This window comes from Mugil cephalus, chromosome 6 (genome assembly GCF_022458985.1).
Source record: "Mugil cephalus isolate CIBA_MC_2020 chromosome 6, CIBA_Mcephalus_1.1, whole genome shotgun sequence".
Taxonomy (NCBI): Eukaryota; Metazoa; Chordata; class Actinopteri; order Mugiliformes; family Mugilidae; genus Mugil; species Mugil cephalus.
In genome coordinates, this window is record NC_061775.1 from 21,132,675 (window position 1) to 21,421,032 (window position 288,358).

The 288,358-nt window shown below is 42.3% G+C and overlaps 3 protein-coding genes across 8 annotated transcripts in view; 2 read left to right on the forward strand and 1 right to left on the reverse strand.

Moving 5' to 3' along the window:
• The first annotated feature begins 29,932 nt into the window (after positions 1-29,932).
• lrp8 (low density lipoprotein receptor-related protein 8, apolipoprotein e receptor) lies at positions 29,933-193,037 on the forward strand. 4 transcript variants are annotated; one of them, XM_047587044.1, is made up of 19 exons: positions 29,933-30,402; positions 31,103-31,228; positions 104,629-104,751; positions 123,994-124,122; positions 141,274-141,648; positions 146,177-146,299; positions 147,946-148,068; positions 150,563-150,682; positions 151,053-151,178; positions 157,848-158,019; positions 161,883-162,107; positions 162,734-162,852; positions 164,212-164,351; positions 172,283-172,424; positions 174,617-174,769; positions 176,106-176,510; positions 180,583-180,651; positions 184,477-184,667; positions 186,525-193,037. In XM_047587044.1, the coding sequence occupies exons 1-19, from the start codon at positions 30,336-30,338 to the stop codon at positions 186,561-186,563; spliced, it is 2,967 nt and encodes a 988-aa protein (XP_047443000.1). In that variant the 5' UTR covers positions 29,933-30,335; the 3' UTR covers positions 186,564-193,037. The 4 variants fall into 4 exon arrangements, with proteins under 4 accessions (XP_047443000.1, XP_047443001.1, XP_047442998.1 ...); XM_047587045.1 differs by having other exon boundaries at positions 184,495-184,667; XM_047587042.1 differs by having other exon boundaries at positions 184,477-193,037.
• An 11,834-nt stretch (positions 193,038-204,871) lies between these two features.
• Positions 204,872-282,446, reverse strand: kank4 (KN motif and ankyrin repeat domains 4). 3 transcript variants are annotated; one of them, XM_047587221.1, is made up of 10 exons: positions 282,380-282,446; positions 225,994-226,067; positions 222,086-225,538; positions 218,986-219,079; positions 214,350-214,616; positions 212,902-212,986; positions 212,372-212,591; positions 212,133-212,275; positions 211,387-211,587; positions 204,872-208,237 (listed from the first exon to the last, which is right to left on the reverse strand). In XM_047587221.1, exons 2-10 carry the CDS (start codon positions 226,010-226,012, stop codon positions 208,136-208,138), a joined length of 4,584 nt encoding a protein of 1,527 aa, XP_047443177.1. In that variant the 5' UTR covers positions 226,013-226,067; positions 282,380-282,446; the 3' UTR covers positions 204,872-208,135. The 3 variants fall into 3 exon arrangements, with proteins under 3 accessions (XP_047443177.1, XP_047443176.1, XP_047443175.1); XM_047587220.1 differs by lacking the exon at positions 282,380-282,446 and adding an exon at positions 279,900-280,189; XM_047587219.1 differs by lacking the exon at positions 282,380-282,446 and adding an exon at positions 236,846-237,014.
• A 795-nt stretch (positions 282,447-283,241) lies between these two features.
• Positions 283,242-288,358, forward strand: part of usp1 (ubiquitin specific peptidase 1) — a 10,496-nt gene continuing 5,379 nt past the window's right edge. The window contains exons 1-6 of the mRNA XM_047588281.1: positions 283,242-283,547; positions 284,055-284,280; positions 284,576-284,720; positions 286,802-286,903; positions 287,048-287,217; positions 287,542-288,242. Of these exons, the coding sequence (XP_047444237.1) occupies positions 284,108-284,280; positions 284,576-284,720; positions 286,802-286,903; positions 287,048-287,217; positions 287,542-288,242 (1,291 nt within the window). The 5' untranslated portion in view covers positions 283,242-283,547; positions 284,055-284,107. The remainder of the gene's footprint in view (positions 283,548-284,054; positions 284,281-284,575; positions 284,721-286,801; positions 286,904-287,047; positions 287,218-287,541; positions 288,243-288,358) is intronic.

Below are 288,358 nucleotides of genomic sequence, written 5' to 3' on the forward strand. Positions count from 1 at the left end.
CCCTCCTTATTGCGTGGCGCTACATCGATCTGGCTTTTTCAAACGACTCAGAGCTCACCCGTGGGTCCGTAACACTGACACCGCGGAGTCACATGGGGGCAGAGAGATATGGACGCTGTCTGCAAACTGATGGCCTGTCTGAGTCTACGCTGAGCTTAGCCAAGTGTGGCGTGGCCATGTCAACTCTTCGGACGCGCCGCTTGACAGATACTGGTAGAGTTTGTAAAAATTTTAATAGCATTGTTTAATATGGTTTGTTTCTTTTATATATCCATCCTTCAGATCTTTCATTCTCGCAGATTTACCAGAAGTAAATTAGACTATTTTATTTACTTTAACATCTACGCATGAATTGCAGGACAGATTACTGACACGTGCCCTTCATCCTTGAAAACCAAACCTGAATCGTCTTTTCAAATGAATGATTTATTTTGTTTTCAAATGAATGATTTATTGTGTTGCTGTGCGCTAATTATTCCAACTCACACCAGAGCTGTGACTCTGCATGAAACTGACTTTTTATGCAGAGTAAAGCATTTCCAGGGAGCCCCGCTGTCAGTCATTCAATGGGGTTTATCTGTGGTGTCGATGATATTCAGTCTTTTTTTATAAAGTCTTTCTCTTCGGTTTCCCCCAGTTTTCTGCACCACCTTTGTCTTATCAGCCAGTTGCGTCTAAATTTGGTTTGGTTTTCGTTGTTTCCTGTTTTATTTTGAAATGCTCCCTCAGTTAGTTGCCCTCTCCAACTGGTCTCACCTGTTTCTTGTTCCCTCATTAGGTCTCAGGGTATTTATGTTCCTGCCTCTCCCTTTGTCGTTTCCTTTGTTTATTCACGCCTTGCTTCCTTGTGTGTGTCCTGCATTTGGCTCACACCTTCCTCAATATACCTGTGGAAATTCACTACCTGTACGTATCCATGCTATTCACCTCTCCATTGCCAAGTTGTCTATAGTTGTCCTGTCAATCATTGGCTGATTCAGGGACTGAAAAGACAAATTTCCCACTAGCAAACAGATAAAACTGTTTTGGTTACATTGTTAGTCTTTCCACACTAGTAGACATGCACTGCTTCACTATATATTTATTTTACTGTTTTATTTCATTGTTTACTTCCTGTCATGTTGACAATGCAACCGATTTATCAACCTCTTGTGCATTTGTGAGTTGTTCAGTTCAGTAGTTTCCTCCTTGTACTACATCCTTTATTTACTGTAATAAATCATTCAGTGTTTTAGAATATGTTCCATCACAAGGACAAGCATCATACAATTAAAGGGTTTCCAAGGCTCTTGGGTTTATTCTTCAGTTTATACAAATTCAGTCACAAAAATTCAAATATTATTTTACAGTAACATGACATCACATTAAATCAAACGATGTTGGTACAGTCAAAAGGCGCATTAAATGCCTGCTGACTTCTATAAATATTTGAACCGCTCCCATTTGAGTTTTTCCTCTTCGTACCATTACATTACAACATTGATTTTGTCTAATATCTGTAATCTCTTTATGTTGGTTTTTTATTTCCCCCTAACACCCACATCATCCTAACCGTGACCGTGGTACACAAGCCAAAAAATATCATCAGCCGTCCAAATGTTTCTGAAAGACTCCTTTCCAAGGATGTCTTTGCAAATTTCAGCAACATGCTTTGGGCCTTTTAAACAGTTTGTTTTCAAAGGGCCAACATTGATTACTTAAGCCTTGACTCTGCTGCAGTATCACACGATGACACGTCCGCCCTCTCTCTCTGCTTCAGTCTTTCTTTTAATCACATTTATCTTTTCCCACAGCTTGACTAAAAACAACAGTAATGTGTTCTGTCCATCAACAGAAATCTCATCAGTTCACCTTATTTTTTATGCACATATATTACCGACTGCTTAGTTCCACAGAAACAAACAGCACATTAAATAAAGACAAAACTAGACGAACTACAACAGCCAAAAATAAGCATGCAGGTTGGTACGAATGATGAAGAAAACTGCTGCATATTCAATGGAAAGTCACAAGGATTAATTAGAGAAGCATCAATACTGCAATTATTATTTCCCTTAAACAACAAAGGCCATATACTAATACTGGTGAATGACAAATAGCAAGATTACCATTTTATACTAGATCTAAAAGAACCAAAGTGTAAATGAAAGATGCTTTTGGAGCAGCACTGAATTGGCCACATGGAGAATCCAATGTTGGCTCATGTGATAAGGTGGAGGTCAGTTGGTTGAACAGTGTGAACTGATTAGTCTCTCAGTGGACGTAACACAGAAGGCATGTTGCTCAAACTGCTGTCACGCTCATTAGACCGGAAATGTTGTCACACTTAAATTAGTAACACTCAAAGCACCCAGCAACATTTCACACTCCTTCAGGGGCTCAGGAAGTGATCTGGCAGAGGCCTACAGGGCCATATTGACCTGCGGTCTGTCACATGTTAGGGGTTACCTGGTTTCGCCATCATGGTTTCCTTAATCCGAGAGGCTCAAATTTAAAAACAAAAACAAAAAAACATTTTATCCCTGTGTTATGAATCCCGAAAATAGGTTAGAAACAACTACAAAAAAACCCGAAAAACAGCTCAAGGTGTTGACCTGGCCCCCAAATTCACTAGTTCCCAACCTGTTCATGATCCAAAGAGGCCCCTCCCCTCAACCCACAGGACCCAAAGACCCCCACTAACAACATCCTGTTGCCAGACACCACAAGGCACCCTCAGAAGACCCATGTCCATTATCTAATGAGTCATAACTGTTTTGGAGGCACAGGGGAGACCCACACAATATTAGGCAGGTGGTCATGATGTTATGCCTGATCATTGTACAACATCATCACAAATTTGTGCCTTGAAACTTCTTGCTCACCTCTTGCTCCTCTTGCTCACAGCACTAAATCTGAATTTGTCACACCGTCATATGTCATCATCACCTTGATGTGATCTCATTTGTGCTGTTTTGGAGGATGAGCCACGTGACATACTCACAACATGCTGTATTGAGACAACAGTCCTAACAGTTAAAAAGTCAAGGATACACCCTGGAATGCACTTTAAATGCATTAACACTGAAGACAGAGCCTGTGCAGTGATGGATGAATTGGTAGTCATGCTGCAGTATTGCGTGGGGGAAAAGTTAAATGTTAAAAGTTTGATTAAAAAAATACTTGGATTAAGTTGGAAGTGAATATGTTTTATGTCTGCCCTTCATTGTGAAGTAATGTAATGTAGTGACAAAGGTGCACTTCCCGTCTCTCCTTCTATGCTGCAATAAAAAGATGTTGGGTTTTGAGTGGCATATGCTGATTATATACAAAAAAATGTTTGGAATATTTTGGTACCCAGTGAATGTTGCATGTGCAGCATCTTTCAGATTTCTGGACATTGTGGGTGGAGAGGCTAAAGATTATTTATAGAAGAGTCAAAGCAGCTGGTTTGCATTGGGATGTCTAAACTGCTAATGAGGCCTCGGGTGTAAAGGCCTGTGCGCAGTTGTGTGGGCTTCTAATAGGGTGCACATTTTAAGTGTTTCAATGTTACTCTTGTGTGTGTGTTTGTTTTTTGGCTGCGTGAGTAGGTGAGCGGTAATAATGATCTGTCAGAGAACAGCCGAGCAGAGGTGGGACGTTTAACTGTCTTCCTCCAGTGCAAATTGTACGATCACATAACGTTAAAAATAGAGGTAACAGGAAGGAACAGAGGAAGCAAGTGCGCCTATATGTATGTGATATGCATATAAAAGAATAACGAACCGAGCCAAGTGTAAGGAACGGGGAAAAACAACGTGGCGATGACACATGCAGATGACAGCAGAAACCTGTGCAAAGTGAATACTGTAAATGATGTGCTTACTATGAGTTAGACAGGCACAGGTTTTTTGGTGTTTCTGTTTAGAGGGCGCTCTCTGCACAATAGTTTCCACGTGTCAAAGTCCTACATCCTCTGTGTGCCCTGTACGTAACAATTTTGTCAGTTCACGGGGTCATCTCTGTGTGTGAGCGCACCTGTGCTTTCACATGTCTGTCTGTGAAACCCTGCGCCTGCTTGTCATTGTGTCAGTGTGCTTCTCCCTGTACCTCTTTCAGACCAGCACCTTGTCCAATTACAGAGTCTCGCCGCGGCTTGTCTTCTCTAAGCTCCCTGTTCAGGTCCCTCTGGTGTGTCATTTTATTTCTGTCCTAGATCCACCTTTGTTCTTCACTTTTCCTTAATCGCCTCTAGGTCGAAGTCCTTGTTCTGTTTTATTCTCTCTCTGCCACTACCCTTTTTCTCTACTACCTACACAAAGAAGGATACTACCTATCTACCTATCTATATTCTTAGGCCTTCTCTGTGTCTGTGGTCTATGTCAGCATCAGCATTTTCGTACCATTTGTTTGAAGGGTCAGTCAACTGCTCTGTTTAAGCTAGCGCTTTATGTGCATCCAACCTATTAACCTTTTTATAACCATTTTGAACCCATAATGAAGAGAGAGGCTTTTGATTTTCACTTTCCAGGAAAAGCTGGATATTGTGAAGAAAGGCCGCCTACCCCGGAGGTAGCTAGCCCTGACCCAGCTGGGAAAAGGGTGTGTGTCCCTCTTTCAGGACGGCAACTGTGAGAACTACCCTTGGCTGACAGGCTTCCAGGAGAACTCAAATTTGTTTCTGTTGAGTAAAATTAGCTATATTTACATCTTTTATGTATATTTTTGCCATTTTATTGGGTTGACATTGTTGCTTCTGTTGGATTTGACGCATGTGGTTCTGGTGCAGCTCAGGCTACAGTAAGTGAGACGAGACTTGCCTGATTTGTGCTTCCTTTTGTAATGGCATCCATCTCACTATATGACATACCAATCTATCATGCAACGTCCTGTTTTACTGCCTATAAATATGATGCTACAGCTAATCGGCTCTACTCAGTGTAAAACAACTCAACATTTTAAGTAGTTGCTTTCTGCATTAATTTGCATTGTACTTCCAGAATCTTCAGAGCATAGCAGCTGGTTGCATAGCAAAGTGTTGATGATGAGGTGTGCCCAATTCTGTGGAAATGCCGACAGCTAAGGTTACCAGATGCTTCCATCCCACCCTATCCTCTGCATCCTCTTTTCTCACACCAGCTCATGCCTTTCTCCTCTCTTTCCTTGACCAACAATAGCCCAATTTCCACCAGTACCCTGCAGGTCAACAGCACCAACAACGGGCATTGTTAACCAAGGCCCTGACCTGATCTGGAAGTCAAGTGTGATTCATATGTTTGTTAAAGGTTTTACGTCGGATGCCCTTCCTGACATAACCCTCTACATTTATCTGGGCTTGGGATTAACACAAGAAGTACGCTGGCTTGTGACCCCCTGTGGCTTGATATTTAGTTTAGCATTTTAATATCCCAGATTGCTTATTTTAGTTTAGTCTATCATAAAATGTGATGCAGATTAATAACAGAAGTCATACAACAACAAATCTCAGCGGTCAACCTCCATGAGCGCCCATCATAGAAAGCGGAAGCTGGAAGAACTCTACCAAATATTGCACTACACTTTCCCTGAGAATAAATTTCTTAAGGACCAAATTAGCAGCAAAGTCTAAGTAATTACAAAAAACTGTCAAAATGATCCCAATCCAGCACAATTTAGTTCATCCTCCCGACTGCCAAAAATACCCAAGAAAATAAAATTTAAAACCGTCTGAGCAAAAATTGAAATCGCTGCCATGAAACCGCTGCCAACAGCCTGAAGTTTCTTCCCTTCCTGTCCCGTCTGAGTGCAGACACAGTACATGATTTGTGGAGAATTTGGAATGATTTATTTTCTGAAATAGATGTGTTGAGCTAAAGATGTGTGGTTTTCCTGGGAGCACAGTCAGTCCACTTGTGATGCATATAATCAGATCCAAAATTTTACACACCACAGGGACACCAGCAGAGGTGACCCCGTGGACATGGACAGATGATGAATTTTTTATAATACTTGGAGACATGGGAAGCTGACAGGCAGATTTTATTCCATCTTTGGACAAAGTCGGAATGGATGTTTCTCCCTGCCTCTAGCCTGTTTGCAAATCTGGATTGTAGCTTCAGGTCAGATATGAGAGACAGAACTGATCCTCTCGAAGCACATTTCCCAAAATACCGAGCTATTCTTTCTAGTGTCAACATACATATGTGAACATGACAAACAGTGGTACAGATTTGTGTTTGCCCACATTCATTTTCTTGATATAATGTGGATCACATCACATGGTCGACAGCCTTGGCTGAAGAAAAACAGAAATACTGGAAGTGAAAAACAGATTTGCGATTCTTGAATTTGAAATGAATTTTCAGTTTCACTGAGATATTACGACATGAATTGTATCTGTGCCTCATGAAGGACAGGACATAGACAGATGGCTGGGGTGGGAAGGTAAGTACATATACAGTGTATATATGTATATACATACATACACAGTATGTGTTTGCAGAGCGTGCACGTGTGAATGCTTTCACATTCCCTGACGTTATTCTGCATCTTCACATTTTAACTCTGCATTGATCAGAAGAATAGATACTATAAATCCTGATTGATGTCTGCACTCGCTTTAAACCTTCCATTGCAGCAAACAGGATTATTGCTTATAGGACAGGATTTTTAAGCTCTTGCATAGATAAAGCCAGAGTTTTTGTTGCTATAGGAACATGGCATGATTATGAAGAAAAGGTAGCATTAGTGTGGCACACAGCGGTTCATTAAGTGTATGAAAATACTTCACATGCAAAATATGTAAGCCCGTCCCGAAATACAGCAAATATACTGCTGCAATGCACACTCATCTGAAAAGTCATTCGTTAACGCAGGCAGAGGAATGGTTCAAATTCTCTTGACCACAGTCAATTAAAACAATTTCACCAAACGCCCCGCGTTAAAACAGACAGAAGGAGGCTGCACATTGTCAAAGATATTAGACCTTTTAGCTGCAACACACATAAAAGACTTCCCAGCTACCCTATGCCATCTCCCAACACGTTGTGGAATACTGTTGAATGCTATCAACGTTGCCGAGTTGCAGCCCATTTTTATACAGGCTACACTGTATGTAGCACTTGACTTCTAAGCATGTGTATTCAGGTCAAGAATACAGAGTTCATCGCTGCAAAGCATTGCTTTCTAGTGTGTTTTTATTAATTATGTCATCAGCAACTAGTAGTGTCGATTTGACTTCCACCAGATAACAGTCAACACATAAAGCTCAACTCCTTGCATTCCCTAATATATCACCTGGTGAAAAAAGCTTCGACAGCCCATGTGGGTGGGTACCAGCTTGAACTAATATCAAGTATGAGGCGATGTGATTGAGGCAACAACTTACAACTTATGGGAGCAACTAATACAGTCAACTGACAACATAACATAACGCCATCAATGATTTTGATTGCTACCACCAATTAAAATAACAGCAGGCTTGGAGATTATGGTGAAACCAGATGGAGCAATGGTAGCACATGCAGCATTCCTGGAAGAGCTAGCTCTTTTCATACACTAGTACTATTTATTTTTTTTTTTTTTTACAACATAACAGGATCTGAGGTCACCGGAGCCTGGAAGCTCGATCGGCAACGGTTGGCTCAAAGCTGTGGGTGGAGCAAATTGGTTTTTATGTTGACATTGCGTAAGTTGTGAGATCACGGTTGCTAGCGTCAGTTAGCAGTTAGCCAGCTATCAACAGGGCAACTTGATGTTGAAAATATGAAGGCATGTTACAAGGATGAGCACATTGGACATTAAATACGCAAAATATGTCAGTCCTGAAAATAATGCTGCAATTAATAGTCATCTAAAAAGGCATCTGCTAAAAGAATTTCACCCAATGCTTTGTGGTAACAGAGAGAAGGAGGCTGTCCATTGGTGATTTTCATTGTCAAAGTTATTAAACTAAACATTTGGTACATAGAATTGGTACAAAATTAGAAATAAAATTGAAATAAAGGCATCACAGCTTGTGAACTTACCACAGACAGGTCTTTAATAACAGAAGAGCTGGGCGTTCATGTTGGCTTCTCTCATGAAACGGTTAACCTGACCCCATTTGAAGGAGGCATCAGTCAAGAGTTGGTTGAGTGCATCTGCTTTTTTTCCTGTTCTGTCCTGGTGATAGTTAAAGAAAAAGGTTTCGGGCTGACATTTGAATCATGCAGATTTTTTCTTCTTCTTTTGGTTAGGCCTGGGTGATTTGGTAGTGATTTTACTTCCATTTCCTCTGAGACCTTATTTTCACGTGAAAAGTGGATATCATCAAAATTCATCGCCTTTGAGAAATCTCCTCCCGGCAATTCCTCAGCCCATCTCTTTTCATCTTGCCATCAAATAGGATGTGCAGAAAAGGAAAAGAAATGAGAGGAAGAGAGCTAATCTACAATTCACTGTCTAGATTTTGGTGGGAAGAAAAAAAAATCAATCACCATAAGAAGATAACCTTTAGACTGCAGCTGTTTGCATGGAAAGTAATTGTTTTATTGAAAACTTGTTTCTCTTCTGAAGGCCCTTTGGGTTTTGGAGAATGCTAACTTATCTCTCCATCCATCTGTCGCTCTGTTCAGTTTATTTATCTCTTGGATTTATCGCCTTCGTCTTCCCTTCCCTCTCCTATAAATCACTCACTTTTTCTGTCTCACACTCTCACACTTTCTCTCTGTCTTCTCTTCAGGCATAATTGGGAGTTTTACAGCATTTTGGTCACAGTAACGATTGCGCATTTCTACTCACCTTCTTCTTCTTCACTCTCCATTGCCTGACAACTTTTTGCTGCCAACCCTCCTGTTATTTCTCTCTCCAGTCACACTCCACGTCTCTCTCTAAACTTTACACCCCCCACCCCCCTGCATTTTCTCTCTATTTCAACTTCACTGTCTCTGTCTTACGATCACCCGCCTCTCTGCTCTCTCTATCCTCTGTTATCTGTCTGGCTTGATGATACTTTTGATGGAAGAGGAGATTTACCGAACGGCTGATGGCTTCCTCTTTCCTCTGAGTTCAAATATCCATTATGATGAAAGAAACATGGTGTTACTTTGCCATCCAGCACATTTTCATACTGATTCGAATGTAATGACATGCCATTGGGAATGTGCAGTCCGCAAAACAGTTCTACATATTGACGTTTAAAATATACAGCATACAGCATGCCATGGTGAGAGAAAGAAAAAAGAAGCCTCATTTCCAGTCGTGTCACATTTATTATACTGTAAGGAGGCAATATGGAAACAGTCTAACCAATCACAATATCACTATCGCATGTTTTCTGAATTTGACTTTGATCACAGTGCAGGGAAACCCTAGTGTATCAGGGGACGCTTGCAATTACTCTTACAAACAAAACGTATTCTGATCACTTAAGTCAAATACACACACGTAGGGGAAACCGTACCTATACCAATCAGGCACAACATTATGACCGCTTGCCTAATATTGTGTAGATCTGCCTTGTGCCTCCAAAAGCGTTCTGATGTCCCATGATGTCTGCCAACAGAAAGTTGTTAGTGGGAGTCTTCGGGTCCTATGGGTTATGGGGAGGGGCCTCTGTGGTTTGGGTTTGGTCCAGTCCCTCCCACGGATACTTGATTAGTGTGGGATCTAGTCAGTTTTCATGTTTTTTGTGTGTGGGTCCTGTTGTGGATGGCTGCTGCCATCAAGATGTACAATTACTATGCGGTGGGGGTGTCTGGTCTGGTCTAGGTGGGTGGTATACATCTAAGTAACTTCCAAGAATGCCAGGTTCAAAAGTATCCCAGCAAAATTGTATTGTTACAAGATGGCCAGCTATTTACTACAACAGCCCTAAGTGGCCATGCATTCACATATTATTTCTTTTACTGTTTTCCCGTGACAACAAGTTAATTTCCTGTGTTTTCTCAAGATAACGAGTTATTTATTTCGTTATCTCGGGAAAGCAAAGTTTTGTTTTCTCGAGATCTTGCTGTATTTAATTTGAGAATGTTCCATCGTGCTGACAGATGGATGCCCTTGATGCCATGATGTAGTAAAATAGTAAGCTAATGTAACAGACCTACTGTAAGGTGAGCTGTTTTTTTGTGCTTTGATGCTTGCTAGATAATGGTTAAGTTTCTGAATATCGAGCTCCGTTTTCCTGAGATAATGAGACAAATAACTAGTTATCTCAAGAAAATGGAGCCCGTTTTCCCGAGATAACAAGATAATTAACTCAAGATCTTGATAAAACAGAGGAAACTCGTTGGCACTGGAAAACGGAGAAATATTATGTATGAATGTATGGCCGCTTAGGGCTTTCGTAATTTACTTCTCCTGTCAGTGGTTTTAATTTTGTGGCTTATCGATGTATTAAGATTATGTTGTCAAATCGGGAACCATTAAATGCACCATCACATGTGGTCTTACAGGGAAATGGATGTAAACAAAACAGAGACCTGCTGATTCACGCTGCCATCTGGTAGCGGAGGCGATAATTTACCTTCCTGCTGGTTCACCAACCAGGAGTTCGACCAAAAGAAGAGCAAAAAGAAAAGAACAGAAGGCGACATGGGTGCAGATTAGCTGATGGTTGGGAAGATGCAGTCAAAACATGCCAGTTAGCCAGTTAAAATCTGTCAGCTGCAGTGTAACATAAGCCCAGAGTTCTAGTATATCAAATATGTTTAATATTATATGGATCAGTTAACCTTCACATTACTGGATAATTTAGGCTGAATCCCGATAATAAAAAAATAAAGGTCCAGGTAGAATTTTTGGGAGGGTTGAACTCAACTTATTAATCCCCCTCCATCCAACCTGTTTCATCAACAGCTTGTTCATTTAGATCATGTGGAAAATGGGCTGTAGAAGCAACTATGCACTATCTATGTCTTCCCTTCACGAATTGACACTCATAAATAAAAATGCCGTAGCATGCCGCCTTGTTTACAAGTTAATACTCCCCTCAGTCCGCCTCCTATCACCAGCAGACGAGCTCCACCACATCACACACACTGAGGCCAAATATGAGTAAAAATAGATCCAATGTCACATTATTAAGCTCCAATTCTGGGGCTGATGTTACGGTGGTGTAAGGGTGGGATTGAGGCTAGGAGAGGGCATGAGTGCGGCTGCCTGGATCGGTGCCCTGGCTCAGTGCTAAATCCCACCGCTCATCCCTATCAGTATGGGAGAGATGAGAGCCGGCCGATCCGTGGCCCCCCCAACCCCAGAGAAAGAGTGGTAGGCGAAGTGACAATTAAATGTTTAAAGTGGAAATGAACCATTAATGAACCACAGCAATACAAATGGTTTAAGATGCATTCACACTGAGATTGTGTTTGACAGGAGGGATTGACTTCACAGCGGCACCACGGCTGCAAACTAGGGGGCGAATTTAAACGCTCGCTTGATCTCTGACTCCAATCCACACTTTCCCCGTCGTCCCAGGGCTGTGAGCAGAAATGTAATAAAGCTCTTAAATGCTGCTCAAGTTTTAAATAACCGGATATTCGTCTGCCATTCAGTCCATCTGCGTCGCTATTCACTACACTCAGGGTTTTCCTCTTTTGCCTTTTCCTCTTTCTCTCAGTCTGCCTTCCCCTTTCTCTACCTCTTTTTCTCCCTCCACCTCTCGTATCTGCCTGAGGTGCCCCGGTTGCCCATAGCAACTTGTCGCCATCCTGTGACCCCATATCTCAGGAGTCCTCCAATCAACGCGCTGCAGGTGGCCCAGGCAGCAGACTGGAGGACCATCACACATTTTCATCAGACCTTCTTTTCTTAATTTGCTCCCTCTCCCTGTGTCGTTGCACCACTCTCCTTTCCTTGACTCTTTGCCTTTAGTAGGACGGATAAAAGTTCAGAAAGGTGACCTGAGGAAATAGTAAATGTCGTTGCTTACATTTAATAAACTCCTCCACGTCCAGAAGCTTTAATGCTTTGCTATGTGGCGCTTGCACATGCAACGTATCATGCAGAAAAGATAAGGGAAAAACACAGCTGAACTTGTGACGTTTTCATGCAATAGCAACATGATGAAAACGCCAAAGCAGGGCATGCAGTCATATGAATCTGGATCTATATCTGGGCCATATAAAGCAGCTTTATTCGGCTTGGTTCAGGCGAGCTGAGGCCAAAACAAAGTGTGACAGAGACAGATTAAACGTCGCATTATCATCCACGTGGAGCTAGGGGACCGTGGAAACCCCACAGTATTACTTTCAGTGATTTCTCACCTGATGTCTGAAGTGATGCCGATTTCCTTTTTTTGACATCTCAGTATATGGCGTTGATGCATGGGGATAAAATAAATAAATTAAGCAGGAAGAGTAAGGTTTAGAGCCAATGAAATAGAGACAGGTCACATCATGGTGTAGTTTTTTGACTCAACAAGGGAGAAAAGAGAAAAACAAACCAAATAAAATAGTTTTAATCACTCCAGGGTCAGATGTGTTCACGTAACAGCTAGACGTGATGTATTTAGGAATTAGCACGTCAGTGTTAATTAACTCTGTACGTTTACTGTAATATAGACCTGTGTAATAATGATGGATCAGTTCCATCATCCTGGTGAGACATGGCAGTGTAATGGAGCCCTTATTAATAAACCTGGCTGGACTATGTGGCTATGTTTACACAGACGAATAGTTCTTCCAACTTTGACATCAAATTAATTCATTCAGCAGAACTGAATGCCCAAGACCAACCTACATTTTCAATGATTCCGCCTTTGTTCATCTTTTCAAATGCCGCCTCCATGTTTCTGTCCCTCCTGCTCAGAAAGAAAGTCTTTATTCCACAGGAAGAGACCAGATCAAGAGTTCACATAGTTATTAGGCCAGCATATTTTTCACTTTAACAGAGTATAAGGTTTACATTGCACCTCTTAAATTCCTTCCCTCCGTATAAACGCTGCAAATACAGGGATCAGATACAGCCTTCAAATTCAACTGCACCACCATACAGCCTCAAAATGCACCATGAAATTGAGTTAGCACTGAAACGAAGGAGAAAGTACTAGGACATTTTTTTTGTGTAAGGTAGGATTCATTGCAGGTCTATTGCACTTCATTACATCATAATACAATACATCACAATTTCTTTTTTTTTTTTTCCTTTTTTTGCCAGTCAGTGTAAATGTTCAAGTAAATGAAGAATGTATAACTGTAGCCTGATGTTTGTCACACTGTGGGTGACACACACGCAGGAGTCAAGACATGGTAGTAACATGTATTGTTTACTGTACATTTCCTCATGTGCTTTACTACCCCACACCCATACGTTTAACCAGCACGGACATGGCAGTTGTTTGAACCAGCAGAAACATCGCCCTACTTCTCTCATACGCATCACGCTCAGTATCACCCAGACACATCTGACATCTGCGCCATAGATCAAGCATTGAGATTTTCAGGTGACAGTGCCATTTATAGATTTTTTTTTTTTTTTTTGCAGTATCGTCTCTCTCTTAGTAAAGTTGCAGGCTGCATAAGCCAAATGTCAAGCCTTATGCTGTGGTATGTAATTTCTTCATGCTTGACTATGACTATAAGTTTTACTTAAAGTTCAACAATGATGTGGTAAAATATCTTTTTCTGGCCTCAGTATAAATATACATTGATCAGGCATAACATTATGACGCCCTTCCTAATATTGCGCAGGTCTCCCTTGTGCTTCCAAAACAGTTCTGACTCATAGGAGAATGGACATGGGTGTTCTGAGGGTGTCCTGTGGTGACTGGAAACAGGATGTTGTTAGTGGGGGGGGCCTTTGGGTCTTATGGGTTGAGGGGCGGGGCCTCTGTGGATCAGACTTGTTCCAGTGCATCCCACAGATACTTGTTCAGTTTGGGATCTAGTGAATTCGGAAACCAGGTCAACACCCTTTGCTGCTTTTTTGAGTTGTTCCTAAACCGTTTTTGTGTGTGTGTCTGTGTCGTTGGTATGGTGTGGGGCTGCTTAGTCTGGTCTAGGTGGGTGGTATATGTCTAAGTAACATCCACATGAAGGCTGATCTGTGTATATTAAGGACTCTATATCTCCCAAGAACTGTAATACCAAGCGTCTTGATGTGAATTTAACATTTTGTGAAAAGAAAATCTCAACTTGGAACCAAACAAGTTGTCTAAAACGTTTCCATCATACTCTCTCTAGATTACTCTCTTTCACTCGCTGCTGCCTGTTTACGTGGGAGCCCCAAACTAAAGACAAAGCCTCTGTCAAGTGGGATTTAGCAGCAACATGGGCAAAGCTGGCCGGGACCGTGAATGACATCATTTGGAAGCGGCATCCCCCTCTGCATGAGCAGGAGCTCTTCAAATGTTGCTGTAGGAAAACAGGGAGACGCGTGATGTGTTAGAGAGTTTCGGTATGCGTAAGAGAAAGCGACAGAAGGAGAGCGGAAAACAAAGTCTGTGTGCCTATGTGCCGCTCTGTGCACGACCCTTGTCTTTCTGTCTGACTTACAGCATGAGATAAGCCTGATGGATGTGGTTACAGCTGTCAAACAGGTTTATAATCATGGTTGTTTTTGAGAATGAGAGAGAAAGAGAGGACACTCAAGTGTATTCATGCTAGTGTACCGTATAAACAGCAATGTCATTCTATCAGATTTCACTGTGTTCACCACACTTATCATAATCTCTATTCATGCTCACCAGGGTCTAGCTTGATGTGTCATTCACTTTTTGTGCTGAATACTGTACGTAGCGTTCAATGGAATGACCCCCATCATTTGTATAAAAGTTGGAATATCCCAGGGGGTCCCTGAGCAATTTTAAATGCAGCTTAAAAAACACATTGTATATATGTACATCCGATGACAGTGATAAATCATTGGATAGATTGAGTCAAAAAACAATACTAATCTAAATGATTCATTTCTAATTTATTGCACAATCCGCCCAAAACATGACTTTCCCTTTTTCTTTTAAAATCGATATTAAAAAATTCAAAATCGATATTGTATCGTAAGAAGAAATATTGTGATATATTGGTATATCGCTATTTTTTCCCACGCCCTACAGACAACCCACAGGAATTGGGGCAAGACAACAGTTGCTGTAGCTGCAACAGATTCATGAATTAAAGTGATTCCTCACAGATAGGCTCTGAGCTTCTAGGATCCTCGGCTTAGAGTGGGCGGGGGCATGTACAGCGTTGTGCGGAGCAGCCAGTCGACGATCAAACATCCTGAAATTAATCTGCCTTCTCTGTTCCAGCCCATTTGTCGTTTGCTCTGCTCGTCGTTCCACTGTGCTCTATCGTCACAGTCTTTCTATTAGTCCCGGGTAAACACTTCATTCATTACGATGGCAGAATCAACACAGTCATATCCTTCACTCCATCAGCTAATATGCACAAGTTGCATGAGTTAAAATTTGATGTAAGCACCTGCCGTTTTGGTTTGAACAACTTTAAGCATCATTTAATCGTTAAAATCTGACGCACGTTCTGCTCCACTCACATGCAATACCTGAACTACACTGTCCAGGAAACTGGATTCATTGATTAATTAAACGAATGAATGAATGATGGATGGACAATGGGCAGTTGGGAGAATTGCCCTGAGGTCACAAAGGACAGCCGGTGGCAGTCCATGGTCCTAAACCACACACACTGTAACCCCGCATTAAAAGTGCAAAGCAGCACATCCAGGTATTGATTCCCAGCAATAGAGCTCACAAAAATATTGACTGTCTGGAAATGTTCCACAATAAAGGCCCTGCATAATAATAAGGCTCGGTAACGGAGCACATGCTGAGCTGCTAGAATTAGCTAAAACATTTTTTTTTTTTTTTTTTTTGCTTTCCTCAGATGAAACCTTAAAACGTTTCTGCTTTCTTCTGGGTTTTGGTCAACGTTTTCTCCTGTTAAAAGGAACCTCTGGGCTCTTTAAAGTGTCTTTGGACAGTATTTACTGGTGAAACGGAAATAAAAGTGAATTTTACTGGAAGACCGTCAAGCAGGAGACAGCCGAAGAGCGGTTCTGAAGATCACTGAACGTCTCCATCCTTAATTATACACAAATTTAAGCTTAAATTAGAAAACGTAGTCCAGTTCTGTTGGGTGGTGAATTACTTGCAGAGACAAACTGGTGTCAGCCTTTAAACATGTTTATTTCTGCTGTGAAGTTAAAATACAGAAATTGACTTGCTTTGGCAAAACTGCCGGTTCCAACCAAACGCTTTCAAGATCCTGAGATAAACTGGATAAAAAAAAAACACTGTCTAAAACCTAATTTGTAGTGCACAAGATTGTAACTTGATGTGTATTTGGACATTTTAATAGATTCGTTTGACTTTAATTGCCTTAGCAAAATGGTTTGAGCTTTCTGTCTTCTACATTTCAGCACACAGCACCTCATGTCTATATTGGTCTTAGATTGGAATTAATTATATGTCCATGTCTCCTGCTGTTATGATTGATGTTGCAAATTAAATGCTGCTACAGTGAACAGGCGTCATATGGTCTTTGTAAATGCAATTAATATCATTAGATTTGTTTATTATGGGGAATACTGGCAGGTAGCGGCAGCTTTCCCTGCACCTTGCCACACATTGTGTGTCTTTGGATCCTGTGTGCTGTGTAAACACCATATGGCCAGGATTTTTCAAACCAAAAGAAATTTACTCAGTCATCCTGGGAACCAATCTAATGAAACAAATAGCTCTGCTGTCATGTGGGTGGCCCGGGAGGAATACGCCTGCGACCCATTTTTTGCTCTAGACCGTTAGTTTAAGAAATCGGGCATATGGTGTTACGGTGCACTTTGTGTTTAGGCTGGGAAAAGGGAGATTGGGTTAAATAGTTCTGCTTAGAGGCAGATGTTTGTTTGGTTTTATGCAGCTTAGAGCGACAGCTCCCAGAGTGAAATCAGCCAGCCGCGAGTCTCTCCTATTTCCTTTTCAAAGTATTGTTAATGGAAGACAAACCAGTACGTATGATTTTTTTTATTAGTTCCAAAAACAGTCACAACTTTGCAAAAACAGAAGAGCTGTTTTGTTTCTAATGTGTCCGACGATTTTTCCGTTTGAAGTATCATCATGTACATCCAAAAAAAGCATGTTTGGCAGTGGCAAACAAGTGGATGTTTGTTATGTTCTTTTCCCACCAATCCCCTCTCTTTAAGGTATTCACTGTGGGTTTAGAGTTTGACAAAGGCCATCTCGTCAAAGCTTCACTTGACCTATTTTAATCGCCTCTCGTTGGGCTTAGGCACCGTGTTGCCAGCACGTGGTGGTCTAAGCTGACCCCTATCTTGGACCACAGGACGGGCTCAGCTAAGGAACACACCAGATCCACATTCTCGTCTAAGTCCTTACACGTAATCCCCCAAGGAGGTTGTTTGTAAGCAATATCTCTACAAGAGTATAGCAACCCCCCTGTGGAGAAAACCAAATGCAGTTTGTTTCCAGCGCTTCACTGCACTCTCCCTCCTTCTTTTCCTCAGATTTCCAATGTCTCTCCTCTCTTTCTCCAGCTTCATCTAGAACCGCAGTCTAATTTTTCTTCTCTTCTCACATACCTCTGACTACATCACTCATACAACGCTTTAAAATATGCATACTTTTGCACAACCTCTATCCATGTCCTTCCATGTAGCCTTTATGTCTGGCCCAGTGACCCCTAGACCAAAACACACATACAAGGACTCACATGGACACACAAAGGCACCTGCAAAACCCTGGTAAGTAACATCACTCACTTTTATATGACCGGCTGAGTCAGCAGCTCTCTTGACCAGAGACTGTCTGTGATTTTCTTTCTCCAGTCCATTTTCACATCAATCCTCCTTTGTCCAGTCGGCCGTCTTGGACTGAGACATACATGGAAAGGACTTTACAAAGATATTTCCTGTTATGTTTGACTGAAAAAAAGACCCTCTCCATGCTTACTTCAGCATTTTCAGGTGGGAAACTTTATGCTTCTGCATCAATTTGATGCTGCAACAGCCCAGACCCTAATGCTGCAGCTCGATGTGCACCTCCACGTGCAACCTTTTAACTTCACGCTTAGGTAAAGATAAGACAAAGTCCAGTTAAAATAAAACATAGATCTGGTGAATGCGTTTAAAATTTTCAGTCTGTCCTTGCTTCAGGAACACACACACACACAAAAAAAAAAACACATGTCCCTCTGTCTTTTCTGACCCAGTTAACCTTTCTCCGATGTGTTGCATCTTTATTGATCCATAACAATCAATTATAAAAACTGCGTAGCTGGAGAAGCAGACAGAAATACTAAAATGGAAACATGCTACTTTTTAAGCGAGCCAATCACAGCTCTTGCAGATTGTGTCGTTGTGACACCTACTTACATTTTTGGGGGGGTGAACATCAGGCTACGGCGTTAGCATTTGCGTAGCCACTTTAAGCTAGATTTATGCCTCTCCTTGACTGATTCGATATGAATTCCCTCATCCATGTCTCTCAATACCTGGGCAGTGACAGAAAATTCTTCCTCCTTGGGCCTCCAACACACCATCTCCTCTCACATCTCCAAAAAGTTTTGATACAAACCTGTCGGCATTCATCAGCTCCAAACAACACACAGCTGACTAGCCGCTACAGTTTAAGCACCATAATTGCAGAACAATGCCAACACACTGGAATGGTAAGGTAAGCCACCTGTGTGTCCTCAGGGTAGATTAGTTGCAGAAGTATAAACCAATCTTTCGCTGTACTTGAAACATCAGGGCTAAACGACCGCCTCTTCTCTTCAAAACAAAAGCTGACCAAAACAGTGGCTTAAATAATATTGCACACATCTTCTATAGGAAGGAACGTAATCACACATGTTGCCATTCACAATTAAAAGTTTCAAGAGACTTGGGCTCACATGTAAAATGTTCCACTGCAGCAAGAGATACAAAAAAATGTATAATGTATAAAATGTATAATATTTAATAATCATTTGTTGGGGTTTTATTTGTCCTTGTCTAGTGCACTGCTGAGAGAAAAGAGGCAGTGCATTCTAGTTTATTGCTCTCCTCTGATGTTGTTTACTGCTTGGACAGAAGGATTAAACCTCATCTTAATTTTCTATCTTCATCCCCTTGTTCTTAATTCCATTTAAATGCTTGTCTGAACATAGGCCAGGTCATCCCTATAGCCTACTTTCAATCTCACTTCATTAACACTGTCGGAGGTCGTTTGTTAAATCCCGGCTGAATAGGAAATAATTGGACAACCCTGCAGTGTTCTGGTGGATGAAGGCACGTTGCATGTTCACCTCCTTTGTCTCCTTGTATGCACAACTAGTGAAACAAATGCAAGAGATGTATCAGTGTGCATGGAGTATTTTTATTTCCTAATCAAATTAATGAATTGATTTCTTTCCATATTTAGTGTGACATTTCCAACCTTTTTTTTTTTTAATTTTGTGTTTGTGGATGTTCACGTTGCCGATGATGTTCCGCCACACGGTGAAAAGGTTAAAAGATATTTTGCAGGAATATCGTGACATTTAGGATTTTCTAAATGTTAAAATTGCTAATAAGCTTTCTTGGGGCACAAAGAAATATCAATATAAAGTGTTTCCACATAATAAAGTTAAAGAGACGAAAAGTGCATGCGTGAAAACATTTCAGTAGGAAATTTCACACCAGTTATTTGAACGGAAACAGTTTTATGGGCAAACATGGAAATTAGACACAGTGCATTAAGAATATAATTGGAAATGATATTTGTGATTTGCATTTAGATGAGCAGATTTTCATTTTCTACCGATATTATTATTGTGATCGGCCCTGTGGGGAATAATGGCAGAGGTGAGAGGAAGAGTCAACAGCGCTGACCCTGCGAGATTTAGTGCCACATACATAAAGACCTTGTGCATTTAAACACATCCTGTACAGTCAGTGAACACAGTCATTGTGTAATAATAAATGATTATGCAGCAGTTCTGATGCGTGGCAGCCAAGTTGCCCTTTCCAGTTCTTCTTGTTTAAAGTCTTTTTGCCATTATTGCAATTGTCACAGAAAGGAAGGATGACACATCAAGGATGCAACAAGCAGGATGAAAGTATAGCCTTAGTGGTAGTAGTTTTCTAAAGGATACTTTGCTAAATGGCTGAGGAATCGTAAATTCTGAACCGTGCTGAAAAAGTTGAAATGTTTGCAGCAAATTCTTTGGAGAAATTTGAGAGTTGTTTCTCCTTTGAGGCCAGAAAGACATTAATCTCTGCAACATTTTTCCCTCTTCTCTATTATGCTCTGAGATTTGTCACAAACTATGCATTTCAGACTCGTCATTGTACTCTGTATTCCAGGACAGACTGGGCCTCAGTGAGTATGCGAACGCTCTGTCATGGTACGTGTACATCCACAAGGCCATGCTATAGGCCCTTCTTACATCTGCTCAGAAAGCTGGTGGTAGCTATAGCAAGAGATCGCAAGATGTTGTCCTATTGTCCGTACGAAGTGTAAGGACTGAACTGAGTAAAAAGGCCTATAAGTGCTCGTCTCCTCTTACCTGGAACAGCCTTCAAAAAGACCTGAATCTTGGGAGCCTTATCTGTCTAACCTCGGTGATAAATACATTGGCCGGTGCTCTTCATTGTAGAAAGAAATAAAGAAAATAAATACTTAACAAGTTAATGTCAAAGTCACATTAAAAAGTTCCGTAGGTTGTTTACTTCAGAAAATCTCCAGGCCTCTGAATTCCACCCTGAATTTCTCCTTCAGAGATCTTAATCATGCCGTTGTATCTCTAAGATTAGGAGTTTTTAAGTCCTGTTGGACATGACACGAGGATCTATATTTGGTAAGCCAGCTCAGGCTGTAAGAACTCTCCTCTCCTCTCCTCTCCTCTCCTCTCCTCTCCTCTCCTCTCCTCTCCTCTCCTCTCCTCTCCTCTCCTCTCCTCTCCTGGTTCACTGCTTTTTGTCACCTTTCACCTCTGCCTGCCTAATGATGTGACCTCCCTCCGTCCCATCTCTTCATCCCTCTCTCTTGTCTCCCAGGGGATCGCGTGAGCGAGTGCTCGTGGGGATGGGGGCACTTTGGGCCCGCTCTTTTCCGGCTGCTTTGTCCCCTTTCACCTTCACCCCTGTCCATGTCGTCCCCTTTGTTCTTTGTCTTCGTCTGTCATCCCTCTATCTCTCGGTTACTCCTGTCGGTTTTGCATCCCTCTGTCTCCGCGCACCGAAAACTTCAAGTCTGAATAAGCAATGCCTCTCACTCTTTACCCTAACGTGTAGGTTGGGACACAGAGGAGCGGGTTGCGTTGGATGAATACTGATGGCGTCGGAGGAAGAGAACTAAACTAGTCACAGAGAGGCATCTGGCAGAGAGACAATGGGGAAATAGGGAAAAGAAATGCAGTCCGTATTTAATTCAAACTGCTCAGAGTCTGAAATTGGCTCAGACTCTCCAAAGATTCTAGTATTTTATATCCAATACACATCATAATAAACCAATAAGCCTCATGAATAAGAAATTTGTTGTTTACTCCTCCTTTCTTTTTCAAATTAAACGGGGGAAAAAATTTACGGGCTTCTCCTTTAGCAACCGAAACCGATGTTTGCATCGCTGTGTGATTGCTCCTGATTAAATTGTCGGCGTCAAAGTCACAGCTCAGCCTAGGGGGTGGAGTAAACAGCCTTATTAGCTGTTAACAAAGCCTCCCACATATGAAACCATGCCCGCGTTTGGCGCTAAAGCCAGTGGGAGATTATCCAGAAAGCAAATACATGGGCGACTGAGATGCCCTTTGTACCATACAACAGAGGGCATTTCATGGGCAGAGCGCTGATCCCCTTACTGGGGTGCAGCTGAAGCAATGTAATCCCAAATTATTTAACCAGATTACTAGAGCATGAGAAAAATTCTGCCGTTGAATTATGTATGGGGGGGGGTTACGTGTTAAGATATGAGTCAGCGTGATTATGCCCCTCTCAAGCCAGGCACTTTTTTTTTCTGCAGAGGGAGATGGTCTGTTATCAGCATGCAGGTGAAAGATGCAGCTGAGATGTAATGCATCAGCATAGCATAAACAGCACGGCGCTGGCTGTGACACTGAAAGCCAAAAAAAGAAAAAGCAGTTTGGAATAAAATCCTTACTTGGCAAATACCAACATCATAAACAAAGAATATTCTGGCATTTTCACCGGAATTCAGAGATTGCCAGAAAAAATAAAGGCTTCCTGGCACCGAGGTTCATCCATCTCTGCTCATGTTTAAACCATCACAGGCTGTTTGGTAAGAAATGACACAATTGGGTTGGACCCAAATAAATGTACCTGCCAAATAATACGTGCCAAAGAATACAAGAGAAAAACTGTATTTTATTGGTTCATAAATATAATATCTACTCTGTATAAGACAGCACAACAATTGTTAATTCAGCCCTTATTGATTCTTTGGTAGCCATTCGGAAATTTGGCATCGCTCTTGAGATGAGATTCTCTTTGTTATATTATGCTCTGTGTAACACTTACCCCAGTGTTTCTGTTCTCTCCTCTGTGACTAATTACAATTTCCCATCCCTCAGCTTAAGATTGAAATTCTAGTTTTGACAGCTCCAGCCATGGCCTACCTCAGTATCCTGGCAGCTCGACACGCACTTTTTCCACCTCCTTTCCGTCCAAGGCCAGCGTGTGAACGGGAACGAGATCACATGTCAGAGGATGACAGTGAGCTGAATGTAAAACAAAAGTTAAGAGCCAAGAAATCATGTGAACTTTGAAGGCCCAGTCACAGGAAAGGGGTTAGGTCATCTGAGGAGGATCATAAGATATGACTCAAAGAATTGGACATCGTCGTGGTCCCTTATCTGTAAATTACAACATTTGTAAATGAAAGGATATAATCATTTCCCTATAATCAGTTACTTATAAACTTCCTTTAAGACCAACCTGTTCAAGACAATTTATTTGCAGTTATCAGATTGCCAAATATTGACTCAGTCTTGCACAAATTTTGAAATAATAGGGCTTACCGTATTTCCGTAATAGTGCCCGGGGCCTTTATTTACTCAGCCACTCAGAATACCAGGCTTTTATTATAGGGAGGCCTTTATTTCTAATTTCCTTTGTTTCATATCGGTACGTACCTTATTTGCTCAGAGTTTACTACCATTTACTCTAATATATATATATTTGTTTCACTTTAGCAGGTACACTATACATGAACAGGACAGTCAGACAGGATTAAGAAACGCTTAAACACCGGTGGTCAGAACGGACCCACAAATAAATGACACCATTGTTTGAACTCTGCAAGATAAACAGGGTCAGAGTATTGACAAGGTTTTTAAATGGTATGATACACACATGAAAAATTCACCGCAACTTAAATGGCTTTAGTGTACCAGAGGGTACCTCTCCTCTATTTTACTCTGCATATTTTAAAATCTTCTTCTTAAAATGAACGTGAAATTTCCTTGTTTGCACCATGCTGCTAAAGCTCGTCGTTGTTTTGAGAGTGTTTCGTTGAAAATCTGGGTTCATGCGTCACTTGAAATGTAGCTACTGCCATCTGAGCCACCTGTGTGTTACTACATCTATAACTGACTGACTAGCGCACCTGGCCTGTATTTGAGGCCGACCTTTATTTGTTTATGGAAGGAGTGCCCCCGGCCATTATAATAGACCCGACTGTTAATTGAATACACCACTATTAGAGGAAATAGACGGTATGCATTGATGTCACTGCTGCCCAGGGCCATGTCCCCCTGAGTGGCAAAATCATGGTGAAATGTAGCTGTAAATACAGTGACACTGAGAATAACATTAGCCATACAATACTGTAGCGTCCGACTGGCCGTTAAAAGGATGACGAGTAGTGATCGCAAATATTCTGTTTATTCTTTTATTGTTATTTATTGTTGGAACTGAAATAGTTGCAGTCGGCGGTAAACAACAACATCGACAAATTTATCTGACAGCCCTCCAGAACTCAACATAAGAATTAACTTAAGGTATGAGCTAACACTAAATGTGAACCACAACACCAGGTTTCGGTGCCTTGATTCCAGTTGTTTCTTAGTAATGCAGCGATCCATTTACTTCTCTTTTCTTTGACTTTGGGAGCCTGTAAAAAATATATCTCCGACGGCGTTTCAGAACTGTTGGTACAGTCATTCACGCAGCAGTCTCTTTTTTTAATGTAGTTTTACAGTTTAGACGCTATTAGAGCCTATGATTCAAGCTAATGCTGCTAATCTCCATGAGATGCTACTCAGTGGCCGTAACCATGGAGACTTCAGCTGTCTGTGGTGTCCCATGCATACCCTCTATACGGTATAGATCTTGATGGAAGCAAATTCATGTCCATGGAAGGACAGTTAGACTTAGACAGACTTTATTCTTCCCCAATCGAAATTGCTTGGTCACGGTATCTCAAAAAAACACACACACAAAAACAGATGAAGAAAGTTAGTTAAAAAAAGAACAAGAAATAGAGACAGAACTAAATGTATAGTATACATATGATACAATGATTTTTTGGTTTTGATGATTTTTTTTCCTTTAAGACAAATTTAAAAAAAAAGGAAAAGAAAGGTAAGTGGCCATAAATCCTTTTGAACAGAGCAGATTCGACAGTCTGCTTCCTAACCCCGTCCTGCCTCCACTGCCATATTGTCTGATCATGCAGTGATGCCCAGATTTCTTCCATCGCCTCTCTGCCTGCAGCAGGCACCTGGCCAGCTATCGACCGGACCTCACTCATGGTTTTTAGGTCACAAGCTGTGACAGGAAAGCAGATGACTCTCCTGTACTGTATCCAGTACTGTGCCACACACACACACACACACACACACACACACACACACACACACACACACACACACACACACTGTGATGCCCTGCAGGAAACACAGAAGATTTTCTGACCACGGGGTCTGTTGCATTTTTCCGACAGCACTATCTTGTCTCAGGGCAGTTCTGTCTATAAGAGATTAGCAAGAAAAATAGAAAGAAAGGATAGAATGATCAGGGAAGAGCAACTAGAGGAGACAAAGCGAAGAGAGACTCAGAGAAAGCAAGCCTGGTTACAGCAGGCTCAGACAAAGCGAGAAAGAGAGAAAGATAAAGACACAGAAGAGGGAAGTAATCATCTTATGGGTCTGAAGGTCTCCGTCAGACTCACTCGCCGTCCCGCAGCAAAGATGAATGCAGGAGTTAACTCTGGCTGGGCGCGCTGGGATGAAAGATGAACACAATTTCAGAACTGACCTCAAGGGGTAAAAATCAGAAACAGTTGAACGTGGGTGTAAAAAACACGGTGACAGCACGGCTCCGCGACGGCACTGCCCCGCCGCTCGGCCTCACTCCAGGCATTCAGCAGCAACTGATCAATTCGACAACATCTGTCTGAGTTTTCTCCACTCTGTGCGTGAGGAATAAGTGCCAGTAGAATGGCAGAAATCACTAGTCATGTTTTTATTAATATATGTTTAAGTATTGGGGTGGAGATTCAAGAATTTGACAAAACCATCTCATGTCAATTCCATGTGGATTGCTGCAGACATCATGAAACATGGGAACACGAGCAGACCATGAAGGAATAGTAATATTTGAAGCAATCTTTCCATTTTCTTTTCATTAATTGTCATATTTATTTATTATTTATTTATTTTTGTTCTTGATTTGCTGGATATCGTCTATATCTGTCAACTCCTGACGGCTCCATGCAGCCTACTCTGTTCGCTCCACGCAGCAGCTGACGCAAACTTCACTACTTTGCATTTCAAATCAGGCATCAAGTTCTCCGCAAATTTGCTTGACACTGGCAAACAGAAACATGGTTACTGTTCATTCTAATAGTAGTAACCAAAACACTATGAGTCTTTATTTCAACGATGTCTACGTTTCCACTGCAGAGTCATTCGGATCATTTGCAAATGTCGCTGTTCAGTTATGTAAAGACCACAGATTTAATAATTCATAGTCTCAGAGCTATCCAGCACACCTTTTAAGTTTGTCCGGACTGCACCGAATTCTGAAAAATCCATCTGGGTGGTAAAATGCTAAAAGCTCATCATCATCTTTACCAGTCTGTTATTACCAAGTCTGTCTGCTGTGTTATCAGAGGCGAGCGTCTGTCTGCAACACTTGAAACTGATGCTTATGACTAATTCAAAACAGAAAATCTGCGACACTTAAAACAGAGGATTTGTAGACGTGAAGGAAAAAATAGCTCTTACCAAAAAGATAATAATCTGTGGGTTTTGACACTACTGTACTGATGACACCTTTTACTGTGGATTGAATGCAAACTTTCAGCACGTGTTGTCAGGCACTTTCCATATATAATTACTGGCTTGAGCTCACTGTTGGCAGGGAACAGACTAAGACTTGAAGCACTGTGATTTAAATGTTAGTTGGAAGAACTGTTGTAGAACTGCAAATAAGACTTTAAGTCCATAAGTGATCTCAAAGTCTGCCCCACTCATGTATCCTTTCTCTTCTGTTCTTAAGAGAAAGGATACAACTTCTGATTGCTTGCATTAATTCAAGAAGACCATGATTTTATGCATTTTTTTAAATCCATATATCGTATTGTTTGTTCACGGCTTCTTTTGAAGAGGTTGCTGCAGGCAGCTGCCTGGCAAGTCAGAAAACTTGCTCTCCCTCTTCTGCTCTAATTCATGTCCACCGCAGGGCTGCACTGTAGGTACAACGCACATGGTGCAATCCTCTGGGCATGACGGATGAAAGATGACACGACATACATGCCTAGCTGCTGTGCATCCATGAAACACACAGCTGAAACATGTACAGTGAACTCCCAGGATGTAACAACAGCTGTGCATATATCGTTTCTTCTGGTTCAGGTGGCAGACAGTGATAGTAGACTAAATGCACAGCATTACGAGGGTCTCCTGTGGGTCCTGTGGGTTGAGGGCAGGGGCCTCTGTGGTTCATCCCACAGATACTTGATCAGTTTGGGATCCACTGAATTTGGTGGCCACGTCAACACCTTATGCTGTTTTTCATGATTTTTTTTGTTTTATTATTTTTAAGCTCAAAGTTCAAAAGTTTCCCAGCACAAATTATGAAATTATGGAACACTGAATTGTTACATTTATTACTTATTTCTCCTGTCGGTGGCTAATACATAGTATCAGCTGTTATTTCATGTTACAACATGAATTTTACATATGTTGTAAAAACATGACATAAACTTGCATTAACGTTTGTGGATGAACTGGTATATCACCGTGACTTTCCTCTCCCTTGAGGGAAAACAAACAGGTAGCGTGAGCGTGATACAAACCCCTTATTTTAAACCTTTTGCACCTCTGTCGCCCTTTTAATGTTTCATTCACGCTCATTTTATTGAATAATATATAAGAGCCCCCCCTCCGCTATTTATACAGTCATTTTATTCATTATTCATGTGTTGATTCATGTGTTTAAAGTCATTTCATGCACATGAGCCACGCTGAACTGCAGCGAATCAAAACTGAACTCGCAGCGCAGTCGCACACACCTGCCTGTTCCTTTTCATTGCACACACTTTTCATTCAATTCAAAGTCCAGTCCTGGTTCTCCCTCTTTCTCTGTCTTTCTATGTGTGGTCACTTCACAGCCTTTAAGTACCTGATGATGATGATGATTCGCTCCCTTCAAGGTTAACATTTTCCAAAGTATCCGAAAGCACATACAATATGTACTGATTCTAGATTATTTTAAAGAAATGCTTTTTCTTATTCAGCTGTTTAACAAGCATTCTTTACTGTTTTTGCAAAGTAAAATTGGATAAAACATTACACAGCCAGTGCTTCTCCCTTTTTTCTGATGTAACTTCCCATAACAAAGGACCAAATAGAAAATGAAACCAACAGGGCTGGTGTTATTATTTAAATATGCAGTGTGGCTGGGTTAGGGATGACAATTAATAATTTCTACTGTGAAAATGAAACTTATAGCATATTACATGAAAAGTTTCAAAGAAATGAAAGAAAAATCAAATGCTGGAGGAGCAGTGAGATAAGAAGGAAAAAAAACAACAATGAAACTTTATTTGGTGTCATCTGATTGCACAGAAGAAGACGCATTTACATATGTGATCAAGAGGTTGTATTTTCAAATAGATTCTGTCGGGTGACATCCCAGCAAAACTGTTGTGAAACACATCGAAGACAGAAATTTGAGGGAGCACAAAACTACGCTGCTCAGTGTTCGAACCACACAGGGACTGATTGTGCGAGCAGAATAACCCTTTTGGCCGCTGCTGATTTATCAAGAGGTTACTTGTCAAAAACTTCTCATCAGCAGCCTGCAATTCAGTGCACCCACATGTGGCTGTCACAGTCACGTCTTTTAAACGTTTGAGTCTGCCCAGGGAAAAGGTCAGTTCTTCCAACGTAACCTTGACTGTTTTCTGAAGAACAGGACGGTGGTTGCCGACATTATTGCGCTTCAGTGTCCCTTTGCTCACGAAGTTTTGCTGGGGTCAGGTTTATCGTGTTCGCTAGAGGAATCCGTATGAACGTCCCTCTCTTGAGGTGTTCACAACGTTGTAATTGTAATTGAAAGTTAGATGTAAGGAGAATGTTTCTTTAGGCCCCCTGGTGTCATTAGGCCTTTACATGTCTTGCACTGACTTACCTGGTGGATAGCTTGCTAAATTGTTAGCTTTGGTGGCTATTAGATGCCAACAGTTGCCCCTTTTTAGGTCTTTAAAAGAGGACTTGCATTTATATAAACATATAAACCATATAAATGGCCCCCGCTTGTGCTATCCGTGACTTTTCAACCGGAATTTGTGACGTAGTTGATGGCATTTTCAGCTAATAGCATGAAAATATATTGCAGTTTTTCCATATAGAGGTTTCTTTGTAGTTTTTTTTTTGTGTGTGTACATGTAGATTTTTCAATGGTACAATCTTAACTCCAGTCGTTAGCTTGCTAACTATTAGCTTCAAAGGCTTCCAGGTGCCTAGCAGCTCTTGTGACTTATGGCAGATGTTACGATTTGAAAGGCAAGTTCTAACATTTTATACCTTCAAATGTAGTCACATGTTTGTGAGTAAAGTCCTCTTTTGATACCTGTGATCTATTGTTATTGGAAATTTCTTGATAAGGTCTGAGTTAATGAGCTGCGACGATGGTGACGAGAGTGAATGATTTTTTAATATAAAATACTGATATTCCTAATGGCCCGATCTTGTTGGTGAGCCTTGCCATTTCATACATTATGTTACCCAGCTTGGTGAACTCGGTAGCTCACAGATGCCAACAGTTGATTAGCAAAGGTCAATGTCAAAGACCAAAGATCAGAGGGGTTTTTATTGTCAGTGCAAAAATATAGTGGGTGAGAGGACCTTACTCCAGGGCCATGGACCTAGGTGAAGACATACAGTGGCAAGAGTGCAAAGACACAACACAGACAGTAAATGAACACAGACAATGGACCAGCAGAAAAAGAGGTCAAACAACAACAGAGAGCAGCACTGACTAATAAGCAGACTAGAGGCTCGTTTAGGGTACTGCGGGACATAGGCGCCACATCTTACCATGCACCGGTATAAGCCATGTCTACTGTGCTTATCAGTCTGGCTTGCTCTGTAACAACACCACCCAAACTAGTCAGCGCTGTGTCTTTTTTTTTCTTTCTTTTTTTTAATTAATTTATTTTTTTTTTACCAGTATCAGGTTCAGTTTTGTTTCTATTTTCTGCTTCCCTTTCAACAATGGCGACTGTAACTTTCCCCGAAGGCGCCTGTGTTGTCGCCCTAGTCTCTGGGTCAACTTAATGCAGAAGTATGAACAGCTTATAAACTTATAAACTTATAACAGAGTAACCACACATCTCAGAGCCAGTAATTTTGTGAAGCTTCTCATATTTAAAGCCACAAGTATGAGTTCCATTTTCTGTCTGAGTCAGATCCATGTTTCCTTCTATGTAGGGGTAGAAGGAGGAGATATGTGAAACCTTTCACTCAAATGCACAAATGTCTCAGAAAGTTTATTTTATTTTATCTTATTATTATTTTTTTTACATTAATATTAATATTTGTTCATGTTAGTGCCCACGTGTGCTCACTTGGACGGGTTAAATGCAGAAGTAACACTGATAATAAAATAGTGTGGGCTACCAAAGCTGGTTTCATTCATTGACTGTTTCCTGCCGGGTAGATCACGAAAAACGTGCAAACTACCCTACGTGACTCAGCTTTTTGTGACTTCCCTGTCTCAGTCAACGTAGTTCTGTTACCTACTACTCACAGACTCCACCAACACGCTCTCCCGCCCATCAGCGTCACCGATTCAAATTGCAGAGTGAAAGAAAGCAGCGAGCCGGGCTGATCGCACTCACACACTCCCGAGCAGCGGCGGAGAGAGGAGCGCGCACAGCGAGCGAGAGGCTGTAGACCCTTCACCGGTTTATTCTCTTGCATGAACGCGACCGCAAAACCAGCACCAGGGATCTAACTATGTGGACACAAGTCGGCCAGCTCGTGCTGTTACATTTGCTGCTCATGGAGCTCTACTGCGCTAAAGGTAAGACACTTTCCACGATCGCCGAGGAAGGGGAGGGTGAATTTGCATCGCGACGCGGACACGAGAAACGCTCCGGGAAGCGTTGCCTGCCTCGATGCCTGGGAAGTCCGTGCTGTTGTTTGAACGCGCCTCTCACCTCGTAGACTCCTGCCACCGCATGCTCGCGTCGGCGCAGTCAGCGGTGACACGGGGAGACAACGCGGAGAAGATTATGCACATGCGGAAGCTGTTGTTTTAGCCAGAGAAACGATGTCTGTGCAGATGTGAACGAAAGGTGCCGGCTGTGTAGACGCGCTTTCGATGTGGTTGCAGCTGCACCGTAACCGTTTAAAGAGGTTGTTTTCAGTGACACTGGAGGCAGGCGGCCACTGGTGCACTGAAGGCAGCATATTTATATATAAACAGCAAGTAAGCATATTAGAAGGAAGATGTAGACACACGTGTGATATGTTAATAATGTTCAGTGTGAGCTTGAATTAACCAGTGATTCCAACAGCTCTTGGATAATAATTACAATTTCCCACTTTACAACCCTTACTATTCCAGAAAAAAAATTGCAGTGTTCAGCAGGTGACCTCCCAAACTATTGCACTTTATTTTTGCCATTCTGTGCACATTCATTTCATGCTCCTGTTCCGAAACCCCACAAATGATCCAAAGAAGTCACTGACAGCTTCTTCTTTTGTCACCGAAAACACAGGAACTCATACGGAGTCGGAGTGTGAAACCGGGCAGTTTCAGTGCAACAACGGACGGTGCATCCCGACCCTGTGGAGATGTGACGACGACGACGACTGCTCAGACAACAGCGACGAGGAAAACTGTCGTAAGTAGACCAGAGTCTGGTACACTGGGCTGTTGCCTGCGGCCCCGCGGAGCTCAGGCGTACCTGCCCGCATGTCACAAACAAGGGCCTCAACTGAGGAGAAGGACGTTGTCATGGATCTATGTGTTGATGCGTGAGATTAGACACGCTGCTGTTTGATGTGAGCTGGCACATGACTGGGTAACAGCTGTAGATGGCTGAATATATCCACATTGTGACTTTTGAATGAATGAACTTCCACTGAGACTAAGCTCCTTATCATTTAGCTTGAGGCCCCTCTGGAATCTCCCCGTGCAGTTGTTAGTCTGTGGACGTCAGTGCAGAAAATGCTGATCCTGTGTCGAAGTCACATGGCTGCAGGAATGTTTCTAATTTTGCCCTAAATTCACATCCTAAGCGTACCTCTTGCACGCGGAGAGCCATTTCATAATATTATAACCATTATTACCCTTATCTTCCTGAATCTGTGCAGAGATAATGTCAACCCTGTTATCGAGGGAGATGGGTCTCCCTGCTGTACTGTCTCTTAATGGTTTGCACATATAATGTCATCACAGATTGAGTCGTGTATGAAATGGGGTGATAAAACTGCAAATGCAATGCAAATACCAATGCAAATACCGGAACTTTAAGATATGGGGTGCATCCACTTCTATGGGCAAGTAATTGGAGTTTAAAATAAAGAATTGCATATTTAATATTGGGCAGTCAAGAACCGTATTGCGTGGAACATGCCGGTAGTGATTGACTCGCGCAGAAGTGTCTCTGAATACGTCCCTTTCAGGAAATTGCACTGACAACCGGCCGAGCCATCATCGCTTCTAAATTTGTCATGGTGCTAATTGCTTGAATGGCTATATTAGTGGGCAATTGATTCATCGCTTATCTTGGGGGACCGCCGCGGCGAACGCGCGATTCTCTCCCGTCCTGCGCGCTCCACCAGGGTGGCCGCCGCTGAGTATCTTGGGAGTTTCCCGCGTGAATGCCGTGACATTTACAAGCGTGTCTCATTGACTGAGGAGGCTGATTGGGATTATTGGACATTTAGTGGGCGACGCTTGATGGAAGTGGAATTAGATTTTAATGAGGTTCCCTGCGGTCTAACAGGTGTGGTTTACTTATTTGTTTGGTATCATTTCCTCAAAGGGAAATGTGAAAATGAGTGTTCTTTTTAATGGACTCGCTTCATCTGAAGCAGACGTGTGCTCCGGTTCTTTCTTCTCTCCTCACTCTCATTACTGTACGCCTTGTGGGCTTCAGATATGGGCATGCTCTCTGTAACACTCTCGTTCAGCCTTTACCTTTCCTATATGTTTTTCCTCTTGCTGTGCCTTATGCTCTCTTCCATCCCCCCGGTCCCACTCTCCCTTCCCACACTCCCTGCTCTCTGTTTTCTTTGAGAGCTTCAGCCCTTCGCTTGTGTTGGAAGTTTGGTGCCTGTTTCTAAAAAGCTGTCTCACTTCGTCAGCACTGTAGCGTCCACTAAGGGGCTTTCCTCCGCCCCCCCCCCCACACACGTTTTTAAATCTCTTGTGGGCACCTTGGCAGTGGGAATGCCAAAGAGGCTATGCCCACTCGTCTTACGCCCACAAAGAGCATCAGCTGACAGGTTGGTTGGAAATAAATCCAACAGCGTGACTCTGGTTGCCGGAGTGATGCTCAGTGCCTGGCGGCGCGCCAGCCCTTCCAACAGATGCCAGCACTGCCACTGTGCCCCCCTCCCCAAAATCAAATATCACAAGCAGGGCTCGGCAGAGAGAGGGGAAAAACATGGAGGAGGTGGAAGGATGGGGGCAGATTTGATCAAGGAGCAGGATGTTGTAGAGCAGAGATGATAAGGGGGGAATAAGTGCACGTAATTGTTTGTCAAGATAAACACATTTAATTTGATAAAAATTGGTTAACAGGACACTGGAAGCAGGAAGTACTTGGTGCAGTTGCACAATGTTGCACAGTTTAGCACCTAGTGTGGGAATCTGAGGAATTTGAAATATGTTGTAATGAGGATCGTTAATGCAGTCTCAGAATGTCATTAGTGCCAAATTCAAGAGAACTCACCCGACTCTCACGTGAGTTTTAATTTTCCGTAAATAGTTCCGTAGATTTTGCCTTTTGAGAATAAGACCTCACCCCCATTTCCATGCCAAGTGGCCCCGGCTGCACGCGTATTTGTCTTCAGCACTGGACGGCACGAAACTTTCCCAAATTTGCCCTTTAAAACCCGAAATCCTGAAGCCCCCTCTCTCTGTTTTCATCCCACAATGACTGTGTTTACTTCTTTTGTTTCTTCTTCACCTGGTTGTTTGTCTCAAATTTGCTTGACAGCTGTTCAGAAACGTGGCTGCTGTCACATTCACGGTCTATTTAGGCAGCAACCTGCATGTGCAATGTGTTTAATTCTGTTTCCCTCGGATACTACAGCTCACGCGATGTATATCAGTCACATCACACACATGCACATGCACATACACACAAGTCTCTCACAGCAGGGATTGCCCCTATAGTATCCTCCTTCTAGCTGCTGTATTAGAATAAGTCTTGGTGAGAGTGGGTTGTCTTTGGTGCCGGTCTCTCCGCTCTTTCATTTTCATCTCCTTCTTTTTCTTCCTCTCCTCTCCTCTCCTCTCCTCTCCTCTCCTCTCCTCTCCTCTCCTCTCCTCTCCTCTCCTTCATTCTCAACATGCCTCTTGGTAGATCGCTCTTGTTGCCCTGGGAAACGGTAAAGTGGTGATGGTTGTGTTTAGTGGATGTGTGCGCTTTCTTTGTAGTGAACGCATCGCTCCTGCACATGTGTACGCATATGCACATGGCAACTATCCATATCTGCACAGCTTTGTATGACCTATATTTTGATTGTGGAGGGGAAAAAAAAAAGAGAACCCTATCGTTTTTACAGCGGATTTAAGTGGATTTAAACATGCGTAATCCACTGAAGTGCCAGTGAAAAATCATTGCGTATCTGAGGATCCCCGTTAGCTTTCAATTGTCCTCTATCTTCTGCGTAGCTGTAGCCTCCTCCACGTGGCCTCGGTCACACAGCACTGATCATAAAGGTTTGATTTTTCACTGATATCATATATAAGAACTGGTCACATTTTGATCAGCCATAGGAAGGGTTCCCACTGCTCTAAAAAGAAGTTGGGCGAAATCATAAACCCTCTGTGAACCCTGGAAAACTTTAAAAACAGTTTCAAGCAGGGGGATGGAAACAGAATACACGAGGGTGGGAAGAAAGATGTTGTAGAACTGGGCGTGTGCGTGATGCGTGCGTGTCGGTTTGTGTGTCACAGCGGGACAATGAGTCTGAGCAGGTCTGAGAAGGGGAGCGTCTCCTTTGCAGTCTGAGACCAGGTTCCCAGAGAGAAGGCATCACAACACATTTCACGCTGCTGCTCCTGTGTGTGTGTGTGTGTGTGTGTGTGTGTGTGTGTGTGTGTGTGTGTGTGTGTGTGTGTGTGTGTGTGTGTGTGTGTGTGAGAGATCAGCCTCACCCCCCCCCCTCATACGCACACACAGACACACACACAGGGCACTGTAATAAGAGATTGAAGAGAAGCGCCTCAGGCATAAAAGGCATTGTACTGATAGGCTCACAAAAACACATTTTGGTCACCTGCTGACACACACTCTCTCCCTCCTCGCACGCACAAACTACTCCCTCTCACAGCTGGGGTCAGACTTTTAATGGGAATATGAGGTCAAGGGGACCAGCAGCTTTTATAAATTACACACGCATTTGAACAGACACTCGCGCAGATTAAAACCAGGGAGACTTTTTGAAAACAACACACGCTTTTGAAACGATGGTTAACACTGAGCACATTTATAGTGCGGGATTTTTTTTTTTTTCTAGCCAGCTACACACACACGCATTTGTCTGTTGACAGGCGCACATAGGGTCCTGGTGACACCCCACTTCATCATTTGGTTTTCTGTATTGGACCGAGGACGTGGTCTGTATGTATATTTGTGTGAGGACCCACTGCTGTGCTCCCTGGCTGCTGAGGCGCTGTGGGATGCTGTGTGTGTGTTTGTGTAGGTCTATACATGCAAGTTTATATGTGTGTGTGTGTGTGAGGGGAAATCTGCATTTCACAAACAAGACGACTCCATTAAACACACGCATGTCCCTGAAAATAAAAACCAAAGTCTTTGGGAAATTGGCTTGATGGTCACCTTGCAGGTAGAAGGATGTTTTTATTTTTTTTTCCATTACAACTTGAGTCCTTTCATCCTCCCCCTTTCCAATCCCTCTCCCTCTCCCTTTATCCCGTCTGCCATTTTCTCTTCTTTTCGGACGCCCTCTGGGGTATGTAGTTTGCTCAGCCTGCCATTACCTGAGACTCTTGCCTCTTTTGGCCAGCGACGCCAAGGGAGCCCACACTATCCCGATCAGACAACGCCCCTGCTCCCGCCCGCTCCCATCATTCAGCCCTCTATTACATTTCTTTCCCAATAATCCCGTGAACCGTTGTCATTGTGGTGCGGCCCCTTGCTAGTGAATAGGTGTCGGGTGCAGCGGTGCAAAACAGCAGCGGGGTAATTTTGGCTGAGGTCAGTCCTGGCCTGAGGCATTTGCTCTCGTTCTCCTTCTTTTTTTTCTCTTTCTCTCTGTGTCCGTGTCTTGGTTTGTCCCTCTTGCTCATTTTTGGCCACTTTCTGCTCCCCTTCCCCTTCCTGCACGTCTCTGTGCCTTCCTCTTCCTTTCTGTGTTTGGAAATGATGACTTTTAGTTAATCACAGGAAGCGCAGGAGTATAAATGCAAGGAAACTTACAGTAATGCAGATGCTGTGTGTGTGTGCGTGTGTGTGAGAGAGAGAGAAATAGACAGTATTGTCTGTCTGCATGCTTCTAATCCAATTAGTGTTTGTCTCTGTGGGTGAGATGTACACCGTTGGAAGTGGATGTCAGAGAAGGCGAATGGAGAGTGTGTGAGTTTGCCTCCAGAGTTAGGGTTTGAGTTTAATGGAAGAACGGCTGAACATCCGTCACCTTCTTCTTCTTTTTCTTTCTCATTTTATTGGTTCATCTTCTGTCATTGATTCTTTCAAAATAAGAGACAAAGCTTTTGACATTTGGACTTCCGTTTTGGGGAAAACACTTTCTGTATCCGGGACTTTATTTGCAGTTATTTAAAAAGGCAGTTTTTTTTTATCAATGGCAGCCTGCAAAGTCAAGTGACAAGCTGACGGCCAACACTTGTTGCTTGTGTGATGATGATGATGATGATGGGCTACAAATCAAAGTTGGGCTAGCTTGAACTTTTTCAAATGCTGTCAGTGCATATGCATTTGAGCAACACTTAAATAGAGGCTTGCAGACAGTGTAGCTGTGATCATGTAGCTGTATTCACAGCCTCCAACTTTCACCTAAGCATCAATGAGAACTACCCTGGAAATGCAACATGGACAACAAATGGGGAACAAGTGGATGGCTGAACAGGGTTCTCGATGGAAGTTAAGATGGTATCGTGAAAAGAGAGGGAGGGACGAAGGGAGTTGGTTGAGGAAGTTTGTCAGCAGTTGTGTCAAGGAAAACTTTCTGAAGAGACTTGGTTTCAGTTATTTGTTAATCTTTCTCTTCTGTTCTCATCATCTACCCCCACTCCCCAGAGTCTCCTGCCAGAATTAGCCTGTCCGTTCTTGACGGTTTTGTTTGTTTGTTTGCTCTTCTGCGACGTCACTTATTGTTCAAAGGCAAACTCAGATAACGCTTCAGTCTTCAGTCCCGTTCCCCCCACACAGTGTGCATGTGTGCAAATTTAGCCGTGTGTTGTTATAATACCCCCCCCCCTCCCTTCCCCAAATCCAGCCGTGTCTGACAGGGTATCATGGCATTAATCCCCACCTCAGATTAAACGAATATCTTCATGTGCTTCCATTTCATTATTTACATTTGCTGTAATCCTGTTTTTCACCTTCTGCTCTGTTGCCTGGTGCATGCAGCCAGCGAGCGGCACATGAAATGACAACTAAGAACGCTGATGAATAAAACATGGCTGCTAATACCAGACTGCTGGGCTGACACCAATATGGGGCCCTTGAGTGCAGCATGTCAAAAGTTTTCATGAGAGGTTCTTGCATGGAAGTTACAAAGTGGAGGAAAAAGTGCTGATGACTATGCACCGATCAGGCATAACATTATGACCCCTGACAGGAGAAGTAAATAACACTGACAACCCAGTGTTCTGCTGGGAAACTTTTGGACCTGGCTTTGTATGTGGATGTTACTTACTTAATATACCGACCACCTAGACCAGAACAGGCACCCACACCCCATAGCAATGCAACCTGACACAGGCACACATGCAAAAACTGTTAGGAACAATCCAAAAAACTTGGTCAAGTATCTGTGGGATGATCCACAGTGGCCCCTACCCTCAACCCATAGGATCCAAAGGCCCCCACTAACAACACTGTGTTACCAGAAGACCCATGTCCATTCTCATGAGTCCCAGCTGTTCTGGAGGCACAAGGGCGACCTACACAATATTAGACAGGCGGTCGTAATATTATTCTTGATAGGTTTACTTTGCGCCCTCCTATTCTGATTTCTCAGTTTCATGTCCTTCACACTTATTCTCTTAATCTTCCTTCTCTTTGTTGTTTTCTTTGTGTATCGTCTGCCGTTCCCTTTTCCATTCGTCTCTCAACTATTCTCTGACTCTTTCCCTGTACAACTGGAGAACAAGCGGTTTGTTCCATTTGATTTGTTTCATCTTCCCCTGCACCACTGTCCCTTGTCAAATAAAATGGGTAATTTTCTGCGAACATGGCGGTGAAACCGGTTAAAGGGCGAGCTGTTGTTGTTCTACCGAACCTGTGTGATTGGGCATGATGGTAAGAACTGTGTTTTTATGTTGTTTTTTTTATGTGAAACTAGATTTTCCAGAGACATAGAGATAGAAAGCAGATTGAAAGCTTGCTTTGAAAGTTCTGAAAATGTGTTTCTTAAGTCAGATCTCGACAGCGATTTATCTCTGCATCATTAGTAGGCAGCAACCACCAACAGATACATGTTCTGAAACCACATCCGGGGATAAGACTGAACTGTCTGAGGTTACAAATCAGATGTACCATAGCTACCAAAGGCAACTAAATGCAATAATTACAACCAATTATGTAGCAAAGGAATATGGTAATAGAAGTGCAGAACAGGTTCTACATTCTTTATGCTCAGCGGGAAATCAGTGTTTTACTACTAATTGTGACAGTTTGTATGCGCCTTGTGACTGACGCTGCTTCTGAATGAGTTTTGTTCGTCACTCCCTTTGAATTAATTGAAAAACAAATCCAGATATGATTGGATTCACTCCAGCCCGGTTGGTATGTGAACCGTTGCGGTAGATGCCCGTTTCTTCTGGTGCAGATTAACAGATTATAGCGCGCCAAAGTAGCTTACGAGGCTTTAGCTACATCCAAATGTCAAACCAGATGTACTGTACATGCAGTAAGTGTGAGTGCAGTGAGTATAAAGCAAAATGCTCGATTTGGAGACTAAACTGGTTTCAGAGCACTTGGACAGCCTGGGACTATAGCAACAAATGAATCCACGTCATCTGAGCAAAATCTGCTTTGTTGTTTGGGATTTCCTCAAGCTTGGCTGGTAAAGTAGTGATGCAGACGTCTCAGTTTCTCTTAGCTCTGGAAAGTTTAAGGCTGGGCTAAGAGCACTGGAGTTCTGGACTGGTAGATCTCAGAAATCGCCCCTCCCAACAACCGGTGTAGGAATCCTTTTGTAATCTCTCTGACCACTGTGTCATGTTTAATATTTAGGTTTTAAGATCCAATTGCACTACTACTTCTGCATTTTAAGATAAAGCTCCAAGCTTTTTTTTGTTTCTCGCTGCAAAGTATTGCGGAGTTACGATGAGTTAATATTTGTCTGCCTCAAGCTAGCTAGCAAACTAGCTTCAAGGGCCCCTACCAGACTACATTCAATAACACGATAATCTAAATAATATCCTGTAGTGTGTGATGCGCTGTGATTTTCAAATCCTTGACTCTGTGCAAGTTTGAGATTAGAAATATATGTGAAGTTACATTTAGTCAAGTTAATTTTTTTTAATCAACCATTAGCTCAAAACAAAATACAGGACTAATTGTGTTCCACAATCCTAATCTTAAAAGTTTACTTTAAACAGACTTATTTTGCTCTCTCTTTCCTCCCTCCATCTTGCTTTCATACGAAAGGCTGTTTATGTAGATTATACACGCACAACGTATCTCCTTCATGCACACACCACGCCTGCTCCTAAGCCTGGGAACGGGTCTTTTTTACCTTGAGGGGATTTCGCTTGTCGTTTGTTGCTTTGTGTTTGGGTGAGGTGGTGGAGGGCTGAGGCGCTCTTTGATGATACGGCTACTGCTCAGTAATACTTGTTATCGGGGAAAGTGACTGGTTTGACACAAAATCTTCATAAACACACACGCATGCACGCACACAGTCTGTGTATTGGGGATCCACACATCACTGCTGTAACACTTTTACCTGCAGCATGTTTCATTATCACGCTGCAATGCCACTGTGTCAACATGAAGGGGCTGAGGGGAGATTAAAGGGTGAGAAAACGGTGAAGGAATCAACCGCAGCACTTGGACAACATTTTTCTCTTCCGATTGAGGAGAAAAAAGGGAGGGAAATCTCTTTACTGATTGGTCCACTGAAGGTTCTGATAAAAAGTGCTTCTTCATGGAGTTATGATGTGGGGATTATTAGGAAATAAAAAGCCGGTTCATGGAGCTGCTGGGGCAGCACCGTGAGTCCCTCAGGACGTATTGACATGAAAACTGCACTTGAGCTGTTTGGGATGTCGGCCGCTTTTTGCAAAGCCTTCGACTCACAGTTTAAAGATGATGTGCTGATCGGAGAAGCTGAAGCTGGAGCAGATTCTAGTGGAGGAAAATGATATTGTATCCGTCAGGTTTTTCTTGCATAACACTGATGCTTTGGATCAGGTCTTCTTTCTTTTCCGTCTTTCTTCCCTCCTGGCATGTGCTCGTAGTGCGTTTAAACCAGTGACAACGCTCTCCACCCCCACGTCTCTTTATGCATCACTGGAAAGTGGTGCCTCAGTGTTTGGAAGCAGGGTGACACCTTCTCAATGGGGCCTGAGAGGCCCCCTGTCTCTCTCGTATACACACACGGAGTCGCACACTTAAAAAGATGCATTGACAGCTGGTTTTCTCTGTGTGTGGGAATAATGAATAGTGCTGTGACCCTGCATACAACATCTGCATTATCCTGTTGGGTCCTCTAGCCACCCCAAGAAGTTTTATACATAGCTTCCTTTTTTCCGCATTAGCCCTTTTAACAGTAAAAGTGAATGAGTTTTGTTTGCTCTGGATAGGTTCCAAATGTTTTGACTCATTTTACTCTGGGTTGTAGAGGAAAAGGAAGCAACTGGGTACATTTACATGCAAGTAGCTACTGTATATTGGTATGAACAGGCTTGCACATGCTACTATTCAGTTCTTCGTCACTTTGTTTCTCTTGCTCTGTTTCTTTGTCTTTCTCATCCATGCACATGCACTTAAGCATCTTGGCTGCCGTAGTAGGACTGAACACCGTGACCTTTCCTTTTGACATACTTGATACAGAATAACCAGCTTCGTACTAAAGTGATTTTCCTTTCTGTTTGCCTCCGCGGAGTACCTCAATGTTGCTGTCTCGATGTTGGCTGCGTGGCCCTGGCTCGCTAATGCTGTGCTAATGGTTTCACTAGTAGCATTGATTCATATTGGACTTGTGTGTGTGCGCACATGTTGTTTACTTTAAGTCATACTGATGACGAGCAGCTCCATTATTATCTACCTGCTTGTGTTTGCTTCAAATTCATCTTATTTACTCTTTAGCTTTGCTGTCCGCTTTGCAATTTAAAAATATCTTCCATTTTCTGTAGGTTTTACTCACCCACATAAAACAAATATATGTTTTGCACAAGAAACGCATCATAAATGAGGGTAGAACAGCGGGAGCACACACTCGTTATGGTCTAAAGCTCCGAGTTCTTTTGGCCGAGTTGCAATAAACAGGAGTTTGTGATGAAAAAGTTTCTATAGCCAGCTGTATTTGGTCAGGATGAATGGTGAAGCACCAAAACCGAAACTGGAAAAATGTGATGAGTCCGTTTAGCTCGATATGCCAGAAAGGGTTTGACTCCCAGGCTACTGTGACCCATCTGCAAGTTTTCATGCTCTTGTTGCCAGGGAATTTCCACTTTCCAGTGCCTTCTGCGCTCAGGTGCAAACGCCGCTAAATCCCATAACCATATTTAAAAAGCCAGCATTTAATCCCCACAAGTAAACATCCAAAAGAAAGCACGCAAACTAAATTCCAAGTTGCCTCTGAAGTACCACACCAGGGAGTTGAGAGTTTACGATGTGTGTTGATGTGGGCTTTAAGATGACTTCAGAAAGATTTTAGACAATACTTTGATATATTCAACAAATTGCTGTGGCTAGAAAAAAAAAGATGATGCTCTGATTCTCATAGACAGAAAACAGTTTGGACATTCTTTTCTTCATATTTGCTGTACAAGTTGTCCATAACTATAAATATTAAACCACACAAAACAAATGAAATGGTAAGCTCGGTAAAATAGCTCTGCTGTCTTACGCTTTAAACCAGAGTTTACAAAATGAATGTGTGTTAACCGGAAATGCCCAAGCCCCACTGCGGTAAATATTTGATTAAATAATGAGACATGTGCAAACCAGACCTTCTGCAACGTGGAAACTTGCACACATTCGCCTCTGCACAGAGAAGACCCAGTGACCCAGTTATGACAGAAGGGGATAGTTAAGTATAATTGGCCCATAGTGTTGTGACTGTGATGTGTGTGTGTGTTTTTTTTCCCTGGCTTTATTGGCTTTATTCCACCTCGTTTGGCCCAGAACAAACTTCCTTTTGGTCCAGTTTCCGGTGTGCAGCGACGCTTTCATAAATGATCAGACAGTTTAATTAAACCCTGACACTTGGATGAGGCTCCTTTTGAGTCGCACCTTTTTTCATTTCATTTTAGAAGGAGAGCTTCAAAGTGCCCACCAGTGTTGGAAGCTGCCGATTAGCCAACTGTTCTGGAATTATGTTCAAAGTGCTTTAGTCCATGTAATCAAAATGACTTGACACTCTTCAACCTCCCAAAACACCCTAAAGCAAAATGTCTGCTTTTGGGAGGCAAAAATAGACGATGTTGTTTTTCTTCGGGTAAACGTATTGATCCACTTAACTGTGGAAAAAAAGAGATGAGTGAAGTCGAGTCCCAGGCCAAGCGGGGATCTCTTTGGTTTCTAAGATGTCCATAACTCTTGCTTTTCCCCTTCGTATCTCTTCCCTGTCAAGTGTCTGTAATTTTGGTGACACTTTGACAGTTTTAAAAAGTAAATGTCTTTTTAAAATCCGTCTCCGAATGTAATTTCTACCAAGGATTGCCCCTCCATCTTTGGACTCTGCAGGAGTTCAAATCTCCCTGTAAGTGCTGAATAATCAGCCATTTATTGCCGTTTTCCGTTTAGTTCTGCTGAGAGAGTGCAAGACTGTCTCAGGTTGCCTCCTGTAATTAAGACCCCCTCTCAGTTCCTCTGATTAATTCTAGTCATTCTACTATTGAAATGCCGTAAAGTCATTCCCGAAATACGCTTCACTCCTCGATTACCTATAATTCCATTTGCTGGAGTCTGGGAGAATTATGCCTTTACCCTTCAGAGTAGTTTTTGCAAACATAAAGATACACGGAGTGGGTGTATTTGTGTGTTTTCCCAGACTTCAAAGAGCCTCCGCGTTGTCATCCGAGTGCACTCGAAGCTCATTGATCCATTCCTAATCGAGCGACTCGCACCTGTTAAAGAATCCGGAGGGAAGGCAAACACGCTCCAAACTTGAAAGGCAGAGCTGAGTTTAAGTTAGATAGGAAAGGTGTAACAGATGTTGAAATAGACAGAGGAAAAGTTTTGCAGGCGATTGAAAGGTGCGTTGGATTGTTTTCATGTGTGCTCGCTGGGTCGAGGACGGGATGAAAACATTAGCTTTGGACTGATTTCAAATTCACCTTTCCTCAACAATCTAAATCTAACTCCAGTCCAGACTTCACTCAGTGCCGAGGTTTAGTCCAGATTACCGGTGCAGAGTTTCTCAGAGAGTTTCTCAGAGGATTTTGTAGACCCTGTAGGGGCACCCCAATTAATATCAAACATGTACGATATTTGGGATTTTTTTTAAATTTGCATGATTATGTCTGTACTTTCACAACATCTAACAAAAGAAATGAGTTTAAACATCCTTCTAGGCCTTTAGGCTAACATTGCTTAGCATATTAGATTCCCTGCATCTCCCAAAACATTTTCCCTTCACTCTTCTTTCATGTGTTTTTCTCATGGTAAAGTATCAACCATGAGACAACCATGAGAAAACGTGTTGAGTCGGAGCTATATTGCGTTTTGCATGACTTCTGTGTTCATTCTTTGGCACAGCTAAAATGGCATTTGGCAGTACTCTACGGCATTAATTGGACGAGGCTGTTGTTGGCCAGTGGCAGTCATACAAAAAGCTGATCTCCGGTCAGTTGGCAAAAAAAACGCTGCTAACGGCCATTTCCATATTTGCAATCTCCCTGTTTCACATAGAAACAACTGCAGCCGCCGTGTAATCCTTTGTTTACCAGAGGTAAATAATGCAAAAATTTGGTGAGATCTATAAGTTGCTAATGTGAAAAGCAATAGCGACGTACGTGGTGTGTGTGTGTGCGGATGCGAGTTTAACTCTGTGCTGTTGACCTTAATTTATCACATTAGCACCAGGTCTCTGGAGGATCCACGGAGATGTGTTCAAAGTTAGCAACCCCCGGCTAATTGATTTCAATGAATGGCACATTTATACTCCACTTAGTTAAACTACACCAACATGCAAATATGTGTGTAATTTATGTGTGTGTGTGTTTCAGGGGAAAGGGGTTGGGGGCAATCTGTAAAGTTTTTTAATGAGATCAATGCTTTCCTTCCTGCATCCCCAGATGGTCACACTGCTAGAAGGTGTGTGCGTATGTATGTATGTATGTATGTATGCATGCGTGCGTATTCCAGTGCGAGCGGGTGAAAATGGAAGGGGCTGCGGGGACCTCGGGCAGATAAATCTTTAATCACGTGCTTGCGCTCATGTTTCATTTAATTGCCACCCCCTAAATCCATAAAAGGATGAGGGCATTGTGGTTTAGAAACTTGTAGTGCGCGGATGTGCTTCTTCCCTAAGTACCATTAGATATGATTGTATTTGTTTTCCGGTACAAGCAGCCTACACATGTAGGTCACTTTGTGTGTGTTCTTGCACGCGCACTAGCAGGGATTGCATCTCATTTCACCATGTTCTATGTATTTTCCATTTGTGAGTCATGGCTCTGACATTTTTTTTGTTATACATATGTATTAATATAAGTACACATATCACATTCTTTGTTTATGTTCTCGTTTCCAGCACACCTCTGTCCCTGTACATGTGTCCGTATATCAGGGAAACCTCCTCCTTTCATGACCTGCTCTACTTTCTATCTCATTGTTTGTACGCGTTTGTGTGGGTTACATTTACGCCATACATATAAATGCACCGATCAGCCACAACATTGCGACTGCTGACAGGATACAGTGTTCTAGTGGGAAACATTTGGACCTGGCATTCGTGTGGATGTTACTTAGACGTGTATCATCTATCTAGACCAGACCAGGCGCCCCCACACAGGCACACACACAAAATCTGATTAAGAACAACTCAATAAACATGAAACCTGGCTTCCAAATTCACTAGATCCCAAACTGATCAAGTATCTGTGTGATGGACTTGAACAAGCCTGATTCACAGAGGCCCTTCGCCTTAACCTGTAGGACCCAAAGACCCCTAGTAACGGCACCCATGTCCGTTCTCTGATGAGTCTGTTTTGTAGGCACAAGGGAGACCTACACAATATTAAGAAGGTGGTCATAATGTTATGGCGGAGCGGTGTACATACTTAAATCATATTTTGTAATTTTGAAATCTTGGCCAATTCAGACAAATGAATCCTTTGACTTCATGTGTAGACGTACTTGGCTGCAGTTTTGCTTCTGCATCTTAGACCAACGAGACGCAACACTTCCTCAAGAATCTGTGTTTTTTTTCCCCTCCCCATGCCTCTTTCTGCCCTTTTCCTTCATTTCAAATCCTTCTCTGTATCATCCCTCTTTCCCTGGTGCATGCTTTTTTAATCAACAGCAAGAACTGTGCAGGGGAGGTTAAGCCGTTCATGTGTGGAAGCGCAGCGGCTGTGTTGTTTCTTTGGGGGTGAGGAGACAGAGGGATGGACAGATGTTTGTATAGGTTTGGTTAAATGTATACCCCCACCCCCTCTCTCACATGCACAGGTACGTGTGTTTGCATACGTGGTTTGTCTTCGCCCCTTCCTAAAAAAATCAATCTAACATTGGAGCAGTGACAAAAGTGGATCCATTGATCGATTAAACTGATAAAAGGCGCCGTTTGTCTTTGGCTCGATGACGACAGAAACCTATGAAACACAATCTCTGTTAGTCTATATGTTTCTTATTGTCCAGCTCCTCATGTGCAATGCATTTTTTTCCCCCTGTGACATATATAAATTACTTCCAAGCGTTGCTTCGGAAGTTTTTAATTTCACAGATGCTCACGCTTACCACAAGGGAGTCTCCAGGAAGGGGTACAGGAAGTGTGTGGCATTTTAAAGAGCCACGAAATGGCATTTTGAGAGCTTCATGTTTTGAATGTTTCCCTCTTTTGAAGATGGTTAACTGGATATAGGACAGTTTTGTTGGATGTAATCGGTCATCTTTAGCAATTTAATCTATATAGCAGGAATAATCTGAATTGTCAGCTACCCCTGAAAATTTGAAAGTGTATCTAGATTGGTGTACTCTTAGTTTTTTTTTTTTAGTGTGATTGCATTTATTCACTCGAAATGGCAGGTGTATGGACAAAAGTGTATGATTTGACAAATGGTGACAGCAGCTCCATTGCAAGGGCATTGTGTGTTTTTGAATTGCAATACAGCTGCTACTTCTTTACACAGTGGCTCCCTTTAGCAGGTAATAACGTAGCTTCTGTTATCTTACAGATGCTACAGCTGTTACTCTCTACAGAGTTGCACTGTTGCTAATATTTTTATGTATTTATTTATTTTTTTGCATGACATCTTTTCACACTGTATTGCCGCATCCCTTTTGCTTCCGTGTGTGACTCCGGTATGAGCGTATGTGACCGCTTCCTGTCGTTTGTGTCCCGATGATGAAGAGACCATACATCGGTGTGTGTCGGTTAATGAGTGCCGCTATGTGTGTGTGTGTGCGTGTGTGTACTCGCTGATGAATAGTTCCCTGCCTTTTGTGTGTTTTTTGTGTGTGTGTGAGAGAGACAAGATGGTCATTAGCTCTTAGAGACTGTAAAGCCTGTGACCCCGCAGTCAGAGATGGAAGAGTCTGACCCTAGACTACTGTACTAATTGATTAAAGAAACGACTGGCGAGAGAAGGAGAGACATGCAGACAGACATACACAAGCTTTCTTTGACTTTTGCTAATAAGGCATGTTGTGTGTGTGTGTGTGTGTGTGTATATATATATGTGTGTGTGCATACGACAATAGAAAAACATATCTACATAATTACAGATACATGCCATTTGCTCCACGGCATGCCCCCATACTATTTTTTTCTTATTTTGTGCATCTGTGCTGAAACACTCATATTGACACACCGCCTTAATCTCCCCCCACCGCACAGCACGAGGCCTAATCTGTGTCCTCTGTGAGCGATGCTTGTGTTATGACGGTGGCGAGAAGACCCGGTCTTAGCCGTTTTTTACAGCTAAATTAACTGCTCGCAATAAGGAGGGCGCGTACTGTCGGGTAACTCATTCCGACGGAAGGGGCACGTGGCGATTGGGGGGCAATTGGAAAAAAAAAAAAATATATAATCTGTTTTTCTCCAAATCAGCCCAACTAGGCGAGGAAGCACGGTGATGTGAAAATGATTAGATTTTGCTGTGCGAGGACGGTCTCTCCATCTCTTTGTCTTCTTCTCTTGTGCTCCTCCCTGTGCCCCATGATCACTGTGGATTTGTTGAGCAGCTTATTTCCCCCTTTTTTTTTTTTTTTTTTTTTTTTTGCATTTTATTCTCACTGCCAACTGCTTTAGTGATGCTATTGAAATTCTTTCTTCAAATCTGGCTTGGTTTCAACGGATTGACATCATCGAATGCATTTGATACCTACCTTTTAAACAACCTGACCCGTCTCTACTTGTTTCTGAATTATCTGGTTGTATTTGCACACACACAAATTGCAGAAGAATCCTAGAGATGGAAACCAGAATTTGGATCACAAATGCATGTTGTAGTTCAAACTATTATGAAAATGAATACCACCCTATTTATTCTTTTAATAAGTGCCAAAATGTATGCAGTACCACACATAGTTGTGTGTAGTGAGTGGTGGTGGTGGTGGTGGTGTTGAGGGAAGAGGCCCAGTGTGTATCTGCATGATGCTGTTTGACTCACTGCGAGTGCACCTGCTGCTTTGGAAAAAAAAAAAGAAAGGTGATAGATCCAAGCGGTGGATGAACACAGTTTCCACGGACCGACTCAGCTGCGCGCGCCTGCATGTGTGTGTCCCTCCAGGCTCGAAACTACGGGAGTAAGAGATCAGGCGAGCCACAGATCAATTTCCTTTTTATTGTGGCAGAGTGGAGAGTTGAGATGCATGGCCTCCCGTGACCCAGATCCATTCCTCTTCTCTCCTTCTGCGGGGCGCAGGAGCAGGGCATCGGGAAAACGAGGGATGAAAGAGAAAGCAGAGAGAGAGAGAATGGTTGAAGGAAGAAGGCAAGGGGGGAGAGTGTTAAGTCATAGGTGATTTAAGTAAAAATGATGAGAAGCAGAAAAGAGTGGGCCATATTGTCGCGTTGGATTCTCATGAAATCTTCACCTGCTTATAAAGAGTGTTTCGAGGAAGAGAGTTGAGGATACAGTTCGCAAACACAGGAATATGGTGAGATAAGAAACTTAATTCCACAGTGGGTGACAGCAAAGGGGAGGGGGAAAAAAAACAAAAACGGTGGGGTATGAGAAAGCAGAGGGGAGGAAGATACATTGAAATTCACAGTGAAGTGATAGAGACAGGACTACATCACCCAGGAGAGAGGGTCTTTATAAAACATGCAGCCGTTATGCAATGCTCATTATCATTATAAACATCCTCTAGCTGCTTTGCTTCCTCTCACAGTGGGTTCCAGGCACACATGATCCAGGTGGGGATGCAGGCAGCGTGTGCTCCGACTTTCTCATGTCTTCATTCTTGTTTAACACTAGTCTGACCTGCCCTTATGGAAGAAAATGTCATGAGCATGTGCACATGAATAATACATATTGCTTTTGTTTTGTTGCTTTTTTTTGCCAAGCAGCAGCTCATTGGTTTAGCTTTTGAAAAAATATTTGATAGATGTTAGAGTGCTATTGTAGGGCATACAAAGACTTTTTTACTTTTGTGGCATTTTTTTTTAAATCATTTTCGTGTAGAAGATCTAGGTCAGCAAAGTCGCCATGCCCTGTGGTAAAAGTGGTAAAAAATCAAATGTAAACAAAACCATTAGAACATAAGTGCGGATTCAGGTACTTTTCAACACACACATTATCACATTAAACAACATTAGGTCAGATCTTCGTGGTACCTAACCGACGACTTTACTGCTGTGGGATGACGCTTTTAGCAGGAAGTCGACTAGTCGCAGATCACATGATAACAATAAAAACACAGTCATCTCCGAGAAGACGTGTGAGGAGCCCGGTCAGTCATTGCAGCAAACTAGCAGAGGTTTATAAGTGTTTGGAAAAACTTCAGTAAAGATGAAGCCCATTCTACCATGACATGCAGAATACATAAGTCAGTCCTGAAACACAACAAATGTAATATTGTAATGCACACTCATTTAAAAATTCATCTGCTAACGTCAAGAGGAACGGTCCAAACCCTCTCAATGACAGTCAGCTAATTTCACATGCGGTAACAGAGAGAAGGAGGCTGCAAATCAACAATTAGTTGGTAAATGTCATTGTGTAAAGTTATTAGACCTTTAGCTGCTACACACAGAAAAGGCTTTGGAGACACACCACATTTTACACTATCCACACTGTGAAGTAGTAAACACTGTTGACAGTGTTTTATATAAGCTATATGACACATTTGACCTGATAATGTTGCCTTGATCTTCACTGATTGGTTATAGAGGCATATGAATAAGAAAACTGAGTTTGAGCCAGTAATGCTATGACAAATTTCCGCTAAGGTTCAGTTCTTCTTTAATAAAGTTTAGTTTTAGAATGCTTTTGGGTGAGAGAGTAGTTTATCTCTGACAATTCTCAGTCCTCAAGGCCATGATGTATCCAAAACAAGGCGAAAACTTGGCAACTTGAAAAAGAGGTAGTACACACAGATGCCCTAAAATAAAAACCCCCAACCAGTCAGTCAAAACTGAAGAAGCTTCTTGGATGAAGTGTGAACCATCCTCAAGAAAATGCAAACAAGTTTGGTTGCCTTGTCCTAGCTTTTAGATACAGTATCCTTCAGAGAGAGTTTAAGACTCTCTCTCAAGTACTGCAAAGTCAGTCAGCAGGCAATGCTCGCTGTCCTATTTGTAATGCAAAGCTGGCCCAAGCAACACATCTAACAGTAGCAGCTCAAACGTGTACCCTTATTTTGGCTGACTGTCACAAGGTCTGATGAAGACAACTGCCTAGTGGAAGAAGTGCTAGCAGAAACGGCACAGACGAGGGTGTCCATTTGCCCCATCCTTACCTTCTGTGGCTACCATCTGTTTCCACTTCGTTCCCTCCGCAATCTACAATTCAATTCATAATTAACATTCATTGTTAATTCTGTACTTTATACGTCTGGCAGTTGCGGCGTTGGAGCCATATTTAGCAGAGCAATTTACATTAAATTAAAACCTAATTCTCTGCACAGGCTTTTTGGTCGGGAGCTTTGGCTCGCCACGGGCTCATTTGGCTCAGTTTAGCCGTCTTCTCACACGCGGGCAAATCCCGCACAGATCTTGAGTCTGTCCGGTTCAACAGGAACCCCCCGCCACCGCCGGCACAACAATCCCAAAAAATTCTTGGGAGGTGTGAAGGTTATCGCATCCAAAAGTGACTTTCTGCCACCCCCACGTGAACCGCTACTGTGGGAGCCCATCTGTCACACGGAGGGAGAGGCGCCATTTAAACACACTGAGCGAGCGTGCACATACACACAGTGTCATGCTGAGGTAGGGGAAATGGCTGATTATCCCCCGTGCGAGTGCGAGTGTGTACGCAGTGAAGCAATGCAAGGGCATAGCATGCGGCCGTGGCTCCGGCTTTGTCTTAGAGGAAAGTAGCACAGCAACTGTCATCAGACACACACACACACACACACACTGTATAGACAGCTTGGAACACATGCCAATTTGCACACCTAAGCAGTATTTCCGGGCAGTAAACATGCACACACAAGCATTCCTTCCACACACACACACTAAATCCTGTTCTTGCTTTATCTGTAGTTATCGGCTGGAGTCGGCCTTGTGATTTGTCTTGTTTTAAAACTGCGCACATTTTCCTAGACACAATGTGACAAGTGAGTGTAATGGCACTAAATATATCTATCAGTTGACATATAAAACACCCGTCTATGTGTCTGTGGGCTCTCTCCCACACGCAGTAAAACACACATCTGTCCGCCCACTGAGCGCACGCGCTGAATCCAGCAGACCATGTAGCCCATTATTAAAAGCCCAGTGACCTCCATCTAAACAGGCCTAAATCTGAATTATACTGCTGATGAGAAAACACTCATCCTTCACTATGTGGTTGCCACCTCATTAAACAAGGAGAGATCCCAATCAGCTCGTCTCATCTTCTCCGAGGCTTTGTGCACCTCTCCTTGTCGAAACGTGGTGTAGCGAAATGTCATGATACGAAGGAAAAGGAGACACCCGTATTATTTGTCAGGAAAATAGAAAAAAAAAATACTCTGAACATTTTGCACATATTACCAGTGCAGGTTTCTTTCTCTGGTGGAGACTCGAAATGTTTGCCCTTAGCAGTTTTTTGTCCACAAGTACACGGAACCACAAGAGATGTGAGTAGAAGGGAAAACGATGCTGGGCCACACAATTTATTTTTTTTATGCTGACGAATGTTAGCAAGAGGCTTGCGACTGATCCACTTTCCCTAAACCTTCGCGTTCTTGCTATTTATGCTCTCTACCCAGCAGTCATCGCTGCCTATCTCTCATACGCCCCCAAGCTTGTTATACTCTACCTTGGTGGTGGTGCTTCCTGCGGGCACAGTTCACCCAAGCAGGTCATTAAAATGTAGTACTGTCCGTCCTGCTCAGCATAAGAGGTACATGTTCACTCCAGCACTCTTAAGTCTTTTTCATTTGCAAAACAGCCAATTAGACGACCATAACACAGCAAACTAAGAAACGGCTAGCACCGAAATACGGTGTTCTGCTCAGAACTTTTGGACCTGGCATTCGTGTGGATGTTATGTAGACATGTACAACCCACCTAGACCAGACCAGACCAGATGACACTCCTTGATGGCAGCAGGATGCTGCCTGACAAAAACACACACACACAAAAAAAGTTTAGGAACAACTCTGAAAGCATGAAAAACAGCACAAATTGTTGGTCCCAAACTGTTCAAATATCTGTGGGATGATCCACTGAGGCCCCTCCCCTCAACCCATAGGACATACAGGACCCAAAGGCCCCTCACTCATAAAGTTCTGTTTCCAGACACCGCAGGACACCCACAGAAGGTCCATTCTCTGATGAGTCACTACTGTCTCGGTGGAACAAGAGAGACCTACACAACATTAAGAAGGTGGTCATAATGTTATGTCTGGTTGGTGTATAGTGTGTAACTATGAAACATATTGGCGGCTAATTATAGTTTCTTTATTCAAAAAGATGTTGGCCGATTAAAAGATTGTGTAACCTGGCTTCTGTGTGTCCGCTAGCCTTTCTATAACAGGGCATGGAGGAAGAAGCATAATTCACAAAAAAAATAAATAATTCTTCCACAGTGTAATGATGAAACAAGCATGTAAGAAAAATAAATGGAAACATTATTTCTATAAATGCAGAACTTTTTCTTTAAAGCTGATTTTCCAACAACTTTGGTAAAAGCTGCCGTGAAGAAGGCCTTTACCCTCTTTGCTTAGCTACATTTTACTATTACACTGTGTGATTCTCTCTCCTTTTCACTCTCATAACCCCTATTCCTCACTCACACACATACAAAATACACATACCCTATCTTGTGCACGCAAGCCCCAAGGTTCTGCTTATCCCATCTTAACTTGGTCCCTCGTTCAAATAGGACTCCCTGTCTGACTACCCTCCCCATCCTCCCGGTGTTATCTCTTCTCTTCTGTCTCTGTCTCTGTCCCTGTCTCTTCCTCTCTCCTGCTTCCTCGTCTGATTTGGTTTTCATTAAGTCTTAATCTACGCTGGGGCTCCAGCGTGTCACACAGTGCTCATTGTGTAGGATCGATGTGTCGCTCGCCTCCTTCCCGGCTGGGCCCTTATCAGCCCAGACAAACCACAAGGCCCCTAATGAAGGCCGCCCTTCTTTCCATGCTAATTCAACACCAGCTACTGCCTATTGGAATTCGACTCATTGTCTGCCATCCAACTCAATGAAGGACTCGGACCGTCGAGAGGAAAAGCTGTTGTAGCGTGGCTTCACTTATATTGCTAACAAGATATAACTTCAGATGACACTCCACTGAAAAAACTCAATTTCTGCCAATGTGAAGAACAATCTAACTGGCACAGATTCAGGAAGCTAACACCGAAAATGTCAAGGTGTACTCTGTAGGCATCCTCCCGTGTCCTTGAGACGCTCCGGGCACGATTTAATTGCTCATAACTGTCTTGTATAAATGCTAATGCTGTTATTAGCTAAGGTGAGGTTGGAGCTATATATTGAACTGATCAGGTTCATTAAACATTAATTATGGAACACAGTATGTACGCTGCCTGGCCAACAAAACAAAATAAAGAAACGCCACCTGTATTTAACTAAGCAAATAGCTACAAACCTATTCGATAATTACTGCATGGGCCATTATCTTTCGGCTGGCAACGAGTTATTTAACCCCAACTGATGCAAAGAGAAGCTACTCATTTCTGAAACAACCATGTCGAAAGACACATTCCATGGTCGTGGAAAAGGTGTTAGTCTGTTTGAGAAGGGTCAAATCATTGGCATCATGCATCAAGCAGAGAAAATATCTAACAGGACTGAAGCAGAAACTACTAAAATTGGGTTAAGAAATGTCCATGTATTATTATAGCAGGAAGGATTGTTGGGAACAATCGTCTTCGATCGAGGAAGAAATGTGGTCGGAAAAAAATCCTGATTGATTGTGATCGTGATCACTTAAATGTTTGGTGAAATCAAATAAGGGCCATGATTAATAGTGAAACAAGAGCTTTTCACACGTACATTGTGAAGGAAAATCAAGGGATTGGGACTGAACAGCTGTGTAGCCTTAAGAAAACTCAGTGAGGCTAACCGGGAAAAAGGCTTCGATTTGCTAGGGAGCATAAAGCTTGAACTGTGGAGCAATGGAAGAAGGTCATGTTGTCTGATGAGTCCAGATTGATCCTGTTCCAAAGGAATGGGGCTTCAGGGTAAGAAGAGCGACAGATGAAGTGATGCCCCCATCATGCCTAGTGTCTACTGTACAAGCCTGTGGGGTTGCTGCCATTGCTCACGTCTAGGTTCAGCAACATTACGTCCAAAAAATAAGGTCAGCTGACTTTTTCTGATGGCACGGACATATTTCAAAATGACAAAGCCAGGATTCAAATTGGGAAAGAGTGGATGAGGGAGCATGAGACATCATCTTAACACATGAATTGGCCACCACAGAGTCCAGACCTTAAGCCTATCGAAAATCTTTTGGATGTGCTGGAGGACGCTTCGTACAGTGGTTAGATTCTCTCATCAATACGAGATTTTGGTGGAAAATGAATGCAACCCTGGATGGAAATAAATCTTGTGACATTGCATTGTATTAGAAAGCTAGTATATAGTATAAAAATAGTATTTCCAAGCTGATAGTTGAATAAATTAAAGGTTAGCAAAAAAGCAAAGGATAGACATGGGAAGGTTTGCATGGATGCCCTGTCTTCATTCACTACATTTTAAAAAGATACAGAGTTTTAAAATATCTTTAATCCGAGTAATAGAAGTTGCAAACCTTGCAGATGTTTTGAATGTTTTTCAATGCATATTTAATGTAAAAATATGTGTTTGCAGGGGCTTTAAGAACTTTGCATGCAGGAAACATTCATCTCCTTAATGGTAATTTCCGTGAATCAGCAGGTAGAAAGTGTTCACTGTGGATCTGGAGCGCACTAGAATGCCATGTGAAGGTGGAAAAAGATGAGGGAAACAAGGGCAGTGTGGGAGTTGAAATATAACTAAATATTAAGACAAGAAAAAGAGACGGAGCATATTAGAAGGAGGAATGTATAAGAAAGAAAACACATTAGCATGTTTCACTTCAGATAGATGTTGAAAAGCTCAAGAGTATCTAAGGTGGCTCAGTTGCAGTAAGTGTCCCTGCAAGATAGTGATGCCAATGTCTGATTTATGGGAAATCAAATCTAAATGAATCATTTTGCCTTTGAAGGAAGAGAAGTGTATGTTTCAGAACTAAAGGTTATTTTCCCAATAAGCTGGTTTAATCTTTAAAGCTGCACTAATCAATAATTTAATATCCTCTGTGTCTGAAATGTGAAAGGGATTGACCAACCCCTGGCAGCAAATAATTTCATTGGAAACCAGCTACTGGTTGGCATTTATACTTCACAAATGGCTTAGCGATTAATGGATTTTTTTTTTTTTTTTTTTGGTTTAGAATGACTACTCAGTCATTTGTGCAGTTATAGACTGCAGGTTGTGTTACCTGGACATGTTTGGGTATGTTCAGACACACACGCACACACAAACTGTTCTTGCAAAGGAATTAAATCAATTCATGTCATGTCTTTGTGGCTTTCGATTGTGTGTTATGTGTTTAGTGACGTGGCAGCACAGCAATAATACAAATGACTTTAAATTGAGATTATATGATGCTTTGTATTTTCTGAATTTAGATAAAATCACCACGTGACTCACCAGTCACTCTGCGAGGTCTCAGCTCACATATCATGTAGCCACTTAAATGACTGAGCTGAATGCGACTCATGAGGCTGCGTGAGTCATTTTGCTTTGGACCCATATCAAATGTGCATCAATCTGGCCATTAAAATTTATATGCACAACGCGACGCGTTTCTTTCAGCGTGTGCAACAGGAACGCTGTGCTCTGCAGCTCAGGCGCTGAACAAAACCTTCCGAACTTTCCTGTGCAATAGCCGGCTTTATGATGGGGATTAATGGACATGTGTTGTGTTAATGAAGATTGTTAATCTTCAACCCACTGCCCGATGCCCAACACGTACGCACCCACAAACACACACTCTTTCATCTCGGTGTTTAATCACAGGGTATCGGCCTGTGGAGATTAGGACACTCTACTAATCACACAGTGTCAGATGGTCTTCATAGGGTCCCTCTCCTTCTCTTTCAGTAATATTCAAATACCCACCACAATGATCTGTAAGTAATAGGTAGAACATATTAAATTATAATAACAAAAATGGCATAATAATAGTGAGCATGATGGGAAGGTGGTCTTAACGGCTGTTACATACGACATACGAAAATCCTTAGTACATGTGACGTATGGCGCCCTATGAGGACTTTCCTGGAATCTGGCGCTTGAGTTTCTCGGTTAGTATAAATGACCTGGCGGAAACAACTGATAAGAGCACAAGTTTCTGGCTTATCACAAACTATGCAACAAGTTTAAGGGTGTGCACTGGCAGTGATAAGGCGACAACAGACGGTGGCATCTTTAGTGAAATGATAGGAAAAAAAGATGTTGACTACACAGAGGGAGTGACAAGTTGAACTGGTTGACTGGTTGCTTTTGACCTTTGATTGGACTGTTTACCACCAAGTTGGACAAGCAATAGCCATGGAGGCATTCATTCCCATAGACAACCTGTATATCAGAGTCTTTTGTAGCCAGTGCTCTGTTCTTTGCTGTGGTTTGTTGGGGTAGTAGTAGCATCAAAAAAGACATCATAGGAGCAACAAATTAAATCTGCAAGGCTGGACGTGATTCGTAGGGAGTTGGAGACGTTTGTCTCAGTAAGGGACAGGAGGACACTGGATAAACTGATCCCATCCACTACACCAAACACTAGAAGGGCAGAAGAGCTCATTCTCCAGCAGACTGATTATTTATTTTTCCCTTGCTCTTACTCTATCCAGCTCATCTTTTTGTAACAATTAAGCTACTACAACCAAGCAGTTTCCCCTGTGGATCATTAAAGTGCATATAGTGTAAGTTATAGGTAACTAGGATGTAAAACAGCTAAAGCCAATCGTACTAATGTTGACATACTTTGCAAAGTTCCTTGTATTTCTACCACTTTCCAGTTTTTGTGTGTGTGGTTATTTCCTACACTTGTCAACTGTATTTTCTTTTTCTATTTTCGCAGTTTTGAAGAATCACACAAAACAAGTCTCAATACTAAGTCTCCCGCTTGGCTATTGTTTTGCTTGGTTAACATATCAACATTAACAGAGAAAGCCAGCATTCGGCAAGGAGTACAATCCTTCTGATTGGCCGTGCCTTATGACTGGTGGTCAGCAGAACGGCCAGAAGGCCAACAAAGGGTCAGTTGATGTCAGAACCAGTGGGAGCGACTAACATATACAACGCAAACACGGAGTTCCTAAAATGATTACCGCCACAAAGCGTTTAGTTGGGCTTCATTTCCGACGCAACCTTTTCCGTGGGATGCAGTTTATGACTTCCATGAGAATATTAAAAGTGAGGTTGATATGAACTCTTTATTGCCCTTTATACCTCCAGTGCCCGTGGCGTCACTTCCCCTCCCTGCGACGCAAATTTTGATGATCTGCTCATCAAGTCAATGTATTCTGACCTCTATTATGACGTCTCGCACGCCTCTCAGCAGCATCTTCACCATTTAGCCTATGGCACAACTCTTGTTTCTCCTGTCCTTATATTGCTGTACTTCCTTCTCTTTCACTCACTCCAGTGTTGCACAATAGTTGTCAATTTATGATGCTGCTTATTATAGATACCCCTTCAGGGCTCTGCAGAAAGGTCACATATTCCTGCTTGATCCTATCTATATGCAATCCCTGGACACTGTGGTGTGATGATGATGGATTTTTTAGGGTGAAGTGTGCATATATTAGTGTGTATTTTAATGGATAAGCAAAGGAGCAAGCCATTGACTCGTTGTCTATTAGCATGCCTCTATTGCATTTTCCGTGACACAGACTGATGAGGTGGATAGATAAAAGCGATTATATCTTATTCTTTTACCTTATTACATCTATTACAAGTTGTCAGGCAATTAATATCTGAGTACGGCAAACTTGGGTTACAACTTGAGATCAAAAAGAGATTTTTGTTCACATTCATCCTTGGTTTTTGTGTATTCCTTTGCGTGCAGTGGTCATTATAGATACTGGTGAATCCTATGTCTTAGTTAATCCACTTTCTGGGTTAAAATACATCTTATTCCACTGAGCTTGCCCTCTGATTCCTGTTCCTGGTTATATACTTGCAGTGTATTTGTACTGCCGACTGTCCTGAAACAGCCCTCCTCCAACCATAGGATAATAAGTCAAGAACCGACTCTGCCGAGCGTTGCTAAAGTGAAATAAAATGAAAAGTTTTAAGAGATAAAATAAGTTTCACAGATAACCAGTAAATTTTATTCCTGAGATTTCCTCTTAAAGTGATGCACGATTTGCAGTGCTGACTCCTGCAGAACCAACCTGTGCTGCTCGGTGGAGGTGATCAGTCAAGGTCAGAGTGGGAGCTGCTTTACACAATCCTGCATGGATAAACACCCGGGACCCTCTCAATTTGACTCATATTTGTCCTCTGCCTATCCACAATCCAATTATTCTCGTCTTTGATGAATGGATGCAGGACCTGGGGCCTGGGGAACCACCCCAAATTTCAATTTAATAACGGCATGCACGACGGTGCTCTGGTTTCAAAGAAAACCACCACAAAAATGTTGTGAAGTTCTGACGCAAATCATCATGGTATCTCCATCAGTAGACTTCCCGCTTAATCAAACATCATTTCATTATGAAGTAAGCTGTCAGAATCCACCCTGTGGGCGGATTGACTTTGTACTTGATCTTGCCTTTTTAAATGAAAAGGATATTACTACTAAAACTGAACTGAAACAAAATGTGGCCTGTTTTTTTTTTTTTTTTTTAGAACTTCGACTCTTTATTTTTGTTCTGAGAGATTACTGGATGTAAAGTTTTTTTATATCTTTAAAAAAAAAATAAAAAACAGACACCAGCTGCTAAAATGTCAGCTGGGGGAGACGGGGAGAAAGAAAAGACACACACCGATACACACAGGTGGTGATACATATATATAGGCAAAAGTGGCCTCTGTGGATCCTCAGAAGCTGCTAATGATGCTTCTTGTTGATGGTGCTGCCCCTAAGGAGAACGAGAGAAGAAAAGAGAGTCATGGCCTTTAAATTTTGCTGTGTGACAAAAGAAGAAGTTTTTTTTTTGCGTCTGAAGTGAAAATGTCAGCCATCCTCGTATATGAGAAAGGGGGCAAAAAAAGAGGTGCCTTTTTCTTAAGCTTTTTATTTTTCTACGTCCTTCCTGTTCCTTTAGTGCGATGCCCATTTTTTTGACTTGACATCTAAGCTTCAGTATTTCAGGTGTTTGCAGTGAAGCAAAAGATTTAAAAAGAATCGCTGGATTTCAAATAACAGAAGAACTATTGAAGGTACAGATATTTTGTCTTTTCCGATCAAAGATAGTTGGCGTGATTAATTTAAGGGGGGAAAAAATGGTTTTGGCACATTTTACATTGTGGAAAAACATGCAATTGCATTTATGAAGGTCAGCGTCTCAAAGAAGTTTTGCCGTTTGTCGACTGACACGTCACATCTGATTAACATAGAAATGACTATAATGACCCATATCAATTTGCACATGTAATGGATGTGACAATCATAGACTTGAATGGATGCAAAGGTCACCAGTAGGATTCAAGATATTGCATATCCATCAAATCCATATCCCCCCTGCTCAGCGATCCAGTGAGAGCTATAAATTCAACCTGATTGTCATTTTATTTTGTTGACTCTGCTTGTTTTTTTTGTTTCTTTTTTTTGACCTGGCATGGGATCCACCTATTCATAAAAAATAAGAGGGAGGACTGCTACCTTATTATTATTCAGTACCTATTTGGCCTCCCTGGCAGTGTGTTTTATATTGTGTTGAATGTGAATATGTTGCCAGTGCTTGCACAAGACTGAATTAAATGGTTTTGCGCCTCTGAAATACGGCTCAGGTGCAGCCAAATATGCACACGAGAACTTGCTGCGGAGGGGACGGCGGGACGCTGAACCTCAGGGCGCTCATCCATGGACACACCAGCACCACTAGGACCTGCATGTGCCACCCTCACGCGGCCAAAAGCAGCGGAAACTGCTCTCCCTGATGGAGTCTGCCGCTACGGTACATTTGAAGTCAGCGCGGTAGAACGTAATCTTCGAAAGATTACTGGAAATGTGGTTGTTTATCGTTGGGGCCAAGTAAACTGTACAATAAAGATGAGTGGTTTTAGCCCAGATGCCAGGCGAAGGGACGGTGTTATGAACTGGGACGAAATGCAACTTTCCCCCTGTATCTCTTTAAACACAAACACTTCACTGCTGCTCGGTTTTTATAACTAGCCGATGATCCCCTCTTTCCCTCCATCTCATTTTGTGTGTTCTGGCCAAATGACCTCTGTTGAGAATATTGATTTGAATGGGAATGCCTGTTCGAGCCTTTCTAATTCTGTGGGCTCACCATCCGTGGAAGAAAATAACACGCTGTTCTGTCGCTTGCTGTGAAAATGTCATTACACCAGCTGTCTCAGGCCCGATGCCCACCGCAGCCACCACTCAACTGGCTGCTGAAACTCACAGAAACGCACTCCGAGCACACACACTTAGAGAATGACACAAAGCTGCCTCGTGGGAGGATTCCTAATAAGATGTTATGCTGATATTCCCTCCATCTACTATATGGGGAGCCATGATGATAAATAATATGTAATAATGTAATAATATGTATTTAGATTTCGATTGGGGATCTCAACATCTGCTGGTGGTAGATAGAGATGTCTGGTCCACACAAACTATCACATCTGCTTAAAATGACTAATGGATTAGATTAAGCTGGGATGATATGCACGTGATTTGCCGTGTGTGTGTGTGTCTGTGTTGGGTCAGCACGGGACTGGATGGGGTGCATGAGAGTGAGAGATTGGCCTTGTAAGCATTTTTATTCTCCCAAGACTGAGCACTGGTGTGAAAGAGTGAGCGTGCGTGCATGTGCAATAAATCTGAATTAATGAGGAAAAGTCAGAGAATTCGGAAGAGAAAACGTTAAGTATGCATCATGAACTGGGAAAATGTTCTTTAAAGGAGGCGGCAACGACTAGCAACGCGTCTAATTGCTTCCACGGTTTTACGCGTTTTACATTTTTAAACATTTTTCAAGCGTTTTTCTAGAGGAAACGCTGCATCACGCTTGATTTCACGTTTTTGTGAGGGGATTGCTCAACGTAGCAGTGTAAGGTGGATGTTGCTGTAGATAACTAGCGAGTTGGGTCAAGTAAATTCAGTTGTGAGGCTGCTGACAAGATATTTAGTTTGTTCAATAAAAGAATAAAACATAGACCCTTTCCATAGGAAAGGTATCCTTAAATCACTTCTGTTGAACATTTCAAGAATACTTGAATACCACTGCAAACATTCTGCAAATAAGCTTCAGTTTATGAACATGAAACATCACAAATACATCTGAATCTGAGTAATACAGTTGTTTGCTCTGTGACCTGCAGTCAGATGAGAAGATCGGTACCAATTTAATCTCTCTACGCTCTCACCAAAAAACTGATTTTTACCCTAAAGGACGCAAAAACTACAAAGGAAACACAACTTCAAAACGATCTTTTAAGACAGCAGACAAGCTCTGAAAATATCTTCTGCGCATGGATTCCTGTTTAAATAAATCCAAATACGAGTTTCCACAGTTTCCATTTACCAACCCTCAGGGCCGCTCTGATCTGATGATGTCTGATGTTCTGAAGTGCTGTCTTGATTTCAGATCAGTTTTCACTTAACTTCAGCCACGGCGCGGGCCACTGTAGTAGTAGCCGAGTGTAACAGAAAATATTGAGAGAAATGGAGTAGATGATAACATAATGGACCGTGAACCAGACTTAAACTCACAACATTATGAGCTGTTTCAGTTTACACCCATCTGGTCTTTTCTTTTTCTTTTTTTTTTTCTTGAGGCAGGATTCCTCAGGCAATTTAGAAATGACAGAATCCACCATCCCTTAGAAGCTTTTGGCTGGAGCTGTGCAGCGAGGCTTCATACGTGATAGCCTTTGTTAGCTGCCTTTGCAGAAGGTGTGTCTGTGTGTATCTGTAAAGTGATGCCCTGGAGTTGCGACATGCTGTGGGATTATCTGCCTTCACCTTTCTTTTTTTTTCTTCATTGCTTCATCTCTCCTCTGTTTGTCATTGCCCATGGTGTTTCTCTGTCACTGTCTGTTAGCTAACCAATGTTGTGTTATATGAGGAATATCAGACGCCTACATTTAAGATAAGATAATATAATCCCACAGTGGGGACATTTGCAGCATGCAGCAGCATACAATTTAAAGGACAGTGCACAAAAGAGATGGAGAACTGAACACTAAATCGAGCAAATACGGATACTTCTGGGTTATTAAATGTTTATTAAATCTTTTTTTGCAGTCCTAAACATTGCATTCATCACATTAAGCGCTGAGGTCTTTAAATCAGTCTTCTTCAGAGCTACTTTTTGGAGGGTGTTGATGGTTCGGATACCCCCTTTATGAAATCTGCCATCAAACGTCAACACCCACTTCATGCTGTGATTAACTATTGCAGATTACAAGCTTGACCTTCTGTAGTTGTGCACATACATACACTATATGTCTAAGAGCGTGTGAGTCTCCCTCGTGCCTCCAAAGCAGTTGTGACTCATCAGAGAATGGACATGGACCTTCTGAAGATGTCCTGTGGTGTCTGGTAACCGAGTGTTGTTAGTGGGGAGCCTTTGGGTCCAGTGGGTTGAGGGGAGGGGTCAACACCTTGTGCTGTCCTTCATGTTTTTTGAGTTGTTCCTACACTGTTTTTGTGCCTGTGTCAGGTTGTATCCTGCTGAAGGTGACTGCTACCATCAAAGAATATCATTGCTATAGGGTCGGGGTGCCTGGTCTAGTCTAGGTGGGAGGTCTAAGTAACATCCACATGAATGCCAGGTCCAAAAGTTTCCCAGCAGAACATTTAAATTATCAGAAGATGATCAACGATGCTACATACCTCTCCTGTCAGTGGTTTTAATGTTTTGGCTGAACAGTGTACAGTTCACAAATGAAAAAAACAAAACAAAAAAACATTGGAGATGTTTCAGGTTTCCTCTATGTCACCTACATGTGACGAGGTTTATTGATGTCAGTGTAATTATTTTATTCAGAAACGGAAAAACAGAACAACAACGGTGGATAGCGACGCCTCCTCTTTCTTCAGAACAAGGATCTTCTACAGCACAATGCCTAAAAAGTACGACTTGAATGGGGAAAAAACAACGACAACATGCGTCTGAAATGTTATGCATTAAAGGAACCCCACAATGGCACTCATTAGTATGCTGTGTGTACGACTCGGAATCCAGCTCCCTGAGGATGCCTCGCTGGCAGGATAACTGTGATTATGATTTGAAATATCTGCATGTCTGAAATCTTAATAAAAAAGTGCAGCAAGTGCAGCAGTCAGTTAAAAGCTTACCGTGGCTAATGGGTTTTGAGCGATGTGAAGGAACGCAGGTCAGAGAGCCACCCCGCCCCTCGTGAAGATCTCTCTCCTTTCCTTGCCCCAATTACCCAAGTGTGCTCTGCCATAATGACTTATCACCAACCCCGAAGAGAGGGAGGGTGTACGAGGGGAAAAGGAGGAGTGACGGAGAGGGAGAAGGCATGGGAGGGTGATGAGGTGTAAACGATCTCTATTTCACTGCCTTGTTGCTTGTTTTCCCATCCTACCTCTCACCCAATTTCTCCATGCTACACGCCTCCAGACTGTATGTGAGTGTGTGTGTGTGGGGGGTTTATATAGGCTGCTTGAGGCCTGCTTTTGCTCCTTGAGATGTAACAGAATAATAGACGGAGTATTAGTGGAATTGCGGAAACTGCCATTGCTGCTTGGCTAGACTCGATGAGAAAGCTCACCTCTTGCCCTGATTTCCCCCTTCATCCCCCTTTCATCCCCGTACCCTCCAGGCTGTGGGTGAAAATCAGTTTTCGTTTTCGTGATCTTTATCCGGTGACTTGTATCATCTCCTATTTCTTCCCCTCAAACCCCAACGTGCTTTGTTTTCTGTAATCAATGTACTTCTTTCAAATGGAAGCTACTTAATATCTGATGTGTTTTTAAAGGGTTGAGCGGAAGCAAGTCGTCAGTCTGGCGCATGAGTTCATAAGCATGAAATAACCTCTCACTGCCACCTTCAAGACACGTCCACAAACGCACCCATCCGCTCTCTTGTAGGTCATATTTTAACTCCTGGTCTCGTGTGGATTACTACCATTTGCGGGCTAAGTGTTTCCTTTGTTCTGTAGCAATTAATTACAAAGAGGGATCAATTGAACCGTCTGGCTTCCCTTTAGTCGGCGAAATTAAGGCATATTTCTGACTGTCAAAAAGCTGTTCAAGAGCTCTACGGGGAAATCCTGTTGTTGTCGAGCGTGAGTTCTCATTTACAGTTTCATTCCCAGTTGTTGGGTTTGTCCTGACCTGGAAATATTTGTGTTTTATTTATTGTGTTATGCTTCTTTGGCAGTATAGTGCTGAGGTGTAATTCACAAGAACTGAGGTTTGTAAAATAGAATAGTCAAGCCCGTGACATTTAGTTGTTACCATTCGTCAAGCCCCATGAAACCCTTGGTCCTAAGCTTACTATAATGAAATTCATGGCATCTTTTCCTTAGACTGTAGCCTAATAAAACTCAGCTTCCCCACAATCGCTGGCTTTCTCCAACTGTTTTCCCTGTCCATGACTTGCGAGCAGATTTTAATGTAACTGGATTTGAATTGTCAGATTGCGTCGCCTTTGTACACTCCACGATACACATACGTAGCTCTCTGCATTATGTTCGAAATAACATTCTCTGCAATGTACCACTGCTGCAGGCAAAATCTGTCACACAACTTTATGGTGGGTTATGTCGTAAAAGAAAGGCACGACAACAAGGTAAAAATATTTATTTATTGATTCTATTAAAGTGGCCACTTGAAAACTTGCGAAACCTTCTGTGCTCACACAGAAAATGAATGGCTGTGGATATGTTTCTGCGCTCAACCTAGAATAGGAATACTGCAAGCAGTTGAATGAAATATGCACTTCAGATCCTACTTTATTGGTCTGGCTCACATTGCAACCACAGGTACATTTCAAAAGCTGCACAGCAGTGCAATTGTCCAATGCACTTTGAAGCTACGATATTAGGAGGAATATATTCCAGACACATCATTTCAGTGGCTGTAAAGTGGCATTGTTTGCCAAGCCAGCTCCTTCCTTCCCAGCGGCAGTCTGTGAACATTTTTGGAGTGATTCAGTGAGTTTATAGATGTGACATGAGTGCTCCTGGCTTCTTAATAGCAGCACTTATTGGGTGCCCGAACATCACCACCTTGGAAGCGCGGCTCTTTAGAAACGTGTTAAAGAGAGCTGTCAGTCTAAGATGGAGCTGGGCGAGATGTCGCCGTAATAATGATGGACGATGCAACCAAACTGGCCTTTCAGTCTCTATTACTGCACACGCCCAACAGCGTCTGGATATTTCAACATGAGGATGTCACTTAGCCCCTGCAATCTGATGTGATGGTATTCGGGGTGCCAGTCTGAACTCATCCATGCATGGATTCATTTATTTGCAGGGTGGCTGTGTTAAAATATTAGCATATAACTCTCCTGTTGTGTGGCCGTGAATTAGAGGCTTTAGTCATATTCCAGATTCCTGCCTGAAAGCGCTTATTGGCTGAATGAGCAAGCAACAAATCTCCTGAAATGCACTTTTTTTTTAATCGGATGGATTTAAGGCTTGTCTTCTTTTTTCATGCACACCGATCCAGCATAACATTATGGCCACTTTCCTAATATTGTGTAGGTCAGTTCTGACTCATCAGGGAATACATTTTATTTTTTATTGCCTTTGATGCTTTTGCCATTATTGCCATTTGGTAATCAAGTAGTTCGTCAATCCATAATCAATATCCAGTTAATTGGTGTGGATGGATTACTTCTGGGTTGATTCATAGGTTCCACATCTCCTGACACCCTGCCTCTGATGGGACCATCATTATCATGATCAAAATTCTACACAGGTGGCTCAGTGTCGCCTCACGAAAAGAATCCCTAGGTTCAGACTAACTGCAAACTTTTTTTTACAGCAATTTGCTTTCAAGCACGAGTGTCAATTCGTATGTGATTTCTGGCTGCATTTCAGAGCATACCATGCTGCCTGCCCTATGGTTGCCGGGAATGGCTCCTACTGGATTTGGCCATGAACAAGTAAAAAGTGCTGAAAAGGAATAAAATGTGCAAGTGTGTTCTCAGGTTGCTAGGATTAAGAAACTGCAAGCCTGGCCATGTCCAAAAGGAACATAATCCACCTACCCTCATCTACCCTCATCTCACATTATTTAACACCTGATATTATTATTTTTTAATCTATCCAAAAATGAACTGTAAAACAAACAAAAACATGGCAGTATTTTAATGGTGGTCTGTTCTTGACTGGGTGAAGGTTCTGTGGGATGGTGGAAAAAAAACACCCCCACCCACCAAACTTTTAAACAGTGAAATCGGTTGTTTTTTCAAGATTGACAAGCTTCCAAGTTATGGAGTTAACTTGCTCAAATAACTTGAATAAAAAGCTGCATATCCTTGCACGCTAACCCTAAGAGAAAGCTGGATTCACAAGATCATGTACGAGTTTTTTTTTTTTTTTTAAAGTTCCTCTTTCCAAGGACGACTTCTCAGATATTTCTGCTTGACAAACCATCAGCCATTTCTTTGTACTGAAACTTCCTGAATCCAGAATTGTGCTGCATTGAACTATTACACCAAGAACTATGTCAACAAATGATGAGATTTCCTTTTATTCCTCCCCCAAATACTTACCCTTTATATTGCCCACTTTCATCTTAACTGCACAACATGTAGTGGTGCAGGCTTACACTATATATGAAGGTTTAAAGTTTGTCTTGTTGGGGTTTTTTTCATTCTTTTTTTACCTTATATTCCTGTGATCCTTGGCAGCAAAAAAAACGGTGCACCTGTAATTTACCCCTGACATCTCAAGGTTGTAGAGCTCCAACTATTCTGCTTGAGTAGGCGGTGACAAAATTCTAATTTCTTCTTCCACCCACATACACCTCAACCTGAACCCCTTTTCTGGCAAGACTGCTGACACAGGCTTTCTTGCTTCATTTTTCCTTTTTTCAGCTTTCTACTCTTTTCCATCGCTCTGAGTAAACAGACTTCTTCTTCCTTCTGCTACTGACATCCGTGTGTTTATTTCGTGAGCACTGAGGATGCTACGGAATGCTGTGATGTGTTATTTTTGAAGTCAGGTTCATAGAGAAGGGCTTTTCATCTGCTTGCACTGAAATTCTTCCTAGCCGGTGGCTTTTCCCAGGCCTTACAAGACAAGGATCTGTAAACACCGCAAGAGCAGCTGAAGTGGTGGGCAGTCCGGCCGGTCAATGGGAGCACCACAATGACTCTGGCACACAGTGCGGTGGAGGGTTCCTTTATTTCCCTCTACCCTGAATGTCTTTCTTGCTTTCCACTTGCATTCGGTCACTCTCTCCTCCTCCTCCTTCTCTTCTTTTTTCCTTCCTTTTTAACTGGGAATGGAAGTTTATGAAGGCAATGACCCCAATACCAGTTCACCAGGGATGAAGAGATGAATGGCAGAAAATCCAACACAAAGACCTCCTGAAACCCCACACTGTAGCACACAGGACAAACTGCCACACAATCGCACTTACATCTTCCGGCACACCTGCCGTCCTCTCTTTAAAGCCCATGTTGGTTTTTTGTATGTGGGAGTGTAAGACTTCTCTTTGTGTGTGTGACCTTTCTATCCACCTTTCTATAGGGAATGATTTTGAATTTTAAGATCAGGGTCTATCTATATACAGCTTAAGACTTACAGTCTGTCCAAATCAGTTTTTTGTTACTAATTGTGCACGGACTGCCACATAGATCCATAAACTGTATAAATATGGACGACGGCAGTGCTCCTCGCAAAGGAAACCAAAGCAAGTAGAGCTCCCACTGATGACTGGCTGCAGGATAGATCACAGTCTCCACCTACTCCATGTTAATGGATGGGACATTTTTTTTTTAATATAATGTTCACGACTGTTCAAATATCGTTTTAGATGTTTGACAGGATGTGACATAATGGCGCCCACCAGTTCCCATGGCAGCCACTCTGTAAATGGTCATGTAGGACCATAGGAAAATGGTCTTAAAAAAATTACTACAGCGTTTAATCCAACATTTCATTGTAATTGGTGGAGTTAGAGCGGAGCGTAGTTTTGATTAAATTAAAATACATTTATACAATCTGTGCGTAGAATCCACTGGTTTTAATCTCTCTCCTTCTTGCACGTTTTAAGAATGAGCGTGGGTGGAGGTGTGAATGTGGATGAGATCGAAGTATGCCAACCAAAATTTGAGAACAGAGAGGGAATCAGTTTGGCTACAAAATCACGAGAGAATAGCTACAAATACCTCTTACTGTGACTTTTGATTTGGCAGAGCTTCTTAAGTTTAGTGATGGAGAAAACCCAAAAAAAGACAAACTAACTGAAATAATACTTTGGGAGAAGTGTCATCTTTGGATTTTGGCTGGGTAAAAATGACTTCCCTGCACTAAGACCAACTTCAGATATTATTTACTATGCTTAGTATGTGAGACTGCTCTCTCTCTGTGAACTACAGTAATGAAATGCTTGGCTGTCAGAGGGGCTTAGACCTGTTTCAGACGGTTTCCTTTTATATTCCCCTTTTAATAAAAACGGGATTACTGCGTCCCAGCCACAGTGCAGTGCTATGATATAGAGGTATAGGACTGACAGTTACATACGAGGCTGAGCCCTGTGAAAGTGTGGGACAAGCCTCCAGAACAAGAGAAAAGCTCCCCAGTATTGATTTATCAATCTGGAATCAGTCTTCAAGAAAGCCTGCCCTCAATTCTTAACTTCTGTTTTCTTTACGTTAAAGGGGCTTTAGCATTGGTAGCTCCTGCAACCAAAACAAGATGTAAGTGCTGCAACTTCTTACAGATTGTTATCATCACAGCTGGAAGCAGTAGTTTCGTTATGCATATGGTTCTGGGTTATCTGGACATTTGGTAACATTTGGTACCACTATGACACAAGGATCAACTCATTAGAAGATGGCAATCCGAGGTCAAAGTCACTGCTATGTACCAGGACAGGGTTTGTTTGGCTCGACTCAACATATAAAATGCAATATCCAAAATTCCCTTTGACTTTGAAAAAGTCAGGGTTTGTTGTCCTCTGCTGCACCCGTTCTGATCATACTTTTTTAATTCTGTCTGGTCACAGCCATGCAGATTACCTATTTATTTTATGTTTTTCATTTGAAAGTCTCCATCTTCGTATGCTATAGATGCAAATACTGTAGTTATCAACGAAACCCAAAACCATTTGATTGAGGTTAAACTTCTTTTATACATATGGTATAATATTCAATGCTGTTGTGATCCTTGTGTTTCCGTATCTGAATGACGAATTAAGGTTGTCAAGGTTTTCATCATTGTGCTTAAGTTTTTATGCCGAAAAACATTACAATTCGTGGAAACAAACAAGGATAAAAAAAGTAAAATAACCAATAATAAACCATTGCCGCTCATTGTGTAATATGCATTATTCATCTCTACCATACACAGCAGTTATGAAACTTATTGTAATACCGACTCCAGGTAAATGCATTATTGATGATATTTAATGACGCTGAATTAACGTACAGGAAAGACTTGTGCCGTGCCTTGAGCGCTCTCCCTCACGAAACGCTGGAATATTCCTGCCAGTTGTCCCCCCGTGTTGTAATGAGGAATGTGTTTATGCACTTTAATTTCCAGTAGAGTAAAGTGGCCTTAGGCAGAGGCAAAAGCTCTGAGAGGATGCTCAATTGGAGCATCAGGCAAATGTGGCGTGTGTTTGAGTTCACGTATGCAGCGCTGGCGTCTGTGAATGTGTGTGGTAGCATATGATCATGCAGTTTTTATTTTTAATGTGATGTGTTTACGGATTTCATTGCATTATAAATGATCACACAGATTTGTGTTATTACTGTATTTTATTACCGCATACATTATGTGTGTGAATGTATGTGTCCCTAGGCTGCTGTGTTACTATGTTACAGTGTTGAAACATTGCTCATCTATTCTTTATTTTCCTTGCATTTCTTTTCTGTATCCTATTAATACATGCTGCTCTAGTGACCCATTTTCCAAACAGTGATCATAAAAGTTTGATGTCTCACTTATCTTTTTTTAAGAATGCATAACCGCAAGATACTATAAATGTGTGTTTTTCATTTCTCCAAGCAAGTCATCCTACTTTTATTTTCCCGTGCTGTTGATTGATGCTGGTACGTTTATGGTCCCCTCTGGTTGTTTTTTTTTTTCTTTTTTTTTTTTTTTTTCACAGTGATTGTCTTCCAGACCTTATTGAGGCTATTCTCGCCTTCCCAGTCTGACATGTTTTCCTGTTATTAGCCGTAATGTTGCCAGAGGAATCAGAGGAGGACATATCGGAGCCATCTCCTCATTTGCCTCTTTTGTTCTCTGTTGCTGGAGTTGTAAAGGGGGACTGAAGTCTTTGAGATGTACAGTAAAAATCTGGCAGAAAGGAAATGAGGAGACGTTATCGCCTGCTGATCTTGCTCCGATACAAATTGCTAGGATACCTGCTATACACCGCCTGTCGCTTCCCTTTTCAAGCTGCCAGCCCGTGATCTCCTCCGTTGTTGTGTCATATCTCCAATCATCTCCTCTTAGTCATCTATTGTTCTCTGTCCTCCTTTAGACACTGTCCCTGATCATGTCTTCAGCCACACATAAAAAAATTTCATCCATCCCCCCATCAGATAATGTTGTCTTTGTTCGTCTCAACCTGCCAGACAGACATGTGTATTACGCATTGCTTTTTTTTCTTTATGTACTTTATTGTTCAAACAGTGACACATTAACATTATAAATGAGGCAACTGGACAGTTTGGGATCTAGGGGATTTGGAGGTCAGGTCAACACCATGTGTTGCTTTTCATGCATTTTTCAAGAGTTTTCAGGGTTTTTTTGTGTATGTGCCTGTGTCAGGCTGCATTGCGGTGAGGATGCCTAGTCTGGTCTTGGTGGGTGGTACATGTCCAAAAACGTCCAAAACCTTCCCTGCAAAACATTTTTATTACAAGATCATCACTGTTATTCACTTGTCCTGTCAGCGGCTATAATCTTATGGCTCATTTGTGCCTATTATTGTTTGCAGAAATAAACCATTCACAGATTTGTGGCCAGGTCTGACGGTTTAAACAGGGAAGGATCCTAAATCTGAACAGTGAAGCTGTGGATGTAAAACCAAAAGAAAGAGCTAAAATGGGCTAAAATGCTCTAAAGCTGAGAGGATGTGCATCTAATAAACAGGTTCATTGAAGCCTTAATGAAGGCTTTTCAAGGATACAGCTGGAGGTGTGGGCTGCTTTTGTTTTTCCTTTTCACGGTGTGGTGATAAAGGAACTGCCATTTCCACTGGGTGTCTTTTTGCAAATAGGTGAGAAGGATTTAGTGATAACTGTTGGAAAACACACACACACACACACACACATATGCACTGACACTGATCTCTGCTGACGGGCACCACAATGCCAAGGCAAGGTCATGGCGGCTCTCTGTCCTGCCGTCAGCCTCCTGGGCACGCAGAGTTCAAAGGCTTCTCTGACTGTCTGTCTCTCTCGCTCTGCTCTTTCTCTTTCTCTTTCGACCTCCCTCCTCTTTTTGATCACAGTCTGGTGCATAAAAGCTTAGATTATTATGATTATTACGATCGAGCATAACAGTATGACCACCGTCAGGTGAAGTAAATGACGTTGACCGTCTTGTGACAATGCAGTGTTCCTCTGGGTAACTTTTGAACCTGGTATTCCTGTGCATGTTACTTAGACATGTACCTTCCACCTAGACCAGACCAGACACCCCCACTCCACAGAAATTACACTCCTTGATGGCAGCAGGATGCAGCCTGACACAGACACACACACAAAAATAGTTTAGGAAAAACTCCAAAAAGCACTGAAAACATGAAAACAGCACAAGGCGTTGACCTGGCGACTGCTCCCCTCAACCTATAGCACCCAAAGGCACCCCCCTCAAAAAAAAAGACAAACTTGTAGTGCCAGATGAAGTACTGATTAAATGCTGACTATAGTTCTATTGGTACCTGTAGCAGAAACCAGGCTAATGACTAATCTCTAAACAGACGGATTTAGCCACACAGTTAAAGCCAGTTTCCTCTAGTCTGAATTTATTCCAGGTTGTGTTTTTATTATAAGAGTGATGATGGTTGCGATGAGTCCAACTAGTCCTGAGGGACACAGTGGCCTACTAACGGCTGCCTACACACACACACTTTTAGAAGCTTGTGTATTCAGACATGGGGACCAAAAAAAAAAATAAAAAATCACTTTCTCTTCCTCTAATATATCACACAGCTGTTCTGACCTTAATCTGGGTTGCGCCTGGTGTTGCCAATGTGTCGGAACACCTTCTTTCGTGTGTACACAAACGACGAAGCCCTAGTTTCATGTTCTGTGGCACGTATGAAGTGCAAACTACGCATGTCCACAAGCTCAGAAGTCACTTCTGTCCATCCGCCTCACAAATCCCTTCAAACTAAGTCCTCCAGCCACGTCCGTGAGTGCCGTCTGGCTCAAGAGCCATCTAACAATCGCAATTAGTGAAATAATAGAGGAATTATATCCTATAATGTACCTTGTCACAGGAATGAAAAGGAGATTTGCATTACACGTCTAATCTCTTCACTTCTCTTTGGTAATTGGACTCCCACCTTGAGATCATCCCATCAGAGATGTAGGGAGATTACCGTTCAGTGTAGACAGAGATGGGAAGCAAATGAGGGATTGGAGGGAACAAGGGAATCTTCAAACGAGGCACAGTGATGGACAGGGAGATTAGTTCATGGCTACAGAGACCTTTGAAGACAAGAATCCTTTTTGTTTTGGCTTCATAGTGGTTTAAAATCATATTGAAATGTAGATTTGTTTCATCATATCTACTGTGTGTATATATATGGCATGTTGTTCAGTTTGTGAAAAGTTGTTTGTGATGTGAAAAAAAAAGTTTATTGTTAACTTTTCATTGTCTGTGAAACCCACACGTGTATCAGAGGACAATTTCTCAAGTGCGCCAGACTTTGATGTTTGACTGTACAGGGGTTTACCGGAGTGATATGTCTCACTTCGATCGGGACTGATGTGAAATTGCCTCTTGATTCCATCAGTGCTGTCATCAAAGGCAGGGACTGGCACCCGTGGTCATCTATTTCAAAGAGTGCATCAAGGTTTTATTTTCACCTTTAGACGCTGCAGTGTAGCCTAAGCTGTTTGGGAAGGGCGATTTTCTAAAATGCACTTTTCGTTTATTTGATCCAGGTAAAGTGTAGTATGGAACAATGTGTTTTCTGCGTCATCTGTGCTCACGCAAATTTGGGGAAGTGCAGTGGTAATGGTGGTAAGTGCAGTTACCACCATTTGCTAGGAGTTCCGCATTAAAATCACCCTATTTACAAATGTCAAGAAACATTGTGGTTCTGAATTAATGAAATGTTAATAGTTTATGGTGTACAGCTCTGCCAGATACCACCTTTTGTAGATCAAGATCAAAATATCTTCGATCCGCGATTTGATTGTAGTGCCTGTTGTAAATAGGACTGAAATTGCCTTTTAGATTAGCGCTGATCTGAAAATGTAGCCTGGATGAAGATGGTCGTCAGACTGCAGTGCTGTATAATAAGTGGTGAAAGATGGAAAAAGGCATTTAGGCAGGGTAACAAGAGGAAAAGGTGGAGGCTAATACATATAGCCAAACACACACACACACACATACAGTATATAGTACAGAGGAGTTAGAAGCTGTTATGGTGGGCTTCCATCCATCCCCTGCCTACTACTGGCAAGAACACAAGGCAACACACACACACTCACAGCCATGCCCCCTAATAACCTCTCTTCTCTGTAAATCTGCTCACACACAGATTGGACTCCTGAGTCTAGTTCCTGGCTTCAGTCACTGTGAAAATTGAAGCCTTCAGGAATCCCATTGTAATTGGCCAAAATGACTTAGACTCAAACTGTGTTGGCATGCACGCCTGCGCGAGACCCCGCCGTATGCGCAGTGTGTCTGCATGGAACGCTACCTTTCTGTCGCTCTGGCAAAAAATGGCCACACTCATATGGAACATATGGAAGCCTTAGCCCCTCGTTCTTCATACGCTGCACAAACTGACATGTTCACACAACACAGAGCTCTGGGTATGTAGATAATATTCCCCGATTGAGACAAAAGAAGGTGGCACCTGCTCTGTTGTTCAAAATGTCATGTTCAGGTGAAGGTTGCTTTGCCGTGGCAGATAAATGAGAACTAGGCTTCAGCTTGGTAATTGGTGGTTATTGGCACTTCTCATTTCTTGTCAAGGCAGTCGCTCACAGAGCGGAAATCTCCACTGGTGAGCACACGCTAATCTCACTCCACAGGCAAACAGAGCACACAGACCTACCACAGCAGAAGTGTTTTACCCACAGAGTACTGCCTTCTGGAGCATCTTTGTGTCTGAACAGGTTAATGCACATAGTGTGCGCTCATTATGCAGCTGATTTATATGATAATGAGATTGCTTGATAACTTCAGGGTTCAACCAGCAGAGACTAGTGGCACTGTTGAAAGGAAGCTAAAACTGTCTTTTAGTATCTTTACACGACATTATAAAACGTTTTGACCTATGCACCAGAAAAAGAATTTCCAAAATGTGTACGGTCAACAATATAGTTTTTCTTCCAGACTTTTATTGTGTAGAAACTGGGAAATCAACCAAACAATAATTGATCCATTAATTGAAATTAAAACCCACATATGGATTCACTGATATTAAAACAATAGATGCAAGCTTTTATTGTTAGTATATTAAAAAGCACCCTGGTGGAAAGTACCTGGGCTTCTTTTTGGTTACTAAAGATGTTTCACCTCTCATCAAAGATGCCTCCTTAGGTTTAACTAACTGATCGGGAACTCCAGAATTTTATGTAAGACCATCAGTGGATCTTTAGGCCATGGTGACTTAGGGCGGACTCACACCAGGCAACTGTGCCATGCTTTTCCCGTAAAGTCCAGAATCTATGGCTAGTGTGAGCACAAGTGTTGGAAGTATGGTTGGAAGAGGTGATTGGTCATGCATGCGCACAAGTGCTGTTAAATATACTACGCTCGAAACGTAATGATGTAATGTGACGTATAAAGCAAGAGACCATCCCTCTGTCACAACAATGGCAGCGGCAAAGGTTTCACGTTGATGAGAGGAAGAGAGGTGAAGACTTTTGAAGACTTTAGTATGACATCGCGCCATCTCACGTGGTGACATATGTGTCGGACGCAACCAGATGATATTCTTGCCTCAGCACGGCACGGGACAACTGGCCCTAGTGTGAGTTCACCCTTAACTGTAAGGGAAAGTTAAGGATGTTGTGCCTATAAAGTGAGGGGATAATAGAAAAACCCTTTATTGGAGATACAAGAGAATAAAAATTGTAACAGCAACTACCAACCAGATTATATGGAAGAAAAACACCTGATCTTTGGTGTAATACACTAAGCAACATGGGTGCACTTAGGCATAAAAAGTTCTGTCCACAGCAGTTCATAGCTTGGCTTCTGTGCCGGACCAGTACTCCTCTCTGCTGTGACATATTGACAATACGTTAACTAGGAATACCCTTTACAATAACAAAGAGACCAAACTATCCTTATAATAGTATGTGTTTGCACCTTCAGTATTTTTGTGTTGCTACACCAGATAAAAAATCGAAAAAGGACCTAAAAGTCTGACTTCTTTCTAAGAATACAATCCCAAGGCAGGACAGCAAAGACTACAACTGCAGAGGAAAGTCTCATTCTTTTTTTATTGCAATTTTATTGGTCAATTAAGGAGAACCCTAAGAAACAAAAGAAAATAAAACAAAGCAGAGCTGTTATTGGTCTTGACCGGCAGGCTTGAGTAAAAAGAACAACTGCTCGTCAGGTTGAGCGATTTGATCGCTCTGCGCTTCGCCCATGTGGATGGGGACTATTTTCGCGAAGGGAAGCTGGTTGGGTTGCCACTTCAATCAATAAGCCATTAGCAACCAAAGAAGTATATCTTGTCAACGTTTGTCCTGGAGCCCTCACCCTCACTCGGAACGTCAGATTTTCATTTTGTTAACTCTCTCACCTCTTGCGCTGCCGTGTCCTGGACTCAGACAGGGTGAACGTGGAGCCAGAGCCTCCTTAGAGCTTTGTTCGGGATGCGCCTTCACCGATGCGGTTTTGCAAACATGGCAGTGAGTCGTGAAATGAGATTTCTCTGCTGTCATTACCGGACCGAGAAAGAAAGCCACATCTCAGTCTGAGTGAATGCCTCGCTGCTCTCCCCCTTTGCCTCCTCTCAGCACGGGCATGTCTAACCATCACTAAGACGGATCGATGGCGCTGAGCTCTGTAAGCTGCCTGCCGCCGATACAGGAAATACTGTACGCTCTAATGAGATGGAGATATTAAGCAGTTAAAGAGGACGGTTTGGGCTAAGCAGCAGCAGGACGTGATTAGCGTAACAAAAAAAAGCTTTGTTTGCACAAGTTTTACAAGAAGAGAGCTTTTGATCTCCTTAAGGGGCTACCAGGCAGAATAAAGTCACGGACGACCGTATCGCTCTCTTCTGTAATGTTGTGTGGGCTGAGGGCTCATGTGATTTCTGCTGATCTTAGTAGTATTGAGCTCCATTGTTTCCACTCAGTGTGATTGATCCTCCATCCCAGGATTGCTTTTTACGAAGCAATAATTTTACAGCATGCATTGTTTTCTGCGTTTCTCAAAGATTGCTCCTTTTTTTTTTGTTCAGTGTTTTTCTCTCATTGTGTCAGTACGAACGTAGAGTGATGGTAAGAGAAGTGATTGCTTGACGTTCTGTATTGAAATGTTATAAATGATTCAGTGGGATTCCCAGCAGATACGAGTCTTTTGAAGTCAAATCTCAATCAACTGAACGTCACATCAGAGCATCGGCGGAGATCTTTGAGCGAATCATCCTCACCTTGCTTGTCTGGATGAAAGTGCATTGGATTTCTGTGGTTTATTTATTATTATTTATTTTTTGGGATAATTTAGCAGCATTCTCCATATACTGGTTTATTTGCCAAAGGGCATGCTTTGACATCAAAGGGCCAGCTGTCAGCCTTGAAGGGCTTAAAGTGATGGCTGATGACTGCGGATTGAATGACTTCCAAGAGCCGATCAAAGATTGAGTCTAACATTTGGAGACAGTTTGGCGCTTCTGCAAATGTCCAAGGTCTGGAAAGGCCAACGCAGTCTGCAGAGTTGTCCTTGTCATTGACATTGTTCGTCGTTTCTGTTTGTTTTATTTGAATAGTAGATCAAAAGACAGAAAGTGCGTTGCTGTTTAAGTCCGTCCAAGCCCTCGAGGTGTTTGCATTGATACTGTCTCGGCTGCTCTGCTAGAGGTCGGCGTAGCCTTTGTCCATGTGGTGCCAGACGCCACCCGTTGATCCTGCAGAATAACAGGCGGTGCCAGGCTATGCCCTGATTTTCCCCCTGACCTGCCAACCTCCCCTGGGCTCAGAGTATCCCTGCCTGTGGATGGTCATCTGTGGCGATGGATCAGCCTTTGTGTAATTAACAGGACTGTTGGAATCATTTAGGGTTCACGTGGGCTTTATTTCGCTTCTGAAAGGGTCATTAGTAACTTCTCATACGCCGTGTGATTATATTTGGAAAAGAAATACAAGCATTCAAACTTCATAAAAACAAAATATCAGAAATTCTAAGTGCATCCGCCCCAAACAAATAACCGTTCATTGCTACAGTCGAGTGCTCAGAGCTGATATAAAACTGTTTACATGGTAACACAATCTTTATTGCCAGTAAAGTGGCTCTTTAGTGGCTAAACAAATCCTCGTTGTGCTGTTATTCATACTCCTCTAATGTGTAATTGTATAGTCAGACCATTTGTTAGTAATCAATTCAGACACCCGCGCAAAGCTTCTATTAAGGTAATATCCAGTAATAGGTGAAGTTGCATTCAAGGATATAGGAAGGAAACTGTCATCACTGACAGATATAATGATGATGAGCCCACACATGATCTTTATTAACCGCAGTTTTGTATGTTACAGCTCTAAGCTGAAATACTTACACGTCAAAATCATTAAAGATTAAGGAGCTTTGGGCCTTTTGTTGTTGAAAAACTTAGCTCACACACCAGGTGCAAAATACAATATTAATGTTTCTGCGTTGAAAATACTGAGTAGAATCTTTAGTCTTTCTGTCTAATCAGAGCCAATGAAAGGTTTGTGTTAACAAAGCAAACTCCAAAAGTTATTTCAGTGGTTGATCTGTTTTTAGCCAGGTGACTAGTATTGATGTAAAAAAAAAACAAAAAAACAAAACAAAACTTGATTTAAAGTGAGATGATTTACAGTGGCTGATTGAGTACACCAGTATCTATGTATATTAGTAAGTGGAAAATAAATCCCTGCATTAAAACCCAGTTTGTGTTTGTATTTATCAATCATGCCTACCCTTTTTTTTAAATTCATTCTTGTGTTTTAAATAATTTAAATGTAATTAATTTTAATTACATTTATCCCTGTAAAACCAGTGTTATAAAGTCCACCAAAGCTTAAATTGTATTTTAAATATTATTCTCAAACAATGAAAAAGAAGTCTATACCATCACTAATTAGACCAGCTAATTAAATAGAAATGAGTATTTTTTTGTTGCGTACAAAGAAAAAAAATATTTTTTTCAGAAGCTACAAGTAAATGTAGAGAAAGCTGCGTTATTCACATAAAAATATAGATTTTTTAAAAATAAAATCCTATCATATTTTTAAGTATTATTTTCTACCTAAAAAAAAAAAAAAAAAGTTACAATTCGGAGCAACCTATCGGAACAGAAAAATCTTTTGATGATCTTTTCACTTTTTTTTTTCCTCCAGCTGCCTCCAAATCTCTGGCTAACACCGTCAGTGTCGACACCCTCCCCTGTCACTCTGAGGAATATTACAGCCTAGCTGACAGGAGTTTGACAGGAGTTTAACTCGGTAATTTTCGAGGCAGCGTGATTGAAACAAACCTCCTTGCGTCGTCGGCTCGCGCGCTGATGTTTAAACTATCGTCTTTGAGATGCACTTTGTCTCTCTTTGTTGCACATGTCAAACTGTCAGTGCAGCACGTCCGCCTCTTGTAATACCACCAACATCATGGGGGCACTGACTACCTATATATATATTTATATATATGTGTGTGTGTATATATATATTTTTTTTATTTTAAGTCAGTTTTACACATGAATGTCTGTATGATCATAACGTGTGTGTGTTTTTATGCCTCGAGTGTTTGCGGTGTGCTTTTGTAGAGTATGTATGTTTGCGTACCGCTTTCTTGAGCTCTGAAGTGAATTCACATTTCTGCATTTTTGTTGACTCTTCAATTGATTTAATTGCGGCAGTACGCTGACAGAGCAAGGGAAGCAATTTGAGCAGCTGTACCGAAACATCCCAAGCACTCATCTGGCAGTGCTCCATAAGTAACATGTTTACAAAGTGTATTTGTAGAGCAACATAGGCCGCTTTGCTAGAATCTTTGCTCAGTCTCCTTGTTTTCTCACTTGTTTCAGTCAGAGAGGTGAACAGGCAGAGATTTTTTATTTATTTTTTTATTTTACAGTGCCCAACAAGATAGTCTTTGCTGGCTTCTTTGGATAAACTACCCTCCCTGGTTTCAATCAGTCGTAATGAGACCATTTGTCTCACAGCGCTGCATAAGAACAGAGCTTATCTCTGTGTTTGCCATTAGAGGAGCTTATTGCCTCAGGAACAGCACACTGTCATTAATACCTGTCGCACGGCTATACAAAGTTTTACCCGGGAGTTCCCAACAAACCCTTTAACTATTTTTCTTTACACCGTGCTACGGGACAGATCGTTAGACAAACCGGCGACTTGTCCTGCCCCTCATTTATTTGTAATTTCTTTAATTTCTCAGGCTTTCAATATTTTATATCGCTCTTAGTCCTCATGAGAATACATTGGCCTTTCCCACCTTTGGTTCCTGGAATTGATGTTCATGTCTGATCTACCTCTTAGAAAGGAGAGAAAAAAGCTCCTGCGCGGATGCAGAGATTCATTATCTCCTGCTCCCGCCGTGCAAATTGCACTGTCGCCGCTCACGTCTGATAATTGGGTAGTTCCCTAACGAAGGGACCTCTTGACCTTTCCTCAAAGAACTTTTGGATTTTTTTGCTTTGCTCATCACTGCTGTGAAGTCCCACCTTTCTCTTCCAGCAAATGCCTTCAGTTAGGCAGGAGTTTAGGGCGCCGCGACCTCCGTGTCTAAAAATTTGAGCAAGTACAATGGCATGATGCCGTTCATACTAAATATGGAAATATGCATGTTAAAATAAAAACTGTACTTTTAGAGCCACGGATATAAACAGAAACGCTGCACAATACCCACGCTGTGAGAGCTGTCTCGTTATACTTAATCGATTAGGGAGCTGGAAGCATCTGAGCTGTTTGGAAGGCATCATTACATTCATAACCTCTGCCGCCTGCTCTTGTGCAACGTTGCTGCCCTTTCGCAGCTTGTCCGGCGTTCCAGTCTGCGCTCCTCATCCCTTGTTTGTGCTCGCCTGCCAAGGAGTTGCTGGGGGTTGTGTATGTGTGGTTTGTCTGGTCTAAATGATGGGGAGGAGGCGTTTATAAAGTCTAAGGCCCATGTTAGGGACAGAAAAGGGGGACAGCATTAATCTAAGGGTTCAAGCCTATAGTTGTCACCCTGTGGGGGCTGGGAGGGGTGCGGAGGGGTGGGACACTGACTTAAAGGCCTCTGGTCTGAACAATGGCTGCCCTGTGTGTTGGGGGACAAAAGCAACGAGTTCACAGTTCAACCCTCCACATCCTTTTCTTCGGCTCCTTCCTCGCCACGCCGATCTTCTCGTCGCCAAGTGTCCACTTTCCACTCCTTACCTCTCGCACTCACCTCTTTGCCTCACACATTTTCACAAGCACAATGGAAGTTCTCACTCAGTTTGTGCGGATTAAACGAGTTCAAGTTTCTAGTCACTGTTCTGCCAAAAACGGGACGTGTTGACGACATACAAAAAACACAACGCCGTTAGCAGAAGCCGCCTTCCTCCCTGTAGGATGAGGTTTGCTGCTTCCGCTGCCTGAGAGAAGAGTTGTTGACAGAGACGGCGAGACAAGAGACATTTTCGCACATGCAGCTTCCTCTGTTTTCTGTTTGGATGCTCTGTTCTGTTGAATAAGTTGCCTCGAAATCAGCTGTGGCAGTCTTGACAGCTCAGTACGTAACATCGCTCAAAGGACGATAAACAGACGAGATGTGACATAAGCAGCTCAAGCACGCGGGAATATTTGTTAAGCCTCGCAAAAGCGGATGTTAAAATCCGATGGGGCATATTTGTGGGGGAAAAAAAACAAGAAGGACCACAGGTAAAGCTTTGCCTTCAAATAAAAAAAAAACAAAACACAATATCCTTTTAGATACAAAGAGGAAGGTGTGTAGGGGTTTTATTGGATCGGATGTTAAATTAGAATATGAACAAAGGAATAATGTTTTATTCGGCTTCTAACAGGTGTGCTCAATAGCAAATCATGGCTTTTTTATTGTCTTTTTTTTGCCAATAAGTCTAAAGAGGACAGGCAAATGGCACAGCTTAAACAGAAACAGTTTAAAAGTGTTAAACAGAACTTGATTCATCTGCACAGTTTTATTTCCTCATTCCGAGGAACAAAAGACGCAAAATAACATCATGTGATAAAAGATAAATGTGTCTAAATAGTTTCCCTGCAAAAACAAAACAAAAAAAAAATAGTACCAGCTGCAGGGTTGACTTTTCTCAGCAGTTGTCATGGATAAATGCAAACAAGTTAAAAAAAAAAAAAAATCTATTCAGTTGTTACTCATAATTGAATTAAACCATTCACTCTCTGACTTCATTGTCATGCCGTTCGACTCATTATTAATTCAAGACCCGCGCTCCCGCTTCCATTTACCGCATAATTTCTTCATTGACTAAAAGATTTTCCACTTCAAGAGAGCATGAACATGTCAGCGAGGAGGAAATCTGATCAGATTTGCTGTTTACATCGAAAACCATGAGAATCTGGTGTAATTTGCGCCGCGGCACTCTCGAGGAGACGCGGTTTTTGCGAGCGAGGGGAAGGCACTTAGTGGGAGTCATAAAAAGGAGGATGAGGGAGGGCGAGATCACCTCCAGACTGCGAGCGAAAGGATTACTCTCCTTTCTGCTAAATCAAAATTCCATTTGTGTTTCGCCTTCAGCAGGTTTGGACGCTCCCTCTGGCCCCTCACGCCTCCCGGTAATGCAATTAAGATCTATAAGCTTTTCCCAGGAATAAAGGGTCTGAAAGACGGATTGTTCCACGCTCCGCTGAAGTTGGGAAAATCTGTGTGCGTCCTATGGTGTGTGTGTGTGTGTGTGTGAAGATGGATTGATAGAGGGGTGGAGCAAATGTAGGTAATAACAGTCGTCTCCTCGCTCCCTGTCCATTCAAACATTTCTCACAAACACCACGAAGAAAGGGTTGGAGTTGTCTTCTACCCCCTCGAACTCACACACACACACACACGCTGTCATTTCCCTCCATTCGCACTGAGATGCTATTGTGTTGCCATAGTGTCGGCGTGACTTTTCGAACAAAGCTTCTCTCCCGTACCCGGTTCGAAGTCATCTTTGCTGCCAGTGAAGCAGACGGTTACTTTTTAAAGCCAAAAAAACGAGCATCAAACAAGTCGTTTGATGCAAATCCGCTGCTTGCGGTTTGATTGTGTTTTTACGCCGTGTTCAGCATTTACATGAGTGGCGTCCTGGTAATCGAATGACAGACGTTCCTTCAGATCAAGAAGTTGTTTTAGAGACAAAAGAGAGAGAGACAGTAGCCTGTTTTATGGGTCGTTAATTTTTTTTTTTTATACATGTGCCTCCAAAACAGTTGTGACTCAATAGAGAATGGGCATGGGCCTTCTGAGAGTGTCGTGTATTGACAAACCTTTGGTTAGGGGCCGGTTGAGGGTACGGGCCTCTGTGGATCATCCCACAGATACTTGATCAGTTTCGGAGCTAGTGAATTTGGAGGCAAAGTTTGAGTTTTTCCTAAACTGTTGTTATATGTGTGTAAGTCTGCATCCTGCTGGGGATGCTATGGGCTCATTGCTATGGGGTAGGGGAGCCTGGTCTGGGGTGGTCTAGGTGGGTGCTACACGTCTAACATCCACGTGTATGCAAGGTCCAAAAGTTTCCCAGCAGATCATTGTATCATCACAAGATGGTTTAAATGTTATTCACTTTTCCTGTCAGTGGTTTTAATGTTTAGGCTGATCGGTGTAGTTTTACTGGAGCTGAGTCTTCTCTTAGCAGTTTATTGAATCCACAAATTATTCTGTAGATGCATTTTTATCCTGCGTACAAACGATCACATCTGGTAATGCTTGTGCATTTCTCGGTGCTAATATATCGTTTTAATTGCTTGTGAAGGGACTTGAGGCTGGAAGTCGCAGCTAATAATGATCGATTATGTTACCTAAGAGGCAGATCTCTCCATCCCACTTAAAGCGACTGGATTCTACTTAATTCGTCTCCATTTTTGTCGTCATGTTCCACACTGGGAAAGGTGATACAAACAAACAAAGTCAGCCTCTGCCTCTGAAGTCACAACTGAATGTGGTTTACGGGCTTGATAAAAATGCGTTGAAAATACAGCCGCACACAGTACGTGCAAGAGTTTTTGATTAAGGATGCAATTGAATTTTCCTCCTTTCTGTCGTCGCTGCATGATCTGCCCCGGTTTTGTCACTTGGCCAGAAATTGTTGGTTGTTCAGCAGCGGTGTGGGCAGTGCCCGAGCAGTATTGTGGTGCGATTGAGAAGATAATTGGCTTTTTCACTGAAGCAGTTTTATGCTGATGCAATTGAACCAGTGCAGCGTCGTAAAGGTTAGGGCGATATTAGGCCCCATACAAATGAGAACAGGACAATACACACTGAGGCAGATGTCAAAGCCAATCTCTTCTTTTAGCGTAACCGGAGGGAAAGTGTGTCTGTGTGGCTCAGAGGTCCGTGTACTCTACTGAGAGAGTTAGATATTCTTCTGTGCGGAATAAATGGAAGAGTCAAGGGGGTGTTGAGTACGTCGCCACCGCCACACACGCACACAAACGGGCTACAGACCTCATCTGCTAGTACATAAACACTATACGTGAAACATGGTGTTAATTTCTGAAGAAATAATGAATAAACCTACTACACCTTTGTAATAAGCCAGTCACTTCAGATGTCATCTTTTTAAATGTGCCAGTGCTTTTATTGTGAAGGAAAAGATGAATAAAAAAGAGAATCCAGAACCAGTATTCCAGCCCTGTCCCCTATAGACTGAAGTGCAATAGCTCCCATATAAACCTATTCCTGTACCGGTACTTTATAGACAAATTTTTTCGTGATTACATTACTGTTATTACAATGCCCCTATTACATACCAGTTTACTTTTCTGTATCAATGTCACTTTAAAAACATTGCACAAGGTGTTGACGTGGTCTCCAGATTCCCCAGATCCCAATTTGATCAAGTATCTGTGTGATGTACTGGAACCAGTCTGGTCCACAGAGGCCCCTCATCTCATCCCACAGGACGCCCTCAGAGGGCCCATGTCCATTCTCTGATGGGTTGCAACTGGTTTTGGAGGCACAAGTGAGACCTACACAGTATTAGGAAGGTGGTCATAATGTTATGCCTGATCTCTGTATATATAACTGACAAACCTTCACTGATATTACCCACAGGATTTCCGATGAGTGTTTCTGAAGCTCACTCCCGTGGCTCCGGCTGTTGCCGCCTTGGCAGTGCCGGCTGACTCCTGGTTAATTAAAAATTGGATATAAAGAGGTGGAGCCGAAGCGGGCAGCTGATGCCTAGATTGACAAGCTGACGGGCTTTGAGGGCTCCCAGCTGTCACTCAAAGCAGTCTCGTTGCGGATATGTTTATTTCTGCTTTAAATTTGGGTATTATAGTGTGGATGTGCATGGGGATTGGCTCATTTTTTTGACCTAGCCTCCAGTGACCATTGGAAAACTACACCTCTGTGTTAACTCTGTGTTACCATAATAGCATTGGTGCTGACACAAATGATAGTAACTTTAGCCTTAGTTGTATTTATATTGTTTAAAATAATATTCTGTTCAACTTGCATGTCACAAATGCCTAAAAAAACTGTTTGCCTAAAAAAAGCACCGGTATTGGATAAAACCTTAACAGTACCCATCCCTAACTCTATTTTCGAGCACCTTTATATTACCGTCTTGATATTCAATATTTGTGTTGCATGATAACAAATGAACTATCTCCATGACAACTCAGTGAAGGTCAGCATTTTTTCAACAGTTGTCACTTCTTCCTGACGTGCACGATCAATCAAACACTCAAACTGACACCGAGCACTCTGCTAAAATAATCAAAGGATTAATTATAGATGTGCACACACACACATGCAAACGCACATTAACGCTGCCGTTTGGTTCCTTTTTACACCCTCACACACTGCCACCACCCCCGTATCTCCCATCAGTGTTGCTTTTTTACTCTCTTTATGATAAATGTTCAATAATTCAGGGCCGCTGCCTTCTCTCTCCTCTTCCTCTCGGCTCCTTTGTGTGTGACTGTATGTTGCAGCGCTCAGCTCCGTGCCAGCGAGTTGTGGTGCCGTGGCCAGTCTCTGAGTGCCTTTGGTTGTAGTGAGGGAAATCAGCTGTGGCAGAGCTGTAAATTATTCCTCCGGAGGGCCAAAGGGGCTGGAGCCCACACTCGCCATACCTTTATCAGGGCCCAGTCGGCTCCTATGGGCCCCTTATCCGTCAGGCCTGAAAGGCCCCAGCCAGGCAATATCAATGACATGGACCACAAAAAGAGGTTGTTTAGTGTGCAGAGAGGGCGAGAATATGGACAGGAGGAAAGAGAGACAAAGAGAGGGGAAGAAGGGAAGGAGAGAAGGAAGGGGGTGGAGAGAGATCCTGCCGGGAATATCACAGTAGTTATGTGTTAAATAAAATTAAGCATGGGGATGAATGAAGGAGACCCCTGAGATGCGAGGGAGTCAATTTGTACATTTCCAGTGAAATTAAATTAGTTTGTTTTTCTGTTCATTGTTCGTTGAAACATTTTATTTCGTTTGAAAATGTTCTCAGCCACATTGGATGTTGTTTCATTGTACTGCCGCATTTAATTAGATTGATATGGTTACATAAAATTCATGCCGTTTCAAAGGAAGATCTGAATGTTTGAACTCGTGGCTTATTACTACCACAGAGCAGAAATGTAACGTTGGTCTTAGATATCAGATAAAAAGGTTTATTAGTACCGAACAAGTGCCTCACAGTTCCACTGTCAAAACGCTTTCTGCTCAATTTTGTTCTTCAGATGTGTGTGAAATGTGGTTGCATGAGGCCAAAAAAAAAAGACCGCAAACTATTTATTTTTTCTCCCCATAAAAAGCATTGTAGAAGACCTTACGAAGGGGAGACTTTATTTTCGTTTTGTTGTCCCTTAGTCTTAAGCTGTGCAGCGTTGTAAATACGATCTCTAAAGCTTTGTTTACATGGTAGACAGACCTCTGCTGTCTCGTCCCCCTCACCCTCACTCCTTCTCCGTCTGAAAGAGGACTTCCTTGCATTCTGATTGCAGGCCTGTCTGTTCGTACGGACTCTAAAGAATACTAATCAGCAAGGCTTCCTCCGCGTGCAGGCTCCATTCAGGCAAGGGATTGCAGAAAATAACAGAGGACCTATGATAAATGGTTGGTCTTATATTGCCCTTGTTTATTAACTAGAGAGAGCCAGGTTCACAATGCTCGGGATAGTGATGAGGTGTGTATTGCATGCAGGATTAATGCCATGTCTTGTTTGAAGTACACAGATAATTTTCAAAATTGTCCAGAAAAGATTTTGTATTGCATGCACATTTTGGACTGCAGCTATCTTTTCACAGTGCCTCGTTTTCGGCGAGAGTAGTTTGTTCTTTAGGCTGCACGCGAGCACAGGTTGTTCTGTCTGCGCCAAGACTCGAGCACAGACGAAGCAGCTAATGAACAATTAAAAAAATAAAATTGGGAGAGCGAGATTTGTCTACGTGGGCTAATTATTTTCAGTGCAGTTGCACACAAGAACAACTAAGAACCACGGAACACTTTTTGTTTTTGCCCTCCTGGTTATAAACTTCTGGTTTCCAAATTAAAACGTCAGAGTCGGGCTGAAGTACATTACAGAGAACACTCTGTGGCTTGAGGATTGGTTTTGAGTATTATGTTGTTGTTTTATCGCGTGTTCAACTCAAGCTGCGATTGTTTGGCTGAAAGCTTGTATTAGTTACCCACATGTGAATTTCCAAAGAGGAACCGCAGGGTTTTGCGTTGCTAGCCTCTGAGCCTCTCTCTTTGTCCACTGTTTTGTCTATTTCTAAAACAAACCCCAAATTCCATGTGAGCGGAAAATCATTAACTCCCAGTATACAATGCGATCGTGCCTGATTGCAGGGCAGCAACGGAAGCGTGCTGATCTGAGATGAGGGAGAGATAAGTTCCACGTTTTTTGGATTTTGCTTAATTCTGCACATGTAAATTTGTGCCTTGATGTTGGTGTAATGTGGCTTACTTGCTCCTCTTTCGCCCCGGAAAGAAACCGTGTGTAAAGCTTAGCTCAGCCTACCAGCTAGCCAGGGTTTTTGGGGTGGTCAAATGGGTTCAAAAAAAAAAAAAATCCCCCCCGGTGCCTGGCACAAGCTGTCCAGAACACACACATACTCGCACGAACACGCACAGAGGAATCAGAAAACACTGGAGGGAGACAAGGGATACTTTCCAAAAGTGCTAATGTGGCGCGTTTGACCTGTTAGTTCTTCCTGCATATTTAAAATCGAGACTTCACCAGGACATTGAAAGACAGTCTTGAATAAGGTTAAATCTCTGCTGTTATCACGTTAATCCGTGAGGTCAGGCCATCTTCCCTCTTTCTATAGCTGGTGGCAAAAAGAGAAGACAGGCAGAAAGGAGAAGGACTATCTAAAATATTAAAAATGTGGTCATGCAACCGCTTCTTTTCTTTGTCTTTCTTTCCCACACACACACACATACTCTTTTTCTTTTTTACCTGTATGGACCTTTGGGATGAGTCTGATCAGGTCTAAACACCCCCCCCCTGGCAGGGATGTCTTTGATGGCTTTTGCCCAGCCTAATTTGAAGCAGGGCTCATCGTGAGCTTCCCTGTGGGATATTGGATCAAAAAACTGCCAGTGGAAAGAAAGCCGGGCCTGGGGGTGTAAGGGTGGGGGGGGTTAGGGGAGTTGTGTGTGCGAGTGTTACTGTGGATGCCCAGTGTGCATCTGTGACTCCGTAGTATGTGGGTATGTGAGTGCGTGTGTGTGCTCACCTTGCCTGTTCATCTAAGAACTGCCAGTTACAACCAGTGAAAGAGGACAGAGGATGGGGCGGCGTTACTGACAGTTCTCGCCAAGTAGCCAGCATTTCCATTTTGTTCGCTGGAAGCCGAGTGTGAAACTTTGATGAAGAGCAATTTGCATCTCTGGACGGCTGTGAAGAGGTTGGCTTTGTCCGAGGCCACCGAAAAGCCATGCCCGCACACTGCTGGCTCCCCCTGCCCACCCTATCACCCACCAGCACCCACCCTCTGCCCTTCACCCTCCGCCCTCCTGGCACAACTTTTCTGCTGCTTCGGCCAGTGGCTATTCTAGTATTATGTTGTGTGGCCAAGAGCACCTGCTGGGACTCCTTTCATCAAGCCTCCCCGGGTTTTTTTTTTTTTTTTTCAAAGCAACCCCAAGGGCACCCCTGCAAGCTCTGCATGCACGGTTACCTCAAAGCGGCCAGACAGAACGTGCATCCATATGAAACCATTTGTGGAGGCACGCTGGTCAGTCTTCCACCTCAGTGTAACTTCACGGTTACAATGTGCAATGTACGATAATACACCTTTGCATAATCTCTAAAAAACAAATGAAAGAAAGGTTTCCCACTGTCCTGTCTTTTTTTTTTTTTAAACTGAACAAATAGTCCCCTGTGACTGCCATTAAACAGAAAAAAAAACGGTTAATGAAGGGGGACGGTGTGAGAGACACTGGAACAGGAGAGAAGACAGGGTGGTGTGTATGTGCGTGTGGTAATGGGGCTGAGAGGCGAGTGTCTGGGTTTTATTTGTATTCCGGTGGCCCGGGGTATCCGTGGATACACCTAGGTGACTGGGAAGCATGCAGAAGGAGGAAGTGGGAGAGGGGTTATTCCTCCTTCGTACACCCTGATACCCACGACGATTAAAAAGGAGCCACACAGTGCGAGGTAACTTTAGGTCATTCCCGTCCAAAACATGCTCATCTGTGGCCTCGCTGGTCACTGTTGTTTATCCGCTGAATGCAATTTTGTCAGTAGGATGGACATACCTGCAAACCCTGGTGTATGATTCAAAAGGAATGATAAAAAAAATTCCACTAATGCAGATTTGACTCTGCCGGCCGTGTGGATTGACTGAACATGTAACTAACTCAGCTTGAGTTCCTCACTGATTCCTGAGTGTTTTGATGTTTTTACGTGAACTTTTTATCTTGAAAGGTGTAACAGAATCCCGAGTACATAAAGTACATACTGTATGTACACAGTGTATTGTTTCTTCAAATGTCAACACATCTTGCTTGTTGACCTGCACCTCCAAGCAGGAGTTTGCTAAAGTGGAATGTTTAAAATGTCTATTTCCTGCCATCACAGTCAGCCCGCCTGCTTCTATTACCCCTCACGAGAGGCTGCGCCGTCTTGATGCTCATATTGCTATCCCTGCAGACCCTCCATTGAAAGTTGACACGTCATGAGATTGTACAAGCTCATTTGGCCACCGTACAGAGTACTATGATTCCTGTGCCACAACAAAGTCTGCGTCGTTTGCTTCCCACTGCATTCTTTTTCTTTCTGCCCTCCTAATGTTCCCAAATCGAGCCGCTTTTGAGGGCCAATGAAAAGAGCTTAGTCATTGTGCAGTTTAATTCATGCACTCGACGATGACGGCACACGTAGGCCTTGGAGGGATTAGCTGAGAAAAACATGATTGCTTTGACAGTGTAAACCTGCTTGAGACACTAGTGGAGCTCTAAAGAGGAGGCTCTGGCATTAATGAGTCATTGCACTGACCAAGGCTGTTGTGGACTTACGCAGGCTTGTTGCTCATTACTTAAAATGACAGTGGAAGTGACGGCTGCTGCTTTGTAAGTCGACAAATCATTTTTCAGCACATCATTTAAGATGATAGATTATTTTTTAACGCCAGCGGCAACAAACCTGTCTGAGAAGTAAGTCAGTAAGTGTGAAGGAGAGGACAAGAAGGGTTTATGGATAAGTTAATCACTCATAATATTATTCAGGAGGCGTATATACACTAGTTTGAGACTTGCTGGCACTGGAATAGTCACAGATCACGTGACAGTAACGGTAACAGTAACAAGTAACAAGTATGTGGAAATACTTCACTAAAGATGAACCTCATATATGTCAGTCCTGCAATAAAACAAAAGCACCACTGCAATGCACACTCATCTGAAAAGGCATCAGCTAACGCTAGCAGAGGAACATTCCAGTTCCACTCATTTTCTGGGGAATTTCATTGTGTAAGTTATTAGACCTTTAGCTGCTACGCTATCCTATCTTCCAGCAGGCTGTGGAGTACTATCAAATGCTATTGATGTTGCTGAGTTGCAGCTTGTTTTTATACAGGCTATACAAAGCTGCAGCGCACAGCATGTAGCACGAGCCATCTGTTCTCAGCATATGTATCCAGGTCAAGAATATAGATTTCATTCTTGCAAAGCATTACTTTCTACTGTTTCTTTCTGACGTTAGCAGCGACTAGTCATGGTCAACTTGACTTTCACTACATAACAGCTGAACTTTTACGACTTCTATTATGTACACTGACTTTTAATGCGAAGACAGGGACCGACTAAAATTATCACAGTTAATTAAAGGTACAGTATGTAGGACTTAGTGACATCTACTGTTGAAGTTGTAGATTGCAACCCTCTGCATAGCTCTCATCTCACACTTGAACCCAAATCCAACAGGCCCTTTTCTCTAAAGCCAGAAATTTGTTTGTCCATTCTAGGCTACTGTAGAAGTAGATTAATGAATTTTGTGTTCAATATCTGCCCGTTAGATTCCCCTTAAATTCTACATCCGAAATTTAAAGAGGTGAAACGTCATTTAAAACAAGCTACAATCTTAAGGTGTGCATCACTGTACACAATCCCTCTAATTTTAGCACCACTGTGATTTCTGCTAGCCGCGATTAATAAAGTCAACACTTGTCTGTGAAAACAGACCCAGGGTTTGTGATTAAATATTTTATTACAGCCTCAGATTCAAATGTTTCATCACATCGAGGCCTCTCCCTTCGGGGGCTCTGCTGCTCCCTCTAGTCACGCCGCTATCCCTGCATGTAATAGGTGTTTGTTTTTTATTTATTTATATTCCTAATCAGCGATCACAAAGCGAGCAGACAAAGGAAGCGCCGACTGGTTGTTCGCCAAAGGGAAGAGGGGCGGGAAGAAAGAGGGAGTAAGGGAGCGCGTCACGGAGGCAGGAGGGGAAGGGTGGAGAGGTAACGTGTAAGCGTGGCAGGAAAGACAAAAGACAGGATGGTGTTTACATTTTTTTTTTGTCTACTTGCTCTGAACGCACCAGAGAGAGGCAGGGTCAGCGCGTCACACTCGACCATAAATAAATGAGGTGAATATCAGAAAATGCCTTTTCTTTGAAGCAAAAAACAAAGAAACTGTACACTGCTGTGCGAGTATGCCGACGCACACATGCTCCAACTCCAGGTGACCTTTGTGAGGCTCTTTGTTGCTCCCAAGCTGCAGCCATTTGTAATTGAAATGAAGTCCGTTTGCTTGTCAGCAGCAGGAGAAATTTGTCCCTCTCCTTTGTCCGCGGATGCTCGGCAGGCTTTATTGGAATCCCCGTCGCACTACCCCTTCTTCCTCCCCCTTCCTCCCTAGTCACTCCCTCTGGCGAGTGCTGATTTTTGATAATAAGCCCAGTAGTAATTTGTCATGTGGCCCGACCAGCAGCGCGCGGCGTGTGTGCCGTTTGGGACTTGAATGGCGATGGTGGAAGTGCGGGACCACGAGAAGGGGGACTTACGAGGCTCACAGCGAGCGTCGATTCAAGCGGCCAGCGGGAACATTGTTTGCATGGCTTTGCTTTTTTGTTTTGGGAGTGGCGGGAGGGGGGTGGGGGGCTTCTGAAAGCTCGCCTGTTTCCGCTTGTCTGTCAGTCACTTGCTAGAGGAGTAATCACACAATGGAACAACACAGATTATGAATTTGTATTTTGCCACTTAAGTGTGGCTGCCAGCCGCATAATAATTATTTTTTTTTCGTTGTTGTTTTTTTAAGAACATGTGATTGGCACTGATTTGTAATTGGAAATTTAATTGCTATAGTCGTCAAGGCTGTTAATCATTTAGCAATTATGTGTTGATAAAAAGAGTTGATTGATCGATTAACCGTTTTAAGATGAATATTTAGAGCAAGGATCTTCAACATTTTTCAGGCCAAGGACTCCTAAACTGATGGAGAGATTAAGTGAGGATCCCCTACCTACTATATGTGTTCTATATTAACCTAGTGCTACTTGCAAATATACGTTGTTATTATCATTTTTCATTCAAAATTAAACCATCCCTTCACTAAAACATATTGGATTCATGTTAGTGTGCTTTCAAAGAAATTTAATTTGTGAGGGAAAATTTAAATAATATATAAAAATGTCTAGCCAACCAAAGATGTTCATCTTGCTAGTCACAAAAGCTTGGGCAAACTGAGGCTTTGTACAGTACTGTATACCCCACCCCCCACTCACCATGGAACACAAAGGTTTTATGGCTCCATTGGGACATTTACAATATGCGCATGACTGAAGAAGTGTCCATGTTTATGTGTTTATGTCCACGTTTGTGCGGCTGGCCATATTTACACTATGCGCTTGTCAAGCTATTACCGGATAGTAGAGCCAGTCATTTACTGTATCTGTGTTTATTTACTTTCAACTCCATTCTCTCCTTAAACGCTTCAGCATCACACCCAGTGTCCTCTTAGTGTTTTTTCTGCGTTTTGACCCTTCGCGGGTCCCCGGTGAATTCGGAGCCGTGCAGGTTTTTACGAGCGCGGGGAGGAGCGCGGCTAAAGGATTGATCGCTGATATCATTAAAACGACGACCCTGTCTTGGAAAGTGAGCGCCTGATAGTCTGATGAGATTGGAGTGTCATGGTGGGACGTGGGGGAGGGGGTGAAGTGTGTGTGTGTGTGTGTGTGTGTGTGCGTGCATGCATGAGTAACATGTTGGGTATCAGTGCCTTAGTGTTTAATAAATCAATGCGGGTCAAGTCTAAGAGCCGGATGTCACCCAGATGGCCTGTTGTTAGGGGGATTTGTCGGATGTGTGTGCATGTGTGTGTGCATGGTAGTAGCCAAGTACAGGAGCAGTGAGGTTTCACTGTGCATATGTCACCTCTAATGAGTGGTACTGAAGCAGAAAGATATGACCTCATAGAGTCTCCAGACAGGACTGAAAGGAATACCATCACTCTCCACACATGCACGCACCCAGTATTTGCGCACACTCGCTCAATTCTCTCACTCCGCACAAGTACCTTTCGCCGCCTCTTTCATCTGTTTCCTCTTTCATGATGGTGATGATGGTGATGGACGGAATCGGTACAATGTGACAATGTGGACCCCTGCGGCGGTGCTCGGATCGAGTCCTCTGACGCAGCCATTTGAGCGGCCGGTAGACTTGTCCGTGGAATGAAAACAAAAACAAGCCCGGCCCTGCTTGTTTTCTCCCTTCACCACGTGGTCCCACAATGAGCCCTTTTGTGCTGCTACTCAATTCGGACTCTCCGAAGCTAAAACAGCGCGGCACACAAAGCTTCACAGATCTCTCCGACAGTATGTTCGCGAAGAGAGGGTTCAAAGCTTTGGCCGAAAGATGTGAAAAATGAAAAAGTTAAAGTGGTTTTAATGAGAGAAATATAGAGGAAATAATATATATGTCTGACTGTTGTCTTGTGATGTCTTTGTGTTTAATTTTAGGAGCATTTTCTGTATGAAGGTGTGTGTTTTCATATATGATTTCACTTATGACTTGCGCTGCTTGTATTTAGTTTCATTGGTGCATATGTTCATAAACACTACTGCTTTTGCAATTTAAGTCTGAAAGTGCGGGCTGCAGCACCAGCCATTAGCATCTACGCTAGGGCGCCTCCACTGAGTTGCATGCATGTCGGTTGTGTTACTGTGGTGGGCCTTTTCATTTTTCAGCCATTTCCTTTGATCCCCATCTTAAGAATTTCCACACTTTTGATCAGGCTTTTTCAGATAAAGTCTCATTTTCCACATGTTTTTGCAAGCTGGCATAAATTAGGACGAATAAAAACATTGCAACGTGTCAAACATGTGCCAATTATCAATTACGCCTACGGTTCATCGCTGTGCAGCGTACAGAGGTCTCAAGGCCACCTTTGGTTAACGGCACCTATGTGACTTTGTGCAAAAGGAACGATCGTGCCTTTGTTGTCCATGTTTTCGAGTGTAGGGGGAGACACGAGGTCTGCATAGAATGTGCGTAAAGAGAACTCTAACATGAAAGGAGGAATTAAGCAAGGCGCTAATACTCGTCATTTCTCACAATTCTATCCTATTATATCTCATTTGTCTCTGATTCTGTCTTTGATCATCACTGTGGCCGAGTACCTTTATATCTTCAGTTTTCCTTGCTTGTTCCCTTTTACATCTAAGCCGCTTTGGTTGAGCTTGCGATGCTCCGTTTGCGCAAGGCGGAGCTAGAACGGCGGTGGGGGCCCAGGATGTGACAGGATTTGGGAGATCTCAGGCTTTGGCATGTGTCTGATGCAGACACCGTCGTTCTTGGAGTTAAATCCGGGGATCCGGGAACAACACAGAGCCTCAATAACAATATAACAACATTCCCAAAGTGATTTTCTTTTTCTCTTCAGCAAGACAAATTTATAAAGGGGGAAAAAAGCTGACTAGATCACAGTTAATTAGCATAAACTGAAATAAACTTTTTAAAATAAGCACTTCAGGGCATTTGTAGGGACATATAGTGTCATAGCACTGGGATATCAGTGGACTTTCAATTGCACACACTGCCTGAGTAATGTCATTTGAGATAAAAGTGTGATAAAATAAAATATGTGCGGTGCTTCTGCTTGTTTTTAGATCAAAATCTCAAACACCTGCAGCCTTAAATCAAAATAAAACCGTGCCTCAAACCACTTATTACCGGAAAAGTTTCATCGACAGATTTCCCTTTTTGACATTCTCAAGCTAGCCAGCCAGAAGAAATCAACGTCCACTAGAACAAATAGGAATTAAGCAGTCATTTTAGAGCACTAACATTTGATCAAGGTGTCAGGCAAACATGGATGACTCTGAGGGCGTGCCTTTAATTATCCCTGCCACTGTGAGGCAAAGGCTACAGGACGAACAGGATGTTTGAAGTGCGTGTGTCTGTGTGTTCCCTTTGGGCGATGCTTTGCATGCATGCATTTATTTTGTGCAGTTGGGTAATGATGTTATCACAAGCTTAATAGTAAAATTGATATTGTTATTCTGCACCGCAGCATCTCTCACCAGCCTCTGTGTTAATCCACATCACGGCGAAGTGAGTCATACTGAGGCTCTTCACATTTTTCTCTCTTAAAACACGGAGAAAAGTGGCGCAATCTGTTTCCTTAAAAAGAGGAGAGCTGATGCAGACTTAAGAGGAGGTGCGGGCAGATTTGCGCGCGCACACTCGTGCAGATGCAAACAGGAGAGGGATTAACCTCCGTGAAGTGGTTGTGTAGGAGTGGCAACTGCACAGGCCGTTACTTCCACAAAGCCTCTTAGTTGCCTTGATATTATTTCATCCTGTTTTGGAATTGTCCTTTTGAAATCCTCTGCATATGGCGGGCGTGTGATGTGCTACGTTCATTCAATTTAAGTTAATTCATTCAATCTTCATTTGTAAAATTAAAGGGAGCTGCTTATTTCGCCAAGGACTGTCCTCTTTATTGGGCCAAGAGAAACTGTGACATTGAAGCAGTTGAAAACCAATTTTTCTCTGTGCACTTCTTATTTTTTTTATACATACAGGAAGGTTCAGTAAAGAGAAAGAGAGATGGCAAGTAAAAGGAAAAGTATAAATTAAGAAGACGGTGTAACGAGTCACACTGGATTTAAAAGACAGAGATATTGTAGAATATTAAACTAGAATGAGACAAACTAAGCTGTATAATAAAATTCTTAAATATGCAGCTACCATGCTGACCAAACTCTTTAGATTCTGAATCACCACTTAAAGCCTGTGCCTTTGGGTTGAAGACATGCAATTGCTTCTCCACTGAAGTACAGATTTGCACTTATCTGAAGGTTTTGCACCCACAGTATCCAAGCAGATATGGATGCCTTCGCTAGTTTTGGGAATTTTATGGTGCGTTACGGTGCTCTAGCAGAGATGCAAAGCGCAGTCCGAGGTACAGTTGCTTCAGTTGGTAGCACAGAACAGCACAAACCAGAAGGAGGATTTGAACTTACAGTCCAAATTGAATTATTCTCTGAGATCCAGTTCTTACGTGTTTTTACGAGGATAAAACTGCAATAATCCCAGTAAAGTAGTAGAGCCATCTGAGTTCGTTCATGAGTGTTTTTCTCCGCTATTAATCCGTCTCGAGAAGCTTACCGCATCCACCTTTCCCCTGTGAAGATGTTCTTAAGACTTGATGCCATCCTTTTAATCTTTGTCACACTTGGCTTCGGAGTTGTCCTTTACCACACGATGCAGCTGTCACCCGGATCCACCTTCGACTGCCGCCCCCCTGTTCCTCTCACCTTTTGTGCACTTCATTAATGATTCATGGCTTGTTTTCGTCTTGAAAATTCGAAGCCCACGTCTTGCCCCCATAGGCCTGGCTCTCCTTTGTCCAGAGAAGGTGGGAGAGGGGTTGGAGATGGGGTCATAAAATAGTAACAAGCTTCTTTGAACTGGAAGGTACCGTTTGATGTGCAGTGGGGAGCATAATATATAGTGTATTTGATCTGGCCAGCTGTCTGGATTGCCGGTGCGCGGGTTCTCTTCACATCTCTCGCTTTTGTAGTGGGTATGCATCAGAGTCTCTAACACCAGCGTGGATACAAATACACTTTCTTAGATTACTTGGCTTTGCTCCTCATATCAGTACTCAAGCATTTATTCACTCCCGTCTGATGATACCGAATGTACATTTTTAATGTACTCTGCTACCTTTAGAATAGATTGGCTTTGAGGAGTCTAAGCATCAGGTTGCCATTTAATTTGCCCTTTTTTGCTTTTGATCATTCGGTGGGTGGTTCATGTGTTGATTATGCTCATGAAGTCCAACTTATTGCAGGAAAACAGAACGCTTCTTGCCGTTCCTTCCTCCGTTATTCCCCTACCCTCAGCCACACTGTGCCGTTGTTGTATTCTGGTCTTTTCCACACAATATCTCACTGTCTCCAGCCGATTATAGGGGAACGGACAGGCCTTTAATCTCCTCAAAAGACCAATATTACACTTGTCTTCTTTACTCACACACACAAGCACAGACTCCTCCGAGTGCTCCCCACTCTCTCACGTTTGCGGTTCAACCTCTGCTCGCTGATTAACGGCCTCCTTCCCTCTACTGACACGCTCCGTTCTTTAGCTCTTTAGCCGATCGCAACAATGTGGAGGACCATCTATTTCCTTCCCCTCTTTCTCCCACGCTCTCTCTCTCCGTTCTCACTTCCTCTCTTAACTTTTTGCCTCATTTTTCCCCTTCACTGCCTTTGCCCTTAGACTTGTTTACAGCCAGAAGGAAATACTGTGTCATATTTTTCTGCTGCTTTTGTGTGCTGCTTGTCTCGAAAGCATGGCACTTTGAGGAAGAATTTGTTGGTTCTATAGCCCAAACTGACAGATCAACAGGGTCAGTTTGGGCTTTTCTCAGTTTCGCTACTTGTCTTGGACCTTTCCTCTCAGATTTACACCCTGGAGCCCTTAATCCACTTTTTCGTTTTGAGTGGACTAGCATTGCAAAGACAACCTTTGTTTAAGCTTGCAAAACTCATTGAGGGCATGCCCTTTGCATCTGGCAGAAGGCTTTCTAAAAAGGCGATAATACCGTGAAACTGTCTAGTAGGTAAGAAGAGCTCCCCCTAATGTCTGTATAGGTCATAAGCTCCCCCTCCTCAGTGAACAACTAAAACACTAAAATATGTACCAAATACACTTTTTTCAAGGATAGTTTCTCTCATTTTAGGTAGTTAATATAATACTGATGCATGTTAAAGTGCTATTTTTTTCTGCTAAGTTTCGTTTTAGCTACTTATTTGACGAAACAGGATGTCATGCCAACATTTCTCTGCATACCACCACTCTCGGACCGTGCTGGATCTGGCTCGCATGTGGACGCATTGTCCATTTTTACATACAGTCTATGGTTTACCAAGCCAAAACCTAAGCGAACACAACTTAAAATTTTAAAAATAATCAGTCACTCGATTTCAAATTCAGACAGGTCATATGAACCCCGGTCTGCCAGGTGAAAGTTCTGTGTTTGACTATTATTTTGCTCATTTGACTACCTCACCTGACTTCCTATTGAGTTTCTGTTAGAAATGTGTGAGAACACAGCATTGACTGATAACACCCAGCCAGGTGCAAATACATCCCTCAACAGGCAACAAGCAAATAATGTTTCATTATTTATTAATTTTGCCTGTTAATTGTGCACCAAAATACGCAAGTCGTATACAAAGGTAGAAATGTGAAGGTGTATCTTAAAATAAGTGTCACACATTCACTCTATATGAATGTAAGAAACAGTCCTCTTTTGACGAATCAAAAGCCGGTGAACTGAGGAGGCTTATGTTGCGCCTGTGTGCTTCAAAGCAGATTAAAAGATGCGAGTGCCTCTGATAGAAGGATGGTAAATAATCTCAATACAACACTGGTTGTCTGTTTCAGACCATTGTTATTGGAGCAAATCAACATTTTAGGAACTGCACTCGGCAGATCCTAATTAAAGGTGACACTGTGTTCCCAAAGCTATTATTGTGCTATTGGATGTTTGATTTCCATTTCCCTTTTGCCGTGTGAGTGTGTATTATCCGTGTAATGGAGTGGGTAAATTGAACGACTTCAAGGCAGGAACTGACCTTTACCTGTTCGCGGGTCGAACCGCAGCGTCGCGAGTCATGTCGTCAGTAGTGCTTGGAGAAGAATGCTAAGTGTCCAGCGTATGTGTTGCGTGGATGGAGTGGACATGATATGAACAGCGTGGTCACTCATTGATCGGCCACTGAAGGGTAGATGGCAGCAGCAACCTATGTATACCTCAAACATGCATTGTGGCACCACGATTAGTAGGTTTGTTATCATTTTATTTGTTTCTAATACTGGTATGGACCAGTTACAGTTAGACCCATATATATATTTGGACACCGAAACTTTTTATTATATTACATTATATATTGAACATGGGTTTAAAATGCTTCCAAATCAAGTTTTAAATAACAAAAAAAAATAATTTGCAGCCAATGACTGCACATCTCGACCCTATGGGCATCACCAGAAATTGGGTATCATCCTTTGTGAGGCCTTTGCCAGGTCTTTACTTCATGTGGCCACAGTTGCTGTTTGTTCATGGGTGCTTCCGTGTTTAGTTTTGTGTTCAGCAAGTAAAATGCATGCGGGATCAGATTGTGATCAGTGACTGACTGGACCACTGCAGAATATTACAATTGTTTTACCTCACACTGCGTATGCCTTAGCCTTGAGCCATCCCTAATCTTACTCAGTATTTTTTTCTTTTCGTCATTATAGTATAAGTTACTTAGTTTCATTCTTCGGCTTTTTATTTTTCAAAATCTAATCTGGCCCATCTGCTAAAGCTTATGAAGTCTTGTCTTTGTGGTCGATGATATGTCAACCCCCTGGAAATTCACTTGACTCGATGTCGAGAAGCAGGTTTACTTACCAAACAAATTACCTTAATGTCATCCACCACTGTTGTCCTCCATGGACGTCCAGACCTGTTTGTACTGCTAAACTCACCAGTGTGATTTTTTTCCCCAAGTGATTGTATCAAACTGTTTATATGGCCACTCTTAATGTTCCTGTGTTCTTTCCGGTGTTGAAACTTAAATTAACCTAATTGTAGGTGTTAAAATCAAATTAGCGGAAACCTAATCTGTGTGGTTTGATGGTGTTTTGTCTGTTTTGTGTACATCTCATTTGTCTCTTTTAGCATCAGCCTGCCCAAGGATTGCAGCTGGGCATTACACCGATCAGCCACAACATTAAAACCACTGACAGGAGAAGTAAATAACACTGACCATCTTGTGAGAATGCAGTGTTCTGCAGGGAAACTTTTGGACACTCCTCCTAGATGGCAGCAGGATGCAGCCTGACACCGACACACACACAAACCCAGTTTAGGAAAAACTTCAAACACGTGAAAAACAGCATAAGTCGTTGACCTGACCTCCAAATTCCCTTGATACCAGATCTTGACGGTGCAATTTAAAAGTGTACAAGTTTACGAGTTACTCAAGACCAAATAAAATCATCTAGTGAGCAACCTCAGCTCCCCTTGTCAATCTGCCATTCACATAAATATTCATCACTTTCCTTATATGACGATGGACATCGAAGAAATAAAAGGGTTCAGGTCGAGGTGGAGGCGTGTTCGAGTAGCTATGGGTGTGTGCATTTGTATAATGTGTGTATAATGTTTCTCCCTTCTACATTCACTCTCACACCTCATAATGCAGGTTTAGGCTGTTCCATATGGATGGCGCTCACATATGACAGGGCTTGCTGCATCAGGATGTAAATGTAAGCAGCTGTTTATGTGTGCATCAGCAACTCTTGAGAAGCACAGGAAGATGTGTGTGTGGACTTTTTACCCACCCGTTTTTAATAATTGTACAATTAATGATCTTTTTATACATTTACCCAGCATTTAGATCAGCTGTATGTAGTCGAAGTGATGTACATGTAATTGTTGCTCTTCTCTTTCCGTATGTAGGGTTCTGTTTTATTCTGGTGTCTGTTCCTGAGCCTGGTGCAGCTGAAAAATGAGTTGCATTTGTTAGCATATTCCATATTTCATTACATGGGAACTTTCATTTCAAACTGTGTGATTCAGTATTCGAAACACCCAAATGACTGCGCTCCTGCAAATGCAACTGTTGGCTCTAAAGATGGATGGTTATGTATTTTATTGTAATAGGAAGAGTTTTACTTATAGAAGGGTTGTCATTTTCAAGTATTAAAAAGGCCCTCACTTATCGGAGTCCACATTACCTTCAGCTGCTGTAAATAACTGTGCTAAATGTTTGTCCCCATTGTTGCAGTTTTTGCCTCCTGCGTCTTTCCAATATATGCGTGTGAGCACTATCATCTGTTCAAAGGTTAATTAAACGGATATTGTATTTTCTCCAAGAGTAAGGGAAAAAAGCTTTTCAATGCTTTCTGCCCCCTGAATAAGAAGGGCCAAGGTGAATTGTATTATTTTCCATTTTGTCCTAAAGATAAGAGGAACTACGAGCTAAGAAAAGGTTTGCAGGGAATTGATGCTTCTGCATTTTAATTAATCCTTGTAAAGGCGATGCGTTGTAAGCCAATCTGTCACCGGCACAATTCTGCACCTCCCCTGTGCGTGAAGCGAACTGGTTTCGGGGAGGATTAAGATGACCCCGAGACAGGTGGTATAATATAAAGGTGAAGGAAAATCCTTATTTGTGGAAATCTGACATCAGGTTCGCTGTGATCTGCAGTGGTATTGTGGATTTTACAGCCAGGTGCGTATCGTGTGTGCGCTTCAGCTGTTCATGTTATCAGGCTGTAGGCAGATATGAAGGGAAAGATGAAAAACAGGTATAGGGTAGACAGGGAGAGATGGGATTTATGCTAACATGCTGCTAGGAAGGAAAAGGATTTACACCGTCCTTTGTGAAAACTGGTGCCATTACACGAGACCCCACCTTGACAGCCTCGTTCCCTCGTTTCTTTCCTTTCCGCGCCCCGATTCTCTCCTCTTTTTCCTCCTTCTATTTACTCTTGCCTTTGGCTCTGACTACTCTGTAATCCCCAGGGACATGCTTTTCATTTATTCTAGGCCTGGCCCTTCTTCAATTCTATCTCTGTCATGTCTTTAAGGTTCTCGTTTTCTTTTTTCTCTTGGCTTAGAATCAATATTCTGCTATGGTGGTGTGAATGTGCGGTGGTCTCCATCTTTTCTTCAATCTGCCATACGTTATCACGCATAAGTAAATTTAGATATAAGAAGCACTGGTCCCCACTGTGATGCTGTCAGGTTTTTCTAGCATGTACTTTAACATTATGGCTCCCACTTGTACCGTCTGTTATTACTTGCCTTTTAACACACACCATGGGACATGGACAAGTCTACACACATAAAAAAACAAGCTAACCATCTTTGCTAGGTTTCTCTCGCTAAATGTGTAGAATACATTGTCAGGGTTGTACCACATTTGATTCAGCAGTTTAGCATTTTTTTTTGTAGCAGCAAAGCAAACTGTATAGATGTTTTATTTCATATCCAAAAACACATTCACATCTACTAAGCTAACGCAGGCTAACACATTTTCCTTTTTTTGTCATCCCTAATCCTCCTAGACTGTTAAATTAACCCAAAACACCTTACTGAAAGTAAGTATAGTAGCTGATGCTTTGCGGATATGTGTATAACTTAACATTCGTATGTTGCAGTTACTTTGGCTGGCACAAGTTTCACAAATGCTGCTAGGTAGCCAAGATTGCCACCATGCAGAGTGCGAAGCTAGGTCCTTAACGTTGACTAACACTGAAAGACCCAAACTAACATATGATAATGTTAACAAATCAAAATAACAAACTGAAATAAAAGTACACAAATAATCTCTTTGTCAAACATGAGGAGACATCGGTGAAGAATGTGATTTCAGATACAGCAATACTTAAAACTAACTAACTTTTGTTTATAATTAGTTTTTTTGTACGGGTTGAAGAAAACAAGATTCCTTGTAGTTAATTAGATATAAAATTGGATTTTTACATTAAACGCAACTATTGACTGCATCGCCACATTTAGCAAATCGATCCGTACAGTGTCATGATCCCACCTCTTGTCAGCTGAACTAGTGGTCAGTGCGGTATCAGACTTGCGTGAAAGAAAATGAAACCGCAAACCCCCTGGTTGTCAGAAGAAAATCACTCTGATGTAAACTCCGACACAAGCACGTTTTCTTGCCCCCTCTTTACATTTCATCATGACCAGGCAAAGCATCTCTAACAAGCCAAGCGAGTGCTTTCTCTTGTTCAGTGGCTCTCGCTGTCAAGTAGAGGGATTTTTTTTTGCCTCTCCCCGTGACAGACTGAAATGCTTGAATTTTCCTCTTGCTTGGACGAAGTGACCACACAAAACCTTCAGAGTCCATAGGCTGTCAGAAAACTGCAGCTGCACAGAGTCGGTTCCGCAGAAAATGGGCTGTAAGTTGGATCAAGAGGCATTTAAAATTGAGGAAATCCTCTGAGCCAGTCCAGTGTAGTAGTCACCTTTAAGCTCTGATTGCAAGTGTTTCAAGAGATTTAGTCTTTTAGATAAGACTGAAAATCAGTTCCTGGTTTCCAGTTGTAATAAACCCTATCCAAGTCTATGCAACATAAATTCTTAATGAATCACATTTCTTCTTCTTCATACAACTTATAATATTTAAATTATGAACCTAAGATCCATAGATATTAGACAATGAATTACACAATGAAATCTCAATTTAGCAGGAGACGTTTTCACACACAGAAAAAAGAAGGTCTCACATTGCATCTCACCAGACATGCAGCCCTGATCCACTAAGTAAGCCTCAAAGAAGAGACTTCCATTACATTCTGGCAACACAGCACGAGTCCAGCCTGTGTTTGGGTGCATGAAAACATTGCCCGCCAGAGGTCAAATTAAAATTGGACTGGAAAATTGGTTTGAAGTCGGTGCTCAGGAATTATTCCTTCCTGGTCTTGTTGACTCATTAAGAGGATTATTATAAAACTTCATATGTCTCTTTAGCACTGACTGTTTTACACATACCACACATTTACATTTCACTTGTTGGTTTAGTTTGATGTTTAGTTTCCATCGTGTTTTTTGTTTCTAATCAGACACACAGAGAATTTGCCCTTTTCTATATTAAATATATATAAAAGTAATCCAATTAGTGATTACTGATCATTTAAAAAGTTAGATTATAACATATTATTATGTTATTATAACAGTAACTTAGATATGTACCTTTCATCTTTAACCTTAAAACTGACATCCGTGTGGATGTCAGTTTTCCGAATGTTTCCCAGCAGAACATTGTACTGTCACAAATCAGTGTTATTTACTGTCAGTGGTTTTAATGTTGTGGCTGATCGGTGTACCGTCTAATAAACTCACTGTAGCGTTACTGGTACACAGAGGCCCCACGCTGCTTTACCCTTTTCATTTTTATACCTATGGTAAAGATGAATCTTTCTTCTCTCTCCACAGCAAAGAAGACATGTGCAACCACAGACTTCGCCTGTGCGAATGGACAGTGTGTTCCTGCTAGGTGGCGCTGTGACGGAGAACCGGAGTGTGCGGACGGTTCAGACGAGGCTGACGCAATCTGCAGTAAGTAGCGGCACAGGCACAATGACTGACAAACTCAACCACACAACTGCACAAACATTATCACAAAAATATTTAAACGCAGAAAGAGCGAAGGCCACGAGGACGGTAAGTCAACACACAAGAGTTTTTTTTTTTGTGAAGTTATACAGCAGCATGACATCAGAGTTTTCGTCTCTTTTCAGAGTCAGATATTTCATTTGCGTGTTTGCTGACCTCCACACACATGCACGCGCACATTTTCCTCAGCGTGGCACGCTCACAAGGTCGCTTATTCTCAGTGTGACAAATGTTGCCACTCTTCAGCTGCTGTGCCAATCCTCTGTTTCTTGCACTTGGCCTCAGAAAATTGCTTTTAGCTGCTGTCTAGTGTTGGCTACATCGCTGGATGCGTGACCTCCATCCATGGTTGATACAAGGCTGCAGATAAGATGTCTACTTCTTTCAGAGTGTTTCCGCAGAGCACAGTTGAAAAGTAAAGTAAAAAAAAAATTGATTCAGAATTAATTACTGAGCCCTGAAGACATATATTTTAATCAATAAGTTTATAACACCGAAAAAAAATATTTTCCCTGAAGTACATAGTCAGTTATTCCGTTATAAAATAATTATAAGAAGATTTTCTTTTTTTTAATCATGTGTGTGTCCATATGTAAGGTGTATCGCCAGACTATAGTTATTGCACATTGCAGCTAGCCTGGCCAGGCATAGCCAAATTAAAATTTCATCAGACCTATCATCACAAAGCCTGTTTCAATCGATGCAGAGAAGAGATACGTCTGCACACAATTGTGTAGTCCTACAAAATCTTTGGTTGATTAGGTATTTCTTATATATATTTTTGTAGTTTCTTACACAAATTTATTTTTTTTTAAATACACATTAACATGAATCCAACATATTTTAATAAAGTGATGAGGGATAGCTTAACATAGAATCCAAATAATAATAATAATGTATATTTGTAAATAGCACTAGGCCGAGTTTAATATAGAACACATATAGTGGGTAGGGGGTCTCTCCATCAGTTTGGGGGTCATTGGTTTGAAAAACGTTGAAGACCCCTGACCTCATTCAAGCCATTTAGTTGTAAATAACTCCATATGAAGATGATTTGTATGGGCATGTTGCTTTTTGGCCATTATCGCACAAAGCCCAACTTTCTTCTGCAAGAATTCTTAGGGAAGGGGAAGTTGGACTGGCTTCTGGGCTAAACTGCACCCAATAAAGTTTCACAGTGTGTGTTCAGCAAGGTCAGTGAGGATATTATAGGAAATGGTGATGCACAGGTGACTAGTCAGTTGATTAAAACTGGACTCATATAACAGTTAAAAGTCGATACAAAGTTTTTTTTTCTGAATGTTTTCAGTTGTTTAACTTTTTTTAACATTTAGAATCACATTAGACCTGCTGACTCAGGTCACAAATGCTTATGCATACAGTACAGCACATGTACATCAATCAAGGTAAATGCAGAGAAGCATTCTCTTTCTGCAGATTAATGTGAAACTCCGAGCAGGCAAGGTCGCAACGGCTAGTCCGGTAACGTTAAGCAAAATGAGTATAGTGCTTATTTATTTCTGTATCTACACGGGAGAATGGCTTTCAGAAATCTGTTGAGGAAACTGCCATCCACATTCGTGCGGTAATATGTCCAACAGTGTTAGAAAGCAGCAATAAAACATGCTCAAAGACGTCCGCTTATGTAATTCTTTAAATCCTATATCCTCAGTGTACGTTATTGTAATTACCATAAGTGTAACCGAGCCTGTAAACACACCTTGGTTGTTACACTCTTCCATCTAGGGTTGGCAGGTGGCGAGGATTGCTGCAATTATGCGAAATGGAACACTGCCCACTATCATTACTGGGTGTTTAATATGTTCTCAGGGTGGGAACTGGTCCGCAAAAGGGTATGATCAGTGCAAGGTGGGACATGTAGGCTGGTTTACGGTTGGAATAGAAGCTGAGGAATGCAGGAGGGGGAGAAACGTTAAGTGGGTGTGTAGGTGTTAAGCCCTGTTTAGGGACTGACAACAGGAAGTTTTAAATGCTTTCTCCTTTTGAATGGGAGGTTAATAATTGGCTTTTGGAAGCGAATAGAGGTTAAAAGACTTGTCTGACACCAGAAGCTTTTAAGACGCTTTCTAATTGCTCCGCAAGGAATGAACTATTGAACTTGACTTGACAGATTACGAGGGTTAGTGGCAAGGCTCAAGAGAGGAGTCTTCCAATGTGGGATCTCTCTTCACACCTGTTAGCCACTTTGTTAGCCTCAAATGTCCAGTTATTTTTAAACTCAAATCTATCAGTAGTTTTACAGTAGTTTTACAGTTTTACAAGTATTAAATATGTTTTAGATTAACGATCATGTTACCAGATAATCTGGCCAAAGCTTTGGTACCAGTTGTTCTGTTTTGAATCCAGGGTTTCCCAATCATTAGCGGCCTGTTACGATCTAATTTACACCACCATTACTCTCATAATACATCAGAAATGTCTTTGCATGTTTCAGACAACGTTGCACTTACGTTACGTTTTTACTATTGCTCCCAAAAGTCTGAAAAAATCTCCCCTCCCCCTCAATCCAAACTGTTCACCCAGAAGTGTAAGGGACTCGCGCAGCATGTGAAGATATTTACGTTGTTCACTAATAAAAAATGACATAACCGCTACTTTTTAAATCCAATGTTTGCGCTCTTGATTTTTTTAGACTATGGAGACTTACAAATATTTAAAGAGACTTGATCAAAGCCCGGATTAAAAGACTCAAGACGTAACGTGAAGTAGCTTAACTTTATAAGCACTTTATTAGCATTAGCAAATTTAGATTGAAATTCAACAGTTTACTATAAATTAGATTTATAAGCTGAGAATTTCTTTACTCTTACATACATTTGTCCATAGAATGCTACGTCATGACGGCTTATGTGTGCTATTCCTGTGTGTGAACAGATGAACTGTACAGGAAGGTGTTGGTTGTTGCTAAATTCAAACCACGCTCTCACGAAACGTTGTCGGAAACATTGGAAGATGTTTGCTTGCTTTGATTTCGGGTGAGTTAACAGGAGATTTTTGGAAAGATGACACCTTGACTGTCATTATACAGAGAGTAGCTTGCCATTTAGCAAAGGAGATCCATGTCCAAGTCGGCACGACCTCTCTGTTCAGTCAGTATGTCTTTTTTCACTCGCGCACTCTTCACTCCTTTTTAAAAAAAAAATTGCATGTCAAGTCCAAAAACTTATGAAACACAGCCTCCTGGTCCTGATCGTTATTACATCCACAACCATGAAATGCAACCGAGTTGCCCGTCTCCGCTTTTGCTCCATGAGCGGAAGGTAAATCAGTAGTGAGTAGCGCAACCAGGATTGTGCTAGTTCTGTCATTAAGCTCACGAGCATCGAAGCAGAATTATCGTGTTGTAAAATCCTGCCCTTGAGCGATAAAGAAAAAGCTGTACAGTAACTGTGCAGTGTTGTCACATGCGATGAGCTTCAAACTATTTATTTATTTCATATTCTAACCTCAACTGTCCCAACGAATAAAGACAGCATGCTGTAGTTGATTGTGACGGGGCTTATCCGTGTAAAAAACATTTCACATTGACTAACTTGTAGAAGGTCCTCCCACTTATCAAAAAACTTTCCACATGGCTCTAACTACAGGTCAGCTCCTATTTGCAATTTTTATCCCACGAGGTGATCAAAGGGCCCTTTGAAAATTCTCAAAGTAATAAGTCTGATTGGGACACACCAAGGACACATGCTTGTGTGTGTGCGTGTGTGTGTGTGGTAGTGTATACGTGCCTCTAAATGGTCCAAGTGTGTGTATAAAGCGTCAAGAGTCAATGCTTGTATTTAGTATTCATCACAAGGTGAATCTGTAAGTCATTTCATCAGATTAGTGGACTTGTGGTTAAGTCTCATTACGTCTAATCAAGGTCAGACACTGTGAGAGCTCCTCTAACTTTCTCAGCCACATTGATCCTCATGGCGCTGCGTGCGTGCGTGCGTGCGTGCGTGCGTGCGTGCGAGTGTGTTTGTGTGCACGCAGCAGAATGTGTGCGTAGCTTTTCAATCTGCATGCCTTCTTGCAAACATCAGAGCGCAGCGTGGTGTACGTGCATCGAGTGAAAAAGCTCAAGTTGTAAATTTGAGTTTTGTTTTACTTCAATACTGGAAATTTAACTTAAAATTTAGTTTGTTGAAAGGAGTAGGTGCTGTTGAGTAATGTAGAGAAAAGGAGGATTTTTTTTTAAATGTTGAGTATTTCCAAATCTCTGATGTGGTGTACAGTTCAGTGACTAATACCCTTTTTTGGGTATATCGGCCTCATATTGTTATCTGTTAATATTTTATTGCATTACCACCATTTTATCTGTCCTTATTTAATGTAATCAGACTCTTTTCCCTTTTTCCGTTGGTTTCCTTCTGTCATATCACGTTTGACTTTCCTGTGTCTCCTCTCCTTTGCCATGTCCTTACTGCCTCTGAAATTCTCTGTACCAACTTACCGTCTTGTTGCATGCTCTGTACTTTCCTCCGGGTCTTGTCTCTGCTCTACGTCCTCCATTTTCTGATCTGAGCCCAGTTTAAGTAATGCCTTTGATAGAATTGATTGCCCTGAGAGGGAATCGATGAGCTGATCTCAGAGACTTCTGGTCGACTACTGATTAACTCTAGACCTCCAATGACGCTTCTGAAACCGCACACACACACACACACACACACACACACACACACACACACACACACACACACGCGTCGGCTGAGCGGCGTCTGTATCTGGCTGTAATTACACATGTGAAAATGAAGCTGGGCCTGGAGGGAATTGGTCGACACGTGAGAGAGTCGGCGTGTCCGCAAACATTGTTGTGCGGCAGTGCCTGCAGCAGTGCTGCATCATTAGAAGTCATAGACGTACCATAAAGTCATGACGTGAGGTTATTCAGTGAGTAATTCAGTGAAAAAAACAAACCGCATCCCAGACCCAGCATTAGCTTTCATGAGTGATTTGTCCACAAGTATGCGGGTACACCGAGTCGCTGTAACAAATGTGGTTCAGATGGTAATTAAAACCCTTTTTAAAGCTTAAAATGACATGTTTTCCAAGCAGAAACACACATACGAGTAACAAAAGGTTTGCAAACTTGCTGCACTTTTGTAAGCATCGCTTTACCTCTTTGAGTATAATGGCAAAAAGTCAAAAGAAAGTTAACCGCCTAGTCCTTTGTAATATTTTATAAGGTACCATGCTGTGCTTTTATGTCTACAAATGATTTGTCAGACATCAAAGCTCTGATTTTCTGAAGTCTACACATTATAAAGTCGCCATCCATTTACTTTGAGTGGCGTGACCAAGATCGTGCAGTTTGACAATCAGTACTGATTAGAGGAGCAGTGCAGACGCTCGAGTATTATTTTAACTCGCTGCGTATCTATACCCCAGGGATGGAGGTAAGGTTTATGAAAACACTCAAGCAGCCCTCATCCAGCCTCATTTCGGACCGACGCTCTCTTTAGAGCCCCCAACTGGACCAAGTGGCCCTTGAAAACTTTGCATATAGAGCAAACATTGATCAAGGGTGCTTGAGCTTTGTATTATTTTGAGGGTTTGGGGGATATTTTATATTCATAGCACACACACACAAAAAAAAAAAAAATATCTGGTATTGTCAGTGCTGAAGATCTAAGTCTGCTCAGGCGTAATTGACACTGAGAATCAAGCTGATAAAAGCTGTACTGAAAAGCTTCTAAACCCATTGTGAAACATAATGGAAGGAAATTAGACAAAGCATCCAATCCAATCCAATCATCATGCACGGTACAGTGGTACAGATAAAATTGCAAACTCTGTACTGATCAGGCATAACATTATGACCTAATATTGTGTAGGTTTCCCTTGGCAAATAGGTCTAACTCATCAGACAATGGACATCTGAGGGTGTCCTGTGATGTGTGGCAAAATAATGTTTTTACTGTGGACTGTGGGTTCTATGAGTTGGCGGGAGAGGTCTCTGCTGTTGTGTTTTAATTCACCGAAAACAAAAGGGATTTTTGATTATTTAAATGAATACCAGTATTTATTTCAGTAATTTTGCTTCTAACTAAACCTCGCTCTGAACTCTTGAACGCGTATCTGATTTAAAAAGGCTCATGTAATACGATAAGACAAAGTGAACTCCATCATAAGATGTCACATATATGGTTACCTTAATAAAATCGTACGTGTTCAGTGCTTTTTTTTTTACTGAATACCTCGCCCAGCATCACAGAGATTTAAAACTGCCGTGATTTCAAGGACCCTAATTTCATCACATCTGATGAAACCCATTCATCTAAAACACTGACTGTCAAAGCAGCGCCTCTCATCACAGCGTGACGCTCTCCCGCTCTTCGAAGCCGTGATATATAGAGCTCATATTCAGCCGCTGTGGACTTCTTCGAGTTTCCTTTGATGTGATAGCAGGAGAAACCTTTAGCAAACACAATGAAATATTGGGATACTGAAAGGGGACGGTAAGTCAGTTCTAGGACGCCTGTTACTTTCCTTTCTGCCGTATTAGTCTACCAGGTATTGGAACTTTTGACTGGATTCACTTGGCTGGTGACAGCAAAATCAATTACCAGTTTTACTTGAGGTGTCAGCCTAATGTCACTGTGAAGAGGGCTGAGCCTCGGTGACAACTAAAGTTGAAACTTGATTCATCTCTTCATCTCTGTGTCCCCTCTGTCATCAGTTACACCTGCCTAGTGGGGGGAGGTGGGTTTTGGCCTTGTCTGTGTGTGCAGAGACAATAGGCATGTCAGCACATTACAGCATGGAGGCAGGAGGTTAGGCTAGTTAATTATTTTGGAATATGAACGGGAAGGATCCACTGAGTTGCATTGTCGGACGGCTTCAATTTCATGCTTGAGGCAGCGGCAGCGCCAGCTGTAATTTCCCAGGTGGCTCCTCTCTCTCTCTCTCTCTCTCTCTCTCTCTCTCTCTCTCTCCCTCTCACCTTTTCTACCTTTCTTCCTTGCTCTTTCAGTAGAAAGTCCTCCAATGACCCTGTCATTAGAAGACACACTATGAATACAAACATTTAAGAGATGTGCACAAAAATCAGAAGCTATATAAAAGTGGAAGTGTATGAGTGGGCTTTCTGAGGTAACTCATCTACAGAGAGGACTTATTTGTCTTAAGTCTCTTGCTACACATACTTATAATAAAAAGCCTCTGTTGTCCCATAGACCAGGGGTCTTCAACATTTTCCAGACCAAGGACCCCAAAACTGAGATTAAGTAGGGACCCCCTACCTACTATATGTGTTCTATATCAAACCAGGCCTAGTGCTTAAAAATATACATTATTATCATTTTGCATTCAACATTAAACTATTCGGATAATACACAGGTTGAAATATTCTTTTTTTTTTTATTATTTCAAACATGTGCAACAGAAAATTGGCCGTGCAACTGCCATGAATATAAAACATACCTGACATGAACATACCTATACAGTATATACCATGCACTGTTAGCTTCTCTTCTGTTTCTCTTCTGGGATTTCCCCTTGGCTAGTTGCAGGACAGAGTCAGCCTGTAATATGCGGCCTGGCGATTGGCTCCGAATCGATGGGGGCGGGGCCTACTGTGTACAGGAAGCTTAGACTGACAGGTCCAGTGTGGCGCTCTGTGTGAAATGGTGCGCTGTTAAGAAAGCTCCTGTATCGTGCTGACTGAAAGATAACTTCTTCTGCCATTCCTTTACTAAAATATGTTGGATTCATGTTAATGTGTATTTAAAGGCGTTTAAAATTGTGAGAGAATTTTTTTAAATATAGTAAAATGTGTAACCAACCAAAGATTTTGCAAAAACAATTTTAGTGTTTTAGTTCGGCCCATGTCCCATCCACTAACATGGAGGAGCTCTTCATGCTTTGGCTTCACTTTAGAGGAGCTGTTCCACCGTCCAGCTTTAAGTACAGTTTATTGCCCCTGGTGCTCTGAGTGGAATTAACTGCTCTGATGCAAACAGACACAACAGGCCTCCTCAGTCCATTCAGTCAATTCTTTTTGTCCATCAGTAGATTTAAGTCCTCACAATAACCAGAGGACGCAAAGCAGTTTTGAAGGTCACTGCAATCAGTGAACGTAGATGTTTAAGGTAGACCGCTGAGAGCCGGGTCAAATCAAGGCTTTGTTCCAGCTGCTTTATTTGAATTGGCGATGCAGTTCATTCAGTTTTCTTCAAGTGTTAAATTGTCCACTTCAGGTTTGAATTGCACATTTATCTCTTACCGCTGTGATTGCTACCTTCTCAACAAATACATTCACACGTATATTAATACAAGGAGGGACAAATGGACATATAGAATTACAGTAGCCACTTACACAATCAGTCATAATATGAAGACCTGCCTAATGTTGTGTAGGTCTAGCTTGAGCCTCCAAAACCATTCTTTTCAAACAGTGGACATGAGCCTTCTGAAGGTGTCCTGTGGTGTTAGTGGGGGCCTTTTGGTCCTGTGAGTTCAGATGAGGGGGTCTCTGTGGATCAGGCTTGTTCCAGTGCATCCTACAGATAATCGATCAGCTGTTTTGTTGATTTGCTCAAAAGAGAAAAACAGAAATTAAAGCTCACCGCTCGCTCTTTCTTTCTTCCTTGCCCATCATCTCAGACCTGCAATATTTTGCTTAACTCGCAGTATCTTCAGGCATCCCATTAACCTCAAATGCCTTTAATGTGATTTATATCATTAATGGGTTAAAGTGTATTGATCCCTTGAGGAAAACACAGAATATCTAACTGACTACAACATACGCAGCATGAAATATCCCACAGAAAACACTGCATTTTCAACACCATGCAATCATCATGCACTGAAACACAAAACTAAGACAACGCTAAAAAAAACAATTAATTATCAGAGCCTGTAAGAAGTCATCAATGACAGAAGAAAGCTTGTAACATTCACTGCAGACAGAAGTGATTTTGATGTTTATTGAATGTGTTCTTCCATTCTGAAATGATAAGCGCATTTATAATCGAGGATTATAAATTTCTAATTTCGTCCGTTTGGCTGTGTTGTGGTTGTGTGAAGTTGAAACAGCTGTTCACAGCAAACTCGCTTCCTTGTTTACGCCGCGCATGGCAATCAAACGGAGAAAACCACGTACGCAGCAATTCAATTAGCGACCCTTGCTCTCGGCTGGTCACAATTGATTGGTGGTCAATATGTTTTGGCTCACAGAGGGCATCTTGTGGAGCAGGAACGGATGGGATTGCTTTTTGGTCCGAGCCATGAATGTTAGCGGTTATGTTTTAATCTTCTTCTTAGAAGCACGGAAGGCGGCGTATGATCATGAGAGCATCTTCCACTCTGCTGTAAATCAGCCATTCCAACCAATTTTTAACAAAACCGTTTCCTCTCAGTTGATAAGTCATTTCCTGCATCGTACAAATCCCTCGTATAGTTTCTAGCCATGGCTTCAAAGTAGGGGGTTCCTTCTCATGCCATTTTCCTTTTATTGCCTTCTCGCTTGCAATCAATATCTTAGTTAGATATCAGTCCTCGTCAATAACACAATCATTTATACCTTGCATTCTTTAGGTAATGTATAGCCCCTAATATCCTTAGTTATAGCATGTACATGATGTTATTAATGAGTTGGAGATACAAACATTTGTATGACTTGTGTTCGGCAAAATATTGGCGAAAGTTTCTGTTGCTCTAGTTAAAAGTGAGGCCAGAAATGGAATGTGAAGCTGTAAGTATAAACAAAAAGTAGCCTGACTGGAAAAAAAGACACAGCACTGACTAGTGTTTGGGTGGCGTTTTTACAGAGCCAAGTAGTATAAATGCCTTGCACCGATCTAGGCTACGTGCCTATGTCCCGCAGTACCCTAAAAGAGCCTTTACTTTGAAATAGTTGTCTTCTAATATAAAAGAAAACCAATAAAGGAGACTTCAGAAGTCAACTGCGCTCTCCACATAATTCGGTTGCCTGTTTTAATCTCTGTGCTTTGACCCGCGGTTTGAATTAAATGCCACCGAGGAAATAAGTTCTGTTTGCCCGTAAAGTTCAGCCTCGCGTGCTGCATCTCTAAACAGCCGCTTGGCTTCTTTTCTCCCTCTCACTTCTTTCTTCTTTTACTGCAGTCCCTCATTAGCTGAAATGCAGCACTGGCCATCGGTGCCATTTTTAATGCCCGATGTGTCGTCTACTAAATAACCACTTAGAGAGCCCCGCTGGAAAAAGTGGCAATTTCCTGTGAGAGTGATGGTGTCGCGCTGTATTTCTTCCCCCCATGGCACTGTCAGACACTCGGTCTGGACTGTGCTAATGGTTCCACGTTTAAAATGCCTGTTCTCTCTCCTTCACAATCCCAGGGAGTGAGAAAGATGAGAGCGAGAGAGAACAATGGGAAGAAAGAGCATCGTCTCCTGTTTAACTGTTCAGCAACATCGACTTCAGACACAGGAGAACTCTGTATTCACATTTTAATACGTACATACCGTATTTGTGCACTGAGACAGAATGAACTGTGTTGCCATGTTTGTGTAAAGCTGCAGCGCCATCAGTTTGCATGCACTGAGACTTAACTTTCAGTGTAATTCCAGGTTGCGTTGCTGTTATGTTAATCATTTGTTGCCGTCCTGCTCCTTTCTCCTCTCTTTGCACTTGTCATTTCTTTCTTTCCTCTGCTTCCCCTTGACTTTGATCTCTCTGTCCTTCGCTTTCTCTCTCTCACACATACTCCCCTGAATCAGGGCCCGCAAATAATTGGAGATCAGCGTTCCAATGAAAGCCACTAATCAACACTAACCTTCATTTAAAATGTAATCTGATATTAACCGTATACGTCCTTTCCGTAAATTGGATTTCACATCTCAAGGACACTGGCGTTCCAGGCAAGATTTAGCTTGCTGGTCTTGACCCTCATCTACATCCAGCACCAAGGGGTCAACGAACTGAACAAAACTTGCCCCATCTGGAAACTCCTCCCGACATTTACAGTCTATATTAATAGTTGACTGTAACTATTTTGCCCAACTATTCTGGATTACAACATTTATGATGGTAGCAGCTCTGTGTACCATCCAGCTTATTCTGCAATAAATTGATTTGTCCTCATCTTATTTTGGCACATTTCATTTCCCATTCCTGTAAAATGACTTCCTCCAGTTGCGTTCGCGCAATGTGGGGATGCAAAATACAAATACTGACATGCTGACACATGCATTATGCCTCCCAATCTAAAAATAACACAAAAAAATCAATGCATATTCAGTCGTTCATACACAGAAATGACGCTTACAGCACACACATCAGGAAACACAAGTTTTACTCATGCATTCACTCATCATGCCAACTAGACATGCCTCCACACACACTCGTTCTGTCTCAACGTCAGTCACGGAAAGTAATCGTGAAGTGAGCGAACTTATTTCTGTCCTTTGTGAGTGACGCATTGAAGGCTGATTTAACACCGCGAACCAAGGACAAAGTCATTGAACCTGAAGTAAGGTTTACATGTAATTTGAGTGCACCAATTTACTTTTTTTTTTCTCCGGTGCTCCCACGAACCCTTCCGTAGAAAACTTCATCATAAAATATATTTCCATGCAAGGATGAAAAATCTGCCCTTTTAGAAAATCTGCAAGAGTGTGAAAAGAGAATGAATAAATAAAAACCACTGCACAAAGATAAAATCCATGGACAGAGTGACATCACTTGTCTCCTTTTGTTCAACCCAAAGTGGGAATAAATTTAATTTACAGTGATATTTATGTAGGTCAAGTAAATAATAAAAGTTCTCTCAATCAAGGTCCTGGAACCAGATCATTTTTGATTGTCCACTAATTTTACATACTTTTTGAAAATTATTTGTTAATTTCATAATCAGTTCATCCACCAATTGTTTCAGCTGCAATGCGCCTATTAAATATTCAAATATAGATCTTTTTTTTGTGTGTTTCTCTTTAAAGTCCTGAAGACACCTATTAATGTTCAGGAAATGTGAAACGCACAGATAACTGCACATGAAAATGTCTGACCTTGGAGCGTTTTCCGAGTGGACCCACGCTCGCTCTTGCACACAAAGCATTATGAGCCAGAAGTCACTGAAATAAGACTTTTTTACTTAACACGAATACCGTTTTGGAACATGGTTAATGAGCATCGCCGTGACTTGAATAGTACTTAGGAGCCAAATAATCGTCCGATCCATACATCTCTGATCAGATATGAATCATTGATGCTCTGTGTGCTCACGGTTCACCTGCTGTCTGACCTTTATCTACTAAATTCTTTTCTGTTCCTTTTCTAAAGGTTATAGCTGTAAAAAAGGGACGTGCTTCATTCATGCTTCATGCTGTGCAATTCTGAAAGAGATTAACGAAGAACCTGCCGCAATCAAATTAAAAATAGTAAAATCACAAAGATGGAGTCCATCCGACGTGTTTAAACATTACAGCCTAATGTCCGTGATTATGTATTAACCCTCGTGTTATTTATGTATTTTTGAAGGGTTTTGCATCCAATTTGTAAGATGTTCAGACTCGAGTGACTGATTGACCTGACAAGAATTTCATTTGCCCCCCCGGTTACAAGAAGCCCCAATTTAATCAGATTCCAACCCAATGCGTCGCCCTTTTCCCCCCTGTATCTTCCTCTAATTGCCTCGGTCCCGGTTTGTCCTCCTATTAATATTCACGGTTCTGTGAGCAATATCTGACCTCCTCTCCCTCGTCCCGCCTTATTTGACCTCTCACACACTTCTTCCCTGTTTTGTTTATCGTCCATTAATCCAAGTTAATTACGGTAAACTGAGGCAAAGAGCACCAGACTGAGACATATGTGGCGTTTGTTTAATTGTCCGAAATTGAACGACGGAATTTTTACAAGGCCTCTATGTGAACACACTGAGCCACCGGGAGGCGCGTCGCACTGGTATCGATTCAAGGGATGCACCGGTCCTGTTTTTACTGCGCAGAGCGGCCAAGCGATAAAAGTTTACTGTTCTCAAGCAGGCGCTCGCCAATTTATGGTGCGACCTCATGACTGAAACTTGGGTTTAATTGTCCTATTTCACAGACAATCAGCTGTTATGGACCCCCCCTGTTAGTCAGACTTAATTGATGATCTGTCAGCGAAATGCGAGAAAGAAGTTTGCGTTGCTCGCGCGCTTGCAGTCGATCCCCGTGATTGTTGTTGTCCTTAAAGGAAAACCTAAGATCAAAAGAGAGTGTCCGTGCGTCTCTATTTTTTAAGAAATTACACGTGGTTCACATTTTTATTTGCGCTACGTGTGAAGCCATTTTATATTCACACCATCGCCGTGTATTTGGGCATCCATAATATCCCACCGATGTAACGGGATGTGTTTCCTAGGTGTTTGCATAAAAAGGAGGCTACTTCATCAATCAGTGCTGCGCTGTCTAGAGTGTTGGAGCATTTTAAATTAATGCACCTATAATCCTCCATTCCTCCCCATTCATCATGCCCCATATCATCACAATCCCTCCCACGTGCCTTTGTTTTGACGTTTCTTCTCACCGTGGCCGACACTGACTTACCGATGACTAATATTACCTGGCCTCATAGACACACTTCATAATAAATAAATTATCTTAGCATTAGTCTGCAGGGCCGCGAGCCTTCTGCATCAATTACCTGCGAGGATAGCTTTCATGCTGGGCAGGCAGGCAGCTGGATGGTGGACGTCAGGCGGCATGCTACAATGGTCCAACCCCTCCCTTCTTGTGAAGGGAAATTAGGAAAGTAGTTAATCAAGTGTTCATTAGCATACTGCACCTTGCTCAGTCCACCCCTTTACCCCGCTCATAATAGACACTTAGGTGAGCCGTGTGAGAGGAATAACAAGTCTTCTCGAGCCACTTCTGGATTAAAACACTGCGTAGTATTTTACGTGCCAGATTAGTTTTCTGACCCCAGGATGAGCAAAACGCACAATTTCCAAACTCCTTTCTACTAAGTGTGTAGAAATAGTACTTGACTAGACATACAGTTCTTCTCCTCAAAAATGATTTCATGCTGAGTAAGACGTACTGACTGCACACAGGAATATTTTAATTAATTGTGTTTGTATGTAATTTGTACATATTCAGGGCTAAATGTTTTTTTTTTTTTACGTACACTCTGACTCCTTGCATAATTTCCCAGGGCCAGTACGAATTCAGCTTGTGCCAGTTTACTTTCAATCTGCAACACTTACACTTTATTCATCCAAAGCGAGCACGCTTGGTCATAGTAGCTCAATTGTACATTAAAAAATACACCCTTGAAGACCACCAGAGAAAAATAGGTATAAGGTGTAAAAATAAATATTAAATAATATCAATAATACAATGCATTCAGTAAAACACAATAGGATATAATGGTATGTGCAAAAATAGATGAAAAGAACACTTGGATTTGCACAAATTGACAAGAGATAGAAGTAAACATGCACCATAGGCATAGGAAGGGTAATGATTAAGTGCAGTGATATGGATGGGCTCATTTGCACCAACTTGCAAATGCATACCTTAAAATTCCATGTTGTATTGTTTGCATTAGACACTGACATGAGTGTTCAATTGAAACGCTAGTATGGTAATAAAGCATTGCACTGGCAAAACATTCCCTGTTCTTTTTTGTGTGTATGTTGTAATGAGATATACGTACATGTGCATCACTAAGCATTTGGCATTTTCTAATGATAATGTCATGCTGAGAAAATACTCTCACAGTACGCCTGGGAAATTACTGCTACCTCAGTGCGACTGCAGAATAAATATGTGATTGCGTTACAGTGTGAACAAAAGGGCTCGGTGCTGATCCTGTTGAGAATTTTATGCCTGTGTGTTACAGAAATGGAAGTTGAAGGAACGTCTCTAACCAGGTCATCCAGCCAATTGCACTTGTTTGTTTGCTTTACTCCGATTTATCCTGGATATATTCACTGAACCCCGCACTCTTGTTCTGACCCTGTTTCACACTCATTCGATCGCGCATACACCCACCTGGGAGGTTGCTAGTGTCGAACCACCATGCCTTGCTGCTCACCGCCAAGCTGCTCCACTGGAGCATTGCTGGTATCAGTTCCTCAGCTGTTATCTGCTGCAAACCTTGGCAGTAAGCAAGGTAGCTGGCTGCTAACTGCCTGGTGTTTGTCTCAGTGCCTCAGCAGTTCCACAGCTCTTGAAATATTCATTCAATACAAAGTCTTGAGAATGGTCAATTTAGTCAAACAGCTGTGTGTGATGTCTCCATAAACACTGTGTGTGTGAGTATACAGGTGCTTGTGTACACATTTTCTTAGAGAGAATTTCACTCAGATTCCATGTTTTTGTACGCATGCAGGCTTTAGATTTCTGAGTATGTCAGAGCAGCAATCGAATACTGGTATTTGCTTGGAAAATTGTGATGGTCTGCGATATCTCTTCAGTCATTATGTGTTCCCAGTTCAGTTTAACTAGGTTCAATTAGCTCCAGAGCAGAAATGAAGGTGGTGGTGACAGGAAAAACGTTCCTTTAAACAGGGAGAAACCTTGAGCAGAACCCAGCTCATATGGCGGGACCCTGGGGGAAGTGAGGGAAAGGAGGATGAAGAAAGGGACACAAAACTATTAACAGGCTAAACAATAGTAGCATGCAAACACATTAGTAGTAATAGAGAAGAAATTAGAGGAGCTCAGTGCCAGAGAGAAAAGGGTAGAGGATAGGTGCTCACTGCATCATCGCCCAGCAGTCTATAGACTTATAGCAGCATAACCAAGGGATTGTCCATTGTCACCTGAGCCAACCCTGAGTTTTATCAGGAAGAAAAGTCTTAGCCTAACCTTAACTCAAACTCAACCTCGGAGATGGTCCCACAGGAGAGGGGCCTGAAAGCTGAAGGCTTTACCTTCCATCCTACTTTTTGAAACCACAAGAAAGCTTAAACTTTGAAGTCTAAGTGATCTATTGGGATGATCTGGTACTATGAGGTCTTTGAGATACAATGGGGCCTTTAAGGGTCTTGTATGTAAGGCTCTAACTACTTCTCAGCGTGTGCTCTTCCGCTGGATACACCAGTCAGGATTTAGATAAAGGGGAACAAAGAGTTTTGTCAATTTTTGCTAAGAACCGACTTTCAAAAGTCCGGGACATTAGCATACCTCGTGATCATTTGGTCAAAGACAACCAACATGCTAGACAGAAACTGATGAGAAAACGCTGCGTTTTGATTGCATTCTGGTAAATTTGTGTGATCAAGAGGTGCATCGGTTTGACGTTCTTTAGTCAGCGTGTTTTTGTTTTTGTTTATGTGTGTGCAGACATCAAGTGTCGTTCATTGTGGTAATCACAGCACTCCCTGTAGTATCACTTATGTTTATTCCGAACACAATGCCCTCGCGTCTGCCTAAAATGCGTTTCGTATTTCGCGCAGCCCAATTTCCTCTGGGAGAACGGCCTGTGAGACGAGCGAAGCCGAGGCTGTATTGGTATGGGCAGAACTGCCACTGTGTTATATCAAAGGCTAACGGAGAGCTGCAGAACAAACGTTTAAATACTGACGGATTATTACTTAACCGTGCAATCGTAGGGCATTCAAACTGCCCGTTTTATTCAGCAGACATTATTACGATTGGGGTGAAAATCTTTTCATTTATTTTGTCATAATCAATGTCCGGGGGAGCTTTCTGTTGTTCTTGCTTGCTGTATTCTAACGTTTGATTGACAGCTGATCCATGATTCTGTCTTTCAGACTCCTAGGGCCTTTAAATGGTCAGTCAGACAAATTACATCCTTTTAACTCAGCTGTCAGTCAGACACCCATGGGGGCGGGAGGGTGTTTCTGTGTGAGAGTTTGGTACGAGACGGAGTAAATCTCCCATAGAGGCTCCATGGCTGTGCTGGCCCACACACACACACACACAGATACGCCGTTAGAATAGGTCGATAATGTGAAGCATGAGGAGACTATTATCTATATATTACGGTATTTCCACAACTCGCATTTAAATCGACTGAACAGTAAGCCAGATGTGAGACAGTTCACACGTTCACGCTCCTTCACACAGCCCCCGTTGGTATTCATATTCACACCGTCACGTTGACCAGAAGAGACGTGTTTTGTGCATCAAAGGCACAAGTACATGGACACACACTCTCGCAGGCGCACACACACAGTCCATTCAGTCCCCTTGGCAGTAATAACCAGACTCTGCTGATATGGTGCTCGCTCGTTCACTCTCTTAAAGGGGATTTGCAGAAGGCTTTTATTCTTTAAAGGCCAGGGGAAACCTCATTTAGGGGAGACGCATTGAAAAGATGCTCGCACAAGAGCCCGATATTCACAAGCAGGAGGAAGGAGAGCTGGAGGTGAGGAGGGGCGGTGGTGGTCATCCAAAAGATCAACACCAGCAAATGGTGGCGAAAAGGATGAATCCAAAACCTTGACCTTTAATCCAACTCATCCAAAAACTGTAGTTCAAGAGATTTTTTTCTGCAACGCAGAACCAAGATGGCGCGGTTGGCAGGAAACCCTCGGCAGCACTGAAACTCTCACGAGGGGCAGCGTTTGAATGGCAGCAATTTATAGAGTGCTGTTTAAAATCTAAATGAAAAGAAAGAAATATGAGATGAATAAAAAAAGGGAACGAAACTGGAATGGCCAAATCCCAAAGGCACTATTGATCTGAGGCTGCAGTGCACACAAACACAGGCTTGTTGCCAGGAAGCGTGCTGGTGGTCAGATATGTATAATTGATAGAGTTGAGTTTGACACAGCGCTGTAATGTAATCTGGGCCTTTAGTCTCTATGGTTTTAGAGAGCGCCGGTGTTGGTGTGTGTGAGAGAGACATTTAAGGGAGAGCCTGGAGGAGAAGGAGGCAGGGTGAGGTGTGTAGTGGTTTGCAGGAAGAAGGGGACAGGGATTTGCAGTGGGGCCTCGGTGTAAATTTGATGTATTAGAATGCTGTATTTTTTCCTCCCCGCTCCAGCCCCACGGGTTACACAGGTGGGGAGCGTAGGCCTTCTCGAATGTAATGGGCTTTTGCCTGTAGGGACCTCATTCTCACTCACATACTGAGTGTTGTTTGACAATCTGTTTCATGCACTTTCCCGAACTCTCTGTCATAAAAAAATATCTACCTATATGGCTTCACATTATACAGAAGCTAAAAAAAAAGTTTCTAAATGCATTCTGTGCGGTTCAGCAACACTGATTATTTACATTATTGACCAAACTGCCAATGTGGCTCAGGAGGTCGTGCAGTAATCACAGGGCTTGTGGTTTTAGCCCCTGGCTTTTCGTGCCCACACATCGAAGTGTCATCGGACAAGATAATAAAATCAGAGGATGCATCTACAAAATTAGATCCACAGAGGCCCCTCCTTTCATTATTTATATTATAAAGAAGTCCCAATGGGTGACAAAATATAAAACAGTTTATTTTAATACCTGAACATTGCTGTGCAAAGACAGAATCGCAGACTTGCTAATTAGCAAAAATTGCTAATTTGTTAAATTTGCACATCATATCAAACTAGAAACCTAAATAAGCATAAATAAATTAGTTAGAAGCATCCACTAATGAGGACAATGGGTTTAAATGAAGTGGAATAAGCTGCAATAAAACCTAAATCTCAACGTCCCCATATGAGGACACGGGGTCTCATGAGGATAAATTCATGAAATAAATGTAAATAAGTGAAAGGTTTATAGTTGTCAGTGTCTAAAAATGAATGTTAGCTATGTGCTCTTGACATTTTTTTTATTTTTAACCACCAGCTAATCAAAGAAATAACAAATATATTGATTAATAATTCAAGTAAGCAGCCTTAGTTACACACAGTTAAATTTCAATAGAAAGGACTGCTTATCTTTCTTTCTCTTTGTCTTGTGTGTTTTCTTGGTTGCTGTATATGTGTTTCTGTTTTGCTGACAGTGTTCCAGCTCCTTTGTTCCACTCTTGCCGTGTCTAGTTTAATTGCAGGCCTCTGAGTGGGAATCGATTTGAGCAACAAGATAACCAAGTTATCAAACTGTTTCATTGACTGGCTGTCCCTTCTCTCTCCATCTTTTTCCTCCTCCCCACTTCTTCTTGTCCCATTTTACTCTCCCTGTCTGTCCCTATTTGCCCCCCTTCCCTTTTCTTCCATCCCTTCTCCCTCCCTCTTTCTCTCATTTTTTTTCCATCTCCCTCTGTGCCATCCCGCCCTTGCTGTGTTTTTCCTTTCCACCCCCGTCCTTTCTCAACAGGCCGGCAGACTTGTCCGCCTGAGAAGTTTGATTGTGGAGGGGCTGCCAGCAAATGTGTTTCGTTGTCATGGCGATGCGACGGCGAGAGAGACTGCGAGAACGGGGCAGACGAGGAGCAGTGCGCTGCAGGTGAGTCTGGGCAACGCTGAATGGAGGGGGAAGGAAAAGGATAGAATGGGGTGTTTTTTCTAACCTTTCTTTGCAGTTTGCTCGCCGCATGCTCGCCTAATTATTTAACTTGTGTATTTGACATGAAATTATGCAGAAAGACACTGAACCAGAACCCCGTAGACTTTGATATATCTTATTTCTATCTTATTTATATCCTTTCTTAGAACCGATGCCTTTTGAAGTCTCTTTTATTTTCTGTGCACTGACACAGAAGTGAATCACAGACTATATTTTCCTGCCTTTCATCTGTTTGACATGTGTGTCTCTATGCAGTAAAAAAAAAAGAAGTGATTAATGCATCTGTGGAATATTTCATAGGATTTTTGATGATAATTGATTTCCTGTCTGCAGTTTGAGTGCATGTGTGTGCCGCTGCAGACGTCCTGCTGTTCTAATAACCTGCAGACATCAGCGTCTGATCTGCTGTTTGGAGATGAAGTGAGGAATATTAAGAAGTTCATCAGATCAGAGTTCACTCATGAAATGTAAAACTTTTATGGTGCACAGCATTTGTCTTGTGCAAACTGAAAACTAGAAATATTATCATTAAAGAGACAAAAGTGGCACAATAAGGGAACTGTGACTGGAAGATGAAGCACACATTCACCCGTGAAGTTGGAATAAAAAGTTGTGTCTCCTAAAATGACTGTGACATTAGCTGGGTTTACACAGAGACAAATGTGCGGATTACAGCTGGTTTAGAAGCCCAAACCAAAAAAATTTCACTCGGTTTCAGAGGGTTCGAATATTCCTTTTGCCAAACCAATCGAAAGTCATTTAAATGGTGAATAGTCGGGCTCTGTTCTGTCTGTGCGTGCTCCGTCTTGACATAAATGTGCAGTGACGTTCGAGTGACATTTCCTCAACTTGGCTGTGGCGCCACAGAGAGCTTGTTTTTAGCTCTGAAAGAACTAAGCATTATCGCACGCTTAGACGGCAGAACAAAATAGAAATATCGAACTTTTTAAAAGGGTCCATCAAAAATTACTTGAAGCGTGGATAGACTGAAGCGTGGAACAAATTCGGAACCGCTGGAAAACCTTGAAGACCACACAATACACAATAGCAAAAGTGGACCCCAGAAACTTTTGGAATTAAGCCTTTTATTTAATGACTGCTGATTAGATGAGAGATCTCCATCTTTGATCAGTCACGTGATGTTTTCATCGATCTGTAAAACGGCCGTTCCGATTAAAAGCTGAGGTACATGTAAACATCAGATCCGGACAGTCCCTGTGTAAACCCTGCTAATGTGACTTGTTCTTGATAGATAAAGTGTCTCTTTTCAAAACTTGGAATGTGTCCATAGACAAAATTATTCCAACTTTTTGGGCAACTGTGTGGAAAAAAAAAAGTAAATGTCATTTATTACTTCCATAAAATAACTTAAGATAATGCCAAAAGTGAGATATGTGGCTTTTACCCAATTAGCAAGGGTGCATGTACTCTTTTTAAATGTCACCTGGGTTGCTGCATATTTCTAGACTGAAATTTGACCTTAAGCGCAACCAGGAAGGGTTTTATTGGAACTCTTCATTTATTTATGTATATTTTCTTTCCCTGCAATCATCTCTTTACATGGCTGATGATCTGTTATCTGGAAGTGGATCGTTCTTCAGACTCTGAGATGTGTTTTACACAAGGGATGACTAGTGTGTGTCTTGCAAATGTATGTTTCGAGCTGCACACGTCCACCCTGCGTTCTCATATGGATTCATGTTCCAAAATACACTCACTTCAGGAACATGCAGCCTCATGCACGGTCTTTGAGTTTGAGGGTTGGTGGATTGAGGCCCATCGTGTTTGATTCAGTCATCCACTTTATAATCAAGATGTAGCTCACATACACATTCATTCTGTGGTGCATCAAAGGAGCTGTTTGAAATCTTCAAATGCACATAGACAAGGCTCCCTAGAGGCTCTGTAGAAACATTTTGGATTGTATTTTCAGCCTCTGCGACTTCTTCACCGGCAGCGGCCTCCCGTTTTCCCATTACTATACATACAAACACTCCTGTCACATTTCTTAGCCCACATCCTCAAAACTGATATCAAAGCGATAAAAGGCTTATTGATTTTCATCAGCATAAACATCTGGCCTACAGCATTATTGATTTAAACCTGAAACAAGTGCACACGCAGCACTTTTCCAAGAATATAGATTGGATTTAAGAGTTGCCCTTTATGCAACCTGTATTTTGTATTCTGAATTTCTGCATAAACGTCCATTGTATGGGGGTGTGGAGCGAAAAAAAAAATGACCCTCAGACTGCCCGTGCTTGCGTTTCAGTGGAGGGAACAGACATTTTGGCCAATTGTCGGGCGCTCTTGCGAGGGGCCAAAGTGCGAAGTGAACGTAGAATGTAGAGTCCTCGCAGGGATGGATCCGCAAAATTGTGTTTGTGCGCGATGCATTTCCATAATATTGCCAACATTCCTCGGGCGCTTTGACATTCATACATTCTCATGCTGTAAGTGAAGGACGGGTACGTGTGCATTCATAAATAACTTATCACACACACACACACACACACAAAAGCATGTACTGTAATATTACTGCCAGTTTTTCTTAAATTCTAACAGTGTTCTTTTTAATGAATTTTATTGATTGCTGAGATAGTTCTGAGATATTTATAATTTGTCTTGAGTCGTGCCGTCTCCTCACTTTTGAGACCCCAGGGAGTGGCGGCATTGTAATCTCAGCAAAATAAAACACCCACATGTATTTTAAATGCTATTACTGGGCTACTGCTGTTAACTGTAACAAGCCACATATAAAGCCTGAATATTTGGCTACAGTAAAAGATCATCTCATGCTTCCTCTTCATTAATTGAACCGTGATTGCATCTAAATCTCACTTGAACAAAACTTTATTATCCCGAGCTTCATCTACAATAAACTATAAATTATAACTCCCACAATAAAACGCTACTTCACATCAAATTACAGCTTTTGTTACTATTTTAACTGAGTGCTCCCTTAGAGGCGGAATTTACAAATTTTGCATTTAAATTTCTTTCCTATGTTCCGGAAATGCTTGATGGATAGCGAGAGAAACGATACTAATCAAAACATATCAAAAGTTTTTGGGCCTTGACAACTGATGCAACCACATGAAATCTACCATCTATCACAATCGCGCTACAGAGTTGTGTTAAGCTTTTTCTGACAGGTGGATAGAAACATGCCTCAACTTATGTTCTTCTCTGCATGTGTCTGCTGTTTCTTTCGACATCTCTCCGCCGATCCCTTCATCTCCATTGTCTGAATACACGCAGTGATCGCACTGGGGAATTAGTGGCCAAGTCATTATTCACACAACTTCTGCTTTTCTGATGGGCAGCGTAAACTTTCTCTTCGTCTTTACACCTCTGCTCTTTTATTCTCTTTCATTTTCTGTGTATTGACACGGACCGTATATTTTTTTCCCATCACCTTTCATCTGCGCGACACGTGCATCTCTATTGCAGTGAGAGAGAAAGTGGTTAATGCAGCTGTGAAATATTTCATGGCCGTCTTGATAGTAATTGATCTCCTGCCTGATGCGGTTTGAGTGTATGTGCGTGCGCGTCGGGAGTCCTGCAGTTATAATAACCTGCAGAGATCAGCTTTTGATCTATCATTTAGACATGACGCGATGAATATTAACGCGTTCATCCGACTTGTTTGAAAGGGCCCGTCCTATCAGAGTTCACTCATAAAAGTTGACTTCAAAGGCCAGACAATGGAGCCATTAGCTCTGGTCTTTTGCTCTTCATTAAAACTTTTGGACAAAAACTGACTTCTACTGAAAAGTAGAATCAGTTAAAGATCAAGATTGAAAAACACGAAATGTTCAGATAATTGGACCATATGTAGTAGCCACGCAACTCACACACCACTTTTAGTGCAATGTGTATGTTTAAGATAGTATTTTTGTCATGCAAATTGAGAAAGTTATATACAGCATATCTCTGCAGTCAATAACAGGTAAAACGGTCGATTTCACCAGTTTCTGTTTTACATACAAAGAAAAGACTTGTTTGTAGTGGTCAATGAAAAATTCTGGATATTTAAAAGTAGATACCAACTCTGTTTGTTGACCATTTCTCGTTAATGTTTCATCAGTCCGTGTTGATCGCGCCGCTTTTGAAGCCTTGAAGAACACAAGTTTAGTTTTCTCTGCCGTATAGAGATTTACACCACTGAACTAAAATAGCAAAGCTCAGATAACAGAGAAGCGGGATAAAAGCGAGAAACACTTATTCCATCTCTACGTGGTGTAAAAATTATACATCAAGTGTATCCGTCTGGCTCTGATGCTGTAAGGCAGCTTCAAGCAGAACAGGTGTAAAGAGAAATCAGACCGACGCTCACTGTGGGTGAACAGAAAACCTAAACATGTCATCGCTGTTATGTTTAGTGTTTATGGAAAGCCGATGTTCCAGAAACCAAAATGAAGAAAAGACGGCACGTGACAAAATAACAGTTGTTCGAGCAATGTATATGTAACGCTGACTTCTGCTACCCACTTATTAAGGTGTTTGTGAAGAGACAATAGAGTGTGACAATGAGTTGCTACAGCGGGTACGCAGGTTTGCTGAGGAGCTTGTGTTCCATGCTAAATTAGTTTAGCAGTGACATGTTGACAGGGGCGTCACTAGGTTTTTAGGACAGGGGAGGCTTAGCCCCCAGGAGATGCAGAGGATGTGAGCGAACGCCTTTAGTACAAAACTCCACAAACGGCTAACTGATCATTTATTTATTGCTATTATTTTACACACATTGCAACAACAAACACGAGTTCCAGCAGTGACTATTAATAACTGATCGACACCGCGGCGTGAATTTCGCACAACAACCGTTTGCGCTTAAATATTTTGAAGTTGCACAGATTACATATGGGACTAAAATAGTTCGATGCGTGTTTGTGAAAATAAACTTCCTTTTGTAAATCTGCTGCTTTCACCCAACTGCTAGTCCTCACCAATCCACACCGCCCTCCTCCACCTCTGATCCCCCCCCCCCCCCCTCCTCTCTTCTCTCCTTCCCTCCCACCGTCGACGGCTCCAATTGGAGTACAGCTACCATTAATTGGAGCTGCTAATTGAGCTTATCCAAACGTTGAATAAAACATGGGTCCGGGACGAGAGGCCCTTTATTAGACTCAGCAGAGGGCTCTGAAGAAAGTTTATGAGCCTTTAATTTATGTTGATGTGAAATTGCATTCATTTAGGCTCACATCCAATGCAAGCGGTGTGTTTGTATGCTTCAGGATGAGCGTGCATGTGTGCGTATTTTTTATTTTTTTTAATTTTTGGGTAGGATGTGGGTGTTTTCAAGAAGGATGGCCTCTCGTTTTGTTCTCTGAACGCTACGATCGCGTTTTCTCATTAAGCCAAGTTTTAAAGCTAAACACAGATTATGAACGTCATTTATTTCCTCATCAATAAACGTTGAGCACTTTAAAGGAATCGGTCTCTGCGGCTTAGTGCTGCACGGACGCGTTGCTCGCCAACCGGCAGGTTTACATTCCCATAGTAAGATCATGCAGGTTTAAATGAGAACAGACTTTCAATGGATCACGTGCAATTTCCCCTTCACGTTTCAGTGCATTTAATAGAAACAAAAAAGTTGTGTGTCAGGAAATTTGAGGTGGTAAAATTAAATCACTGAAAAAGAATTGAATGAATCGCCCAAAATATCCGTGAAATGCATTGCTTTTTCTCTTAAATACCTATAGAATTAATGATGTCTATTTTTTCCCATTTGTGTATTCTTATCCACAATAGTTTTGCGTGTCTTCCTTACCTGCTTGCAGCATTCATTCCCTCTCGCTAGCATTTATTTTAATATATACCTGTGCTCACCCTGCATTAAGAGCAGCTTAGCTCTATCACAGCCAGCCAGGCTTTTTGATCTTTAGAGCTATATGAAAACACTGTATTCTAATATACAAGCCATAAGAGATTTACGTTGTTGTTGGGGTTTTTCTTGTTGTTGTTTTTTTTTTTTTTTTTTACACCCCATTGAGAGTGACATCGCTCCCACTTAATCCTTCTATTTAAATTTCATACATGAGCCTTTAGATACAGGCTCACATCACACTATTGGTGTTTAAATCGATTATCCCTCCTCGACGTCACCCGCAGATTTAATGACGAGCAGGTTCTGGAGCTCAGTGTTTGTCGCTGTCGCCGTCTTCACGGCTGATTCAGACGTGGGCAAATAAGCATGAGTGGGTGAGAGAGAGAGACAGCTAGCAGCCTCTGATGGCACCCACCTGCCACTCAAAGTGTCCAATCGCTTAATTGTGCACAAATGTAATAAACATTTTTTTTACCGGGGGGGGAGTGCTGGGGGAATTTTTGTTTTGGGCTTTGCTTTGCTCTAGATTGACATTGCATCATCTGTTGTAACACCTCTTTGTCATTAACACACAGATGGATTTGTTGTACATTTGATGGTATTTCGGCCTGTGCATGTATGCATATACATCGGCCGGTCATAGCATTATGACTGCCGACAGGAGAAGTTAATAACATTGACCGTCTTGTGAAACTTTTGAACCTGGTATCATGTGGATGTCTCAGACATGTGTCACCCATCTAGACCAGACCTTGCACCCCCACCCCATAGCAAAGCCATCCCCAAGCTTGATTCATAGCCTGATTTCAGAGGCCCCTCCCTCAAAGACCTATGGGAAATATGGGTCCCAACAACATTCTGTGGTCATAATGTCAGGCCTGATAGGTGTACGTCCGTCCGCTGCATGTTTTCATTCTCTCTTCGCTTTGCTCTATGTGAATCCCGCTTACTTTTACTCGTTCTCCCCCTGCGATGCCAGCACTCGCTCCTCTGACGCTTTGTTGACTAGGAAAAATGGGGCAACACACACAGAGAGAGAGAGAAACACTGTAGCACTAGGAGAGGGAGCCAGACTCTGGGGACCTGTTGCTCTTTTCACATCAGCCTCTACTGCTATGTTACATTACAGCAAGCTGCTGCTGAATCGATGCCCACCAGGGATATGTTGGCTGGTGTTTTATAGCGGGGCGCCGAGTGGTGGCGGAGAGGGAGGGTTAGCTGTGTGTGTGTGTTATTCTGCTGGGAATTAAAAGGAAGGAAGTGAATAAAGTGTCATGACTTAATAAACAAGCTTGTAAAGAGGCTCTGATATTTTCTATGTGAAAGAACAAAGGAAGGTCAAATTGAAAACGCGTGAAAACGCGTACAGTACAGCTTCCTTAGTCCACGTTACTGTACGGTTAATGCACATTTGATCCTATTATTTGATAACAGATCAAACTAGACAAAGAAGAGTTCAGCCACATAAAAAAAAATGTGTGGTTGCCGTGATGTGTTTTGCTTCTTTTTATCTTGCTTCACCCGCTTTTCCAGTAGAAGAGGTGACTGCGTCGACACAGAGTGTTTCTTCCCATTACACTCTCCTTCATTTATAATCCTTTGACTGCTCTCACCGAGTGCGTAGGTGTAATGTAATGGAGTGCTGCCGCACAAACAGGCTCGCTGGGCACCCAGAGGCGCTTGCACTTCAAACTCAAGCAGACTGTTTTCCTCCAGTGATAGCTTTAAGAACATTACTCATTCCTCTTTCGCTTCCAACCTCGTCGTCTTTTTTTTACATACACACACACACTCCACTCGTTGGAGATGTTCGGTGGAGTCTAGAAAATTGACCAAGGTGAAAACGCAACTCGGCTCCATCTGAGGGAGATGCAACAGAATGTAAAAGAGTGAGAAAGGAAGGTTGGCTGCTCTCTGGGCCACTGAACCAGTCATCTAAAATCCCCACTAATGTACTTGTCTATTTAAGTTTAAACAGCCTTTCTGAAAAGATGACAAACATGATGTGTTGCATAAATGTGCGCTGCCTGCTTTAAGTGGTAACAGGTCACTTTCTGTTGCACAATGTATTGGCGTGTTTATGCACTGCATCATTCATTTGAACTCCATCTTCCTCAAAGTGAAGTCTCGCTTGACGAGAATTTAAGCATTGAAAAAAAATAAATAAAATCAGAAATATCTCTTTTGTTTTGCGAAAAACTCTAATGGAAACACAGCTATTGCCGACCTTGTGTTGCAGGCACAGTCCTAGCAGCTGTAACTGCGGGTTACTAATGGCGCTGTACAGTTTTAGGACGAAGAAACATGCTTACTCTGTGGCTGAGTAATCACACATGACAAACGGCATCTCTGGTCTGATAAAGCTGTCTGAAATGGTAATTATGTCATTACTATGCTGCATCCCTGGTAAGATACATGCTTATATGTGTACTGTGGAGATGCACTGCATTGCAATCATCACAGTTAATCACAGTGACCTCTTTTTAATGTATTCATAGATTTACTACTCGGCGATCATGGGAGGGAAAAACAATTATTTTTCAGACGGGCGGGCGGGCGGCCACGTCCGTGTACATGTGTTCATGCGTATTGTGTGTGCGTGCGCTGGGAGGGGGCGAGGACACTGATTAGATTTAAGGCTGCGAGGAGCTCCGACAATGGAGCGTTGAACATGTCACATTTTATGTGTAATGGCTGAAATTTTATGACAATAAGCGCTGTGTCAATACACAAGCCTTACAAGTATGAAGAGACTGACAAGGACATTCATCACACACCTCCGTCACACATACACATTTAATCTGCCGCGTTCGTTTGTGAGGCACTTAGTGTTTAATTCTATGCTGCTGTCAGGTGTCAAAGTGATTGAGCTGTTGAAATATCCTGTTCTTTTCAGTGTGCTGTCCGTGTTGGATCGCGCGTGTGCGCGTGCGTTCGGCGTGTTCTGTTTGTGCAATCCCCACGGTCCCCACTCATCATGAGGGTGGTTAAGAAAAGTCTTTCCCTGGTGTACGCCAATCAGGTTACACAGAGACGGTCTCTCAGTGAATGTTGTACCATTTTTCTCTTCATCTAAGCTGCCATTTCGCTTGGATTCCCCCGGCTCTGCTGCCACGCTACATCAAGGCCTTATTTTCCGTGGTTTTTCACACTCAGTTTGACATATTTTTACTCCGAGCAAAGACAGTCTAACCAGCACCGGTGAACAGAAGGTCTCCATTTGGAAGAGGATAACAGCGGAGATGAATTCGCAGCGCTCGGCGCTTTGTGTGGTTTATTTAGTTTTATTGCATTATTGTTTCTAGCGTTGCGGTTGCTACTGCATCATGTTGTGGTCTGAAACCACACAAGTGCTAAAGGAGTGATAAGCCTGGGCTCGGCTGAGCCTGGATCAGACAGGAGTTTGACCGGTTTATTGACAGAAATACTCCATTTTAAAGAAATATTTGTGAACGTTACTGAAATATTAGGTCATTAATAGTCATTACTAAATGACGTGGGCTCTATTCTTCTTAAGATTATTGTTGGACCATGGTTTTGTGCCATTCCAGAACTATTGCAGGACAATCAAAGTTTGAGACAATTGACAGAACTTAAAGCAACAAATGACATAATAAAAATAACAACCCAATCCACCCACTTACCTGGAAATACATGTTGAAATACATGTTCAGGCCATATGAGTCACAAATACTGTGCTGTCCCTTTAAAAAGGTGATCATTGGTCCCCAGATCTTCTTATATTCTTCCAGTCTGACACTTACGACATATCCGTTTTTCTCTAGGTGGAGGGTACCTGTTAGTATTGTTATCCAACGATTAACAGACGGGAGTTCTTCCCCTTCCCAGTTCTGCAAAAATCAATGTCTTGGCACAGAGAAGACCATAAAGCGACACTGTGTTCTGGGTAAAGCCATCATCTTTGATAAAAAGAAATGCATGAAGCTCAGTCTCAGACCACCCTAGTCTACAATGCTATATGCACAGCATGATTAAAGATATACTGCAAATGTAAAACCAGTTCACCAATAGCACTATCTTGTGTTTCATTTTCCAACCCAAAGAAAAGACTGGCGCGTGACGAGGCGTTTCCCCCGCCGGTGCTCCAAACATGCAGTGCCTGCTCTGTGCCGGTTAAACCCCATTCGGCGAGGCAGTCAGAAACTGAATTTCCTCTGAAGCTGCCTTCTGTTTGTCAGTCAGTGATAAATCTATTCTGAATTTCATCTCCCCACACTGTCTATTCCGTTAGGAGTAAGTTGAAGGGCTGAGAGCTTAGGGCCTTCTTGTCTGGTTGTCACCAGTGTGCATGTATATCTGTGTGCGCGTGTTTGCGTGTATGTGTGTGTGTGTGTGTGCCTGCATGCTTTTATCCTTCTGTGCTCATGCTTCAGAGGTCTAATGTAGCCAAAGCACTGATAAACACTTTGTGAGAACCCCGGAGAGGGACTGCATGTCAAATTGTTGATGTCTTTTTTGCATCAAAAGTATTATCTAAAACTGCTTCCTCTCCCTCCCGTCCTCCTCACCTTTCTCCTCTAGTCCTCAGCATTTAGACTCAGCTTAATATTTTCAAACCCGGGCAACGCACAAGCATCTTTTTACAGATGCAGTAGAGCTGACGCCTCGGGCAGTCTTCTTCCTCCGATGCTTTGCTGTTTTAATGATATCGTGGGTAATGGTGCCTGATACATAGCAAATGCTACATTAGCTACCAGTCCTAAAAAACACTGGCTTAGTACATGAAGATCTGTCTGAGTGCTGTGGGGTTGCGGAGCGCGAGAAAAATTCAGATTTTTTATTTATGCGCCCTGTAATTTCAATTTTTACTTCTGTGCAATGTTAAAAAAAAAATAATTGGCACCCTATAATTTTAGTTTGCGGTTGGCCCCTAAAACGAGGTGCTGTCAAGTAATTGCACAATCATTTTAACTTAAATGCCGTGCTTCTTGTGACCCTGCTGCGAGAGTGATGAAGTGGGTCATCGGTTGTTAAGTGACACGTGGACAGAGAGCGGCTGTAATAATTTGCACATAACGTACAGGTTAAATATAGGATGCATCACCGTCGCTCCTCTGGTCCCCCGTTTTGTATTTGGTGATAAAGGGTCGAGTTTTTTTTTGCTGGAAACAGGACATTTAGCTTTTTTTATTTTTTTTGCGCGTGTGACATTTGCCTCTGTTTTTGTGAGGTGGGTGGGTTAGCTTTTCAACGGTGAATGGAGAAGACAAAGTGACATGTCACGCAACACCGGTCTAAAGTTACCCTTCAACCAGCAGAAGAATACACTGCCTTGTCAAATGCCTGAAACTTGTGTTATCTGAAACTTCTGTACAGGGCAAAACATTATGACCGCCTTCCTAATATTGTTTAGCTCTCCATTGTGCCTCAAAAACAGTTGTGACTCATCAGACAATGGACATGGGCCTTCTGAGGGTATCCTAATCTATCTGGAAACAGAATGTTGTTAATGGGGGCCTTTGGGTGCTGTGGGTTGAGGGGAGGGGCCTCTGTGGATCAGGCTTGTTCCACTGCATCCTACAGATACTTGATCGGTTTGGGATCTAGTGAATTTGTGAACCTGGTCGGCACTTGGGGCTGTTTTTCATGTTTTTTGGAGTTGTTCCTGAAGTGTTTTTGATGGGCTGCCCTGTTCTGGCCTAGGTGGGTGGTACATGTCTAAATAACATCTGCATGAATGCCAGGTCCAAAAGTTTCCCAAACCCTCAGAAGATGTTGCCCGATAGCTTACAGTAAAGCAAATTGACAAACCAGAATGACCTATAGCTATCTGTTTACCCAAAGCAGAGCAGAACAACAGTGTTGCAGGAAAGAATGAGTTAAAAATAAACTACACAGAAATTTTGTGTTCTTTATACCATAAATCCCCATGAATATTGATGGTGACTTCTTTGCAATTATGCTCATGTACCTGTCAGTGAAATACTACTTGACTCAACGCGGATTTGTTTTATATCGACGATGCTGTGGCATGAAAGATAAGGCGTCCGTATTGATATTCCATGGAGAAGATGAGCACGTCGCTTGTCTGCTATATGGCCCATTAAGTCTTCTCATCCTAAAATGCCTTCAGGTGCTGCTGTCTGTTTCGAGCAGATTGTGGAGCTCTGTTCTTTCTCTGTTTTTTTTTTTTTCCTGTTCCGTTAAATGCAGCGTTTGATAGAGCGAGCGGCGAAGTAAATATTTTATTCATATATCTGGTTGTTAAGAGCTGATCTGTGATCTTCAGGCTTGCTTTTTGTGCTTGCGCACCTGGTGAACTGAGGTTGGTAGACAGGCGTGTGTCTGCGTGGGCGAGATTGTGTGCGCGCGCATGAGCATGCTCCCACACCACGGCTCAGTGCCTGACATGTTAGACCAGAGTCTGATTGGATTCCTCGCTCCAGAAACATTAAACCCAGTGACACGTACGAAAAAAAAAGTCATGCGGTGTGTGTGTGTGCATCGTGTACGTGCACTACATTTGCTTGGATTTTTATTTTATTTTTTTTTGTCAGTTTGCATGTGTGGGGCTATGTGTGTTTGGTCGAAACTGCATATATTTTCTTCTGTGTGTATGCATTTTTGTTGGCCTGACCACTGGCTTTGTGCTTCTGCATGCTGGAAGGGAGTTCAATTGTCCTTCAGATCAAGGTCAATGAGCTGTGCCCTATCTCTCTGCTCCATCTATTAGCTGTCCAGGGGTGGGTCTGGGGAAGGATGGATAGAAAGCTTTGACCCCAAGTTAAACACAATCACCTAGTGGGGGAAGGTGACCGTCAAGATGTAATCAGGAACAGATTACTGATTACCTATTTAAAAGTGTAATTGCTAGAATGATCCATTGGATGGATGTGTTCAATTAACAGCCAGGGTTCCAGCATTGTTATACAATCCTATGAAGAAGTAGTTTTGCTAATTTCAAACATAGGTTGTCTTAGGCATAGGCCTATATATCAGGCAGGTATTTTTATTCTTATTTCAGGTATGTTTATGCCAGCCTATGTTGCACATGTTTGAAATAAAAAACATAATATTTGAACCTCTGTATTATTTGAATGCCTTAATATTGAATGCAGAATGATAATAATAACGTTTGCTGAGTGTAATTCTACTATATAGACCACCTCTCTGCTTTTATCTGCTACTAAATCAAGGCTGCACGCTGTTCTGGGAATGGGTTCCTTTTTTTTTTTTTTTTTTGAAAAAAAAAAACATTTCTGCTGTCACATCTTTCAATGGATCTACCACCCCATGTGATCCTCTGAGCACCTGTCTCCTTTTCGATTGCCCCCGTCCATTTTCCCTAAGAATTGGCTTAGGCCCGCAGTAACTGAGAAGCTGGCGAAGTGACTGATCGACCGAAGCCTCCTCTGTGTGTGTCAGCTTAGACGTATGCAGGTGATAAGAGCAGGGGTTTGAACCAACATCGACTGTGCTCCGTGTAGCTTTACACTAAAAGTATGTTAAACAATACTGTGAAAATGGTTTTACAACTAATGCATGAGTCCTTTTTTTTATTATGAATTAATTCCATTGAAAGTGTAGAGAACAGAAGATTTTGCAGTTATATTTTCCCTATATGTTGAGGAGAAGTTGCATCAGTTCTTCTGTGGATTTTAACTGGTCACATGGTCTTCTGTCAACTTGTGTAATCTCACACCGGCTCCATGATGTTGAGATGAGAACTATATTGGGACTATACCATCTGTTGCAGGATCCCTTGTTCTTTTTGTTGTTGAGAGTAGTAGTTAATGAGCAGTGACGTGTCTAGAATGAATTTGTCGAACATCAAAAGCCTCTTAGATGTGTACTTAATTCCTATTCACAAGTGGACAAGCAGCAAATATCGATTTCAAAAGGTTTCTGTGTGGTGTTTTAAAGTTGAGTTTTAACGTGAAAATACCACAAAGAGAATAACGTGCACAGCTAGAGCTGGACAATGATAGAGAAGCACTATCCTCCCAGAAAGTAGTACTTTATGGGAAATTGGGTCATAAGATAGGGAGACATTTCAAATGACGATACCTGTATTCTTATAAAACAGTAAATACCAGAAGATATCGCAGCAACAATCTCATTCACGCGCTGCCAAAAACTGCTCTGACTTTCCAAAGGCGCAGAGTCTTTGAAGGTCCTGTGCTTTCTGGCTCCGAGACGGTAGCAGAAGATCCTTTAAGTCCTGTAAGCTGCGAGCTGGAGCTACTGTGGATCAGACGTCTCCCTGCACATCCTTCATACACCCTGTCGCTGAGTCATGGTTTTTCAGTGACTGGCGGGTAGTCTCCTGCTGGGCAGTAGCAACCAACAAAGGACTTGCTCAACGCCTCTTGAAAAGATCCCCAACCTTAGTCGCCCGGCCATAACAATGTGGCAAAAAAGAATCACTCACAACTCAACTTCAGGATTGCTCAATTGTTCAATTACCGCCTGATGTACCTGTCACAGCCCTTGACGTGCTGTATTGTTACATTACATATGCCTTTACTGTGAGGGATTTTGGTTCATGTTTTCATATTAATTGTTGGCGTTCAGCGTTGCGGTGTCTAGGGGCTTTGTGAGTGCAAAAACCATAGATTGAACCATAGAATGAATATGCGTCGCCTCTTCCTTGCATTGGTTAAACTGCTGCTATTTTCCCGGGGATACAGGCAGTGCCAGCTTGGGACTTTGGAGCTAGAGACAAGCACAAAACAAAGCAAGGGGATAACACAGAACAGGCCCTATAGCAGAAGGTGGGCATCACACTGCACAGTACGGTCCAAGAGTTGAACCACGGGATCGACGACCCAACATGGAGCACTTCTGCCAGACTCACTAGCGTTTTCATTTAATTAATACTACGCTCTGCACTCATTTTGAGTTATACACTGTATTTGGTTTTTAAAAAAAAATTGTACTACTCTCACGGCCCCATGGAACCGCTTAACGGAGTGGTTGGTGTGGCAACTGGTGGTCACCTTTATGTCACATCCTGTTTCTATAGCGTCAAATAACTAACTAAAACGAAACGTATCCAAAAACTTGACACTAGAACATGCATCAACATTATATTAACTACCTAAAATGACACAAACCATCGTTGGAGAGAAAAAAATATATATATGTGTATTTTAGTCATTTTAGTTTGGCCTAGTCTCATCCCCTAACATGGAGTGGGCAGAGCTTATGACCTATACTGCAGCCAGTCACCAGGGGGAGCTCTACTTGCTTTGGTTTCACTTTGGAGGATGGTTCTGCCGTCCATCTTTATACAGTCCATAGCAAAAAACACAGAGTGATGCTGAAATGCAGGTTGAAAAATAACAGCTGCACAAAGTTACGACTACTTTTAGATGAATGGGTTTAATTCCTGTGAATTTTAAACTCAATCGCAAGTACTGGAAATAAGGCAAGCTATCTATATTGCTGTCCTGTTTTCCAGTGGGAACCATAATGTGCGTCTAAAAACAAAAAACAAAACACTTTAAAGCGGGAAAAAAAGATAAAGACATCATATTATTCCCATCTGGGTTGGAGCAAAATACATAACTATATAAAAATGTTTCTTAGTGTTCTTTGGGAGAGTTCTGGATTTAATCGCTTAAAAACTTTTGCCGTGTTTGCCCTTACGTGACCCCTCCTCCCCCCACCCACCCCGAACCACCCGAGTTTGCGCCAGGGTGCTGCTGATGTTGTTTGTGTGCTGATGTTAATTAAATTACTTGGATCCGAGTGGGGATGATTAGCATGCTAGCAGTTATAGCTAGCAGGGAATCCAATAGACTATTATCATAATGAGTCCCTTTGGCGCACTGTGTGGGTAGGTATGAGAGAAAGAGAGAGAGCATGAAGCGATTATGTTGGTCACCCAAAGAGAAGAGCGTTGCCTCAAAAGACAAGTGAAGTTTTTTTTTTTTTTTTTTTTTCTGTTTTTGTTTGTGATTTTAACACATTCGTCTAACCTGGCTGGAGTTGGATAATGCCACACAGGGAAAGAAGAAAAGAGGAAACACAAAGTTCGCCCGGAAAACAAAGCAACGCACATTCAGACACACGCACACTTACACACATGCACACAAACAGACACACACACTTCAATATTTTTAATGCTTAATAATTTTTTTATTACGGGGTGGGAAGAAAATAAAAGGCAAACATGAACATACATATTCAGCCTCCGCATGTATTTCTGTGGAGACACAAATGCAAATACACAGACACTCCTAGAGGGAGGCGGGGGGGGGGGGGGGGGGGGGGGGGGGACGTCTGCACTGCAGCAGACACCTGCAGCTGTGCCCCAACTCTGCTCATTATACAGTACCCCTTTTTTTTTACATGTTTCTGCCGCACATATGCCCTTGATCTGCTAAATATAATGAGAACCGTGTTTATCTGTTGTGTTTTAGCAATAACGAGGGGATTCATTCATTAAACGCTCCATATTTTATTGGGGCCATGTTTACTTTTTTGAATTATTCGGACTGTGTGCTTCCTCCTGTGAGGCGAGCTCATCCGTGTTTCCTTGTGTCTTTATCTCTTGCTGCTTTAAGCACTTACCACGTGTCTTGTTGTCAACAGTTTCCTGCCACGAATAAAAATGATTTTAAATGGCGCTTCTTCAGGAACCAGCAAAAAGTTCACGAGCAAAATAGGAAGTGCTGGATTTGCCCTTTGCTCATTAATTCATTCAGTATAAGGAGGGGGGGACATATTGCTGCATATATTCATTCTTCCCAGAGGAATCTGAATAAATGCAGCAAAGTTACCTTCACATGTCCTGTAACGTTTCCTCTGACATCCTCCCACCTATGCTTCTTCAGCTGGGTGTGTGCATCATTTGACAGCTGAGAGTTTTATAAATTAAGGCCTTCTATAATGATGAAAATTATTATTATTATTATTTATAGTGTGTAGATTATTCGGCTTATGTATTATGTACATCAATCAGGCATAATATTATGACCACCTTCCTAATATTGTGTAGGTCTCCGTTGTGCCTCCAAAACAGTTGTAACTCATCAGAGAATGGACGTGGGCCTCCTGAGGGTGTCCCAGTTGGGGCCTTTGGGTCCTATGGCTTGGGGGAAGTGGACTTTTTGGATCAGGCTTGTTCCAGTGCACCCCACAGATTCTTAATCAGTTTGGGATCTAGGGAATTTAGAGGCCAGGTCGACACCTTGTGCAGTTCTTCCTGAATTATTCGTAAACGGTCAACGTTACATGGTTGTGTGATGATCATAATTGAAACAATGCTAACCTCTGTCCCATTCCTCCCACAGACGCCAAGGCCTGCTCCTCCAAAGATTTCCACTGCCGCAACGGGAAGTGTCTGGCTCAGATATACGTGTGCGACGGCGACGATGACTGCGGGGACGCCAGCGACGAGGAGAAATGCTCGGCCCCGACCTGCGGCCAGCACGACTTCCGCTGCAACGACTCCGAGTGCATCCCGGCCCTGTGGAGCTGTGACGGCGACCCGGACTGCAAGGACAAGTCAGACGAGTCCATGGAGCGCTGCAGCCGCAGGACGGAGGCCCAGAAACCTCTCTGCCCAGCGAGCGAGTTTCAGTGCGGGAGTGGGGAGTGCGTGCACATGAACTGGAAGTGCGACGGCGACGCAGACTGCAAGGACAAATCAGACGAGGCGAACTGTCGTAAGTCATCGCAGGATATATTGTGTTTATGTAGATGGACTGATGAGTGGGTGGCTAACTGAGTGCGCAAATGAGTGTGGAGCTAAGCCGACACATAGAAGAATAGTGCTGCTGTCATTTTAATTATTATAAAACAAACCCCACACAGACCAAATTTATTCCACTAACAGGAATTGTCTGCGCTGCCATAACATGATATAGCATTTCCCCAGCGCCACAGAGCCTCAGTGCTGTTTAAAGCAATTACAAAAATCCATAAAAGAGTCATAGTATTGCCGTATTCCTTAATTATAACAAATCTAGCCGGTTTATTGGGAAACAATGTGCGTGGTATTCATTTTGCAGTCTGAGGAGAGTTTCTCAGATGCCTCTGCTCGTTCATTCGGCTTTACCAGTTATATAAACTGGATAAAGGATAAATTGCGTTAGTAAAAATTTAAATTAATATGTCATCCAATTTAATGTTTTGTAATAAAGTGTCCGCTCTGTGCACGGTTCCTGTTATGAAGGTAAATTCCTTGTTAGTGTTGTGAATATTTAATACCAGCTGTAGTCTTTAATGTGATTCATGGATATCAATATTAATGCCTGTGGTGTTGTGGAACAATGGTCAGTGTGCGGCCTGCCACTGCAGAACGGTTACGCTTTTCACGTCGGCATGCTGCGAACCTATAACGTGTGAAGGAAGATCAATGCTAACTTTATCCTTATGATCCACGAGTGTGTTGCCACGCAACCGTGTGATCCGCGCAGGCACGGGGAGAACCTCTTTGTGCGCGTTTGATTGTTTTGTGCGTCCGTGTGTGCACGCGTGCGTGGGAGGTGAAGGTCCTTCATGAAGCCAGACCCCCATCTGGTCTCCTCTTCACACTCCCACACAGCGCTCGGTGAGATGACAGCAGCCTCACACATAAGACATGATACAAGCGCGCGCACACACACACACACACACACACACACACACACACACACACACACACGAGTGCTTTCACAAAACATAACCAGTTGCAAGTGCTCTGACAGACACTGGCATGATAGGAGAACGCATCTGTTGTAACGCTTACAGTCACAGATAGTTACAATGCTGAAATAGCCACACAATACTCAAAGTGTTGCTACAGAACTTGAAGGCGCAGCCACAAAGCGCGAGCAGCTGCTGCAGTGTGTTCACTATTGCTTGTCGTGCATAATAATAACTCTCTCTGAAGCTCTCCGTCTCCCTGGGGTAATGGTCGCTGCACTATCGACATCGTTTTACAAGGCCAGCAGGTCATCACTGTTGTTTTTGAGATTAAAATAACTGTGTAGCTTTGCGCTGCATGATGGGATGGGTTTTGATGTGAAAAGATTGTGACAGCAAAGGTAAAAAAAACAATATTGAGATGAGCATCACCATCATACAGGCAAGAATGTTACATTGAACCAGTGAATCTTTACCCTAAATCCTTATTCGGTGTGCATGCAGAACTTAACCCAGGTATTATTATGTACCAGCCTCATAATTACTTCTGGTAACTGTTGGATGAAGCAGGCACACAAAACAAGCCTAGATAATAAAACCAAACACAATTAAATACTAACAAATACTAAAATTAGAAAGTGCACTTATAGGAACACAATTATATAGAATATAATACAATATATAATATAATATAGATGTAGGCACAAAAATCTGTTTCAAGAAGCTCTGGTGGAGGCGGGCTCTGTGGGCCCTGATGCTCACCAGCCTGCGGTGCCTCAGGTTGAAACCTAATAATAGTCTCTTCATTCATCAGCAGACTAATTTGCCTAAATCAATGGCCTAAAGGAAGCCTTTAGCTCTCTGGAAAAAAAAAAAAAAAAATTCTGGGTCTTTGTGGCAAAAACTCCACAAATCCAGTTTGTTTTTAAATTCTTTTTCGGCATACCGTGACCTGGATGACTGAGAACCTTCACAGACAAAAGGTCTTTCTGTTTTTGGGTGGAAACGTTTACTTTTTCTTAGATGTTCAGAACATATATCCATGTATATAAACATGGACAATGTGTCTGGTGTTTGTGGGGATATGTGAAGCATCTTGATAGTTTGGAGCCAGAGTCCGTGCCTTACGGTTTGAGAGTGGAGCCACACCAGACTCACTTGTATTTTTGTTGAATTAATACTGCACTCTGTTCTACGTGCACCAGTTACATGGGAATCTTGGATTATACACTGTATCTATTTTTAAAAATTCTTTTGTAACTCTAACGGTCTCACAAGACTGCTTTACAGACTAGAGCCGAACCCTAACTAAAACGAAACTTATCCAAACTTACACTTGAGCATGAATCAACATTATATTAACTACTTAAAATGACAGAAACCATCCTTGCAAAGAAAAAGAAAAAAGAAAAAAAAGTTTATTTAAGTGTTTTAGTTCGGCCCATCCGCTAACATAGAGGAGGTGGTGCTAACGACTTATACTGCAGCCAGTCACCAGGGGGAGCTGTACTTGCTTTGGCCTCACTTTAGAGGAGCCATCCATATTTATACAGTCTGTGGTTGAGACATGAGCGTGTGTGTGTGTGTGTGTGCTACAGTATATGTATGTGACAGGGCCTGCTCGTCACTCTATGAATAAAAGTGGCCGGTTGTAGGTTTGTGTAAAACAAGATGTTAACACTAAAGGTGTCTGTGTTATGTAAATGAGAGTGGAGAGCACCGCTTAGGGAGGAGGAACATTTTAATGTAAATGAGAAATGTGAGCATCACTTTGTTCTGTCTTCCTTCGCTCTGCCATCAAGCTTTACTCATCCCCACATACCCACGCCCTCGTTATTATCTCCGTTTTTTTTTAAACATCTGTCTCAGTAATCTTTTGTTATTTCACAGAGAGCGCTGAGACAAGTGACTATGAGAACGGAGACAGGAGGTTAATGTAAATGAGAAACGGTCAAATCGTATATCAGGTCTTCTCTCGTTTCCCCACTGCCGCTGTTTCTGCAGATGGCAATCCATTATTATTATTATTATTACGACTCATCCGTGGATTTATCATGATTAGCTGAGCTTAGATCCCAATCATTTGGCTGAACGAATCAGCACATTTTCTGCTGGCACAGGATTATGTCTGGCACACATTGCCGATTTTAGCATAAGCATGTATTTGCCTTTTCGATTTTTGTTGGAGCACTAGAAGTCCGGGTCAGCTTTCCTCTCGGCTCACCTGTATGTGCACACATCTTGCTGCAAGCTTGCATTTAAGTCTGGCCGCCTGACGTGCGGTTTGGGGTCCGCTCGCCTCGCCACGCTAGGTGTAAGGCTGCGTTTCGCGCCATATTTTCTGATAACGATGGCTGTGTGCCGCGCGGCGTTTGTAGGCTCCCCAGTCATTGATCATGTTTTCTCTCTGCTCCCTCAGCGGAGCTGCTCCAGAACACAACACATGAATAATTAAACAGCCGGTTAAATTGACAAATGAGTTAAATAAACCTGCCCTCTGACGTTAGAGCAAGCACCAAGAAATGTCTATATACATGCTCGCGTATACACATCCTCAATAGGTCACAAGAAAAGAACTCTCTTAGGACACTAGCTGTTTTTTTGTTTTGTTTTTTTGTCAGGGAATGTGTGGAAGAGGTGGGTATGACTGGTCACTATTTGATTGGAAGTCCTTTTATTAGTTTTTAAGTGTCTTAATGGTCTTGGGCCGTCTTATTTGTCTTACCTGCTTTTATCATATCAGCCCTCACGGACCCTGAGGTCCTCTGTCACCGGCCTTTTAATCATCCCCAAAGTTAAAACTATAACCCACGGGCAGGCTTCATTCAGCCACCTCATTTATGGAGCAGCCTGCCAGAGAACATCAGCACTGCAGAGACTGGATATTTTTAAAAGGAGGCTCAAGACTCTTTTTTTTTTCTTTTTAATCTGGCTTTCATTTAATCCCCTTTACTGCTTTATTCTGTTATTTTAGCATTCTTATTGTTTTTAATGAGTTTTTACTTGTTCATTTATTTATTTATTTTAAGTCTATGTGCACTTTATCATTGTTAAATCTTTAATTTTTTTATCTTTAAATCTTGAACTTTTACATTTCCCTACTTTTCTATATATATATATATATATTATGTTATTGTATTTATTGCTTGTTTTTATCGTTTCTTACTGTCTTTTTTTAGCTCCAGTGTTTCCTCTTGGGGGCCCTAAGCGCTGGGAGGTGTGTCCGGTCTGCCTGCAGGGACGGCGTCTTGGAGATCCCCCGGGCCCGGAGGTACTGGGGGTCTACCCTGGTCTATCCGGGTCGGGGTGGTCTCTGTGGCGGCCCTCCCTGTGGTCGCAGGCTGTGACGCCTCTCGGTGTGGATTTGTGTGAAGCACTTTGCGATGCATTTTGTATGAAAAGTGCTTCATGAATAAAGGGTTAGGGTTAGGGTTGGCCTGGTGAAAGGCTAAATTCTGCATCTTTTCAAACATTTCAAACCAGCGTGTGATATTGTCACTCTAACAACGACACAATGTCCTCGGCTATTTCTAATACGTGTGCGGTTTTTGTGCCTCCCCCACCCAGCCCTGCTCACATGTCGACCCGATGAGTTCCAGTGCGGTGATGGCTCCTGTATTCACGGCACCAAACAGTGTAACAAAGTTCATGACTGTCCAGACTACAGCGACGAAGCCGGCTGCGTCAACGGTAAGTGTCGCACGAACAGGAAGGTCGCCGTGTGTCACGCGAACAGTTTCCTCGTAGCTCTTTTCGCTCCTATAATACGGATGGAGAAACTCCGGCCTTTCGTCTAAACGCCGGAGGGAACTTCCGTACTCGTATCCAAACATTTACAAATGTGATCTCTGTTTGCGAGTCGGCACCGTCACGCTGTTTCGGCCCTGCTTAATTTGCCCTGAAAATTTGTCCAATTACATCTTTAATATTCTTAACAAGATTCACAGGGGATATGCTAGAGAGCGGCGCAGATGGCTGCACCGGTTGATTCTGCCCCTTGAGAGAAACTTTAATCTAAAAAAAAAAAAAGAGAGAGAGAGAGACGCAGAGGAGCGTAAGAAGAGTTGTGGTATATTTCTTTTTGACATAAGTCTCCTCTGAGTCTACTCCAGTTTCCTGAGCAAAGAAGTTGGGATGATATTTTCCCTTGCTGTAACTTTAACAGAACAGATAAGTAGCACACAATTCCAAATCTGTGAAGCAGGTTTATGCGTTACCAGGCACTGGATGTCAAATCTGATTCAGTAATTGTACAATTTTGGTGTCTCTTTCAAAGAAGCTCAGTTGCTCCTGACTCCTCTGCAGTTTAAACTATGCCCACATTTCTTTTTTTTTAGGGCTCGTCTGTCTACTGGGACATTAATTTCCGTTTTCCATGTCTCTTTAAGTTCATCAATAACCAATTCTGACCAATTGTAACTGCGCGCATTAATCCCTGGGACCTGCCTAGTGTATATTTATAGAACTAATCAATCTTTTCATCAGCAGCGTCTTACAATAAATGGACGTGCCAGATGGTTTGTTACGCTGAACCATCTGGGAAGTTGTCCTTGGAAACTTGTTTTGACAAAGGGCAGACAGTTGATTGGATGAAGCTAGGAACTAGAAAACTTTCGAATAAAAGGCAGCACAAGGGGTGTTCCCCACCTCTGTGGATCAGCCACAAGTGCGAGGCTTGGAGCCTAGCGAGGTGGATTCCCCTCTCATCCTGTGGTCTGGAAAATCTTGCAAGAATCCAGCTGCTATGGAGAGCAAACCTAATATACTGTTCTCACTGATTGCTATGTAAAAAAATCCCTCTATACTGGTAGGCAATTTGCACAATCCATAGCTATGTTTTATTTCCACTGCCATATTTATATTTTCATTCATATTTATATTAAATTTCATCCTGACTTAGATTTAGATCATATCTTTTCATTTTGCTAATGTGTTTATTTTCCTACTTACTTTTAATTTTACAAACTTCTTTCATTTTACAAAATAAGACAATTTTTTACTGTTGCTTTAATGACTAACCGCGACAGACCACGACATGTTAACATTTTACATTCAAATTAGGCTCAACTGTGCAACTTCAAAGAGCTTCAAAGAGTTAATTGTCATGCATCGAAACATATTTCCCAGTACAGTGAAATTCTGCGTTTGCCGTCCACTCGAATGCGTGTGAGTAACAGTGTAAAATCTTAAAGGTAGAATATAAAAAGACGCATGTCATACAAAATATAAAATAGGTAGTGCAAATATCCACGTGCAAATGAGAATGTGGACGGTGAACTGAAAGTCTGTGTTTGAGTTAAAACCTAATGTTCAGCTTTGCCGCGTCTTCACCACAGTGACCAAATGCGACGGGCCAAAGAAGTTCCGCTGCAAGAACGGGGAGTGTATTGACAGCAGCAAGGTGTGCGACAATGTGAAAGACTGCAAGGACTGGTCTGACGAGCCCATGAAGGAGTGTGGTAAGATCCTTTCTGTCTGTCTTATTTTACACGCATACAGCCCCCCGCCATACACATGTACTCGTTAGTCCTCTCACCACTTCCGATACACATGGATGAACATGCATGCTAATGAAACGCTGATGCACTCGTTCCCAGGCACCATAAACTTGTTCAAATGTGGGTGGTCGCTCTCCTCTGTAAAAGGAGATTCATTTGATCAAGGCAGGGCTAAATCAGGACATTTCTCAGCTGCCTTGTTATGATCAAAGAGCCAAGCGACTCTGCCCTCTAGTGCGATCTTAGCCAGGGAAACGTGACTGGACTGCGCTACCCATAAGGAGCCACGCAGATTATCCCCACACCATAGATAATTACCACTTAGTGAGCTTCAGTCACACATCTCACATCGCATGCAACGCAGTCCATCTGCAAACAGGGTGAGGCGGCGGAGAAAACCTCACCTTTTTAATAAAAACTGCTAACGAAGCACATAGAACTGCAATTAAAGCAACTTGCGATCTGTCGCTGAGATTTCATTCGAGTGCGCGGACGGGTTGAAGTCTCTGGGGTTAGTGAAGCGGTGGAAGTCTGAAGTGATCCGACGCCACTCACAGGGGTAGAAAATTATACGTAAGCAGGCTGCCCTTTCAGCCAGCTCTGATCTCGAAGCAGATGGATATAGGCCGTAATGAGATTGCCTCGCAACCATGTCATTGGTGTTGAACATGACGTTCTGTGTATTTGAAGGCAGACCTCCACCTCCTCTTTGTTGTCGCTGTAACTAATAATTATCCATTATCCACACCATAGTAAATGTGATCAGACCAAAGCAATGACAAATGTTTAAAAAGGACATTCATCAGTGACAAATCAGCAGGTTCAAGCCGAGGGCTAAAATTGATCTATTTTTTTGTGGTCATGATAAATGATACGGTCAGTAGCGTGTGTGGGCTTCCTCATGTGAATGCAGCTCAACCTACAGCCATGAGAAATAAAGACGTATGCAGAGGGATTATAAACTAGAGGAGACAATAATTAAGAGACTAGCGGGGATGTGACAACAAGAGACCATGTAATGTTAATGAAAATGAACGAGTTGTCGTAATGATCAGTGGAAACGCTTGAGCGGATATCAAGCTAAACTATCCTCAGCTTGGTCAGTGAACCCAGATTGTGTGGCAGCGTCATTGATGGTGTTTATTTTTGGATTAGAGAGCAGTGACCGCAAGTAGGCATGTCTGTATATCATGTACATCTATTTTACATCTATACATCTAGTTTTCAAGATTCTCACGTTATTTTACACAAAATTTTTTTTCATGCATAATTACATGTTCACAACATTTTGTTCTGATTGAGAGAGGAATTAATGCAGTGGATTGACTAAGGATGGACTATTTTACTGTGATGGTGAATAAAGAAAATAAATGTTATCAAGATAAAATTTTCATTTATTTTGACATATTTATTCATATTTAAACATATTTAAACTGCTATGTCTGTAATGTCAAAGGCAGCACAACCAGGTACCGTAATAGCTGTAATAGCTGTAGTATGTGAGCAACATTTTTTATTTTATTTTTTTGAATGAGAAAAAAAAAAGCCAAAATTCAGGACATTTTGGCCGGGGGACAGGTCATCCAGAAATCGAGGACGTCTGGTCACTCTAAAAACTTTAGTTCCCCCTCTATGTCCATCAGTCTCTCTAGGTTTCTATTTTTGCTGTATTCTCTTTCTCTTTCCTCCTTCCTCCCTGCTTCAGTGTCTGTGTCTCACAGCACCACCTGTAGCCTTGAAGCTTAAATCTTTAATGTAAACCGGTAATGAAGTACCAGCCTTAGCTTTCTGCAGCGATCTCTCTAGAGTCCCTGGAGGGTAGTTGAAAGACAAAGGGGTAAATGGAGGAGCAGGAAACACATACAAAAGGAAAGGAAAGGATGACTGAGAAGGCAGTCCGATCTTATATGCTTAAAAAAAAAAGACGAAAAGCGGAAATTAAGAGAATCAGATGAGTGTATGCGGGAGAGCATGTGCTTGTGTAACAATAGGCCGTTTAGTGGAGAGGCACCTGGTACAGGCCAAGCTCCCTGTTGGATAATGGATCTGTTCCAGGTGTGTTTGGCTCAGACTGTGCCTGTGGGTCGTGAACACACACTCGCATCCCCATCTCTCTTTTGCTTTCAAGCCCTCTCTTCTTTTTGAATTCAACTTTTGATGTATGCAGACACACTTGACAAGGTAAAAATTATCATAACTGGCAGGAGGATTAAAACTATATGCGCAGATACACACATGTGCGCACTTTAAACCATGTGTTTTGTCTTTCTGTCCAACTCGCTCTTTGTGTTATATGAAAGCCGGATTATTATGTCCAAAAAAAACCTTGCTGTAGTTCATCAATATTCAACTCTCTTTTTCATATATATCCCTTTGTTCTTCCCATCCATGTCCCTTCGTCCGTCCTTCCTCCCGCACGCCCCCCCCCCTCCCCGCCGATCCCCCTTCTCTGCAGGCCTGAACGAGTGTGCAGACAACAATGGCGGCTGCTCCCACGTCTGCAGGGACCACAGAATCGGTTATGAGTGTGACTGTCCCTCTGGGTACAAACTGATGGACAAAAAGACTTGTGGAGGTAAAAGAAAAAAAACAGTTACGCAAGAAAACTACTCCCTGAATGTAGAGAATGATCAGTCATGCTTATCTGCCCCTGTTTTATTGTTTTATAGAGACCTATACAGTATTAGGAAGGTGGTCATAATGTTATGCCTGATCAGTTTATATCCATCCATCAGATTCTCAGGGTTTTTTTTTTTTTTTTACACGTGTTTAAAATAATCTCTACGCCTGAATACGGTCTGAATATGTCATGCACAAGCCTGTTAACGTGCCAGAACTTTTTTTTTTTTTTTTTTACTTATTTCTCACTCTTCAAACAAAACAAGGAATTCTTTGCGCGCCTCCGCACTTCTGTTTTGATCTTTGTGTCATGTCTCTCCCCACAGACATAGATGAATGCGAGAACCCAGACGCCTGCAGTCAGATCTGCATCAACTACAAAGGAGATTACAAGTGTGAATGTTACGAAGGCTACGAGATGGACCCGGCCTCTAAGACCTGCAAAGCTGTCGGTAAGCCATTTATCACAGGCAAACGCACATTTATAGATGTGAAGACACACGCTGCCACAGATGAATGCTCGCGCCAGAATACAGTCGCGGGTGAAACGCTCGCCGGGACCCGCTCTTATATACAATTACGCTCCAATTCCAGCAGCCCTAACTACCGATGTTCTATTCTCACACACTGGGACCCTGAAAGGAGAGGCTTGCTTTATATGCAGGCCGTGCACCGCAATCTGTGCGAAGATAAATATTTGCCATCTTCTTCTGCAGTCCTCACTAATGAAAAGTTTGCAGCCAGCTGCCTCTGCTCCCCCTGGAGTGTCAAGAGAAGGATGTTGTGTGCCAAGGGGGTGAGGGGGGGCGTATGCCTCACTACAGGGACACAGGTCTGTGGCCCTTGCTTGCTGGTGCAAACTCTCTGAGCAGTGGTGTTAATGGAAGAAAAATCTTGTCTTGTGTAAGCTGCACTCGGCAAGATTGTCGTTCAAAATGGTGATGCAGCTGTAGCGTAGCGTGTCACTTGCGCCTGAGACCGTGCTCCGTTTGAATTTAGTGTCTTTTTAACCTGCACCATCACGTTTCAATCTGTTATAAGTGGATTTAGGGATAGCGATAGAGTAGTTCACAATGTTGTGAACCTTTGGGTGAGTACTTGCTGTACCTGAATCAAAAAACAAATTACTTTTATAGGCAGTTTAGGCTTCTATGGTGACAGCACAGAGCGTATGCAGACCTCACGCAGACCCTAAAGGCTAATTTATCCCCTTAAAACCAAACGGATCACCGGTTATCCGTTAAGGCATGCTGTATGTGAATTACCGTAACTCACAATAGTTTGCGCTATTGACAAAAGTGTGGCTGAACATTGGAAAGTTGTATTTTGTCTGGAAGACCTTCGTGACATCTGTAGGGTAAAACTAAATTTTTTTTTTTGCCAAAACAAATTCCTCCAAGCGACTATCTTTTCCTGGGGCTCCCCAGTCTTGCGTCGCTCCCCAACCTGCAGCCGACAGCAGCGGTGCGTCATCATTACTGTAATGGCAGCATTTTTTCCAGAAAGCGCAACTTCCCACTTTGAATTTCGTCCACCGGTGAGTTACGGTAATTCAAATACCGCAAGCTTTGTTTTATGCACAGGCAGATGTTTAGGTCTTAAAGCAGGGGCCTTCAGCGTTTTCCAGACCACGAACCCCCACCTGATGGAGAGATTAATTAGGGACCCTCTACATATTATATGTGTTCTATATTAAACTCGGCCTAGTGCTATTTATAAGCATACATTATTATTAGCATTTGCATTAAATATTAAGCTATTCCTTATCCCTTTACTAAAATATGTTAGATTGATGTTAATGTGTGTTTAATTAAATTTAAATTTGTGGGGGAAACTAAAAGAATACATGAAAAATGTCTAATCAACCAAAGATTTTGCAACTTGTCATTTCGCTCTGTAAAAATGCTAGTTGGTGCTGCGCCTTTTTTGCCAATGGGGTTAACTTTAGTTCCACTTCCTGCTTTATTTTCAACAATGGCGACTGAAACAAGTCACATAAATCGTTGAACCTCTGAACCTCCTCAGTTAACCCTTCCTCGATGTGTTCTTCACTCATCCTAAACAATCAATTCGGAAATTGCGGAGATGGAGAAGCAGCCGGAAATACTAACGTGGAAACATGCTACTACCAAGCGGACCAGTCACAGTCGTGTTTCGTCTACAGTATACATTATATTCCTCCAAGAACACTAACTCTGTGTTGTAGCAGCCGTACACATGCATTTTACTGATCGACTTACACAGCAAATTAACTTTTCAGCAGGAAAAGAGAGAAAAAAAGAGTGTTATTAGTAATTATGGTCTCAGGTTAAGTCATTATAGGGTGAACTGGTCTGGTAATGAGAGTGCTTAAAGTAGAAAACCTACCCTCACTCCTCAGCTAAGTGGCATACAACCCGCCATTGATTGCTTCATGTCTCTCCGGGTGAATCTTTATTAGGCGTTGTTAGGCAGAGCAAACAGTCCCTGTCAGAAGCCAAGACATTTATTAGGGGGGAGGAAAGGCAAGGACAGAAAATAAAGAGAGATGAGTGGACAGATGCGTCGTGTGACCGCCTCTCTGCTCGTCGGGGCACATGCCGTAGCGCGGCAAAGGAGAGAGGAGGAGAGGAAATTATGACTTATGAGTTATTGTTCATGTTAAGGTTTGTTTATGCAGAGTGACAAACAGAGATGGGACCATAAATAGAGACGTGTCTGCTTAGTGAAGCCGAGGTAATGCGGGTTTAATGAAGTCATTCCCGGCCACACACATGGTCACTCAATCTCTCGCGCATGCACGCACACTCGCACACTCGCAGGATTTATCGTGCACTTTAGATTCTGCTCACGCACACGCGCGTGCGGCTGTTTTGTGGAGTCACATTGTAGTTCCTAACTTAGATGGCGTTCCTTTGCGACTGGCTGATCAGGAGGAATGCATCGTGGCGAGTGATGAGTTGTGACACGTGCCAAGCAACAAAATCGCGTGCAAAATACCTCGCGTGATGGTTCACATAATGCCACATGTACACTGATCAGCCACAACATTAAAACCACTGACAGGAGAGGTCTAAACTCTGGACCTGGTATTGGTACTCTCTGCTGTATGCTGTTGTCTACACCTCATAGGTGTATGTATATATAAGTTTATGCATAAGTGTATGTCCTTCTAATGGTTTCTGTATGTTCGGTATAACATGCAATATCTCCAATACTAGGTATGAAAGTTAAAGGTCAAGTCCTGAGTCACAATTCATTCCGTATTCTATGCTACTGTTTGTGTTTATGTGTGTGTTAATGTAGGGTCATGGCATCGTCCATTAAGTCCCCGTGAAGAAGAAAGTTTTGCGCCACACTAATTGCCTTCATTCCTTTTGTGTTTACACCTTTATAGCTGTGAGAGAAAGAATGTAGGAATTCAATGCGCGCAGGAGAAGGATCGGTGTGGGGTTTTAATGTTGTGGCTGATCGGTGTAGTCATCTGTCATACATTAATTATAAGTGACACAAAATTAAATACACGCAATTTGCTAGTTTTAAGGAACAGTATTATGTGTGCTAAAATAAGTTTTCTCTCATTTTTAAGGTAAGTTAAGCCGACCCCTTTTAAAATAATTAAATAAAAGTAAGTGAGGATAAAGACGTGAAGGATCTGACAGAGCAGTGAGATTACGTTACAGGTAGACATGTTGACTGGTTGCCAGAAGCAGGACACGATGTCACAACAGTGAAGAGGAAATTTACAAACTGCCTGCGGACCAAAGTGTTTCTTTCTATTCTATTACTCCCGTTTCCTTCTCTTGTTCCTTGTGCCCCCCCTTTCCCCCCTCTCCCTCTCTCATCTGCAGTGTACCGCAGGCTTAACTGCGATGCCAAGAGCAGTTTGTGCTGTATTTGACAGTTTGAGCACATACTTTTCAAAACGGGTTTAAGGCAGTGGTCAGAGTTTCCCCTTTTGTCAGAAGATTTTACCATGGGACCTGGACTGTTGCAGAATGCTGTCAAAGCCCATCTGAAAAGTGAAGTTTGTTGTCGTTGTTTTTTTTTTTTTTTACTTGCAGTTTGAGGCTTTTGTGACTCAAAGACTGTATTCTCTCTGCCTGCAGGAGTATTGATATTATTACACAGAATTCATATTGCCACCGGTGCGTCATCTGTATTGCGCTGCTGTTATGCTGATCAATGATGTTGAACTTTTATAAGAAAGACGAAAGTGCGAGTGTTTCTCATGCAGACTCTCCGTCGCCACCACACACACACACATGACAAAGTGTTATATAACTTTCTTTGTCGCAGGCGACATTCGCGAGTTGGATGACTTTTGACACGAGCTGTTGACAGAAAGTTTATTTCCGTTCTCTGCTGCCTGTTCCATCATTATGTAGCATGGCCTGTGTGTCCTAACAAGCATCTCTCACTTCGACATACACTACGCGCCTGATTCCAGACATAACATTATCCTATTAACCTTCTCCAGTGTGGCTCCATTCACGCCGGCTGCAACTAAGCATCCCCCATCACACTGCACTATTCCTCTGCATTATTTCTGACCTTTCCGTCTGTCTCATTTATTTTTATTTTATTTTATTTATTTATTTTCCTTTTTACCTTGCAAATCTCACAACCTAAAGATCTGCTTTGGTGCAAATCGAGTGGACGCCCCTGCAGTAGTACCTGTTCCTGTGCACATGTTTATCATCGTAGCCCTATCTTAATTGGCTAACGGGGCAGAGCGGCCCTGAACTGAGCTGTGCAGATTAAAATGTATATCTAGGGAGCTGTGTTTCGTGTTAAGATAGCTGACTGGACTGTTGCTCTGTGGAAGCCAGGAAGCAGAGATAATATTGCACTTTTTGATGGCATCTCTGGTGCCGTGGCCTGAAGAAAACAGTGACTCAGCTTTTTTTTTATTTTTCCTTTATCCCTGAGAAGGACGACGTATTGCTGTGACAACAGTGATGAGGGATAAGAGATGTTGTCTTGAGAAAGTGAGTCAGGGGGATTGATGAAACTAAATTCAGATCCGTCTCTGTCCTTATTATTAATGCTTTAAAATGTTCCCAATCTCTCTTACTTCCTCATCCTCTTTTTTTTTCCTGCCCACTTTCCTTCCCTTGCTGTCTCTTGATCTGCTGACGTCTTTTCCTTCATTCTTCCTCCACTAATTGCATCCTCTTACTCTTCATTTCTCCGCGACTGTACCTGCATCCATCACATTCATTGTGCCTGTCTCTTCTCTTCTCTCTCCCTCTCTCTCTCTCTGGTTCTCTCTCTCTCAGCAGGTGAAATTGATGGTTTCAAACCCAGTAGTCAGAGGAAAATGATTGAATCCAAACTGCAGTACAAATGTAATATTTTCTTCCTGTGCAGTAGCCCGTAGTAAACCTTGACTGAGGAAACCTATCATGCCATGGTTGGCTCTGAGTGAAAGTATGGGTTTGTGCGTGCGTGCCTGTGTGTGACTGTTGCCCAATTTTTTTTAGTTTTTTTTTTTAAAAAAAAAACTTTATGCTGTGTTCCTGCTCTTCTAGACAGAGTTACACGACATACAGAAGAGAGATGTTAAAATTAAGTGAGGTGGGGATCTGTTGGAAAGCACCGCCACCACCGTGTTTTACAGAAGATATGTTGTGCTATGGATCATCAGCTGTTCCAAGCCTTCTGCATACTTTCCTTTTCCATTCTCATACAGGTTGATCTTGGTTTCATCTGTCCAAAGAATTTTGTTCCAGAGCTGGGCTGGATCCTTCTGATGTTTTTTGGCAAAGTCGAATCAGACCTTTTTATTTTTGAGGCTGATTAAAGGTTTGCACCTGGTGGTGTACCCTCTGCTGACCCTTGCTATCATAAAGTCTTCTGTTTATTGTAGACTTAGATACTGATACACTTTTCTTCACTGTGGAAAGGATCCTGCGATCATCCACCACTGTTGTCTTCCGAGCAAATGGCAGAAATAGCTGAGACAAATTAATTGATAATTAATATGCATGGTCTGGGCGTCAATTGACATATTTCTGTTGTGTACAAGATGAAAACACATGATGTTTTCTTGTACATCTTGATGTAAGGTGATTATATGTAAGAATATGCAGCCTCACATGTGCATTTGCATCTAACCCAGCGAGATATTTTTTATTTCTGTGTGCACCAAAGATGAAGTTGACCTTGTCGACTGCATGAGGATTATTCAAATGTTTTAGCCATGCTCACCTTCAGTCAGCTGAAAAATGTGCCCCTGGTAGCTGATGTGCCAGAGAACCGGCGCATACTGTATGCACCTGCAGAAGAGGATCCAGAAACACATTTATCTCACACGCTGTTACGCTAAAAATAGAGCAGTGTGCCGTGTTTGTTTGGCTACTTTATTAACCCGCGCAGCGTGCTTTGTGTCCAGCAGCAGGACACGCACTTCCCATTCGTACACAAGCACACACTGCTCTGTAAATTAATGTCCTTTTTAAGTCCGCAATCCATTTGGGCCAAATCACACGCTATGTTACTTTCCTGCAGCATAATTGTGTGAATAATTAAACCAATACAAGGATGCAGTGCCAAAATGTGTGTGTGGATACAGAATATATTTTCATTTTAAAAGATTTCATTTGGATAATTTATTTATGCTCACATCATCAAAAATACATGCTGTAAGGACCTAAATAGTACAAATGCAAAACAAGGCTGTTAGATTACATTATGTTGCCTCTCGGGAATAAAATCATCACTCAGCAGTACACATGGCGTCTTCGTAGAAAACAGTATGTAGGTATGTAGGTAAAAGCGTTGATGAAGAACAAGTCACAGGGAAGGACTGGGCCGAGACTAGACCAAAACTTTAATGCTACAGTCCCTTCATCTGAGCCGAAACAGACAAAGACATGTTCAACCTAAAATAGCAGACAGCAGAGTGAACAGGAATTTAAATGCTAATGGTTAAAGAGTGGGAGTTGCACTCTTAATAGATGTTCTGCAGACTACCTGAGGGATACATCTGATCCTCACAACATAAAACATCGACCATAAACTTGATAAAGCTCTTCCTTCACTGTTTGGGTCCACCTACACCCTGACCTTTTTCCAGCGTCTGCACATTATCTCTTGCACGTGAAGACATGACATGACTGTCTTCCCCTCTCCATCAGGAAAGAGCCCGTACCTGATGTTCACCAACCGCCATGAAATCCGCCGCATCGACCTGCTGAGGAGTGAATACACACAAGTGGTTCCCACACTGAAGAACGCTGTGGCCCTGGACGTGGACGTGTCCACCAACAAGATGTTCTGGTGTGATCTGTATCATCAAAAAATATACAGGTACGCACATACGCATTTTTGCAAAGCTACTTTTGTGAGGGCATCCATTCACGTAATGCATTCCCTAGCTCCTTAACCCAACCATCTCAACTACAGTAAGTGTCTAACTGTAACCCTCAGTTTAATCCTAATGTTTAATCCATGTCGTAAATGCAAGCTTTACCCTATAACAGAGTCTTAACCCTCAGCCAGCCTTGTAAAGAAGTGACAACCAGCCAAATGTCCTCACTTTCTACAGATGTCCTCACTCCAACAGCATAAAACTGAGCATTGGTCCTCAGAAAGTTGCCTATACAAGAACACATGTACACTCAGATTTTAGTTTTTAGTTATATTTCAATGATGTATTACTGCAAAGAGGCAGGGAATGTAAAGCTTGTCAATTGATTTAATGTTAATTAAGTGAATGTACTAATCTAGTGGATTATATTGGATTATTGGATTTTTTGCTTGATTAACTGACAGAACAACGTTTCTGAGCAGCACATTTCAGTAATATTTACAGATGAACACTTTAGCAGCAGTATAAATTATGTGCTTGCTATAAAGGCAGAGTGTCTGAAAGGTTAATGGAGCCAACATAGAATTCGGAACGGTGCAGCGCTCAGCCTGGACCTTAGAAGTTTAGATAACCCTCTTTGCTCATTGTTCAGAGAGACCTGTCATTATGTTTCTCCACTATCCATCCGTCTTGTCTGCCTCAGCCTGTCACACCTTCTGGTAGCGATGCAGACACACCTGGAGGGCTGTGTCATCTGTCTGACAGTAAAAGGTGGAGCTGTTTGTCCTTCACACACGTGTGTGAACATACACAGTTGCACACACTGTAGGCATTTCACTGCTTTGCGCGTCGTTGTGTGTGTGTGTGTCGGTGTGTGTGCCGGTGTCACCCTGATGGCTGGTAGGTAGTGGGTGGGGCCTTCTATCATCTCAGCTGAGCCATATGCTTGCTCTAATTTCACTGCCTCAATAATCACCACCATTAGTCATCAGCATACACACACATACACACATTCTCCCGCACAAACTTGGTGATACACTCAAGGGCTTGTCACAGAGGAAGGACAAATGAACTCATGCTTCATGATGAAGGATATTCTCAAAGCACAGTACAAACTCCTGCATACACATTTACTTGAAAAGGTTAGCAACAAGTCAGGTTTTGCAATAACATCTTCTTGGCTTTGCATATCCTCTTTCTTATATCATATTTTTTGCACTTTGCACCTAAATTCATAACAGTATCCTATCGGTCCATTATAGGAAGATAGAAATAGATGCAATCTCATCTTTTCATCCTGTTCAGAATATCCATACTTTTTTTCTGTTGTACTGCCACGATGTTTTTTATTGAGATCTCTGAAGGCCACACATATATTTTTCCGCCCATAGTTGTTCAGCCCATTATACAAGGCAGCACACTCACCATTGTCAATTTTCAATTCAGAGCTCACGAGGTTGGATTAAGAGTCAAGAATATAAATTGAATTGCTTCAGACAAATGATGTGAAAAAATTGTTGCAGTATATTTGGTCGTGGCTCCATAACGGTCCCACAGTGCGAAACAGTCAGAGATATCCATGTGACAAAATTCTGACACTCTTGGAAAATTATGGAATGACAATCTCGCAATGTGACTGCTGCTGTTACGACCCGCATCTGCCAACAAACCAGCTGGAATGCAAGTTGAAATGATGCACTGACCACATAAATACCACCACTGCAAGGGCTTGATTCTCATTTAGCTTTATTGCGTACTACTAAAGTGGTGCAGATGCTTGTATACTTGCCGTCACCTTGTAGGTATCATCCTAATTTGTCTACATACATCAAATTTAACCAAGTTTACTAGAGCCTTGCTGTGCAAGGTGGACTGCAGTAAATTCATTGGATTACTGAAATCTCACAGACTCAGCCATTCACTAAGAAGCTATTAAGTTACGTACATGAAGGAAGAAAGAAAACAACTCATGTAAGAACATATTCCTTCCAACTTTGGAACAACAATAACTGCATCCAGCAAAACATTGCGGTGCACATCTGTGTTCTGTTTCGTGCAGATGTCATGATTGATCACGCCACCTACGCAGACATTCTTACTTTCCACTGAAAGCTTTTTCTTCTCATATGCATTCCATCACGTGTAAATAGCTGAGCATTTGAAAGTGTTTACTCCTGATTGGGTTTCGCCGTGATGATGTGGTTTTCCAGGCTAATTTGTAGTGATTAGCATGCCATGGGTCGATGACTTGTTCACTTCTCCCCGTGATGGAGATGTCTGCTGCAAACAATGGTGCACCCAATTAAATATGCAATCTGCTCGATGGTCTTGGGCTCATCTGTCTCTGTCTTATTCTTCACGGTGGCCTGTAGCCTCCATCCATCCCTCCAACTTGTTCATTCCAGATTATGTGAAGATTTTTAACTAAAAGTAAGGATGCAGTGGATCATGGAGTAGCTAAAAATGTTGAGTACAAGCTGTACAAACTGTGTACACCAACCAGGCATAACATTATGACCACTGACAGGAGAAGTAAATAACATCTTGTGACAATGTAATGTTCTGCTGGGAAACTTTGGACCTGGCACTCATGTGGATGTTATTTAGACATGTACCACCCACCTAGACCATAGCAATGACACTCCTTGGTGACAGCAGTCATCCCCAGGGGGATGCAGCTTGGCGCACCAAATACCCTAGATCCCAAACAGATCAAGTGTCTGCACTCCAACAAGCCTAATCCACAGAGGCCCTCACATCAACCCACGGGATCCAAAGCCCCCCACTAACAACACTGTGTTGCCAGACACCACAGGACACCCTCAGAAGGCCCTTGTCCATTCACTGATAAGACACAACTGTTTTGTAGGCACAAGGGAGACCAACACAAGGTTAGGCATGTGGTCATAGTGTTACGCCTGACCGTGTGTAGTTTAGCGGAGCTCTCTATTTTTCTAGAATCCCAGTATAATTGAATGGAAGTTGCAAGGCAGCAGAGAAACTCTCAGGGGTGTGTTACGTTTCATGTACCACAGTAGTAGTCTGAAATAGATTTCATGTACATCAATAACATGTGCGATTTTAATCCATGTCCACTTTGCTCCAGCCCCCTATTTTAATTTGCCCCCTGAGGGATTTGCAGGTGTTGGATCCATGCTATAAACCCCAGGACACAAGAACGGAGCCTTAGATTATCCGTCACCATAACACAGTATCAGCCCCACCACCACCACCACCACCATCACTAACACCCACCTCTTACGAAGATCAAGCCGTCTATGGTCAATTAACAGCACAATCTGCTTCCAAGTCCCAGTCTCATCCATCTCCACCTCACCCCTCGCTCCAACTACCTCACCAGACTTCTCTGTAGTTAAGATGCTCCTCCCATTCATCCTTCTTCGTTGCTGTAGGCTTTGATTCCTCAGGTAGTGAAGACAATAATGTCTCAACTTGTGTCACTGGTAAAAGGATTGAGGGAGGAAGGAGAATGAAAGTAATGGACAGAAAGTGAGTCAAAGAAAGAGAAATAAAAAAAGTGAGTAGACAAGAGAGGGAGAAGCACAGAGGGAGTGACAAATACAGAGAAAGAAGTAAGTTGTTTTGTATGCTGCTGATAGATAAAGACAGACTCATTCTCCCTGGGAGGTGATGTCAGTAGGGAGGGCTGAGGTTGTTAAAGAGGTGTCAGGTCTGGGTGCTCCTCACACCTAAATGGAATACCCGTTCCCCACAAAACACAGCAACACTGAATCATGTTCTCACAGGAGAAAAGGAAGCCAGAATAGAAAGAAACAAATGTATCTGCACAGAACCTCGTTGATGGATTAGTCTTTTGTCTCCCGTCTCAATCATCCACCAGTGCGTACATCAACAAGGCCAGTGACTCGTCGGAGCAGGTGACGCTCATCGACTCGCTCCACTCTCCCGAGGGCCTGGCTGTCGACTGGGTTCATAAGAACATCTACTGGACCGACTCGGGCAACAAGAGCATCTCAGTCGCCACGGGTGATGGCAGGAAGAGGAAAGTGCTGATAACCACTGAGCTGAGCGAGCCACGGGCCATCGCAGTGGACCCGCACCAAGGGTGAGTCGGACAGATTTTAAGATATAAGGTGCTTTCGAAAGATGGGAAAAGGAGTAGAGTGAAAAGGCAGGAAGGGGCAGGCTTAACAGGACTGTTTCTGTCACTGACAAGAAGTCGAGACGTTGGCCAAACAAACCCCTACACCAAAGCAACTCTATTTGCAGAGCTGTTACATTAAGCAGTTAAACAATTATTTGGAGATAGGATGTGACGCCTTCTATCCCCTTCCTATCTCTTTCTCTTTGTCTAGGATGTCTTGAATTTCCCCCAAAGGAATCTCTTCGCCGCTCTGCAAAGCTAGACCAGCATGAAATACATGCAAATGAGGCAGAGCTTTCACACACAAAGAAATGTGACGCTAGTCTCCAGTACCTGCTGTTTAGAGTGGCGTCTACTGTCATCATGAAATGCTTTGGTATCGAAATTATATAATTTTGGAGAGATCGGAACAGATCCAGTAAATTCATTCAAATATTGAGCCTCTTTTGCTTTTAATAAAAGAAATGTCAATGATAGTATAAATTAAATTTTATTCACTGGACCTGGAAATGGGACCACTTCATTTTTTTACTCTTAATTGGTCACATTTGTGCCCAGCTTATGAGTGTTTATATATCTTTCCACAGGTTTATGTACTGGTCGGACTGGGGAGATCAAGCCAAAATCGAGAAGGCTGGGATGAACGGAGTCGACCGACAGATTCTGGTGTCTGAGCACATTGAGTGGCCCAATGGAATCACTCTGGGTAAGGAGACAATGCAACGGTCAACATGCAAGACTCACTGAGGTTTACTGAGTTTTAATGAAAGTTGTTATGCTTACTTTGCTATTCCAAGAGAAACAGAAAAGTGGTTAGAGTGTATATTCAACCTTCCAAAAAATACATCGACAGCAACACATATATGGAGGGAAAACAAAGAAAGACATATAGAGAGTTGAGAGAAGGAAAATAGTCTAAGGGTGCTGCAATCCAAGTAGCTCTTATTGTTATAGCTCAGTTTGTGTCTGGCTCTCATCAATCAAGCCAGCGAGCACGGGCCCTGGAATTAATAAGCCAGACACTCTGCGCTGTCGATACCTCCCATCATCCCTTTCAACTCCCTCAGCGGCGCCAGCCAATTTCTCTCTGCTGCCCTTGCCTGAGGAGAAATAGAAGCACACCGTTCCCACACTCTGTGGAATTGAGGTGTCTCCGCATCTGTATGAAAACAAATTATTTTTTAGAATAAGGCGATTGAGAGAGTTGGCCAGACTTGCACTGCTCTGCCATGGGAGAAGAGGTGGATTATTTTCCCTTCGTCACCGATTTCATACAGAGCAGGGAACAGAGTGAGTGAACAGAGCGAGTGACCGTCCGAGTCAGGAGAGGTGAATGAAAATTACTGTGGTTTCTCTGTTCACCAAATGAAACCAAATGCCTGCTTTTATATGAGATATTTATTGGATTTCCATTTTTTGTCAAATCAGGATGTTACTAGACTCTGTTTAAAAAGGGTTTTGCAAATTTAGGCAGCGCTTTGCCAGGAAATCTTATTTTTTACCATCCCAAATGACGAGAATGACAATAAAAAGTAGTGAAATTAATTTCTAAGTGTAGTCTTGGGACAAGGACAGACACACCGAGACTACATCCTTTGCTCTCCGATTCAGTGCAGTCCGTAAACCTTCAAGCCAACCACAGTAATGCTCAGCAGCCTCATAGCAAAAAAATGCTGCAGGCTTTTAATGGGGACAGCACTGGCGAAAGATACACAGAAAATTGTAAAACTGCAAAGTGTTCCCTTTAAAATCGGTCCAGCAAGACTAATGAATTTGCTCAAGGGCACATATATTTTTTTTCCCCAGCAACAAAGTCAAGTGGCAATATTACAATCACATCTGTGTTTTCTCAGTGCAGGGGCCTGAGCCGTCATGTCACAGAAGATTGATGGCGTAGCTACTGGGCCATTACATTCATATACCTCTCACCCTAGGCCTTTTCTCTCCGAGTGACCTCTCTTTCTCTCTCTCTTTCTCTCACATTCTCCATTCACCTCCCTCTCCCCCCTTTCTGCCTTCTCCTCTTGGTTTTGTTCCTTCTCGCTTCCCCCCTCCGTCTCCTCAGACTTGTCCAACAGACGTCTGTATTGGGTGGACTCCAAGCTGCACCTGCTGTCCAGCGTGGATCTGAACGGAGACAACCGCAAAGTGCTGCTGTCCTCCCGTCACCACCTGGGACACCCGTTCGCCCTCACTGTCTTTGAGGTACAGGAGAGATGAGAATATGCTTAAGGAATCGGCCTTGGTCTGATTAGCTAACACACATTTACCTCTAAATGTAATGACGTACTTTTTTTGTAATGCTTTCGTGCATTTTAGTATAGAGGGTATGCACTGATGTCACTGCCGCCTGAGTGTCAAAAACATGGTGAAATGCATCAGTAAATACAGCGAGACCGGGGAAAATGTGGATTATCAGATCAAATTGTGACCCAGGGGAACTATCAAATAACAAATGATCCACGAACATCGACATGTGGCCAAAAATCAGTTCTGATATTTAAATGGACCTGATTTCAACACCGGGAAATACTATACTTACACTGAAGTATGAGCTTTTGGTACTTTATATCACACAGCTCCAATGGCTTTGTACTAGAGCACCCCCTTATTCAGAAAAGTGGATTAGCCTCAGTTTCAGTTAGTTTAAGTAAAAATAAATTTAAAAAACAGTAAAAATAAATATGGCTAAATAAAAGATGCTAGAACGTTAGCCATTCAATACTGTAGCGGATGATGAAAGGATGATGAGGAATGATCGCAAATATTCAGTTTATTGTTTTATTGTTATTTATTTTTGGAACCGAAATAGTTACTGCCAGATGGAACTACGCCAAAACAACAACATCCACAAACTTATCTGACAGCCCTCCAGACCGTAACTTAAGAAGTAACTTAAGGTATGACTTCATCAAAAAAATAAAGCATAAATGAATATCACAAGACTCTAAATGTGAAACACAACACCAGGTTTCTGTGCCTGGATTCCAGTTGTTTCTTCCTAACGCCACAGTCCATTTACTTCTGTGTTCTTTGTTGGAGATATCTTTTTACAAATGGCTCCAGCTGCTTTTCAAATGATACAGTCAATCGCACAACAGCGCTTCGCCGTTTTGGAATTAATTTTACAATTTAGACACTATTAAAGCCTATGATACAAACAATGTTGCTAATCTTCATGCTTAACTGTCACTTTCGCCCCTCAGTGGCTGTAACCACGGCGACCTCTGCTTGCTGTGTGCATACCCTCTGTACATAGTAGTAAACTTCATCGAGACTATTCCATGAGTTATTTGTATTTTCATCAAATTTACATTATCATGTTCACATACTTTCTTTTGGAAAGCATTATACGTACACCACAAGGGTTCTTGCCTCATGAAACAAAATCAAACCCCAGATAAAAAAAATTTAAAAAAACTTCAAAAGACTGGATTCCCTGCCTGCGTTTGTGGGTGGTTTCTACCTGAAAGGCAAAGAAGATGCTAAAATCCTTATTTGACCTCCAAAAGATACTGTAGATGAATAAGGAAAAAACAGGCCTGCGCTCACACATCTCTGCTCCGTGGGTGACACTCTCACGTCTTGTTAGTTGATTTCCATCACGGTTTGTGTATTTTAGAGACTTTCTGTGCCAAATTTAATCACCGGATCGAGTTCTCGCCGCACTTTTACGATGTTATTTCCAACCAGAGCTGGATGCCTTACGTCTTTGTCGAAGACAGAGTACGGAAAATGCTGTGAGAATTAACACATAATGAATACAGCATGTCCTTGCTTGTTGCTGTAACAAGAGCATACTGATCTTTTCAGAATATACCAGGCGGTGGGTGGTAATAGAAAGGCTGAGGAGGAACAGAGATAAGTCAGTGGAGGAACATTGTGTGATTGCGGTTTGAATGAAAAGAAATGCCGATGTTTTAGAAGTACAGTAGCGGGATAAACCCTGAGAGGTGGTTATTGTTCCACACGCTGACGAGTGTGGAGTCACAGTAGAGCACAGCAATCGATAAAACTAATTCAGGTGTATTTTATTGATGTTGGAGGGAGTCAGTGCGTTTGAGCCCATCAAGTTAAGACGGTATGAAGAAGAGAGCCGGAGAGTGGAGAGAGCGGGAGGTGAAATGTGATGGGTAAGAACTTTCTCGCTTTCTCCGGTCCTCCCTTTGCTGCGCACACCGTGATGATGAAAAGCAAAAGGAAGATGGGACAGGCATCATATCCATCTGAGAACGTGTGCATGTGTTCTGGATATATGTGTGTCTGTACAAAGAAGTTGGAGAAAACCAATGTTTCAGGCAGCAGTGAAAGTTGGAGATTAATAGCTCTCAGCTCTTCTGTTCTTGTTCTGTTCTGGTTATGATGCAGATCGAATTAAAAATCCTTTAGCAAAACAGGAGGCTGTCCTGGTCCGAACAGACCGATAATGCGAAGTTGCTTGGTTCAACTTGTGAGCTGAAACACTCGACCATTTGATAATTTAATGCCTTTCAGCTCCTTGTGGTAGAATTAAGAAACCATTGTTATGAATGGGAAGCGCATTAGCTACTTGCTAGCAACTTGCATTGAGAAAAAAAGGCGTATCTGTTTAAACCAGTATTCCAGTGACTGCTTAGATTGAGCAGAAAGGAAGCCTGAATTCAACACTTGTTTCTGATCAGATGAGGTCCGGCATGTTTGCCGTGGACCAGCAGGACTGACAAACGGACCCTGTAGTGTATAGTTCAAAAGAGTAGAGGTGACAACATTTAAAGATGGTATTGTAGATGGATGACTTTCAGTGTCAAGAAGATTGGCAGGACAATAATCCCAAACACACTGCAGTGACCACATGAGAGTTTTGAAAGAAGAAAAAGTGAATACCGTGACCTTCCCAAGTATGTCCCCTGGCTCGATTCTTACAAAAAACCTTTTTAGTGGACGACAAAACCTCTCCAGCAAAGAGCAGCTGAAAGGAACCACTTCTCCACAGACTGAGACATGTACACCGCATCAGCCACAACATTAAAACCACTGACAGTAAATAACATCTTGCGACAATACAGTGTTCTGCTGGGAAACTTAGTGGTGACACCAGGATACAGCCTGGTTGACCTGTCCTCCAAATTGATTAAGTATCTGTGGGATGAGCCACAGAAACCCCGTAGGACCCAGAGGCAAACTTTTCATCAGTTACGTCGCCTCAAAGTTAAATTCATTCAACCTGGAACCCGCCAAAGATTTGTCTCATCAATAAAAATGCAAGTCTCTTCCTATGTCTGTGCCCCTTTAGGGTGTACTCACTTTTGTTGCATTTCATTCTTAATCGTACCCGTTTCATTATAGTTTAAATAGTCAAACAGCTGTTCTTTCTGCTTAATTGGCTTTATTGGTTTTTGCCTAAAAGCCTTGAAAATGCATTAAATGAACCCACTTTCGAATCAATTAACTTTCTGGTGATGTTTACCAGTTTGTTGCTTACCCTATCTTCAGTATGCTCCATTAATCTGTGCATTAAGTTAAACGGTGAATGTTAGAAGTTATTCCACTTGAGCAAACTTTGTACTGATAGAGACGTACTGATGTTTCTTTAAACTGTAGAAGATAGACATGGGGCTCGCATATGGAAGTCAGAACGCACCACCCCTAAAACACACATTAAAAGACACACAAGCCCTTCCAGTCAGTGTCCACCCCCTGCCTGCACACCAAGCCTGGAGGAAATGTAGATTGCAGTGGCATGCAGAGAGTAATGTTTTCTCTTTCGCCAGCTTTAGTACCACTTAACGTTACATTTTATCCCCTTTGTTTGACTTGAGGCAATAGAAGAGAAGATGAGATGAGTTCCGTAAGAGGGAGAAGGGCGGGTGGGTGGGTGATTGAAAGAAACAGATACTGGAAATTAATACAATAAGGAAGAACAGAAATAATGACCCAAGGTATTTGGCTTTTTGCAATAAAGGCGCAGAGGGAATTTAACGAAATTTAAAGGCTTTGCAATAACACACGGTCGATTAAATGAAAACTGATGTGAATGTTGGTGAAGGCTGGAGTATGGGTGTCCAAAAGTAGAAAAAAAAAAAAAAGAAGGAAAATGTCAAGCAAGCCCCTTGTGTCCGCACCTATCAGACTGAACAGCCAAAATAATAGAAAAACTTCATTCGTCTCCAACACTAACGTTCATTTTTCACAACTCGCGCTGATGTAACAAAGAATACAAATCCACCACCTCAAAAAAAAAAAAAAAAAATCAAAGGCGTCAAAAGTTAGCTAGGCTTTGTTTGAGCCTCCCCTTGTAGTTTCCTGCTATGACACCGAGCACTCAGGAGGCACCGAAAGCTCGTCAGGCAGACGTGTCAAAACACTTGTTCTTCCGGGAACAGAACCATCACAAAGTCATCAAGGGCTGTTTGTTTTTTGTGTGTGTGTGTTTTTTTAACCTTGACCCTAAGATAACTCCATACCCATTTAGATGTGTTCCCCTGAGAGAGACACACACAGCTCTGACTGATGTGATGCAATGCCATGTGTTCAGGGGAACTCGTGTGTGTGCGCCGGTGTATGAGATCAGGCCTATCCTTCAACAGCATGAAAGGTTCACCCTGATCCTGCACCGTATAGCGCTGCTCTCCTCAGGTTTGCATCGCCGTTTGAAGCACTCAAGGTCAGAAAAAGTGACATATGCGGAGACTGCCCGTGGAGAAACCGAGGCGGAGACTGACAGATGCTGAGGAAGACATTCAGAGACTGAGAGAGAAAGGCAAAAGGAGCGATGGAATAATAGATTTGAGTACTGTTTTATCGGCGTGGCTGATATTTGTCTTTCATTGTTTCGCCGCTGCTGTCATATGAGTAAAGGTTATCTGGGTCTGAGCGAAGGAGGGGAGGGGAGATGGAGTGATAGAGAGCTCACTGAAATACGGAAAAAAGGGGAGGGTGAAGGGAAAGGTTAAGTCCGGTGATAATCCAGCACAATGTGATTGCAAGGATAACTGCTGTGACTGAACCACACACATCTGTGGTGGCACACCTACCGGTCCTCGGCTTTAAAAAGCCAATAAACAGCCAACATCGTTGTCTTCCTGTGATCCCAGCGTTTCTGGGCTTTATCCCGTTACCATTTTCTGTGTTTTCCTTAATTGATGTGTGCCTGCCTAGACTCGGCAGTCTGCGGTTGCCGTGGAAACCAAGTGCCGTGACCACTTGTGCTGTGTATCCTGTTACGCTATAGTGTCGCTGAAGAGAGAATTTGAGGAGGTGTTAGAGAGAGGAAGAGGTAGAGACGCGAAAAAATACAGACGAGGGAAAGAATGAAGGTTTGGTGTATATTCCTTTACTGATATAAATCAATCAGACATAACATTATATCCATCTTCCTGATACTGTATAGGTCTTCATTGTGCTTCCAAAACTGTTGTGACTCATCAGAGAATGCACCTGGACCTTCTGAGGGTGTCCTGTGGTATCTGGTAACAGAATGGTGTTAGTCAGGGTCTTTGTTGTCCCATGGGATGAGCGGAGGAGCCTCTGTGGATCAGGCTTGTTCTGGTGCATCCCACAGACACTTGATCAGTTACAAATTTAGTGTATTTGGAATCCAGATTTTCAACCAGAGCCGAATGACCCACCAATCAACACGGGATTTTATCGGCTTGGCTCGGCCCAACTTCAATGTGAACAGGAACAGGACCCGCTAATTTACACAATGATGTTGATGTGCCTGCCTGTCACATTCTGATTTTGTCACTGTACACTGTCAGACTGTGTCCTTATAGAAGCTCCGGGGCTGCAAGCAGCTCAAAAACAGAGCAAAGCTTTGGTCTACTCCCATAAGAGAATTTTTCATTTTTTTTCAATCATGGCAGTGCACTGGCAAGACCGTGAGAGCCGCGAGCTCCTCTGCATCCATGGAGAAGAGGAGATTCGTCGGTAGTGTATAATGACAACATTGTCGATGCTCTCACAGTGGTAGGTCAGACTGCTTGGACTGCTGGCGATGTGAAAGCACGCCAAAGGCAGGTCAACGCGGGTCTGAAAATCCTGTGTCAACGCGGTATTTTCAATGTGAAAGCGGTATAAGTACCATCTACATGGATGCCAGGTTCAAACATTTGCCAGAAAAGAATTGCATTGTCTCAAGATGTTCAACGATGGTCAAGAATTCACCCCACTGTGGGATAGAGTACAGGACTGTCTTATCTTATTTTCTCCTGTCACTGGTTTCATTGTTGTATCAGAGCCTTCCAGCTGCATTCTTACAGAGTGTTTCTGATATGCCCTCTATGGCAGACAGCTAAAAGTGCTTTCTCATCTTCAGAACTAGGGCAACAAACAAACTGTACACCCAGCCCAAAGACTCACTGCTTACAGTTTTGGCAAGTCGCATAAAAAGATGTTAGAGAGTCAGAGGAACAGAGGCTTTTCACAACAAACGAGCAAGGCTAATGTTCTTTTTTCCTCAAGAGGACAGGTTCCTTGCAGAGTTAAAACTGTAAAAGCTACTTGTTTTGTACTCACACAGTGTTGCCTGCGTGTCCTTCTGCACAGCGAAGAAGTTATTTTGGCTACAGGATAAACCATCTGCAGATGAGACCAAACCTCTTCTGTCTCATTAGATTTGTTAAATAGCTGTTATAATTAGGATGCCTAAAAATACAAATAGCAGGGAACGCTGCCTCCACTCTTGTCATTAGCTGAAATGATAAAACCTTGTCTGTGTTTTTACGGCTGTACATTCCTGTTACTTTGGCAGACAAATGTTTTTTCTTCCTTCGGTACAAGCTTCAGTTTTGTTTTTGTGTCCTCATTTACTGAGCTTGACATTTCTCATAATGTGGGGATTTAAAAAACATTAATGCAAGAGTGCAAGGTAAAAGGATACACATGAATAGTCCATTTTCCTGTTAAAATTATTTCAATAGATTATGTTTTAAATAGAGCCCTCAAATCTGTTTTTGTCAGTTGAATAAATTTAAGGCACTTTTGGTGTAAAACTGCAAAAATTAGTCTCTCCTCTCAAGTAAATTGTATCACAAAATCCAATGAAACAAACTAAATAAGTACATGAGTGCATGTAAATTTAATCACTCGTTGTTGTTCTGCGACAAACTGTAGAGCATGTTTCTTAAGATACAGTTTTATCATAACATGCAATGCATTGTTTCCCAGTGGAGTTTTCTTGGACAACTGCTGTTTACCACATTTACAAGTGAAACACCATTAATTTTAAATGAATGAAGTGCAGACGACGTGAAGTGTTCAACTGGAGATGTAGAAAACTAGGGAAAGATAATGGAACTGGGCCATCATTAACATCCCTGTCCTTTCCCTGTTGTGAGAAGAAAAGTGTGGAAACTTGATTTCATTGTAATAAACAACAACACCATTATGCACTGATCAGGATAACATAACATTATGACCACCTTCTTAATATTGTGTAGGTCTCCTTTGTGCCTCCAAAACAGTTGTGACTCATCAGAGAATGGACATGGGTCTAGTAATAGTGTTGTTAGTGGGGGGCCTTTGGGTCCTATGAGCCGAGGGGTGGGGTCTCTATTGATCAGGTGCGTTTCAATGGATTCCACAGATCCTTGATCAGTTTGGGATCTAGGGAATTTGGAGGCCAGGTCAACACCTTGTGCTTTTGTTTTTAAAATGTTTTTTGAGTTGTACCTATACCGTTTTTGTGAGTTTGCCTGTGTCAGGCTCCATCCTGTTGGGGATGGCTGCTGCCATCAAGGAGTGTCATTGCTATGGGTGGGGGTGCCTGGTCTGCACAGGTCTAAGTAACATCCACACGAATGCCACGTCCAAAAGTTTCCCTGCAGAACAGTGAATTGTCACAAGATGGTCAGTGTTATTTATGTCTCCCAACAGTGGTCATAATGTTGTGGCTGATCTGCATATTTGACCTCAGATGCAATTTTGAACCATTTTAGCAACATCTTCAAGCTCCTTGATATACAGATGGACAATGTTTGTAGAAGAAAGTGTGCAGACAGCTCACTTGCCTCAGAAGACGTTCCTCCTTCACAACCACACATCAATTGTTCTGTTACGTTTCACTTTGAATCAGTGAAACTTAATGATTTATTCTTTTAGGTTTATTTGCCTTTTTTTTTTTTTTTTTTGAACTGTCCTTCCCACTTTCCATCCAGGATCGCATCTATTGGACAGACTTGGAAGATGAAGCGATCTACAGCGCCAACCGACTGACTGGACAAGACGTGGCCAAGGTGGCGGAGCACCTCAACAACCCTCTGGACCTGGTGGTGTTTCACGAACAGAGGCAGCCGAAGGGTGAGGCACACGGGACAAAAATATGTTCAGATGTTTCAACGATGATTCATTCAGTGCTGCGGTAAAAAAGAAAAAAAAAGAAAAGTCTGGTCTCGTCTGGTCCACACAACTTCACCCTTAGCAGAGAGAATATGTGAAAACATCTGTATTTGCTCCATGTTGGTCAGTTTAATGAGTGATGTGCCGAACGGCTAAATATTAAAAGGAATAATTCTTTCAGCATTACCCTCTGTGGTATCAAAGCTTTGAATTATCTGCATACAGAACCCAAGGATCCACTTAGTAAAACTGTCTGAAACAATGAACAAATGTGTGATGTGTGCGATTGGACTGATGGTTGAGCTGGGCATGCCCTCCCCCCCACCACCACAAGGTGCTCGTGTGCACACGTGTTAGTTAACGCCTCCGTGTGCCGGTTTTCAGTGTGTGCGAGCCGATGTGTGCCAGCAATTTGTTTGTGTGAGCGTGTGATTTCATGCTTTGTTTTCTCTCCTCGCTCGGCACCCAAAGCAGTCTTGTCTGTGTGCCAGAGGAGAGTTAATTGCATTCGCTCATTAATAAATCAAGAGTTCTGCTCAAAAAAGATATCGCAGTTGAACATGTTTGCTCCGAAACGCAAACAAAAGCGATGAAAGAGCGATGAAACACCCACAGCTCACGAGTCTAAATGAAGACGTACTGAGTGACCTCCAGCTACCCCGCCAATATAACGCTTCCAGTGCAATATTCAGCACACTGGGAGCGCAATTTATCTTTTTATTTTGTGTTTATTCTGTCAATATATTCTCGTAAAGGTAAAACCCTAAAGAAATATCTCATCTCTGCACACCTCCATGCGTTGGGGGAAAAAAGTGGCCCCATCTGTTTGAGTTTTCTCTTTGACACACTTCCCCAAAAGAGCCTCTCCTCCGATCCTCTCTTTGTTGTGCATGTTTTATTATTTATCTTTTTTTTTTTTTGTCCACCCAGCTGTGCCTTGAAACTCAGGTGCCATGTTCTTATTCTAGACCAAAGGAAGGTGGTGCAGAAGGAGAAAGAAAAGTGAAGCAATTTTAACTTCCGACGGCTTTCGGCGAATGTTATCTCAGTCCTTCTCCTATCTCCTGCTTTCCTTTTCCTTTACATTTTATCCTTATCGTCCTTCCTCTCATCTTTCATTTACATTCCCCGTTGCCTGCCTCGCTTTCTTTCCTTCGACTTCTCTCCTGTCCACTTTTCCCTCCTCCTTCCTCTTTCAACCTTTCGCCCCTTTCTCCCCCCCGAGCCTCGAATTTTAAATGTATTGTCGTCTTACGTCACAGCATTTTAAAGCCTTGCTTTTAACCAAAAGAAAAATGAAAAGTTACATATTTTTTTGCCTCACATGTAAAGCAGGTATAGAAATCATTGCCTTTGAAGACTTTAACTCAAGACAGCTGTTCTTATTACATGCTCATTATGGTGACATGTATTCCTAGCTTATTAAAATCCCACCGCGCGCGTGTGCTGAGTGATGCTGCCTCCCCTCCTGACGGCTGACGATCCCTCTAATGTGCTGCTCTCTGAAACTACATAACAAATCAGGAGGCAGAATCGACCACGGCCTGACCTAATTCTGGTGCTTCCCCGCATGACAAGAGGAGCAAAAGATTTTTCCATGAGCCTGCTTCTAGGGTTGAGAATGTACATGTAAATTTTTCATGCGGGTGCTTGAGTTTAAAAAAGAAGAGTTTAGACACCACTGCCTTTACGGAAGACTCTTGAAAGTAGACTAGAAAATGGCTGGATTAAATATAGATCCCTACATCTAGCATTTATTTTGTGTAGTTTTTTAGATGTAGTATTTGATATATATATATATATATCGATAAGTCACAACAGGATGACCACCATCCTATTATTGTTCTGTAGGTCTCCCTTGTGCCTCAGCAATCAGTTCTGACTCGAGAGAATGGACATTGTCCTTCTGAGTTTGTCAGAACTTTGCATTGTCACAAGATGCTCCAAGTGGTCATAATGTTATGCCTGATCAGTGTATATACACAGTACATGTTCTGTCAGCGTCTGTCCTCATCATCCTGGCACTAGCATGCAGTTTTGCTGGATGCATTTTTGGAAAAACTCAAAACTGAAGGCCTGCAAATTTTGATTTCCAACAAAATTTGAATAGGGGGAAAAAAAATCTAATTTTTTTCTTCTTGTTTCCCTTCAAGCCCCTGACACCTGCAATATGGGCAGCCTCCCCAACGGCGGCTGTGAGTACCTCTGCCTGAAGGCCCCTCAGATCACAGACCACTCCCCCAAGTACACCTGCGCCTGCCCCGACGGCATGGAGCTAGGACCTGACATGAGGCGCTGCGCCACAGGTGAGTCCTTTCACCCCGTGAACTAATGAATCATGCACTCCGGAGATGTGCCCGACTGAAGGGATAGTGCTGACAAATGTCACATGAGATCCATGCTGCTGTAATCGCAGTGACATGATGGAGGGCCGGGTCACGGGGTTAATAATCTGGTCTGCAGTTTCACCCTCTCAGCACTAGGTCCAGCTCATAATTAAGTATTAATGCATGTCTATAAATACATATTCAGCTTTCAACTTTTCGGTTAGTTGAAGGCGCCTTGGATGGTCTTGGCATAAGCTAGGGAAAATGCTTAGCGAGTGATCTCCTTCACAGAACGCGAAACTTAGACTTCTGCATGAAATTGACGCAGAAACTATGGCAACTGCGCAGGCCCTGATGTTCACGTCCCCAGAGATGTAACTACACTCAGTGGCAGCTAGTCTTCGGTCAATTTTTGGAGAAAGTTCCAGTGGCCACTGTTGAAAGTGAAGCAAGAAGTAGAAGCAAACATTTACAGACTGGCAAAAAAAAAACGCTAGCTGACTAGTGTTTAGTAAGTTAAGGCGTCCAATGCCCCGTAGTACCCTCATAGAGCCTTAACACCACCTTTAGAAGTGGCTCAGAGAATGTGCCTCGTGTCTTTCCAACACGTCTCCACTGTTTTGCTGACCTTATTCCAGCTCTCAGCTTGGCCCGTCACCTTTACAGAGTCGCAGCATTTGTCAAGTTATCCTTAACAGACCTTACACCTCACGTTCGCACCGGTGAGTCAGAAGGAGCTGACGAGAAAAGGGATGAAGAAGAATGTAGGCCGCCGTTCGGGGGAATCCCTCTGAGAGAGGACGGGAGAGGGAGCAAACACATCCACAGAGAGAGAGAACACGCTTGCACTGAGTCCTTTCGACGTCCTAATGTGAAATAGACGTATTTAGTTTTGATAAAATAACATTGACATTACGTTCCTCTCGCTCGCTGCTTTCTTTCTGTCAATTTGGAGCAAACTGCCGAAGATTTCGCTGCCTTCCAGAATCAGATCGTCTTTATAATCATTTAGTTTCCACAGAAACCAAACAGAAAGTCACATCAGTGGATTCTAATACACAGTACGGAGTTGGGTTTATGTAAAAGACGAGGTAAGTGCAACTTCTTTTTGCGACGTAGGGAAACTGTCTATATACACCCAAACTGTCATTTGTCAGTTATTAGGGATTGACCCGCTTTTGGAGCCAGCCTTAAATGATCATTCGAGAAAACTTCAACTTCCGACTAGCTTCACGTGTTAGCCCCGGAGAATACTGCTTCTATGCAACACGTGAGCAAAAGTTCTAACGACTGTCGTCCCTTTTCTGTTGTCCAGTCCGACCCAGGACAACGACCACGGCTGCCCCGTCCACCACGACAACCACAGCTCCCGCCACCACGACTACAGCGAGCACCACAACAACAACTAGCACCACCGTTGCCCCCGCCACCACAACAACCACCACCACTACCACCAGCACCACCAGCACCACCACCACCACCACCTCCGCCACAACCACGCTGAGACCTACGACCAGGCGCCTCACGACGCCGGCCCTCCCCCAGACCTCCAGAAGCACAAGAAGTACGGAGCGGCCTCGGACTCCCGCTGCCACGAGCACGGAGACGACCAGCTTCAGCAGCGCCGCTCGGACGTCCACATCCACGCACACGCCCCCACTGGGCCCGATGGCCCCCAACAGCATTCAAAGAGAGAGCAACGCAAACCTCTCTCACAGAGGTAAGGCTCAAGGTTGCGCGCCGGAATGTGTGTGCGAAGTGTGTGTGTGTGCGGCGTCCGTTTTTTGTGCGTTCGTGTAATTCTCCACTTCCATCACTGTCATTACCACCTGCCATTAAAGCAGCAGGGAGCTGAAAAGCACTACTTACTGCAGTTTCCCTCCATTCTCTGGCCTTGTGTTTGATCATCTGTCTATCTGCTGTACAAGCTCGTCCTTTTTTTTTTTTTTTCTTTTTGCACGTACACACTCACTGACGTAGTATAACTCGGCCTGCTTCCCTGTGGTCCCTCATGACCAGGATCTAACAGAGCTACCAAACCACAGCCCTCCTCCATCCTTTGCCGTCTGCCGCTCATCACGAGTCCTCGCCTTCTGACAGTCTCTCCGTCTCACACATCCTTTTTCTTTCAATCGCCTTGACTTTCTTTTTCTTTCACTGTGGCTCTCTAGAACTGGCAACATTCTTCATTCTCACACCAATCAGGCTTTACTGGCGCGCTGGAGAAAAAAAAACACCACTTTACAGCCCAGACAAACAATGACAGCAGAATACAGCAGCAGTAACAATGGTTTTTACAAAGCCACTCTAAGACTCGCAGTAAATTGGGTTTGGACAAGAATCCTTGATGGCACCGCAAACTTAAAATTGTTAAACCACCGTGCAGCACAGCACATGATTGGGGATTTCGTTTTTGTTTTTTGTCTACATGGAGACATTAACCTGAGTTAGCTGCAGCTGTCAGACTTTGTTTGTGTTCAAGCCGTTTGCTCCTTAGAACAGTAGAAAGATGAATTCAGCTTTTCAGTAGCGGCACTTAGATTGTTACTTAGTCTTAAATGTGGCGACTTTTCTAATATCTCACTCAGGAAAACTAATGGCCTTCAATCAGGCATAACATTAAGACCACCTTCCTAATATTGCACATCTTGCACGTCTCTTCCTGCCGTCAATGACAGATCTGGATCTTCCTGTGACTGGAACCGCAATTTTTCGGATCCAGACGCCAGGGTGAAAAAGAAAAATATGGAGCCTGTGCAGCTCCCTCTTCTCATTCGTGTGAACAGTCTGATACAAACACGATGATGTCATCGTCTACATCAGTGGTGGATTACAAGCTTGTGATGGTGCTGCATTAGATATTGACCCTTGTTGGTGGCTGCTGCTTTGCCACTGCATGAGCCAAAAAGGATCACGCACTGTATGTTTGTACACAGCGTTCAAAGTTGATGCGTATGCTCCGCCTCTTATTCTTTTTGGCTTTAGCATAAACAACGCCACACATAGGCCTGGGATATGTGCTGCAGCCTTTCCACATTTAAATGAGGTTTCGCGACAAATCGTTTTCATATATGTGGACGTGGCCTCAGTAACACCCACACCAATGTCTGGTCCGAACTTTTCCCAGCAGGACACTGATGATCAGTGTATTTGGTTTGAATAACATACCCTTGTCAGTAGAGAATAAAAGATTAGTTACTCTGTGTATTTGAGATACCAGGAGAACATGCGTTGAGGCTGATGACGCTGTACTGAGGGAGAGAGTAAAGAAACATGACGGGAGTTTTAAATGGAGGTGGGAGTTGGCGGAAAATTGGAGACATGGAAGACGCAGGGAAATGAACAGGAAATGCAAAAAAGCAAAACCACGGATGGTTAAATGGAGAGATGGTTAAATGGAGAGACAGTAAAGAGGCCATGGAGAAGGAAGACTGAACAAAGAGCAAAAAAGGAACATGACAGTCCAGCGCTTGAACAGGGAGGGTGGGAGCTGCAAAGTGACACACCGTTGGGAGGAGAAACCGCATTTACCGAGATAAGAAACGACGGGATGGAAAAGAGGCAGGAGAGAGGGAGCGATTTTCTGAGAATTAAAGAGAATGCCTGCTGCTCCACTCTGGTGGGTGGCGGGGGCCGGCTTTTCCAGAGTTACTAAGACACGAGAACATGTTTCCTCTAGTCTCTGAAGTTGTCAGCCTCCTCACCACACCACTGGTGCTCCACATGAGAGGTGGAGCAGACACGGATGAGAAAATGGGGCATGAAGAAGACGTGTCTCCGAAACCCACGGGCCACGTGTGATCATTTTCAAGTCAGTGCACACTGTCAAGTTTGCCAGCATCAGCTGTTAACATGTGTGCGACGCTGGGGTTGGCACAGTGGAGCTGAGAAGCACCAGGAGTTTCTAAGGAAAAAAAAAAAAGATGAAAGCAAAGAAACAGCTGGCATCCAAAATTCCCATTCATCTCTGCTCTTGTAATATTTTCCTTTTGATGACAGTAATTATTCAACAGTCATGAAAATAGTGTCTTACCTTTAAGGGATTGGTTCCTAGTGTTTCATGGAACACAGATGGGTTTTTGTTGTTGTACTCCTTCCTTTCCAGTGACCAGCACAAACACATATAATTTATATTTATTTATTTTATTTACTTACCTTGTATACCATATGATATGTGCTGTTATCAATTATATGATAGGTTGCATACAAGTTATGATAAAAGGGGTATTTTTAAAAAAATAAATCCTCCCGCTATAATAGCATTGATGAAACTGAGGCTTTTTCTTCTTGTCTATTTCTTCCCGCGTTCCAGGACGTCTTCTTTCATGGCCGTTTCTTTAATAAGATTCTATTAATCTGCCTTTCTGAGTCTTAGGACCCCGCTTTACGTCACTCATACTTTAAGGAAAAAAAAAAGTCAATTTCATTTCTGCTGACTCAGGGCTCGAAGGGCTTTGCTGCTCAGTCTGAATTCATGTCAAATTGTCTGCGTTTGTGTGCATTAATAGGATTGCGTTTAGGAGAAATGATTGGTGTCTTAATTGTATACGTGATCCGTCACTTGTCCTTTAATCATGCGTAGAACAACTCGGTCTCCTTCTAGGACGAGCCAATCAGTATGCGGGGCCAACCCTGTGATCTCTTGTGTTAATCTTCCCTACCACAGACTTCATTATAAGCATCTGACGACTAGCTTGCTGCTAATAGAAGAGTTGAGAGCGGGATTAATGTCAGATCTCCACACTGAGCTGCTGGGGTGCAGGTTCAAGGGACGTGGGCGTTAAATGTATGTGAAGACTGAATGTGCAATGTGGGTTAGGGTTAGAGCATTGTGACACAATTGACCTCCTGAGACCCGAGCTTTTGTTTGCGATGCATTTTTAATTTCTCCAAGGTTTTTAGGGATTAGTAGGAGTACAAAAACTAAGCATCATCTTTGAACAGGAAGTAGTTTTTGAAAAAAAAATATTGTGTCCTCATATGTGGACACAGGGATTATTTCACTTTATGTTACAATAATAATAATAATGTGTCACAAAATATAAAACTGTTTATTTTAATACCTGAACATTGCTGTGCAAAGACAGAAAAGATGAAATCCCAACGTCCTCAAACGAGTACTTGCTAACGCCGTAGCTCGTTGCTATTGACAGAATTAGTTAAATATGCGCATCATATAAAACTACAAAAGTTAATAAGCATAAATAAGTTTCAACTGTAGAATATGGTGAGGTGTTGTATCTTGTCCACTTTTTCATGTGATTGGCTGCAGAATGAAGAACTTATCGTCCCCATATGAGGACGGAGGGTCTCAGGAGGTTAAAAGTGAATAAATAAAGAAATAAATGATCTGCAGCACAGTATCGTGTTAAAACTCAAGGTTGACATGTTTTAAACATCACAAGTCTCTTATTTTTTTTCCTAAATCCGCATTGGTTTTTTGGAATATCATTAGTACAGATTCTGATGCATTGCTTTCTGGAATTGCATTTTTTTCTCCCCTCTTGTATTAGAAAACACATCTCATTGCATTTTCATGGCACCCTGGTAAGATTCATCATCCGCATTTCATTTACACATGCTGTTAAAAAAAAAAAAAATCATAAGTCTGCCGTCCAAAGTGAAACCAGATGGCTTCTCTGTCCTGATATTATGCAGATTTGCTTTTGCCGGCATGACGCTCCTCTGCTGCAGATTTGTTTTTCTGTCTCATTTTTTTTGTTTATTTTTGGGGAATAAAAGTTTTTGCTTGGTTTGAGTATAAATTTTTTTTCCTTTTTCTTTCCATTCAGCTGCGAGTGATCACTACCTCATAGGTAACAACATCACAGTAGCTGTCCTGGGGATAGTCATCCCTATTGGTGAGTACCTTTGACTTCCTGACTGTTTGCTTTCTGCCTGCCTGCTTCTCCCTCCTTGCCCATCGTTGCTTGTGGCTTAAGTCCTGCATGTCTTGTGTGATATTGTATGTGTGTGGTTGTATTTGCATGTGTGCCTGTTTTTTACTTTGTGCCTCCACTTGGCTGATTAAATCAAAAAAAAAAAAAAAAAAAAAGACCTCATCAGTTCGTGTCTATTTGACATCTCAGCCCCGATATCGAGTCCGACGGTAAAGTTTGAGCATGTAATAACATTTTAGCAATTGAGAAAATGAACTGAGCTGTGGTATTATCCAACAATAGCCCTCCTGGCCTACGGCTACAAAAAGCCATTATGTGGAAGTTAAGCTCGTCAGCCGGCGAGCAGCCAGGCCTTTGTAATGTGCACATCGTGTCATTATTAATGAGAGCTGAGCAAATGGGAAATTCAATTCGCATTTTGTCATCACACTTGACCAGCTGTTATAACATTAAGCTCATGTTGCCCCCCGTGATACATATAGTGCGCTCAATCAATATGACCTATTTCTCTGACCGAGTGGACTGAGACCGGGTTATGCAGTGGATGGAATTTAGTTAGTTTAGTTTTTTTTTTTTTTTAACAGGGCAGAAATATCAAAACAATTTTATGTCGTTAATCCACTTTTGGGAAAATTGAGATAAAGCTGTATTTTTGGGACCCGGAGAAGCAAATTTATAACCCAGTAAATCATCAAATTATTGTCTATAAAAGCGCTATTAAGTCATCATATGACCAAACACACTTATATACAAAAAACACACCAATCGCACCAGCTTAGTTACGTTAATGTATTCTATTAGCACGGATAAAAATGAAAATCAAATTTTATGTAAATATTTAATACTCTCATGCTTATCGTAACTGAGAAGCAGTTGAATGTGCAAATGGCCTTACAGTGGCAGCGTATGCCGCTAATTGAGACCTCTTTCATCTGTAATATTGAAGAGTTTGATCATTTATGGGCACATTGTGAAGCTTTTTTTTTTTTTTTTCTCGCCATTTTCATTCCTAACAGTTGAGATATCAGCTCATTAAAACAACCCTGGGGGCCGTTAACCCCTTCCCACTTCATCCTTCATTCTGTCCTTCTGCCATTCACTGCGGCCACAAATCCTCCACATTCTGCATTTTGGCAGCGCTGAAACATTAATTATTGTCGAGAAGGCCACAAGGGCTCGGATTTCTGCACCCGGGTTCCACCGCTCACATTCACAATTGCGCCACGCCCACCCACGGCTCCGCGAGGGGGGGAAACGGCCCAAGAATGATTATCAGTACTTAGCCGAAGTCAGCCTCTCTAATTGGAATGAAATTTTCTAAATGAGTCAAAAGCTGTTTTTCTTTTTTATTCCTTTTTTTTTTTTTTTTTTTTAACCGGAGAGCATTTGGAGAGGAACAAAGGAGGATCTGGGGTTTCCAGCCCAGCCACGCAGGGATCTCATGTGCCCATCCAACAAAAGTGCAATTAGATGGAGCCTCCGTAGGGGATGAAAAGACAATTGTACATGCAGTTATACACACATAACCACACCCACACTTGTTTATTTCTCCTGTGCGACACCCCTCTAGTTTGCCCTTCTCTCAGTACACTCTCATGCATGCACTGTACACACACACACACACACACACACACACACACACACACACACACGCCAGTCCTGCAGGGCACTTAGGCAGTAAAGCTGATATGGTAATGAGAGGAGAGAGACAGTGCTTATCTCAAATCCTCCAAACCCCCTCTCTTTCTCTCTCTTCCTCTTCCCCTTTCATTCTCCACTTATAACCCCTCTTCCAAAAATCACCAGAGTCAGGCCGTCTGTAGATGGTGTTTAATTTTTCAGCCCAGGCAAGTGCAAAAATTGTAAATCATAGCCCAAATGGAGCGCCCGGATAATACGCTGATGAGAGTTAAGCAACCTCGCTGGGCTTTTATTCAAAAGCAAGAGCCTAATCACCGGCTTCAGGCTTGTTTGCTACAAGATTTAATATAAAAACCTGTGTGGTTTTGTCTTTGTTGTCTGCATGTATTTGTGTGTCTTGGAAATGGTGAATGCAGGCAGTCATCATTGCGAATTGTGCACGTGCATTCATGTTTTTGTGTGTTCTTGATCATTTTGTGAGGAGGAATGTAATGGAATGAGTGATGATACACAGAATGAAGGCTCATTGTTTTATTTTTGACAGTTTCTCAGTGAAAAATGGCCACATTTTATTTGAAAATAGCCAAGTACAAACAGGGTTATGTACACAATTTCTCACAGGAAATGGATTATCTTGTGGTCTGTTCTCTTTATTCGTCCTCTGTGACTTTGTGTCACAAAAATGTTGGCAGAAGTCATCTTTGCCTACACCTCCCCTATAAATAATTCAGTTGGACTCCCTGCTGAAAACTAAATTGCCCAAAGCAGGGTGGTCAACCATACGGCCCGCGAGCGAAAACACACCCCATCAGAGGGTCCAATCTGGCCCGCGTGATGAAATTGCAAAACTCCCTTTAAAACAAATGTAAATGTTGTCGTTATTTATGGGTTAGCATGCTATCATGTTACCAGAACTAAACAGCAGAGGGCAGCAGAGCATTTGCCAGAGCCGTATATTAGAGAGAGTCTGGCCAACTCAACCCATGGGCGCCATGTTACATCGGAGGGAAGATTCTACAGTCTTACTGTTGTAGCATGCATTAGCATTAGCACGCTAGCCATATTAACTTAGTAGCAACCAAGGCAAAGCTCTGTGTCAATTACATTTTTCCATCTACATGGACATAAATTACATGCACACACGGGTTTCACAGTATATATGACGGTAGCTGCTATTTTTCGAAGCTTTTAGTCTAGGTAACTAGCTAGCATAAGGCTAGGATAATTCTTGGTTAACTTTAAACTTAATTTATTTGTAATTTTGAGATTCAGGTTCACATTAATGATGGTATGACTTTATTTTTCTATATAAAATCTTAACAAACGTCTAAGAGAGACATTGACATTCACCTCACATAATAGGGAGAAATAAGTTGACAACCAGTTCTTCCTTTTAATCTTCTGCTCTCATAACTTTCTCCATTTTTGTTCACTGGGGAAACGGTGGAGTTTCTCCCGCGTTTTCCTGATCCTGTGCCGGAGCCGTAGGCTAAACACTGTGGCATATTTTAACTTTTAATCCAGTTTTATTCTCCGTTATTGCCACTTCTCTATGGGCGAATATTGGTTAGATGCTTCCAACATGGCACCCATGAAACACGGGACCAGCTCAGAACCAATCGACATAGAGGGATAGCTCAGATGGTCCATTCCCTAGTTGGCCAAACTCTCTCTAATGTACGGCCCTGGCAATGACACCTGTTTCTCGGAAATTTAACCTATTTTCTTGAGACATTCCAGGTTGTTCACTGCACTAAAACAAATGGAAACTCGTCATTATTTACAGGTTACTATGCTATTATGTTACCCCTTCAGATCAAATTGGGCTGTATATGACCCCTTATCTAAAATGAGTTCAACACCCCAGGCCCAAAGAATCTTACGTTTTCATGCATCCAAAAATGCCATGCGCTGTACTACAAGAAATGGTGACCACTACAGTTAAGTTACAGAAAACAAAGTTCACTTGTTAAAGGACATAATGAATACTTTGAATTTTACAAAACAATGAGCCTTCAGCTGATAGAAGACGCGGTGCAAGACGTGGTTGTGTGCGTGAGTGCTTGAAGCGCCGCTCTGTGTCCCCTGGGCTGTGTTAACGCTCCCGCCGTGTGTTGTTGTTGTGTGTGTGTTAAACACATGCAGTCCCTATCCTTGCCACAGTGGTCATTGGATTGCTGTGCACCGGCGGATACCTGGTCTGGCGCAACTGGCGGCGCAAGAACACCAAGAGCATGAACTTCGACAACCCCGTCTACCGCAAAACCACGGAGGACGACGACGACGAGATCCACATCGGGCGCCACAGCGAGTCCATCGGCCACGTCTACCCAGCAGTGAGTGGCAGCCACAGTCAGCCGTTCATAGCGCTTCCACTAGGGGGCGGCATCACAGACAGCAACTCGCACTGGTACTCAGGGGCGCCGATGCTCTCCAGCGGCAAATGAGGGGGGAGCCGCAGAGCAGAGGAGGAAGTTTCTAATGTTTGGGAAAAGGGAGGATGCGCGAGGGTTTGGAAAAGCCTGGTTTTCGTACACGTCGGCCCGGCGGGAAAAAAGAACAGGCTTGCACACTGTCACGTGTTCACGAATAGTTTTTTGCAGAACTCACTGAAAATCATATACACATACAATATAAGCCCTTCACCACTACACCATGTTCACATTCCATTCACCGTCGGCGACCATATTCATACGGTGCATACATTTTATCAACAGCAAGTCCCTGCTGCCAACCTGCCATCCCATTCACTTGTGCAATGTGTTTTGTGTTTCTGGTTATTGAAGTGTATGTCCCCGTTTCCTGACACGCACACACACACACAAAAAAACAAAAAAAAAACGACACAGATGAAAGGTGTCATCCGTTGTTTACAGAAGTAGAAATTCTTTTTTTTTTTTATTTCAGCTTGGTCACTAGATAGCTGAAAACATGAGCCACGAGGTAACGAAGTGAGGAATTTTGGAACGACTGTTCTTATATATGATGACAAGGAGTCGTCCAGGTTCTAACCAAACAAGAGCATTGAGTCATAAATGATTACTGCTATCTGAGTGCAAACAGGGTTCATTGAAGTTTTGAGATTCCTTTGAAGAGAAAAGGGATTAGCTTTATATTTTACTTGAAAGAGGACTGCACGGCACAAGGATAGACCACTACTCAAAGCAAATTGAAGTTTTAAAGTGGGTAGTGACTGTGTAAATAATGCACAAATGGTAAAAAAAAAAAAAAGGGAGCACAAATCAGGAATTTTTGCATTTGAGTGCATTTGCAGAAACTACAAATCTCAACATTAGGGCTGCAGACCGCCCTGCTCATTTTCCACTGATGGAGAAGCAGTTTCGGGTGAATCGGTCGTTTGTCAAACTCTGGAAGCAATGGCAGCTGTAGAGGTGGAAATACACTCACATCTAGAGTCATCGGGACACTTGTGACATTTATTGAATATATCTGTTGTTTTGGGTGTCAGCGAAGTGGGGAAGGGCAGCCAAAAAGGATTATTGGGGAGTGGGGGTGATGGAGGGGCGGATGGCAGCCTAGCGCTTTGATCGGTTGGCATGGTAACACAGATTCTTTTGTGTTGCTCCACAGAGAAAGAAGGCAAAGAATTCTGGGTATCACTGGCACGATGACAGGGAGGGAGCGCAGACACGCACACAAACACACACACGCGCGCACGAAACAGGTGCACGACTGAGTCATATTAAGATTCAAGGTCGAAGTAACAACCGCCTCTCCTCAGCGAGGAGCCGCGGGAAGGCGACTTCGCTCCCTTTCCATCCTCCTCTTTCATTATTTATGTCTGCACAACCCCCTTTTGTTGTCTTTTAGCTTTTTGCTTGTTTCCGTGCCTCTCCTTAACTTTTGTCTTGGTTTCGCGTAGTAGCATTGTGGCATCTCAGGCAAACCAGAGGGAGCCAGGCTGGCGTTATGTGGGCCAGACATTTGCAGCCGTGGGCAAGCGAGCTGCATTCCTCGCCTAGGAGCAGCCAAGGAAGGAGGGGACGAACAAGTGTGTGTGTGTGTTGGGGGGGGGGTAAAGAGGAGAAGTGAGGCCAGCAAAGAGGGGGAAATGGAGGATGAGAAATCTAATTTTGTCATGGGTTCCAGCTAAACGTGAATTTTTCTCCTCTTGTTTTCTCTCTCCTTCACCAGCCTTCTGTGGTAACAGTCTTTTTATTTGCTGTTTGCAGCGCGTGGCACTCAGTCTGGAGGATGATGGCTATCCCTGAGGGTGGTGGGGGGATGCAGCCCGCCCCCCCACCCTCTAGTCCCATCCTGGCCCCTCCTCTCGCCACAGCCTCGACACCACTACAGTGAGGCCAGTACAACGCAGAGGAGAAAGAGAAGGAGTCCTCACTATACCTTTTAAGGAGCAGGGATGACACGTACACCTCCCCCTCCCCCTCCCTTCCTCTCCTACTTTCTACATTGGAGTAACATTACTACCATTACTAGCCACTACTCTTGTAGTTTAGTAGCCGCTGCTCCGCTCCTCTCTTCTCTCTGCTTCTTGTTAGCAGTAGTGGTGTGTAAAATGCTGCTTGATGATATTGTTCGTACTAACCTCGTTGGGCTGTCTCAGTGCACATTGTAAATAGAGGGCTACCTGGCCACTGTACAAGTGGGGGGTGGAAGAGCCGCCCTACGTAACTTTCAGTTCATACGTTTTTGTTTTATTTATTTGCTCCCTGTTGTAAATATCTAATCAGCATCTCTCAGTGCAGAGTACGATAAGCAGATCTGGTTGGTCAAGTCCGCACAGATACAGCCTACAGCACAGCACTTGTCAAGGACGTTTTATTTCCTAGTAGCCGCCCTTACACACAAAAGTTGACAAGACATATTTTTTTTAAAGGGCGGATGTCATCCTTTTTCACACCCAGCCCCTTCAGAGTCGCCCAATAACATATGGTAAAGCTAAATATAGCCAAGGGGAAAGGAGAGGAAAAGGTGATGGAGCTGTCTTCACATTTGGAGGTGATTTTGGGGTGGAAGAGTAAGGGAAGGTGTTTTTTTTTGTTTTGTTTTTTTTTTTTTTTTTTGGAAGGATTTGTGCCACCAGAGGGTACTGCCTCAAGGCAAAAAAAAAAAAAAAAACAGCAGCAGGGCAGAAAAGGCAAAGGATTATGGGTAATCCTCTTTCCCGGTATGCGTACAGTCGATAATGAACTTGGGATTGTTTGCTTATTTGCAGTGGGTATTAGGACTCACACGTGTGTGTCTGACATTATGTTTGTGTCTGCAGGCATCAATATTTCAGAGGTAGAAGTATATTCCAGCGCAGACTGCTACAAAACTCTGTGACTGTTTGGAGACGCGAGAATCTGTGCTGAGGACTGGGAGCGTGATTGTGCACAGCGGCCTCTCATCGATCGTAATTAATTCTTGGTTCCGAATGCATTTAAATGCGCGGTATGCACGTACTGTGTCGTGATCTGGCAGAAATGAAGCGCAAGAAAAATTAAGAATGCGTGGTTGTCGCACAGCTACGACACTGTTATTTATTCACTGTTACAAATGAAGTCTGACGTTGCAGCTGACACAGATACGTATTGATAGCTGCAAACAACTGTCAAGAGCGATGTTTTGTTTTTATCTTGCTGAATTTTGGGCCCGTGCAACTCCTGATCCATCACTTTTCCCCTGATTTCGCTTGAATTTACGATCTCTAAGCTGCAGCCAAGTGTTTGGAAATTGAGCAGCCTCTCACTCATCAGTCGCGTTGTTTGTGTGACTTCACATGTCTGTGGTTCTGGATGAGACATTGTTTAAAAAAAAAGAAGGAAAAAAAAAGCGTGAGAGTCCACGCTTGGAAGAAATCACTTTCTGCTGTCACGGACCGTTCGCTCGTGGTTGCGAGCGGCCCTGCTTTGTATGAACAGATGAGTAATACGCCGAGGCTGACTGAGCCGAGCGCTGATTTGATTTGAAAGCTGGATAGGGAGGAAATGTGTGAACCGGCGTGAAGAGCCGTTCTTCCATTGGCTCGCCGCAGACATGCTTCCAGCCCGTTGAATCAGATGGAATTGGTGCCCAGTGAGTATGCTAGTAATTGCTCATTGTGTTGTAACAGTAAATTACCAGAGGCCATTATGACAGAGTAGCATGATAGCTGCTACAAGTCGTTACAGCAAATTAACAACTTATTCTGGACATCGTTTAGTCTCCTAATGGGCACAGTTTTAAGCACACTTACAGTACATTGAATACAGAGCTGTTTGTCACTGTCCAAACTGTACACACGTCTTCCATTTTTAGGTCAACGAATCGGAACAGTGTTGCACTTCATGTGCTTTCGTTCGGCACATCCGTGTTTCTTTTGTTTAGTTTTTTAGCAAACTTACTGATGCAGAAAAAGTCATGCAAACGTTAAAGTCTTCCAGGCCATAGGCTCGGCACCGATTCAGATTTTGCATTCGTACAACAGCTTATTAATGAAGGTAATTATTCGCGGAAAGGATTGCTCAGTGCAGAGGCTCGGATATTCGCGAGGAAAGAAGAGAGGGGGAGACTCTAAAGAGCAGACAAATGTAAAGGTACAGCCAGGATTTATACTGCTACCATGCGCGAGGCGAGGTTTGCGCTGGGATGATTAATGGTGGGTCATTTGTTTTTCCGGATTCCTGCCAACGTGCCCGTCGTTCCTCTCACCTCCCTCGGAAGGATGGCACGTTTCCCTCTCCGTTTATGATGCCCGGCGGGCGATTTGTACGTACTGTACGTGACAAGTGGCGCGCTAGGCAGGTAAATTGACTCCCTCCTCGGCATCTATCTAACGACGGAGGATTGAGCGCAGGAGGGAGGCCATCTCCATTCATTTTGACCTCATACGGATGAAGGGGGGGAAAAAATGCTTTACGCACCGGGAAAGATGATGATTCAGCTCAGCATCCTGTTACACTGGTTTTGTAGCTTACTTGAAGTATATGAAATGGAAAAGAACACAGCAGCCCTTTGCATCAATTATCAGGAGGTCGTGAAGCTCATTTTATCTTCACGTCCTAAAGGAGTTGTGAAAACAATGCTCTGAGGTTAAAAGGAAAAGGCCGTTGGCCGGACGTCTTTGTGAATTTAGGATGGAATGACCTCCAGCCTCTGTGCTGGATTGAACCCAGAGCTGAGTCATCTTTGAACTTTCCTTCACGTCCGCGTTTGCCCCGGGTCTAATGGAGTTCCGTGCCGGGGGTTTGCAGTTAGGAGGATAAATTGCTTATTTATTGAGGTGCCTGAGCGTGGCACCGAAGGAAAGTTATTATTGCAACAATGCCAAGACAGATTGGCTCGTCCACTCTGTGGTCACCTCAAGGCCAGGCCGTCGACACTGAAGGGCGCTTCGGAAAAAAAAAAGTTTAGAAAGGGGCTTTTGTCATTCACTGGTATCGGGACATAAATTGTAGTGGTGGGAGAGGGCGTGCTCTGACCGTGTGTTTTGGTCTGTATTTACGGCGGATCATTATTACACTAACCAGTGCTCTAATGTCGGCGTCGTCATCCTTTCGCCGTGGGTCACAACCATAAACAACAGGCAGCTATAAAGATCAAACCGAGCACTCGCATCGTGCTGAAAAGGTCTGGAAGGAGTGTATGTGTTCATCTACACATGTTGAGTTATGTCAGTGTCCGTAATGGAGGTACCGTGTTTTAAAGGTACCTGTGTTTATCTCTCTGGGTCAATTTTCTTAATTTATTTAGTGTTAACCTAATATTTGCTGCTTTGGAGAACTACGTTCAACGTGACACACGATATCTTGCACAGTTACGTAACACATTTAAGAAATGTCCTGTATTGAATTTAGCTTTTTTGGGGAGATGTTCTTGTGCAGTGATTTTGAAGTTACGAAAAAATCTGGATCTTGATCTGAACATCTCTTTTGCCTGCATGCTGGAAAATCAAACATTTAGTCGCATGTTATATAAGTTCTAAAGTGATGCTGTAACTTAAAAACCCACGTTGCCAGAACTTTCTCACTCTGTAATGAGCTAAGATCACAAGCTTCTGCGACCGACTCCATTCTGGCGAAGCAAAAGCAGCATAAAGTTGTTTTCCTGATCAATACTCCAGGAAACTTGCAACCCTGTGTCCAAGAAATTACATTTATATCGCACAAAATAGTCTTCCCCAGTTTCGTTGAATTGTTAAATGTAATTGGCCACTTGGATTGAGTAAACAGGGTGTCCTGTTTATATACTGCGCTTCACTAAATCGCAGGAAGGTGCTCAGGGTGGATGGTGGGTCTGCAATGCTGCAGGACATTGAGATCAAAGTCCAGGGTTTTCATGCTGGCACCAGTCAGTGATTACGTTTAGGCAACAAAGTTACCTAGTTAGTGTTAAGAAGAGTATGTCATTTTGAATAGATAATGCTAACTGATTAATTGAATACATTTAATGTGGACTATTGCTGTATTAAACCAGGCCACATATTGTTTCCCCAGATAACCTAACCTACTTGGACACATGGTTGCAGGTAATACAATCTGGTGTAATTAAAACAAAAAGCTAAAACAACGGAAGCCGAAGACGCCACTTTGACGAAAGGTGAACAGTCATCAGGAAAAAGTAAAGCAAGTCCTGCTGGTTTCGTTTTAGCTTTGTTTTAAATATACCGTGACCCGGATGGCTGAGAGCTTTCGCCTTTTTGTCGGTCTATTCATCTAAATATTTCACTCCCCATTTACACTCGCACATGAATAAAGCATTTGAAGATTCCCAACAATTCCTAATGCACAAAAGACATACCAACTCCGAAATAGGTCAAAGTAAATTGCATGCGTGACATGTGGTTTATATTTTTATCAGAATACATGATATTAGCTCCTCATAATTATAAAAACTCTTACTATAACTCATGATGTCATCTGTACGCTGTAGTTAGAGTGTGATTTGTGCTCCCTGCTTTAACTGCGCTGTTGCTTGTCCTTTGACTCCTCACCTAAAAACCTCTTTCTGGCATTTTTTCTAGCGAAGAATCTTGACTCATGCTGCTTTAACCAGAACGCTCTCTACATTTTCTCGTGTCTCTCACATCGCGAGTGCTTGTTACAACACTGAGTTGTAGTTCAGAGAGCAAAAGTCATTGTTGCTGTCCTCATGTTCATTTCAGCCAACATCCGCATCTTTCTTTTGGCAAGGGCTCTTAGTCTTTTGGTAGACAGGCACACACACTGGAAGAGTTGAGGAAAACACTAGAGGATGTAACCTGGAACCCCCCCAAGAAATAACAAGGAAAAAAAAAAAGCAAACCCTTCCCAAATGTGGACGAGCAAACTGGCGAACGGTCACGCTCTGCCTGGAGAAGCAGCCTGCCCCTCGAGCTACAGTTTTGGACGGCGGAAGGAACCTTCAGTGACTCTACTTGGCTGGCATTTAGCTCTCGTTGACCCGGTGACTTCCCTTGATCAGCTGATTCCTCTTCTTTTCTTTCAGTTTTTTTCTTTCTTTTTTTTGACTGTGAGTCTGTGAATCGTAGTTGTTGTTCTTTTTCTCTCTCCAAACCATTCCCAGTTTCATATACTTGATGTTCAATTACTTGAAGGGCCGTGTTCAGTCGCCTGCATTTTTCTACCGTAAAATGAAGGTTGCACGAAAGAAGAAGAAGAAGAACGCGCTCGGGAGGTTGGGGAAATCTGTTTGTGTAAATCTTTTTGTGGGTTGAGATGATGATATGATATACAGGGGCAACATTTTGATGCATATTGTCACCGAGGTTGGCGAAAGTCACCGGAAATGTAAGAAACAAGTTTTCCCCAAACTCGTCCGCCTGCATTTTCTCAAAATGTTGCCTAACGTGTCATTCCCCCGCGAGGAAATCTCAGTGTTGGGATTCTGTCCATTCCTCAGCCATAAATAAGACAGGCATATTTTTTATTTTTTATTTTTACGCTGTTTGTTGCACAAACCTTTTCGAGAAGCCTTCTGCACTGTGTAAAGAGATAACGTTCTTAGGAAATAAAAGGGGCGGGGTGGGCTCCAGTGGTACGGTCCAATGGTTTTGAATCATGACTTGTAAATAATACGTTTTCATACACTTTTTGATAATGTTTTAAATGTATCTGTAAAAAAAATTAAAATAAAGAAAAAAATAAGCAAACAAAATAAAAAAAAAAAAGAATAAAAAATATGTACATAAACTTCCGGGGTAAAAAGGAGTGTAGACTATATATGAATTTATTTGTACACAAGAGCACTGGATTTCTTTACTACTTGATTGTAACTAAAAATTAATAATCTGCCAAAGTGTTTATATTTTACTTTTTCTCCTGTCTTTTCCACTTGTTTTGATTTATTTTTATTTCTTTCTTCTTTTTTTTGCTTTTTAACAGCATTGCAGAGTTTAGTCTACATACTGTATTTAATTCTGTTGAGTTTTTAATTTTGGTTGTTGTTTTTTTTAAAAGAGGGGTTATGATTTTAATTTATTGGTGCCTTGTTTTGTGCTCCTGTATACTTTTACTCTTTCTGTTTTTCTGTGTTGCGTGTCTGTGGGAGGGGCAGGGGGGACTTTAAATTGGCGGGTAGGTGAGGGAAGGGACGGGAAGGGACGGGAGGGGACAGGGCGAGTTAAAAACTTAGCAACTTCTGTACTTACATGGAATATCTGTACTGTATGCCAAAATGGTCTCACTCACGTTTCTATGAAATCAAGCTGTTGATAAATATCTCTATATATTGATATATTAAATTTATAAAAACTGTCCAACCTTCGCCGTCTCAGTTGTATTCTCCTTACATCTAATAATCCCACAAGCTGTCTTCTTTAGTTACCAAGGAAACCTGGGTCTTAAAATAGAGAAATAATCATTTAAGGAATACATGGCAACTTTCACTCCAGTGTTAGGACTGAAGTTAGGTATATTTGCCAACACAGTGTTTGATTAGCTTTTGACTGACTTAAAGGACCCATATCATACCTTTTTTTTTACAAAATGAATTCAAGTCTCACATGTCTCCGAAATGTTTGGTTCAAGTTTCAGCTCAAAATATTGCACAGATCTTACATTGTACCATCCCTGTATACACTAGGTTAAAGCCTTGCTCCAAACGGGCTATTAGGGCCTGTAGCTTTAAATGCAAATGAGCTGCATATGCCTATGCTGTTGATACCCAATGAATACCCCCAGCAAATGTTTGTTGTTTTATGTTCAAAAACAGTGACAGTGACAGTTTTTTTCAATGATATATTTCCTTTAAATAGTTTCGAGGAGATCAAATTCAGAAATGCAAACTGTGTCTCTAAACACCAACTTCTCTAGCACTAGCAGCTCTCGGCCCTAATAGGCAGTTTGTTGCGTAACGTTATGACCGCTGACAGTAGAGTAAGTAAAGTAGAGTAGAGTAAATAACACTGACCATCTTGAGATAATACAGTGTTAAGCTGGGAAACATCTGTGGATGTTACTTATAGGTGGTTTATGCTTCTGGGTCAATTTGACATAGCCCAGACCCTAACACCGTAGCCTAATGTGCACCTCCCCCAGAAATGTATCTATGCGTCACGTTTTTCTGCTTCAGTATTCCCAGCTGCTTATCTTTCTCTGGCAGACACCACAGGACACCCTCAGAAGGCCCATGTCCATTCTCTGATGTGTCACAAAGGAGACCTACACAATATTAGGAAGGTGGTCACTGTATTATGCCTGGTCGGTGTAAGTTATTTGTTTTAATTAAGTGTTAATTTTTAGGAAATGTGACTGGAGATGAATAGACATCTGGTACATTGGGGAGTATTTGCAGCGTCAGGACAGAATGCTTTGTTCGTTGAGCTGGAAGAAGATGTCACCCACTGTTAAACTGATGTGTTTTTAATGTTTTTTTGTTTTTTGGCTTCTGGATGAATGGAACAGGCCATTATTGGTTTACTTTCTTACATGGCATTTATCGAAGAAGAAACACAATATAGAATATTGACAGTCTTAGCCTGTCGTACTCCAGTGAATCAACTTTCTCACGTGCAAACTGAGGCAGCATTTGTCATGTGTCCTAACTCTTTAAAGTCAAGAGCTGTCAAAGATTATTGTTACCGCCAGGCGTGTAGACAGTGGCGGCCCCAGAAGAGTGATAAATATTTGTTCTGCGGAAAGTCAAAGAAGGGGCTGTTTTCATAAGGTAAGGCAAAATTTATGATATAAGCTTTTTCCCACAGGGTTTTACGATCTTCACAGCCCATTCAGAGATACAGAGCATGCAGTATGTATCTGTTGGAGCCAAAGGTTAAACAAGTTGTGAGCCAGTGTAGCCATGTATATTTTGTATATCTTGTGTCTTCTACTGAATTTTAATGCCCAAAACAGAAAATACTATAATGCACTATGATCTGAATTTTTTGAACAATCCTGGACAATGTGACCTAATTATCATGTTTTATCCCTCACATTGTATTTTAAGGCACTATCTTTCCAGTTCCTTCTGCAGTTGTCTGATCAGCAGAGCACAATTCCCTCAGAGAAAGCGCACCTGTCATGTGCATTCGATACAGACCAGTTTAAGCTTCAGGTTTAAAGCTCAACTTTCACAGCATATATCCTGAAACAGTGGTGTGAACAGTTTTGCAGGGACACGTGATTGATTTCTGTGTCTTTCTGTCTCCTCGATGATGGATAAAGTTGTCACTTGTGCCTTTCTTTTTTATTTACTCGGAGTCTACGTAGCTCAACCCCCCAGAGGGAAAAGATAGGGCAGGTTTCAGTGAAGGTTGGCTGAAAAAACTGGGTAAAATAGGCTAACAAAGAAAAAAAAGGTGACAGGATACAAGGGGTGTGTGTGTAGCCCCTGGAGAGCTGGGAGGAGTGACAGTTCACTGGGGGGTTTGATGGATGAGCCGGCAGACAGAGGTGGTTCAGGATATGGACGCTCTTTGGCCTCCATGGTGTTCCAGGGTTGCTGTTGCTCTTCATTGAAGATTCAACTCTGACCGCATCCTGCGCTGTCATCTCCTCAAGTGCTGCAGTAGTCAAGAGTTTGGTTAAAGATTCATAATAAACGAAGGGAAGGGAAGGGAGGGTTGCTTTGTGGAAAGTGCTTTTCCAGAGGGGGATTTATATTATATGTACATATATTTCTTCATATGTGAAGCCTTCGAACCAGGGGGCAATATATTTTCTGTGATTCTCTGTCTCTCTCTCTCCCCCTCCCCCCGCTTCTCTGTTTGAATTTGTAGGTGTTAATTTCACAATTGGTTTCCACCTGGGAAGTCAGGTGGCGCCTGCTGATTGTTTGGTTCAGCCCCAGATTGTCCAATCACGACCCAGGGCCTACATGATAAAAGACCCAGCCACAGGATCCAGTCTCTCAACAATGAAGACTAAACGGCAAAAGTTATGGAGTGGGGCTAACACAGTCAATTACAACTAGATCAAGATTAGGACATGTAGATTTAAATGGAACACTGAAATTACTTGGGAAACGTGGAGTGGGTTATATTTAAGATATTAAAGATTCAAACTTGTTTCAAATATGAGATCTGAGGAAGAAATGTTTCCCTTTCATTGACAACACTGAATGCATGGAAAAAGATGACCAAAATAGACTGAGGTGGACCTTCTTTTTCAACAGTGCTGCCCACACTTTTGTTTTTTAATCTTATCAGTTTCTTGTTTCGTTTCTGCCATTTCTCAGCCTCTGTCTTTCTGTGTCTCAAGGAAACTCATCCTGTCACCTGACATCTACATCTGGGTAAAACGTAGCAGAGTGAGAATGTAATTCAACGAGAAACGATCCATTCAAGCATTTACACCGTTGTTAGGTGCTAATGTTTTCCACCTTGAGTGGGTCGAGGGTTCACTACACACCTGTCTCAATCTGATTTAACAAAAAAAAAAAAAATCCATCTGATAGCGCCTGCATGTTGTGACCAAGGTGGCCGCATTATATTTATATATATATATATATATATATATATATTATTTTTTTAATTTATGAAATGTTTCTGGTCTGGTCTTTTTTTTTTTAAAGTGCCTTATATTTCATTAACTCAATCTGTCTTAGAATCAGACAAATATTAGTCCTGAAATCAGTCATTTGTCTCATATTTCGATATCTTTGATTTCTAAGGCAAACTTCATGGGAACGTGTCCCACTGAATACATGCCTCTTGATTAAAGAAAGGGAAAGTTGCATATGCATGCAATCTTTATTTATTTATAGATAGCAATATTTATTTATTTTTTAATTGCAAATAAAAGGTTCTTGCTAGACCTGTGTTGGTTTTTGTGGGAGCTGTTATTCTTTGATATGATTATCAATTATTAAAATAAAAGACATTATGGGGCACCACCCCGGTGAGAGGGACCAATAACCAAATCACAAGTTCAGTCTCAAAGTAAGAGTTTCAAGTTATTCTAATCATGTAAAAAAAAAAAAAAAGTAATGTCGTCCTAAATGAAACCAAACATTTCACAATCACAGATCTAGCTAATGCCTCCCATATTCCCCCAGGAGTCAGTGCCAGTTCCAGTTAAGTGGGAAAAGGTGGGACGATGCTCAAAACAATTAGCCGGTCCGTCCCGAGACCGACACTGACTGACACCTCAGTACCTCTGTGGAAACTTTTGTTTCCCTCCACAGGACAACAGATGTGTGTTCGCACTGTGGCCATAAACCAGGAAATTGTGACAAAAACCAAGCAAACGGAGAACAGTCAGACCGTTCACATTATTATACAACAACAGCATTGATTTTCTTTCCAGTTCAACTTGTCATAAAGTCCCTCCAGCGGTCCCCTTTCTCAGTGGCTGCCTGTTCTCCACAGCGACTCTCCTTCCTCCTTCCTCTTCCTCTTCCTCTCTCTCTGTTGTCGTCTCTCGCTCTCTGCAGCTATTTTCTTCTCCTCTGCAAAAATGCAGCTCATGTCGGACCCTATTAGTTAACATTTGGGGTTAGTAGGGCATCCAGGTGCCTCTCCAACTGTCACTTAAATATGAATAAAATATTTGGGAAGCCTGGAATGACAACTCTACTTATGAAAATGATTTGGGACTGGCAGAGTTAACCTCGATGTGCTCACCTCCTTAATTCTGCCTTTTTGAAGCAGTATAACAATTTTTACGACTTTTCATGATGTTGAAACACATTCCTTTATATTTTAGGTTTATGTTATTCAAATTAATATAAAATAATGCTTTCAAAATCACTGCTTTTTCGGCCCACCCAAATCTGCAGGTTCCCTCTTCATTTATGGAGCATTTCATAATGAACATAATGAAGCATTTGGCAGCAAGATGTTTTCCCGGAAAGCTGATGCAGAGAACCTTTGATCATATATGCACATAGTGCCTGTTGCACTAAGTCCAAAGTACTAAAACACTAGGACAAAGAACTACTTCTCAACGTCCATGTTACAGCATCCTCTGTTGCCCCTGCTGGCTGCAGGGTGCAACTACACTAATATTATGACCATCAGAACCATTGACAATATAGAAATATATTATATATTTACACACTCTCTCTCTCTCTATATATATATATATATATATATATATATATAAAGAGAGAGAGAGAGAGGTGGATGCCAGAAGTGCTCCTCTAAAGCTCTAAAGTGAAGCTGAACAGAGCCATATATTAGAGAGAGTCTGGCCATGCTTGCTTGATACCTTGGAGGGAAGATTCTGCAGTGTGACCCTACCAGGCAGATGTGCTATCTTGAAATAAATTTGCTTATTTTCACCATTAACGGGCCTATAAATGTTATTTCCAAGATCTGCCATATTGTAAAAATCCCTCACTTAAATATCCCAGCATCTTCTTACTTTAAATATCTTAAATGAGCCTGTAAAACACTTTGTTTCCCAATTGCTTCAACAGTCACGGAAAAATAGCATCACTTTGACCAATGCAAGGAAGTGGGGACGCCATATTTATACAGTCTATGGTCAGAACTGTGTTTGCAGGTAGAGCTGGCGTCTTTAAATCCAAGACAGATTAATCCGTTGTTTTATTTTCAAAGCAGTGCACTTTCACGTGCGCTCAACAGTTTTGCTTTAGTAACTCCCCTTTAATCATTCTCCATTATCGTCTTCCCATTCCTCTCTCCATTACTTCTTCATCTCCGCCTTTGTGTCTTGCGCTGCCTCTGAGAGGGGCAGGTTTTTTATGGCGCTCCTGCGCGAGAACAACTTTGCAAAATGAACAATTAAAGTGTTTCACAGCCGCCGCAGTAAAATGCGATTGTTGCAGCTGTTTCAGCTCTTTCCCTTTGAATCAGCTTTTCCTCGCAGGTTTCTCCTCTCTCATTTTCCCCCTCCTTTGTCTCCCTTGGTCCATTTCATCTTAGCTCTGTGTCAGCACATTTTGCGCTTCCCTTTGTAACTCTTTCCCACTGTGGCACCCTTTGTTACGGTGCTAAGGTGTTTTAGACTTTGTGAAAGTTACTATGCAACATCCGGCCTCATAAAGGCAAACATGCCTCTTTTCTGTTGATAAAAATGCAGAGAACACATGGTCGCCTGTTTCCCTCCTTCCTCTTTGTCGTGGATGACACGGTTCATGTTATCTCCTGGATATTAAGTGGCACAGATTAGCAACAGTGTAGGGAAAGGTGCATGGCTAAGGCAACGCATCTGTGTTTATGTGTGTTTGTTTGGTGGGTGTATCTGCTTGTAGCCCGCGTGCACCGCTGCCGATGTTTGCCCACTGGTATTTGTGTGTTTGCACTGTCTGAGCGTGTTTCTCTTTGTCTGCATTCATGGATTTCTTCCCAGCTGAGTGCGCGCACGTGTCCGCCCGTCGAGCTGCGTGTCAGCATGTGTGCATGTGTGAGACGGAGGAGACGTGTGCCTGCACTGGGACACACTGGAGGAGGAGCTGATGGGCTAAGTGCCATTACCACATAATTACAGCTAAAAGTCCCGGCGCTAACGAGGACGGCTCATCATCGCAGCTCTGGCAGACAGAGGGGCCTCCAAAAAAAAAAATTAAAAATTTAAAAAACCATCTGCAATTCGGATTGGGGACCACTTGTGCCTTCAGCGTACACATGTGTGCATTCTATATTCCCCCTCATGTGTTGTCATTTCTTTCATCCATACAAATGTTATGTGTGTGTGTGTGTGTATTTAGTGCTCGTGTGGCGAGGGGGATTACAGCTGCATGCACAATCACATTTTAAATAAGAAAAGCAGCCTCTCAAGAGCGTGTTTACACGTGTGACGAGGTGAACACACACGAAACGCGAGCGCTGTACATCAGTTTAATTGGCCGGCGTAGGCGCTCGGTGTGAGTTGAATTCGAGGGCATCCATACTCCGCACACGGCGATGCCTGTAATTTGCCCATCCTTCACTCCCCGTGATGGGCTTATTGCCGCTCTAAATACGGTTTGCGGCACACCAGCGGGCAACAACAGAAGCATAAACCTGTGTGAGGTCCATTTATGCTAAAACATCAAAGCAAATATTTTACCCTCTCGTCCTACGGTGTTACGTATTTGCATGTTTGTGAGAAATGAATCTAATTAAATCTCCCCACCTGCTGGGACAGGTTATGGTGTTCAGACTCCTGAGATATATATGTATATATATTCTGTGAATCCCCTGGCTTCCAAGCAGGAGCTGACGAGGAAGGAGCATCATTTTTACTCATTATCCTCTCTTCTAAGAGTGTGTGTGTGTGTGTGTGTGTGTGTGTGTTCAGGGAGGTTTAAAATGACCTCATTTGCACTTTGCTCGCCCACTTGTTAGTAAAGTAAAGCACATTCTGATGACAGCAACACTTCATCCACTTCAGATGAGAGCTAATCAGTCACTTCCTTCAACTCTTCCGTTTCCTGTAAAATAAAAAAATAAATAAATATTCCAGCCTGTTTTCCAGTCTTCCTGTTTTTTATAAATGATTCCAATAAAGTACCTTTATTGTTGTGAAATATTTTATGTATCACTTGTTGGTAAATTATGAAAAAGTGAATTTTCTCTGTTGCCCTCTGGTCGTCCGTGTGCTCTACCTGTCTGTAAGACAAACCGTCTTTTAAAATATTTTATTCCCTCTGCCATTCGTCTCATAAATTCTATATACTATTTTATCTGGGCTTTTTGTTGTGGTTGTTGTTGTTTGTTTTTTTAGTTTTTGGTACTGGTGAATTGGGTAACCTCCCTTATCTATTTGTTCTATTTATTGACCGTCGATTCCACTGTGTTCCTTGGGATTTTACTTGGCATTCTGCTTCTTCTTTTTCTTTTTTTTTTTTATTCTACTTTTATCTATTCCTATCGTATGTGTATTGTATGATAGTATGCAAGCTGTCCAAACTAATTTGCCCTGGTGGGATTAATAAAGCTGTCTGAATCAGAATCTGAAAAGCAATTGCAATACATTTTATTTTAACAACCATCCCCCAGAAACCCATATACATATTATGGGGTGGGGGTGCCTGGTCTGGTCTAAGTGCGTGGTGCAAGTCTAACATACACACAAATGCCAGGTCCAAAGGTTTCCCAACAGAACTTTGTATTATCACAAGGTGGGTAATGTTATTTACATTATTTATGTTTTTAATCCGTTGAACAGGAGAATGTTGGCGCAGAATAACCATCTAAAAGCTTGATCTCCTTGTTTCTCTCTGGGTTAAATGAATACATTCTGAAGGGAAAACATGTGATAGATTTCCAGGAGTGACTGAAACGTGGCGGTTTGAAACAGTTTGAAAAGTTGGATGTGCTCTGAATCCATGTGGGCAGTTATTTTCTTCTATTGATTTAACTCAGTGTTGTCAAGAAAGTTGGAGGACAAAGAGAAGCTCTTCATCAGTTGTGATGCTGCACGGCTCCTAGAAGCACATTGTGTTTGCTAAAAAAAGAAAAGTTATGTTGTAACGTGTTTTGGGGGACGTATCAGTCTTATCTGTCCATTTCATTCAGTGTCCCAGTGTTGCGTCCATATTGCATACACCAATCTACTGTACACTTGTTTATATATAGTGCATAACTTCGTTCCATCTCATGCTTCTGTGTTGTTGGGGATGACAAATAAATATGCCTGAATATATATATACATTACCAGTTTCCCTTTTAATTCAATGAGAAGGTGTGTCCAAACGTTTGACTGGTGGCATATATACTTAATACAACAGTCATCATAGCTTGTTCCCTGCTGTTGGGTTAATTATGCACTTTTTGCTATCTGCACTTCTTCTTGCATTTCATCGTGTATGTTCTACATGCAATGACAATAAAGTTACATCATGTCTAAGTTAGTTTAAACATAGGTTTTCAACTGGGGGAACCCAGGTCTGAAGAGTTAATCAGAATCAAACCAAAATTATTTCGACATGGCTACATTTAAGAGTCTGAAGGTCGTCAACAATCAGCCTATTTTAACTTGTTCTTTGCTGTAATTGCCTGTTTAATTCAAAATTAAGTCTGTGACTGCACTTATATTGAATTTCTGTTGTCTGAGGTTTGGATTTCACATCCTTTCACATCCACCGAACAGATGCTTTAAAAGAGATGATTTTCTTCATGTCAGACCTACTTTTCAATTTCGAGCGATTACCTGTAATAGCTGTATTTCTCTATAAATATTTTATTTACATTAAAAACAAAACATTTGCAGCGCTAATTACTGGAATCAAATATGAGTCCTCGATAAGCTCAGACAATTGCCGGAACAAAGGAAATGCCTGAGAAAACGCCTGCATTCAATCTTCGATTGATAGCAGGCATTTCCGCTCAGACGCAGCCCCTGAGGAAATCAAGCGGTTAATATGGTGTAATGATCAAGGTTATGTAATGATTGGCACTCCTTATAGTTCATTATGTTGCCTACCACGAGTGGAAGTAGAGAACTCTGACTGAAACTCAGTGTTTACGAAGGACAGACTGCTGAGGAACAATGTGAAGCTGTGTTTACGTTCATGCTGAAACATTTGCAGTTTTTCTCATCGAGCATATCATGAAAAAACTAAAATAAACATGTCCGAAACATGCAAAACAGGTGACTCATTCATCCAACAGCTTAAAAAGTGGGTCTTAAGGCGGGAAATTCTATTTGCAGACCAGACAGAAGCAGGCAAAGCGTTCCACAGCCTCTGAGCCTGCACTGCAAGAGCTCGATCTCCTCTTGTTTTAAGAAGGGAGGAACATCCAGGACCATCTGGCCAGCTGACCTAAGGGTCTGGAGGGACGATTCACTTCCACAAGGTCAGATAGGTATTCTGGGCCCAGCCCATTCAGAGATTTAAAAATATTCTACTAGTCCATCTACTATTCCTGATAATATACTAATAATACGCCACTATGTTTATTTTGGAGGGCTTTCACTACTCGCCACATTAAAAAAACAAAACAAATGGCAGCATCTTAAACATACGCATTTCTAACATTCTGCACACATTTACTACTTCCCCTTAAGTAAACGTACATCCTCCACTGATTTGAGGGCTGGTATTTGCTCATTATAGTCTAAAGACACTTGGCCTGATTAAATCATTCCCATCTTTGACTTTCACAGTCGTCAACCCAGACAAATCAAACTGAAGAGTCTTTACCCACTTAAAGAAACTGTCAATAGCTGATCTTCGTCTCTGTTGTTTTGCCGAACAGTTATACCACCATCTGCTGGTCACTGAGTTTAAGCTCATACGTCTACACTGATCAGGCATGACATTATGACCACCTTCCTAATATTGTGTAGGTCACACTTGTGCCTCCAAAACAGTTGTGACTAGTTGGGTGCTACATGTCTAAGTATCATCTACATGGATGCCAGGTCCAAAGCTTTCCCATTAAAACATTGAATTGTCACACAATGGTCAATGTTATCAGTGGTCATAATGTTATGCCTGATCGGTGCATGACATCAGTGCTCAGTATGTGGAGTATACGAAGCAGACATTAAACTCAACAGATTTTATGTTTTTGCACTTACAAAGTGAGAACATATTTTTGTTAACGATCAACAAACGTTGGAAGTGTTTTCCCTGTTAACTCTAAAAGGATTATAGGGTTGAGTAGAGGGAAAGCATATGGCTGTGGTGGCACTGCAATGCTTCATCTGACAATATATTTCATCATCTGTTCTTTCAAATAGACTGATGATTTAAATTGCTTCTCGGGATTAATGGCAACACAGGCCGTAAACAGTTTACAGCTCCGTAAAATATGATCTAGTCCAGGTTTAGCTGTTGTCTATGTTTCCTTCCGGTGTTAAAAGACCATTAATTTCTTGTTAACATAAAGTGTATCACTTTGCCAAATGAATTAATCGTTGTAAATGCGGGGATATGAACACAGTCATGTGATCATAAATAAAGCGGGTGACACCTTTCTTGCTTAATGAACGGGAATTAATTTAGCCCCACAGCGGTACGTCTTCCTCTGTATGTGTATTAATTATCCGTCGCAAACAGATTTATATTTACTGAGTTACTTCTAGCACGCAACTGCCTTTAAAATAGATGACGCAGTCGTGGGAAAATAACCGGTAAAAGTAGTGTGCAGCACCATTCATTTATTTTATTTAAGAAAAATACGAGCGGAAGTCATATTTTTATGCAGAAAATGCAACAGTATCTTTCACCCGTTCTATGAGTTGCTGTATTTACGTTCGTTTCTTGTTTCAGTTCAACTTTCAGGCAGATGGTGTCACAGTCTCTTCATGCACTCCTTGATATTATTCAGACTTTATGGATGAATCGATAAATGCAAGCTGCCCAGCCCTTGAGGTGCAGCATAATGATTCCAAACCATAATGTTCCCACTTCCACCATCTGTCTAAAGCTCTTATCCTTAAAAGCAGTCTTTTCATTTATTTCACCACCACCATTTATCCTTCCTATGTTTATATAATAATAAGTGTATATTTACTTTTATTTCTTGTACATTTGTACTCGTGCAAAACTTGTATATTGGTTTGCTTATAGTATTGTATTTTATTTCCTGCATTATTTTGTTGTATGTTATATGTTATTTGTTGTATGTTATATATATATATATATATATTTGTTTTAAGTATATATTTTTTTATTTATTTTTTTTTAATTATGTACAACTGAGCTACTGTGACCGAGCAATAAACATACAACCTTCTAGTATTCATATAACCTACAGGGACATTTGGGGGATTATCCCAGTTACCTTTCCTGGGCAACAGGCAAGTTACAGCCGGGACAGGATACCAGTCCATCGCAGCGCCAACAGCCATTCACACTCATGTGAACACCTACCAGGCCACTTCAGGGTCCATGCATGACTTTGAACTGCGGGACACAAGTGGAGAAAATTGATGCCGGTGAAGGTGGAACATGCAAACTCCACACTGAAAGAAGTTTGATGCGCCATTGTACTGTCCAAATTGTTCATATGTCCTTAGAGCAAGTCCAATTTATACAATCATTTTCTAGTTAAGAAACATCCCTTGCCAGTTTCATAGACATCACATTTTTTTTTCTTCTTAAGGCCTTAGGGAGCTTTTTAGACCTGGGCACGATGACACCATACATGTTAAATTTCAAATAAAGCACAAGAGAAGAGGTTTAAATTGAACGTTTGAACTGGTTCTCCACTCGTCATATTCTCAGGAATGATAAAAGACAACAGGAAGTAAGCGTCTGATAAGTTTAAATCTTTATTTCTGTACTTAGAAGTAGTTCTCTGTTTCGTAACATTACAAGCCTGCCGTAGAGGGAAACATTACAGAGACGTACAGGTTTTTACATTTGACTCCGTCCATGTCCATAGTCTGTGATTTTCAGGCGTGTACTTAAAATCAGGGCGTGGTTTCCCTACATCGATTTAGCCAGTGTCAGATCTGCTGTATATAGTTCACCTCCCCCCACCCCCCTCCCGCAAAAGTGAAAAGTAGCATTATAGGGCACATGACAGTCCACAACCTCGTCGAATCACACGTTAACTACAACCACCCGACCGGTCAAAGTTAAGTCAAATAATCACATCATCAGGGAATTCAATCTGTCCAAATCCCCCTCCAGCAGTATTATTTGAATATTTGTCCATGCATACATACTGTAAGTATAATATATATATGGTAAAAAATATAGCATTTAGAATAAATACTTAATATAATTTTTTTTTTTAGAGCAAACTGTCAGACAATACTTGTTATATACTTTTCACAATATTGTATTTACACATATTTGGCTGGATTTACAGGAACAGCTAAAGTGTATATGTATGTATATATATATATATATATTGTATATAAATTAACCCCATGTGAAACAGACTTTGATTTCAGTTGTTTGGTCCTCAGACAGATTTTGAAATCGCGTTGCATCTGTGTCACACCGGATTAAAACATACAGATGTGATTTTCATGAAGATTTAATATGCAGCAGGCACGGAAGACCAGATACACCGGATATATTCTCACAGCGCGGATCTGACCATCCTCTGGCGGTCTGCGAAGTGGGAAGCTACTCTTTTAACACACGGACAATCAGCAGCGATCAGATGCGCTGCACAGAGTACAAATCCAAGGTTGATGCTGTGTAAATGCAGCGTCACAAAATCCACTTGGTAAAGTTTCTGCAGTGGATTATTGAGCCGCCGTTGGAAAATGGGAATATTTACGTCCATATTTATATTCAGGATCAGTTTTCATCGTCTGTGCTCATATTTAGAACGTGCGTGGGAATAATGGAGCAGGGTCGCGCTGCAGAAAATATAAAATAAAATAATAATTAGATGATTAAAAACAACGCACGGCAATTTATCATGATCCATTAAATTTGGAATCCTGGTTCACTAATAAGTAACTGTGACAAGAGCTGAGATCTTAGATTTGCCGGTAAGAAACGTTTGTAGAAATTTCCAGAGTTTGATTAGCTGTCTGGAGTCACTACAAAGTGAGCTATTTTCTGACTCTATCTAAATGCAGACTGGATCGTTGTCGATCACAGATATGGCAGTTGTTAAATTGAGTGGTATTCCCCGTTACACTCCACCTTTCTTTAAATTGTCTCAGTTATATATATATAGATATATATTTCTTTTTACTTTAGTTCTTACTTCACCATAATCAGGAGGCCCTAAACTGAATATATAAATATATGTATTACTTATTAATTAAATTACTGATCACTTTATTCCCTGTAAACATACTGAACTGTTCGAAATCCAATGCAATGGTCACAGAGGAGGAAATGCTGAGCTGTAAACATCTGGTTGGACGACCACACTTGATTCACGACACTGATATTAGGAATACGGGCGTAAGTTTGTGATACAGAACAGGAAAACTAAAGACGCTCCCTGGGAAACACCGTGCTTATCTCCGGGCTGGAGGACAGTCGTGTGATTAAGGCAAGACCGAGGTCACTCACCCTACCTAGTCTCCGGTCAACGTCTTGAGACGCCGACGCTCATCACACCTCATCTCCATGATTGGAGGGTAGTCGTCTGATTAAGGCAAGACCACGGTCACTCACCCTACCTAGTTTGGGGTTGACAAGGTAGTATTTTACTGATATTGCTTCTAAAACTGCGACTCCTCCCACCTCATTTGTGTGAATTCAACGTGCTGAGTGGTACAGGACGAAGGAGGCAATTTACAGACAGGGCGACCGGATCGAGTGATTGAGCGTCTCCAGTCACACTAAACAAAAGCATCCAGACTCATACCAGCATCCACGGACAGCCTCTGTCTGTTAGTCCTATGATCCATGCCGTTATAGTTAAACTTGCTACATTATTATTATTATTATTATTATTTCTCTCTTTTTTTTTCTTGGAATGTTTCACAGCCAGGCTGACATTCATTGTGCATTTTGTAGGAGTTGCATACATGGTTTGACTTGAAACGAGCAGGCGAACAAGGCATTCATTATATTCGAACTTCGGGGACGGAGATAGAGGACAGACAGTATTACAACATACTGACGTTTCAGCACTACAAGACATCCAGTAGAGGGGGAGTAACTGTATCAGCATGCAGCACTTTCTGTCAGGTACAATCTTCTCACCAGAAGACGTTTGTCTTTCTTCAATGTGGTTCGTGTTGAAGTTATAAAATATATTTCTTTTGGGGCGCCAACGGAAAACTTTCACCTCACAGACGACGATTACCCACGTCCCTTGTGTGGAAAAACAAGAATACCATGGCAAAACGATTAGGTTAAATATCCACTGAAGTATGACAAATCCTATTCTATTATTATTTAAATTCTGAATAATACTTCTGGAGATATTTATAGATATACATATATATGTACATTCTTCTGGACACCAATATAACAGAGAATTTTAACAAAAAGTGCAGTAGAAAATACAGTTTCTGTGTTTGTAGGTGATTTTATAATCTGTCGGAATAATAACATTCTACATATATATTATGTTCTCAATAATGGCTTATGTCCAAAATATGAAAAGAACAATGTCAATGTCATAAAATAGAAAGGGGGGAAAAATAGAAATAATGTTATATTTAATATCATATATTTGAAAGGTAGATCATGTGCTTAGTATTTTGCTTCAAGAGTTACTTGTCGATGGTGAGAAGCAGCAGTTCAGAGTATCCCTCTGGTCATTCTGTCCATCTCTCGTCTTATTTTGCATTCGCCTCCTGCTTAACATCCTGTCAATCGCACGCGTTACTATGGCAAAGTTTTATCGTGGACGTATCAGGCAGCCTCTGTTGTCCGTCCGCTTGAGTGGTCGATGCAGCATATCCACAAACACCGCAAGGCATGTTGGCAGAGACGTGTTTGGGAAACTTCTCTGGTCTCAGAGGTCTTTAATTTTTACTGTTCCACGTCTGTGATGACTGACCATTGTATTTATTCCAGGTTTTTGTGTCGTTGGGCAGGAAGTGGTGGAAGTGGAAAGGTCGGTTGCTGTGATGGTTTAGGCGCCTCTGGCTTAGAGGAGGCTGGTAGAAGAAGGCTCGAGGTGGGCCTTCAGAAGGTCAACTATGTCTTGGTGAGAGGCTCCCTCTGCCACCGACAGAGCAGTCTGACCATTCTGGGGAAAAAAACAAAACAAAACAAACAAAAGAAAAAACAGACAAAGCGTCAGTGTTTCACATCCAGCATGCTGTAGTGACTTTTCTGATCCTGACGGTGGCAGTGTTGTCTTGGTTTAAATACGTCCACCGGCCTGTAAACTCCATACTACTCTTCAGTGGTTCTGGTCCTACCAATCTACCATTAAATCCTTATGGCAGCTAACTGATCTGTGGTAGAACTACTGTCTTATTACTATATGTTTCTAAGCTCAGCTTAGAGCTTCTCGCTTCTCATCCTCTCCTCTCTGTTTTATGTCTCTCCCTGGTTCTCCTCAAGCAGATGGGTCGCCCCATATGAGCCGGTTCCTGCTCAAGGCTTCTATATGTTAAGAGGGAGTTTTCTCTCACCACGGTCGCCTTCGTGCTTCCTTCTTGGGATCTCGTCTTGAGAAGAAGTAAAATTGACCTGATTACTGACTGGACGTTACACTACACATGGATACGGATTTTAACATTGTTCAAAGAGCCAGGTTCAGTATCTGAAATAAGATTCGGCATTCTGTATTTCTTGAAAAGGGTTAGGGATCAGTCAGATTTAGAGAAACCCATCTGATCATGATCTCATTAAAAGGGTTTATTCCCAAAATTATACAGAATGTGCAGGAAATGCGCAACAAATAAGACAAATAGCTTATTTGCAGTGTATGAAACTGGAGTTAAGTCTCATGCCTGTGATGTTTTGTGAGCTGTTACATAATGCAAAAGATATAAAAGATATATATTTCTTCTTGTCTCAAACAAATGAATATTCTAAATTCCTTTTGCACAGGAAACCATGTGAAGCACTGACCTAATTTCAAATAATGTGAATCAAATATGAACACGTATTCAGCATCGCAGCAGTTTTTTTATCACTTGGTAAACACGTTAGTTAATTAACACTACAACTGTTAACTCTCGGTAGTTGTCGATGATGCCTAATCTGAGCTTCCGTCCTTCAGTCTGAATGAATGTCTTCAAAGCACAAGCACTCGGAGCCCCATCTTTTATGAGGGATTGTGTAGTTGACACTGAGACATCACTCAAATAATACAGCTGTAAATCTTCCCGGCTGACAGAGCAAGCCGTGCTCTGTGGCACCGTTTGCTACCTCCTCCATTAGTCTTGTATTGTTCTAATCAAAGGGTATGTATTAGATATTAGAGCAAACGAGAGCAGATGGGTCTACGCGCTCAGACGTCTTGTCTCGTAGGAAAACCGATTTACACCTTGAGCAAATCTTACCAGCTTGTTAAACATGCTGCTTGACTTTAAAGCACGGTAGAGTTACTAGCGAGGGATTTTTATTTCCTGTGCTTTAAGATCGTGACCGTGCAGCCGCGCCGCAAATTATGTACCAAGCCACACATGGTTGTTTGAGCGAAGGCTTTTCAAGCCGAGAACACGAGAGTTATGTGAAGTTGTTTGCAAGGAAGGAGTGCTTCGGCAGAGCAAGGGAATCAGTCATGATATGATCAGTCTCTTTCTGGACAACTCAGCCTGCAGAAGGGGAATCTACAGTCCAGAGAAATCGATGTACTACGCCAAGCGATCAATCTATTAAGTGTGGGCCAGCCACCAGCCACTCTATGACTACAGCCTTGCTGAGCACCTGAGACTGGACGACCTAATATCTAGTGACAGGCAGTAGGAGTCATGCCACCATTCGTCTAAGCAGTCAGTCAGTCAAAAGATACCAGTTGAAATGAGGTAGCGAAAATTAATTAGTTGAAAGATTTTTGTCTTTTTATCCGTGTATAAAAGAGGGTACAATGTATCCGTCAATGTATCTGTTCTACACTAATCAGGCATAACATTATGACCACTTTCCTAATATTGTGACTCTGTTGAACGGACCTTCTGAAGGTGTCCTGTGGGGCTGCCTGGTCTGGTCTGATCTAGGTGGGTGTTACATGTCTAAGTAATATCCACATGAATGAATGCCAGGTCCAAATGTTTCCCAGCAAAACATATGTCTCCAACAGAACGTCCGTGACCCCTAGAGGGTCCGCAGAGGTTTTATATATATTTTTGTTTTTTCAAATTTTCCCCACAAATTTAAAGAGAGCCCATTGAACCTCTGCATTATTTGAATATCATATAGAATACTAAATGCAAAACAATAATAATCATGGATATTTATAAGTAGCACTAGGTTGAGTTTAATATAGAACATGAATAGTAGGCAGGGGGTTTGTACTTAATCTCTCCATGAGTTTGAAGTCATGGTAACATGATCAATTTTATTAACTTCTCCTGTCAGTGGTTTTAATGTTATGAATGATCGGTGTATGAGTAGTATTCAAACATCAGTGAATGATTATGGCCCTCACAATGTGGTGGATTTTAAACCTGGTGTCAAATTTCTATGTCTGTCTCTTATTTTGTGATCATGTTTTGAAGTTCCCTGTTTTAGTTTGTCAAGTTGTCTAGTTTCCTGTCTGTCCTGTCTCCTTGTGGTTGGTCATGTGTGTCTGGGTCACATCTTGTGTTTCCTGTTTTATTTTGTTAAGTTTCTGGGTTTCCCTGTTTTGTGCCTCCTCGTCTCGTGATTGTTAATTGGTTTCTCCTGCTGTGATTGTCCTCATGTGTTTCACCTGTGTCTTGTCATCCCTGAGCCCTCTTGTGTGTATATATATAGCCCTGCCTTTCCCTTTGTTCCTTGTCGCGTCGTTAATGTTAGCTTAATGTCTTCATGCCATGTTCCATGTTTTCACGTCTTGTGTCAGCTTCCATGTCATGTTGATGACTTCTTTTGATTTTTGGATTTTGTATTTTCCTGCCATGCTTGCAGCGCCTTTTGTTTGTTATTGAATACTTTTTGTTTGAACTTCATGCCTCATCTATAGTCCTACATCTGGGTCCTCACCTCTACTCCCCCCCACTTGACACCTGGGAGGACAGTAGGGCAACAGTTTGCCCAAAATCCTGCATGCCTAAACATTGGTTGCAGCAAAGCATATTTTGCAGGATATGCAGGACAATGTACATGGGTGAAACTGTACAAATGCCTCAACTTGTGTCCAGTTAACATAACAATTTCAAGGACAGCACATTCAGGAAGGCATCTAGTCGAGGTGAAACGGCTACAAGTTCACAGTAGTCCAGTATGTAGCCTGGTATCTACCTTATCTACGAGGCTGACGTCACAGCAACCCGTCTCCAGCAGCAGACGAGTGATGTGCGTGTGTCCGTGCTCGCTGGCGCACATCAGGGCCGTGGATCCCTCGCGGTCCTGGGCATTCACATCCGCACCGCACATCAAGAGCAGCTTCACCATGGCAACGCGGCCGTGGCTCACCGCGAGCATGAGCGCCGTCTGGCCAGCCTTGAGACGAGCGCGAGGGGACCAGAAATTGAAGGAGGGGAAGGGTACGAGGGGAGGAGATGTGGAGACGCACGATGAGTGGTGACACGGCGTCAGGGATGGGAGAGGAAAAGAAGGAGAGCAAAACGAAAGTGACTTAAATGGATGTTGAATCTCTGAATCTGGAAGGTGACAGACTTATTTACATGTAGTGACACAGTTTCTTTCTACACATGCATGCCTGTGACCTCGATATGCTACTTTGGCTTCATGCTGTTCCTTTACTTTTCATGAATTCTGTATATCTACCAACGACGGCCTGAAACAGTCTGGAAAAAAAAGCTGACTTTAACATGTATTCCTGCACAGTGACCCACTTGCAAACATTTACTAGCAACCTCTGATTTCTCTGGAGGGTTTACTCAATTCCCAGATGTGCTGTTCTTGGAATGCAACATTCTTTTGTTGCAGTAACACATCACGTACAGCACAACAAATCATTTGACATTCAGAAAATTCAGGACGACCCACGCGTGCCAGCGTAAGCGTACACCCTGTAAACTTACCTGTCTGGAGCGCGCGTTGACATCCCCTAGTTTCAACAGCTGTTGCGCCACCTCCAGATCATCGGGGCTCTCGGCGGCCGTCAGTGCAGCCAGCATCACCGGAGTGTAGCCTGCCTTGTTCACATTGTCAGTTTCACAGAGACCTGGACACGCAGAATCAGAGGATTTTTGAGACTCTTTTTCTTTTTTTTAATGCTTATGTGCTGTGAATTCAGCCTCGTTACATGTCTGCATCTCACCTGTGTCCAGCAGCAGCCTGACAACAGGGAAGTTAGAATGCGACACACTGTAGTGGAGGGCCATGTTCCCGTTGCCATCCGTCAAGTTCACGACGTAGGGCAGGAGAGTGGGTGTGGTCAGCCCCACCTGGCGCAGGTATAATCTGACGGTGTCCGCCTGGGAGTCTTTCTGGCTGGAGACTTTGAACCACTCCTGGTAGAGCACCACTAAAACCTGGCGCTGAGTAGAGAGAGGAAGGATATAAAATACTTACAGCTTGTGACAGTATTTTTTTATTTTATTTTTTTTACTGTTGCTTCGACATCACTTTTACTGTCTGTGCTGTTGTGCAGCTTGCATTCTCTGCAAAGGGACAGCACTATAAACAAAATTACTCCACGAGGTTCGGCTCTACGAAGACAAAGAGTTTAAAAGAGAACAGACACAAAAGCTCAAGCACTTTCCTGAAGCAAAAGAATTTGTTTGAGACAGGTAACCATGAAGATATTGACTAAGAAGTCATTTAAAATACACAGTGAGGAATTCTTACCATTTCTTTATCTGGGGACGAAACCTCTTCCATGCGATCCTTAACATAAAGACAGGCATCTATAAAGCCCTGGTCAACTTTTTGCCTAAAAAAGCAAAACAAATAAAACAGATGATAAGTTCTTTCCTATTTTATATCAACCAGCACACACCACATCTGCTCCTGCCATTGCTTTCTGCTCAGGTTTAACCTGAATAACATTGCGATATTGTGAGACAGCGTCTTTGGTTGTGGCACCAGAATTTAAAAGAGGTCTTGCAGCCCTGCACAATTAACACACATCAGTTGACAGACTGTCACACTGACAGCACATGTAAACCTCATTGCTGACAGTTTGCATTCATTCACTGCCACATGATGTCCACACAATTTGTGTAGATTGCGCATCCTGGGGTGGTCACAGTGTGTGTAGTGTGCAAGTACAGTGCACACAAATACACACATGTATAATACACTTGCCAGTTCTTTAGGTATACTGTGTTCAACTTTCTCATCAATGCAAATATCTAAATAGTCAGTCACATGGCGGCAACTCTGGTCATTTACAGTCATGGCTGCATGGCCAAAAGAACTAAGGTTCAAACCAAGAGTCAAAATGGGGAAAAAAGGTCATTTAAGTGACTTTTTTACCTGGTATACCTTGGGGCCTCCGGTACCAAATGAGTATAGTTTAAATTCCACAGCCTCCCTCAGTCTTGCCACTGACCATGCGGGTACTTCTGGAGGTACTTCCAGCAGGATAATGCATTATCACTAGAATCCTCTTAAACTGGGTTCTTAAATGTGACAATGAGTTCACTGCACTCAATCAGAGCTCCATCAAGGTGTCACACAACTGCTAAATGCTGTCATGTCAAAATTGGTCAAACTCTCTAAAGAATGTTTACAGCACGAATGACGAGTCAATGCCACAAAGAATTAAGGCAGTCCTGAAAACATAAGGAGGTCCGACTTGGTATTAGCAAGGCATGACAGGCCAGTGTGCGTACATAGGAATGAGTTGGCCTTCATTGTGGTGCACCATCTCCTGACTTGCACCATGGACCTCAGTCCTGTTCACATACCTGAGACAGATAAGTGATGACTCACTGGACACTGCTGGTTATTTGTTTTTTTGTGTCTGTCTGAGAGAAGCCCGTAAGGACGTGGGTAGGAGCAAAAGTTTTGTTCATAAAACAAAAGCTTGTGCACTCTGAGGTCGTGCCAGCTATAAAGATGTCACCAGGGTTGTACAAAAGTGCAAGTAGGTATAAGTGTGCGTTATCTGGATTTCTGAGAGTGTGGGTGTGTGGGCCCATTATGTGCTAAAGCATCATTCAGTGCCTCTTTCTCAGGCAAAGAATATAGGATGGAGTTCCACGCAAAATCAAAGCACTCAGCTGGGTCTACTTGACATCACTGTCTCATCATCAATGTGATGGGTTGTGTTGAGTTACACGTGCTCTCACCCTTCCGCCTGCTCTTCCAGGAGCTCGTGGCTGATCTCTGGATCCATCAGACCTCTTTCCACCTGCTTCTCATCAGCTGCAGCAGCTCCTTCTTCAGCTGTGGCCTCTGCATCTTTTTCTTGGGTCTCTGCTCCCTCCCCTGGCTCCTTCTCCTTTTCCTTTTCCACCTCCGGTTCCGAGCTGTCTTCCTCCTCCTCCTCCTCCTCCTCAGCCTCCACCTTTGACTTCTCGTCTCCACTGGACTCTTCACTGGATGTCGTCTCGTAGCTTGAAGAGGAGCCAAACAAGTGTGCTCATTAATGAGGGCTAGACACCAAAGACACCAAACACTCCCTAAATAAGCACAAGCCCATGCAAGACATTTTACCGCTTATAGGCTTAGAAATATTTACTTGTGTTTCTTCCCTGAAAGTACGCATTTGTACAGTATTTAGACATATCCCCGAGCAGCCACATCAATGACACATCTAAGCAGGCAAAGCTAATGAGAGGGCAGTAAAGTCAACTTCAGCCGAGGCTAGGTAAACACCAACGGGCCATTCATCTCCAGACCTCAAACGTGACATGAGAAAGACGCTTCGTCCTTCAAATAACATATACATAAAATTCTAAAGGTGTGTTTGTGCACTCACATATACAACCTTGGACAAAACACAACCTTGATGGTATATTTAGAGCTGGGGAGGTTGCTGGTATGGTGTGTTTGAGTGTGCCCCGTGAAGGTACCTCTGTGAGCCCAGTGATCAGATAAGTCTTATGCTGAATGCCACTGATTCATACTTATTTCAAGATGCACACACACACACACATATACTGAGACACCACACCACAAGAGGCTTTCAGGGGCCACGGCATTCCCCGGATTCCAGAGGAGCTCAAGGGAGAGCAAAGATAGGATAGACCATCCAAAGAGAAGAAATACAAACAGCAGCCCACTTCCCTGCGTGTACAGAAGGCTAAAGATAGTCTGGAAAATATTGTTTGTCTGACATGTTTGTCTCATTATATATAACATCTGCTCAACTTTCTTGGGATTGAGCAGAGGGGCGCTGAAACGGTGAGTTATTTATAGGAGTGAACAGGGGCTGAAATAAAGTCTCAGGAGGCAAACTAGATGAGGACTATTTTTATTCAAAACGTTAGCGTTTGTTTATAAGGAGCGGATCTTTGCAACGCCAAAGACAAGTCATTATTCATTGTGGAGAGTTGGGTGTGTTTGCAGATCATTCTGAAGCCGGGAGGAAGGAAAAGACGTCTCAACAGCGCTTTGAGAAAGCGCTGCAAAGGTGAGCAGGTCATAAAACAGTGTAGCTCAGGAATGTAAGAACAGGAACACCGGAATAAAACAACTTTCGTGGCAGCTGTTTCTTTGATATGAGGAGGTAATACCACGCAACCATGAATGTGAGACACAAGCTTTCATGCTAGAGATGACAAATACCGGAAATGCAGCATAGTGATGCAGGAAATGAATCTACTATTAGATATGAACCAAGAGAAATGTTCTTTTTATAATCTAAATGACGTTTGCTTAATTCTTAATTTCGTACAGTTTCTCACATAAGTTACAGTATAAGATAACTGTAATTATCTTTATTCACTTTTCATATAGGCCTTACAATTCTAAACAAAATCTTTAATTTTAAAAACAGGCAACAGGCATTTTTAAAAAAAAAAACAACAACAAAAAAAACTCACTTTGAACTCAAGTAATAACCAAGACTAAAATATAAAAGTATGTTTTAATGAACGATTTAAAGGAGATGAGAGTAAGTGGACCTGATTTCCTCAGACATGTCATGTCGCAGCCACGGGGCCCTGACTGAGTCCACAAATACGAATAGATGGCACAAATCTACCCATGAGCACTTACCTAGGCAGCACTGTCAGCCATGATGGGGGAACAGGCAGCGACATCACAATCCAACTCAGCAAGGCCCGAAATGCCTCATAGAGAATAAACAACATCTGGAAGTCTGCCCAGTACAGCACCAGCACCAAGCTGATACTGTACCAGAGCTGTGTGTCCTGTCTATATGGCTCTGAGCAATGACAAAACGAACTGAAAATAATTTCCACACACTGTCGTCTTTCGATACCAAAAGCCTACGTAAAATAAAGAGAATATTCTGGCCCAACAACATCTCCAATCAACTTCTTCTCAGTGCAAACATGAAAACATGGAAACCATCAGTGTGGGAAGGTGATGTAAATGTAGTGGAACATCACACGAACAACCCTTCACTGGACACCAGATGGCAAATGCAATAAAAAATGTCTATAAAGACACTTGCCCGAGTGGAAATCCTTCATCGCTGCCCTTCATGCCAGCAGGCATAAAGTAAGAGTCCAGAAATGTCTATTTCTTATCCATCAATACCATTTTCATGTTGCTTATGGACAGCTCCTCCAGATATGTTATTTTTTCCCCGTGTTATTTGAATATTATTCCGCTAACTTTAGAGGCTTAAAGAGATTAAACCGTACTTAATCGTTCTTAATATATAGGAGGGAAAGGATTAAGGACAAAATAGTGTTGAATAAATACGTTTTCTGATTCAATCAGTTTATCTTGTGAACCCTCAACCCTTTATAAGGCACTCCCTGAAATACTTGGAACTTCTAAATGTCAGCCCTAGGGTGTTGTTGTACGGAATAAGAAGATATTTCATTATCATGTAGAAAATCAAGGTCAATGAATTTAATTTAAATAATTTAAATATGTTTCCTCGCCCTATAAAGTGTTAAGAGGCTGGAAATGGTGCACAAGACGGAATGTCTGTTTAGTGGATTGCACACAAAATAATATTTAGGGTACAAAATCTAAGAATTTTTTAAGTTTATTTCTGCCTCAAGTGGCCATCCAGGGAACTGAATTTTTAGCACCTCTTGTGGACATTTTTAATCCACAGCGGTGTGTGTGTGTGTGTTTATTTGTATGCAAATGTGTCCATGTTAAGGGATGTCTGCACAGTCACGAGCTCACTTAACAGCTCACTGAAATTTGTGTTTGTGCCTAACAGAATATGTCTACATTCATTCAAAAAAATACTCTTGCTGTATGGAGATAAGCTTTTGTTCTTCATCCTGATACCATCTCCTTACAGAAAATTCATCAGCTTTTACAAGCGCACGCACGTACGTACGCAGACTGCATCTACCCTCAGCAAACGCTGACATAAGCACACTGGCACAAAGCACCGAGGTACCATCAAGACTGATGCGCATAAATCAGACCACATTATAATGCATACACATTCACACTCCAACAGCTGCAGGGAGGTTAAATTCAGGGCAGTCTGTCGTGTCATAAGAGTCGATGACTAACAACGAGAAGAGCACGTGGGCGACACAGCTGGACTTCAAAGTTCAAAATCAAATTAACGATGAGAAAGCTGTCATGCGAAAAACACGTAGATAGGGACGCTTGAAACTCCCGACCCCTGCATTTGAACACGTATGGGGATAAACAATAATTTACTGAAGCCTACAGTGTGTGGCAGAGAGACAAAGCTTATCTTTGAAATGAGCTGCTTATAGACCCCTTCATGGTTTGTAAACAGTGTGACATTTTTTTGGGGCGGGGCTTAGCTGGAGGCAAAACATCTCAAACAATTATAGCTTGTAAATGCATAGCATATTTCAATGGACTGTTTTGGCAAGAACGGATGAGTAAAACGTATATTTTAGAGAATATACTAATACACTCACTCTCTGAGACTGTGAGTGTTATGTTTAAAAGTTCACTCTGATGGGACTATATTTATCAACCTCTACCCTCTCACTCACTGGATAGACAATTTGACCTGAGGAGGACACAGAGGGGACAAAGACTGGACAGTCTTTATCAAGTGAAGCCTCTCCAACAAAGATATTACAAGAAGTAAGCAGAACCACTGTGGAGAGTAGCGTAGTAAATGCAACTTCTGCTTGGAAACACGTCTGAAACACGGAACAGTCCATTAGCTCACGGTTAGCATTAACATGTAACAAGAATCCCCTAAATAATGATTATGTAATGTCGGTCACAATTTAGTCTAAGCCATAACATTATCCAGGCTGAAACTTGTCTCAATCCAACCCTTTCTTTTAATCGCTAAAACCAAACCAATACCAATGGCTGGTATGTGATAAAACTTCAAGTTAGTGTTTTTTATTTTTCAGTTTTGACCGCCAAAAATACAGCAAGACGATCTTTTTATGACTGAAAGTGACAGTGTTCGAGTCAAGCTTCCCTCCGTTCTGCCTCCAGCTAACATCGTGACATGATAGTGATGTAGGCCATGGAGAAGTCTATATATCAATACCTCAAGTTACTACTATGCTTTTATTAAGCATTTGAAGAATTAGATATAAAACATTCAAAGTGATCCACTAGTGACTGTGCCTGGAATTGTAATCCTAATCCCGAAGCTGCATCGATCAAAATATGAATTTAATGTGGATGTTAAATCTATATTACACTGAATAATATCCCTAAATCATCCGAAATAAAACTCAGTACAAAGTGCCCAAGGAGTATTGCTCTAGTAAGGAATAAAAGACACACAGATACAAATGCACAACAACGAACTGTAGCTCACGTACAGACATAGATCACACAGAGAGTGGATGCTGATTATAAAGAAGATTTTACCCTCCATTCACCCCAACAAACTTCAGGTTTTTCTTGGCTCCCTTGGTCCCCTGCTTGTCGGCAACACCGTTTTTCTTCATAATTGATTTGAGGCCTGGAGAAGGGGAGGAAAGAAAGAGAGAGGGAGAGAGATGGAAGAAAACTCATTAGGATTATTGTGTGGAATTTAGATGTAAGTAAACCCGATTGTCCTCATAGAAAAACACAATTTACGATGCGTTGGCTGCACTTAGGTCAACTGAAACGTCTTGATTTGAGTGGGGAATGAGACCACCTTCGTAGTTTAAAGAAACCAGAAACCACAAATACTGCTGATTATAACAGCTAGCTCAGTAACTGAACAGCAGACTCTATATAAAAAAAATGTGAACCCCTCTGTACATACTGCATGCAGCCACTGTTAATCCGTTCTCTATCATATCAACTCCTGCAGAAGCAGTGATTTCTGTCCATCCAATCAAGTACCAATCAAGTCAAGCAAAAAGTATTATTATCTCAAAACATATATATTTAAGTATAAAAGTGCACAAAAGTGCCACATAAAGTATTACCAGAAGAAGTCATGATTATGCAGAAGTCGTGATTATACCACTTACTGACAACATTCAACCTTGACATTGTCAGGCCTTCTTACATGTGTTACTGCCCCGTAATTGATTCTGTATGGTCTTCCTTGGCTTTGAGCCCGAGTCGGCTGTCTTAGTTGTGCCTGACAGCTGACAAGGGGCAAGGGATCTGTAATGTTTTATGCAACAACATGAGGATGTGGCTTTTAGCCAAAATCTACCCACTTCAGAAAATACTAGCAACCACCATCCAAGATGACTGATGCTTTTAGATCAAGCACCTCTCAAAAGACAATGGAGAGAGGCGACTTTTGCATTTCAAAACACTTTCTTGGTAACCTCCAATAAATAAAAAAAAGTGGTGTGATTTAACTTTCCATACTTAAGAGAGATATTCAGCTCTTTCTTAGAAATCTTTCCAATTTAACTTTGGTCTGTGATGACTGAGATTAGTGAGTTCTTTGATGATTAGCCACAACATTAAAACCACTGACAGGGGAAAAACATTGTCCATCTTGTGACAATGCAATGTTCTGCTGGGGAAACAGCAATCTTGTGGATGTTACTTAGACATGTACCACCCACTTAGACCAGACCAGGCACCCCCACCCCATACCAATAACACTCCTTAATGCCAAGCAGTTATCACAGGCAAACACACAAAAACAGTTTAGGAACGACTCAAAAAACTTGAAAAACAGCACAAGGTGTGTGGGTCTGGGTCTCTGCTTCCTCCTCTGTGGGATTGAGTGGGACAAGCCTGATCCACAGAGGCCCCTCTTCTCAAACCATAGGATGCAAAGGCCCCCACTAACAACATCCTGTGGCCAAACACCACAGGGCACCCTCACAAAGCCCATGTCCTTTTTCTGATGAGTCACAACAGTTTTAGAGGCACAAGGGAGACCTACACAGTTTTAGGCAGCTGGTCATAATGTTATGCCTGATGAATACTACTTTAATGTGATATCAAAGCCGTCAAGTTAATGATTTCAGATTCCAAAGATGTAGGAAGTTTTCCTCAGAAACAGGGACAACATTAGGAGAACACATATATAGATTCCTTGGAATTTACACACACTTCACTTGAAAGCACTCTGGTATACTGTACTCCCAGCAATGAACTTCACATGACCTCTGAACATAAAATATGTGTGTGATAGCGGAGTGATTCTGTACTCAGCTCCTGTCCCGACACAGAACAGTGAGACATCAAGGGAGGGAGGCGAAGCATCATCTATTTGATGTATGAGTAAGGGCCTGAGAGTACGCTCGACTGTGTGCACTTCCCCGAGAGTGTTTATATATATATATATATATATATATATATATGGACCTATGAATGGGAAATATGTGTTTGATGTGCTCTTGGAGGTCACTGAACCATGTAATTTCACCAGTGCTTAGCATCATGTGCTTTTTTTTCCCATCCTTGTACCCGACAGGCAAGAGTTACTGTATCCTTGGAGCACAGCTTGTATTGCGTGCTGACATGCTGCCAGTATAGTTATAAATATCAATGTTTTGTATACAATAAAGCAGGAGATGCCAAGTGATGAAGCAAAAAAAAAAGTTGAGATAGTGCTTGGCCTGCAGACTTGACCTCTGCATTGTTAAAGGGGTGCCACGAGAAGATGCCCCAGCACAGCAGATTGATTAAAATCGATAGAACAGACGAAGAAAAATATGCACTGGAAGGTAAGGCTGACCTCCACTTTTCTGGTAGTTGCTGAAAATAATTAGTAAAGTGTTGGCGAGAAGAAGAGACATTAAAGCAAGAGGTCCATATCACTCGGAGTCATTAGACTCCTGGCAAAGTGTCAGATAATGAAGTACCCAGAAGACAAGGAGACGAGGATTAAATCCCTTCTCCTGGATTTTTTTTTTCTTGCTTACAAAGTGCAGTCAAACCAATATTTACTGCAGCTATAGTGACGGCGGTGAATGTATTTTGTGCTTTGCTGCAATATGTTTAAGCAAACAGTGAATTGGGAAACGTGTGCTATTGTTGTGCTGATGTTGTACTGCTGATGGGATTGACGTAGCAAAAAGACACATTTGACAACGTATCATTCGGGCAGAGTGTTTCTAAATAATTGAGTAGGTTTCAGGTTTCAGAGAAAATAAAGTACAGCCACTAAGAGGTAGACCAGCCTGCTGTAAATACAAAGTAAGAGTGTCTCTCTAACATCAGTGGGTATAAGATAGCTGTATGTATACAAGTGACACAACAGAGACCATTCTGCCAATGTTTGACTGGCTTTTCCTTCAAAGGAGAGAAGTAAGGGTGGGAAATTAATATCCAAAGCTACTAAGCTCTACGTGTACATATTAATAATAAGACTTCATGCCAACCGGAGATCATAAGGGACATATTGTAATTAGGTGGCATGTCTAATAACATTATACTTTGTGAGGGAGGAAGGAATCGTTTCAGAGCATGTGAGGGAGGAGCAGATTCAGCTCACTTAGTCTATTACAAGTGGATAAGCAGATTTGAGACAGACGGACACACAATGGAACCACAGGCTTACCTTGTTCTTGCTGTTTGCTGGCAGCAGCTGCCTTCTGAGCTGGGGAGTAGAAGGCAGAGAGGACGCTGAGGGAGCTGACCAGTTGACTCTGAATAGAGCTCATTTTGGAAGGACCAGGCTTCCCTGCCGCTTTCGCTGTTGTTGCTACAGGGGCCACTTTACCCACGGGCTTGGCTGAGGTTCCCTTTCCCGCCTCTGCTCTTTTCCCTGTCGCCTGTTTCTGCGTGCTGGGACCCTCCTGCTGGCTGGCCGTCTGCTGAGCTCCGGAGCTACTTCCCAGCTGTGCCCACTGCTCCCCCAGAAGCCCTGTTAACCGAGTTACAACTTGGCCCAAAGCTGCAGGCGATGTTGGGGATTCGCTGGAGCCCCTGCGAGAAGCCTGAGCTTCACTCGAACCACGACGCTGAGCCGCCTCACTGGAGCCTCTGCGCAGTGAATGTGTCTCACCGGCATCTTTGTGAGTCGGGGGTTGAGTCTCACTGGAGCTTCTGCGAGAGCCCTGAGATTGAGACTGGGCATCAGTTGACCCCTGGCGAGTTGGACGTGTCTGGGCTTCCCCTGAGCCACGCCGAGGAGGATGTGTTACACTGGATCCCCTCTGTGGTGTTTTCATCTCTTTTGAGTCCCGTCGAGATGTTGACGCTTGAGACTGAGATTGGGCTTGAATTGATTTCGGCCTGATTTGGACTTCATTGGGGCGTGGAGATGGAGATGGACTCTGAGGTTTTTTCTCACTAGTTTCCCCAGGAGGCTTCTTTACCAGACTGTGGTCCTCAACCTGAGACACAGATGGGGCCTGTTGTTCTACCTGTGGTTCAGGGAGTTGTGCTGTGGACTGCGCTTCAGGGGGAGGCACACTATCTACCTGCCCCTGGGGCGGGGTTTTTGCCTGGGCCTGGGGCTGCTGGGCTTCACTGGATCCCCTCCGAGGACGCACAGGTGCTGCTTGAAGCTGAGTAGGCGACGGCTGTGCCTGCTCCACCGAGGACTTCCGGCCTCTTTGTGGTCTTACAGGAGCTGCTGCCTTCTCTGTATTCTCCGCTGTTATTACAACAGTGTCAGTGACCACAGTTTCTTTGATTGTTGCACACACAATCTTTCCTTCTGCTCCTCTCTTCTCTATAGTCTCGAGTCTTGCTACAGCGGTTTCTGTCTCCACGCTCTTGGGGGGTATCATTTCTTTTGTGCCTGAGTCTTCCTGTGCAGGACTTATTTTAGTCTTGTCTTCTGCAGCTACATCAACTGGACTGGGACACTCTTCTTTCTGGCTTACAACATGTGAAACAACTAAACTTTGTACAACAGTGCTTTCTACAGCAGTGACTGAACTCTCTGTAACAACATCCGTAACCACACTTTCACTCTCTTTTTGAACTACTTCATTTGGTCCCTTATCTTCAGTACTTTCGCTAACCACAGTAGCTGCATTTTCTCTTTGGCCGCTTGCATTTTCATTCACTTGAGTCCCTACCTCTGCATCTCTGGTCGGGTTGTTGTCCCCTCGTCTATCTGTCTCTGTCTCAGTCTGCTGGTCTGTCCTCCGTGCTACCTCTGTTTCCGTCACCCTGTCCACTGTATCCACCCTTTCTGTCTCTGTCCCTCGGTCGACACTGCTGGCCCTCGGTCTATGCGGGTGGTCTGTCACTATGTCTCCTTCTGTTTCCGTGACTTGGTTCACCCTTTCAGCCACAGGCGTCTCGGTCGTCTGATCCTGAGTGATGATGCTCTCGGTTATTGTTCCCCGTTCCATGCTGTTGGCTCTGGGTCTGGGTGGAGTTACTGCTGTTATCTCTGCCTCCATCTCTGCCACGTGGTCTTGACTGTCAACATTACTTGTCCCTGTTCCTTGATCTACACTTGCTGTCCTTGGTTTGGGTACACACACTTCAACACAGATTCTATCAGTGTCAGTCCCCTGATCTACTGTACCAGGTGATTCTGTCTCTGTTTCTCGGTTGGTAAAATCTATTCTCTCTGTTACTGTGCCTGTGTCAATGCTCTCCCTTCTTGGCCGGTCCTGAGTTTCCATGGTACAAACCTCCACTCTGATTCCCTCGCTCATCTGTAGTATTCTCTCCTCTTTTGCCTTGTTCTCCTCCATTTGCTTTTTCAAAAGAGTATTAGTTCTCTCCAGCTCTTGGCTAGCCTGAGAAAGTTTAGCCTCCAGTAACATTAACTTCTCCTGCAGCTTCTCCGTACTATCTGAGTTCTCAGCTTTTCCTTCTTTTGCTGCAGCAACATCTTGAACAGCACCGGTCTCTGTTTCTTTCATAGCCACTCTAAGGGGTGTTAATTCCTGTCCTGCAATGTCCTGCAATAACTTTTTCCCTGCATTCGCCAGTGGACTCTCTAATGTCTCTTTCTGTTTGTCCAACTTTTCTGATGGCGGTTTTTGTTTGTCCAGTTCTTGTGCTGATGACCTGCTCACTCCCCCTTGTGCTGAGGTACTCTCCTTCTCTTTTGGTAGCAATTTAGTTTTCTCTGTCCCACTTTCTTTCTCTTTCCCTGTTATCGACTTTGTGGGGACAAGCTCTGTAGCTTCTGAACCTCCAGTGGATTGAGTCGTCAGATCTAAGCTAAGCCCTACTGTAGGTCTGTGTCCTTTTGGCTGACTGTTCCCTGTTGCATCGTAACTTGTGCCTACTGACGTGGAAACCTGGGCTTGAGCGTGGGCTTGTAGTTGAAGTAGCAGCTGCTCCCTCTCCTCCCTCAATGAGCAGATCTGAGCCTTTAGTTCTGGGATGGTTTTAACCTGCTCTTCTAGCTCTCTGACTCGCTTCAGTGCCACCGTAATCTGCTGGTGAAGCCCTGCCCGATCCTGGGGAACGCACCGTCTCTCTGTTACGTCTGGTGAAGCACGAAACATATTCTCAGTTGAGCCATTTTCTGGTGTCCCTATGGTGCGGTCAGGGCTGCTTGAATCGGAACCTTTACGCTGCTGTAGGGTGATAGGCATGCTTGACGCTCGGAGCAGATTTGGCCGACCCTGAATCCCCACAGTTTTGTCTTCGGCACCTTGAGACGCTGCACCAACTTCATCTCTTGGTTTAGCTGAAACATGACCAGGTCCTTGACTGGTTGTCCCCCTGCTGCTCTGACTGGAAGCCCCCCCTTCACTTGTTCTAAAGTCATAGATTTGTTGCACCTCTGTCACCCGTGATTTAGGCTTGGGTCCTAGGGTGGACGTCCCTGACCAGGAACTGTCCTTTTCTTTAGGAGCAGGCCTGGCTCCATGTCCAGGAAGGCTGAAATTTCTAGGTAGAGTGCTGAATTTAGGTGGACCCTTAACCCTTCGCTGGATGTGGACCCTTTTGATGGTATTGCCTTTTTCAATATCATCAACATACTTGAGGAAGTCAAGGTCCAGGTGGAAGCCGTAGGGAGTCTCCACTGAGTAGGGTAGCTGCTTCCTCTGAACACCGCCCTCACTGACCTTGGTCTGAAAGCCGTTGGCTGTAAGGAATTGAGATTAAATTAAATATGTGAATCTATGTATCACCAAGTGCTTCTTTGTATTCTATTACTTAAAGTGGTAATAATAACAGACAGGCTGTACTGTGCTGAACACATGGTGGTACATTATGTAAAACCCTATCACTTACTGGGAAGTAATTATCATGCAGTGATTGCGCCAAAACAAACTAATCAGCATGTAAAATGCTGCTCCTGCTGTGTCAACTTATGAATACAGTATGAGACAGGGGGGGCGGTTATCACCTGAAGGAAATAAGCCCTTAGCTGCTTTTGGCAACATGCAAGAACAGCAAGATAAATGTTTCATCTTTTACGTCACTGTACTATATAATTGGCGAAATCCAATTCTGCATGACAAATTACTGTTCTTACAGTTGCCTAGAGAAACAGAAGATGTGATTTGTGGCACATGTTAAAAACAGGGAGACACTCACCACTTTTCTTGTCCATCATGGGAGGCAGGATTCTCAGTCATCTACTTGCGTTAGCTACAGTTGGAGCCGGCAGCCTGGATGAGACAGAAATGAAAGGGCTGTTGTTAAAAACTCAAATACTGTCCATACTTATTGTCTGAGACAAAGTAACGTCTACAAAAAGAAAAGCCTGCGGCATTCACATACTGAAAAAAAAATCTGGAGGGAAAAATGATAGATTTTTGAAATCAGATGAAAAGAAATACCATGTTTGGTGCCTTTGGAAAAGGTTCAAGCAAACGTATCGCTTGGAAGTTATTGATGTTATTGGTTTTCCAAGACTCACTTAATATTTTCAGTAATTCAGAGAGACAACCAAAGGAAGATTAAATGATTTGTTATGTAAGGCCATACCTCAGCTTCTAATGGGCTACCAGGAAAAACACTACCAGGAAAATTAGGCAGTCAAACTTCATTTGTAAGGCACCTTTCAAACAAGCTGAATAAAATTCATAGTGTATAGTCTTTCCGACATATGCAAACAAAGTGACAAATGCCATCAAAATGCAAGTAAAAAATAAAATGAATGTTGTGCAGTGTCTCTGTCTTGCACCAAGCAGGGGCAAATTTTAATAGCGCAGTGAAGTTAAGTGTAGTGCCATTGCGTCCATTAGCTTAATATAATTTCCTTTCCAAGTCCAAACTTCAGGAAACATTTGATGTCAGCACAACCCTGAGCAGGCCCACATAAGGGGCCACTTCATATCATTTGTTCCAGATGGACAAGCCAAGAAACTAGAGCTACTTGCTCTTTTTTTCCCACCATGAGCTTATTGCAGAGTTAAGTGAGAAGGAAAACAATTCCAAATTAGGAGCTGAAACTTTATGGGCTTATATAAAGCTTCCTAATAAAATAGACTATGCAATACTTGTAATAAACCCATGTATTTCACATGCATTTTAGGTGCACAGTTCAAAACCATATCAAATGAACGGCATGCAGTAAAATATCAGCTTTAAGGCTATTTAGCAAATAATCACACGTTAATCATGCAATTCCCATGCAAATTTTAGTTACTGGAAAAAGGATCTGCTTTGTAGGAGACATAGTGCAAAAGTGCCTGAGGCGGCAGCTTAATGAATGCTAGAGTTCAAACTTCAACATGTGTGGCAGTTTCAGAGGAGTAAGTGAGCATTTTCACATTTTTAGTAGCGGCTCCACTAGTGCATAAGCAGTAAGTATCTATTAAAACAAATAATAAAAATTAAATTTTATGCGTTGCATTTTATTATGCCTCTGGGTTTCAAGCAACAAATGTAATACTGTAGTGGTAACACTGAATCAGTGCGTGCCATTTTGGACAAGTGGTGTTTTTCACTGCCATGTGTCATTTACATTTTTCTCATCGTGATGCCCTTTTTACTCTGAAAGAAGATAAAAATGTTTTGGGAATACGGAAACACTGTCTCTGGAGAGGTAGTTTCCCATTTGAAACGGCTGCTTTGATGTGTGCATAAAGAATGAGAACACGCATCTCCACATTTTTATCTATCTGCAAGAGGAATGTGATATTGATTTTTTTTAAAAAAAGAAAAAAGATTCACAGTACCAAGTATCCAGCAGCATATTCCCTGTTGCAGTTCAGACCATTTTCTGGTATCTAATCAAATTTTCAACTGACCTTGTACCAAATGTTATTTCCAAAAGTCATCCACAATGTATTGCATGTGGCAGAGCTGCTACTGTAACAAACTGAAACAGTACACTGGTCAGTATGAGTGATGGTATGACCACCTTCCAAATATTGTGTAGGTCTCCCTATAGGTTGAGGGGAGGGAACTCTGTGGATCATACCAGAAAAACTTGATCAATATGAGTGGTTCTCCATGGTTCTTCATGTCATTTTTTGTACCATGTCATTTTTTGTGCTGCCATCAAGGAGTGTCATTGCTATAGGGTGGGGGACGATTGGTCTGGTCTAGGTGGGTGATACATGTCTAAGTAGCATCCACACAAATGCCAGGTTCAAAAGTTTCCTAGCAGAACATTGAATTATCACAAGATAGACAAAGCTATATGAAATTTGCAAGTCACTGCAACATATTTCACATTGTGTGTTTGTACCGCACAGTGATAAGTTTATATACAGTAGTTTGCAGTAAGTGCGTAGTCTTGGCCATGGGACAAGCTGTGTGTTGTACGCTGCCAAGTGAGAACATACTGCAAGGTAAGCATTACATGAGCTGGCAATGTAATCAATCAAAGTGACAGCCAGTCAACGCAGGGACCTAAACAGGAACTGTGACAAGCTCTATTTGGCCCCTGTCCCGACTTCACGGGCTGAGCCTTATAGTAATGAAAAGAAAAGGTGACCTGGAGCAGAATTGTTGTCTCTGCTGCAGATGAACAGATAAACACACACATTCACGGAAGGACACACTGATCTATTGACTGACAGCCACTGCACAGGATCGGACACCATGCGATCGCTACCATGGCAACCATTCTTCAATCCAGTACTTGTGTGTCTCCCAGGAGCACAGGCATTCCTGACTCCTCGGGATGCTTAATGCGACTACGATCAGCCCGCTGTCCTTAAGGCTTAATTAGCAGATTTGGGAGCAGAAGAATGCTGCTCGTAACTGCTGAGTGAAGTACAGGCAGACCCCACCGGCAATTAAACACAGTGGGCAGGCAACAAAACCTTCCTTAATTAGATCGTTACCGAGACTGGACTACAGAGGTAGAGAGAGCGAGACTGGAGGAGGGACAAAGAGAAGGAGAAGATAAAAATAACAGGAAAGAGACAAGAAGGAATAGGAAAAAGAATAAAAACTTAAATATAGCATATACACCGATCAGGAATAACATCATGACCACCATCCTGATATTGTTATGCCAGTTTTGCAGCTTTGTCCATGTTTTCAGATACTTGTTTTGGGGATTTCAACCACTGATGCAATCACTCTATGACTATTAAGGGCTGCAGAAAAATGTCGTACCAACCACAGTCTGGCTCTTTTTAGCTAACTCCATGTGTCTGCTGAGAGAAACCAATGGATCAAACGTTTATACGGTTATTAGGCTATAAATATGACGGTTTAGACAACCCTTCTAATTTGGTTGGGTCTATTTAAGTCGAGCTGGTTCCATGAGGAATTTTTTATTTTAACTGAGCTTTTATTCTTTTGTTATGTATTATAAGAAAAATCCATGTAAACGCAGCAAGCGACCCGAGAGAACTGCTACAAATTTCCCTAATGACACAGCATCTACTTGACCTTCTCCACAGTGGAGTTGAGAGGATTTTTTCTTTAAAGTTTCCTCTTTTAATTACAGCCACTTGTAATGTGTGTGGCTAATGAAGGTCTCAGAACAACAGGAGGATCGTGCTGCATTTGATAAAGCTTTCGCGGGGAAATACGGATGATTACCAGAAATGACAAGTCTATAAAAATAACTGCGGTAATACATATGTACATACATACATGTAGGTAGGGTTATTTCAGTGTGGTGCAGGTTAGGTTGGTAATTAAATACTGGAAGCCTCCGGTTGACACTGATGATGCACATTCCACACTGGATTACAGTCATAATGACGACCAGCTGAAAGCTCATAAAAGCTATGCTAATCCAAATTGAAAGTATTTGCTACGTAAAGCTAAATGGAAGCCACGGTTTGTGTGTCCAGAACTGTGTGTGTGTGTGTGTGTGTGTGTGTGTGTGTGTGTGTGTGTGAGTGTCAGCACCAATTTAGTCACTCTCTTTGTCAGCGTGTGTTTGCACTTGAACATTATGGGCACATATGTGTGTCTGGAACCTCTCTTCACGTCTGGCACGTGCACACATCCCATTTAAAGGACATGCCGCAATCTCTCAACACCAATCCAATAAGCACCTGGTTGAGAGGCGACAATATTTTGTTATGTGCAGCCCGGAAGATAGGAGTAATGGCGGTGCCTTAAATAAGTTCATACTGACAGATGGGGGTTCTCATGTCACAAGCATTAAAACCACACGGCAGCAGCTGTTTTTTTGTAAGTACGGTATCCCAAATGCATAATAAACCAAATTCTCAACACTAAACGTAAAAAAAAAAAAAACTTTATCAAAGTTTTTATAAGTGCAGCATGTGAGGATATCAAATAAGGGTATAACCCAGCCTGGCATTCTGTAATTACATCAACGAAACCCAGTCAAGGATTCATGCATACACACCAAACAAATGCACATAGACGCGCACGCGAAATTACTGCTGAGCCAGCCTACCGAGAAGCATTAATTGAATGTCATGGGTCATTACGTTGGTGGGTCTGTGTGCTGGAGATTGAATTAGCCCGATACACTGACACAGAGCAGGACTGGATAGAAGACAGGCCAGCAGGAAATAAGATTGGAGCGAGCGAGTGGGGGAACAGGAGGTGGGCGGACGTGAAGGAAAAACTGGGCGAGAACGTGAAAAAGATGGAGATGGGAGTGGCAGCTGCGCTCATATCTCGAACATGCAGGGCTGCTTTTCTGTTAGGTCTCGCTCTCTTCCAGCTGTCCCAGCCTTCTTTCTATTACTTTCTGTCTCATCCTGTCTTTAAAAAAAAAAGAAGGAAAAATCTTATCCATGAATGCATCACAGTCCTGAACATGCTCTCGAGTCTTGTACATTCACTGCAGCTCCAAACACGAGCGTTCGTCAGCTATGTGAAAGTGGCAGTGGCTGAGAAACAGTGAGACCAAGCAATAATAACACAAGGCCTAAGTCCTTATCGCAACCCTGACATGGGGCAAGCTATCTCTGTTTACTTTTGTGCTACCCTGAGAATATATGCAGGACGGTCCAGCTTAATACGGCAGCTCTCAGCCTCAGATACACACTAACAAATTCAAATGCAAGAGTGAATGTGCAGATTAACGGAGGGACACAGACGAAGACATTGCAAAGATGCAGAGTAGCAAAAGCTTCTGTTGAAAAAGATTGCAGAGTTGAAAAGTGTTAACCCATGGAAGAACCACAGATAAAGATTAATTTGCAACCTAGTTTCAGTCCTTAATGTTACACATCAGACATTTAAGACATTGCCTCATACTTGGTACTTGTTATAAGAGTTAGTTTCACAACTCAAATTTAATAAAAAATAACACAATTTACCTCCAAGATGTTTAATTAATTTTGCAGATGAGTAGCAGTGAGTCCTCATTTCTCAATATCGGATTAATGTTATTAGTGAGTTGTTTTGTTGACTTATTTCTATTAGCTTCAGTTGATATGCTGCCTTCAGATGAGGTTATATTTACTGAGTTCACAGGAAAAGTCTACAGAAAAAACTGACCACAGAGGTCATGCATTGCAACGTATTTGATGACACTTTATGAAATACATTGTAATCACTGTCATATAGCATTATTGCCATGGTGGCCTCTTTACACAGTCAGCTATGAGCGGATGTTCCATGGATGCCACCACTTGAACCACAGACAGTATCAATAAGGACGGCAGAACTGAAGGTGAAGACAAAGCAAGTAGAGCTCCCCCTGGTGACTGGCTGCAGTACAGGTCATAAGCTCCACCCCCTCCATGTTAGCATATGGGACTTGGGCTGAACTCAAACACTAAAATACACTTTTTTATTTTTTTATATTTTTTTTTCAAGGATGGTTTCTGACATTTTAGGTAGTCAATATAACTTGAATAAGTTTCAATGTATGTGGCTATTTAACGCTATAGAAACAGGATGTGACTTAATGGCGACTACCAGTTCCCATGCCAACCATTATGTAAAGCCGTACCATGGGGCTGTGATTTAAAATAGTGTCAGTTTGGCCAATGAAAGGAAGTGGTGAACATATTTATATACAGGATGCACGACTTCCCATGTCGCAGCCAATTTGCAAACTGCAAATTTCCCCCATTGTGGGACAAATAAGGGATTATCTTATCTTATCTTATCTTATCTTATCTTATCTTATCTTATCTTATCTTATCTTATCTTATCTTATCTTATCTTATCTTGTCTTGTCTTGTCTTGTCTTGTCTTGTCTTGTCTTGTCTTGTCTTGTCTTGTCTTGTCTTGTCTTGTCTTGTCTATTACATTTCTTAGTCTAGTAACTTTCTATTAGTCAATGTACGGCAAAGAATCTCATTATAATCAATCACCACTTTGTCATGAGGTTTCATTCAAACTGATGTAGTAGTCATCTGTGTCCCATTACAGAGACATTTCCTATGATACAAGCGTGCGATGGGGACGCAGCTGATGGTGCAATTAGTTCAATCCGGCGAGTTGCAGGTGTGGATAACAATTTTGCATAATGACACACTGCAGAATGGAGATGCTCCCGAGCGGTGAACTGAGAATATTGAGGAAATTCACTGACAAGGCAAGTGGGAACTGAAAAGTTTATGATTGCTGAACCAGATCAAATAAAATGCATCGTGAAGAGGGAGACTTTATCTGATACCGCGGAGTCTGTGTGTGCTCTGCACGAACAGATCAATCTCTCTGCTCTACAAGAGCTATTTGAGAACAGTCTGGTCCATCCCGCTCCAGTCTAACATTATCTCAGTCTATGTATAGCACATTACAACAATACGCTCCTATGAGGAAACAGCACATCTTCAGGGTCAGTTTGACTTTATTTTCTTCATTCCATCTCTTCTGTCCTAATCCAGTGTGATCTAACCAAATCCAGCTCGACAGTGTCTGTATTCATCAGGGGCCAGATTGCTCCCTTTGCGCCAAACAACATCTGGCTCTCGACCCCAGAGAGAAAATGAGAGAAGGAACTTCTGTCTATAGGCTTCATTAAACAGCGGCAAAATTATCCCACAGGCCTGTACTGACGGGGTAGACTATTCTTCTATTATGGGTCAGTTAAAACATGTTTTGTTTTTTTTTTGTCCTGCTGTAAATTCAGATTTCAGGCCATGCAAGATAGCTCAGCGAACTCATATTTGAGATGAAAATACAGTAATGTAGGCGGATGCTTTATGATAGGGAAAGATAATGAGTTTAAAAGCTGGTCACATCCAGTTGTTTGCTGGTTATCAGTTATTTGCAGAACCCAGAAGAGACAGAAAACTACAAAAAAACACCAATTTTCATTATTTTAGCTGAAATTAAACATTGTGTTCATCTTCTTAATGTGAATGGAAACAATGTCCTTTCTAAACAATAGAAATTGGTGCTCATACAAAGGAAAACAAAGAAACCAAAATGCACAAACCGATGTCTTTTAAGTATTTCTTGCCATTGTTCGGTTGCCGTTGCATGTTTCCTTTCGCTCCACATAAGGAAATTAGTTGTAAGAGCATCAAACACTGCACAACACAGCCCATTGTTTGAACTCACAATCAGAAAGATGACTTATGAATGTGCGGGATGCATACTGAGCGTGATATCCTATCAATCTTTCTGTTTAATTTCCAAATATTTCTGTTTGAGGGGACAGTGGATGAGGGTAGTTGCTTGGATTTTCGAGATGCCGACCACTGCTGTTGTATATTTAACATTCCACCAGTGAAAGCTGCACGCTGTGGAGGAAGAAGACTCTTCAGACCACCAGCGCCGCTTGAAACATGTCACACCATGTTCACAAAAGGCTTCACAGCAGAATCCGTGTCAGACATGTCGTAATACCACTGGTGAATCTAAACCCGAAGCTTCGGGCCATTGGTCACATTTTCACTCGACTGTTCCCCGACAAAGTATAAATAATAGTAATTTTATTCAGTCAGATTACAGCTGTGGGTGAAATGTTCAGGTCTAGTACTATTACAATGAATGAAAAAAGATTGTCAGTCAGACAGAAATATAATGGCTTTTTCATTATACTGCAATAAATACTAAATGTTTCTATTTTACCACTGAGACTGAGTGTGCAGAATACTTTAACGACTAATGAACATAACCCCAGTCTGCCATGTTTGTCTCTTTCTGAATTATATTCTGTATTTTGAACACACACTGCAGGTGTGTCCATTGACACAATGTGTCCTTCACTTCAGGTGGCTGCTGAATATAAAACAGTGATCTAACTGTGTGTCAGAAATAGCACCGTCCATCGAAGGTGGTAATTGTCAGACTGCTGCATTACAGTAAGACCCTGAATCAAATCTCCATTTTTTTCAACAGAGGGTCCCTGCATTGACGTCAATGCTGTCCGGGGCCACGTCCCTCTAAGTGGCAAAAACATGGTGAAATGTAGTAGTAAATACCAGATCAAATTAAGGACAATTGGACTCGACAATAATACATACGAACTAGTACAGATTTGGAAAAGTGGATTAGCTTCAGTTTCAGTTAGTTTAAGGTAGTTTTAGTTCATTTCAGTTATGATAAATGTAGCTAAATAAAAAATGCTAACGTTAAGAGCTTTACTAAGAAGTAACGTTAGCCATACAATACTGTACGTGGAAACGATGAGAAGGAGCAAATATTCCCTTTATTGTTTTATTGTTTGAACTGAAATAGTTACCGTTAGCTGTAACCAAACCAAAACAACAAGCAAACTTATCTGACAGCCCTCCAGAACGTAACATCATCAAAAAAATACCGCATAAAATAACATTGTATGACGAGCCCTGTCGTGGGCGTCTGAATTGTGAAAATGACGTATGGTGGGTGTGTCTCACTACCTGTATTTCCCTGAGGTTTCCATGGAACCCGAGTGACTAATTGACACCTGATGTGGAGCACCTGGGCCCGGTATTCTGCTACTACTTAAGCCCTGCCTCCGATGGTCTCATTCTCTTCTCCCTGCTCCGACCCAACTCACAGCCAGCGTCTATGCTTTTGTTTTTCATTACAACACTCGCACACATTACATTTACCCAGGCATCCACATCCTCACTGTTGATTCCACTGATTTTCACATCCCACCGGTTTAACTCGTTAAGTTTTGTCCCTCCCATGTGCTTTGTTGTAACCCCTGAGCCGGGTTGTAACAACTGCCTGACACGAAATGAGAACCACAACACCAGGTTTCGGTACCTGGATTCTAGTTGTTTCTTCTAATGCAGAGATCCATTTACTTCTCTTTTCTTTTGGGAACCACAGACTTGAGAAACATTGAGAAAAGGTTAAACGAGGAGGTTCGGAGATACAAACATTTGTACAACTCTTTGGCAAAATTTCGGCAAAAGTTTCAGTGAAAGTGAAGCAGGAAGTAGAAACAAAATTTAACCTGACACCGATTAGCATTTGGGAGCCAGATGAATAAGTGCACAAGTATAAATATCTTGCACCGGTGTAGGTTACGCCGTTACCTATGTCCCACAGTACTTTAAATGAGCCTTAAAATCATGGACGTGAAAGGGGGAAAAGCATATCTGCATCTGTGTTGACCCGAGAGCTGCCACTGCCAAGCTGTCCTGCTTCTGTCTCGCCTGTCAAAGGACAGATAACTATTACGCCACGCCCTCCTTGCAACTGTTTTCTTATCTCTTCTTGTCTGTTGCGCCATCACTGTAAGCCACCGTATACAGAATTAATGCATCTTCCCTTTTCAGACGACTCTCCTCAATCCCTGCAGTGGTATTCCAGCATGAGGAGCAGCTGCCCGCTTTCATTAGCGATAAAGGAAGTGACACACCATCTATTATTCATCGGAGCACACAGCCAAACCATTCTACTTGCAGCCACGTTAGCATTACGGCTACTTCCGCGCATGGAAGTCAATGAGGGTGGCGAGGCTAATTAGAATCGGGGCGCCTGCCTGAGCCTGTGTCAACAGTTGCAGGTGTTAAAGGGTGACAAAGAGGAAACACAAAAAAAGAAGCAGAGCGAAAGAAGAGGTAAAAAGGAATAAATCTCTGAAATAGGCAAGAGAGTAAAGATGGTGATGGGAAAGTCTGGGGTGTTAAAGTAAGAGAAATGTGCCATCCTCTACCAATCCCAATGACAGCTCACACACGACCCAAACTAACACAAAATATCTAAAATATTCAAATGTACAGTGTAAGCAATTCCAGTTGAAGAGTAAACACGCTCTTTCTGCAGCATGAGTTATAAATAATTATTGGTCCCCTTGCACATTAATTACCGGTTTCTACTTGCATAGCCGAAAGAGAAGACACAGACACTCGCGCGCTAGTCGAGCGATCATCGCGTGACACACTTTTGTGCACGCTAACACACAAACATGCATGCAGTCTGCATGGCACCAGCAATATATGAAGCCAGTAAAGGAGGTGTTGATCGGTACAGCAGCAGCACATTCTGCAGAGCTGGCAGGAGCACTCTGGAAGAAATCAACACTTATATATTTACACGTTATTGATCTTAGCAAGATCAATTTGCAACTACAGGAAAAACACACATGCATGTAGGGTAACAGAAATCAAACATACTGCAATAAGAAAAACCTAAAGAAATGGTCACATGGATGCTTGTGTGTGTGTGTGTAAATGCATTAATGTGCGGTGCCCACCCACTTATTTCTCCAGTACCATGTCAGCTGTCAAAATCGCGTGGTGAGCGCCAACGTTGCGCGGCTAGAAAAAAAAAACACCACTCTCCCCCTCTTTTCACACACATGCACATACATACAGACACTACACGCTCCCTCTTTCACACTCTTCCCTCTCGCACGTCCCAGCTGAACACATGTGACCCATGCTCTATCCTGCAAAAATAGACCGGGAAACGATGGGGCGAGGAAAAAAAAAAAAAAATAGAGGCGAGGTGTAGCCGATCAAAATGGAGAAAATGAGCAGTGGGAGGTAAACCAAATGGAATTATGCCAGATGACAGCAGAAATAGACCGAGCAAATTTGTTGATGAGACGATTTAGGATTAAAATAAAATGAACAAGCGCGAATAAATAAGCAAAAAGCAGGAGGATAAGGAGTATATTCATAAGGGGGAATTTGCTTCTCACCTGCCGCGCGTACTGTAGCTCTCTTCACCTCCTGTCCTTTCGGTTTCTGTGAGCTCTACTGACCCTGTCTCTCTTTTAACCTCGGCATGAAACGAAAGAGAAAAAAAAATGCAGAAAAAAAAGGGGGGAGGAAGGGTGGGAAAGGGTTGACGTGTTGGCAGATGGTGCTGAGAGGTGGAGGGAGAAGAGAAGAGAAGAGAAGAGAAGAGAAGAGAAGAGAAGAGAAGAGAAGAGAAGGGGTCAGACTATCATCTCTCTCAGTATGATAGATTTACCAGCCTGCTAACACTAGATAGCTACGAACACACGCACAATACACACACACACACACAAAAACAAAGATACAGCATAGCTTCATAGCATGGCCGTGCATGTGTGTGAATCTAGGAATCTCGTGAAGTACAAATAATTCAAAGGAAGCCTTAAAGCAGGGTGGTGTTTTTTTGTGTTCATTCATGCATCAACTGTTGTGTGCATGCATGTGGGTTTCTGGGGTATGTGCACGTGCGGTAGTGTCTTGTGCCTTTAGCCCACAGGCACAAGGCCCTGTTGTGAACTCCCACCATGCCCCAGTCTAATTATTACTGGAGGACTTAAAGGCAACCCCCCTACTGCGCATCCACAGGGCCCACACATGTCCGCGTTTGACCATGTCGAGTCCCGCGCTGGATCAAAAATGTATTTCTGAGAAGAACCGCATATTTGTGCTGAGGTATCATCTCCTTGGAATTTAAGGAGTAAACCCCCCTAGTTAGCTCCATCTGGCTCAGTAACAGAGAAGAAGTAAAACTTGGCAATGAAGAAAAAAAAATCGGCTTTGTAGTGTAAATGAGGTAAATAATTAACTGCCTTTAAATAGGCTAACTGCCCAGGCTAATGGCCCCTATCTCTTATCTCACTCCTGCTCGATCCCTCAGACCACCAGTGCTGATTCTTGTCTAGGCCAATGCACATTTTTAAAAAGCATCCCTTAAACCACTCAGTATGAAGCACACGGCTCATGTAAGACACAACCTCCTCGCGTTGGATTGATTATGCCACGTGAGCGCACAGACATAAGGAGCACCTGAAATATTTATGCCGATATACTGTACAGCGTAGCTCCAGTAACTGTAGCATGTGAGGATACATGGGAGAAGCGTTTCATATTCCAAAAGTGACAAAAGAAAACATGATTTCTTTCTTCAGGGCGTGGACTTGCACAAGAGACCTTGTTCACAGCTTCTGCGGCCAAATCCTCCCCTCTCCGTATATCTATATGTCTGACGTGCTGCACAAAATCAGCTCACATCCTTTCATCCAAAGCAGTGGGCTGAAAGAGGGTGTGATGCGGCCTAGAGGGGTTAAGCTTCTCTTTTGCAGATCACATGAACCGTCTCCTGTCAGGAGGGATCAGATCCCACCTCAGACCCTTAGGACTTCTAAAGTCTCACTCCTCCCTTGTCTTTTTTGTTTGTTTGTTTGTTTGTATGTCGATGTTAGATATTGTCAGTCCATCTCACGTCTTATCTTCTTTGAAAAAATGACAACTGAAACTACAAAATGATGTGCGCTAAACAGAGAGTGAAGTTTCTGCCTCAAGATCATCTCGAATGAGGCAGTCACATGCTTCTCTGACCCTGGGACGTGAAGGGAAATTGTTCCTGGTAAAGACGAGGGGCCAGCAAGCCTAAAGGTTGTTTCTAAGTACCATCCTCTGACAAGTAAAAGACATTTATAGCTGTTCCGATGGGTAAAGGTGCACACTTTTTATCTAAAAGCATTGTTGCACTTGACTATCCACAAAGTAGGCATGATGGCCGGTCCTTCCTCAGAAACCTTTCCATCTGTTGGAGCAGAGGGGAAAAGTCTTGGTTCACACATGACATTGACGTGTCTTGGTTGATTTGAGCACAAATAAACAGCTGTAAGTACAGGAGTCAATGCAACACAAGCCACATTGGGATCAGATCCCACCTCAGACCCTTAGGACCAGTGGGATTAAATGGGTTAATGAGGTTCACCAGCAATGAATAGAATCCGGGCTTTGGCAAAATGCATGTTGCAAATGTATCCAGAGCAAATGGTACAATCAGCATTTGAGTGCGTTGCATACATTGCTTTTTTTCCCTCTTTTGTCACACAGTACATTTACATGCACGTGAAAAATAGAATTATTGCCTTAATCCGACTTTAACGGGACAACATAAGCGCATGTAAACACGTTACTCTGACAAAAAATCGGAATACAGATAATACATTTATAAATCGATTTTCTCCAGCACGCATACACCTTAGTCAGACTTTAACTAGACTTCGATTAAAAAAGCTGTACTATTATCCATCTGATTGTTGTTTGAATTGAACGACTCCAGTTAATACATAACATAACAGGTGAAATGGAATCCCGCTGAAAAGATCACTATCACGAAAACACTTTATGTGCATGTGTGGTGGTGCGTGGCTAGTAACGCACAATAACAATGAGGGGATGTGGACCATTTTGCTTCAGAGGCCTTTATAATTGGAAACTTCTATTTTTTTATGCTCAGCTAACACTAATGTGTGTGATGTGTGTGAGAAAGTGTATTGTACATGAGTAGTCCATGTGTTAAAATGTTAAAATAACAACAGGCAACGCTATGCAAAGTCTGGCACCACAGGTTTCTGCCAATGTATGTTTGAATGAGTCCTGCTGTGTGTATGTGTGAAAACATAAAAGAGAAGTGTTTTTAACTGCTGCGCTCCATAGCTCATAAACACACAGTTCAGCATAAGAACAGCTTGGAGTCATATACTGAATGTTTTCACAAGCATTCTGCAGAGGAAGGCATTTATAATATGCAGTGTGTGATAATAGCTAACAGTTAGAAGCCAGAATCAGGCACTGCAGGCATCACTCACCATCACCTGAACTCAAGTTTTTCACCGGTTCTTCAGCTCGCCTCAAATCGGGCTACGCTGTCAAGTATTTTGACATGAAGGCATTCTTTAAAATGATCTCAATTCTGGGAACAGTAATTCACATAATTTTTCATTATACTCTCAGGGGCGCTGCTGCTAATCAGTTTAAATGCCTGCTACGTCTCCCAATGTAATTTTGTGTGTGTTATTGTTACAGTTTTAGCACACTGGCGGCTTGAGATTTATGCCAGGTCTCGCAACACACAATTAACTCTGCAAGCGTAGTCTGCAGTGTGTGTCTGAGTGGGTGCAAGTGCGAAGAAACCAAAAACTGTTTTTACTGGCAAAGGTCGAAGTTCTCAAACAAAATCTCATCCAAAAGCTTGAAGCGTCCTAGAAATAAAGTTTTCTTCTATAAATGAACTTGAAGAAACAAGCACAAAAAAAATCCCTCTTGTTATGTCTGTGCAGTGACACTTGGGCCTGGAAATGTGTTTCCACTTTAGATTTTAAAGATCAGCTGATTTCCCAAATGAAACTCGAGTTTGTTTGTCTCTCTTTTTTTTTTTTTTTTTGAACAGAGCTCAGAGTTGAGAGTTTAAATGATGAACTGTAAACATAGAAGATATTTTGCAACGCTCAAAATCAAAAAGAAACTAAATTAAAAACAGAATTTATTTTCATCCAGTTCCAGTAATGTAATTATTCATAAACGAGATATTGTTTCGCTTATCTTAACCCAATACATGGATGTTTAGACTTGCCATTCTTTCCATAGCATCACAGCGTGCCTCACTAATGTAGTAGTTTAGAACTTTAGATGAATATGTTGGATTTTGAACTGATTTGAATTTTTACTGGTGTCATTGTTTCATAACTGAAGCCATACATCACAGCTTGAGTGCACACACACACACACAAACACTGGTCCAGTCCATATATAGTCTACACTAACCTTACAGCCCCGACTGGCGATATCATAGGCCGTCACCTCGAACAAAAGGAATGCAGGCTACATTTTTTTCTTTGTTTTCTTTGTTCTGCTTTCTCGACCTTTTGAGGAAATCACATAAGTAGACATGGAGACAAGAGCAACACTCAAGGTACAGGCAAAGTATTTGCAGACGCTACCACTGAATATATAGCTTCGTTCCGTGTTGGTGGACGCAAGGTAAGCAAATGTAAAAGTGAAAAGGTCACATGTGAACATACTAATGAGCAAATATTTAGACGAGGTCACCTAAAATTAATTAAGTGAACAGAGAGATCAGGGAGCGTCCCTGTACGACGAGCATGTGTACCTCTTCCTAGAGTCCTGGCTAATCACAAATTTTCAGTTTTCTCCTTTTGAATGACAAACATTGCGGCCTTGGATTTTTGGAGAGTTTTTCTTCTCATGCAGGTGTAGCACATACACATCAGGCATAACATTATGACCACCTTCCTAATATTGCGTAGGTCTCCATTGTGTCTCCAAAATAGTTGTGACTCATCAGAGAATGGACGTGGGCCTTCTCGGGGTGTCCTGTGGTGTCAGGCAACAGGATGTTGTTTTTCGGGGGTCTTTAGGGGTGTGGGTTGTCTCTGTGGATCGTCACACAGATACTCTTTGGGAATACAAAAACACCGTCTCTGGGGAGGTTGTTACCCATTTGAAAGGGCTGCTTTGATGTGTGGATAAAGAATGAGAACATGCACCTCCACATTTTCATCTATCTGCAAGAGGAATGTGATATTGATTCAAAAAAAAAAAAGGTCTTGTGAAAAAAGATTCACAGTACCAAGTATTCAGCAAGCACATTCCCTGTAGCAGTTCAGACCACTTTCTGGTATCTAATCAAATTTTCAACTGACCTTGTCCCAAATGTTATTTCCAGAAGTCATCCACAATCTATTGCATGTCACAGAGTCGCTAGTGTAACAACCTGAAACGGTGCACTGATGACCACCTTCCTAATACTGTGTATTTCTCCCTTGTGACAGTTGTGACTCATTAGAGAATGGACATGGGGCCTTCTGAGGGTGTCCTGTGCTGTCTGGCAACAGGATGTTGTTAGTGGGGGACTTTGTGGGTCCTGTGGGTTGAGAGGGAGGGGCCTCAGTGGATCAGACAGATACTTGATCAGTTTGGGATTGTGTGAATTTGGAGGCCAGGTCAACACCTGTTTTTCCCCCCCTTTTTTTTTTAGTTGTTCCTAAATCGTTGTCGTGTGTGTGCTTGTGTCAGGCTGCATCCTGCTGGGGATGGCTGCTACCATCAACGAGCATTGTTGCCATGGGGATGGCTGCTACCATCGCCTGTTCTACGTTGGTGGTACATGTCTAAGTAACATCTAGGTCCAAAAGTTTCCCAGCAGAACATTGCATTTTCACAAGATGGTCAATGTTATTTACTTCTCCCGTCAGTGATTTTAATGTTGTGGCAGACTGACGTAAGTCAAAGGGAATATTTTGGCACAGACACAGGTAATGTGAGGCGACACCGCACACACAGCATACCCTCACATAAGGATGCAATACAAGTCACCGCAAACAAAGCCATTACAATCAGTCCGAGACTTAATCCCCTTAATGACTGTTGTATTTTACTCTTTAGAAAAACTTTAAGAACAGCCTGAGCCAACTCTGTAGGCTAAAGTGTGGCAGCAAATATCCCTTACTAATACGGTTTAAAGATGGAAAACCCGTGAATCTAGTATATGACCAGAATTTTCCACTGCAAACCTGGGGTGTGTGTGTGTGTGTGTGTGTGTGTGTGTGTGTGTGTGTGTGTGTGTGTAGCTGGGCTATGGCAGGCAGACATCCTGAGGAAGGCCAGTTGCTGATAAGGCCTTAAGGCAGGGAAAAGACTGTTTATACGTTGAAACAGACGCCCGCAGATCTGATCACAGTGCACACTTCACTGCTCAAGTGGAAATGATCTAAAATATCTGGAGCGGTGTGATTGCGTGTGTGTGTGTGCACGCATGAGAAAGTGAGCACCAGTCCAGAAGACAGAGGACTGAAATCCATAACTGACACTTTCTCCTGGTATGTTGACCACAAAAACAAAATAATGTGCAGTGCATTCATCTTTTCGTGTAAACCAACAGGGGTAATGCATGCTTCACTTCAATCATTTCTTATTTTCTGCAGGTGGGTGTGGTCATTATGTAAATATGACAGAGAAGGGAATGTCCTTATTGGCTTGAAAGCAAAAGCTGTTTAGTTTTGACTTACATCTCTCCATGCATCTATTTTGCATTTTCTACTTGCTCAGAAACATTCCTTTGCATTTCTTAACGGCACATGGGTTTGTCCTGTTCAGACTCTCACGAGAGCTCCAGAAGAGTTACTACAATCCGCAAATTCCTCTAAATGTAACCATGTGTCATTCTAGCTGCCACAAAAATGAAAAAAAAAAAAAAAAAGTGGGATGTTTACTGTGTGCAAAATGTAAAGAAACTGCAATAGAGTAGAAAACTACAGCCAGGAACCCCAGTGATTTTGCCACAGTATTTCTGTAAGAGTTATGCAGGCATAATACCTTGCGTTGATTCCCATTTCCTTCGTCGATAAACCACAAAACAGCTAAATCGATTTTATTCCTCGCTGGTTCGGTGCACTACACCGAGGTGAAGGTGTACGCATCCGCCATCAGAAATATAATCCGAGCAATTTCCGAGCTTGCACGTTTCCATCAGGTGTGATCCAGAGCGACCAAAGCTCGACCACAATATGATCAGCTTTCATTGATTTTGGAAGAGGCCCTCTCCGTTGAGCGTTGGCAGGAACCTTAGTGTTGTAGTTTCTCCTTGTCTGCCTCCCTTTCTCAATAAAATCTGTTTCTATTTATCATCCGGTTTCACTCGGTTTTTGTTTTTTCTGTCTCTGACATTCTCATATGGCGAGTGCGTTTGGAAGGGCAAAGAAAATGAGGAGAAAAGTATAAAATAGAAACAATGGCATACACGTAACTAAAAAAAGAAGAGAGAGGCAGAGTTTTATCACTGAATGTGGGTAAAGTATGGCTGAGCAACAACCTGACTGCTCTTCCCACAGACAGCCTCTTCCTGAACAGCTGAACTCTGCTGACCTGTGGAGGCGAAGGGCTACAGAGACTACAGGCTGGCTCTCTAATTTCACGATTATCACTACATCCAAGAAACCACAGCTGCAGAGAACAGAAGGAACATGGAACATAGTACAGAGATAGGTTTCTGTGTCTGTTATTTTATCTACGTTCTGCTGCCTTCCTAGAAGCACAGCACATCTTGAGTTTCTCTGCTGTTGCTGGCATCGGCGCTCTGTGCGCTGCTGACCATGAATCACCCCCGAAGCCGCTGAGGCCTAAACAATGACCGGAGCTGACAGCTAATGTGTCTCATCCTCCGGTCTATAAGGTGAGAGTTGTAAGCCTTGCATGTAAACAAATGCAATGATATACAGGCAACAATGGGAAGAGGCGAACTGTGGCCCTGCAGCAAAGAGAACCGCTGTCTCTTCTGTGGATATATGAAGATATAATTACAAATAATACCAAACTGCCTAAATGCAGATCGGGATTTATTCACTCACTCGCGCAAGTTTCAGAATTTTCCATGTTGATTTTTATGATGAAAAGTGGAAAGAAACCAACAGCTGCTGGGAAGATAGGGAATCAATCTAAGAACAAAGGCATTGGTGAATAGTTTGCAAATGTGCTAACGTCCAAAAAAGATTCAAAATAATGATTACTGAGCAACTGAAATGCAATATAAAGATGCTGAAGCAGAAACACGCAACTACTAAGCAGACCAATCACAGTTCTTGCGGTCTGCATCAACACGGCGAGTAGTTACATTTGAGGGAAGGTGCACGTCAGCTACGGTGTTAGGGTCTGCGTAGGGTCTGAGCTGATGCAGAAATCTTAACCACCTATTGGGCACAAAACAGACTTGGTATGGATTATGGTTTGAGCTAGAAATGTTGATCAGTTGTCTTAAGTGAGAAATTGTGGCTAAAAATAGAAAAACTAAAATGATTTGAAATAAATAGCGTCTCTTTTGGTAAAGGCCGATGTTTTATCGACCCATCCATCCACCCTGAGCTCCTCCCAAATTAAATTGTTGCATTGTTGTACAGTTTCTCAACAGATTCTCCATGAACATGTCATATTAAAAAGCTCAATAAATAAATCACTCTTTTACATTTGTCCAGGTACATCTGAGCCCCCCACATCAGGCAGTTTGTTGAGTCTGACGGGAAGCTATGAGGGAGCGCAACCTTGTCTGAACAATTCCCAGGAATCTCTCCTTACATAAGTGAAAATAAGAAGGGAAGTTGGGGTGGTAATGCGTTATGAAGCAGAGGTGGCCTTTTATGTTAAAGGGGTTAAAGATATTGGTCGGTCTTCATGCTTTAATAGTATTATATGTATTAAGGAGACTGATCAAGATTGATAGATATGACAACAAAATGCTGCAAATACCATAAATGGACTTCACGGAAAACAGATGTGAGATGTAATCCCGGAATAAAGAGGCTTTAAGACAATAAAGGCGAACATTTTATACATATTCTGGTCTCACAGCTGACAATAGTCCTACTATACTGAGTATTGCTCACATAAAGCAGAGCCATCTTTATCTGCCTTAAGGGGCTCCTTTGTGTGAACGCAATGTTTTCCTTTGAGTTAAAAAGGGAAAACCGCAAGATAGCATGTACATAAATCTTTATAATTCAAACAAAATGCTTTGGTTTCTAAAAACAGGGGCCACACGTAGGGGAGTGTCTTTGGGGATTTGCATAATTGCTGATAACAATGGAAATCATTTCGGTGGGTAAATAAACTCTTTTGTGGGAATTTGTTCCTGGTCTGGTTCCTGTTACATGTGAACAAAAAGAATGTGGACTCAGGCGTTTTACTCCTACTCACTAGTTTTTTTATTATGGAGAGGAGAGGAGGGGAAAGGAGAGGACAGGAGAAGAGAGGAGATTTTCAGTGAAGATAAGCAAAGAACTAGAGAAAAGCAGAATATACAGTAGATGGAGGACTGTTTGGAAGTTTGGTGAGCTTTCTATCATGTACTTCAAGGGTTCAAGTTTGGCTCACGGCCCTCCTCGCGTGTCACACCCGCTCTCTTATCTTTCCTGACACTCTCCATGGCCCGCTATCTTGAAAAGCCCCAGTGTCAAATTAATCTGGGAGACTGAGTGCAACCAAAGGGGAGAGGTTTGTTTATTGGCATTGTGGAGCAACAGCTGCCCACGGCCATAACAGCGGGCCAGGGTTGAACCCTTTCGTTCCTTCCATCTCCACCTGTATTTCTTTCTGTGCGTTTTTTCCCCCCTCTACTTATCCACTCTCTGTCTGCCACACTAGGCAGGACACTAAGTGCATCAGAGGGCTGCAAGGCAGAAGGACGGCACAAAAAGCGGCAGCAACAAGACATCGGACAGTCGCACAGGATTACCCAGACCTCCGGTAATTTCTAATGATCACGGAGGTCATCTGTGATCTTAATCCTGTGCGAATCATTCATGTCCGTGATTTGTAAAGCAAAATTATTCCATAATTCTCATAACACAGAGGTCCTCTGATAATACTAATCCAGTGTGAATCGCCATCTCTGTGATTTAGGGGTGAGTTTTTATTTTTTGGCGACGTTTGTTTGATTCATGGCTTTTTTTCTCTTGTTTTTGACTCTTGTCTCTTCAGAATTATGAGGGATGAGCTATAATTCAAAGTTTGGACAGATGTTAGAGCTGGAAGTCGCAATGTCTCTGACCTATACCCCCTGTTTAGATGGATGAAACCATTAAATCAACCTTTAATGTGTTCATCTTTAAATGTGGAGCTGATTTAAATACCGCCAGGTCGTTGGTGATTTCTTCCCCAGGATAAATAGTATCAAAAAATATATTTTTATCATCCATTATACTTTGCAAAGTAATTAAAACTGTCTCTGACGCGGAGTGCAGTGAGACGGAAAGTAGCAGAGCCATAACAACAGAACATGACTTTGAGTAAAACACGCAATTCGTTGATCCCATGTGAATAAGCCACATGAAACACAGATGTAGAGGGGAACATTTGAATCACAGGACATCCTCAGGTAAAACTAATCCCGTGCGAAAAGGGTTAAAGACACGACTGACGGTGCACATAAACTGTCACTTTGTTCCTCGGTGAAGAGCGTGACAAGGGTGCTGATGGGAAATACCACTAATTAGGAAGGTTTGAGACAATAGAAAAGAAGAAACAAAGAATTTCAAATTTAATTGGAGGTCAGGGAGCAGAGAGGCAGAAACTCCAAAACTTTCGACTCGAAAACTATGTCTTATTATCTGTGTGGTTTCCCATCGGCGCAAAAGCCATGCAGCCTTTCACGAGTTTCTGAGTAAATCAGAAAGCTTTTCACTTCCGCCGTTAGATAATTGAAAACGAAACGATGTACAATCTCGAGAACCAAATGCCAGGCTGGGGCAGAGAGGGTGATGGTGATGATGATGGGGAAGGATGTGGGCAGGCAATTAGGAAATGTTGAGAAAAGGGAATGGGGAAATCAGGGGACATCAAGAGAGCTTGACGAAAAGAGCTTTCCCTTTCCTAAAGAGGAAATTAAACCGCACACTAAGCGGGGACAGGAAGAAGAGACGACAGACTGACAAGACAGAGAATAAGGGTTGTTGATTATTCGCCATGCCTGTAATGGACAGATTGGACTCCTTTTGACAACAAGGGTTTTAATTCTCTTCCCCTTTCACTGCCAGCTGAGATGAATTAGCTGGGGCGTGAGTGTGGTGGACTTATTTTTGAAAGGGGAGCTTTTGAACATTCCTTTTATTAATTTCCAAGAGGGTTGTGTTGTTTCCTTTTTGATTTATTTTTTTTTTGCTTTCTGATCACGTCCATGCAACCGTTTTAATGAACCAAAAGTTTTGTAAGTGCTTTTGATCTTGTAAGCGTTTTCCTGACCGACACCTCCCCGTTAGCCCCGCTGCAAACTGTAGCTACTTGATTTTAATAATATCGACAGCGCTGTAGTTTCCTCACCCCGGAGAGACTGGGGACACTGCTGCAGCCTCCATCTGTTTGTCTGCCTGTCAGCTGCCATGTGGGAATGAATGGGTGGATTAATATTTTTTTTTTTTTTTAAACGATGCACCGTACCCAAACAGAAACAGCAGCTTCGTGGCACACAGCGACACGTGTGAATGAAAGTGATAAACACAAACACAGATGTTTAGGATCTGGGACAACCTCAGCTGAAGAATGGGGGCATCACTTCAACCTTTCCATCCCCTGTAGCTTGATTTAAAACCGCAAATCTATCAAAACAATACTTTTGGGAGTGCCTGCCTCTCCGCAGCAATACCCCCGCACAGCTCACCTCATTCTGTCTCTCACTGTCTAATAGTAGTCATCTATCTCTGCAGCAACATGGGGCGTACTGTAAATAAGTGACTTGAAAATTAAAAAGGGCCGCTTCCCTCCTGGAAGACACAGAGAGGCAGGTTAGGAGGTAAGAGACAGAGAGAGATAATGCTGAAGCAAAGACATCTGCCAGCGCTTCCAGTTTTACGACGCCAAAGCAAATATTTCACGGAAGAGACGAGGGACCGAAACAATGGCTCTCCATTCATGTGGCCATGAACGCGCCGGGGTATCTCATGCCAAGCGCGCTGGACATGCATACATATCCTGTTAGATAAAGGCTGAGGAGCCGGAGCACGCTGACCAAAGCTAAGCACGCCTCACGGCCAGAGGAATGCCGTTGATATTCTATCGCACGTGTTTACTCTCATGATGTGAAATGTGATAAGATGAAAATGTGATAAGATTAAAATGCCATGAATTCGCATCTCGCATATATATTTGTGACAGGTAAAAGTGATTTATGTGAGGAGTTATTGAGGCGGGAGAGGAAAAAAAATGCAAACAAGCACACCAGATTATGTTTAAATCTGATTATTTTAATAACATATCTTTCATATAAGCTCAGGTGCAATAATCAGAATAGCGCAGTGATGATAACTGGAGAGAAAAAACAGTCTGCAAGGATAATTTGTTTGTTTTTCATTGTCATGCCTTTTTAGTTAAAAAAAATTACCTTTTTGTTATCTTCCCTCCAACCTCAAAGTGAAATGATCAATTCTAGTTCATCATCTCATCTTCAATGTTGGCAGCACTGTTTGTACAAAGCTTGTGGATGTTGTCCTATCACTGCAATCGAAAGTGGTTATTAACTGCACACAGTATCCTCTGGTGTACTTGTTCAGGGCTTCATCCTACAGCAAGATAATGACCCAAAACTTTAGTCCAAGCCATAGGTCTTCAAAAGGAGGTCCGTGACCCTTAGGTGAGCCATGGAGAAACTGCAGGGAGGTCACAAAATCTTTGGCTGATAAGGCATTTTTTATGTATTTTTTTAAATTTTCCCCCACAAATTAGAGAATACATATATATGGGATTCAGAAACCCCATGTACTCTGGACCTCATCTCTAAATCTGAAATTATATTCATCATCTGCAAACCTTGCGTTTCTAGTGCAGCCTATCTGTGGATTTTGGCATCTATCCACACCGACTCCATAGAGACACACTTTGTGCTCGTTCTCTGTTGGTGATTCATTTTCTAAATCTGTTACAAACACTGTCTTCTTCATCTTTTTCTTTTTTTTTGTAAGCAGTGCTGATATAATAATGGCTGTTTGTTTAGCTAATTGCTTGAATTTGAAATCTCCATATGCTGACTAAATGTGGACATCTTCCGAGGTTCCTTAATTTCTTTGCAATTATGTTAATTTAGGAGATTAACTGTGCGTGTCGGCTGGGATATTTATAAGAATATCACTTCTTAAAGATGCAAGCAGATTTCAGACCGGCAGCTCTCTTTTGTAATTTAGCATCCAGGTAGAAACATAAGGTGTAAACAAACCCAAGTTCCTACCCTTCTCCTCTACCCTTCTCAGTCGCTCTTCCCTAATGAGCAGGGTTAAAAAAAACCCTGTAGCTCAGCTCTTGGCTTTGAAGTACTATTTTTTCTCACCTCGTTAACCAGCAACGTTTTTTTTTTTTTACTTTAATCACTTCAGCCCATTTCTGGTTTGCCGTCGGTGAGTTTGAAAATCTGAAAATATAACATCTTAGTGTGTCACATAGCATGAAATATGATAATGTATGTTAGAGCAAGTCTTCTCTGGGGAAAATTGATTTTCCACTTGGTTGCAACTGTGGCGTGATCCATCATTTTTGCCTCTTGCTGAACTGAGATGAAGAATGTGTTGGTCAGGGGGTTGCAGCTGCATTAGTTGCTTCTTCTTGATGTGCTATTTTTCTTTTAAAGAGGCGAGTTTTAGGGGTGTCTGGGAGACTAAATAACACTGTTTATATTTACTGGGTGTGGTAAGACCGTCTGCCATGTGGTGGTGCCACGGAAGGTGATGACGGATGGACAGCAGATGTCTACCTACAACTGCCCCGCTGAAGACAGTCTGAGGGGCAGGTGTTAGTAAGGGCCTGGAAAAGCACACTATTAAACCCCGGGGACGGTGGCAGAAAGATTTACATATCACAAGAGCGGAACCAGCATTGGATTCGGAATGATTGATGAGGTTATCAAAAAGCAGCGAAATTGAAACCATCAAACTGGGATTTTCGAAGATGCAGCCGAACAGCAGCCAGCAGCCGCGTGTTTGTGATTTTTATTTATTATTTTTGAGTGTGCATGAATTTGTTTGGGGAGGAGAGGATTAAATTGAGAAAGTGAGTGCAAGTTTTTGAGAGATTCAGTTGGGAAAACGTGTCTCATGACTCTATCGGGTCCCGCAGCAGGTGATGCTGCAGTGATTTGTCAAGCAGTCTCAACACGGCAAACTGTATAATTTTCTATTTTGTTGAGGAATGTGACAACTGCAGTTTAAATAACAGATGGAAATGTGGTAAAAAAAAGTTTCTCTACAGCTGCTAACTCTGTCAGCATCTATTTAACAAAACCAGAATTGCAAATGGGGAGAGCTTTAGAAGTTACAGTGTTCTTTTTTCATGAGGTTGCTTTTGAATTTCAAAACTGATATGAAACACAGTGTGAATCATTAGAAAGTGAATGGAAAACAGAAAGAGAAATCCAGAAATTATGCATTTTGTTATCTAGAACCATTTATTTTGTAGACGATCGTGGCGGAATGGAGGAGCCTAGCCCAGCTGGTATTAGGCAAGAGGTGGGGAACAGCCTGTAAAGGTCACAAGTCCATCACAGGACTGTATAAATATCAGAGGCTGAACAGCTCCTCAAAAGTGAAGCCAAACAGAGCCGTATATTAGAGAGAGTCTGGCCAACTAGGGAATGAGCTGTCTGAGCTGTCTCGCTATGCTGATTGGTTCTGAGCTGGTCACGTGTTTCATGGGCGCCATGTTGGATGCATCCAACTAATATTCACCCATACAGACGTGGCAATAACAGAGAATAAAACTGGATTAACAGTTAAAATATGCCAGAGTTCTCAGCCTACGGCTCAAGCACAGGATGAGGGAAAAGACGAGGGAAACTCCACTGTGTACCCAGTGAATAAAAACGGAGGAAGTTCCCCATTACGTGAGGTAAATGTCAACAGAAGTTTTATGCTAGCCGTATGCTAGCCATATGCTAGCTAGTTATCTAGACTAAAGGCTTAGAAAAATAGCCGCTACTGCCATGTATGCTGCTGCTGAGTTAAACTAACCCACATGTCTTTAGACTACGGGAAGAAGCTTGGGTTAGGCCATGTTTTCCGATTGGTTATACCATTGTGAGGAGTTCACGTTTATTTATTTATTTATTTTTTTCATTGCTCTGTAGAATGAATAACATCTTAAAAGGTGGATAACATACCACAACCCAATGCCAGATGCATCACACGAAGCGACCTGAATACTGATTGGTTTAAAGAAAGAAATGCACCATATACCTAAATCCTGTACCCATCACTTAACCCAACCTTGAGCTGTATTCAGTGATGGTTTTAATCTTCATTCCTCTCATGCACCTATCACATGCCTTACTACACGTCGCTCTGTCTGAATTATATTTGCAGTCTCCTTAACATTCATGCACTTGTACAATGTCTCCCTTTGTTAAATCCAATTCCTTTTAATCTGAATAAATGTAAACACTTGCGTAGGTCATCCTAGAGGCACATGTGGTGCTTGTTCAGAGTGAAGAAGAAGGAAAATAAAACTTGAAGATGACCCACAGAGATGGCCCCTCTCAACTCACTTACACTGCCAGTCCAGTGGCATTGTCTTCTCTCTGTCTGACTGCCTCTTTCTATGCCTCCTGATATCCTCTCTCCTCACCTCTCCCTTTGTCCTTTTTAACGCTCACAACCCAGCGCCGAGTCTTTCTTCCCCCTCCTCCCACAGGCGAGCAGTTAACACACTCGCAGCACTCACTTAATCTTATAATTATATTGTTTCGTTATTTCTGACTCATTGGATGGTACAAAGGCATGCAGCATTACAAGTATGCGGTGCAGTTGTACCACAGAGAGGCCCGGTTTAATTGTGTGCAGGCTGCCTTAGCTTCAAGCCAATTTATCACAACTACAAGAAGAGAAGGGAAATATTGATCAGCCCCTTGTTAATGCCAGGCGGTTGGTAAAAGTTCAGGCAGCATCTGGCGTTAAGAATCAAAAAGTATTTAAGATGCTGAAAGTCTCCTTGAAATATTTTTGGGGGGAGGCAAACAAGGAGACTTTGCAATTGGAGAGCAGCACTTTACATTCTGGAGAAGGAATACCTAATACCATAATGTGGTGCACCAATATCAGCTTGATTCTTAAGGTTTGGTAGAGGTCAGACAGTCTAGCGGTGAGTAAAACAAAATCCATCCCCGATCCCTGAGCAGATCATGTGTGAATACCATGTTAATGGAGACGAACAACCGAGCCATTAATTCCAAGGACAGCTTTTATTCTGCTGTGAACCGAAGAGAAAGACGTGCAGATAGCCGTACTGAGAGAGAGGAAGGAGGGAGTATTCCCTGAGCACGGCAGAGATATCAAATCCGTCTCCCACTCCTGTCCTTACCCCCTCCTACTCTTTCCTTCAAGGAGAAATAAGACTGAAAGAAAGAAAGGGTTGCCAAGGTCACTTTCATTCCCTCCTTCTCTCTCTCAATCAAGTACAGATGAATAAATGTGTATTCTCGGAGGACAGGCGATACACATCATTTCATATGATGAATGGAGTCTTACTTAAGTATTCACTGCGGTGGTCGTGAGACTGCAGGATGTTGTATACACACTAGACATTAAAGACAAACATAAGGACAACCTGTGACCCTTCAGTCCCAAAGCTGCTTCTCTAACCACCACAACTCTCCCCAATAAATATGGTAATATTATGTATGCACAGCGGCAACCACTGTAATCGGTTTATTAGTATAAATCGAGCTAACTTGTATCATCTAGGGGTCTGAGGTATCGGGGATGTACGCAAACCCATGCAAATTTTAACAAAATTTAGTGAGTTGTAGCGATAACGGACAAAAAACTATTGGCAAAGTGGGCCGGTGCCAAGTTTAACTAACTTCAACTCTGACACTGACACTGAGTTTCCTAGCTTTACTTCCTCCCACCACATGCTAATAGCGACGTAGGATAAGATTTCATGGTATTTTCTGTTCAAATAGAGAAATGTTTAAGATTTGAGAATCAAGTCGCTTTAACTTTCACTTCCAAAATATGTTAATGAAAACATACAGAGGTGTAAAATACTTACAGTGCATCCCACAGATACTTGATCAGTTTGGGATCTAGTGAATCTGGAGGCCAGCTCAACACCTTTTGCTGTTTTTCATATTTTTGAGTTGTTCCTAAACCATTTTTGTGAGAAATGGAGAAGCAGCCAGAAATACTAAAGTGGAAATATGCTAATATCAACCAGACCAATCACAGCTCTTGAGATCTGCATCAACAGGACACGTAATTACATATCTGGAGAGGTGCATGTCAGGCTATGCCATTAGGGTCTGGGCTTTTTCAGCAGCTACAGCATATAGGTTCTCAGTGATCCAGGTCATGGTATATCCTAAAAGTGTTTTGCGAAGACTTTTCACCACTCATCCAAGAAGCTTCTCCAGTTCTAAGGGAGTGGTATGGGGACTTACTTGACTTGCTTCTGTAAATGACCAGAAATTGGTGCAAAAATTGTCCATTAACAGCTAGATACTTACCTGTCGTATGAATAGTGCTTTAACGACCCATTGTCAAGGTGTGAGTGGGGTTGAAACTTCTTGGGGATGGCTGATTATATCCCAGTCCTCCTCCTCTGGTTAGTGGTTTTTCCAATCTGACAAAGATGGCTTCCTTTACTCCTCTTTCAAACCATCTGTCTTCTCTGGCTAAGATTTAGACATTGTTGCCTTCAAAGGAGTAAGTGGACCGCTGAATCGTTTCTTGGTGAGTTGGCTCTTCCGCCAGGTACAAATGCTTCCAGGCAGAACATTGCTTTGTCACAAGATGGTCAATGTATTTGTCCTCAGAGAAGTGGTTTTAATGTTGTGGCTGATCAGTGAATATGGTGACAAGACACAGAAAATAACTACTAATATATAATGTTGGAAATATAGAGCTGAAAAATGCCTTCTATGTGGACACAGCTGCTGCTAAAACAACATTCTCGTTAACTGCCAATTTACAGTTGGCTTATCTATTATATAATTTGCTCTTTTTTCCTTTACTGAGGTTTCTTCTGTACGTTTACTGAACTAATCTTTTGCAATCCTAGCACCTGGCTCTGGTGCTGTTCTGTTGGTCCACCACTTTGCTTAAGGACTGAAATATCCTAACTGCAACTGAAATTACAGATCCCAGCAGATGAATTTTCTGGGTCTGTTCAGTTTTGTTTAGGCACTTACATGAGGTAGATATTTTTTTTTATACATATATATATACTGTATGATCTCAGCAACTGTAGAGTTAATTCTAATAAAGTTTGGAGAAGAAGTCCAGAAATTACACACAGAAAAATAGACAGAGATAAGACAGGGACATAAAGAATAAAGAAATAAAAGAGAAAGCGACAGATGAAAAGGTTGAAAGGTTTCGTTATCTTACTGTCAGAATGAACAGAGCTCTGTTCCCTTGGGATATAAACACTAGTGCACACACAAAACACACATTAGTCACATGGAATACAAAGGTTAAATGCTAATGCAAAGATGGCTGAAGACGAGGGACCCAGAATGGAAAACTACACTCACACATATTCTGAAGGCAATGGTAAAAATAAATATTAAATACGTCAACTTCAGACTTTCCTACTTGGTAGTTCAGACCTGACAAGTTTGACTCTGAAGTACCAGCTCTGGAGGACAGTCATTCAGTCGGTCATTCTGTAATTGCAACAGGCAAACTAGGCAATTGCCTAGGGCCCTGAGCTGAAAGGGACCCCCACAGGCAGCTGATATTGGTCCATAACACTGACATTGATGGAATCCATAAAGACACTAGTGGGGACTGCTGATATTCGGTTGGTCATCAACAACACAACTTGAAACCCCCTAAGACAGTAAAACAACGACACATTGGGAGTCTCCCCTGAGGGGCCCCCAAGGTGCCTCATGCCTGGGGCCCCCAGAGCGTCTTGAAACAGCCCTGGCAACAGCAGCGTCCTTCCGCGAAATACATTTTGGTTTGATGAGTCATCTGAATTTTAATGGTGCTTGGGCAGTGATTGATAACATTTCGCAAGTACACACAAGAACACGTACTGAAAAACACCCAGAGTGAAAGCAGTAACTCTTCAGCATTGTTTTGTTTCCCAAACTTTTCAAATTACAAGCTTCTTGAAATAGACCTGAAGTTGCTCTCTGGGGAGTTGAAAGGGGGACATTCAGAAGTGACACAGACAAACACGGGCGCACACATTGCTACGCCTGGCAAAGCAAAGTCGTAAGAATGCATGGACATGAAAATGACCGCGTGCTGTGTTCACAAATTTGAATCTCTTTATAAAACCGCAGGTAAAGAATGAGCGTCGCCATCTTCTTATATGGTCGCTGTCCTCCCTCAATGCTCCCAATCAATCTCGAGGGAAACCTACAACACTATTATCCTCTTTGATGTTCCTCCTGAAAGGATGTTTTGTACCCTGGAGTAAGATGTGTCACCATCTTTTCAGCTGTTGTGAGATGAACAATTTGAATTTGAGCAAAGAGGCCGCGTCTTCCTTAGGGCTAAGGTGAATTTGATAAGTTGAGACATCTGTAAACCAAGCGAAAAATGACTCTGTTTCTCAAAGTAAATGTGAATTGACGTGGTATTTCTGGAGAGAAAGTGAGGTGTTGTGCGGTCAGTTTTGTTGGAGAAATCATATAGTGGCCATTAATGGAAATACAGTATTAGGATTAAAGCAAATTGATTAATAAGTACCAAAGTAAGATGGGGTAAACTCAAATAGAGGGAACAAAATGTGGTTTGGCCTCAAGGGAAATCATTTAAAAACACAGACTTGGTTCATTTTCTGTAGCAAGATGACTGACTCGAGGTTAGATGCAATCCTCAGAGGCAGCGCTAATGTTTATAAAAGAAGAAGAAGGAACCAGTATTTGAGAAATACCACAAAATATTAATGTGCTGAATTACATATAGAGCTCAAAGGCTGCATGATGATGTGTTTTGTTGCTCCCCTTGTACTTGTCAGCGCCAACATGTAGGGGGGTAACAAACAGGGATGCAATGTACCCACTTCATCTGGAAAGGGTAATTCTTCATTAAAATTTTAGAGTTATCACAGCCGAGAAGAAAACTGAAGCAGTCGTATTGCTTTCCAGGAAGAGGCGGCAGCAGAAGGCGTTCAAGTGGGAAAAGTAGTCGCCGTGGTCTGTGAGAACCTGCCAGTATTCAGGCAACCCTCTGTGCTGGCTCAGAGCACAGTTTTACTAATGCATGCGCCTCACCCGCTCTGTGAAACTTTGCACCGCCGAAGATCAAGATTATTCAAATTACGTAAAATCCATTTATTTTCAACTGATGATAATTTTATTTATTCCAGCCTGGGTTTCAAGTGGCTCCAGGGGTCAAAGACTGCAGAAGAAAAACTAATGAAAAGTGGCAATATTAAATAAACTGTCATAATGCAGGGATTCGCGGGGCAGATTTGGCTAAACATGGATGAGTTTTTTCTTCCTCCCACGCTTGACATTCGTATATTTTTGGAGATCTATACACAGCTTTATACCTGGATGGTGTCCATTACAATCACAGCCGCCCCAGCATTTTTGGTCAAGGAACAAATCTTTTGGTGATATTTCACAGAGACATAGATTTACTTATATCCCATAGCCTGCCGCCATTTAACCACACAAATGTATTCTGGATGGTTTTCTGTTTGACAAAGAAGACTGCAGTAAGCTCATGATCACTGGGTGCAGGAAAGAGGAGCCACAAACAGGAAACTGGCAGAGCAAGGGGTTCTGGGAGCTGGTCACCTCAGTGGGATTCCCCTACTCTTCAAAGCACCATAACAGCATGCACGCACACACTCCATCTAAACTTTGTCTTCGGGAGATGGAATAAAGACATGTTTGCTTCCCACTTCTCTTATTTTAGCTTCTCATTTGGGTGCACACTTGGCCTTGATTTCTCAAGCCTGTCCTTCCTCCTAATGGCTTAGCCCTGTTTCTCCTACTGCTTCTCACTGTCCCACTGGTGTAGCCACAAAAATATCATGACAACTTCTCCCACTCCCTCTTCACACTGGACTACTGACCTGGGAAATAGATGGGTCAGCTGTCGACCCATCAGCGCTGCAAAAGCCATTTTAAAATAACACCTCTGCAAACTAGTAAAAATAAAGAACACTTCCTACAGCTGGGAGGCTTGGGCAGAGTGTTGAATGCCTTTTTTTCCCCGGACATTCACACTAGTTAAGATGAAGCGAATAAGTGAAAGGCACAAGGAAGTCAATTTCAAAAGATAAGGGGCAGCAATAAAAAGCCTTTAAATAAACGATTGCTAAAAATAGCTGCAGTGTCAGTGCTCACACGGACACTACATCAACCAAATTTTAATCAGGCTGCACAGCCAAAAATTAATTGATTAATCAGTCAGCTTATAAAATGTCAAACAATGATAAATGTTCATCACCTCCCCGTAGCCCAGAGCGATATCTGCAATTACTTTGCGCAACCATTATTTAATTTAGCCTGATAGGAAATGTCAGCCTAAGTAAGCTAATATTAAAACGTTTATTTTTAACTTAAGTAAAAGACTTAGTGTGAGGGTAGGTCAGAATTTTTTTTAAAAGTAGTGTATAGTCATTTGGTTTTCTTGCAAAGAATAAAAAATTGTATGTGTATTTTGTATAATTTGTTAGCTAATCTAAGTTTAGCTTAGCATAAAGACTGGAAGTAGGGGGTGATGGATGACCTGGCTCAGTGCAAACCTCAAAAAAATACTTCTGAAATTCAATGGATTCAATGAATATTGCCATGATAAATACCAGAAGTTTATAAGACCACTGACTATACATAAACATGAATGAACCCTCTGTGATTTCACCCATAGGACCGGAGGGGTTTTGAAGCTCAGCGTGGTAACTTTGGCTGGTGCCATCTTGGCTCTGCCAGATTCATCTAATTCCAGCTAATTAATATATGGTCAAAAAGTGGCGCGGGGATAGTTGTGTGACACCGGATGCCCCTGTGGCAACCTTCAGGAGCATGCCAGAAGCGTGGTGCTGCACCGGAGTAAGTCAAATTGTTCAGGCAGGAAGTCTATCATTGGAAAACATAGTGGATGCAGGTGATTTTCAAAATAAAATACTATGTGCAGTCTTTTACTTTGAAACATCAACATGACGTGTTGGTTCCATCTAAATTTCATAAACCATTCTATTTCTTTATTGCCCTTCACACTTGACAGCCAATCAGGGTCCTGCAGAGGGATCATGGTCATATACTGTTCATACAGACAAATAATTAGTTTGGTTGTTGTTCTCTTTAAATATCCATGACTCGACATTGATTATCGCGTGATCTGGGTAGACGCTTCCAGTGGATCCAAGGCTTTAGGCACCCACTTATCCCCTATACTCCGCTGTAAAGTTGGATATTTTAATACGCAGATCTACAGAGATTGACTCATCCTTCGAGTCACCTCCAAGTGTCCATTTGTGGAACTGCAATTTTTAGCACTTAATTCTCATCAGAACCACTGATCTTTGAGGAGTGTAAGGAATGATCACTGAGCTGATGCAGAAGAAGAGGCTGGTATTGTGTAATGAGGCTGTTCTATGCAACACACAAATAATTAAATGAACTGAATCCACCCATCCATCCATCCATCCATCCATCAGAGAAACACTCACGCTGTTTAAGGCCACATCACATTTGATGAAACCAGAGGCACTTGAAACAGGTCGGCACTTTGTCACAGAGCCTACATTATTTCCCAAAATCAATCAAAATCAAGTCAGCAGCTTCCAATATGTCAGATGTAGCGCAGGATGTAACAGATTAGCATATCATTAAAAAAAAAGCTGCTGTTGTGCTCTTATTAGAAATGCAACATAACCTTGAGGGATGCGCCCTTCAATTCAAACTACTGCCTAACCTCTCTCTTTACATGGCGCTGATGTGAAAGAAAAAAAAAAACATCTGTTACTTTGCAGTTTGTGACCGTCACAGACTGAGTGAGGGGATGAAAACAAAATCTTTAATCTGCTCGCCTCTCCGTCAAAAGCGTCAACATTTAGACCACCGTCGAGAGGTTGAGGGAGCAGATGGCCGGAGGCATGCAGTACAGATGGCTTTAGAGGAACTCTAAGCGAGACGCCAGAGAGCTTCAGATTCAGACAGAGACATTAGGAAAAACCTGAAAAGTAATGATGCGGAAAGTGTTAAACAAATGTAAGAGGCAAAAATGAATGAGAGAGAAAATGGACAGATTCTCCTTCAGACTATGAGGATATGAATGCATTATGTCACCAGTTACATGACGTTGTGTCTGTATTTTAAGGCTAAAGAGCAGCTGTCAAATCTGCAAACTCCATAACTCTGTTATTTAATCACATGTCTTGGTTCTCATTTCCTTCACTGTGCCATGTTTTGTCTGCAAGCACAAGAAGTCACCACTTGAGTGGCATGGATATTATGAAAACCTGGAAAAATGTACAACTTGTGCAAATTAGAAAAAACAAACAAGGGGAGACATTATGATGACTAACTCTACAAAATCACCCAGTATGTTTGTGTGATTGCCATATGAGGCAGAAATAAATAGCCCACATGTTGTATTGCGTTTGCCAGGGTTGTCATTATTTTTCTGCCATGTTTTTTCTCTCCTAATTGCCAGCACAACACTTTGTTCTTCTTCTTATTCTCCCCCTAACCACTGCCTCTCTCATACACAATCCACAGTATACATATACCGCAGTATAAATAGTTTAAAGTATTAAGAAGAGGACCTATCTTATGTAATAGAATTCTAACAACGGTCTCATGCCCAAACTAAACCGCAAAACCCACTGTAATAACATTTTAATCTCCCTTGGATATGATATATAAATAAGTTGAATTCATCCAGGATAGCTTGAATGAACCTAAAGTAAATAGCCTTCTTCCTCTGCTGGGCTGCTGGCAAGTTCCCATACTCCAAGCTATCACACAGACACTCTGCAGAGCTTACAGCCTTCCTTTCCCATCACAATAATGCCAGAGGAACCACTCAGTTGCCCTCAGTCCCCAACGTTCCTGTTAATCGCACATCTGGGACTGTGGCCTGGAAAACTATAGACAATAGTTAAGACTCGTCATTTGAGGCACTCAATAAATCGGTCATTTGTTGTCGCCTAAAGCTAGAAATAAAGAATAATTCAGCAAGTAGAGGAAGGGTTCAATATAATTCCTAAGGGCCCAACTTGTTTGTTTTGTCTGACCAACTAAAGATCCCCAAATACTAGATTTATGATGCTATAAAACAGCAGGGATTCCTTGTGATAAGGGATGAGTACCGACACTCTACGCTACCATAACACCGGTGCTGACGCAAATGGTAGTAAATAGAATTTCGGTGCTTCATTTCGGTGTCACTGAATTTTTAATTACCACCCCCTTAGCTCTATTGCTATGCTGACACTACATGCAAAGATGGAAATTTGGCTGCACTTCACCTCAAAAGATGCAGAGAGGGCAACCTGCAACAAGAGACTGAAGGAGATGTTGTGCAAGGAGGTAACACCTCGAATTTGATTAAATATCTGACGACGCACAGTATTTTTATTAGAAACTGAGAAATGTACCATCTTTGATGGCATGCAAGATCCCACGCCACCGTTATTATCATGACAATTATGACAGTTTGCTGTGAAATTTATTTTATGGTTAATTTATTTCTTAGTCTTGGAAATCTTTGCCAATCAATAAGTGAAATAACTTGGTCATTTGGTTAAATGTTCTCAAGCAATAGTTTCCACACGGATGTCACAGCACACCAGCATTCATTAGGATTGTATTATATTTACTGAATTAAGGACTTTGTTAGGAACTGGTTAATTAACCTTTTCATAAAATATCAGTTTATAACCTGAGCCCCCGTTAATGAGATGTGGGCGATACAGCTGAGGGGACAAAACCAACTAGATAAATTCAAAGTAGTGACAAAATACAAAGGAAAATTCCTCTGCATTTCTGCTATGTGAAATTGAATATGTGTGAAGACATTGTGGCCATGAACTTGAACATCTGCATCTGGGGGGCAGTAGTTCGGGAGGTAGAGCGGTCGTCCAATAACCGAAAGGTTATCCTTAGTCTGTCCTTGGGCAAGACACTTAACCCACCTTGCCCTTGTATGATTGTGAGTGAGTGATGTCTGGTGGTGGCTGGAGAGGCCTTAGGCGTGGATTGGTAGTCGTGTTTCCATCAGCCTGCCCCAGGTCAGCTGTGACTACTGAGGTAGTTTACCACCACCAGGGTGTGACTCTGTGAGCGAGTGAATAATACATACAATTGTTAAGTGCTTTGAGCATCTAAAAATGTAAAAGCGCAATATAAAACCAATGCATTATTATTATCATCATCTGGCAGATGTTAAAAGGAACTAAAATCCTGTTGAACATAGTGCTCAATAGAAAATACAAAAACACAAGTCTAGAGTCTAACATTCAATACATAGTGTTCTGGTATGGCTTTCATACATGTTATGAAACAGCAAACTTTGCCTTTACTGGAGGTGTAAATAGACAAGAATGAATAATTCAGTCACAAAACCATCCGGCGTTTTCACCAATTAGTAGCATGATTGCATGTTTTTACACACTGGATGTAGGTCAGGGAAGACCAAGCAGGATGGTGGACATCATACTGTTTACTTAGAAGCCTTAGTGACAACAGATTAACTTTAGACAGTTGTGGATATTTCTACGTTTCTGCAGTTATTAACATAATCCGTTGCGTGTCCTAGTGTCAAAGGCTCTTTTAAATCAACATAAACAGGCGGAGAAACAATAACACTCGGAGATGAAATTAGGTTTCTTTCATCAGATACCACCACTCCTTCAATCCTCCTAACATCTTAGATGAATCGGCAGATGACCTTACAGCTAGTGTTCGTGTCATATGTCCTGTCATCTCATCTCTGTTCCTCTTGACCTTTTTGAGTTGCCGGGGAAAGTCAAGGAAAACCACAACAAGGAATGGAAAAATTAGAGAGAAAGCACGGACAGTAGGAATGTGACCGCAGACATTGTTTGTTTGTAATTATGAGTATGATAGAGATGGGAGGGGGGTTGTTGCATGAGGGTGCTGGCCATACATGCCACATCAGGGGGCATGATTATCCACCAGGATTACACTTTAATCAATCTAAAGCACTAGTCCCTGTCTGCCACTGTGCTAATCCCATCAAAGGAGGGCTCTTTCTGCCTGTCAGCTTATCCTCTTCCCATTCACCACCATGTTAAACACCCCACAAAGATGTATGTCAAGAGTCAACCAGGCTACTGCATGAAGACATCAATGTCTCCACTAGGCAGGACCCAATCCACCAGCAGCTCGTTTAATATCAAGATTCTGCAGGAAGGATTTCCACCATTGACGGGGAAAATTGAATGCGGTGATAGATTTTACCATCTCATGTATGTAACATTTACATTAAATGCACGAGATGGCAGTTTAACCACAGAGAAGGACCATGTATTGCAGTTGTTTTTCATTGACTGATTAATCGATTAGTCAATCAACAGAAAATCAATGGTGCATATTCATCTGGATTTATAATGCCAACTCTTCACTGGTTTTAACTTCTCAAATGCTAGAATTTGCTGCTTGTCTCTAAGCTGATTATTTGGGGATTTCTGATACTTTATAGGACTAAAAAAAACATCAACACTGAAAATATTTGCAAGGTACAGTCCCAATAACACACTGATCAGGCACGACATTATGACCATCTTCCTAATAATCGTGTAGATCTCCCCTATGCCTCCTGTTTTGGAGGTGTGAAGATAGTGGTTGTGCCTCATGTTGCATCACTGTGTGGCATGGCAGCTGCTCAGCTGCAGAGAAGAAAGCTCTGCATAGGGTGGTGAAGGCTGCACAAATGACTGTTGGAGTCAGCCTCTCCACAACAATGGGCATTTACACTTCCAGGCGCTGGAAGAGGGCAACCTGCATTGGAAAGGACCCCATTCACCCAACACACACATTCTTTGCCCCCATTTCCTCAGGCAAGAGGCTGTGGAGCATAAAGAGCAGGACCACCAGACTGAGGAGCAGCTTCTTCCCTGAAGCTGTAAGACTGTTAAATTCTGGTGGAGCTGTGTGATTTGCCAATTATTCTGCGCTCTGATTTGGCCTAGGTGGGTGCTACATGTCTAAGTAACATCCACATTAACACCATGTCCAAAAGTTTTCCAGGAGAACCCTGAATTGTCTGTTTGCACAAAATGTGTGTACATATGCCTAAAAACTTCTGCATGTGCATTTATTACTGGCAGATTCAAGCACTCACCCACACACAGACACACACATTGTAAAAATCTAAAATGCACGGTCACGGTTTTATGGTAAATGACTTACCCTGGTTATTTCTAAGGCACGCACACACACACACACACACACACTCTGACAAAAATGGTTCTGAATTTGGTGAACGATACCACTCAAATATCCTTTCGATTTATGCTGCACCGCAACGCATTAATCCTCTCAATTTTGGATATTTTTTTGTTGTCAAGGAGTGGAACACGCGAATATCTTTGTCAGAATGCAAGAAAAACTTCAGAACACGAGTGCTCAGTTCAGTGTCCACGCATACACGCTGCGTTAAAAGGAACTACTCGCGTGCGCACATGTTCATCCTTGATGAAAACCCCACTCTGGCGTCTTTCATCTCTTCTCTTGCAGCTTGACTCGCACACAGCCCTATTGAATGGGTAGTGAAAGGAAGAGAGAAGTCGCTGAGGGACAGGCCGACGCAAAAAGGAAGACTTACGAGCTTACGAGCATTCAAGATAAAAATAACCTGAGAGCCACGGAGAGACAGAAAATCTTTTCAGGCTTTTTTTCAGCAGACCTCTCTCCATCCATCTATGTATCCACGTGTGTGTGTTTATGTATACGTGTCTGCGTGGTGTCAAAGCTCACAGCATGGATGAGGGACATGTTTGCAGGATTGGCAAAGAAGATAGATGAATGCAAACACACACATACTGTTCACACCGAATACCTAATGCAGAAAATATAGGCTGACCATAAACCCACTGGCTGATAAAAGACAGAGAGGCACAGGTTATCTAGTGCCTTCGTCTTTCCACAGTAAACAAACAGATGGCCACCTGCGAAGATATGCCAGACAAGAGCGAGAGTCAAAACAGCGAGAAGCTCAGATAAAGATGCATCAGGACTGGAGTGAAGAGGCATACTAAACAGTACCCATCTGCTTGATCGTGGTGACAAATTGGTTTTGTTACTCGCACTAGTTATTTCGCTCCGTATTAAACCGCTCTTGGCACAGCTGCCTTAACTCAAATGGTGGAGGGGATAAATCTGGGGCTCTGGGTTTTCGGCCAAACTGCCACATTGCATAGAGAGATTTGAAGAGGCTTAGTCAGCTGCAGACAATGCACAGCGCTCGCATCATGACACAGAAAAACAAAGCGTCAGTGGGTCACTGTTGGTTTGTGTTTGTGCCACGGCGCAGGCTGGCAAAGCATGTGTTGACTTTAGCTATCTACTGGGAAACGGCATGACCACACAGCAGGAAACAAACTGGCATGTATTCAGGCCTGGTGGCAGCAACAGCCGTTTCCTCATTTTTAACATAAATATATATGTATTTGTTTTTCTCTTCAGGTGCAATGACTAAAACAATATATTTGGATTTATAGCATTTTGGCTTTGGACTAATAGAGAACAACTGCTGATTTGCAGCTTTCATTTTGTCTTAGGGTAGGCCAAAGGCTTGCAAGCATTTGAGCCATTTTAACCTTCGCATTGTCCTCTGGATCAAATTTGACCCGTCTACTGCCTGTGGATTCTACAAAGAAGTGTCCAGCAGTAATTAGTTGAACAGACATTGGCTAAAATGTTTGATGCAATTTATTTTTAGCCTTATAAATAGTCAAAAGGGGATGAGAATACAAGAGCTGAAACACATCTCTCTGACTTCATTGCCATTATTCTATGCCAAAGTGTTGGTGTAAAACAACCGTCCAAATATCCCACACAGCACTGTAAGACACAACTAAAGGGACAAAAACAAAAGAAGAGCAGCAACGTGGCAACAACAGAGTGGAATGTGCATTACAGTAAATTTAGATGATTGGCAAAGACATTTATTTTTATTTTATTTTCTGCAACCTCTTGTCCTCTAGAGGGTTGCGTGGGTTCTGTCATTGGGCGAGAGCCGAGGTACACCCTGGGCAGGTTCATGGCAGAGCTAACACAGAAAGGCAAACAACCATTCACACTCATACCTACGGCCAATTTAGAATCACCAATTAACCTAACGAGCATGTCTTTGGACGGTGGGAGGAAGCTGGAGTACCTGAAGAGAACCCATGCAGACACAGGGAGTGGACGATCAATAACAAGATGCTCATAAGATTAGCTCAAAGCAGTCTTGGAGTGTCGGTTGAACCCAGATTCATACTTATATATTTTTTAATCTCAACTTGTTTTCTGTTATGGTTTTGAATTTTTAACATCTGTGTTCTCATATTATCTTTACTTCCTGCATCGTCCCTGCTTTGGTTGTTGGATTGGTTTCTCCTTGCGTGCTCCATCCTCATTAGTTTCACCTGTGTCTCGTTAACCTCTCTGCCCATGTGTATACATAGCCCTGACTTCTGCTTTGTTCTCTGCAAAGTGATCCGTGACGTTAACTCGTTTCGTTCCTTGTGTTCTGGTCCTGGTCTTCAACTGGAAAAATATACAAAACTTCTAATGTAGCAAGAGTCTAGAATATTCCCTAGCTACTAAATGTTTTTTTGTTTTTTTTGGAGGCGTCAAAAACAATGGGCTAACTCAATTTTTTTTATATGATTGTTATTGCAGAGCAAAAGTCTGAAGGTATTACATGTAATCCTGAGGTGGTATGAGAACATCTGTGCCAAATGTCATGACGGACATTCACAGTAGCTACTGCTAGAGTGAGGTGCTAACCCACTGTAGCCCTGGCGGGGACTGTTCCCTCCTGTCAGCAGTCACTAGCTTAGGCTAGCTTTAGCATTCATTAAGGATAAGATGTTACAATCCCTTGTGCCAAGATCCCAGCTGCCAACACTTTTAGAAGCCCAGTCCATCTGAAAACCATAGCTAGCAAACAACAAGAGACACCAGCTAACTAGCCTAGCCAATGACAGTATGCTAGGCTAGTATTGGAGTTTTCAAGTCGGCACCTCCTTTAACCGATGTTTCGTAAAGTTAACCACAAACACGAACCTTGTGGTGTCACAAAAGGAAATGTCATCGGATCACCAAAGTCATCAAGCAGTAAAAAACATTTCAGAGCACTCCATCCTCTAGTTGTTGAGATATCCGTCTGGATCAGATAATATCACATTGTACCGCTGAAAAAGCACACTCTGCTTCTTCACCATCAGTCTCGTATCGCACATTCCTCTGCAGAGAAAGACTGCCAGCAAACAAAGCTAACACAAACACTGATTGTATATTTGTGGAGAGCATGATGTGCACTAATTGTTCCTGCTGCGCTCCGTCGATACGCAGTACAGCTGCATGGACGACGAAGCTGCAAGTTGTCAGTGTGTCTGCAGCATTGTCACAAAAAAGGCTGGAACACTTATAATGCTTTATGGTACGAATAATTCACACTGACAGCTGCCCAAGCTGCCTAATACGAACAGGAAAGTCTTTTCTGTCCATAACAAATGCGCACCACAACCAGAGATCACAGTGGTGATGAAACTAATTTACTGAGGCTCAGTCTGGCTGGGCTCAGATGAGAGTTTCATTAATGTCGCCTAAGAAATACGGCTGCGGTGCAATGAAAAGGGAGCAGACAACGATGAGCTGGTATACCGGCGCTACCAGAATATATCAAAGATTCAGATTCTGCTCTCTCACCCCTCTCTCAGCTGTCACTCCGGGCTTCTTTCTCCCTCCTTCCCATCCCCTATCTCCCTGCATCGAAATTCACTGGATGCAAAAAGAGAAACCTCAGTGTTTCAGGATCCCACTGCTGACTGATAGAAATATCTGATTGGGAGGCATACATACAGGTAGAAAGAAAAACATGGTGTCTGGAATGCTGACATTCCCTCTATCTTTTTCTGAGCTGTGTATTCCTGTGATGTCTCACTACCAGGCCCCTCTCATAACTGACACCGTGGTGAGATGAAAAAAGGGGTTTCTGTCTCCCTCCTCTCATCATCCCTCCCTCATTACACTACTCAGTCCTTGCTTTCTATTTGTGTCCACCCCCCTTCATTCATTTCCTTACACTTTTTCCTCTCCCTTCACTTGTCTTTAGGAGCAGCCGTCTCTTTTACCATCGTCGTGTCCGTTCCTCAGCCGCTGCATACAGTAAACACTCTGCAGGATCCTATCTGTCATGCTAAATGCTTTCTAGCAGCAGGATGAAAGGCGTGCAGTGCCGATTCGAAATCAGGGGCTATCTGTTATCTGATTGGCTGACATGGAGAGCCGTCTGTGGATTTTAGTTACCGGGGAGAACGAGGGGGGTAGATAATGGCACCATGTCAGCAAGTTCTGGAGCTGCAAGGAGCCAAGAGAAGATGTAAGAACGTGGGCAGTCACATGCATATAAGTCAATGTTTTCCTCACAGATTTTGTCCATTTGGTTAAGTTAATTTACTTCTTTATTCTTCGCAAATTAAAAATTAATAAAATAATCTACAGAGCACTCTGGTGTGCTTTGAGCGGTTGGGTGCATTGGCTCACTTGACTTAACACAGTGCACTCTGAATTAAGGGAAACATACGATGTGGCACTTAACGTGATGCATCTATTGTTCATTAGTCATGTTAAAAGACGACCTCGGTCAGTTTGTAGCTTCCTCCCACATTTCAGAGACATACTCATTAGGGACAGCCACAGCTGGATGTGTTTATCTAGTTGTATTTGTGGTTGATTCTGTAGTTAGTAGTGGACTTTCTATTTCTAGTGCACCACTAATGTGTGTACATGAACCTATTCGACAATACAATGAAAAACAAAAACAGAAAAACAACCTCACTTACACATATTAATCCCTGCTCCTTTGACCTGTTTATTACTGTCAGTGATTTTATGTTATTTTATAGTGTTTTTTTATCTGTTATTTTGTGTTTTGTTTTATATTTATTGCTATCTTGATTTGTTCTTACATAAACCACAGATGCCGACTTTAAACTCTCATTATAGTAAAATGTGCTGCAAGAACAAAAAAAGGAATTCTGATTCCACTGCATTTGAATAAGTGCATGATTCTTAGAAGTAATAACTTAATAATAAGCATAAATAGCCGTCGGGTACAAATGACATGCCTTCATAAATAACCGCTAAATCATTTACTGCCAATATTAAAAGTGTGAAAAATATATTTTCTTTTCACAGAGGAACAGCTTCAAACCCTTGCCCTGACTGGCAGTCAGAAGAGGCTTCCCTGATGATACAGTCCTGCTGATTAGAGTCATTCATGTTGGGTGTGCATGTTCAAGTGCTGCAATCTAGCCTGATTGTGTCACAGTGACACCTGCGCCTTTCCCCTCTTTCCACCTCCTCTTTCGATGCTGCTGACTTGCCTTTTTCTCGGTTGTGTTGTTGAAGTCTCGGGTCAGGGACATTAAATAAACATGAGGATAAGCATCAAATGATGTGCCAGTATTTTCTCTTTGTCAGCCTGCTTCAGCTAACACATTCTTGAACTGTATCAGAACACAGCTCTCCACACATCCTTTTATTAGTGTAATGTTGATTTGGTGGCAGGTTTGCAGTATTTTTTTTTCTTCTTATCTCTTACCTGTTGTGTGCCAGCTGTGGACGTCGTGCCTGCCAAATCTGATATACACTAATATAATGTTGCTTTGGTGGCAGGTTTGCAGTATTTTTTTTTCCCCCTCTTGTCTCTTACCTGTTGTGTGCCAGCTGTGGGTGTCGTGCCTGCCAAATCTGATGCGTTTGCTTGCCTGATGCCGCCCGCATTAGCCTCTTTGCTAACATTCGGATCCTATTACCACCAGTTGCCAACAAATCCTAGTTCTGAGCTAATGTGTCTTTATCTCTGAAAGCACAGTTGTTACTACTGGAAGCACTGACACAGCATTTGACTCACTTTTTTAATATACTTTTCTCTTTATCACTACACCTTTAATTGGAAATGCTGGACTGGTCTTAACGTTTTGCTTCCTGAGCATATTTTTGTTGTTACACATTATTAGATAAACTGTCAGAATTGCATGTTATGGCTCCAATATTGTTTAAATGAAAATTCAGTCAGAACCCACTGAGGTATCTTGAATATCAATGAAACACAACTGTGTATTTAAATGGTCTTGCATTTTTAAAACATTTTTCACATATACTGGAACCATAGACTGTATAAATATGAACACTGTGTCCCTCACTTCTTTGCATTGGACAAACTGACGCTAGTTTCCCCAGGACTACAAACAATGCCATCTTGCAACTTTGGAGCCAGAGTTATTAAATAATTAACTAAAAAGAAACCTAACCAAAAAAATAAATAAAATAAAATAACAAAATACACTTAAAATGCATCATCATTATATTAACTACCTAAAATGACTAAAACCATCCTTGAAAAAAAAATCCCATCCACTAACATGCAGGAGGTGGAGCTTATGACCTATACTGCAGCCAGTCACCAGGGGGAGCTCTACTTCCTTTAGCTTACAGTGACATATTTCCCCATTTGCTGATACATTTACTCACCGGTGCCAAGGACTGGAGCAACTGGGGTCTCAGTGTCTTGCTAAAGGACACTTCGGTATGTGGCATGTTCCAGGTATTGAACCACTAACCCTCAAATGTGTGTTCCATCAATATATGGCCCGATCGGAAGGAATTTGAAATCGAGTTGTGATGGGTGGCGTAAGCGTTTGACAGTCCTTTCAATAAGAAAATACACATTCTGTGGCCTTTACATGGTAAACCACCACGTCTCTAGTTTTCATGAAGGACAGAAACATGGTGATAGCATCCAACAAGTTGTTCAAACACGCATTGTAAAAGATGATGTCTTGATCTTAAAGTTAGGGGTAAAAAAAAAGCACTACGTAGTGGACACAACCACCTTTGTGTAAGTCACAAATGGCACTGATTGGTACTGGTTCAGTTCTGATCTGACATTTTGAGGGATCTGAACACATGCAGTATTTTACTTAGCCTCTATTTAAACAGTTAAGCTATGAAGATTTAGTTTTGTTTACAGTGAGAGAAATGTTGTCCATGTAAGTGTAGCCACTGACTCCTGACAGTTAAAACTGACTTCTTTACTAAAATACTACATTTACCACTGGTGTGCATTCAATGCTTATGACAAAAAAAACCTGCATTTGTATGTAAATATGACTTAGCCACACACATTTTACGTGGTTCTGGTTCGTGTTGCATGCTAATGCAGTTAGGAACTTCACACCTACAGAAAACTGCCGCGTTACTTTCGACCCGGTTCACCTCTACATATCAACAGAACACGGGGTAAACACTAAAACATAGAAATGTCCACTCGGCCCCCGGTGGGAAACAAGTGTTTTAGCAGCACCAACAAGAATCTGTGAGAAACTGAAAGGCGCAAACACACACTCACAGGTGGAGGAGGAGACGAGAGTTCAGGGCTCATTAAATCCCGGTCAGGCAGCAGCTCCCCTGAGACCAAACACACCGCAGCTCACACGAGAGACGCCGTCTGACAGTGATGAGCGTGTACGAGCGCACAAACACTTCTGAAAGCTCACGGTAGCTTACAAACATCTGTGTGCGCGTGCCAACAGTGCATGCGTGCGTAGTGTGAGTCCATTCTCACACAGACCCACTAACACGCAGACACTTATGTACATGCGGCGGCAAGGCATTCATCTGTTGATCTGCATTCCTGAGCTTTGTGCAACCCATTAGGACAAGCTATCTCGCCATACTTAGTTTGAGAGATGGCAAGAACATCAAACAGCTGCTGCGCACACACACACACTGGCACACGCGCTCTTTCACACAAAAATATCTTCTGCCCGCTCTCTGTCATCTCGTCCCCTTTTTTCCTCCCTTTCCATCGTTGTTTCATCCATGCCTTTCTTCTCTACTCCCGTAAACTCAAACGTGTGCGCCGTAACCTCTTGGAAAAGAATATGCACTTTATAAACAACAGAGGTGTGCGTGTGTTACGTGAGTGCAGGATGAAAAAGAGACGGAGAAAAAGCCAGAAAGCCAATTTTCTCTTTGGCTCACAGATGGGAGACATAAAACTTTCATTAGAAAAATGAGAAAGCATGTGTTGGGTTGTCCTGAGAAAGACATTTGGGGTTTCTGAGAATTAGGTAGACATCAAAAAAAAAAAAAAAAAAAACATCACTCAGGTCTTGCAGGTGCACACGGTCTCATACATAACAAATAATAATAATAAAAAAGATAAAGAAAATGTTTGCCATTGAGCGTCTTCTGTGAAATACCAAAAGAAGCCTCACAAAACAACTTAAAACACCGATAGCTCTACGCAAACCGCGAATGACCTTTAGGTGAATGTTGCCTAAATATATTCTGAGAGGAGGAACAGGACACACACACACTGACATGTCTCCATCTGCAGTCCTACGATGGTGCTGTTCCTCTTCTTGCCAGCAAGAAGTTCGGGTCTGCTGCCACTGCAGTTCTGCAAATAGAAGATAGCGGTTGTGCCTCGCGTGGAGTGCTTGCGAAGACGTTTTTCTTTGTGTCCGAGTGAATTCTGTTTTTCTTTTCTTTTTTTATCAAATGCATATTTCTATTCTTGTACGCCCACCCAAGCCAAGCCAGATGCTTACCAACAGTCAGTGGTTGGCCAAGTGTCTGACACACACAATTGTTATTTTCATTATCAAATAAAACACAGATCAGGTACAACATTACGACCACCTCCCTAATATTGTGTGGGTCTCCCTTGTGCCTCCAAAGCTGTTGTGACTCTTCAGAGAAAATGGACATGGACCTTCTGAGGGTGTCCTGAGGATCATCCCACAGATACTTGATCAGTTTGGAATCTAGGGAATTTGGAAACCAGGTGAACATCTTATGGAGATTTTTTTATGCTTTTTGAGTTGCTCCTAAACCGTTTTTGTGTTAGTGTCTGTGTCAGGCTGCATCCTGCTCGGGATGTCATTGCTATGGGTTGAGGGTGCCTGGACTAGGTAGGATGTGGATGCTCTAAGTAGCATCCACATGAATGCCTGATCAAAACATTGTATTGTCACAAAATGGTCAATTTTATTTACTTCTCTGTGTGTATTCATAATGTTATGCCTGATAGGTGAATATCGAGTGGTTTAAAAGTAGCTTTAAAAGTAACCCAAGTCCAAGACCACATCCCCAGTACAGAGAATGAGTAGAGAGATGCTAATGATCCATCAAAGATTTAACAATTTGCCAGAGAACTAATTGATTAATTCAATAAAATGAATGAATGAATCAGAAAATTCTCTCCCTTTTCTCCAGCCCGTAAATTTAAGTGTCTTAAAATTCTACCAAATGTAAGAATTACAGTGTTAACTTTGTAACCTATCTTTGGAAAGTAAGGCATAACTCTTGTCAGTGTTGGGGGTGTGATCCTTTTTGAATGGCAACCCAGAATTTGCCACACCGCAGACTCGGTTTGATGTAACAGTTTGAGCGATAAGCCCTCTCACTATTGTCCAGCAGCCGCAGTGACAATCATAGCTCTCTATTCTCTCACATAGCTGTGGTCTACCCACAATCTCGCCTCGCCGCTCGTGCTGTCAGCAAGAACAGTAGGAGTCACTGCAAACAGTAAACCACAGCTGAGTGTGTGTTTTTTGTACAGTTCACTGAGCAAGCTCACATGAAACAGACTTGTGGATGCAGAAGCGCACATTAAGTGTGGCACATCAGAAGATGCGGAGTGACAGCAATGAACGTCCATTTGTGGACAACATATAATCAGAGTCTTGATGACGAAGTGGACCTGGACCTCCTGAGGGTGGAGGTTGTGCTTGAAATTAACTAGCTTTTGAATGCTGCCCAGCCATGTGTTTTAACATTTCCTCTCAAAGGTGAGAACCAAAGTTTGGTGCAATTAGTGACAGAGTTGGGTGAACTGGTGCATTAATGACACCTCTGTACTAAAAACCTTATAAGTGAAATACAAAAGGAGCACTGCATAATTGCGAATAGTGCAATGTAATAATCATGGAATACACATTATGACCACCAAATTGTACATTTGCTTAGATGTAGACACCAAAAAACAAAAAGGTTATTTGTGGTTTAGAGCACACACTCTACAAGTCTTTGACTTCACGCAGGGAGTGGTCACTTCCAACAGGAAGTTCCTGCCTCCGTCTTCCAGCCAATTAAAACACAGCATCTGACGATGAAGGTTCCATTAAGGAAGTCCCACGTTCCCCTTCCCCTCAGCACTCTTGACTCCTCTCACGGCAGAGTCTGTTTTTTCCTGCCTGTCAATGCCAGGAACTCATTAAGGAACAGTGGTGGGGGTACGGCATAGGGAAACAATGTAAGGATGGACCAAGCTATTGTTCCTTGAGAAATATCTGGCTGAGTGTATGACCTAGCTTAAAAATTTTACCTGAAAAGCTGCCTGTAAAATGTATGCATGCGCATTCAGCTCTTCAGAAACTGCATCAACTTCCTCGTCATTATTTTTGGGGTTTAAAATGTCAGCCACAACTTCCAGGAAATAGAAAGCAAGCAGGTAGCTACTGAAAACATTTATGTGTCATCCCATAAGATGTGTTTCACATTTTTCCATTTAAGACTCTGGTTTTAATTCTTTATAATCTTTGCACACCTTTCCATGAGGAAATGTTCAACCCAATACCAGGATTTGCAATGTAATTTTAAAGATGAGTAAGTAGTATCTGCTCCAGGAAGCATGTGCACAGTTTTGAATTTGTGGTTTAGCTTGGAGATGAAAGCAGGACAGTGTCCCCGACTCAACCCAAAACAAAAGAACAAGGGAAAGTCTTACTGTATTGTTCCTCTGATCTCCATAGCTGCCCTCCACCTCCCACGCCCTCAGCGATGAACCGCAGCCCACCTCATTGACCCCTGTCTAGCTAAACTCAGCCACTCACGCATCCACCATGGAAATGAGCTCCTCAAAAACACACGCACCATTGTTGTGCTGGGTAACAATGCAAATCAAGTATGGATCTTGGTCTTCAAATAACAGATATTACGTGTAGAAAAATAATAAAGTATGTGAATTTTTGCAGATGTAGTTAACAGTCATGACCACTTCACGGTTTGTAAACAATTTGATGTTTTTTGAGGGGCGGAGCTTAACTAGAGGCGAAACATCTCAAACACTGTAGCCTGTAAACAGAGGTTAGCATATTTAAATGGACTGTTTTGTCAAGAATGGACAAAGAAAACGTATATTTTAGAAAATATTTTAACACAGTCACTCCCCGAAACCGTGAGTGTTATTTTAAAAAGACTCTGACCAAAGGAGGTCACAGAGGGAACAAAGTCTGGTCTGTCTTTATCAAGTGAAGCCTCTCCAACAAAGATATTACAAAAAGTAAGTGGAACCACTGTGAAGGGCAACGTAGCAAATGCAACTTCTGCTTGGACAACCCTGAAACACTAATGGTGCATTACCTAGCAGTTAGCATTAGCATTAATGTGTAACAAGAATCTCCAATATTAATCTGACTTGAAATGCAGTGTGTGTTGATTATCTCACTACAATCCTTTCTTTTAATCGCATTCAACCAAAGTTGTCTACGACTGGCTATGTATGTTATAAAACTTCAAGTTAGCGTTTTTGATTTTTCGGTTTTGGCATCAAAAAATACAGTAAGTCGATATTTTTCTCCTGTTATACTCCGATTAAGGCAATATTTAGTTTTTTTCACGTGCATGTAAACGCACTGTCACAGTGATGAAGGCCATGAAGCAGTCTTTACATGATGTATCATAATATGCACCTTTGCATTTCTGCCTCATTAATGCATTAAAGATTGTGCGATTAAAACCACAATTTGTATGCAGTCATTAGCATTGAAAGTGTAAATACCAATAATGTGTATCTGTAGAATTTCACAACTCGGCACAAAATAGCTCCACAGTGACTTTTCAAGAGATAGTGTCGCACCGTCACACTATCACGGGAAGTAACCTGAGTCATGACTGCAATCAGATGCTGATTTGAATAAAACTGCTGTAAATTAGTTCAGAGTCTGTGGTCGGATACCGCTGTGCATAGATCTAAGCCAGCTGACATTCCTTTAAACGCAAAATGTGCTTTCAGGGCAAAGAAAGAAATCTGCCTACCTTGGCAATGACTTCAATACTGACTGGCTTTCTTCCAAATCTGGGTTGCATCAAACTCAGCCACAACAAACTCATGAATCATCTGGGGCCAAAAGTGCTGATGCCTGCAAACTTCCCCCATTTGTCACAGGTAAATAAAATGTGCACATTTATTTTCCGGATTCATATCTTTCTATTTTAATCTGAAGACTCATTGTTTTGTTTCATTCTCGAGCCTGAAACAAATGGATTGAGACAGATTTGTTCTGGCGTCAGCATTGCTCCAGACGAAGCACAGAATTTTTTAGCTCATTTCTACCTACACCTAAGAAACCATCTGAGAACCGCAGCACAACTAACCAAAGTGCCATGGGCTCCAAGTGTACACACACACACACACACACACACACACACACACACGCTTCTGGCCCAGTGTGAACTCTCCCCTCTGCTGAAGCTGATAGGAGGAAACACACCTCCAGCTTTGGGATACCAACGTGGTGAGACAGGGAGCTGTGAAAGCATGGCTCAGCTGAGGAATAGTGTGTCAACAGAGGATGAGATTAGTTGAGTCGTCCCTAGGCGTTCGCTCAGCTGATGAGTGTGTGTGTGTGTGCACAAGTACTGTATCTGTGTGAGTTCTCAGCGAGCGTTTTTTTGGGTATCTTTGACTGACACAGGCACAGAGTTTAGGGAGTCCCTTTCCCTCCCACAGCAGAGCTAAGAAGCCCTAAAGCTTCTTATCCCAGATTCTGCCACTTGTTAAATGAAAACGCATCCTTTTCTCCCACTAGGAATACTGTGAAGATAAAACAATTTTTTTGTATTGTTTTGTATTTTTTTATTTTTTTTAACTGCTACACTCAGATTTTTAGCTCAGTTTTGTCTTTATTGTGAACACCTTTAGCGATTAAAGGCCATCAATGTTGTGTCCGCACGTGTACGCAAACACACTCAAGCTGTGTGGGCCAACAAAGGCATTTAGGGGTTCAGTGAACTCTCAGGAAAAGTCAGTGGATGTGAAAGTCTGGAGAATACGAACCACATGCTCAGCCGGCCGTGCCAGAGCACAGACTGGCATCTACAGGCACCGGCCAACTTCAAACGCACACCATGCACATTACTGCCCATCTCAGCTTTAAACACACTGCCACAAGTCAGACACACACGCACACACATTTCACTGTGATGTCAGCGGGAAGAAATCGTGTTGTATGTCGTGTATTTAGAGTTGTTTGTTAACTGACAGCTATCTTTAAACTGGAATGATTATGATCGGGACCATCACACACAAGCTCAGAAAGCACATCGGGAGGGTTCAGAGCAAGAAAAGCATAGCATGTTCACAACTGCTCTCCCTCCGCTGTGTTCTGTATGAGAGCAGCCATCCTAAGATGCTCACTGGAGTGCCTGCAGATTCTGGGTGGGCTCAATGTGACTGTCTGCTTCAGTGCTTCAATACACTTTGAATCAGATTAAGTTGCTCAGTAAGCTTTCTTTCCTATACACATGGACCTAAGGCTTAGTCCCTAATGGTCAGGTTGTGACAGCTGGACCCAACAGGGATAAGTTACCTTAATTTTTTTTTTGCTTTGCAGTTAATTTGAACTTTGATGTACCATCATCACACATGTCTGTATGCCTGCAATTGCAAATTGGTATTAAACATGTCAGTATGTCAGTGTCATTAGTTTTGCAGATATTTGTTTATAAACCAATAAAAATTCAATATGATGGAAGACAAGTAAGAACATCACCAATGTTGTCACAATAGGTCCAGACACACATGTTGCTTCAGTCTGGACCAAAACTCAGCATTTGAAAACACTAGAAAGCCTAGAGCCAAGAGCATGCTGTCACATCCTTTCTACACGTGTGAAAAGAAATAACTCTTCATAGCAGCAGGTGGCAGTAATCCATATTCTACCATCAAAATGGGAAATCCGAGGAGCTAGGACCAGCTAGTTGGCGAGGAAGATAGCTACATACCGTCATCAACTAGTTTACGGTTTATTCATTGTAGATGACCATTTTAATGAAAAATATTAGAAAGTTCTCCCTGGGTTTTCTCCAGGTACTTTGGCTTCTTCCCACCTCCGAAGACATGCTTGTTAGGTTAACTGGTGATTCTAAATTGACCCTAGGTGTGAGTGTCAGAGCAAATGGTTGTTTGTCTCTGTGGCGGTGTAAGATGTCTCTCGTTGTTTGATCACTTTCAGTGAGAACTGTTTCTCTTGTTGTGCACTGATTTGCAAACTGACCATGCCTCACAAACTCACCAGACATTCAATTAGTGGCAATAGTGAGGGACACACCATCAAATCTAGGGTCAAAGACGCTCATCGACAGCTTGAAACTGAAATTGCAGAGGCGTAAAAGTATGAAGCAAATCTCACGACTCCATCCAAGTAGAAATTCTACTTGAAAACACAAATGCCAATCTAATGAGAACGGTGACGTCATCAGGATTATACTTCTGAGGTCAATAAAAGTCTTTTATGGGATGAAGTAGTCGACCAACCAACCAACCAACAGACACATCAATAGAACCACAGTGCTTTGTGGAATTAGAGCTTTGGTACAAATGTGCATCTTGTCTCTTGCACATTTGTCATTTTTGTCTTTGCTCCCTTCAGTACGAACACAATAGATCAGTTGGAAACAACCATACGTTGACTGCTGCCAGTGCAAAACGACCCTTGAAACTCTACTTCTGATCATTTTAATACTTCACTTCAAAAGACTGTTAACTATCAAAGTGCTGAGAAAATTCAGTGAAATTTTTATTTCCCTAAAACTCAACAATTCACAGATGTATGGTTTTGTCAGACGGCGTCAATTTGCAAATCACACACCGTGGCATCGTTACACTGAACGCCTCTGACAGCCAGCAGCATGTGAGCCGGTATGACTCACCTCTCTGCACCTCCAAGGAAATCACACTGACACACAAACAAACATAAACACGCGCGCGCTGTGAAGACTGTATGCTAATAGTCCCTCAGTGCTCAGCCATATTGTATAATATCTTAGGGATGGGTTAGGTTGGAGTGGAGGTATGCATGAATGGGGGTCTGGGGCATGGGGGGTTAGGGGTGTTTGTTTTTAACATAAAGCACTTTTTGTTTCATCTTTTATGCATGAAAAGTTCCATATAAATAAAGTCTGATTGATTGGTTTGATCGATCATGCAGGTCAGCCATATCTCGGAAGACGATTTGTGTGTATGTGTGAATAACAATTTAATCTGAGTGTCGATGAAAATTTCATAATGTCAGTAAATGCAGCATACAACACACACACAGGCACATTATGGCACTCTGGCCTCATGTAGTGGGAACTTTTTGCCTTTTTAATGTTGCGTAGCTGCGGTTAGTCAGCCAACCATGTCCAATAATCTGTGGCAGGCAGGCAGAGCAGTGACCAAGACTAACTGTGAATACATGCAGACCATAAGAGAGCAGAGAGAGGGAGAGGGAAATGGGGGTTAGATAAATAATAAGGAGGGAGAGTAAATGAAGCAAAGAGATGCAGAGTGAATTCATACAGAAGCAGCCAAGCAGAAGTTGCATATATGATTACTCCCCGGTCCGGATTAGTATATTTATTTATTTATTTATTTGTGTATTTAGTACAATATGTCTGTATTGTAACCGTGTGCATATGTGCACATGTCAGTTTCTGGCTTAGTCAAGCCAGCAGAGGGTTCCACTGAAACCTGGCCAAGCTACTAAAGTGCTCACAGTGGGGATCAACTGACACAGTGAGATATAAAAGATAAAAAGACACAGACAGGAAGACTGCAAGGACAAACAAAGATAAAAAATAAAAAAAAAAAATCATTTTTTTTTTATTATTATTGTTAGCATGTGCACAAATATGTATGTGCATGCCCGCACATCTGTACTTCTCCGGAATCTGATCATCACAGAGATGCTGGAGATCCCGAAGCTCGGGGCAACCCAAAACATCAGCACACAGAGCGAGAACGGTGATAAAAGCTAGAGACTTTACAGCGTGGTCAGAATCTGTGTCATCTCTTGTGTTTGATTTCTGCAGCAGAAAATGAAATTCAACAGCACTGAGAGCGAAGCCGCATCAAAGTGAAAGGAATTTTTTTGAAAAAACAGGGTAAAACCTGTAACAGAATAAAAGATTCCTCCAGAGAAGAGAGCAGGAGAGGTGAGGACTAAAACTAAACTAATAGCTGAGAGAGGAGAATGAGTGTAAAGTAAAGGCATCTATCCTTCTCTTACCTCTGCAGCTGCGTGTGGTACCCTTTGGGACAAAAAATTGTAGTAGTGGAGGAAACTTGAGTTTCAGCAGCACTGCCTTAGAGTCACACTTTCCGCGTCTTCCCAGGTTAAAGCACATATACAGCTGTGTCAGCCAAACTCTCCGGTCCACGAGGACGGCACTGTGTCTACCTACGTGGGTTTGTGTAAATATATCCCTGACGGCGATGAATAGCGGTGAGTGAAAGGAGAGTACTACGCTAGAGGGCAGACGGACTGACTGAAAGAGGAGAGCAGACTGAGTAGGATGGAGCAGTTGCCGCTTGCTAACATCAGAGCAGCTGGGCTGGATACACCCACCTCAGTGTGCATCGAATGGGAGTCGCTCAGATGCTCTTGATTATGCAGAGAGAGAGAGAGAGAGAGAGAGAGAGAGAGTGAAAGAGAGAGAACAGCCTGGGATCTGATCTGATACATGCACACATGCATATGCTCGTGAAGGATCTCATTAACTTTGTTTCTATGAAACTGTTGTCTCAGCTGAGCGGCGTCCGTGAGAAATGTCCACAGGGGCTTTCGCTGAAAATGAATAAACCAGCTGATGCAAAACCCTAAAAAGAAGCGCTAATGAGTTGAATTTAGCACTTATAGAATTAGTATTATTATTAGGTTGTAGCGTGGCAAAAAGTGGGTGTTAATTTTAGCGGTTCTAGCTGTCAGGAGAGAATAACGTAACTGTTAAGCTATGCTTGTGGCGGTCATCTCTTGTGGCAAAATGAAAAGGAGACAGTAGCTTAGCCCAGCTGCTCAAATGCTATACTTGAAAAAAAAAAAAAAAACTTCACTGCAAATTAAATATCTTCGACTTTTGGATAAGTTGAACAAAACATGCAAGAGGAAGTTTGATCCACTACAATATTTTAGTTTGTAGACTGACCAATTAATGTAGAGAGCAATAGGAACTAAATGTTAACTGCTAGAGGCTAACTTTCATAAATGAGTGAAAAAATCTATGTTAACTTTTTATTTGTTCATCAAACAACAAGTATGCAAGTGTAGGAACTGTGTGAGTAAAGAAAATCCCTATATGCACGCATGTACAGAGAGCTTTTTTCTTTTTTTGAGGGGTAAACTTTAGTAGACTTCCCAGGACATGCTTCTCATTCTTGGAGTGCACCATTGCTTGTCGCTCAACATGCCTTCATTTTGCCTCCAGCGCGGGAGCAAAAGACGGCTGGGAGGCCAGTAAGGTTTTTTTTTTTTTTTTTATCGTGTCAAGGGCTTTGAGCTGCCACACCGCCCACCTCGACTGTTACGGCCCGTGAAATCTCTGTGCCTCCTGGGACAAAGCCTGCCTTGATAAAGACCAAACCCCATAGTTCGGTGCGTGGAGAAAGGTCCTCATTACTACCACAGGTTAGAGGTTAAATTCTTGCGTGATCGGCCTCTAGGTGGCGGCATCTCTGAAGAGGTGGCATTCACGGTAGTGTTTTTCTTCTTTAAGGAATAGATTTTTAGAGACAGAATATGTTCGTCACATCTGTCTGCCCTGTCGCATTCAATGTGCAACACAATAGCAATCAAAAACAAGGCCTTGTGTGGATTTCACTGTATCCCAGGACCTGGGCGGCACTATCAGACTGTGCCCTCTTGAGCAAATTATGTTATCAGGAGGTGATGAGCGAAGCTAAACACAGTAATCCTCTATTATAATGCACCTCCTGGTAAGGATTTAGATGGGATGTGAAAGAGCATATATACACAGTAGCACCTCCCCACCAGCCCACCTTGTTAAAAGCGGATCAATCAGGGGCCGGTTATTCAATCTGTAATGAAATCTGTTCCATTAAGCAGTCATTTTACACCATGAATGTGATTTAGGATAAATTAACTGCAATTGAAATGAGCTGTGGGATGTTAACGCAATACCAGAGCTGGAGATTGAAGAGATAACCCATTCTGTGGCATTAGACTGAGGATAGTATGTGCATGCAATGCCTCCGTGTCTACTACAATCTCACAGGAAGTGGTGTAGCCTTTAATAACAATAACATGTACCACCGTCTACATTCTTACTGCCACATGCACTGGATCATCAAGCTTGAAAACCTGCGTGGTTTTTGGTAGCTGAGGCTCAGTGGCTCATGTCCATCGATACAGCTTTGCTGCTGACCAAGCAGCAACTCTGCAGCTGCAGCAGCAGCAGCAGCGGATGGTCCAGCACACACACCGTCGTATTGACGAATGCCTATAGTGGTTGTTTGCAAGAATGACACGATACACCTGTCGTTTCCCGTTTTTTTTTTATGCAGCATTCCTGCGATCCTCCCCGTACCGTAAAAACGCACGCCAGCACCAACACTCCGTAGCCTTATTAAAACCAAAACAGGGCAACTGATACACATAAGCCGAAAGGAAGATTAAGCGAGCTGCTGCCGCGGCGGGCAAATTAAGCAAATGTGGATTTAACAAATAGAGCAGAAAGCTAAATATTATCTTACCGTAAAAACCGTGGAGGGGTAGCCTGCTGGCTGTCAGATGAGGAGATGCTCCAGCGAAGGTGGGAATGATGCTGCTGGACAGTTTCAACCTCTTGTTCTTTGGATAATGTCGCCCCCTGCAGGTTGAAAGTGGACACTATCATAAAATATTTATTTACTTGTTTGTTTGTTTGCTTATTTTTACGTGGTGAGCTGATTCCTTTTGTGTCTTTATTTTAATATCATGTCCTTGAGGTTAGTTGAGAAGAACTTTGTGAGTGGAGCTCTGTATTTGAGGATTGGTGTCATTCAGACAGTGGGAAAATAGACTTCAGTTTAATAAAAGGTGAATGGGCAAATACAAAAAGGTAACTTAATGACTATGTTGTTCCTCTTAAAATGCAGGAACATTAAAGCTAAAGGAACATACTCTCTTTCTTTTGTTATTCTGCTAATTATTGCAAAGGTGGAATTAAAAACAACTGTGTGCATCTCATACTTACTGAGAAAGTATCTATTACGGCATTGCTGTGAAGTGGATTCATTTCTGCATTAAAAATATTATATTTAAAATATTAGTAGTCTACATTCTGTTGCTCGTTAACTAATAGCACAATTGCCTAATTAATTTTTTGACTTACTGTCACAATATCAATAAAATGCCAGTGCTTTCTAAATATATATATATATACATATACATATATATATTTTTTTATGTTTTCCGAAAACTAAAAATATGACTTATACTAATTGTGCTAATAGGCTAACGACCTATAGCTGGTATTTAATTTAACTTGACGCAGCCTCTCAGAGGACTACAAAAATGGCGTTTAAACCATCCTAGTGCTTCCTATGGGTGAGCCGAAAAGAAATAGGTGTCCTAGATGACGCCTGAGATCTTGTTATTCTTCGTCGTCTTGTAACGTTTCACGGGTCTTAGCTTATTTCCCAGTTTTATTTGTATATATCTGAACTGTTTTTAATGTCAGGTGTGCCCGTTATTCTGATATTTTTTTTGCCGGTTATGTTGATTTCGTGTCGGTGATTTTTCGGCAATGTATCGGCCACCGGGTCCTCCAGCAGGAAAAAGCGCCAACTTCTGCGGTTCCATCTGAATCGTTAAACACTGCCCTAAGACTGGATATTTGATGAAATATAAGCAAATCTGAATTTGGAATGACTCGTTCAGGTACGATTCTTTCAAAAGATATCGAGTTTGTGAGGAATTTAAATGTATATTTTCTTGGACGTGACCAGTTAGTTACGGCGTGTTCCCTGTTTTCTCCTCCTCCTACTTGTTCGCTGTGTCGACCCAGTTTTTTACCTCCGTTGTCTGTAAAGTGCTCAACGGCGTCGGTTTATCTTGCACTGTTCTACGTGATTTCTGTGCCCTAATTTAAAAGACATAACGGTTGCTAGCGTAAACCGTTGAAATCCATTTGTTTAGGGGAGAGGCGATGAAACGAGAGGCACGATTAAGTTAGCGTTAGCCAGCTAACGTGTTATATAATAGTTGCAATACTCGTTAAGTTGGTTTAACTTCCAAAACCAGAATGGTTTGCATTGATTAAATTGAGCAGAGTTGGGGTTTTTTAAGACGTGTAAGAGGTAAACTTAAGTGCGTAGTTACTTTCGCTCTCGTTGAACTCTGATGGCGCCCGCTAAAATTAAATGCTGCACTTCTTTTTGTTGCCAGTGAGGTGCGCTGTTGCGTCTCAGTAGACTCTCCCTGAAAGCACCGGGACAAAGATGCCAGGTCTACAGGGTGACCACACCATGGTGGGACTGGGGAGTCCCGTGAGGAAGAATAAACTGTCTCTGAAGTTCTTCCACAAGAAGGAGACCAAACGGGCTCTGGATTTCTCTGAACCTCTCACAGATGAGCCCAAAAAAGCAGCTGAGCCAGAGGAGCCCGAGGCCAGGTACGTGTATGATGACAGTGACGGGTTTATTATAGGGCCACACAAAGTTCAAAATACTGCTTTTTTTTGCCACATCTCTTTACGTAAGATTGCAGAACTAAAAATTCTTTTTAAACTAGACAGAGATAATCTTTATTTACATTTGAAATTCATTCATGAGGTACTTTTGACCAAGTAACCTGAAACAAGATATTCAGACAGGAAGTGTTTATTTAAAGTAGCAGATCTCGATCACAACAATCAGACAAGCAACTGATGCGATTGCTGATTGTAATTTCTCTAATGCATCATGTAGCGGCTGTGATCAGGTGGTCCCTGGTCCTCGTCCCTGCCCAGGCTCGCCTGGCCTCCTGCTGCCGTGTGAAAAGAGAGAGAATCTGGTGCCATTTGTGGGATTCAACAACCTGGGCAACACTTGCTATTTGAACAGTATCTTACAGGTGAGGATTTGCAACCACACACAAAGTGGGCTCATATGTTTGGATGTAGCACACATAGCAGTCCAGAAATCTGAGACCATTCATGACCATTCAAGGTGCTCACATAAGTGTCCCTTACACTGGAGTAATTTCTTTAAATTTAACTTAAACGTATCCAATAGAAGGAAACAAAGCAAACAAATTCTCACCTCCAATCTCTTGAAATTTCATTGCTTTTCTCAAATTAGTGCAGAATCTTATTTTCCCCGTTTGATTTTTACATTTGAACCTTTTGTCTTTTTAATATTTAATTTATCTGGATCATCAAATTCCATATTTCAATGTGGTATGAGACTATACATGAGTATAGGTTTGTGCATGTAGCATTCATGCATAAATCTTTTTTATAAAGGGTAATGCTTCATGTATAAGGTGTAAATGGGGTAGTCAGTAGGCCTGGGCGGTATACCGGTTCATACCAAATACCGGTATTTGTTTTTCGTCATGATATTTATTTTTAATATACCGGCATACCGGTGTATTTGATTACACAGCGTTCGGAACGGTGCACAGTGAGACACTGTTTACACCCGCACCATTTTCAGTGTAGCACTTGTAAACATGCATGGTGCGTCACTGTGAGGCGTGGTGAAGAAATTAATTTTGCAGCACAGGCACAGACAATTTTGCAGGCATCTCTGTGGTTGCCAGGTGAAATAGAAGCGCCACGCCTACCACAAATATGAATATGCACTCATTGAAGAAGAATCTGGTAATCACGACATCACTTAATGTATTATTACTATTATGGTTGGTTATCTTTAAACAGCCCCCTCCCACCTCCAGTAAAAAAAAAAAAATGAATTCCCAACTAAATTCAAAACTTGAGAGACCTGATTTAAATATGAATAAATATGTCGAAATAAATGAAAACAACCTCTAAATGTCCACAGATTTCATCTTAGAATAGGTTGTGAACTTGTAATTATTCATGAAAAAATACCATGAAAAATACTGTGGTATAGATTTTTGGTCATACCGTCCAGCTCTGGATGTCAGATAATGGTTAAGAGCCAGATAAAGAAAAAAAGTTTAGTTTTGCATAGAAACTGCAATTTAACATTTACACCAAATAAGTTTTTAGTATGTGTCATGTAATATGTCTAATCATATTTTTCCTTTGTTACTAAATTGACTGAGTGTGTTTTGTATTGGGGACAAATATGTGTCTCAAACAAGTGTCTTCTGTTGGAACAGCTAAAGTCTGGAGATAAGTGGACAGTCCACAGTGTTTAGTGTTTTCCTGACTGTGACAAACTATGTGTCCAGTTCTGTGGCTTATCTCTGGCGGCAGTGTTTTGGGTGCAAACAGACCGACACTTGAGGTTTTATCACACATTCTGGCTCCTGTACCGTCTCCTCTGTAACACCTGTTTAAACACGGCTCCCAAAGCTTTCAGGTCCCGTTTCATCCTTTTGTTTCGGAATAAGAAACACAAGATCTGTACGGACCACTCTTCCTTCAGGCCCCTAGTTACACAAAACGATAACCTCTCATGCTGCGTGAGGGCAGGACACGTTTCAGTGTCTTATTTCATCATTACATCTATTTTTACTGCGGCCAGTGTTGGCATTATACGGGTTGTTTGCAAGTTTTGAAAAAGGCCTTGACATCATTTTACCAAAAAGATGAATGGGTTTAAATGTTTTTTCTAGTCTGTCGTGTAAAACCATTAATTCTAAAAGATTTGACTTAAGTAAAGGTTGGTTTGAAATGCCTGGTGTGTTTGTGTGTTGGTTGGAAGTACTGACAAAAGTATGACAGTGAGTTTATGCATTGGCTAAGTAATTGTGGACTGTGTTCGCTCGGTTGGTTTTCTGTCTTTGATAATTTATCCAGTATGGTTTTGACATGGATATTAAATTGTTGTCGTGTTATAGACGTAAATATCCCCAAAAAGGAAAATAAAGTTCTTAAAAGTCAGTCATGAAGAGGTTTTCAGCTCTCCATGCTGGGGGATAAGTGGTGAATAAATACATTTTTAATCATATAGTTAAGACTATGATTAACATTGTGTCTTCTGATCTCACTGCTTCTTTAGGTGCTGTACTACTGCCCAGGATTCAGAGAAGGAATCAAGAAGCTGTACAACTTGTCTAAAACAAAAGACAAACCAAAGGAAGAGGCCGATAAAAGCGAAGAGGTTGGTTCAAGACATTTTTATTCTACAATTTAGCTTAAGAAATTCCCACAAAGAAGTCGCCACTAATCAAGAAGGTCGTTACACAATCTAGTGCGATCAAAACCATATATGAAGGTGTAATTCTTCTCCTCTTTACGTGCTCAGCCGTCAGAAGATGCGTCTGAGGATGCGCCGCCGCACATCGAGCTCCTCAGCAGCTTCAACCATCTGATCTCTTCAGTGGAGCTGCTTCAGTCCAGCTTCCTGCTCAGCCCCGATGGCTTCAGCGAAGGAGAACTGGCCACGCCGCCTCGTAAAATGCTGCACACGCTCCGGTAACAACCGATACTGAATCCACACATTCAGAATGAAAAGATGCTTGTTTCTACCTAAAACGATGAACGATGTAGGACAAAACTGTCTTTTTCTGGTTGGTATTCATAGCGAAAATGACATGAATACCTTTATTTATTTATTTCTTCATTGATTTCATCTATTAAAAAGTAACTAATGTTGATTAAACGTCTGCCAAACCCATGCTGTTTGGTTACATTCGAACCTGTCGGGACTTGATTAGTTCCTTAACAAACTGATAAAGTGTTAAAAATTGTAATTTTTCCGTCCGTTAACTAATTTTTAACCTTGTTTTTGTGTTGCAGGCAGCTGAACCCCATGTATGAAGGCTATCTCCAGCATGACGCCCAGGAAGTCCTGCAGTGCATCCTGGGATATGTCCAAGAGGCCTGCGACACCATCAGGAAGGAGCGAGAGTCCGAAAAGGAGGAGGGCGACAACGACGTGGCGGAAGTCAAAATGGAGAACGGCAGCTCTGAGACAGAATCCAAACCCCCGACAGAAGAGGACGGCCTAGTGAGCGGCAAGAGGAAGAGCGACACCGAGGTGGGAAACGCCAAGAAGAAGCCAAAGTCTGTGAAGTCTAAGAAAGCCGAGGCTGTGGAGGAAGACCTCGGCAGAAGTAAACCCTTCACCCGCTCCAAACGGAAGTCCTCCAGCGACATCTCGGCCGACAGCGCCCAGAGTAAAGACGGAGAAGAGGAGGAGGGGACGAAGAAACAGAATAAGGACGGAGGGTGCGAGCAAGAGGGGAGCGGCGAGAAAGCATCCAACGAGGCGGACGGGAAGAGGAAGAAGAGGACGAGGCTGAGCTGGCTGAAGCCGTCCGGGAAACAGCCGAGCATTTTCTCCAAGTTCCGCAGCGTGGGGAAGATCAGCTCCTCGACTGTGAAGAGCAAGAACAAAGCGGAGCAGGAAAACGAAGTGATGGACGAGAACGAGAAGGTCGGACAAGAGCCGTCACCTCAGAGCACAGCTGAAGACAAGAAGGCGGTGAAACATCAAGGTATGGGATGATTACTGAGGGCAGGAAGAGGCGGCAGACAAAGGAAAGGGATCATTCTTTAATATAAGATGTACAACTAGGAGAACATATGTTTTTCCAGCTGGAGGGAATCAAAC

Excerpts from the sequence above, each read along its gene's own strand:
- lrp8 (XM_047587042.1), top strand. The coding sequence starts at position 30,336 with ATGTGGACACAAGTCGGCCAGCTCGTGCTGTTACATTTGCTGCTCATG. Across the intron at positions 172,425-174,616 it reads CGAACAGAGGCAGCCGAAGG|CCCCTGACACCTGCAATATG; the intron begins GTGAGGCACACG and ends TTTCCCTTCAAG. Across the intron at positions 174,770-176,105 it reads CATGAGGCGCTGCGCCACAG|TCCGACCCAGGACAACGACC; the intron begins GTGAGTCCTTTC and ends TCTGTTGTCCAG.
- kank4 (XM_047587221.1), bottom strand. Across the intron at positions 214,617-218,985 it reads TTTGTTGGGGTGAATGGAGG|CTACGAGACGACATCCAGTG; the intron begins GTAAAATCTTCT and ends CTCCTCTTCAAG. Across the intron at positions 208,238-211,386 it reads ACGTCAGCCTCGTAGATAAG|AATGGTCAGACTGCTCTGTC; the intron begins GTAGATACCAGG and ends TTTTTTCCCCAG.